The following is a 288,358-nucleotide window of genomic DNA, read 5'->3' as shown; positions in this document are numbered from 1 at the left end:
CCCAATTCCCCTTCATTGGCATGAGGATTCTTTACCACTGAACCACCAGGGAAGCCCCAGATCAGCTATGCATTTACATATATCCACTTTTTTACTTTCAGTTTGTTAATTTTTATTTTAAAAAAGTTGTATTGAAGTATATACAATGTTGTATTAGTTTCAGGTATACAGCAAGGTGAATCAGTTACACACACACATATATCTATTCTTTTTCAGATTCCTTTCCCGTACAGTTATTATAGAACAATGAATAGAGTTCCCTGAGCTATACAATAGGTCCTTATTTGTTATCTATTTTATATGTATAGTAGTGGGTATATGTCAGTCCCAATCTCCCAGTTTATCTCTCCCCCACTGCCTTTCCCCCCGGTTACTGTAGGTTTGTTTTGTACGTCTGTGACATTATTTCTGCTTTGTAAATAAATTCATAAAAATATGGAATGCTTCACAAATTTGTGCCATCCTTGTGCAGGAGTCATGCTACTCTTTTATGTATAATTCCAATTTCAGTATTTGTTCTGCCAAAGCAAGCACGAGGACAGATCTCCTTGGTGTCTCCCTTGTTGTCCATGGGAGTGTGGCTGAAGTTGGGGGTCAAAGCCTGGAATGAGGAACCAGGACCCTGGGTTGCTGCCCTCTAAGTCCCTAGGATGGGAGAAAGGCATCAGCCCTCACAAGTCAGCCTGCTTCCACAGAATGAATTCCCTGCTGTGCCACAGGCTAGGTACTCTATTAATATTTCTTACTCTGCCTTGGAGCCCTAAGGCAGCAGGCTAATGTGCTTTCTGTATTTCCAAGACAGGGTAGCTTAATGCAGCATATCCCAAACTTCGATGAGGAAAAATCTTCGCTGGCAGCATACCTACTAACATCTCCAGGACAATGTTCCTCGTGACATGCTGATCTAATGTGAGTGTACATGAATAAACTCTGGCCAGTGTTCAAGATATGGGAAATAATCCTCGTATTATGCTTTCATCTGGCTTTCAAGTTTGGATGTTGGTTTTTCTTTAAACAGGCCTCTAACTCACTGAAGCTCTTTGTGCAAGTAGATATGTTTGCATTTCAAAGTCTACATTTCCCAAGAAAGCTAAGTTCTGAAAACACATTTTGCTGTGATAAAGACTTTTATGGATTATAAAGCTAAACAAAAAGTACAATGAATTTAAATGTTCTTTCTTAACATGAACTTAGCCACACACAAAAAAAATATTTATACAATCTTCTTTGCCTATCAGTCCACTGGGCAATGACATAACCAACACATTAAAAAAAATACATGTAGATATACATATGTCAGGGGCTTCCCCGAGGATTCAGCAGTTAAAGAATCTACCTGCCAGTGCAGGAGACACAGAAGACACGGTTCAGTCCCTGGGTTGGGAAGCATCCCTGTAGAAGGAAATGGCAACCCACTCCAGTATGCTTACCTGAAATATCCCATGGACAGAGGAACCTGGCAGGCTACAGTCCAATGGGTCACAAAGAGTCAGAAACTACTGAATGACTAAGCACACACACACACATACATATTTGGATGCGTTCATGGGTAGTAACTATACTTCAGGAATATTAACTATTCTTCTCCCGTGGGGTGACTTTGACAAATCATTTCCTATGTATATTTCAATCTCACTATCTGAAAAATGAAGGTGTGGGATTATACTGTTTTTAATATTTCCCCAAAGATGAGAATCCCTGGGAGTAGTGGTTAAACATTGAAATTACTAAATCCTATGTTTGAACTTCTGATTAAATGAATTTGTTTGTTCATTTTTTTGTTTGCTTGCTTATACTCTTGCTTGTTCATTTGTTTCCTTTTAAACAAAGGCTCTAGGTCTTTATCTTCGAGGAAGTTGAAAACTTGATTAGATGACTCAGGGACTTTCCATCTCTGTCATTCTGTAATTCTATAACTCAGTGAGGTGGAAGACCCATTAGCCTCCTCACTGGAAGCTACTGAGAATAAGATAAGACCTTGGGAAATTTCTCTTTCTTAGCTTCTCCCCCATGAGGAGTGGCATCCAGGTAAGTTTGTGTAAAATAGACATCTATTTCTCCTAAGTCAGTGAGATGATAAGCCCCATGAGAACAACAAACAGTAGTTATGCTGCGGTTATGTTCACAGTTAAGACTGTGAACACACTTCCCCTTAACTTTTCTAATCTGTTCTCCTAAATAAGTATCCCACTCAGGGTCTTAGTGTCGGTTCTCCTCCCCAAACATCACATTGATAGCTTTGAATATCCAGAAGTGGTTTGAGAAACTCATAATTCTGTCACATGAGTGTATGTTCCTCGGTTCTTTGTCTCGTCACAACAAAGATTTGGAATGACGGACGTTAGAGCCCCCTCGGCATGTCACAGCTCTTGGGTCTTGGATAGACCGTGTTATAGCTCTCAGGTCTCAAAAGGACCATGTTATAGCTCTTAGACAAATCAGTGTTACAGTTCAATTTATTTAGAAAATAGCAGGAAAATTCATCTCCGTGGCGTGAGGGCACATCGATCCAAAGACACCAGGAGAAGATCACCCCAGTGCGCAGGAGAGAGAGAGAGAGATCTAGCTTTGGCTCCTCTTTTTATATGTTTTTCTCTCCCTGGGCCTGTCCTATGTAAATTGGGCCAGTCTGGAGTGTTGTTTGTTTTACCTGAGGTCCTCACTCGGGTCCTCGGACCTTCCTTTGTTCTATTTCCAGGGGCTTTTCCCTTCCTTGTCTTTTAGCCACCACCATTTTGGACTCCTTTTCCCTATTCTACCTACCTAACAATTCCATGAGTGGCTCTGGAGGTAAAGAGCATGGTGATCTGTGCTTAAACTTCAAACTACTACAAACATTGAGTCCATCTGCACTCTTGCTTCTCTGGAAGCCAGTGGGTCCCCCGAGATTGATTTAACAATTTCTGGGAACTGGCTGGAAAAATGAAGGCTGGTTTTCCAATCAGTCCTTTAAGACAATCAGAAGACGAAAGGCTTAAAGTTCCTAAGACTTTAGCTTCTCTAAAAGAAAACCTATAGGAGAGCACCCAAACACAATCATTTCAATTTTCATTTTTAAAATTTCAGTTACCCTTTCCATCGTCCAAATCAATGTAGGGAAGAAAGCAGCATTGTGTTCTGCTGTGGAAAGATTTTGGAATCTCTTTCCCCGAACATCTTTAATAACAGTGTTAATCAGCATGAGAGAAAACAATGGACACTAGGGAAAGGAAATACAGATATGAGACTGATGAGGTTAAGTAAAAATCCTGAAATCTTGAATTTGAAATGGAAGTATCAGTATGAATCATGATATAGCTTTAAAACAAAATGGTAGTTTCTAGCTCTGTCCATGGAAAAGGCCTAGAAACAAATAACCAACCAAGTAGAATAAAACATGTAGTACAGATTGTGATCTTTAAACCCTATTTTCCACCAAAAAGAGCCAGAGTGACTTGGAGAAATAGAAGTGTTAGTTGCTCAGTTGTGTCCGACTCTTTGTGACGCTATGGACTGTAGCCCGCCAGGCTCCTCTGTCCATGGAATTCTCTAGGCAAGGATTCTGAAGTGGGTTGCCATTTCCTTCTCCTGGGGACCTTCCTGACCTAGGGACCAAACCCAGGTTTCCTGCATTGTAGGCAGATTCTTTACTGTCTGAACCACCAGGGAAGCCCCCTTGGAGAAATAGATGATTCCAAATCTGGGGTGGAAAATTACAAGATGAGCTTGTATTGTGTTGCCTTGCGAGAAAGCAAGGAAACTTAAAACAACTAACATGTCAGAAGGTCTTGGGAGCTAACTTAAAGAGAATCCCGCTAGTCAAAGATGGTACAATTGAACACTAATAAGAATAATCACGGTAATATATTGAAACCATCAAGCATATTAAAAATCCAAGAATTTACTATGGTATGTTTAAGTCCTCATTGGTCAAAAAAAAGAAAAAAGAAGAAAAATGCACTGGTCATGTTTGGAGGACCCTGGGGAGCAACTCACTATTTTGAAAACTGGTAAACAAAGAAAAAGCATCAAGCACTTAGCCACTTTGCTATACAATCTGTTATTTCAGCCAAGTAGTGGATTAGAAGAAGTTTCTCTTTATAGAGTAAATTTCAGCTAAATATTTTGTAAAGGAATGACCTAATTTGATTATTGCCAATTTACATTTCCTAATAGATCCATAAAATGATCACCAATAGTTGCTAATATCACAAAAAAAGAAACAACAAGACTTTATGTATCTCCTGATGGAAATATACATCATCCAGGAAGTATTCTTGCCAACAAATTCAAATTGGAATCTGAGTAAGTCTCTAGCTCTAACCACGAATTTATAGGATGTACAGGGGTCAGAGAAAGATGAAATCAAGGAAATACAGACTATACAGAAAACTCTACAAGGCACTGACCCAGATTTTTCAATGAATAAATTACAAGGAAAAGAAGAAAAAGGAAGGAGGGTGATCTTTAGGTTTAAAATCGGTTTAAATATATCAACTGTTCAATACATGGATTTCATTTGGATCCTGATTCTAACTAAAAATAGTTAACAGTTATGAGACAATCAGGAAGTTAGACCACAGGCTGGATATGTAATGATAAAAAAGACTTATAATTTTTTTTAATGTAGAAAATCTTCTAGTGATATTTTTTAATAGTTCTTATATTTTAAATGAGCATACCTATTTACAGAAAAATGATTCAATAGCTGACATTTGCTCCAAAATACTCTAGCCTGCAGGGAGTAGAGAGTATAGAGAAAACTAAATGGATTATCAATTGATAATTATTAAGCTGGGTGATGGTTACATGGGGGTCTCATTATGCTAGTCTCTCTACTGTTGTATATAGTATAATTTTTTCCAAAATTAAAAAAAAAAAAAGGATTGATCATTCCCTCTCTTGAAAGGATTTACATTGTCTATTCTTGAAGGTGGCCAAGGAAGTCACGCATTGGTCTCATTCCTGTGGGAGGAGCTATGCACAGAGGTGGCAGAAGTGGAATGACCCTGCTGGATTCTTCCACTGAATTGAGGTATTTTAAAATAAGTGATTTTAATAAACATTCAAAAGCAACTTTTTCCAACATCAACTTATTGCAGTTGTTTTAGGTGAGGGTGGAGGGCCACAGAGGACCATGATGTCAGATTCCAGAACACAATTTTTCCCCCTTGAACATGATTTAAAACTCAAACCATCTTCATGAGTCTTTCTGAGGCCAAAAGGAAAATCCTGGGCTCTAGGCCAGCACTCTCCCCCTCGGCTTTTCACAACCAGCTTTTTTCCTCTCATTTCTTTAAAGAACATAGAAAAGCAGAAAAACCTGGAAAACATTATGTACCTTTGACAAAAATAAAATAAAAACATACTGTGTCAATTTCTCACAGACACTATAGTCAGAATCAGAGTTTCATATTATTTTCAGATATGTGGGAGAGTCTTCTGTTAGATACTCAGCCCAGCACAGCAGGGAGAAAACAGGATACACTGTAACAAGGTTGTAAATAGATTTAAACCCCTTGGGCTTCCCTGCCTGTAGCTTCCTAATGCCCTGCCTCACAGTGGAATGACAGGGCCAGTATCCTACACCTCAGACATTTTCCCAAATTTCCTTCTTCACACAATCCTGGAATTCCTCTTGTGCACAGACTAAATAGAAACAAAATCAAATTAATGACAAATGACTTTCCAAAAACTTGAAATACAACAAAAATTTTTCTGAACAGGAAGAGTAGCAGACCCAAACAAAGCCACCCAAATTGTTTTCTTCACATGCCAAGCTTCATATCTAACACAATTATTCCTGATCTATGGTGCCCTTTTCATTAATTTGTGGATTTGAACCCAATCTGATTCCCATCTTTTCCATTAAAGCCTTCAATCTCCCCTAAGAACCAAGGTCTAGGCTGAGGAAGTAGCAGTTACAAACAAAAATGAGTTAATACCAGGCAAAAGGTATCAAGTAAAGCCTGCTCTACTTTCTTGACTTCTTTCTTATAATGCTTTTACAACCCTCTGAGGCAGCTGCTCTTATTTCCTTCATTTCACAGTCAAAGAACCCAAAGCTTCAAGGAGCTACAACAAGTAAGATGCTCAGCTATGACTGGAACAAATTTCAGTTTTACTCCAAAGCACAATCCTGTAATCACTGCACTAAACCTCTTACCAGCCAACTTTGGAAGGAACTTAGCTGCTTATGTTAAAGGTAGCAGAACTTTGTAAGGAAGATGCCAAGACAGCAAGACATAGTGAGAAAGGGTACTGGCTGTTGTATATGGCTGTGCATATTGTGTAATGCACAACTCCAGGGGGCACCACTCACCCTATAGCTTATGGAAATGGTGCACTTGAAATTATGCTTAGCACCACCTGCACGGCAACATGCATTTCATGGGCCTGGTCCTTGAAATTTAAATAAGCTCCTATGATCTTTGATCTTCATTTCATTTCTCTGAGCTTTAACTTCATCATATACAAACTGGGACTGCCAATAAATGCAGAACAGGCAATACTGCTAAGATGACTGCTACCCCAAGCCTATTAGAGTCAGTATGAACACATAGTTTATCAGTACTGTAACTAGAAATCAACTTCTCCCAGAGTGCTCTGCCTAGGGGTACAAGATCATTTTGAACTGGGTTTGGCCAGGTGAAAGTCTCCTTCTCCTCCTTCTGAACCTCTACATGTAGGAGTGCCAAGAGCTCAGTCCTTGGGCATCTTCTCTACCTAATACTCATTTTCAAGGTGATCTCATGCAGGCCCATAGCTCCAATACCATCCAAAGATGATAACTCTTACATTGTTAAGAGTTATCCCAACCTTCTCCTTGAGATTCAGGTCCTGTGTCCATCTCGACTTCCCACTTGGACACCTAATTGACCCCTGAAACTAATATAATTTGAGATATCCACACAAGCAACAAAACCAAAAATAAATACATGGGACTATGACAAACTAAGAATCTGCACAGCAAGAGAAATGATCAACAAAATAAAAAGGCAACCAATGTAATGGGAGAAAATATTTGCTAAATACATTGTATCTGATAAGGGGTCAATACCCAGAATATGTGAGGAACCCATATACTCAATGCTAAAATGTAATAATTCAATTAAAAATGGACAAGGGATGGACCTGAATAAACATTTTTCCAAAGAAGACATACAAATGGCCAACTGGTATAAGAAAACATGCCCAACAGCAATAATCATTAGGGAAATGCAGATCAAAACCACAGTGAGCTATCACCTCACACCTGTTAGAATGGATGTCATCAAAAAGACAAGAGACTGTTGCAGTTGAGGATGTGGAAAACCAAGGGAATCTTTGTGTGGCTCAGCTGGTAAAGAATCTACCTGCAATGTGGGAGACCTGGGTTCAATCCCTAAGTCGGGAAGATCCCCTGGCGAAGGGAACAGCTACCCACTCCAGTATTCTGGTCTGGAGAATCCAAAGGACTGTATAGTCCATGGGGTCGCAGAGAGTTGGGCATGACTGAGAGACTTTCACTTCACTTTGTACATTGTTGGTGGGAATGTAGATTGGTACAGCCACTATGTACCAAAATAGTACAGAGGTTCCCCAAAAAGTTAAGATAGAACTGCCTATGATCCAGTTATCCCACTTCTGAGTATATATTCAAAGGAAATAAAATCACCAACTTCAAAGTGATATCTGCACCCCCATGTTCACCACAGCATTATTACAATGACCTGGAAACAACCGAAGTGTTCATCAGCAGATGAATGGATAAAGAAAATGTCACGCACACACACGCACATACACACACATGCACACAATGCACACACACGCACATACACACACATGCACACAATGCACACACACGTGCACACACGCGTGAGCACACACGCATGCACACATGCACATACATGCGCACACATACGCGCACATGCACGCGCACGTGAAAACACACATGCACGCAATACACACACGTGCACACACGTGCACACGCACACATGCACACATGCACATACATGCACGTGCACACACACACATACTGGAATATCATTCAGCCATGGAAAGAAGGAGATCCTGCCATTAACTACAAGGATGAAACTTGAAGGCATTATGCTAAGTGAAATGTCAGAGAGAAAAAGACAACTAACATATGTTCTCATTTATGTGTGGAATCTTTAAAAAAAAAATCTTTAAAAAATCATAGAAACAGAGAATAAATTGGTGGCTGTCGAGGTTGGCAGGGGAGGAAATGAGGTGAAAGTGGTCAAAGGTACAAGTGTTCAGTAATAAGAAGAGTAACTTTGGAGATGTAACATACAGCATGGTGACCATAGTTAACAATATTTGAAAGCTGCACTGATTCGTACTGACATATGGCAGAGACCACCTTAACATAGTAAAGCAATTATCCTCCAATTAAAAAAAAATGAAAGTTTCCAAGACAGCAGATTTTAACACACACACACAGAAAGGTAACTGTGTTAACTAATCTTATAGCGGTAATAATTTTGCAGTATATACACATATCAAATTATCACATTGTACACTTTGATCTTATACAATGTTATATGTCAATTATATCTCAATAAAGTAGAAAAAAAATAAACTTAGTCAAATTTTTAAAAAGATCCAGAATGCAACTTGTGCTTTTGAACTCTAACCAACTCTACCCCAATACTATCAAAGTCACAACATCCACCCAGCTGCTCAAATCCAAAGCAAGTCCTTTCAACTGTGACCTTCAACATTTATCCTTACTGTGACCCTCTTTGACCACTTCCAGTTGCTGCTTGTGTGTGTGTGTGTTTATTCCATGTGTTGTATTTGTTATTCATAAAGAGACATTGTCTTTCAGTTTGTGGGTTCCAGTTTTCCTTTTAAAGCAGTGTCTTCATGGGTGGGCCCTACTTACCAAACTGATTTTATTGCTCTCACTTCCAAATCAAAGCAGACAGTCTTAGTCCTGCCTTGACCACAAGTGTCTCAAAGGAGTTTGCCTCTTCTCACAGCCCCTACTTCCTTCCAAGTCCCTGACTATTCCACCCTCTATATTTCACCCCCGCAGCAACCTACTGACACTGCTCTTGTCAAGACCGCCAGAATGTTCCTAATTGCTAAACCCAAAGGATTATCTGTAGATAATGTATGATTATCCCAATCATATTGGACCTCTCTGCTCATCAGAAATTGCTCATCTTTCCTACCATTCTGAGTCCTGAGGCCCCTGCATCCTGCAGTGTTCCCACTACTCCGGCTGAAAGGGGTCAGATTTCTTTGGTGACTCTCCTTCAGTCGCTACTCTTCATTCTCCTTTCTTCTTAAAGGTTCTTAAGCTTCTCTTTCTCAAGAAAACCTCTGAAAATATTGTTGAAAACTATGGGACACACTCTTCTTTTGGAAAAAAAAAAGGCTATGTTCATGGATACATGGTATTTTAAGTCATTTCAATTACTTAATATTTCAGGCTCCATCACACCCTGAAGGGAAGCTAGACAGGCCCTCTGCTCTACGTTCTCAGCCTGGGGGATGCCAACCATTCTCTGGGCTTTGAGAGTCAACTATATGCTAGTTTTCAAATGTGTACTTCGAGCAGCAACTATTCTCCAAATAGTTGGAGAATAGATTCTCCCAATCTCACATCCTCAATTTCCAACTAAAACATGTCTATTTATCACCATGTGCTCAGTGTATTCCAACCTAGCCTGAATATGTGGCAGTCCCTGGCTAATTTCTCCTCCAGGTGGATGACATCACTACTCATCCCAATCACCAAAAAAAAAAACAAAAACAAAAAACAAAACACCCTGCTCTCCCTCTCCTTTTTCTTGTAACTTTCTAGACTCAAGTCCTTCTCATCTCTTACTGGGATTATTAGAGGAGACTCCTATTTGGTCTGTTTCCCACACTGCCTTCTTCAAAGGCACCCTCCACAATACAGCTATTGGGTTAGCCAAAAGATTCATTCAAGTTTTTCCATGAAATGTCACGAAAATACCCGAATGAACCTTTTGGCCAACTTAATATATTACTCTTTATGGACCCCCTGCACTTCTCATGACAGTATATCCCAAGTGTGTTTCCAAGAATACAGTGTGTGAGAACAAAAAGTTATCATGGTCAGTTAAGTTGAGTAAGCACTAGGTTTAATTACTTCTCAGAACCTTCAGTAAGTTAAATACATTTTGGAGTTCCAACTGGGGGTGTGTGGAATAAAACATTTATCGAGCATTTTGGTGACAAAAGTCCAATGTGCTTTAGATTAAACTTTAAGTAGGGTTGGTCTACGAGTTGAAATTTAATTTCCTCATCTGTCTTCTCTTCCAGTTTCCAGCTGTTCTTCTTGATAATGTTGACAATGGGAGGATAGCAGTGTGTACTCTGGATTTAGGAAGACCAAGGTTTAAATTTCAGCACAAGACTTTGGGCCGAATTGCTTAATCTCTCAGAATGTGGACTAGCCCCTCTGCCCCTCACTCAGCTGACTTCTACAGGCTGCATCATCTAGCTGTTCCTGCCCTCATCTAGATGTTTCCAGTGGTTTTGTGGAAAGCAGTGGTGGGAGCCCAGTGGGTGACAGCAGTGGGAGAAGAGAGAGCAGAATATTCAATACCCCTACCCCCACCTCCCTGCCTTGTTGTAAGGCAGTGTTTTGACCATCTGACTCTCCTGGCTCCAGCTGTCTCCTGTCTGGGTCAGTCTCTCCCTCCTCCTTCCCTTCAGACCTAGGGGTGATAATGACTTCCAGCTGTTGCTAATCCCTCATGGTTTCATCCTCACTTGTGTTCCTATAACTCTGTTCACACCTCTGTAAATAGTCCATTCCTTAAACTCTCTTTGATTAACTCCCCTAAGTATACCATCTGTTTCCTGCTGGATCTCTGACAGCATAGAACTTTAGTCTCCTTACAAAACGGGGATCACAACACCCATCTCATGGAGCTGTTGAGAGCATTTGGTGAAGGTGCATGAGTGTGTCAAGTTCCAGCAGAGTGCCTGGCACACAGTGGAGAGTGTGTTAATTGCTCAGTTGTGTCTGACTCTTTGTGACCCTATGGACTGTAGCCCGCCAGGCTCCTCTGTCCATGAAAGTCTTCAGGCAAGAATACTGCAGTGGGTTGCCCTTTCCTTCTCCAGGGGATCTTCCTGACCTATGGATCAAACCCAAGTCTCCTGCACTGCAGGTAGATCCTTTACCATCTGAGTCAGTAGTGCTCACTAAAGGAGAGATGGCTTCCCTGGTTCTGCTCCCTTCTGCCGGTTGTCCAATAGTCACATACACAGAAATCTTCCTGCTCCCTTGCAGTGACCCAGGCTGATATGGGTAAAGGGAACTGTGCCGAGCCCCAGTCTGAAAAGCTGTCATAGGAACCCAGGCTCCACTCAGCAGCCACAGAACAGGGCTGACCTGCAGGTCCTATTACAGGGTCTGGAACAGAGGATCCTAACAAGAGCTGGAACAGCGAGGGTCAGGGTATCTATGTGCTTAGCATTCCTCTTGGGAAAAAAGCTGCTTCTGTACTGGCCCCAGATGGTCTGTCCCCCCACAGTGGCCAATTGTTTCCCAAGGAGGAAATTCTTCCAGTTCCAAATCTACTCCCTGTTCCCCATTCAAGTGATCAAGTGGCCTCCAATGGAGGATGCTACTTGGAAGGGGAGGTCATTTGAGCTGGCTTGTGGCATGTAATCAGAATGCAATTTCACTTTGTTTTCTACCATCTCTTTAAATGTGGAAGAATTCTTCCCATACCTCGTGAAAACTCGGAGTTTGTTTTTTTTTTTCATCATTCTCAAAGCCCATAGAACACAGAAATAAACTCAGAAATAAAACCACCCAGTACATTATGCAACATTCAAACTCCATTCAAAGGTTAAGTCTCTTCCCTACCTCATGAGATATCAGAAAGGAATTCTCTACCAGGACTACAGTACATCCTGTGGCAGAGGTGCCAGCTGCAGTGACTTTGAGCCCTCCCAGCACCCAGGGGCCTTAGTGATTTCAAATACAAAGTTTCTCCTAGCAACACGGAGCCCCACTGTGGTCTATCGCCTCCCCAGTGAGGCGACAGGACTGGAGGAATGATTCCAAGGACAAAATGAGGACACAAAAACAAAAGCCTAGCAAGGAGAGGAGGTGGGACTCTGCATTGAAGGCGAACAAGGAAGGTTTCGTGGCCCTCTTCCCCTGGTGCTTTTTAGCCTCCTCAAAGTGGGGTCAAGTGTCCCCAGGACACTGAGGCTTTCCCAGAGATGAGGAGGGTCTACCCTGGATAGCACAGGGTGCCCTGACTTCAAGTCCACCAGTAGGAGAATGAGAGTTTTAACTCTAAATAGCCCGTAGTAAATGCAAGCTTGGGGGTAGGGGTGTCACAGGGTGGCCGCCAAATTAAATGACTCTCTTCTACAGGCCACTCTCCAGGACTCTCTATAGCATGCTGACAGCCTGAGGCACAGCTCCAGAAGTTTATTCAGATCTGCAAAGATGGTAAAATCCAAATCCAAGAACACCTCCCTGGGTCAGGTGAAGACATAGGTCATAATGGCATCCAACCACCTGAGCCAGAGTTATTTGGGAGGCAGAGTGTGAAGAAAGCTGTGAGTCAAGGTTGTTCTATTTTTTTCTAGATCTAGAGTTAGAGGGGAGAAGGCAATGGCACCCCACTCCAGTACTCTTGCCTGGAAAATCCCATGGACGGAGGAGCCTGGTGGGCTGCAGTTCATGGGGTTGCTAAGAGTCGGACACAACTGAGTGACTTCACTTTCACTTTTCACTTTCATGCATTGGAGAAGGAAATGGCAACCCACTCCAGTGTTCTTGCCTGGAGAATCCCAGGGACGGGGGAGCCTGGTGGGCTGCGGTCTATGGGGTCGCACAGAGTCAGACACTACTGAAGCGACTTAGCAGCAGCAGAGTCAGAGGGTTGTGGTCACAGCCCCTCCATTTGATGCCACCATTTTCAACATTGCCCCCATGAGACCCACTACCTAGAATCTCTAGTGTGGCAGGCAGAATAATGATGCCCCCAAGATGTCCATGTCTTAATCCACCAGACATCATAAGGCAAAAGGAACTCACAGAAGTGATTAAATTCAGGATAAGTTGGGGACATTTTCCCGAAAGATGGTGCCAGTGCTGTCACATGGGTCCTTATAGGAAGGAAGCAGGAGTGTCAGAGTCAGAGAAGATCTAACAGCAGTAGTAGTGGTCAGAGTGATGCATTTGTTGACTTCAAAGATGAAAGGGGGCCATAAGCCAAGGAATGTGGGCAGCCTCTGAAAGCTAGAAAAACCAGTATTCTCCCCTATAGCTTCCAGAAGGAGTGCAGCCCTGACAAGGCCTCGACTTTAGCTAGAGAAACTGATCTCAGGTTTTTGACCTCTATAACATAATTTGGGTTGTTTTTTTAAGCCACTAGGGCCTTCCCCAGTGGCACAGGGGTAAGGAATCCACCTACCAAGGCAAGGATGGTTCATCCTTGGGTTGGGAAGATCCCCTGGAGTAGGAAATGGCAACCCACTCCAGTATTCTTGCTAGGAAAAACCCATGGACAGAGGAGTTTGGCAGACCCCAGTCCACAGGGTTGCACAGGGTCAGACATGGCAGCTAAGCACACACACACACACACACACACACACACATACACACTAGGTTTTTAATAAATTGTTATAGCAGCAACTTGGGAAACTAAAAACGTGGTAAGAGAATACTGAGATGATTCTTTCAGGATCCTAAAGCCCCAGTCAAAAATCATCCTGATGAGACCCAACTCTCCACCTCACCCCTGTCCAGTGACATTTTTACTGAAGTTGATCTTCCTTCCAAATCTGAAAGTCAAAGGATTATTCATATCCAAGCTTAATCTCTGTCAGGGACACCTTACATGTCTCAGCACTGGGCATAGCTCTCCTTCTTCATGGGTTGATGCCTAGTTCTGGAGTGGATATAATTTTGATATGAGGAAGAGTCCCCTTTTGGAGAGAAAGTCCATGATAGAAGATTCTCCCTCATCTATAATGGCATTCATTCAAAGATCATGGTGACTCATTGAGTGGTAGTGGGAATAAATGGTCAGTTTTCATAATATCTGTATGAGAAACATCAGCAAATGCTAAATAGTATTCAAGTACCCCTGGAGGAAGAGATTAGGAACTGGAAATACTGGGGATCAAAAGATACCGCAGCCTAACATCAATACTCAATGTTAACTTTATTAGAACTATGTATTATAATTAACTTTATTATACAACATTTGGTTTTCTCTCAAGTTAATTGCCTTGGTTTTGTTTGTTTCGTTTTTTAGGTAACCATCACCTTTTAATCTTCAAACTCTGGTACTGAAGTATAAATCTCCTCTTAAGAAGTTCAAACACATGAGGCAATTGACCTGCTTTATTTTGTCTTGGTTACATCTCTCCCAAGTCCCTCCAGCATCCCCCTCACCTCTGGACTGGATCCTCTCTAGGCTGAGCACAAGGGCTCTTCTGCTGGGTTAGCTCCACTTTGGGGTTAGTAGTACCAGATTGATTGAAAGGTACCCTAAAGGAAACTGCCTTGGAATCTATGCCAGTTCAGATTTTTTTCCTGAAGAGACTCTATAGCATCAATTCATACATGGAACATTCTCGGTCATATTGAACTTAATCCCAACACCCAATAAATCCCCACATTTTAAACTGTTAGTGTGTCAAGTAAGTCTGACAAACAAGGATAGCTAGCAGGATCGCAAGGTGGGGATAAGTAAACATAGACCCAAGGCAAAAAAAAAGATGTTATTACTGCTCTGACACTAGCTCTGGCCCCTACTAAACAAGGGGGCTCAGGTCCACACCAGTCCCTGGCCCATCACCTGGAGAGGCATGTGTTGTTGAGACTTTGGTTGAAGAAGAGCACCACAGAACCAACTGCATTCCGGACACCAGGTAAAGAAATGGGAGCTATGCTTAACACAACATTGTAAAGCAATTTTATTCCAAATAGAAAAAAACAAAAAAGCAATAAGAATATATGGAATAGGTGGATAGGTGGCTCAGATAGTGAAGAATCTGCCTATAATGCAGGAGACCTGGGTTCAATCTCTGGGTTGGGAAGATACCCTCGAGAAGGAAATGGCAACCCAATCCAGTATTCTTGCCTGGAGAATTCCATGGACAGAGGAGCCTGCAGGCTATAGTCCCAAGGGTCACAAAGAGTTGGCCACAACTAAGCAACTAAACACTTTCCACTTTCAATCAGGATATATGAACAGCACATGTAAATGTGGCCATTATTTTGTAATAACTTTAAATGGAGTATAATTTATAAAAATATTTAATCATATTGTACACCTGGAACTAATATTGTAAATAAAGTATACTTTAAAGAAAAGCTTTTCTAAAAAAAATAAATAATTTTTTAATAAAAGAAATGGGAGCTATGGATGAAAAAAAATGATGTCATGTTGAATAATCTTTTCCCTAGTTTCCTAATTTCTTAGCCAATTCTCCTGGAGCACGTGTTCTCAAATAAGGGTGACAAGTTCTTAGATATTACAATGTTTCATGGCCCTCCAAGAGGCCACAGTAAATAAACAGATATACAGTATATCTGTGATATTAAAATTTTATGGGGAGAAGAGTGATTTGGAAAACTCTCCAAAAAATTCCCTTAGGAGGGAAATCACAAAAAAATTCTTTTTGAAGGTTGAAAAATGCTGTTCTCGAGAAAGCTGTTTTTGATGACTGGTCTCTTCATAATGTATTTTTTAATATATTTTACTTGATTATTAAAATTTGAGTCAAATGGAAAACTGGATTATTTTCTGTTGTGTTCATAGTTGGAAAAACAGCTCCTACAAAGCCTGAATCGTATCAGGACCCTTTAATAGTCATGGCACAGGAAGCGAAGGTAGAAACAAGGAACTCGGGGTTACCTATTAGTAACAGTCCAGGTTTATCAAAATCAGGAGTGGGGGCAAACCTCATACACGAAATTCACCCAGGCACGAGATAGGAATGGGCTGTACCTGCTTCCAGGACCAACTTGGTGGTGAGACCACTTGTGTTCATACAGCTGCCTGGAATAACATCTCAGTGCTAATGAATGGACCTCCATTATAAGGGGTGCCCTAAGTGTCCTAATAATCAACTATTCTGCACCTTTGAAAATACTATAGTGAAAATTGAGAACAATTTGAATAGCCTCAGCTACTGGAGCCAAATTTGAGAGCCCTGGGGTAAAATATTGGGTAGCTTGAATCTATTAACTGTTCAAAGAAAGAGGTCAAACTGCTCCAAGCACAAATTGAGCTCCTAGGGTGGAAGTGACTGAGACAGAGAGTGGGACTAAAGTGGGCCCAGTTGGAGAACTACTGTTTTACTTGATAAAAGCTTTTGATGGATAGAGCCAGGACTTAACTTGCGGTCCAGTGGTTGAGACTTTGGCTTCCACCACAGAGGGCTCAAGCTCCGCCCTTTGTCAGAAAACTAGAATCCCACATACTGTATGACCAAAAAAAAAAAAAAAAAGGATAGCTTCTGCAAAGAAAAGCTCCCAGTTTTCATTTTTAGATTATTTCAGATTCCAAATGCAAAGAATCTAAATGTGTCAAGGCCTCTTAGATTTTTGTTATGTTTGCCAGATGGATGGAGGATGATGAATCATCTTTCCTCCCCCTGCCCCATCCCGCAAAGTAGCTCAGCCTCGATTCTATCACCTGAGCTGGAGCGGGAGCCTCCGCTGAGCTGGGCTTCCCATAAGTGCTTGTTGCTGAACTCACCGTGTCGGTGTGCATGTTTTCTGGAGGGAGAATGACATGTCAGTATACTAATGACAGTCTGCATACACACAGGCCTGTGGGCCATCAGAAACACAGACCCTGCTGTGTAACCTATAAAATAATCAACTGGCAATACTTTATGTCAATGAAACCAAACAGTCCTGGCAGGAAGGACACTGATGGGTGTGTGGAAGTCAGGCAGGCCAAGTACTTGCTGGTTCCACAGGAATAGCGACACCTCTTCTGACTCCAAAGGAACCTGATCTCCTGGAAGACAGGACTGTGAATCTACTACTGGGTTTGGCAAAGTGGAAAAGTTTACAGTGGTGACCTGGGACAAATCCTGAATGGAGTGAGTTGAAAGGAGAATGAGGGGAAAGAGAATTGGAGACAGTGAGAACTGACTACTTTTTCAGGAATTTTGATGCAAAAATGAGTAAAGAAATGGGATAGAAGTTGGGGCAGGGGGAGAGAGAGTTGGGATCAAGAGAAGATGGAAAATGGAAGGGATAATGGTTCAGTTGTATGCTCATGGCGAGTGGGGGCAGTGAGGTGCAGACTGACAATGTCAGCTACAATGGATGATCAATCAATGTGATGGAAGGCTTCAGTGGAGTTGGAGGGTTGTTGAGTTGGAACATTAGAGCAGAAAGTTGGAAAGTTACAGTTGAGATGATGAAAAGCCCAGATACTATCTTTTAGTTTTTTGGCCATGCTGCTTGGTATGTGGGATCTTAGTTCCCTGACCAGGAACCAAACCCACACCCTCTGCAGTGGAAGCATGGAGTCTTATCCACTGAACCACTAGGAAAACCCCCAAACACTATCTTAAACCCACAAAAAGGTATCCTGCAGAGGGATGATCCTACCACCAGAATGAGGGCTCCTTATCAAACTATGCTGGGAAGTCTTCTAGTTCCATGGTCTAGGATTTTGAGGATGACAGGCATGCTGTGTGGATGGTTGGGTATCAAGGATAGAACACTTTGGTCCCAAAGAACCTGAGAAACAGCCACAGTGTCAGCCCCAGGCTGCTTATCTCAGGACCTCCATGTAGAAGAGAAAAATCTACTCTCTCACTTAGATTCCTGTTATTTTGGGTCTCAGTTCTTTGCAGCTGAATCTAATTCTAACTAATGCAAAGAGTAATTTTTAAAAGCCCATCCAGCAAAATTACAAAATTATTTATTAGGTAAAATAGAACTGGGGACTAAAAGTAATAAGTAGTCAGAAAGAAAGGCAATACTATATTTAAACAGACTTCATTTTTTAGAGCATTTACAGAACACTTGAATGGAAGGTACACAGAATTTCCTTTTACCCCTCTACCCCCACACATCCATACATAGCCTTGATGTCTTTTCATGACTTGATAGCTTATTTCTTTTTAAAGATGAAAACCTTTCCATTATCTGGTTATACTACAGTTTATTCATTCACCTACTGAAAAACATCTTGGTTGGTCCCAGGTTTTGGTAATTACGAATAAAGTTGCTATAATACCCACATGCAGGTTTTTGTGTGGTCTTAAGTTTTAACTGACTTAAAGTTGCCCATTCCCATCCATTTTAGTTCACTGATTTCTAAGATGGCAATGTTCAATCCTGCCATCTCCTGCTTGACCATATCTGATTTACCTTGATCCATGAACCTAACAATTCCTGAAGAGACGGGAGAACCAGACCACCTTACCTGCCTCCTGAGAAACTTGTATGTACGTCAAGCAGCAAGTTAGAACAGGACATGAAAAAACTGACTGGTTCAAAACTGGAATAGAAGTACGTCAAGGCTGCATATTGTCACCCTGCTTGTTTAACTTCTATGCAGAGTACATCATGCAAAATGCCAGCCTGGATGAATCACAAGCTGGAATCAAGATTTCTGGGAGAAATATCAACAACCTCAGATATGTAGATGATACCTCTTTAATGGCAGAAAGTGAAGAGGAACTAAAGAGTCTCTTGATAAGTGTGAAAGAGGAGAGTGAAAAAGCCAACTTGAAACTCAGCATTAAAAAAACTAAACTTTGGGGACCTCATCTTTGACAAAGGAGGCAAGAACATACAAGGGAGAATAGATAGTCTCTTCAGTAAGTGGTGCTGGGAAAACTGGACAGCTTTGCATAAAACAATTAAATTATAACACTTCCTAACAGCATATACAAAAGTAAACTCAAAATGGATTAAAGACCTAAATATAAGACAAGAAACTATAAAAATCTTAGAAGAAAACATAAGCAGCACACTCTTAGACATAAATTACAGCAAGATACTCTATGACCCACCTCCCAGAGTAATAGAAATAAAAATAAAATGGGGCCTGTTAACTTAAAAGCTTTTACACAGCAAAGGAAACTATAAGCAAGGTGAAAAGACAACCCTCAGAATGGGAGAAAATAATAGCAAACAAAATAACTGATAAAGGATTAATCTCCAAAATATACAAGCAGCTCATTCAACTCAATACCAGAAAAGCAAACAACCCAACTAAAAAGTGGGCAGAAGACCAAAACAGACATTTCTCCAAAGAAGATATACAGATGGCTAATAAATACATGAAAAAATACTTAAGATCACTCAGTATTAGAGAAATGCAAATCAAAACTACAATGAGGGATCACGTCACACCAGTCAGAACAGCCATCATCAAAAATTCCACAAACAATAAATTCTGAAGAGGGTGTGGAGAAAAGGGAACCTTCTTGCACTGTTGGTGGGAGTGCAAATTGATGCAGTCACTGTGGAGAACTGTATGGAGATTCCTTAAAAAACTTGGAATAAAGCTACCATATGAGTTTTTACCGCAGCACTATTTACAATAGCTAGGACATGGGAGGAACCTAGAGGCCTATCAACAGATGAATGGGTAAAGAAGTTGTGGTACATATACACAATGGAATATTATTCAGCCATAAAAAGGAACACATTTGAGTCAGTTCTGATGAGGTGTATGAACGTAGAGCCTATTATACAGAGTGAAGTAAGTCAGTAAGAAAAAGACAAATATCATATATTAATGCATACATATGGAATCTAGAAAGATGTTACTGATGAACCCATCTCCAGGGCAGCAACGGAGACACAGATATAGAGAACAGACTTGTGTACATGGGATGGGGAGGAGAAGGGGGAACAAATTGAAAGAGTTTCATTAAAACATATATATTACCATATGTAAAATTAGATAGTCAGTGGAAATTTACTGTATGACACAGGAAGCTTAAATCCAGTACTCTGTGATGACCTAGAGGGGTGGGATTAGGTGAGAAGCAGGAGGCAGGTTCAAGAGGGAGAGGATGTGTGTGTACCTATGGCTGATTCTGGTATCTGGCAGAAACTGACAGAATATTGTAAAGCAATTATCCTTCAATTAAAAATAAATAATTTTTTAAAAAAACTAAGATCATGGCATCTAGTCCCATCACCTCACGGCAAGAAGAAAGGGAAAAAGTAGAAGTAGTGACAGATTTTCTCTTCTTGGGCTCCAAAATCACTATGGACAGTGACTACAGCCATGAAATTATTAATAAAAGACACTTGTTCTTGGAAGGAAAGTTATGGCAAATCTAGACAGCATATTAAAAAGCAGAGACATCACTTTGCCAACAAAGATCCATATAGTCAAAGCTATGGTTTTTCCAGTAGTCATGTACGGATTTGAAAGTTGGACCATAAAGAAGGCTGAGTGCCACAGAATTGATGCTTCCTAATTGTGGTGCTGAGAAGACTCTTGAGAGCCCTTGGACTGCAAGGAGATCAAACCAGTCAATCCAAAAGAAAATCAACCCTGAATATTCATAGGGAAGTCTGTTGCTGAAGCTGAAGCTCCAATACTTTGGCCAACTGATGCAAAGAGCCAACTCATTGGAAAAGACCCTGACGGTGGTTAAGATTGAAGGCAAAAGGAGAAGAGGGCAGTAGAGGATGAGATGGTTAGATAGCATCACTGACTCAGTGGACATGAATTTCAACACACTCGAGGAGACAGTGGAGGACAGAGGAGCCTGGCTGCAGTCTATGTATGGGGTCACAGAGTCAGACACTCTGTCAGTCACTTGTGTCTGACTCAATAATAACAATAATAACAATGACTAAATAACAAAAGGTTTTAATTCCTTTGGATGAAAACTTTGGTAAGGAATATGACTGCTGGATTTTATGGTAGGAGTATGCTTATAAAAAAACTACCAAACTGTCTTCCAAATTGGCTGTACCATTTCTCACTCCTGCCGGCAATGAATGAGAGTTCCTGTTACTCCACATCCTTGTCAGCATTTTGGTGTGGTCAGTGCTCTGGATTTGGGCCACTGTAATAGATATGCAATGATATCCCTTTCCTATTTTAATCTGCACTTCCCTGATGACATATGATACGGACCATCTTTTCATATATTTACTTGCAATCCTTATATTTTCTTCAGTAAAATATAAATTTTATTTCTTTGTTAAGGTCTTTGGCCCATTTTCAAGCCAAGTTGTTTGTGTTCTTGTTGCTGAATTTTAAAAATTCTTTGTATATTTTGGTTAACAGTCGTTTCTCAAAGTATATTTTACAAAGAATTTCTCCGAGCCTGTGGCTTGTCTTTTCATTTTTTTGGCAGTCTTTCACAAAGGAGAAAATTTTAATTTTAATGAAGTCCAGCCTATCTTTCTTTCATGGATTGCACCTCTAATGTTGCATGAAAAATGTCATCATCAAGCCCCAGATCATCTATGTTTTCTCCTATGTTATCTTTTAAGAGTTTCACAGTTTTGCACTTTACATTTAGGTCTGTGATCCATCTTGAGTTAATTCTTATAAAGAGTATAGGTCTGAGTCTAGAGTCTTTTGTTTTATGTGGATGTTCATTTGCTCCATTGTTTCCCCTTTACTTCTTTGTCAAAGAGCAGTTGACATATTTATGGGGTTCTATATCTCCAGCTCTATCTCTGGGGCTTTATTCTGTTCCATTGATCTATTTGTTTGTTTTTCTTTTATCTTTTGCCATTACCACAACTGACCTGATTATTGTAGCCTTATAATATATCTCAAGGTCTGCTAGTGTCAATCCTCCAAATTTTATTTTCTCTTTGAGTATTTTGCATGTTATATTTTAATATACTCCTATCAGACATGATCACTCAGTGGACTAAAAAAATTAGTACTAAATAAACAGAGTATGAATATACAAAAAGTGATCATGTATTAATATTATGTGTAAATTATGTGTAAACTATGTGTAAATTATTAATATTACGTGTAAAGGTTATTCCTAGTGGCAGACAAGAGAATCTACACAAGCTAATTGAAGCAGAAAAGAACAACTAAAATATTAGGTATCTCCTTGATTATCCAGGAAGACCAGAGAGCCAGGCTTGTAGACCACATTGCCAGTTCTGAAGTGGTCTGTGTCCCATTCAGTTCAGTTGCTCAGTCGTGTCTGACTCTTTGCTACCCCATGAATCACAGCACACCAAGCCTCCCTTGTCCATCACCAACTCCCGGAGTTTACCCAGACTCATGTCTATTGAGTCATTGATGCCATCCAACCATCTCATCCTCTGTCATCCCCTTCTCCTCCCGCCCTCAATTTTTCCCAGCATCAGGGTCTTTTCAAATGAGTCAGCTCTTCGCATCAGATGGCCAAAGCATTGGGGTTTCAGCTTCAACATCAGTCCTTCCAATGAACACCCAGGACTAATCTCCTTTAGGATGGACTGGCTGGATCTCCTTGCAGTCTGAGGGACTCTCAACAGTCTTCTCCAACATCACAGTTCAAAAACATCAATTCTTTGGCACTCAGCTTTCTTCACAGTCCAACTCTCACATCCATACACGACTACTGGAAAAACCATAGCCTTGATTAGACGGACCTTTGTTGGCAAAGTAATGTCTCTGCTTTTGAATATGCTCTCTAGATTGGTCATAACTTTCCTTCCAAGGAGTAAGCATCTTTTAATTTCATGGTTGCAGTCATCATCTGCAGTGATTTTGGAGCCCCCCCAAAATAATGTTAACCACTGTTTCCACTGTTTCCCCATCTATTTGCCATGAAGTGGTGGGACCAGATGCCATGATCTTAGTTTTCTGAAGGTTGAGCTTTAAGCCAACTTTTTTTACTCTTCTCTTTCACTTTCATCAAGAGGCTCTTGAGTTCTTCACTTTCTGCCATAAGGGTGATGTCATCTGCATATCTGAGGTTATTGATATTTCTCCCAGCAATCTTGATTCCAGCTTGTGCTTCTTCCAGTCCAGCGTTTCTCATGATGTACTCTGCATATAAGTACATTAAATAAGCATTAATAAGTACATTAAATAAGTACATTAAATAAGCAGGGTGACAATATACAGTCTTGACATACTCCTTTTCCTATTTGGAACCAATCTGTTGCTCCATGTCTAGTTTTAACTGTTGCTTCCTGACCTTTACACAGATTTCTCTGGATGCAGGACAGGTGGGCTGGTATACCCATCTTTTGAAGAATTTTCCACAGTTTATTGTGATCCACACAGTCAAAGACTTTGGCATAGTCAATAAGGCAGAAGTAGATGTTTTTCTGGAACTCTCTTGCTCTTTCAATGATCCAGTGGATGTTGGCAGTTTGATCTCTGATTCCCCTGCCTTTTCTAAAACCAGCTTGAACATCTGGAAGTTCATGGTTCACGTATTGTTGAAGCCTGGCTTGGAGAATTTTGAGCATTACTTTGCTAGAGTGTGAGATGAGTGCAGTTGTGCCATAGTTTGAGCATTGCCTTTCTTAGGAACTGGAATGAAAACTGACATTTTCCAGTTCTGTGGCCACTGCTGTGTTTTCCAAATTTGCTGACATATTGAGTGCAGCACTTTCACAGCATCTTCTTTTAGGATTTGAAATAGCTCAACTGAAATTCCATCACCTCCACTAGCTTTGTGCATAGTGATTCTTCCTAAAGCCCACTTGACTTCACATTCCAGGATGTCTGACTCTAGGTGAGTGATCACACCATCGTGATTATCTTGGTTGTGAAGATCATTTTTGTACAGTTCTTCTGTGTATTCTTGCCACCTCTTCTTAATATCGTCTGCTTCTGTTAGGTGCCCATACAACCAGGAAAAGTGTCTAAGCCCCAGCTGAAACTTATGAGCAGCCCCAGCTGAAACTTAACAGCCATTACCTCTGCCACCTGCACTCTGCACCTTGGACAGTAGGGGGCAGATGTCAGTTAGTGTTCTTGCATGAGGCTCAAGTCTAGTTGAGAAAGTCCTCTTGAGAAAACCTAGTTAGATAAAAGTCTGTGTGTGTGTGTGTGTGTGTGTGTGTGTGTGTCCTCAGTCGAGCCTGACTTTTTGCGACCCAATGGACTGTGTAGCCCACCAGGCTCCTCTGTTCACGAAGTTTTCCATTCAAGAATACTGGAGCGGGTTGCCATTTCCTTCTCCAGGGATATACCCGACCCAGGGATGGAACCTGCATCTCTTACATCTCCTGAATTAGCAGGTGGGTTCTTTACCACTAGTGCCATCTGGGAAGTCCTATCCCCATACAAAAAGTCACCAGCTCAGACAGTTTCATGTATAAACTCTTCCAAAATTTCACAGAACAAATAAGGTTTCACACATTTTCAGAGAATAGAAAAACAGGGAAAGCCACCCAATTTATTTTATGAGACTAGTATAACTTTGATTGGGCTTCCCTGATGATCCAGATGGTAAAAAATCTGCCTGCAATGTAGGATACCTGGGTTCCATCCCTGGGTTGGAAAGAGCTCCTGGAGAAGGAAATGGCAACCAACTCCAATATTCTTGCCTGGAGAATTCCATGGACAGAGGAACCTGGTGGGCCACAGCCTATGGGGTCACAAAGAATTGGACATGACTGAGTGACTAACACATGCACACACATAACTTTGATATCCAAATAAGGAAGAAAATAAAATCATAAGCCAATCTCTCTTATGAATTAAAAAAATTAAACTTAAAAAAATCTAGCCTAATTTAATACTATTTTAAGAAAAAACAAGTGGAAAAACCAAAAACATTTATCATGACCAAGTAGGACCTTTGGGGGAACACCAGGCTGAGAGACCTAGTCTAGTGTATAATTAAGACAGCAGGTACTAGAGCCAGTCTATCTGCAGCTTCCAAGATGTGTGACCTTGGAGAATTTGCCTACCTCCTCTGTGCCTTGGTTTTCTCACCTGCAAAATGAATGTAATAATATTTCCTACCTCATAGGATTTTTATGCAGATTAAATGAATGAAATCAGTCAAGAACTTAGAAAAGAGCCTCAATTACTTGTCATTATTTCATCAAATGCAGTGCAAATACAGATGCAAATAAAAAAAGATGAGACAAGACCAACATTAACAGCAGGTGCTGGCCAGGGGTGACAGTGAACCAGAAAGCTCTCCTCGATGCTTAGATACCAACACAGGACAAAGGAAGCTATTTGGGATGAGTAGGACTCAGAATTAACTGTGATTTGAACATAACATGACAAAGCAATTACTGAACTGGACTGAATTTTCCTGTATGGGAGCAATCAAGTTTTTACACTAGGCAGAATAGAGGCTGAGTCAGTACTCCAACTGACTTATAGAAAAGTTACATTTAGCGCTCCTGAGTCAAAGCTATGAACAATGCCAGCTGCATAATTTGCAAGGCCCAGTGCAAAATAAAAATGCAAGACCCCTTGTTCAAAAAGCAGGAAAAATACCCTGTTAAAAGTCCTAAAAATGTAATGCTTTTTTCCTTTTTTCCAAAGTCTCCTCTCTCTCTCAACTTGCCATAGTACTTTTAATTTGCTATTTCGTGTTGTTTCAAAGTAAAGAAAAATTTAAAATTCAAATTATTAGCATGAATTCTACCATTCGTCTTTATATTGCATAATGGCAGTTTTAAATGCACATTTAAGAGCGTTTAACTCATATCTGAAATCACCCTATTCATGTTTCATAGCTCATACATGAATGTGTATTTTGTTGTTACCAGAACAGTGGAAACACTGCAGAAAACTTAACTGGCTTTAGTTCACTTCATTGTATACACATATCCTAACAACACTCTTCACCTTGAGTATTTTATATATATATATATATAGTAATTTGTACCTCCTAATCTCCTACCCCTATCTTACTCATGTCCCATTCCCTCTTTCAACTGGTAACCACTAATTTGTTCTCTGCATCTGTGAGTCCGTTTCTGTTTTGTTGTATTCATTTGTTTCATTTTTTAGAGTCCATACCTAAGGGATCACATACAGTATTTGTCTTTTCTGTCTGACTTATTTCACTAAGCATAATACCCTTCAAGTCCTTTCATGTTGTCACAAATGGAAAAATTTAATTATTCTCTGTGGCTAAGTAGTATTCCACTTTCTTAAAAATTGAAGTTTAATTATAGTGTTGTCTTAGTTTCAAGCACACAGTAAAGTGACTCAGGTATATACATATATATAACTGAATATATATTCTTTTTCATATTCTTTTCCATTATAGATTATTATAAGATATAGAATATAGTTCCTTGTGCTATACAGTAGGTCCTTGATGTTTATCTATTTTCTGTATAGTAGTGTTTATATGTTAATCCAAAACTCTTAATTTATCTCTTTCTGCCTTTCCCCTTTCAGTTCAGTTCAGTCGCTCAGTCGTGTCTGGTTCTTTGCAACCCCATGGATTGCAGCACACCAGGCCTCCCTGTCCATCACCAGCTCCCGGAGTTTACTCAAAGTTATGTCCATTGAGTCAGTGATGCCATCCAACCATCTCATCCTCTGTCGTCCCCTTCTCCTCCTGCCCACCATCTTTCACAGCATCAGGGTCTTTTCAAATGATCAGTTTTTCGCATCAGGTCCCCATAAATTTGTTTTCTATGTCTGTGAGTCTATCTCTGTTTTGTAATTAAGTTCATTTGTATCTTTTTTTAGATTTCACATATAAGTGATATCAAATGATATTTGTCTTTGTCTTTACTTCACTATGATAATCCATAGGTCCATCCGTGTTGTTGCAAACGGCAATATTTCATTCTTTTTTATGGCTGAGTAATATTTCATTGTATATATATCATATTCTATCTTTTTATAGCTAAGTAATTTTTCATGTCTCTCCATATTCTGTCTATCCATCTGTCAATGGACATTCAGGTTGCATCCATGTCTAAGCTATTATAAATAGTGCTGCTATGAACATTGGGGTGCATGTATCTCTTCAAATTAAGGTTTTCATCTTTTCCAAATATAATCCCAGGAGTGGGATTGCTGGATCATATGGTAATCAATCCTACTTTTAGTTTTTTAAAGAAACTAAAACACTGTATTCCGTAGTGGCTGCAGCAATTTACCTTCCCACCAACAGTGTAGAAGGGTTCTCTTTTCTCCGTACCCTCTCCAGCATTTGTTGTTTGTAGACTTTTTGATGATGGCGATTCTGATCAGTGTGAGGTGATACCTCACTGTAGTTTTGATTTGTATTTCTCTAATAATTAGAGATGTTGAGCCTTTTTTCAAGTGCCTGTGGGCTACCTGAATGTCGTGTGTGTGTGTGTGTGTGTGTGTGTGTGTGTCACTTAGTCATGTCCGACTCTTGCAGTCTCATGGACTGTAGCCCGCCAGGCTCCTCTGTCCAGGGAGTTTTCCAGGCAAGCATACTGGAATGGGTTGCCATTTCCTTCTCCAGAGGATCTTCCCAACCCAGGGACCAAACCTGCATCTCCTGCATTGGCAGGTGGATCCTTTACCACAAGCAACATGGCAAGCCCATGTCTTCTTTAAAAAAAAAGTCTATTAAGTTTTCTGCCCACTTTTTGACTGAGTTGTTTGTTTTCTGATATTGAGCTATATGAGCTGCAGTATATTTTGGAAACTAAGCCCTGTCAGTCACATTGTTTCCAAATATTTTCTCCCATTCAGTGAAAGTGGAAGTTGCTGTCATGTCTGACTCTTTGCAACCCCATGGACTGTAGCCTGCCAAGCTCCTCTGTCCATGGAATTCTCCAGGCCAGAATACTGGAGTGGGTAGCCATTCCTTTCTCCAGGGGATCTTCCCAACCCAGGGATCGAACCCAGGTCTCCCGCATTGCAGGTTTTCTTTACCAGCTGAGCTACCAGAGAAGCCGCCATTCAGTAGGCAGTCTTTTCATTTTGCACTAGGCTGTGTCCCCAGGGTGAGCTCCAGTTGTCTCCAGCACCTCCAGTAAACTCTTTAAGATCAGCAGGTTGGTCTGACCCAGTCTTCTTTCCCTGAAGAATTACTACTGCCTTGAGCCCCAGATGGCAACCCACTCCAGTACTCTTGCCTGGAAAATCCCATGGACGGAGGAGCCTGGTAGGCTGCAGTCCATGGGTCGCCAAGAGTCGGATATGACTGAGCGACTTCACTTTCACTTTTCACTTTCATGCATTGGAGAAGGAAATGGCAACCCACTCCAGTGTTCTTGCCTGGAGAATCCCAGGGACGGGGGAGCCTGGTGGGCTGCCGTCTACGGGGTCGCACAGAGTCAGACACGACTGAAGTGACTTAGCATCTTAGCATGAGCCCCAGAAGTGTGAAATTTTGTGTGCACTCTTTAGGAGTATAGTCTCTATCTCCACTAGTCCTCTAAGTCTTCTGAAAGTAAGCCCTGCTGGCCTTCAAAGCCAAACATTCTGGGGACTCATCTTCCTGGTGCAGGACCCCAGGCTGGGGAGCCCGACGTGATACTCAGACCCCTCACTCCTTGGGAGAACTTCTGCAGTTGTAATTGTTCTCCCATTTGTGAGTTGCCTATCCAGCGATATGGGTCTTGACTGTACTGCAGCTCTGTCCCACACCCACCCATCTCATTCCAGTTCCTTCTTCATATTTTTACTAGAAGATTTTTATAGATCTTTTCTATAGATTCTGGTCTTTCTGATCACTAGCTGCTCTGGTGTGCCTGTGAGAAGAGGGGAACTCAGGATCTACCTACTCCACTATCTTGGACCAGGGTCAGGAAGAAAAGGTTTTTAAACTGGCAAAGCCCCTACCTCACAGGATTGTTGTGATGATTAAATTACATAATCCATACAAACAGTGAAGCCTAGTACCTGGTACATAGTACACACTCAACAAACATTATCTTTAAAAATAGTGTGAAGTAGTATTAATACCCCCACTGTATATAACTGTAGATCTAATTCCAAACTTTCAAACATTCATTAAATAACTTCACATCATGCTCAGCTGCCACTTTTAATACCTCTGTCTCTTCTAAGCAGATTTTTTGTTGTTGTTGTTAAACCACTCAGGCAAAGAAACTTCCTGGAGTGTCTAGAGGACCAACCAACAGAAGCTGGGTAAAATATTAATAATACTTATTTTTAATACAATGTTTATTATAACAATTATATACTGGGCCCTCAGCTTACATAATGAATGCAAGGAACTTTTTTCATCATCAAGTCAGTATCTTGGGAAACCAGCAGGTTAAAGACCATTCAACACTGTGATGTGAGTGCCACCTACTGCTGAGAAACTTAAAGGCACTCTCAGATAGTCTTAATGTCTCTATCTGGTTCGTGACATGACTTGTTCCTTCAGTTGGATGAAACTTCAGTTAGTTAAAAAGGTCAAACTTAAAAAGTTCTCTTTAACTTTTATTTAGTTAGCTAGTTAACCATCCAACTACTCGTGCACAGGTCCCCTTTTAACTGGAAAACTCTGTCTTTTAACTACTTAAGTTTTAAATTTTAAGTTATTTTAACTCTGAGTGATTTAAGTAATTATTTCTAAGACTAGCTCAACGGGCCTGTCTTTATGATCTATAACATAAAACTTCAATTTCACTTTCATTGAGCACTTTAAGGAAGGTACTAGACATGGAGGATAATAAAAAATTATCTCAATAGAGAGCAACAATGTAAAAATTTGTTATTGTTTAGTCATTATATCATGTCCAACTCTTTTGTGACCCCATGGACCTTAGCCTTCCAGTCTCCTTGTCCATGGGATATTCCAGGCTAGAATACTGGGTTGCCATTTCCTTGTAGAGGGGAACTTCCCAACCCAGGGATCAAACCTGTGTCTCCTGAATTGGCAGGCAGATTCTTTACTGCTGAGCTACCAGGGAAACCCCAATATAAATATACGTATGATCAAATGTTAAGTGCTAAAAGGCAAGGATGAAGGAAAATCAGAAAAAAGATGAGAAAGCAGTTAGTTCTGAGTGAGAGTCTATAGACGTAACCTTTGAACTACAGAATGTCAGAACAGGTAGGAATTCATTCATTTGTCCATTCACTTATTAAGTGCCTACTCTTTGCACACAGACATATCATATAGAATTCATTTTCTAAAAGAGCCCATAGACTAGTAGGTGAGACAGATTTATAAGCATTTCTTTCCCCACCAGAATAAAATTTGGTAATTTGGAATGGAAATAAAAACATCAGATACCCATGTATACAAAGAAATCCACATCTAGTATAAAGCACTATAATAGTATTAAGTATTATTAAGTATAGTAATCATGCAAGGGCATGATTAATCACATTCCTCAGTGAGTCCCTGTACTGGAATATGAGTTCTTTGATGGTGAAATGTGCTTATTTGTTTTGTAACCCCTGGGCCAGCACAAGACCTGCAACATAGCCACCAATTGAGGCTGGATTGTGCTCGGGGGAGGGAAAAGACCAAAAAGGGTTTATCAAGAAGATTGAGCTGGGTGTTAAAGTTAAGAAGGAGTTTTAAAGGTTTACAGGGGAAGAGGGGGTTGGGGGGAGGGGGGGAAGAAGCCAAAGAAGAATAACAGAACAGAGGAATTGACATGGAAAAAAGATAGATTTGTAAGAGGTTTCCCTATTGTTGTTCAGTTGCCCAGTCATGTTCAACTCTGCAGCCCCATGGACTGCAGCATGTCAGGCCTCCCTGTCCCTCACCACCTCCCAGAGTTTGCCCAAGTTCTTGTTCATTGCATCGGTGATGCTGTCCAGCCATCTCATCCTCTGCCACCCTCTTCTCCTTCTGCCCTCAATCTTTCCCAGCATCAGGGACTTTTCCAATGAGTCATCTGTTCTCATCAGATGACCAATTACTAGAGCTTCAGCTTCAGCATCAGTCCTTCCAGTGAATATTCAAGGTTGATCTCTCTTAAGATTGACTGGTTTGATCTCTTTGCTGTCCAGGGGACTTTAAGGATCTTCTCCAGCACCACACTTTGAAAGCATCAGTTCTTGGCATTCTGCCTTTACAGCCCAGCTCTCACAACCTTATGTGACCACTGGGAAGACCATACCCTTGACTATACGGACCTTTGTCGGCAGAGTAAGGCCTCTGCTTTTCAACCTGGTGACTCATTGGTAAAGAATCCACCTGCCAGTGATGGAGACACAGGTTCGATCTCTGATCCTCGAAGAGCCCACATGCCTCGTAGCAACTAAGCCCGTGAGCCATAACTATTGAGCCCCTGCTCTAGAGCCTGGGAACCACAACTATTGAAGTCTGCATGCCCTAGAGCCTGAGCTCCAAAACTAGAGAAGCCACTGAAATGAGAAGCCCGTGCACTGCAACTATAGCGTGGCCCATGCTCACTGCAACTACAGAAAGCCCATTTGCAGCAACAAAGACACGGCACAGCCAAAAATAAATAAATCAGATAGATTTGAGAAAAAGCATAGCCCATTGGGAAACTGCAAATTGATTGCTATTTTCGGAGTATAGGGTGAAAACTGGGAATTGGTGGGATATTTGATTGGAGAAATAGGAAAAAACCCACGTAATGGGGGACCTTGCATGCCATACACAGGAGTGATGACATTACTGTGCACAGATACAGGTGTTGGAAAGGCAACTCGAATGGCAATGGAGAAGCTGGATCAGAGTGGGAAGGAGACTGAATAAGAGAAACTTAGCAGAAAGGTGGGCAAGCAGACAGTACAGACTGAACTAGTCATGGAGACAGAGAGAAAGGGACAGATTCCAGAGATATTTGTGACTGTTTTGACAGTATGGAAGACCAGAGATCCTGAAATTCTTCTGCTGGATATCCCCCCAAAATACTCAACATACTAGTACACACACTGTCTCACTCTTTTACATGATAAGATTCAAAATAGGAAGGAAAGGGAAATCTGATGAAACCAGGGGTGAAATGGTTGGGGGGGTGGGGGGTGGTGTTTAGTGGTTTTTTTTTTTTTTGGCTGTGCTGCGTCTTCGTGCAGCATGTGGGCTCTTTGGTGCTGCATACAGGCTTTCTTTAGTTGGGGCGAGTGGGGGCTACTCCTCATTGCAGTGTGCAGGCTTTGTGGTGGCTTCTCTTATTGCTGAGCGTCGGCTCTAGGGCATGTTGGCTTCTGTAGCTGCAACGTGTGGGTTTAGTCATTGCGACTCACTGGCTCTAGAGCCGAGTCAGTAGCTGTGGCTCATAGGCTTGGTTGCCCAGCTGCATATGGGATCTTTGTTCTCAGACCAGGCATCAAACTCATATTCCCTGCATTGCAAGGCAAATTCTTAACCACTGGGCCACTAGGAAAATGCCAAAATGGGAGTTTAAGGCTAGGGAGAAGAGCATGGGGTTAGGAAAGGTGATGAAATAAATGGCGAGTGTGAATGATGATGGCTTCAGTTATCCTATAGTCATACTGCCCAAGGACCAAGGACAGGAGCACCACTGTATGGAGCGAGCTGAGAATAAAGCCTTGGGCCTACCCAGGGCAGGGCTATAGCAGAAAGACCATGCTAGGTAAAGCTAAGACACAGGAAAGGCTGGGCTGAGGAAGCTAGGGCTTCCCCAGTGGCTCAGACGATAAAGAATCTGCCTGCAATACAGGATAACCAGGTTCAACCCCTAGGTCGGCAAGATCCCCTGGAGAAGGGAATGGTTACCCACTCCAGTATTCTTGCCTGGAGAATTCCATGGACAAGGAGCCTGGAGGGCTACAGTCCATGGAGTCACAAAGAGTCAGATACAACCGAGTGACTAAGCCTTTCACACTTTTAAGGGGAAGAAATCGTTCGCACCAAGGTAGGGAACAAAGAAAACAGGTTTTGGCCTTGGCTCGCAGAGAAGTTTAAAAAAAGAAAATCTCCCCTGAGAAGTTTAGTGATTGACCAGCTCTCACATCTTTATGGCCAGAATCTCCATTTATTCTGATGGTCTTAAAAATTGCAAATCCCCCCTCCTCTCAAAAATCATTAGACAGAATGGACTAATTCTTTCCTGGAAAACCCCATGGACATCATAATAAGTCTAGTGAGTGTCATAATCTCATATAGGTACAAAATTTTAAAATAGAAAAAATTTTCTTGTGCTAACTCCTTGGATTTATTCTCTTAACAACTTTCACATATAACATTATTGTTGTTCTTTAGTTGCTAAGTCGTGAACGACTCTTGCCATGGACTGTAGCCCACCAGGTTCTTCTGTCCATAGGACTTCCCAGGCAAGAATACTGGAGTGAGTAACCATTCCTTTCTCCAGGGAATCTTCCCAACCCAGGGATTGAAGCCAGGTCACCTGCATTGCAGGCAAATTCTTTACCATCTGAGCCACTAGGGAAGTTCTTATATAACATAGAGCAGGGTTAATTATATTTATCAATGTTGTACATTACATTCGTAGAACTTATTTATCTTGTAACTGGAAGTTTGTACCTCCTGGACACTTTTATCCAACTCCTCCTCTCCCTACCCTCTGCTCTGGTAACCACAAATCTGATCTCTTTTCCTATGCATTTGTTTGCTTGCTTGTTTTTGAAGTATAATTGAACCTACAACACTATGTTAGTTCCTGTTACACAGCATTGTGATTCAATATTTCTATGCGCTTCAAAATGTCACCATAAATCTAGTTACCATACAAAGATATTACACAGTTATTGATGATACTCCCCACACTATACACTGCATATCCATGACTCATTTATTTTGCAACTGGAGGTTTGTACCTATTAATCCTCTTCACTTCTTTCTTTCCTTCTCCTACTTACCTCCCTTCTGGCAACCACCTATCTGTTCTCTGTACCTATAACTCTGTTTCTGTTTTGCTATGTTTTTTCATTTGTTTTGTTTCTTAGAGTCCACATACAAGTGAAACCATACAGTATTTGTCTTTATCTGACTTAGCATAGTGCCCTCTAGGTCCATCCTTAAGGACTTAGACCTATTTTATTAAAAAATAAAAATAAAAAGAGTGAAAGGGTAAGTCTTATAGATACTTTTGTGTTTTTATACATTGATCAGTTGATTCCAAATTTACATGGAAATGCAAAACAACTCTTTGTTGTTCAGTCGCTCAGTCGTGTCCGACTCTGCAACCCTATGGACTTCAGAACACCAGCTTCCCTGGCCTTTACCATCTTCCAGAGCATGCTCAAACTCATGTCCAACTCTAGAATAGTTAAAATAATTTTGAAGAGAAACAAAGTCAGAGGATTGACTCTATGTGATCTCAGTATTTAATATAAAGCTACAATAGTCAAGATAGTGTGGTATTGGCGTAAGGATACACATATGGCTTAGTAGAGCCCAGATACAGACCTACCCCTACAGTCAGCCTTCTGATCTGCAGGTTCTGCATCTGTCAATCCAACCAACTTGGAAGGAAAATATTTTTTTTTAATTACTAGAAAGTTTCAAAACATAAAAAACTTGAATTTGTTGTGTACCAGCAACTGCTTACATAGTATTTACATTGTACTAGGTATATATAAGTAATCTAGAGATTAAAAATATATAGATTTATTTATACTAAATTTAAAGTGTATGGAAGGATGTGTGTTAGATTATATGAAATACTACATGATTTTATATAAGGGACTTGAGCATCTGAGGATTTAGATATCCACTGGGGTCCTGGAACAAATTCCCTGTAAATACCAAGGGATGATTCTATATGATTAATTGATTTTTAATCAAGATACCAGGGTAATTCAAAAGAGAAAAGTTGGGCTTTGAAAACATGGTGCTAGAATACCTATAGATGCAAAATTGAAAAACCTTGACCCTTATCTTATACTACATATGGAAATTAACTTAAAACAGAAAAGAACTAAATATAAGAGCTAAAATTACAAAATTTCTAGAAGAAAATATAGGATGAAAATCATTTTGACCTTAGGTTAAACAAAGATGTTTCAGATACAACACTGAAAGTATAACCCATACAGGAAAAAAAAATGGTAAATCAGAATTCATCAATATTCAAAATTTTTGTTTTTCAAAAAACACTGTTAAGGAAATAAAAAAGGAAGCCACAAGATTGAGCAAATATTTGCAAAACATATTTAATGAAGAATTGTATCCAAAATATAAAAAGAAGTCTTATAACACAACAATAGGGGGGAAAACAGCCCAGTTAAAAAAAAAAAATAGGTACAAGGCATGAACAGAAATGTCAGTAAAGAAAATATACAGTAGCACACGAAAAGATGCTCAGAATCATTAGTCATTAGGAAAATACAAATTAAAACCACAGGAAGTTGTTGTTTTATATCTTCTAGTTTGGGGGAAATTAAATAAAGAAATTTGACAATATCAAGTGTTGGTGAGGATGAAAAGAGCCAGGAATTCTTATATTTTGCTTGTGTTTGTGTAAATTGGTATAAACACTTTGGAAAAGGGAACTCCTTGGTGATCTAATGGTTAGGACTCCATGGTCTCACTGCCCAGGGCCTGGGTTCAATCCCTGATCTGGGAGCTAAGATTCCATAAGCCACACAGTACAGCCTAAAAACAAACAAACAAACAAAGACAAAGTACACAAAACAAAAACAATTTGCCATAACCTGGTCTACATACACCACAAAGAAATGCACAGGTCTATCAGAGATTGTATATAGCTAAATGTGATAATAAGGGAAAAAAACATGGAAATAATTCAAACGTTCATTGACAAGAAAATGGATAAATAAATCACGGCATGGTCACACAACAAAATACTGCACAACAGTGAAAAATAAATCCATTACAGTTATATGCAATAGCATAGTTGAATTCCTCAAAAGTAAGTCTACTAATAGTACAAAAACCAAATCAGGAAATGTACATAAACTTTAAAATCAAATGTAACGGAGTAGTTTATCCCAACACACACACACACACACACACACACACACACACACACACACGCACACATATACTTGACAGAATTATAAAGATAAGAGAAGAATGAAAAAAAAATCTGCCTAAAATAGTAATTACCTAGAGGAGGGAGGCAGAAGCATGACGGACAAAAGGGGTCCAGTGGGAGATCTCAGTGATGCTCACGTTTTAGGTTGGTTGGTGGTTCCACGGGTACTCATTCTATTATTGTGCCTCACAACTTACATATAAGCCTTGTATATTCTTCCAATCTCTCAAATAGTACTTAGTGAATAAAAGATATTTGGAAAGTTGGCTCAATGTGTAAGAAAGAAATCTAAGATAGTAACAGAATGTACTATAGCAAGTCTATTATGGGGAGTTTTTTTTTTTTTTTGAAAACTCCCCAAAACTTTTCTTGCTCTACGACATATATTTTGTATTTGTGTGGAATCTTTTTCTTTCAAACAAACTGTAGCTAAATTTGTGTTAGCTAAACTTGTGCTAGGCCTACTTTAGGCCTTTTAAACGCTTGTGCAAGGAACATGAGGGATTTCTAATAAATGTAGCTGCTTGATGATAAGGCTTGTGACTCTTGTAAGCTTCAGATTATCTCATACTTACTTAAAAGACTGAAGTGGAAAAATGTCATAACAATTCCTTTTATGTGACTTTTTCACTGTACAAATATGACCGTCTTGCCTCTAGGAGTAAGAGACAATCTTGATTACACAGATTTCTCAATTCTAATCTTTTCCATTCCCTCCCCAGCAATGGTTGAAGTGTTGGCCAAACTAAATTACTACCCAGAGCAGATCTTAACAAATGTGTGAAATCTGGTACAGTTCAATAATTTATGGTCCCTTGATTGGAGTTACTTTGCTTAATAGATGGATAGCTGGGTGCATAATCCCATGTTGGCAGCAAAAGCCTCTGAAATCATTCTTGGGATCCTTTCATGGAGAGCAGCCTGAGAACTAACTCTGGTCTGGGATCATGCCTTTTTGCCAAGAGATCACAGACTCAGTTTTAGTGTGCTGCTCCTCTGTGTGAATCAACGAAATACCCGGGGTAAACCAAGGCTGAATGGTCCAAGGGTATGTTTTTTTCTTATGAGAACTGAGACAAAGGGCAGTTCCAAGGACATGCTCATAACATATTAAATGTACACATAAATGTTCTTGATTTATGAATGTTGGAAATGGTATACTGTAGGTAATTTGAGACAAGATGTTGCTATCTTTGGGATATACTTGAAACTCAGGGGAGTTGGACACTCCACTAAAGCCCATTTGGCTGGACTTTTTAATGTATGGGAAAACAGTGAAGTCAGAAATCTCAGCTGGGGAGACTTCAAGACTAAAATGGCCAGGTCAAAGTTCTTCAGCAAAACTGGGCAAGTTAGCCCAACCTGCTTCTTATACCCTACTGACAAAAAGACAAGGGAGCGACAAAGAGATGGAAGAAATTATTACAGATTTTATAATTCAAAATAAGGAGAGATTCTTTAAAATTTTTATTTATGAGGAACTTTTAATATAAGTTAATAAGTTGTTTGCTTTTAAAAACAAGGAATTGAAAGAGCATGACTTAAAAGCCATGTTATTCATGCAAATTTTCTGCAAGCTAATTGAGTGTTTAAGAGGTTTTTAAGGTGTTGCAAGATCTCAAAAATGATTGTTTAGAAAAGGTTTCTCACAAGCAGCCAAATAAAAACCCTTAACTGAAAACTTAAATCTTCTTTGGTTAAAAGGTGTAAAAACAAATTATTTTTAAAATGTCTGTTTGCAAGAATGAATATGCATAAGCATATTTTGTGTTTTGTGCACAAATCTAAAGATATAACTTTTATTGGTATTGTGATTAAATTGTAAAAAACCAATAATCCTCAAGTGGTACGAATTAAGTTGTTTTAACTACTAATTTTGTATTTCAGCATAATCCCACAGGAGCAAAAGAGTGAACTTTTAAGTTCCAAAACAATGGCAGCAACCAGACAAAAAATTGTTGTGATTAAATAATTATAAAATGCTTGTCAGGGCAGCAAAGGAGACTCAGACATAAAGAACAGATTTTTGGACCCAGTGGAAGAAGGTGAGAGTGGTATGATTTGAGAGAAAAGCATCGAAAAATATACATTACCTTATGTAAAATACATGACTAGTGGGAGTTTGATGCATGAAGCAGGGCACCCAAAGCCTATGCTCTGGAACAACTTAAAGAGATTGGGTGGGGAGGGAGTGCGAGGGATTCAGGATGGGGGTGGTGGAAAACATGTATAGCTATGGCGATTCATGTTGATGTATGGCAAAAACCATCACAATGTTGTAAAGTAAATATACTCTAATTAAAATAAATAAATTAACTTTAAAAAAATGCTTGTGTACCCACAGGTACACACACATAGCTACACATCTGGTAACAAACACACAGTTTCTCCATACCTCACTCTAAAGTGAGGAAAAAATGTGTCACTTTGCATCTTTATGGGCCTGGTGGCTCAGATGGTAAAGAATCTGCCCTCAATGCAGGAAACACGGGTTCAATCCCTGAACTGGGAAGATTCCCTTGGAGAAGAAAATGCAACCCAGTCTAGTATTTTCGCCTGGGAAATCCCATGGACAGAGGAGCCTGGCAGGCTAAAGTCCATAGGGTCACAAAGAGTTGAACATGACTGAGTTACTAACACTTTCACTTTTTTGCATCTTTATTCCAAAGACCTTGGTTTCTGGGCTGATAATAAGAAGTAAAGCTACTCCTTTATCTTTTTTGGTAGAGAGGAAAACAGAGTTTGGGGGGTTTTGTTTTGATGTAAATTTTAATTTTAAGTTTTAGAACTTTCATATTAAATGTTTAAGTTCAAAGGTAATGAAATATATGACATAATGAATCTAGGAGCACTAATATTTCTTACTGTGGAAATGTTCTTACTTAAGTGAAATAATAAAGAAAATTTATTGGTAAAATTTTTAATGAACTTTTTTTTTTTTAAAGTGACTTCATGGTTCACATCTAAAGGGAAACCGTAGATCCTACAAAATAAAAAATTGGGAATACCTGGATAACCATGAAGGTATCACTTACCTAGAACCTGACATCCTGGAGTGGAAAGTCAAGTGGGCCTTAGGAAGCATTACTGTGAACAAAGCTAGTGAAGGTGATGGAATTCCTGCTGAGCTATTTAAAATCCTAAAAGATGATGCTGTTAAAGTGCTGCACTCGATATGTCAGCAAATTTGGAAACCTCAGCAGTGGCCACAGGCCTGGAAAAGGTCAGTTTTCATTCCAATCCCAAAGAAGGGCAATGCCAAAACATGCTCAAACTACCATATCATTGAGCTCATTTCATATGGTAGTACAGTAATGCTCAAAATCCCCCAAGCTAGGCTTCAATAGTATGTGAACCCAGAACTTCCAGTTGTATAAGCTAGATTTAGAAAAGGCAGAGGAATCAGAGATCAAATTGTCAACTTTTGTTGGATCACAGGGAAAGCAAGGGAATTCCAGAAAAACATCTATTTCTGCTTCATTGACTATGCTAAAGCCTTTGTGTGGATCACAACAAATGTATGGAAAATTCTTAAAGAGGTGGGAATACCAGACCACCTTACATGTCTCCTGAGAAACCTGTATGTGGGTCAAGAAGCAATAGTTAGTACCCTACATGGAACAATGGACTGGTTCAAAATTAAGAAAGGAGTACAACAAGGCTGTATATTGTCACCCTGCTTATTTAACTTCTATGCAGAGTACATCATGCAAAATGCTGGACTTGATGAATCACAGTCTGGAATCAAGATTGCTTGGAGAAACATCAACAACCTCAGATTTTCAGATGATACCACTCTAATGGCAGCAAGTGAAGAGGAACTTAAGAGCCTCTTGATGACAGTGAAAGAGGAGAGTGAAAAAGCTGGCTTAAAACTCAACATTTAAATAACAAAGATCATGGCATCTGGTCCCATCACTTTATGGCAAATAGATGCGGAAAAAGAGGAAGCAGTGGCAGATTTTATTTTCCTTGGCTCCAAAATCACTGCTGATGGTGACTGCAGCCATGAAATTAAAAGATGCTTGCTCCTCAGAAGAAAAGCTATGACCAACCTAGACAGCCTATTAAAAAGCAGAGACATCACTTTGCTGACTAAGGTCTGTATGGTCAAAGCTATAGTTTTCCCAGTAGTCATGTATGGATGAGAGAGTTGCACCTAAAAAAGGCTAAGTGCCGAAGAATTGATGTTTCTGAATTGGGTGCTGGAGAAGACTCTTGAGAGTCCCTTGGACTACAAGGAGATCAAATCAGTCAATCCTAAAGGAAATCAACCCTGAATACTCATTGAAAGGACTGATGTTGAAATTGAAACTTCAATACTCTGGCTACCTGATGCAAAGAGCCAACTCATTGGAAAAGACTATGATGCTGGGAAACATTGAAGGCAAATGGAGAAGAGGGTGGTACAGGATGAGATGGTCAGATATCATCGACTCTATGGACATGAATTTGAGCAAACTCTGGGAGATAGTGAAGGACAGGGAGACCTGTTGTGCTGCAATCCATGGAGTCAACTTAGTGACCAAACAATAACAAGCAACATGATATAAAATAGATATACATGCATATAGATAGATAAGGATATATCATCTGTCAATGGACATTTAAGTTGCTTTCATATCTTGGCTATTGTGAATAATGCTGCAATGAATATAGGGATGTATATATCTTTTCAAGTTAGTGGAATTTTTTTTTTCTTTTGGGAAAATACCCAGAAGTAGATTTACTAGATTGTATGATAGTTCTGTTTTTTTTTTGGGGGGGGGGGGGGAATTCCATACTGATTTCCAGAGTGGCTGCACCAGTTTACATTCCCATCAACAGTGCATGAGGGTTCTGTTTTCACATCTTCAACAATACTTGTTTGTTGTCTATTAGATAATAGCCATTCTGACAAGTGTGACTTGACATCTCATTCTGGTTTTGACTTGCATTTCCCTGATGATTGGTGATGTTGAGCATCTTCTCATGTTGACCATCTGTATGTCTTCTTTGGAAAATGTCTATTCAGGGCTTCCCAGGTGGAGCTAGTGGTAAAGAACCTGCCTGCCAGTGCAGGAGACTTAAGAGACTTTGATCCTTGGGTTAGGAAGATCCCCTGGAGGAGGGCATGGCAACCAACTCCAATATTCTTGCCTGGAGAATCCTCATGGACAGAGAAACATGGCAGGTTACAGTCCATAGGGTCACAAAAATCTGACACAACTGAAGTGATTTAGCATGGATGCATTTCCATTCTTTAATAAGATTGTGTTCGTGAAGTTGAGTTATATGAGTTCTTTGTATATTTTGGATATTTACCTCTTTTCAGATGTATCACTTGCAAATATCTTCTCCCATTCAGTAAGCTGACTTTTTGTTTTGTTGATAGTTTCCTTCACTGTGCAAAAGCTTTTCTAGTTTGATGTAGTCCCATTTGTTTTTGTTTCTCTCCTGTCTGAGAAAACATATCAAAAAATAAAACTACTAAGACCCATTTCAAAGATCAAACTGCCTATGTTTTCTTCTAGGAGTTTGATGGTTTCAGATCTTATATTCAGGTCTTTAATCCATTTCCAGTTTATTTTTGTATATGGTGTGGTAAAGTAGTCCAGTTTGATTCTTTAGCATGTATCTGTCCTGTTTCCCCAACACCATTTCTTTAAGAAGCTGTCTTTTTCTTTTTGTATATTTTTGCCTCATTGTCATAGATTAGTTGACCATATAATTGTGGGTTCATTTCCAGGCTCTCTGTTCTGTTCCATTGATCCATGTGTCTGTTTTTGTGCCTGGACCATACTGTTTTTGAGTACTGAAGCTTCGTAATATAGTTTGAAATGAAGGTGTGTGATACCTCCAACTTTGTTCTTCTTTCTCAAGAATGTTTTGGTTATTCAGATCTTTTGTGTTTTCATACACATTTTAGAATTATTTAATCTACTTTTGTGAAACATGCCATTGGGCATTACCATAGGGATTGTACTGAAGCTGCAGATTACTGTGGGCAGCATGGTCATTTTAACAATATTAAATTAGTTCTTATAAGTCCTAGATGAAAAATACAAAATACAAATCCACAGAAAGAATTTCTTTAAATTGTTTTAAATTGTGATATTTGTGATAATTTTTCATTACAATATTAATTTTATTATATTTTAATATTAAATTGCTTTTAAAATTCTTAACTGGCTTTTGGGGCTGTAGAAGAAATATATATATATACACACATCTGTATACACACACACACACATATATATATACATATTCAAAGACTTTTTAAAGGTAACACTGAACTGCCTTAGATGAAAGATTTAAAATGACACTAGGAAATATATATTTGTATATAAAAAATATCTATAGTTAAGGAGTTATCGGGGCTTCCCTGGTAGCTCAGATAGCAAAGAATCTGCCTGTAATGCAGGAGACTCAGGATCAATCCCTGGATTGGGAAGATCCCCTAGAGAAGGGAATGGCTACCCACTTCAGTATTCTTGCCTAGGAATTCCATGGACAGAGGAGCCTGGCAGGCTACAGTCCAGGGGGTCACAAAGAGCCAGACGCCACCGAGCAACTAACACTTTGAAATTTTTTTAGACCAAATCTAATATAAAATTCTGTATCAATATTAGTTCATCTGTCTGATACATCCATGAGTGGTAGGATTTATACTTCAAGATAATATTCACACAAGACTAGGATAGACTGTATCATTAATGGCCCTGAAGACCAAGTTTCCCCACCCATATCCATGTCCTTGTGAAGACCCCTCCCACGTTGACTTTGGTCTTGGCCTTGGGATTTGATTTGGTGAAAGAAAGTATAATGCAGTATAAAACTGGAAGAGGTTTGTTACATACTTGTAACATACATACCTGACCTCTTGAAATGCTGCTGTAGACGCCTAACCGGGAAGCCCCATGCAGCCTCTTTGAGGAGAAGTGGCCACGAGTATTACATGGGATCTTTTCAAAACCCAAAATGGAATGGTAAAATAATGTAAGGTGAATAGGAAATTAGGACATGCTTAAATAAGACTTTTTAAAAAAAATTAAAGCTTATAAACTTTTAATAATATTGTGGTAAAACAACATATTACATGGTATATTCAAGTTAGTTAGAAAATATTTTTAAAGATGAAACTGGAATTTTCCAGGAGGCAAGGGTGCTTTTCAAAACATTGCGAGGACATGGAGGCCAGTTTAAAGAGTCCACACAGGTTAAAAATGTGACAGGTTTTGCTTCAAAAAGGAAATCAGGATTACACTTAATTTTTTAAAAGACTGTAAAAAATCATGAATCCATAATGATACTCAAAAGAAAACAATTTATTTTCCTTTCAAATACTTGGTACTTTATTCAAGTAAATCTTATTCAGAGAAGGAAAAATATTGTTGTTGAAGTTTAAATGTAGGTCTCTTTTCAGGATAGGATAAACATACACAGGATAAGAGAATCTTAGTGGCATGAGACAGACAAGACTCGCTTCCCCTGGAATATAAATAGGTTCATGAGTCTTCCTGTCACCCCCTCAGCACCCACCCACTTACCGGACATTCATCTACTTCAGTTCAGTTAGACAGTTCAGCCGCTCAGTCATGTCCTACTCTTTGCGACCCCATGGACTGCAGCACGCCAGGCTTCCCTGTCCATCACCAACTCCCAGAGCTTACTCAAACTCATGTCCACTGAGTCGGTAATGCCATCCAACCATCTCATCATCTGTTGTCCCCTTTTACTTTCACCTTCAATCTTTCCCAGCATCAGAGTCTTTTCCAATGAGTCAGTTCTTCGCATCAGGTGGCCAAAGTACTGGAGTTTCAGCTTCAGCATCAGTCCTTCCAATGAATATTCAGGACTGATTTCCTTTAGGATTGACTGGGTGGATGTCCTTGCAGTATGAGGGACTCTCAAGAGTCTTCTCCAACACTACAGTTCAAAAGCATCAATTCTTCAGCGCTCAGCTTTCTTTATAGCCCAACTCTCACATCCATATATAACATGACTACTGGAAAAAACATAGCTTTAACTAGATGGACCTTTGTTGGCAAAGGAATGTCTGCTTTTTAATATGCTGTCTAGGTTGGTCATAACTTTTCTTCCAAGGAGCAAGCGTCTTTTAATTTCATGGCTGCAGTCACCATCTGCAGTGATTTTGGAGCCTCCAAAATAAGTCTGTCACTGTTTCCATTGTTTTCCCATCTATTTGCTATGAAGTGATGGGACCGGGTGCCATGATCTTAGTTTTCTGAATGTGGAGTTTTAAGCCAACTTTCTCACTCTCCTCCTTCACTTTCATCAAGATGCTCTTTAGTTCTTCTTCACTTTCTGCCATAAGGGTGGTGTCATCTGTATATCTGAGGTTATTGATATTTTTCCTGGCTTGTGCTTCATTCGGCCCAGCAGTTCTCATGATGTACTCTGCATATAAGTTAAATGAGCAGGGTGACAATATACAGCCTTGACATACTCCTTTCCCGATTTGGAACCAGTCTGTTGTTTCATGTCCATTTCTAACTGTTGCTTCCTGACCTGCAAAAAGATTTCTCAGGAGGCAGATCCAGTGGTCTGATATTCCCATCTCATTAAGAATTTTCCACAGTTTGTTGTGATCTACACAGTCAAAGGCTTTGGCATAGTCAATAAAGCAAAAATAGATGTTTTTCTGGAACTCTCTTGCTTTTTCTGTGATTCAGCAGATGTTGGCAATTTGATCTCCTTTTCCTCTGCCTTTTCTAAAACTAGTTTGAACATCTGGAAGTTCACAGTCCACATACTGTTGACCTGGCTTGGAAAATTTTCCTGGCTTGGAAAATTACTTTGTTAGCGTGTGACATGAGTGCAATTGTGTGGTAGTTTGAGCATTCTTTGGCATTGCCTTTCTTTGGGACTGGAATGAAAACTGACCTTTTCCAGTCCTGTGGCCACTGCTGAGTTTTCCAAATTTGCTGGCATACTGAGGGCAGCACTTTCACAGCATCATCTTTTAGGATTTGAAATAGCTCAACTGGGATTCCATCACCACCTCCACTAGCTATGTTTGTAGTGATGTTTTCTAAGCCCACCTGACTTCACATTCCAGGATGTCTGGCTCTAGGTGAGTGATCACACCATCGTGATTATCTGGGTCATGAAGATCTTTTTTGCATAGTTCTTCTGTGTATTCTTGCCACCTCTTCTTAATATCTTCTGCTTCTGTTAGGTTCATACCATTTCTGTCCTTTATTGTGCCCACCTTTGCATGAAATGTTCCCGTGGTATCTCTAATTTTCTTGAAGAGATCTCTAGTCTTTCCCATTCTATTGTTTTCCTCTATTTCTTTACACTAATCACTGAGGAAAGCTTTCTTATCTCTCCTTGCTATTCTTCGGAGCTCTGCATTCAAATGGGCATATCTTTCCTTTACTCCTTCGCCTTTCACCTCTCTTCTTTTCACAGCTATTTGAAAGGCCTCCTCAGACAACCATTTTGCCTTTCTGCATTTCTTTTTCTTGGGGATGGCCTTGATCCCTGTCTCCTGTTCAATGTCACGAACCTCCATCCATGGTTCTTCAGGCACTCTGTCTATCAGATCTAATCCCTTGAATGTATCTCTCACTTCCACTGTATAATCATAAAAGATTTGATTTAGATCATACCTGAATGGTTCAGTGGTTTTCCCTACCTTTTTCAATTTAAGTCTGAATTTGGCAATAAGGAGTTCATGATCTGAACCACAGTCAGCTCCCAGTCTTGTTTTTGCTGACTGTAGAGAGCTTCTCCATCTTTGGCTGCAAAGAATGTAATCAATCTGATTTCAGTATTGACCATCTGGTGATGTCCATGTGTAGAGTCTTCTCTTGTGTTATCAGAAAAGGGTGTTTGCTGTGACCAGTGCATTCTCTTGGCAAATTCTGTTAGCCTTTGACCTGCTTCATTTTGTATTCCGAGGCCAAATTTGCTTGTTACTCCAGGTATCTCTTGACTTCCTACTTTTGCATTCCTGTAATGAAAAGGACATCTTTTTGGGGTGTTAATTCTAGAAGGTCTTGTGAGTCTTCATAAAACTGTTCAACTTCAGTTTCTTCAGCATTACTTGTCAGGGCATAGACTTGGATTACCGTGATATTGAATGGTTTGCCTTGGAAACGAACAGAGACCATTCTGTCATTTTTGAGATTGCACCCAAGTACTGCATTTTGGACTCTTGTTGACTATGATGGCTACTCCATTTCTTCTAGGGGATTCTTGCCACAGTAGTAGCTATAATGGTCATCTGAGTTAAATCCACCCATTTCAGTCCATTTTAGTTCATTGATTCCTAAACTGTCAATGTTCATTCTTTCAATCTCCTGTTTGACCACTTCCAATTTGTCTTGATTCATGGACCTGACATTCCAGGTTCCTATGCAATATTATCCTTTATAGCATCGGACTCTACTTCCATCACCATTCACATCCACAACTGGGTGTTGTTTTTGCTTTGGCTCCATCTCTTCATTCTTTCTGGAGTTATTTCTCCACTAATCTCCAGAAGCATATTGGGCACCTACTGACCTGGGGAGTTCATCTTTCAGTGTCCTATCTTTTTGCCTTTTCATACTGTTCATGGGGTTCTCAAGGCAAGAATACTGAAGTGGTTTGCCATTCCCTTCTCTAGTGGACCACATTTTGTCAGAACTCTCCATCATGGCCCGTCTATCTTGGGTGGCCCTACATGAAATGGCTTATAGTTTCATTGAGTTAGACAAGGCTGTGGTCCATGTGATCAGTTTGATTAGTTTTCTGTGATTGTGGTTTTCATTCTGTTGGCCCTCTGATGGATAAGGATAAGAAGCTTATGGAAGCTTCCTGATGGGAGAGGCTGGCTGAAGGGAAACTGGGTCTTGTTCTGATGGCGGGACCATGCTCAGTAAATTTTTAGTCCAATTTTCTGTTGATGGGTGGAGCTGTGTTCAGTCCCTGTTGTTTGACCTGAGGCCAAACTATGGTGGAGGTAACGAAGATAATGGCAACCTCCTTCAAAAGGTCCCATGCATGCACTTCTCCACTGAGTGCCCCCAATCCTGCAGCAGGCCACCATGGACCCATGCATCTGCCAGAGACTCCTGGACACTCACAGGCAAGTCTGGGTCAGTGTCTTTTGGGGTCACTGATCTTTTCTCCTGGGTCCTGGTGAGCACAAGGTTTTGATTGTGCCCTTCAAGAGTCTGTTTCCCCAGTACTGTGTAAGTTTTGGAGGCACTATGGTGGGGTTAATGGCAACCTCCTCCAAGAGCACTTATGCCATACCCAGGTCTGCTGCACCCAGAGCCCCTACCCCTGCAGCAGGCCACTGCTGACCTGTACCTATGCAGGAGACACTCACAGTTCCTGCTCAGTCTGTGGGGTCTCTGGTTCCTGGTGTGCACAAGGTTGGTTTGGGCCCTCTGAGTGTCTCTGGCAGGTATGGTGTTTGATTCTAAATGTGATTTCACCCCTCCTACTGTCTTGCTGGGGCTTCTCCTTTGCCCTTGGATGTGGGGTATCCTTTTGTGTCGTGTATTATTACCAAACATTAAGGAAGTGGAGCAAGGCATTCCTTTCTTCATAGGCATGGGAGGGCCTCCCACTTGACCCTGGGTCTTCAGATTGTGAAAAAGAATTTAAAATCTTGAAGCCAACTGGATTTTACCTTTTAAATAGACTTTAATTTGTGGAAATGATTTTTTTTAATTTAATTACTGGACGGTGGTCTTACCAGCTGTGGTGAGGTGGCTTGCTATTTGTGATTACTAAAGATGCTGAATGAAGGTCAAGGGGTTCTCATACTGAGTCTTTCTTTACCCTGTACCCAGGTGGGGGCTGGAAGAACTGTTGTGTCAGTGCCAAATAACACATTCCTGTTGAGCCTGTCTGCTCTTTCTCCAGGAATGAAATCAGAAAACAGTTCATTTACCAGTTTCTTTTTTTTTTTAATTTGTTTTCAAAGTAGTACGTGATTTAAAGGGTTAAATGGGTTCAACAAGACATTCCCTCAAAACAGTCCCTTCCAATTTTTAGCTCATTCCACCTGTTTAGATGACATGTTTGTATTTCTACTTCTTAATGCCTTTTTAGTCATCATCTACTGACTTCCCAATAGGAAGGAAAGGATTTAACACACTCCTCTGCACTTCCACTGCACATATACACTCTTAGTCCTTTTATCCTACTGATAGTTATATTTTGCTCAATTTGCCCAATCGGCAGGATGTTATTGATATAATAGATTAATGTGATGTTCAGCAGGATGTTCAGAAAGTCCAGATTGCTCCAAGGATATTTTATGATAGAGAGTAGGAATGTTAACGTAGCCTTGGGCCACTCTGTAAATGTGAACTTTTGTCTATTTCATGGGAATGCCAGCTGTTTCTGATCTTTGCTTTTGATTGGAACAGAAAAGAATGCATTCACTAAATCAATGATGTGTACCAAATACCTGAGGCTGTATTAATCTACCCTAGCAAATATGCCACATCTGGGCATAGCAGCTGCCATCAGGGCTACCAAATGTTTGAGCTTCTAGTAGTCTACTGTTATTGTTCAGGGTCCATCTGTTTCTTTCAGGGCCACATGGTAGGTCAAACAGAGATATGATGGGAATCAGTACCTCTAAATTTTTAAAATTCACTAATTTCTGCCACCTCCCTACTCAGAGACAATATTGATTTCCCATACCATGTTTGGTTGGAGAGGGGAGGTGTTATCAGAAGCTTCCTTTTGAACTTCTGAACTAGGATAGCTTTTACTCCACAGGTGTTTGTACCAATTGCCAAATAGGTCAATCCCCTTACATATGTGGGGACTAGGAAAAATGACCACTGGGTGGGGCCACACATCCAATGGGCCAATTCTACGTTGGACCTTGACATGACCCCATTTATTAACTGGCCTCTCTATGTCCTCAGTCTGAGGGCCATATGATGCTTCTGGTCTCTGGATATCAATGTCAGTTCAGACCCTGTGTCTCACAGTCCTTGAAATGTCTGGGTATTCCTATTTCCTCAAGGTATAATTACCCAAGTAAATGACCAAATATACTTCAGGGCTGGACTGGTGAAATCACTACTGTTTATACTTGTTAAAGCACATCAGTGTCCTTCCACCCAAGGTCCTCTTCAGTCAGTGGGTTCTAGACCTATAAACTGGCTTAGCTATGGAAACTGATTAAGGAATCGTAACTTTACTGGGTTACAGACCTTAATCTCCTGGTCATTCTACCCTTGATTTTTCTGCTGATACAAGCTAATAGGACCTTTGTTAGCTGTCTTATCTATTTTGCCTCTAAGAACACCATGTTTTATTAACTGGCTCCATAACTGTGTGCGTCATGTCCACATTATAATAATTGTAACCCCCTGGCTCCTGGAAGTTGAGTACTGCTGCTGAGCCTCAATTTGGGGGTCTTGTCATCCCCACTGCTATCAGTGAGCCAAGTTTTGAGAAACCTCTGCTACCTTCAACCATGACTTGCAGAGAGTCACCATTGAACTTTTTAGTGTGCTTATGCCCTTTGCGCCAGTCTGCATTATAGTCTTGGTGAATACTGTGTCCTTTGGGCCACCCTTCAGAACATAATTATCATAAACTTCTGGCTGCACTGTAGTATAGCACATTTTAGCACACCCGCTTGCCAGAGTCTTTTAATCCCTTCTTGTCCAATCGGCCTGCCTTAGCACTTCTGGCATTTCATTCAGTGGGGATTATCGATTTCCCCATGTTCCTAGGAGCCATCATAGTAGCATATTTTGAGAGAAAGCCCATTTCTGCTTTTTAGGATATAGACATTATGGCTGGAACTTAAAACAGCTATACTGGACCATAGGTAGAAGCCACTCACTGAGAATGGAGGAAATTAGGTCCCCGATGGTCATGGAATCACCATATGAATCTAAACTGCCTCCCTTGCACTGTTCATCACTGTTTATGTGATAAAGAGATAAATATTCATGTTGGCTAAGGACACTTGAAATATTCTGCTTCTCATAGGTTAATCTATTTGATCCCTATAAATTTATGTTGCATGTAACCTTAAAGATACATAGTCTTGGCTTAGTTGAAGAATTTGGGCAGTAAAGACTCAGATATCACAAGATGGGAAACTGGTGACCCTTGTTGCCCAGCTGCAAGATTATTTGTGGCATGATGGAAAATTGGAAAAATTTATGAACTTGATATTTACTGGCTTTTTTTTTTTTGCCACTTTTAGCAAAGTTCTGTGAGCAATGAACTCAGACCTGAGCTAACCAATTTTGCAAGTACAGATGGAAAGAAAGGTACATTGCTTTGCTAAGAGGGAAACTCTATCTATTACCTAAGTAGATTAAGAGTGGAATTGGAGCATTAAAGGCCTAAAAAAAAAAAAAACCCAGCAACTTGTTATACACCTCCCCATCAAAGCACACAGAAACAGTGCCTGTGAACAAAAGCCTTGGAATGAACTCTGCTTGCCACTCGGTTATACAAAGTTGACAAATATTGGATTAAGAATGCTGTCAACCTGTTGAATCCCATTGTTTCAGATGCCTCCTAGTTAACTTGTCATTGAGAGTGATGTACAGCATAGCACACAGAAACAGTGAAATAAAAGAATCTTTGGGCTTGAAAACTATACCTAGGAAAGAAGAGTGGCTTTAACTTCTCCCACAAAGAACTGACTGAAAGCAAAAGGATCAGAAACACTTTAATTTTTGCATGAATTTTATTGCCAGAAATACTCCAAGCCTGATATGGATGTCTGTCATTGCTACTGACAAGCACAGTTGTGGAGGTGTTTGGCATTTCTGAAGCAGCATTAGCAGAAGTCTCGGTATTCAACCACTAGTTTTGTGGGCCTTAAGAGGCAAGACTTAGGATGTATTCTGTTGGTATTGGGTACAGTGTGGTCTTGAGTTGGCAACACAAGCAGATTTCTGATGCTTGTAATTTCCCACACAACACAGGGCCAGTTCAGTTCAGTTCAGTCGCTCATTCGTGTCCGACTCTTTGCGACCCCATGAACCACAGCACACCAGGCCTCCCTGTCCATCACCAACTCCCAGAGTTTACCCAAACTCATGTCCATTGAGTCGGTGATGCCATCCAACCATCTCACCTTCTGTCGTCCCCTTCTCCTCCTGCCCTCAATCTTTCCCAGCATCAGGGTCTTTTCCAATGAGTCAGTTCTTTGCATCAGGTGGTCAAAGTATTGGAGTTTTAGCTTCAGCATCATTCCTTCCAATGAGTATTCAGAACTGATTTCCTTTAGGATTGACTGGTTGGATGTCCTTGCAGTCTGAGAGACTCTCAAGAGTCTTCTCCAACACCACAGTTCAAAAGCATCATTTCTTCAGTGCTCAGCTTTCTTTGTAGCCCAACTCTCACATCCATACATGATTACTGCCAGTGTGGTTTAGAAATCATCCTTTCTTGAAATCATAGAAGAGTCACTACACTTTGGCGGCCTGGTTCTGCGAAGACTTTGGTACTATTCCTGAAAAATTATTTTAGAGTGTCTTTAATCAACACTCCCTAGTATTCAAGGGCCTTCCCTGGTGGCTCAGTGGTTAAGAATCTGCCTGCAAATGCAAGAGACCCAGGAGATATGAGTTCAATCCCTGAGTCGGGAAGATCCCCTGGAGGAGGAAATGACAACCCACTCCAGTATTCTTGCCTGGAGAATTCCATGGACAGAGGAGCCTGGAGGGCTACAGTCCAAGGGGTCACAAAGAGTCAGACATGACTGAGCACACACAGATGACACCCAAGTATTCAATGCTTTTCCTGCTTATACCAGGGGAAGGATCCTATTCTATGCAACTGAATGTTGACGACTGATACTGTCAATTGTGTAGGAAGAGTAGCGGCTGCTGACACTAGGATCTTAAATGTAACTGGAAACTAGAATTAGGAAAATTAGAACAGAAAACTATAATTGGTATTCATCCTCCTAGAGTCTGAAGCAGAAGAAAAGATTGAGAAGAGGTGGTAAGAATACACAGAACTATACAAAAAAGGTCTTCATGACCCAGATAATCACGATGGTGTGGTCATTCACCTAGAGCCTGATACACTGGAGTCTGAAGTCAAATGGGTTTTAGGAAGCATTACTACAAACAAGGCTAGTATCACAGAGTCGGACACAACTTAGCAACTGAACAACCACTACCACCATTCTAGATGATTCTTTAAAGTCTTGTGGATTTAAACACCATTTGGTGACTCTCAAATTTTTATCTCCTAATCACAATGCTCTATGGACCCCCAAACTTGAAATCTGTTGGCTCAGTATCCCTATTTGTATGTGAAAGAGACATCTCAATCTTTATGTCTAAGAACAACCACCCCTCCCACCAAACCCATTATTACCTCAATGCTTTCCATTTTAGCCAGGACAACCACTATCCTATCACTTTGGTTTAAAACAAACAAACAAACAAAAAAAACACGTTGTCTTTTTCTTACCTAACAGCAGATCCCATTGGCTTTACTTCAAAATATATTCTAAATCCTACTCATTCTCAACATTTCCACTGCTACCACCTTCTAATTTATTAGAAGGTGAGAATCTAATTTATTCCCTGGGTGATCTTCCAGCTTGCACTTTAGAAAGTTAACAGTCTACTACCACAAGCAGCCATTTTAGATTATCCATGCCCCAGCTCAAAAACATCAAACGGCTCCCATCTCCTTACCCTACTTAATAAGAGTCCTGACCATACCACTAATCTCATTTCCCACAGTCATTAAAACTAGGCTAACTGTGCTCTAAGCACCCTGGCCTCGTTGCTTCCTCCCAAAACACCAAGCACATGAACCCTGAAGACTTTTTAAACTTGCTCTTCTCCCTGCCTGGACCATTCACCCTCAGGTTCTTCCAAGGCTGGCTGCGCTTTCATTTAGCTCTCTACTCAAATGTCAAGACTGTGATATTATTACCCAAGAGAGCACACTCCTTATTTCCTTTCCTTGTAAGTCACGTCAAGAATGCCTGCCCATAATTGGCACCTAAAAACACGCTTGGTTAAATGAATTTGGATTGTACTTATTCTTCACAACACTTGTTTTGTGAGGTATCTCACCGAGGTAGGCGTACGACAGCAGCAGAAACCCGGTAAAGCCTGCCTTGCCGTTTTTGAGCGCGTAAGGACTAGCGCAGGATCCCCTTGCAGCTCCGTCAGCCAGAGCTGAGCCTTAAGAACGCTCTTTCGTTTTCTTGTCCAGTCAGGAAGGGGAACGGGTAAGCAAGAGGAAATGAGGCGCAGATGAAAAGGGAGTCTCAACTTTGTAGCATTCAGTTGAGAGAGAATCTACTATTATTTACTGCGGCGTTTGTTTTTACTGGGTGGCCTAGGATCCGGGGCTGCGATTCGATACAGAAATCCAAAGCGCAATGGACTAAGCAAGGAAGTCGGCCATTTTCAGAAACTAATCTCCGGGTAACTCCGCCCTGCAGTGTACGCAGGAAACGGGGGCGGGATTTATTGTGGGCCTAGCTCCGGAAACCACACCCTCGCAGGCGTCCCACCTTCGAGGATTCACAAAACTCAGAGCGAAATTTAACAGTCGGCAGCGAAAGCGCGCACTAGAGAGCCAATGAGAGTCCAAGGAAGGGAACAGCGCCTGAGGAACACTCTGTATGTCCAAAAATGATTGGCTGGAGTCCTCCTCTCTTCTTTTTGGTATTGGCTGAACTGTTTTTCCCCGCCCACCTAGTCCGCTTTTTGCCTAGGTACTTCTGATTGGCTCCTCTTGGGAGGCGGGTGGGCAGGGTTGGGGACTGTCATCACGGATTGGTGGATTTGAGTACCTGGCGGCTCCTTCCAGAGCAAGGAGCCCGTCCCATCTTCTCTCTGTCCCGTCTCCCGACCCGTACGCTTTCCCCCGAGCTCTCGCGCACGAATGGTTAAAAAAAAGGGCGGGGGGAGGGGGTGTGTGTGTGTGTGTGTGAGGCTCGAGCCCGCCGGCCAGGCCTCTAGCTCCCAGCGCGCGCCCTCAGCGAGGACCCGCGCGAGCTGCCCGTGACGCTGCCTGCGCTGTTTGAAACTGCAGAACCCGTTACGATCTTGGGGCAACTACCGTTCCAGCTGGTTCCGGAGTCGGGGCGTGCCAGAGGGGCGAGTGGCGGTCGCGAGGCGGCTCTGGCCTTTCGCGTCTCTGCAGCGTGGAGACCAGAACCGGCACTTTCGTAGGACGCCGCCTCCAATCGCGGCGCTGGCGCGGGCGGAGGCTAAAACACGGGGGTCCTGAGACAGAGGAAAACGCGCCAAGTTCCCGTCGGTCGTGGAGTGAGGAAGACCCTAGCGGTTCGGGCGCCCGGCTAGCGGAGCCGCTTCTGGCGCTCCTTGCCGTCCCGGGGCGGGGGCGGGCGCGGGAGGGCGCCGCTCCGGGGATGTAGTTGGTGCCCGCGCCAGGCAGGACCGAGCTGCAGCCCGGGTTCCCGCTCTTGAGCGCGAATGGTCACTTCCCCCGGGGAGGGCGATCGGGTCAGCTTTTCTGAGGGTCGGGGGCCCGGGGAAGGGGCTCACCTGTCGCACCCGCACTTAGCGGGTTGGACTCGCCGGCGTCACCGCCGCGGACCTCGCTCTGGGCCATGACCAGGTAAGGAGGGCCCGCGGAGGAGGGGCCGGTTCCCGGGCGCCGCGTCAAGTTCGGCCGGCGCCCAAGGGGGCCGTGGGGAGGACCCCCGGCTCCTTGGGTTGCCGCGTCCCCGCCCAGCTGCCAGCCGAGCCCTCCACTCAGCGGGCCGTGCCCCTTCCAGCCGCCGCTAGGGACTCGGGCAGGTGCGGGCTGGGCGTAAATAGGCCAACTCCGCGGGCGAGGGGCCGGGCGTTATGGTTTTGGTCTCAGACGCCTCCCGCCTGGTGCCCGCCGCCTCTGACGGGCTCGGACAGCGACACCGTCCGTCATCTCCTCAGTTTCTTTTCCGTTCCTACAGTGTGCGGGGTAGGGACAAGAAATGTTTGCACTCACGTTGTTCTGTGTCGGTGATTGCTAAATTTTACCGCGCAGTTTAACTTTTAGATGTTCTACAAGTTTTTAGAACGCCACGTGTCTTAAACCTTTGTCGAGGATGTTATCCTAGTTTTACATTTTTCGTGAAAAGAATTGAGTTGTGCCATATTAGAGGAAAGAACCTGAAACTGATGGGACTTCGTGCTCACACTGTCATTTGGCCAAGAACATTTAACGTTCGATATATTGTGTTTTCTGCGAAACCTGATTTAGAGAAACGTTTTTGACGTAACAGCCTCCCAGTGATAGGACAGCCAGGAGCAAGAAGTGGTATAGCTTAAGATATGGCACCTGGTAAACTGATACATAGTCTAGGTAGGGCTAATGTTTAATCATTGCTTTGAGGAGCCCTGAAGATTGGTTTATGGATTAGGATTGATAGTTATTTCAGCTGCTGGGTCGTTTTTGTTGTTGTTAAGTCCGATTACTCTCTCAGAGAATCCAGTTTCCATCGTTTATTAGAATTGGCTCCTAAGAACAACCTTTTACAAGAATCAAGTTATGCTTAGGGATTCCTGACACTGTAGTGCAGTCTAGTTTACCATTAGTGATAGCATTTCATACGTTGGAGTGTGGAAATTGGTTTGCTTTCTAGGTTTTCCTGAGATGTCTCAAAAAAGGGCATGTTTCACTGCTGAGTTTAGTGTTGTGAATTCCCACTTCAGAGGCAGCTGAGTGAAATGCTTAAGGGTGTGAGTTTAGTTCATCCTTTACCTATATTTGAAAGTCATTGCTGAGCTTTTGGACGCTTAACTGATTTTCTGGTAGTAGATAATTATTCCTAATATCTTCCTAATGAAAAACAGGACTGAAGTGTAAAATGACTACCACAAATACAGCCTTTTTTTTTTTTTTTTTAAATCCAAGTTTTATTATAAAACAGGGAAGAAAGTTTGCACAAGGGAAGCTTTTCTTTTTTCCTACTTCAAGCAGTATTTTAATTCTATAGTTAGAAAAAGTTTGGAAAGTCAGTATATTTTGGTTTCTAGTGCAAAAGAATTTGATATACACAAAATACAGCAGTTTTACACGATTATCTCAACTTCGAATAGTTTATTACACAAGTTTTTAGGTGTAAACACTAGGTATAGGCCTTTTCTTGTATGTTGATTTTTAAGTAGATTATTCCATATAACTAGAAGAGACTTTGGAAGAAGAACTCAAGTCACTTCCAGCATTCCTTTGATTTTCCATTCATCCTTTTTCCCACCTTGTACTGTTGCTCAGTGTTTTCTGGATGAACTAACAGATGATAAGTTTTTACCCTTTAATGATAATACTTTACCACACATATCTTACTAAAGTGGGGTATTTTGTGATGCTCCCCTTAAATCTAATGGCAGGCTAATAAAAGTTCAGTATCAGGACTTTTTTTTGTTAAGAGTTAAGGACAAATGGCAGCTTGTTCATTTAAGCAGTAAACATTAACTGCCTCTTATTGGTGGGCATTAGATTTTCCAATACAAAGTTCTAATTAGTACCATTCCTTGGTAAATTTGTTTTCAGAAATGAGTTTATTGCCTACAGTTGATAACTGAAAACGAATAACCTTTTCTCTGATTAACAGATATGATTGGTGATTACAAGATCCCTGTATAAGTTAATTCCTGTCAACTGCTTGGGATTTGAGGAGAAAATGCCTGGTGTCATACCTAGTGAAAGTAATGGGCTTTCAAGAGGTAGTCCATCAAAAAAAAACAGACTTTCCTTGAAGTTTTTTCAGAAAAAGGAAACCAAGAGAGCCTTGGATTTCACAGATTCTCAAGAAAATGAAGAAAAGACTTCTGAATATAAAGGGTCTGAAATGTATGTATGTTATTTTTAGCTTTTCTATACTTTTAAAAGTTCTGTATCAATGAAAAAGCAGGGAACTTGGTTTGATTTCTACAATCATTCTGACCTGATAGTCCATGCTGCTGCTGCTACGTCACTTCAGTCGTGACTCTCTGCAACCCCAGAGATGGCAGCCCACCAGGCTCCCCCATCCCTGGGATTCTCCAGGCAAGAACCCTGGAGTGGGTTGCCATTTCCTTCTCCAGTGCATGAGAGTGAAAAGTGAAAGTGAAGTCGCTCAGTCTCTTCCTACTACTAGCGACCTCATGGACTGCAGCCTACCGGGCTCCTCCATCCATGGGATTTTCCAGGCAAGAGTACTGGAGTGGGGTGCCATGGGACATAAAAAAACACACATTAGTGAGACAAGTCTAGCAGTGTATAGTAGAAACTGGATAAAACTGCTGGTTCCCCACAGAGATCACATCACAGTTAATATTATAACTCACTGAAATTGTGTTTGTCCAGTTAGACTAACTTACAAAAGTATTTGTTGACTAAAATTATTTTTCAATTTAAACCTGATTATAGTGCAATATGTTTTATGTAAGGGTAAAGAAATTTGTGGTGGGCTTTTGGTTCAGAAGACCTGACAGTTACCTGAGAGGCACTTTGTAGTCCTACCTAGTACATGAATTCTCAAACCTATAAGATACGTTTTTGATGAAATAAATCCTTCAGTGATTGAAAAGAAATCAGAACAGAATGATATTCTTTGTTTCACCAATAATGTTGTAGTTGGAGTCTATGCTTTGCTCTAAATTCAACACACAGTCACTCTGCTATATGACTAATGTAGATTTGGTCCCCTGTGTAATTTCCTAGTATCGGTATTTACCAATAATCAGTTTAGGAGATTATGTATAAACCTCTTGTTTACCAGCTTCATGCCTATAAACACCTTAAGGTATTAAGAATAAAAGCCAGCAGCTGTAAAATAAAAATGCTGTGAAGACTTTGTTAAAATGAGGTTAAAGAATTATAAACTTGAACAATTCATTTTTAAGTGAGGGACAGCTATATAAGTAAGTATCTTCATAGACTTGGTTTCCTCTTAATCTTTTATTAACAAAATCTGACTTAGTGCAGCCTCTCCCAAATATTGTCATATTCCCAGGATTCTGTTCAGAGTTAAACTACTTGATTAAAATGTCATGTTGGCTGAACAAATCACAGTACCAGTTCTGTAGTTTTCTACTTTGTAAAGTGGGATTAGCAGACCTTTAGTGGAATTGTTTGAAGCTTGTTGGCTGTAATATTGTTAAAGTGCTTGTAATACTTTTATTCTGGATGTTCAGCAGTTTTTACACCTGTAAAGATTAATTCTGTTAAAATGCCATCTGAATAAAATCCATGTACTTATCTACAACTTTGCGGAAAAGACTAAGTCTAGGGAAGTAGTATTTCTACTTTAAGATTTTACTTCGTTATCCATTTCTCTTCTCTGTACTTAATAGTGATCAAGTTGTTCCTGCGGCACAGTCCTCGCCTATAAACTGTGAGAAGAGAGAAAACTTGCTACCATTTGTGGGACTGAATAATCTCGGCAATACTTGTTATCTTAATAGTATACTTCAGGTAAGTTGACAGTTGTGCTATATCATAAAATTTTAGTATGCAAAGACTAATGTAACAGTGTTTTCTGAGAATCTAGGTTATTGGAGGATTTCAGTTGTCCATACTGTCTTTGCCATTGATTGTAAATGAAACATAATGGGGTAAAATAATCACGATTCTAAATTGTACGTTATAAATTTCCTTTGAGGTAAGAAAAAATGATATATTAACATTGGGATAGCAAAGTTGAGTAGATGTTGGGTAAATTGAAGATACCAGACCTTTAGTTTTCTGTCCAGTTGGTTCTATGTGATATGAGAAGGGGATGACAGAGGATGAGATGGCTGGATAGCAGCACGACTCAATGGACGTGAGTTTGAATTGGTGATGGACAGGGAAGCCTGGGATGCTGCAGTCCATGAAGGTCGCTAAGAGTCTGACAGGATTGAGCAACTGAACTGAACTGATACATGTTTTACTCCTTGAAACTATGTTTCATGTTATACACTTTAGGCTCAGTGCTTTGCTACAGAGGAAAGATAACAGGCTACTATGATGAAAGAGAACAATTGTTGACACACATCTTAATCTCAGAATTTTAAGTAATACTTATTTGAACATGCTCTTCAAAAAGCATGATAGCATTTTAATGATTTTTTTAGGTATATTGTTTTTGTAAATACTCAAAACAGTCTCATTTTATAGGTATTATATTTTTGTCCTGGTTTTAAATCTGGAGTGAAGCACTTATTTAATATTATTTCAAGGAAGAAAGAAGCCCTAAAAGATGAAGCCAATCAAAAAGATAAGGTAAAATATAAAATTAACAAAACTCACTTGCTTAGAAATGAAAAAGTAATAAATACACAGAGGATTTGGGAGAATGACCAAGATTATTTCTCTTAAATTTACATGTGAAAATTAAATGTCTTATTGGCAATTATTTTTCATTCTTATGGGGTAGGCAGTTTGCTTAATTATGTCCACTTTTATATTTTTTCCTCCAGTCCTCTTGATTTATTATCAGTAAACACTTTCACACATACCACCATACAATATATTGTGCCCTTTTACCCTATTGTATTTTCAGATTGACTCATTTTTACTACTTATGTAAATCTGGAGAAACCTTTGACTTACATAATTAAAAAACCATTATCACTCACATAATAGAAAGCACCCAAAAATATGCTTAAATTTTTTTTGAAGTTTATTTTGTATACTTCCATAAAATTAGTCTTATGAAATTAGAGTTAGAAAAGCTAGTATTGTCTAGTGAGAAAAAGGGGTAAGTTACTTAATTTGTTCATAAATAAAAATATTTGTGTGTTTCTTGACAGGGAAACTGCAAAGAAGATTCTTTGGCAAGTTATGAACTAATATGCAGCTTACAGTCCTTGATCATTTCAGTTGAACAGCTTCAGGCTAGTTTTCTATTAAATCCAGAAAAGTACACTGATGAACTTGCTACTCAGCCAAGGCGACTACTTAACACACTCAGGTATAGCCTATTATATGATTTTAGGTTTCCAATTTAGCTACTTACTACTCTCTTTGGAGGAGAGTGCTATGTGAACAATGGGGGGAATAAATGGCAAGGAAAGCAGAAACTACAGGTCTATAGTCCTGATATCCCAGAGGCTCAGAAGACTGGAAATTTTTCCTAAGATTGGTACTAAATTCATTAAATCTGAATTTGTATGAGTTTATATTCATATTTACCTGTAATGTGAATATTCATACATTTCTGTAGAAGTAGTAATGTGTATAATTAGGGAATACTGTCCCTATTTTGTCAGTGATATGTATTTTACTTACATGCCAGGTTTTTTTAATCTGAAAATTTCTGAATTACCAAATATACTTGGTCCCAAGGATTTCAGATAGAAATCCTTTGGTCTGTATCCAAAATATGTTATACACAAGAACAACAAATCCCAAGCCTTCTGGTTTTGTTGTTTGTACTCAGAAGAAAACTATTAACTGAATTAGATTTCTTTGTAGTATTGTAATGAAACTTTGTCCTATATATAAAAAGGGTTTATCCAAAATATTACAGGGTTTTAAGTCTTTAAAAATTATTTCATCGTTTAGGAATAGACCTAGATGTAACATATTGCCACACATTTGTTAAGAGGCAGTGTAGCCTGGTGGCCAGGAGTATGTTGAAGCCTTGATTTTTGCATATCTGTGACTGACCTAGAGAAGTTATCTGTAAATAGTGGTGATATAATAGTTACCTCATAAGGTTATTGTGAGGATTACATATTTAATATAAAAAGCATTTAGAAGGAATTCCCTGGTGGTCCAGTGGTTAAGACTCCATGCTTTCATTCCCAAGGACCTGGGTTTAATTCCTGGTCAGGGAATGAAGATCCCACAAGCAGTGCAGCTTGCCCATGCACCACATCCTCCAAAATGAAAAGTTTGAGACTGTCCCAGCAGTCCAATGGTTAAGACTGCACTTCCACTGCTGGGGGCACAGATTTGATCACTAGTCAGGGAATTAAGATCCCACAAGCTGTGCTGCAAGGCCATAATATCTATCTATCCATAGTAAACATTGTGTACATCTTAGCTATTATTAACAATATTTAGGAGATCAAAGTATCTGTGATGATGAAAACGAGACTAAATTTGTTTTTCAGTTAAAAGTTTAGGTAGGGAGTTTCAGATTAGTAGCTGAATAAATGTTTCTGGACTTCAATAGTTCTGTAATGGCAAGGTGGTTTTTTGTTTTGGTATTATATCTTCAAAACTAGAATAGATGAAATGAAAATTTTTGTTTATAGGGAACTCAACCCTATGTATGAAGGATATCTACAGCATGATGCACAGGAAGTATTACAGTGTATTTTGGGAAACATTCAAGAAACATGCCAACTCCTAAAAAAAGAAGAAGTAAAAAATGTAGAAGACTTATCTACTAAGGTAGAAGAATATCAGAAAGAGGAAATGAGTGATAATAACAGCATGGAGATGGACAATATGAGGCATTCTGAAGACTATAAAGAAAAACTCTCAAAAGGAAATGGGAAAAGAAAAAGTGATGCTGAATTTGGTAACATGAAAAAAAAAGTTAAAATCTCCAAGGAACACCAGTCTTCGGAAGAAAACCAGAGACAAACCAGATCAAAAAGAAAAGCTGCAGGTGATACATTAGAGATTTCTCATAAAATAATCCCCAAGCACGTTTCTGAAAATGAGAGTACAAGACCCTCCCAAAGGAAATCAAAAGTTAAAATAAATTGGTTAAAGTCTGCAGCTAAGCAACCCAGCATTCTTTCCAAGTTCTGTAGTATGGGTAAAATAGCAACAAACCAAGGATCCAAAGGACACTGTAAAGAAAATGAATATGATCTTGAAGAGGACTTGGGGAAGTATGAAAATGATAATACAACTAATGGTTGTGAACTTGAGTCTCCAGGAAATAATGATATGCCCATTAATGTTAATGAAGTTAAGCCCATAAACAAAGGTCAGTATAATTTATTCTTGAACATTGATAGGAAGATTAACAGCTGCAGAATTGGAATTTTCTTAGATGCATATACATCTGGTATAAGTTTTAAGAGAAGTTTAACACAATGTGAACTAGTTTTTTAAGCACTGCACTTGTATGTAGTTTGTGTGTGTGTCTTAAGGTAATAGTAATTTATGTTTATAAATTAGGGGAGTTTAATACATCTTAATGACAAGGGAATATTTTATCCCTTTCTATATGCAGTATTTGACGTAAACTCAAGAAAGAAATTGCATTTACTAAGTAGTTATACTTGAACTGGATTTCTACATAGGTTCACACAGATCTCAGGGAAAATTTGTAGAACTGACACACTTTGGGATATCTTTGGGAAGGGAGTTTTAAGACACAATTGTGTTGAAACTCTTCATTGAGGTAACAGTAATTCATATATTCAAGATTTTCTTTATAGTGAGTTTATATTACATGATTGTCACCTCTTAATGCTAATAAGCAAGTTGAAATGTGAAAATCAGCCTTTTATTCATGGTCTACTTTAAATGGAATAATGGTTATTTGTGCTGTCCTGAAAAACTCATCTGTATAGATTTGTATTTTCCTTTTTTTGTTTTAGGTGCAGAGCAAATTGGTTTTGAGCTAGTGGAGAAATTATTTCAAGGTCAGCTGGTATTACGGACTCGTTGCTTAGAATGTGAAAGTTTAACAGAAAGAAGAGAAGATTTTCAAGACATCAGTGTACCAGTGCAAGAAGATGAGCTTTCCAAAGTAGAGGAGAATTCTGAAAGTAAGCGAAATCTGAGTCTTGCACGGATCATGGAATAATTTCAGTTTTCCTCAACAAAACAGTCTCATAAGTAGCTTATATAATTATTGAGAAAAAGAAACTGTCTTTAGTGTAATAAAATCATTCTCGTATAACTTCATTTGTTAATAGTTAACTATATTTGAAAATTGTGGCATCTTTATTTTGATGTATAGAGTATGTTATAATGAGAAAATGAAATGCTTTAATAAGTTAATTTTGGCTACTCAAATATCTGAGCTGTTGAGGATATTTTTGTTGACAACATATTTGAACCTAATGTTCTATCTTGTGTAAACCACAAAAAGAAGAGTAATGTCATGGGAAATGATTGAGACTGGTTTACCTGTTTAGATACTGTAAATCGACTTCAATATAAACTAAAATCTCTCACATGGAGTCAGAGTAGGCCTATCTTGATTTTGCTGTCTCTTTTTCTTAATATTTTTTTTACCAGATATGAAATATTTAGAGGTATGTGCTCTGTTGAAGAAAGTTACTAGTTTCTGAAACTAAAAAGAAATCTCTTTAGTTATTATTTAGGAAGGATTAGTCAATTAAAAATGCATGCTAATTTTGAATATAAAAAGTTGTAGCTTAGCTTTTCAGAGATTTTTCACTTGTGAGTGACAGGATTCTTTTGTGTAGTTTCTCCAGAGCCAAAAACAGAAATGAAGACCCTGAGATGGGCAATTTCACAATTTGCTTCAGTGGAAAGGATTGTAGGAGAAGATAAATATTTCTGTGAAAACTGCCATCATTATACTGAAGCGGAACGAAGTCTTTTGTTTGACAAAATGCCTGAAGTTATAACTATTCATTTGAAGTGCTTTGCTGCTAGTGGCTTGGAGTGAGTATTCTAAAGTTTTATTCAAAATACTATGATATTTACTATAAAGGAAAAAAAAGATCATTTTAACTCTTGCTAATATTTCTTAGACTATCAAAATCATTTTATTCAATAAATAACATAAAATATGTCTTATACATGTGTGTGTGTGCTAAGTTGCTTTAGTCATGTTCGACTCTTTGCAACCCCATGGACTGCAGCCTGCCAGGGTCCTCTGTTTATGGGATTTTCCAGGCAAGAATACTGTAGTGGGTTGCCATGCCCTCCAAGGGATCTTCCCAAACCAGGGATCAAACCCACATCTCCTACATTGGCAGGCAGGTTCTTTACCAGTAGTGCCACCTTGGGAAACCTCTTATATGGATTTTACAAGTACACAGAGGTTGTATAACCAATCAGAGGGTTGCTGCTCAGACACAATTCTGATGACAAAAAACAAACATCATTGGAATACAGACCTTACTCAGCTTCACCACTCATAGGGATTGTCCTTAAAACCTCTTTCATCTCTTCCTGCTGTCAGCATCCAGCTACATATGATTTGTTCATTTTCATTCCTTTTTAATGGATTTGATTAAAGCAAGGAACAAATTTACACATCAGCATTTTTTTTTTTTTTTGAGGGGAGAGAAACAAGCAAAATTATTTTAGTTTTAAGTAAGCCAGGAAATAAAACAAGTATGAAGAGATTTTTCTATAGTTGAACATTTAAGTATTTGAAAGATTTAAAAATAATAAATATCAAAATTCCAGTTAATTTTAGATAGACTTTTCTGACATGTAGATATAATGTCATTGTAGCTTTTATTCCTTTCTATATTAATGAATTGTTTGAAATTACCATGAGAACTTCCCAGGAGCTCTCCACACATTTTATTTTGCCAGAAGATGACATAGTCCTTTCTTTCAGTGGACTTCTTCTTTTCTACAGTTATAGCTTTTTCTTTTCCCCAAATCTTGGTTGTAGAGACAGAATTCACACTAAAATAATTTATTAGATTTACAGGAAAAGAGATTTGAAGATCAGTGGTTTTTTTAAATGTCATTTTCTTACTGTACAAAATTAGGAAAATAAAAGGGGGAAGTGCCATATATCCTACACAGTAGCACCTATTAGTAGTGATTTCAGTGTTTGTGTAAATGTCATACAAAATTTGGGTGGTGTTTTCATTTTGTTTTTATTCATATGACCAGTAAATATTAAGGGTTTATTCAGCCTTTTTACTTGGTTTCACATTGGGTGTAAAACTGAATATATAAAGTGGAATCCCAGAAAACCTTTTTTTTTTCCTTCCAAAGGTTTGACTGTTATGGTGGTGGACTTTCCAAGATCAACACTCCTTTACTGACACCTCTTAAATTGTCACTAGAAGAATGGAGCACAAAGCCAACCAACGACAGCTATGGATTATTTGCAGTTGTGATGCACAGTGGCATTACAATTAGTAGTGGGCACTATACTGCTTCTGTTAAAGTCACTGACCTTAACAGTTTAGAACTAGATAAGGAAAATTTTGTGATCGACCAAACGTGTGAAATAGGTAAGCCAGAACCATTGAATGAGGAGGAAGTAAGGGGTGTGGTTGAAAATTATGACAATGAAGAAGTGTCTATTAGAGTCAGTGGAAATAACCAGCCAAGTAAAGTTTTGAACAAAAAAAATGTAGAAGCTATTGGACTTCTTGGAGGACAAAAGAGCAAGGCAGATTACGAGTTATACAACAAAGCGTCTAACCCTGATAAAGTTGCCAGTACAGCACTTCCTGAAAATAGAAATTCCGAGACTAACAATACTAATGGGACCGATGAATCTGATAGTAACAAGGAATCCAGTGACCAAACAGGCATTAACATTAGTGGTTTTGAGAACAAAATTTCATATGTAGTGCAAAGCTTAAAGGAGTATGAGGGGAAATGGTTGCTTTTTGATGATTCTGAAGTGAAAGTTACTGAAGAGAAGGACTTTTTGAATTCTCTTTCCCCTTCTACATCTCCTACATCTACTCCTTACTTGCTATTTTATAAGAAATTATAGAGTGATTGTATTTTCCTTGTGTATATATTAAACAGACATGGATAAACATTGGTAAATTGATTACATCAAAGTAGCTTATCTTTTGAAGCTATTGGATATTATTGGTCTCTAGGTTTTTATATAAATAGTGAAATTTGAATTATTGAAAACCATATTAATTTTTAGAATGCATTTTCCTTAGTAGAGACTAGTGATACATTAGCTTCTGGGAACAAACTTGTATAGGTTCTTAATTGAATTATTCAAAATGGAAGCATTTAAACACTTTTGAATTTACATCTATCTTTTGTGTTTGCTTTTTAAAATAAAGTGCTTGTATTTGTATCTCCATATTTTGGAGTAATTATCTAGACGATGTTTATAGGTCTTGTGGTTTTTCAGCTAAGAAGCAGCATCTCATTTCAGTACATACAGTTTTGTAAATCATAAACCAAACCTTAGATGGGCTATATTACAGGCACAAACTCTGGAATATGTATGTATTCACAACTGTACATTTTGTGCCTTGAATCACTTTGAAAAATATCTCAGAAAACCTGTAGTCAGTCCTCTTCTATCTTCAGAATTTTATGTGTATTTACGAAAATAATTCTGAATCCTAGTAAATCTTTTGGGGCATGGACTAATTTGTATTCCTTCATAGTCATACTCTGCACGATCTGTATATAGTACATCAAACTTAGAGGTGAGACCTTAAATTTAACTTTTTTAAAAACCAGGACAATAAAATGTAAACTGCTTAACAACAATGTATACAAATGCTTGAAGAATTTTTTACTTGCATATTTTTTACCATATATATAGCTGGATTCTCTTTAAAAAAAGAATGTGTGTATGTATATATACACACAAACATACTATAAACATATATACATAGAAGAGAATAAACATGCATAATTACCTTTAATAATACTTTCTGACAGTTGAAGGTGAAGAAATTTTCAAATAGAAATTGCGCTTATTGGTCCATCTTAACTGTCATACCTAGTTTTCCTTTAAAGTAGATGTATAACTTTAAGGAATCCAAAACTGGAGAACGTAAGGCTTTAGGCACAGAAAAACTGGGTTAAATTTTTACTTTAAATATTAAATTGGTAAATAATTATGACTTGTTAAAGGACATTCCTGATATTAAGAATATTAAAAATCCAAAGAATATATAATTCTTGGAATAACACTGCTATACCCCACCCACTTCAACAAATAAGAGTACCAGTCACCTAATAATCTATACAGTTAATGTCTTACAAATTCTTTTACAAGATGGTGCGATATAAAAAGTCACAGTTCATACCTCTTTCTACATTCAGAATCAATGGGACCTTTTAAAACTAAGAGCTCAGAACACCGCCCATAAGCGTTGAAGGAGTAGGAGTCACTAATAGACCTTTAAAAATAAAACATCCTTAACATTACTTTATGAGCTCTGATGGAGTAGTTCTAGGACAGAACTTGGGCTTCTGTAACACTCAAGAGACAGCTATGGTTAAGAACTAGTATAGATTGCTGACACAAAAATTTTATCTTTTAAGAAAACTGAAGAACACAGTAAGCTAAGTTAGGAAGTGTTCAGTTATACCAATGTTTTGAGAGGAAGCTTCTTCCTCTCAAATGATGATTGCATGATCATTAAGTCATACAAATCTTTAAAAAGTTCTTGATAGTGACTGAGATGGGTGGCAATCCAAATTCTCATATATGTGTAACCTTATGAGAAATGACCTAGGAATTACTTAATATTCTTCCCCCACCCCCCACCCTTAAGAGGAGACTATGTAAATAAGTTACCTTTTTTTGCTTGCTTTAAAGAGTTTCTGTCCTTGACTCTGCCTTTCCTTATTGTCCATCTGGATCCTCTGTTCTCATATATTTTTGAGGTTATGCTTTTCTGACTCCCTAGTTGACCCATTTTGGTTCACCTGTAACTCACCTGAAAAACCTTTCTGAGATTGTCTTTGAATTGATGTAGGTAAGAGGAATTTTAGATAATATTGCCGGGTTAAAAAGATAGGCTGGAGCAGGGAATATTAGCCATCATATCTATGCTCTTAGAAGAATGAAAGTACCATGTTTGACCAGTTCTTCAGTGATTCATATAAGTGGTCAGTAGATCAAAGGGACAGATTACAAGTGATCTTTCCTAAAACTGCACAAAGAAAAAATGTTCAGACATTTTCAGAAATCCTTAATACACTCTTCCTTAGAAAAGCTTGCCAAATATATGTTGAAAAAAACCTGAATTAGTTTTTCATATCATAAAAGTTGCAATTTAATTAGCTCTCAACTTTAATTGACAGGTAATTTTACCTTTTATACATGTACTTTGTAAAATCTATACAAGTATCAAAAAATATAACTTCTTATTCACCTGATAGATTAAAATCAAACACTAACTCTTATTTTTATGGTGATGTAAATAAGTTTAAAGCAGATTTCTAACATCAGTTTAGATCACTAAAAACCGATGAAATGACTGATGTAATTTGAAACAGGAATCATTCATTTTAGTTGCATAAGAGTAAAAACTGATGAGATGATGGGCTTATTTAATTTGAAACAGGAGTCGTTCATTTTAGTTGCTAAGAGTCAGCTCATACTATCATTATTATAAGGTTGAGTCAGAGATCAAACTGGGTATTAGCTATCCTAGTATATAATCATTTATAGAGAGAAGTTATCAGGTAGTTACTTCTGCAGTTCTAAATACCATTTGGGGGTGTCTGGAAAATACCTTAGAAACCAGTCTGAAGACTTAAGCCAGTTATCAACTTATTTCCACCTATTTATTTAATCTGGAGCTATTATGTGGGCCCATAAAGTGACTGTCAATTATGATTTTCATTTTGCTATTTTTGCAACTATTTCTTGAATCAACTCTAACTCATTCTCTGCTTTTATCAATAAAAAAATTTTTAAGTCTTTTAATTAGTGTAAACGTTCACATATTTAATAGTACCTTTAAAATAAGCATTACTACATTTAAAATGGTTCCAAACAAATCTATAAATGGTAATATAAATTAAAAAATACAAACTTAAAGTAAATAAATTTAACGTTAGCTATGGTATAAATAATGGTAAATGTAAGTGTACCTTTGAGTCATTAAAATGTCTTTTTAAAAAAGGACAGCATATTACCAGAACATTAGAAACCACAGCCATGATTCTCAAACTTCACCAATTGCCATTTGATATTATTTTGGCCACTGCATTCTTCCATGAGTAAATTAATGCTATAATTTCCAGAATTAAGTCCCAAGTCTTTTTCAATAGCTCTTAAATTCTTTTCACACTCAGTGTTGATTGAATACATGGCTTTTTTCAAATGAATAAAACAAGTGCATTTAAATTAGAGATCCATTTTGCGCAGACTCATTCGACTGAAGGAATCTCTGGAGAGAAAATGAAAGAATATGAGTAAACAATTTTTATATAATTGTCTAAAATGTTTACATGTTTTCGGCCAGATATCTCAAAGTTTTGCCACCAAAAGCTTATTAACTTTAAAACTTTTGCAAGCAAAGCTCTTCATTTTCAACTTACATGCTCATCCTACACACTATTGCTCCATATATTCTAACTTGTAGACTTTTCGATAGATTTGAAGTGACACTGTCCAAGTCCATTGATCATTTATTCATTTGTCCAATAAATGTACTAGATATTTGATTAAACAGGTACTAAGGGGCAATGGGAGAGATTTCAGGAGATTTACTTGAGGTTAAAAGGCAAAACACAGGTATTTTACTTAAAATAGTAAACTCTAAGCCTTAAATCAGTGGTTCTCAAGTTTTGGGCATTTAGGTCCTTTATACACTCTTAAAATTGAGGACCCCAAGGAAGCTTTTGTTTATGTGGATTATTTATGATATTTATAATACCAGAAATTAAAACTAAGACTTTTAAATTATTTCATAAAATGAACCATTATATATTACTATAAATAGGATTTTCTATTAAAATCTGCAATAAATTTTAGAAGAGTTTAAATTTAGAAAACTATTTTTTAAATTCTAAATTTAGAAATTATTTTTTTTAATAATTTTTTTGTCATGGGAACATCTTTATTATTTTTTTTAAATTTAATTTTTATTTTTTAACTTTACAATATTGTATTAGTTTTGCCATATATCAACATGAATCCGCCACAGGTATACATGTGTTCCCCATGCTGAACCCTCCTCCCACCTCCCTCCCCATACCATCCCTCTGGGTCGTCCCAGTGCACCAGCCCCAAGCATCCTGTATCGTGCTTCAAACCTGGACTGGCGACTCATTTCATATATGATATTATACATGTTTCAATGCCATTCTCCCAAATAATCCCACCCTCTCCCTCTCCCACAGAGTCCAAAAGACTGCTCTATACATCAGTGTCTCTTTTGCTGTCTCATATACAGGGTTATTGTTACCATCTTTCTAAATTCCATATATATGCATTAGTATACTGTATTGGTGTTTTTCTTTCTGGCTTACTTCACTCTGTATAATAGGCTCCAGTTTCATCCACCTCATTGGAACTGACTCAAATGCATTCTTTTTAATGGCTGAGTAATACTCCATTGTGTATATGTACCACTGCTTTCTTATCCATTCATCTGCTGATGGACATCCAGGTTGCTTCCATGTCCTGGCTATTATAAACAGTGCTGCAATGAACATTGGGGTACACGTGTCTCTTTCAATTCTGGTTTCCTCAGTGTGTATGCCCAGCGGTGGGATTGCTGGATCATAAGGTAGTTCTATTTCCAGTTTTTTAAGGAATCTCCACACTGTTCTCCATAGTGGCTATACTAGTTTGCATTCCCACCAACAGTGTAAGAGGGTTCCCTTTTCTCCACACCCTCTCCAGCATTTATTGCTTGTAGACTTTTGGATAAATTTAGAAAATTATTTTTAAAATAATTTTTAAATTTAAATATTTGAAAATAATTTTAAATTTAAAAAAATTTTTAAGTAAATTTAGAAGGTAGTTTTGCTTATCTTTCCTAACATTAACGTTAATGTCTTAAGATTTACAATTTCTAGGAAAGGAGAGGACAGATACAAAGAGATTGTATTCAGCATTGACTCTCAAAACTTGGTTTTGGTGTTTTTATTTTGTGAAAATAGCAGTCTTGGAAGATAGTTTATCAAGAAAAAGTATTTTCTAAACTCCAAAAAACTGCCTGCAAATACTAAAAACTAAAGCTTGGAGGAATAACCATGATAGAAGAAGGCACAATTCAGGATACTGGTGTAAGGGAAGCTTCCTTCAGACAGAAACAATAGTCTTTCCACTAAAAGGAGTTTGAGAAATTTGATGGAAGTGAGACTAGCATTAGGACACCTCACTATTTCAGGGACCCAGCACTCTATCCCAGGACCTTTGACCAATGAATATAAGACTGGTGAAGGTAGGTAGAGGCAAGAAGTAGTCAGACATTCCAAAGGAAGCCAAAAGTGGAGGGGACTAGTGTTGCTTCCCAACAAGAGTTTCAAGAGGAAACCACCTAGGCTGTCTTGCATCATTGTAACAATAAAGTCAAGTCGCTCAGTCCTGTCTGACTCTGTGACTCCATGGACTGTAGCCCACAAGGCTCCTCCATCCATGGAATTTTCTAAAACAGGCCGTTTGGTCTCCTGTTCCTGTACATGGTCTGTCTACATGTTCCCTGCAGGGGACATGACATACAGCATGCATTTGTTATACACTTCCAGAGGTTTAGAAGTACACAAATATTCTATCACTGAAGAACAGGGAATATTACCAGATAATCAAATAGCCAGCTTAATTTTCTTATGTATCAATGGTATACATGCTATTTATATAAGCAATTTCAAATGCCTACCAAATATTTGATCAAGTAAGTATAAGAGCTTCACTGTTATAATTTTTTAAAAAGGGGGTGGTAAAATATTGGTGCCATAATTATTCAAGAGATGTATGTACATTCTAATTTAAAAACGCAAAGAATGCAGTTTACTTTTAGCAGTTATCATGCCCTGTCCAGAATTCAGGGGTTAAAAGTAAAAATATTAAGAGCTGTCCTTGGAACTTTACATGCCATTTAATTTCCACAACAACCTCTTCAAGGCAAGTATTATTTTACAGAGAAGTCTAAAATTAGATTAAATTATCTACTCAAATTAGGATCAGTTGTAGAAAATTCCAAGTTATTTCCACTTCTAATTTTGTCGCACTGAGAAAATAAAGGAAATAGTGAAGCTTTCTTGATACTCAGTGCAGTTAGCTGTTTTGATCCAAATCTAGAAGGACATATTATATACTATTTACTGTCAGGGATAATGGAAATGAATACCTGGCTTCAGTATATTCTAGCAAATTCTCTCAACAGAAATACCAGAAACTTTGACAGGACATTAGAAGAAACAGTTTTAGGAGATGAAACTTATGTGTGGTGTCCTGGTTAGTATGAGAACTTGACTTTATTATTCTCTTTCTCACAGACTTTTTATCTGGTAGGCTGATTCAGGTATAGCTGATAGAAGGCTTACAAAAGTTGGACTTGTTAGGTTTCAGAAGACATAATATTTTAAGCCATTTAATATAAGGTAAATAAATTCACTATTAAATAATTCAAGTGGATTTCATTTTTCTGAAGATACAAAGTAATAGAAAAAAACATGCATACCTGTGGCAGGTAACAGGTAATACTGCCTTGTATAACTGAGGGATCTTTCGGTTTATCAGAGGCTGTAGGGCCTCTTTAAGGCGATGATAATTTCTCTCCAGTTCCCTTTGATACTCCTTTTGATCTGGCCCAATTAAGCTCTTATTTTTCCTTAAGGCATCTTCACACCTAGGGAAAACAGTGTGTCAGCAAAAGATTTCTTTTGACATAGTTTGAAGGCTTACTGCTATATATATATATATACACACACATATATACATATATACACACACACACACACACACACATACATCTCCACTATGATGAGGGCATTCAGTTTTTCTGTTTTATATGAAACATCCTCTCCTGCAATTAGGTTTAGGGTAGGGAAGCAGGGCTCAACAGATTTCTTTAAAATCTACCTTCCACTTCCAATTTTCACAGTTGAAAATTACGTATTTTTTAATATTAAATCTGACACCCCCTTCCCCCCCACACACACATATCACCACTAGAAAGTTCTTTAAGGTATATAACCATACTTATTTACTCAATGGCATCTGGCACAGTAGTTTGCCTGTATTCAAATAGAAGTTTCTTAAATTAATAGATGGACTTCCCTGGTGGCTCAGTGGTAAAGAATCTGCCTGCCAATGCAGGAGATGTAAGTTCAACACCTAGGTTGGGAAGATTTCCTGGAGAAGGAAATGGCAACCACTATAATATTCTTGACTGGGAAATCCAAGGTACACAGGAGCCAGGCATGCTATATACTCCATGGGGTCACAAAAGAGTAGGCCGTGACTTATTAATGAAACAAACAAAAATTGAATAGATTGAGATTGCTTATTCAATTCAGATATTAAAAAAAAAACTATCTGGACTCCAATAGATAAATGGAAAAAGTATGTTTAAAAAAGTATACATATCAATGCTTGTAGAATGCAGCTAAAGTGATACTTAGAGGAAAATGTATATATAGCCTTAAATGCTTATACTGAGAAGGCTAAAACTGAAGAGCTAACCAGCAATTTGAAAAGAATAAACTCTAAGTGTAAGGAAGAAAACAAAATTTTAAAGTATGATAATTCTATATTTAAAAAAATGCAGAAGTTGGTTGTTTGAAAAATCTAAAAAAATAGACTAAACTCTGGCAAGAATAAATGAAAGAAGGCCAGGTATCCTCTTCTAGAAATGAAAAATGAGACGTCAAATACAGCAGAAGTTTATACAGGCACAGAGGATATTAGGTATAATTTAATGTAAATAAATCTGAAATTCTGCTTTTCTAGATTTACCAAAACACTCAAGTAAAAATATGAATAATCCAAAAACCATTAAATACATCAAATCAGTCAAATCACAAATCTACCCACAGAGAAAACACAAACAGGCAAATTCTACTTAACAGTCTAAGGATAGATAATCCCATTGTAGCACGACAATTCTGAATATATAAAAAACTATTCTAGACTATAGGAGGAATAAAGACCTATTCCTGAGAAGAGTTTCAAACTCACTTTTCAAGGCTGGGATATCAAAACTTAATGGAGGCTATAAGAAACAACTTGTAATTCAATCTCATCCACGAAAACAGTTGCAAAACTCCCAAACAAAATAATAAGAAACTGTCCTAACACTATATTACATCCCTACTCCCTACACACAATCCACTTTATAAAATTTTAAAATACTGTCATGACAAACTTGTAGCATAACTAAAAACTGGTGGGAACTTATTTCACTTAATTAAAAATATCTACAAAATACATGAAGAAAACATTATACTCAACGATGAAAAAATTTCTTTTAGATCAGAAATAAGAAAATGATGCCCTCTATCATTATTCCTATTCAGCATAGTTTATTAGAGATCCTAAACAGTACAGTAAGAAAAAGGTTCTACATATAAATTATTAGAATTAACAAGTGAATTTGGCAATATTCTCATGTAAAGCATGTAAAAATAAATTGTATTTCTGTATGCCAGCAAATAGAAAATAAATTTATTTTTTAAAAATATTTATTTGGCTGTGTTGGGTCTTAATTGTGGCACATGGGCTAGGTTGCCCAGCAGCAACTGGAATTTTCCCAGACCAGGGATCAAACCCATGGCCCCTGCTCTGCAAGGCAGATTCTTTACTACTGGGCTTCCACGGAAGTCCCCCAAAATGTAATTTTTAAAATACCATTAACAAAAGTATAAAAATATCAAATACCAAAGAATAAGTGAAAATATAAAGTTTCTACAGAAAAATTTTAGAAAAACATTTAGAGGATATAAGTAAATGGAGAAATGTACTGTATTCATAGACTGGAAGAGTTAATTCTCTTTCCTTGAACAAAATGTGAGAGGAATTGGTCTATCATATATAAAAGGTTATTATAAAGCTGTAGTAATTAAGACAGCATATTGGTCAAAGAGATAAATAAAACAATGGAAGAAAAAAATCCTAGAAACTGATGCACACAAAGTGAGCACTTGATGTATTAACACTGCAAAGCAGTGGAGAAAGGGTAATCTTTGAAATAAGTGGTGCCAGGTCAACTGCACAACCATATGGGAACAGAAATCTGATTGCTATCTCACATCATATTCAGTTATCAGTATGGACAAAAATCAAACTGGCCCCCACCTTGAAGCATATGCAAAAATCAATTGAAAGAATTGTTTTTAAAAGTAAAAAGGCCTTTTTTGCCTTCTTCCCCTTTTGTTTGGGCTATACTTAATTTGAGAGCCCAAGGAAAGTTATGACCAACCTAGATAGCATATTCAAAAGCAGAGACATTACTTTGCCAACAAAGGTTCGTCTAGTCAAGGCTATGGTTTTTCCTGTGGTCATGTATGTGAGAGTTGGACTGTGAAGAAGGCTGAGCGCCGAAGAATTGATGCTTTTGAACTGTGGTGTTGGAGAAGACTCTTGAGAGTCCCTTGGACTGCAAGGAGATCCAATCAGTCCATTATAAAGGAGATCAGCCCTGGGATTTCTTTGGAAAGAATGATGCTAAAGCTGAAACTCCAGTACTTTGGCCACCTCATGCCAAGAGTTGACTCATTGGAAAAGACTCTGATGCTGGGAGGGATTGGGGGCAAGAGGAGAAGGGGACAACAGAGAATGAGATGGCTGGATGGCATCACTGACTTGATGGACGTGAGTCTGAGTGAAGTCTGGGAATTGGTGATGGACAGGGAGGCCTGGTGTGCTGAGATTCATGGGGTCGCAAAGAGTGGGACACGACTGAGCGACTGATCTGATCTGATCTGATCTGATTATATAGATGTTTAGGAAGTCAACATACTCTGACCTTGGGTAAAAAATTTCTTAAGACACAAAAAGCAAGAGTCGTAACAAGAAAGATGGAATTATTTTGCAATACTAAATTTAACAACTTCTGTTTATTAAAAAAAAAAAGTGCTAAGCCCCAAGTTCAGAAAAGATGTCTGTGATACAAATGATAAAGGATTACTTTTCCAGTATGTAAATACCCTTAGAAATCAGTAAGGAAAAGAATTCAGTAGGAAAATGGCAAATAAAAGAAGTTTGAACATTACAGAGAGGAAAGAGAAATAGCTAATAAACACATGACAAGATGTTCAACCTCGCTGGTAATCCAGGAAAAGGAAATTTAAACTATGCTGCTGCTGCTGCTGCTGCCAAGTCACTTCAGTCGTGTCCGACTCTGTGTGACCCCATGGACGGCAGCCCACCAGGCTCCCCCGTCCCTGGGATTCTCCAGGCAAGAACACTGGAGTGGGCTGCCATTTCCTTCTCCAATGCATGAAAGTGAAAAGTGAAAGTGAAGTCGCTCAGTCGTGTCCGACTCTTAGCGACCCCATGGACTGCAGCCTACCAGGCTCCGCCATCCATGGGATTTTCCAGGCAAGAGTACTGGAGTGCGGTGCCACTGCCTTCTCCCAATTTAAACTATAATTACATATTATTTCATACCCACTAGATTGGTAAAAATTAGGTTGTCAGATAATATCAAAAGCGTCTGTCTACAATGCAGGAGACCTGGGTTCGATCCCTGGGTCGGGAAGATCCCCTGGAGAAGGAAACCCATTCCAGTTCTCTTGCCTGGAAAATCCCATGGATGGAGGAGCCTGGTACACTCCAGGGGATTGCAAAGAGTCAGACACGACTGAGCGACTTCACTTTCACTTCCACTTTACATTGCAATAGGAACTCTCCCAAACACTACTGGTGAGAATTTAAATCTGGCTTACGCACTTTGGAAAAAGATGTGGTATTATCTGGTTGAAATTGAACCTATGGATATGCCATGATTTATTTACTCTTCTGTTGATGGATATCTTGGTTGTCTCCTGGTTTTGTGTTTTGTTGTCGTTTTTTAGTTATAAAGAATACTATTCAACTATTTCTTTACTTCTGGATGTACAAGAGATATTTCTAGAGCTTATATACCTAAGAGTATGTAAAGAGTAAATACAAAAAAAAAAATGTTTATTGTTTTTAGGAATAAAAGAATGCAAGCTGAAGTACCATTTAAACTGATTAACAAGAGACACCATATTTAAATAGCATTACATAAAGTAAGGTGTACTGCAACTAGTAGTACATTTGCATTCTTGGCATTGTTCCTACTTAGAACTTTTTGGAACAGATTACATATTAGGAGCCGATAAAAATGCTCATGTACTTTGGCTCTGTAATCTTGAGCTTAATACTTTAATTTGGCAAAAGAAAAAAAATACACTTCATTACTATACCACACTTAAATTCAACTTAAATTCAGATCTTTGATGAGATAATACAACTATTAGAATAATAGTTTTAACCTTAATTGAAAAAATAAGAATTTATATATATAACAGTTGTGGTAGAACAAATATGCATATTAACATAAAATATATACACACAAAAATCAAAAATACAGTATTCGCTGACTTGTAAGGTTTAAAACATGTAGTCTGGCTTTCTGCCTTTTTGTAATTTAAAAGAGAAAACCTTCTTTATAGTAACCCTTAAGGAGACCTGCAAACTATAGGAATTCATTACCTTATCATAAATAAACACAAAAAAGAGGAGATCTGTTTTAGAACTGTAGTAATAGTAAAAATTCCCCAAAAAATAGAAAGAAAATAAGCATTATTAGTATCTATGACCTAAAGAAGTATGTATTGTTCCAACATCATCCAGCTCACAATCACAGTAGGGTTTTTTTGGTTCGTATTTGAAACGTCCCAAATAATAAAATCAATGTTTAAAAAGTTTTTGTCAGAGTATGCTTGATTTACAATGCTGTGTTAGTTTCAGGTGTACAGCAAAGTGAATCAGTTGTACATATGCATATATCCACTCTTTTAGATTCTCCTCCCATATAAGTCATTACAGAGTACTGAGTAGTTTCTGTGCTATACATTAGGTCCTTGGTGGTGGTGGTAGTTTAGCCACTAAGTTGTATCTGACTCCTGCGACCCCATGGACTGTAGCCTGCCAGCTCCTCTGTCCATGGGATTCTCCAGGCAAGAATACTGGAGTGGGTTGCCATTTCCTTCTCCAGGGGATCTTCCCGACCCAGGGATTGAACCCAGATCTCCTGCACTGCAGGCAGACTCTTTACCGACTAAGCTACAAGGGAAGATATTTTATATATAATAGTGTGTATATGTCAGTCACAACAGAAGTCAGTCAATTCTACAAAAAGAAGCTTGCTTTCTTTACTCTGGTCGTTCATCTTCAACATACATTAGGAGCCATGTTTTCTATAACCAAACTGATAAGGTCATCTAGCTCAATAATCAGATTATAAAATCCCAGACTTCCAATAAAGCTATCTGAAGTTTTTAAAAAGATGTTTACCATGTTCATGCAGGAGTAACTGATAACAATTAATGACAGCTATTGCAGTGAGAATAAAATACTGTCTTGAGAGACTTGAACAAGTTAGCATTCCTATTTTCCTGATGACAAAGTGCTGTAATGTGAAATTACTGCTACCCAAATAAACCCTTTCAGTGAATGATTTGATAAGAGAAACCACAGTTCATAATATAAGAGAAACCAGAATAGGAAGTCCAAGACTGGCTTCTGACTATGGTTCTGATGCTGCTTCGCTAGTTAACAAGTCATCTACTTAATGGTACTTAGTCTATTTCCACCAGTGTTTGACTACTTGTCTTCAGAGACTACAGTTCCAGCTTCACTATTCATCTTTCTCAGAACAGATCTAAACTTTGCTCATGCTGGTTATTTGTTTTTAGTATATCCCTCCCCTCTTTACTGACTGAAAAACTAATATTCGTCTTTCAAGGTCCATTGTTTTTGTTGTTCAGTTGCTCAGTTGTGTCTGACTCTTTGTGACCCCATGGACTGCAGCACGCCAAGCTTCCTTCTCCTTCACCATCTCCCGGAGCTTGCTCAAACTCATGTCCATTGAGTTGGTGATGCCATCCAACCGTTTCATCCTCTGCCACCCCTATCTCCTCCTGCCTTCTATCTTTCCGAACATCAGGGTCTTTTCCAATGAGTTGATTCTTTGCATCAAGTGGTCAAAGTATGGAAGCTTCAGCATCAGTCCTTCCAATGAATAATTAGGGTTGATGTCCTTTAGGATGGACTGGTTTATCTCCTTGCAGTCTAAGGGACTCTCCAGAGTCTTCCCCAATACCACCATTCAAAGGCATCAATTTTTTGGCACTCAGCCTTCTTTATGGTCCAATTCTCACATCCATACATGACTACTGGAAAAACCATAGCTTTGACTATATGGACATTTGTTGGCAAAGTAATGTCTCTGCTTTTTAATATGCTGTCTAGGTTGGTCATACTCTTCCAAGGAGCAAGCGTCTTTTAATTTCATGGCTGCAGTCATCATCCACAGTGATTGTGGAGCCCAAGAAAATGAAGTCTGTCACTATTTTCACTGTTTCCCCACCTATTTGCCATGAAGCGATGGGACCAGATGCCATGATCTTTGTGTTTTGAATGTTGAGTTTTAAGCCAGCTTTTTCACTCTCCTCTTTTACTGTCATCAAGAGGCTCTTTAGTTCCTCTTCACTTTCTGCCATAAGAGTGGTGTCATTGGCATATCTGAGGTTATTGATATTTCTCTCAGCAATCTTGATTCCAGACTGTGATTCATCCAGCCCAGCATTTCACATGATGTACTCTGCATAAAAGTTAAATAAGAATGGTGACAATATACAGCCTTGACATACTCCTTTCCCAATTTGGAACCAGCCCATTGTTCCATGCTCAGTTCTGTTGTCTTGACCTGCATACAGGTTTCTTAGGAGGCAGGTAAGGCAGTCTAGTATTCCCATCTCTTTAAGAATTTTCCACAGTTTGTGATCCTCAAAGTCAAAGGCTTCAATGTAGTCAATGAAGCAGAAGTAGATGTTTTTCTGGAATCTCTTGCTTTTTCTATGATCCAACTTGACTTCACACTCCAAGATGTCTGGTTCTAGGTAAGTGAACACACCATTGTGGTTATCCCATTCATTGAGATCTTTTTTTGTATTGTTCTTCTGTGCATTCTTGCCACCTCTTCTTAATATTTCTGCTTCTGTTAGGTCCATACTGTTTCAGTCCTTTATTGTGCCCATCTTTGCATGAAATGCTTCCTTGGTATCTCTAATTTTAAAGGTCCATATATGATGTTAGGAGAAGGGCATGGCAAATCCACTCCAGTATTCTTGCCTGGAGAATTGCATGGACACAAGAGCCCTTCAGGCTAAAGTCCACGGGGTTGCAAAGAGTTAGACACAACAGCAACATTTAATACTTTGTACTCTGTACTTTTGTTTATGATGTTAATTCCTGTGTGAAATATTCCCTGACATCACCATGTAAAATGATCATTCCCTCTTTTGTGCTGATAGTGTGAGTGAAGCAGGAATCAGTATCAAGTTGTTGATTCTTTTCCCCTATTGTTTCAAAATTTTGCAGTTACTGAACACCTATTCATTATGTGCCAAATGTTATTTGTGAAGCAAAAGAGGTAACGGCAGGCCTGAGGTTGCTATCCTAAAAAGGCCTGTTTGCAAGGTTGGCCCTGGGTTACAGTCTGGGAATCTGGATTTGGGAAGGGTTCCTATCATATGCAGAAACAGTGGCTCACTGTGCCTGAACATTTTATATAAACACTATAGTTTCTGTTAAATACCAGCTTTCCTTTTGGGAGTCTGGAATTTTGCTAACTGTCAGGGAGAAGATACCTATTGACTCAGTTCAGTTCAGTCGCTCAGTCGTGTCCGACTCTTTGTGACACCATGAATCGCAGCACACCAGGCCTCCCTGTCCATCACCAACTCCGGGAGTTTACCCAAACTCATGTCTATTGAGTCGGTGATTCCATACAGCCATCTCATCCTCTGTCATCCCCTTCTCCTCCTGCCCCCAATTCCTCTCAGCATCAGGGTCTTTTCCAATGAGTCAAATCTTCGCATGAAGTGGCCAAACTATTGGAGTTTCAGCTTCAGCATCAGTCCTTCCAATGAACACCCAGGACTGATCTCCTTTAGGAGGGACTGGTTGGATCTCCTTGCAGTCCAAGGGACTCTCAAGAGTCTTCTCCAACACCACACTTCAAAAGCATCAATTCTTCGGCGCTCAGCTTTCTTCACAGTCCAACTCTCACATCCATACATGACCACTGGAAAAACCATAGCCTTGACTAGACAGACCTTTGTTGGCAAAGTAATGTCTCTGCTTTTGAATATGCTATCTAGGTTGGTCATAACTTTCCTTCCAAGGAATAAGCATCTTTTAATTTCATGGCTGCAATCACCATCTGCAGTGATTTTGGACTAGCCCTCAACAAAAAGCCTGGTTGGCATCTGAGTCTCTACTAGCTTCCCGGGTGGACATGATTTCCCCCATGCTGCCACGATTCTTTGCTGAACAATCAGCACGTCTAAGTGACCACCCTTGGAGAGGACCCAGGGAAGCCTATACCTGGTTTCCTCCAGACTTCACCCCGTGCCCTTTCCCTTTGCTAATTTTACTTTCAACTCTTTCATTGTTAACAAACCATAGCCATGTATATGACTATATGCTGTCCACTGAGTCCTCCTAGCAAATCATCCCATCTGGGGGTGTTTTGGGAGGCCCCAATTCATCCAAGTATTATTTCATCTAATTCGCACAATCTCCCTGTGTGAGGTAGATATTATATCCTTACTTCATACATTAAAAACAGAGGATCATAAAGATTAAGTGACGTGGAAAAGAGACATATAAGGATAAGATCTGAAGACAAATTTTTTGCTTCCAAGTTTGCTGCTTGTATGTTTTCTGAGGGAAGAGAGACAGAAACTCTCACACTGAATGTTCAAAATAAATAACAGCTTTCAAAGTTAACTAGTTAAATGTCAAACTAATAATAGTTTCAAGTTAAAGATTTCCTGAATCGAGGTTTCTCTCATTTTCAAAATTTAAAACATGGCATTACATAGAGAATTGGGGGGCATGGATACATATATATATATATATAAAATACATATGGAGTAGTAAGTTATACTCAGACTACGTCTCATTGTGAACCATTTTCCTATAGTTTCTCCTTTCAATAATCCCTTATGACTCATATCAAACTGTGGATTAGACATTCTCAATTTGAGTATCTTTATGTAGAAAACTTTGAATACCTTTTAGTAAAATCTTTGAAGCAAAGTCGCAGTTTATTATGATGTCTGAAGAGCTTTGGGTCACTGGGTATTTCCGATAGGAAAACCTGGGCAACTTCCAAAGGCCCCTGTAAAATAAGAAAATAAAACAAAAAGTATGTTTTTGTTTTTTAAATATTCACAGAAATAGAATTTACCAAATCCATTTTTCTTAGCACCGAGATGTGTGCATTTAAGCTTAATACATATATGACTATGTCTATATTAAAACTTTTCAGAGACCAATTCTGACAATATGTTTATAGTTTTTCCCGATGCCAAATCTATACTTTTGCCCACAGCAATTAACTTATTATTTCTTATTTCAAAGAAAATGAGTAGGAGACAAAGCACTAACTATTGTATTCATTAATGCCTTTTGCCTTGTATTTTTTATATTCTTTATCTTAGATATAACAGTTATCAGGCTATGGACAATCAGCTGTCAGTCCACTGATTATTAGACACTTTACTTTGCGAAAACAGTTTCCCCAAAGCATTCATAATATTAGGAGGATATTTGGAATTAAAGGTAATCTTTTGTGCGTAAGTATATCATTTGGAAGTAAAAACTCTAAATCACATATACTTTTAGGAGGTAAAGGCCTTAAAATCTTTATTTCAGTTTAACCTCTTATATTTTCAGTGTCTGTGCAACTACTTCTAACATATTTTCACTTGATGTAACACATTTGTGATTTCTGGAAAATATAATACTGTAATCATTCCAAATTCCATTTATAACTAAAATCACACAGTATTAGCAAACACTCCCACCTGATTCACTGTTGTGCCTACAGACCCCTGGAGAACCATCTGAAGCATTTTTGGGTCTGCTGGATCTTGATGTGTTGCAAATGCCAACTCCTGAGTTTTTTTCTGCATGTCTTCAATAGCAACTTCAATTGGTGTTAAGATGATCTGGGTGAAATAACATCTATTTAGGCCAGTGGATTGATTGAAAAATATTTAGTGAGCTTTATGCACAATCAATTAAAATAAGAAAAAAGTGGCAACTATGAAGTATTATCTAATAATATATCCTGAAACTTTGGATCATTCAATGAAAAAAAAAAAAACTTTTAAAGCATAAGCTGAGGGTGAATGAGGGACTTAGAAAAGAAGCTGAAAGTTAATGACTTAAAAATGGGTCAAATTCTAGTATGTTACCATACACAATGCTATGTCCACATTGTTCTCACATGGCTTCAATGTATTTGTTCCACTAATTCTTTTTCCCTCTTTGGAGTCTTACCTCCTCTTTGTGAGTGACATTGACCCTTGTCTTAATGTAAGGAAAGGCATGAGAAGTAGTCAGAATGGTCTTCCGTTTGAATTGTTCATGAAGCTCCCCATGGGCACGACCATCTAAAGTGAAGGGTGTACAGTACATGAAACGACGAAGATTATAATTTTTGTCAAAATATGTGATTCTGTCCTTCATCTCATATGTGTCAAAGTATGGTTCCACGTAGGTAATCTGAATATAGGCCTGAGAAATGAAAAAGTTCTTCATTTATTCACTGTTAAATTATTGTTTAGTCTTCCTCCAACAAAATCAGAGTCTCAAAGATGCAGCTATGGGGCATCACAGTCTGTCAATCATACCTTGTTAGGATCTAATTTACACTTGTCCACAGGATTAGAATCTTTGATTACTTCAACTACATCCTCTCCAAATCTTTCTCCATAAAATCCCTAAAATAAAGAAAAAGAAATCTTTCACATGAAGTTAACAGTAGTAGAAAACAGAGAAGGCCTCTGAGGGAGACTCCTGAACAAATGAAGCCATTTAGTAAGTTCTTATAAGATGGTGTCAATGATTACAAAATAATATTTACATTAACAGAATTTATATTTAGTCTATCAAATTAACAGGCTCTCACTCCATATTTATTTGATATTATTCCCATTTACTCACTTTAAATAACACAAAATAAAAATAATTTTCACCAATGAAAATATAGGATTCCACAAGAGATCCTCAAGAAAACCAAAAAGGGAACAGAAAGAAGAGACCAAAAAAATTCATTATATTTGATGTGTATAGGATATTGGACGTCTCTGGTGGCTCAGACGGTAGTGTCTGCCCGCAATTCGGGAGACCTGGGTTCGATCCCTGGGTCGGGAAGATCCCGTGAAGAAGGAAACGGCAACCCACTCCAGTACTCTTGCCTAGAAAATTTCATTAACTGAGGAGCCTGATAGGCTACAGTCCATGGGGTTGCAAAGAGTTGGACATGACTGAGCGACTTCACTTTCAGAGTCTGATGTAACCTGACTTCTTACAGGCATGAGTCAATGAACAAGCATTCATTTTTCTGAATGATTAATGTAATGTTCCAGAATTTCCAAATAAAAACATTAACTTGTTGAAGTTCTGTGTAAGTTCAGATTTTGAAAAGGTAACCCTGGGTCAAGAATGTAGTGACTTTTCCATATGACCCTGAGTGGCAGCATGGGCAAAAGATGGAGCTCTTCAAAAGGAAAAATTAAGTCTCAATCCTCAAAGCAGAACAGACACTCCTACCTCAAAGATAACTTTTATGACTCAGTAAGTTTGAAAAATACTCTCTCAAAATTTCCCAAGACTTAATAGGCTTTTGAAAAAACAAGAAGTCACAACTAAAACCAGTTTGTGGAAGTTGAGCCCTGTGAAGTCACCAATAAGAACAGAACGCTGAAGAAATTAACATCATCTGTGAATAAAAACCAGCCTACACTCTTCTGTCTATACAAATCACCTGAGGATTTGTTAAAATACAGATTTTAATTCAAAAGGTCTGAAGTGGGGTCTGAGATTCTGCATTTAACAATCTCCCAGGTAATGTCAATGCAGATTCTGTCCATGAACCACACTTGGAGTAACAAGGACACAGAAAGATTGGAAAGAACAACTATAGCAGAAAAGACAGGTTAGTTTCATCAATATTAAAGTTAATCGTTTATTTTGAAAATTAAGTATCTGTATAAAGGTTAAAGGATTCTAAGAAGTGTTTTTAAAGTATAATTTCAAGCTTTTAAGTTCTAAAGATTACTTCACTGGGAATCAGTTAACCCAAAAAGGTAATGCACTTGGGTCAGAAATATCTTGGGGTTCTAGTTCCATGATTATTAATTCCTTATAACCTTTTCTACAAAATGTGGATAATACTATATACATTTCTCCACAAATCATGGTAATTCTAAAAGATACAGGGTTTCTAAAATATGTGTGAAAATAGACCCTCAAAAAATCAAGTTAATAATAATATTTTACTGTTGCTATCAAAGATTTTAAAAATTCAAGAGAATATTATTGTACCTATAAAAAGCCTCATACCCAAAAGGAGTAGATTATTTGGCAGGATCTGGCTTATTAAAGGATTAGATCTGGATCTGAAAAGTCTATTCATCATAGAAAATACAAATTAAGGATGAAATTTTGAACCACCACAGTATTCACCTCCAATCTGTGAGATATCTCTGCGAGTTTGGTTATTGCAGGTTCCTTGTAAACAAATTCTTGTTCATCCAAATCCCCAAACTTAGTTCCATAAAAACCGACCCGAAAATAGGTGCCAAACATCCGCTTACCATCCTAGGTGTAGGAAAACAGAGAAACTTTAATACAGAGACTTTTTGTCATGCACATTCTGCTTAGATTGCTACGAGTATAAAATTCTCAAAACAAAAGTTTTAATTCAAAACCACAATATTTTATTATTTCTCAAATGAAAGTAAAAACAAAATAATCTTTTCTTCATTATTTCTAACAAATAACATTGTGCAATTAGGGCTTTTACCGAATTACATATGGCATATATTTTTCAGGGACTGTACCAAGTGACATCCCATATAAGTCTATGTTTTTCTAAGTCCATACAATTGAGATAAATTAACTTATTTTCTCTATTGCAAGAAAAGTTGCTTGGTATAAAATAAACTGTGTTTTAGTTATCCTAAAGTAGAGCATAAAGTTAAATTTAAAAACAACACTAACATATTTAGTTACCATTATTAGCCTTTACATTACTATCTCTTTTCGTATTTTAAATGAGATCATAAAAGTTAGAAGCCAAGTGTAGCATCTGGCACAAAGTGGATGATCAGTAAATGTCAAGATCATCCTGAAGCACTGAAGCAAAAGATTTACAGTTAGTATCCCTCTGCTAATAAAAAATACTGTTATGTGTAAGAGTAACTAGAAATGGAATTAGGAAGTAAAAAATACATAAATGAAAGAAGAAAAAAATTTGAGAAGAGTTGGTTTTTCTAAAGTACCCAAACCACCCACTGCATACATTAACCACACACATTCATCCCAAGTACAAAGTATGCTAAGGTCACCTTAACTCTTACACAGAAGATTTGAAAACAAATTCTCTTGATAAAGATAAAATACTTGGAAGCCTTTTGTGCTATTCTTACATTTTAGATACAAAGATGTTTCAAAGGATTTTGTGGTAGTGCCTTTATACACAGCCACACATGACTGTTTATATACCTCAATTCTCTTTAAGCCTAGTAAGTTTCATACTTATTTTTCCTTTATTTACTTCTTACTGCAAAGGCTTACTCCTTGGAAGGAAAGTTATGACCAACCTAGATAGCATATTGAAAAGCAGAGACATTACTTTGCCAACAAAGGTCCGTCTAGTCTATGGTTTTTCCAGTAGTCATGTATGGATGTGAGAGTTGGACTGTGAAGAAAGCTGAGCACTGAAGAATTGATGCTTTTGAACTGTGGTGTTGGAGAAGACTCTTGAGAGTCCCTTGGACTGCAAGGAGATCCAATCAGTCCATTATAAAGGAGATCAGCCCTGGGTGTTCTTTGGAAGGAATGATGCTAAAGCTGAAACTCCAGTACTTTGGCCACCTCATGCGAAGAGCTGACTCATTGGAAAAGATTCTGATGCTGGGAGGGATTGGGGGCAGGAGGAAAAGGGGACGACAGAGGATGAGATGGCTGGATGGCATCACTGACTCGATGGACGTGAGTCTGAGTGAAGTCTGGGAGTTGGTGATGGACAGGGAGGCCTGGTGTGTTGCGATTCATGGGGTCGCAAAAAGTCAGACACGACTGAGCGACTGAACTGAACTGAGCTGAACTGCAAAGGCAAAGGGGTACGTAAAATAAGTTACAAATGAAACAGATAATAAAGCAAAATGGAAAATTCTGATCCTCAATTTACCAGCCTTCTGATAATAAAAACAAAACAAAAAAGCATACAATTGACTAAAAATATCTCCAGATTTTGTCCAGAAGAAATATAGTTTTAAAGAAAAATGTGTCTAGAGTTAAAGGAGGTTTCTAATTTTAAAAAATTGTTTCAATTATTTCAAACTTTAACAGACAAAATTAACTGACTTCTATAGCAAACGAAATTTCTCTAGATAGGTTAAATATATTCAATCAAAATTCTGATTAAAACCATCAACAAGCCAATGGAGCAATATTTAATATAATCAAGAAATGAAGGCCCCACTGCCTGGAAAATAAAAAAGGCATGAGAAAACTAACAATTTGTGATTGTTTTTTCCAAAAAAAATACCATACATGAATATATTTATTTACTCTTTGGAAGCACAAATATTAAAATATTGTTATCCTGACTGTACTCCTCTCAGGGCTTTCTAGTTTAAGATTTCTATTCCAAATCTTCAGTATTATGACCTTTTAATTATTTGAAAACTGCTATTAGAACTTGTTTCCCTTAAACTTTCCAGTCCTCAATCATCTTCATATGATGATTCACACTATGCTATCTTCACTTTATTAGTCTTTTGATGGCACCTTTTAAAGTGTGGTATCCCAGAAACAGACACAACATACACTGATCTGATCAGTGTAGAGATCAGTGGGCTCACTGCCTCTTGGGATGTGGACTTAAATTCAATATATGCAGCTTAAAACTGAACTAGTTCCTGAGCAGCCATTTTAAACTCTTTTTATTCACTTTCTCATACTGACATTCAGTTCAAGGAAAAAAGAATATTGAGTGCTTGTAATGTGTTAGCCACTGCTCATCCTCAGTTCAGTTCAGTTGCTCAGTTGTGTCCGACTCCTTGCAACCCCATGGACTGCAGCACGCCAGGCCTCCCTGTCCATCACCACCTCCCGGAGTTTACTCAGACTCATCCTCAGGAATAGGACAATAAAAATAAGTAAGACTTGGCTCCTCAAGAGAGTAAAATATGTATTCAAATAATTACAATACAAAAGGTTATAAGCTCTAATAAAAAGTGTCTTGAGAAAGGAAAGAGAAATCCTGTTGGAGCCAGGTCACAAAAGAGGTGACACACAGAAAGGATTCTGCAACCTAAAAGAATGGCTGAGCGGATGCGGGAGGGAAGGAAAGCACATTCTAGGGGGAGGGGAGGGAAGAAGGGTGGAGTGGAGGAGGGGGGTGGGAGGGACAGAAGAAGAATAAAAATGAAGGTAAGAGTCATTAAACAACGTATATGAGGTAACCATGCATCCATTCACATATTTATTGAAGGTTTACTATGTGTCTACAAACTGTTTAGACACTGGTGATATATCTGTGAACAAAACAGAGTGGTCAGGCAGGTCTCACCAACAGGTGACATGTGAACAAAGATGTGAAGGAGGTGTAAGAGTTATTCATGTGACTCTCCAGGGGAGGTGCATTCCAGGCAGAGGAAAGAGCCAGTGCAAAGGACAGGAGCCCCCCTCCTGTGTTTGAAGAACAGGAAAGTGGCTAGAGTGGTAAGGCAGAATGTGCAGCAGGGAGAAGATCAGAGGAGATAAGATCAGAGAGGAGTTACTAGAACTGAAAATGAGTGTGTGCAGTAGAGTAAGGAGATTTATTTTCAACTTACAAAGAGTTCCCTAATGTAAAACCATTGACTCTATCATGTTCATGAAAGTTTACTCATATAGCTTTATCTTCAAGAAAGATATCACTTTATCTTACTTCCTCTTCAGAGGTTTGGACCACAGGATGATAACCATTTTTCCTCTGAATTTAAAAAATAATACATTTTCCTACTATCTAGTCTATATTTTTCTAGCAGTATCTTCTTTTAATGTCATGAATTCTTTCTGAACTTCCCACCATTCCCACACTCCAATTATTCTTCCTCAGCAGTACTTACTGATTCCACCATCCTGTGTATAATGAAACTACATCCCAAGCAAGGAAATCCATTTACTCATCTATCCATGTCTCTAGTGGTTGAAATCTCTTATGACAAATAAGTTTTTTCTAGTTTTGTTATCTTTATTTAGCAGGAAACATTCAGTTGGGCTATTGTATATCTCCACACTGACGTCACTTCCAAAACTTCTTTCATCTTCACCCACAGTTCTCTAATACATTTCTCTCGTTAACTGATTTTTCAGATAGGCAGACCAGTGTTTCCCAGGGGTCATCTCCTTCTCTTCTATTAGATCTATTCCCCTTAAAGAACATACACTTTTATCAGTTTATTTAGTCATAGAGCTTGACCTGGGAACCTAACACCTCTTAGACGTCACAGCTAAACTGTGTTAAGATTTCAAGTAATTATAGTGATAGTAATGATGATGATAATAATAATAACAATAAAAATAATAATCACCAACATTTTTAAAGTATTGAGAATCCCAGGGATGGGGGAGCCGGGTGGGCTGCCGTCTATGGGGTCTCACAGAGTTGGACACGACTGAAGTGACTTAGCAGCAGGGTTTCCCTGGTCAGCTGGTAAAGAATCCGCCTGCAATGCAGGATACTGGGTTCGATCCCTGGGTTGAGAAGATCCCCTGGAGAAGGGAACGGCTTCCCACTCTAGTATTCAGGCCTGGAGAATTCCATGAACTGTATAGTCCATGGGGTCACAAAGAGTTGGACACAACTGAGTGACTTTCACTTTCACTTCACATGTACTAGATATGGTTATCCACTTTACATGGGTTATGCCAATTCTTATCACATCTCTCAGATATCATTATTTTCACCCTCTTTTTATAAATGAGGAAAAGTAATTTGCCCAAGGTCACACTGCTAGCCAACAGTGGAACTCAGCATTAAATCCTAGTATATTTGACACCTGAGTCCAAGCTCTTAATTACACTATTTAATCCCTGTATTCCATACACTCATATACAAATATGAGGACATAAGTATGATCCCTGAACCATTTTTCACTTCTCTGATGTCTTCCTTGAGAGTTTTCGAGAATTTCCCTGAGTAACTGAGATTTCCTGGGTCCCTTCCTCCCTAAGTTTTGTCTTCCTCTATAGTACAACACTGTCTCTACTGAAATTGTTATTACATGTTTGCATCTCCTTTCTGCACACTCCAGTATGAAAATCAGGTTAATGATTTTCATAAACTTACCAAATATATTCTTCTAAGATATATCCTACCACATTTCTTATCAGATGTTCAATTTTAACCTTTGTATGTTCCAGTCCAGGAAAAAATAATCATGTCCAATATAATCTAATAAATAAATGTTTGCTGTCCATATCTTTTTCTCATCAGAAATAACATAAAGGGCAGAACCCAGCCAGTAGTACCACATCATCAGGTGCTCAGTCATGGGTCTATACCAAATATTAGGGAGTCATCAACTATCAGAAAGTACCTCTTCACAGAGTTCTTCTCATCACATTTTCCTTACTTTGTCATATCTGACTTCACCTCTTTGCCTTTCCTGAGATAAATACTCATGGATGTTTTATCCCTACACAGGTCTAGTTTCTTCTTTAGAGTGTCACATTTTCACACTTAACTACTTATTGTAAAAGTTTTTGCTTTTTTTTTTCATACTCTTTCAGCTTCCTGCCCCCCATCACCTATTAAAACCTGCTGTTTCCCATTCTACCCTTTACTCACTTGGATGAGTTTATTTATCTCATGCAGCCTCAGCGTGCATGGATTGTGTTTAGTTGCTTAGTCGTGTCTGACTCTTTGCAACCCCATGGACTGTAGCCCACCAGGCTCCTCTGTCCATGGAATTCTCCAGGCAAGAATACTGCAGTGGGTCGCCATGCCCTTCTCCAGAGCGTGGATTAGGGCATATAAAAATTCAACGGGAGACACTTCACCAGAACTATGGCTAATATTTCTCAGCATATAAAAACCAAAATATTGGCTCATCTTCATGTCCATCCAGTATAATGAAAAGAGTTAACATATAGTTATCTTGCATGCTTGAATCTCAAAAGTTAGAATACCTCATTTTTCTTTAGTGACTTAGTAGAGAGACTTCAGCTTAAACAAGCTAAGCCCATCTTCTCCAGCCTTGCTGGAGACTATAATATATACCTACTAGAGTGGTGATGTTTCCTCTTGGATGGTGAAATATGTTGTAATTTTTTGAAGAAAAAAACGGAGACAGTGTTATGTGACTATGTTATCAATAGTTGGGGAATGATTATTCTGAACATAATAAACTTGCATTAATCTACTTCTGAATACAAACTGTTCACTATTTGATAAATGGATAAATGTATCTTAAAATAAAATATGTGCACACAAAATATAAAATGGCTATAATTTTCCATATAGAAATTCAATATTTCTTTTCTCCAAAAATAATTTTAAAATGCAATTATAAGTAAGACATTTTTAAACATACTTTTTTTCCTATTATTTCAAGAAAAATAAATGTACTTGGGAAAGAGAAAATAAATAGTAAACAGTCATTCAGATATTGAAATTTGCAGAACAAGTAATAGTTACCATGATTTAAGAAAGGTTCATGACTTGCTATTTTATATGGTAAATATTTTACCAAATTTGCTACCAGGTTTTAGAGTTATCTTTTACACACACATACACAATCTCACACACACAGCCCTAAAAAGCTTTGCCAACTCAAATGATTTGTACCAAATCAAGGAGCACAGTGAAAAATGAAATACAGTGCTAATATATAAGCTCAGATCAAGGAGGGAGCTATCAATTCAAAGACCCTTTCTATAGTGTATCAGATATCCTTACTGGATCTCAATCCAGTGAGAGTTCCTTAAGAATACTAGGAAATTAGCTAGGAACCATAGCTTTTAGAAAAAATGAAATTACTGAAGTTTTCCCAGAGTCAAAAAGAAAAATATTCACAAGATAGGAACTTACCACAATAGACAATAGTAAAAGTAGGGAGTAGGGTCAGCAACCAGGGGCAAGAGAGAAGAGAAAACAGAAAGCATTTTAATTAGGGAAATTTCAAAACAAATAAGCAGCAAATGGTAGCAAACATACTTTTAAAATGCAAGCATCCACTTAAGTTTTACAAGGGAAAAGCAAAAAACAAACGTGCAACAATTTTAGAAGCTACAAAGCTAAAGGTCCAGTGAAGGGTAGTGACAAGAATATAAATAAGAAAATAAAGTCCATGTGACTTTTACCATGCAATAAACATGATGACAGAATATTAATCATAACCAGTGAAAATTATACCTTTCAGGGGTCGATTTAGCATCAAGCAGACTAGTAATAAACTGCTCAGAGGTTCAATGTCTCTTCTTTCATGCTTACTTTTCACCTACTTCCATTTTGTGTTAGGAAATCCATAAGTAACTTTATGACTCAGAGATAACCATGGAAAGTCTCTATATAAGCCTTAATTGAGACACAAAAATGAGACGTTCTATACTGGGTATAAAAAAAGTCATACACATTTAATCTGGGGAACTAAGGTAGATTAAAAGTACTGGTTTCATCTGACAAAAAACAAAAGGTGGCAACTAATTCAGAAATGGAAGAGAATGCAATAGTAACACTCATTCTGAAGGTTTTCTAGCTGGGTCTCAAAACAAGAACTGCAAAAGCAAACAGAGAAAGCCTAAACTGTTTAATCAACATAAACCTGACTACAAAGTGAAAGGCAAAGCAGAAAAATTAACAAATATTAATACTCAGCTTTAAATAAATTGTCTTATTAATACCTTGCTTTACCTCATCAAAATGAATTATTTTGTAGAATTTTTTATTTTATAGAATTCTTTCCTTTCCAGAAAGGTTTTTAAAAAAGGTAATCAATTCTTTCTGGCATTTTTCAGGTATGATTTGATTTATATATAACTTCATGAGCCTAACTATTATACTTACTCCCTAAAAGGAAGCACACACAGTCTTCATTGAACACAATTATCAAACATTGTCAGAAAATGAGGTCAAATTAAACTTCAAGTTCTCTCAATCTGTTTTCCCTCCCCCCAACAAAATCAAAATGACAAAAGTGAATTTCATTCCTCAGTAGTACTTATACTCAAGGTGAAGTGACTCAAGATCAGGTTAACATACTCGTATCAATTCCAAGATGCACATTTTTTTGCCCATATTTTAGTATCTCTGTAGTTGGCATTCATTTTTCAACTGATGGGATGTTGGAGTTTAATACACAGGGATTGTTTGTTTTTCTAATCTTTCTTAAAGGAATGTGAAATAATGGGATATGTTACAATTGATAGCATCTTAGATCAGATGAAATATTTTATATTTACACCTCTGAGCAATAACACATAAATCGACCTCTGTAGAATGAGGTGAAACAATATGGTTAAACAAAGGAAATCTTGTGTGTAAATGTTGATGAAAGAAAATGCTTCAAAGGATAAAAACAAACTGAAGTGATGACAAAGTGGCTCATTTACCAAAGAATATCATTAGTGTAACATATGGATTTCCATGCACTGCCTACAACCTCTTAATAACAAATTTCTTAACATAACTTACAGTATTTTAACAAAATTTCTTTGGTTAATGAATTCAGTTGACAGCAGACAGCAACAGAATGCCCACAGCTAGCACATGTGGGCAAAGCATTGGCATAAGAAATCTGATCAAATCAATCTATTAGTGTCTTTAACTAACTAAAACATTACCTACCTCCCAGCCAGTACTCTGTATAATAAAAAAGTGAAAAAGGGCAAGTCATAAAAAAAAACTGTTTAAAAAGAACAAAAAAAAGCCAAAGGAAGTTCAGTAGTGTAAGAAACCATATACCATAAATTCTTCTCCATACAGAAAACACTAGTGGGTATTTTAAACACCATATTCCTTTGCTTAAGACCTATGATAATTTTATAAATTGCTTGTTCAAAACCTAGAAGCTAAAATTTCACCATTTAAAACTTTAATAAGTAAAAAGTACAAATTTAGGGGAAAGAAAGCTAAGTGCTTGTTTCATTTGTGTCTAAATTAGATCACTAACTAACGGGAGCTGCACTTCACTGAAGTACCCAGGGTAAGCCCAATAGCAACTGAAATTTTGCCCAAATGTCTTTGATACAAATGGATGAAAGTTTCTTAGAAGCTGCTGGCTCTAGATGTTCCAGGCCTGACCTGTGTAATTTGCAATTTGTGTAACATATGGGAAGCTGCGATGAGATGTAACAGTATAACTGATTATAAAAAGACCCACCTGCTATGACCCAGAATTCTAATGATCTTTCGCAACTCCAATATTTTATTAAATGACAATAAAATCCTGGCTTAACAGGATAGCAGCCCTATTTAAGACTAAGTTTTTCAGATTATATCAATTCATCTAGAACAGCTTAGTCCATGGCAAGAAAGAGGAAGTCAAGCTGGTAAGACAATAAAGTGGGACTAATACTGCACGCGAAAGTGGAAAAACAATACTATCCTTCAATTCTTAGGTGATGGCAATAGCAGACAACAGCACAGGTAGCACAGGAAAGGAAGCAGAAGATGGAGGAGGAGGCCCCTTGGCATAACGTTTCCGAGTACTTCAATGGAGCCAACGACTTAGCTTCAGGGAAATCAACTGCCAGTAGTCTACTTCATTTTAAACCAAGCTTATTTTAATTTGAAAGATAATATGTGGATCCCATGAAGTAAAAATACGTACTGACATCATACTATTATAATCGAATAAATAAATAAATACAACCATTTATTATTTTCACTAAATATTACTTTTACATTAGAAATATGTCAGAGGATGACTGAATAAAAATATCTGGAAAAAAGTTTAAAAGTTCAGTTGAAATCATTAAAAATATTAGGAATTTATTAAGCTTTCATATCATTTAATAAAAAGTTAAATATAACAACATTTTGGCAAAAAATGAACAGAAATCAACTTAAAAAATCAAATTCATAACTATTACCCACACTGTGAAACAGAAAGTAACTCACAACAAAAAAAAAAATTAGCAACTAGTAATAATTCAAAAAAGTGAAGAAAAAAGAGAAGCTATGTGGGAAGGTTATGATGATCATAATCTACTTTAGGTTAAATTAATTGTTGTTAATGAGTCTTGCTTTGGCCATGAACCATCATTTTGACACTGTTCATTTGTAACTTGATTAAAATGGTCATTTCATGGGATCTAGTTTGACATTAGTACAAAGGAACACTAAAGCTTGTAGACAGTTTTTTCCACTTACACTGAAGTTAGAAAGTACAATTGTTACCTGATGAACAATTTTGCTGAAGGCTTCCTGAAGTTTACCATGAATCGTGGATAGTTTCTTTGCATCCCGATTAGCTTCGTGAATAGGAATAAGTACTTTGTAAACTTCATTAACTGCTTCATACATGCCAGCCTATAAAAATAATAAGAGATTGCTTTCTTTTACATCGACAAGAGAGTGAATTGCAGTTTATGAACTCACAATATTTCCAAGGCAATACTAGTATTTTCCAATAGGACATAAAAACAAATGCTACTGATTTTTAATTTGATTAAGACCTAATAAAATAATTTTGCACAATATATTATCTCTTCTGTTGCATGAAAACATATGTGTGTATCTGTGTTTTTGTATTTAAAATACACACATGTACATATACGTATACTTATACTTTTATATAATTTGAACTGGACATTCTGCTTTTACTACTCAGTAATTACTTAACTAAAATAAATGTGTGTATGTGTGTGTCCTTATATGTGCATATAAACTTTTGCAGAAACAAATTCAGAGCAGAGACATAGAAACCCAATTACTACAAGTCACAGATACACAAATATCACATAAACCTATTGCTTCCTAGGACACTAATATTATTAACTTTCCCCAAATATTAAATTGGCACAGAAAATCTTAAGGGAACTCTCCTATGGAAAAATCACTGATCTTTAACAAAACGTAAGAAGATTCTGAGCCACCAGATTTTATTCAAGTAGGCGTTTTGGTTTACTAGTGGTTGGCCAAGTGTTGCTCTGATTATAATCAGAGTGAGTGACAAAACATGTTTATACTGCTATCCCCTTTTCTTGTAATGGATTGGTGGCTATGGTGAAGGAAAAGAGATATTTTCCAAGAGTCACTAAGTTCCCATTGCTTCACAAATCAGCATTTTCCCAAGAAAATAAACATATGGTTCTTATATTTTCTAGTCAGCTCACAGGAGTATATTTAAGCAATCATGTAGCTGCAATAGTAAAATATATTCAGTTTAACTAAAATATCCCAGTAATTATTTTAATTAATATTAAATAGATAAACTGAAAAAGAATGAAATTCATAATTAAATGCTTTTGCAAAATAAAGGCTTCTGTAACATAAGCCACTGTAACCCAATCTAAATTCACTGCTGTGAATTATTAAAATTACACACATATACAGAGAATATTCCATTACTAGTAAAAAATTTTTCCCTACTAGTTCAGATCCCTTAAACTGAAGCTCAAGGAATAGAGATCTGGGAATGGAATCAGGACAATCAAGGTCTTCAAAAACAAGAAATTTTAAAGAGGACAAACACCTAATGTTCTTTGAGTCTCAGAATCATTTTTATATGAGTTACTTCTAAGTGCCTATAATGATGAGAGGATGGTAACAGCAAACGTACTAAAACTTACTTGGAGCCAGGCACTGTGATTAGCACTTTACATAGGTTAGTTCATTTAATCCTGACAGCAGTCCTTGAAGTACATACTATTATTAGATGCATTTAATGGATAAGAAAAGTAAGGCCCCGCTAGGTTGAGTAATTTGTGCCTAAAGTGCTTTAACTATTAAGTGCTTAACTAATAAGATGGCAGAGAAAGGGGCTAGACGCCTTCTAAATCGATACCCATAACCAACATATTGCTGGGTAGGGTTAAGGCCAGGAGAAGCAACAACCGATTCCCAATAACAGTACAATGGGGAAGTAATGACTATTACTTAACTACATCAGGAAACAGTACTTTACATCAGGCTTCCCTTTTACCCTAACATGGACCTCACTGTCTTGCAAACCTTGGTGCTGGGACACTGAACACTCATCAGAAAACTCACAGAAAGGAGGTGATGCTATCAACATGGCTCAAGAAAGTAAGCAAGGATTCAGCAAGCTATTTTTTTTCCTTCACCAATAAATATCGCATCTCTGATCCACATGACTGCTTCAATTCTTCATATACAGATGGGGAGGGACAAGGACTGGACTTCTACCATGGTAGGGAAGTCAGACGAGGGATCTAGGAAGTAGTTCATAAAGTTCCTGATACCACTTCAATGTCTACCCAATAGAGCTCATTATGCCACCAAACTGGTGAGAGGCCATAACTTTCCTGAGCACCAGAGGCTTTTTTAAGGTTTTAGAAAATGTTTGGTGGTAAAAGTTTTCTTTAAAAAAAAAACAAAACTCTTATAGACTAAGTGCTGGTTCCCAAACAAGCAGATGAAAAACACTGGAGGAAGTGACAGACTATTAAAATAAAAAGGAATAAGCAATGATGAATGTGAAAAGAAAATCCATTACTAGAGAGTTCTTAATATATTTAGAGAAAATTATCATAAATGAAAAGCACAGTCATAAGCAGAAAGCATAAATATACATGTCACTAATAACTAAGAAGTACATAATTGTGGGAAGAAATGAACAAGAGTCATCTACCATAGAGAAAGAAGCAGCTGCTTGTTCCAGTAATCCCACAAGTCCTGACTCAGTAAAGTACTTTCCAGAGCAGATACCTTCTTCATCTGGAGATACCACGTCATCTGAGACTGCAGATTCTTCTAAAACATTAGAGGAAATATTCTAGGAGGAAAAAAATGTTTAGGTTTGTTAAATGGAATTAATTTATTAACATGAATGATATATATGAAGTAATTGAAGATGAAATACAGCTATAGGCTTATTAAAAAAAGGGGGGGTAGTCAATGCAAAGCTAACAGACAAATCTCCAAAAACTTCTTGTATTGTGAAGATGACAATAAAATGTAACACCACTGCTATCTAACTTTTCCATTAATAAAAAGTTGTAAGAAAATTTTTAAAAATCATGGGCTAAGGAAAATTGTAATATGACATAGAACACCTAAAGTGACTTAAACAGTGTTTATTTTTAATTTAATTGATGTTGTTAAAACTCCCTATCAGGGAAACTGAGATACAAAAATGGTCTCAAGGGTTGCCTGCTGCTGCTGCGGCTGCTCCTAAGTCGCTTTAGTCATGTCTGACTCTGTGCGACCCCATAGATGGCAGCCCACCAGGCCCCGCCGTCCCTGGGATTCTCCAGGCAAGAACACTGGAGTGGGTGGCCATTTCCTTCTCCAATGCATGAAAGTGAAAAGTGAAAGTGAAGTGGCTCAGTCGTGTCCGACTCTCAGCGACCACATTGACTGCAGCCTACCAGGCTCCTCCGTCCATGGGATTTTCCAGGCAAGAGTACTGGAGTGGGTTGCCATTGCCTTCTCCCAAGGGTTGCCTTCTAAGTCGCTTCAGTCGTGTCCGACTCTGTGCGACCCCATAGACGGCAGCCCAACAGGCTCCCCCGTCCCTGGGAGTCTCCTGGCAAGAACACTGGAGTGGGTTGCCATTTCCTTCTCCAATGCATGAAAGTGAAAAGTGAAGTCGCTCAGTCGTGTCTCACTCCCAGTGACTCCATGGACTGCAGCCTACCAGGCTCCTCCGTCCATGGGATTTTCCAGGCAAGAGTACCAGAGTTGGGTGCCATTGCCAAGGGTTGCCTAAAATACATCAAATTAATGAAAACACTCAGGTATAATAAAAAGCCCTCTTATCCAACGAGATTGGGATCTGTCATTACTTCTGAAAAGGAAATGATACATACATACCTTAAATATTTTATTTGAACCTAGATAGTCACACATTTGTCAATTTCTTGAAGTAGATCTAAGGCCTTTTCTTTGTGCATGGGTCTCAAGATCAGAGTTCCATGTAATCTCTTTTGACTAAATACCCACAGTGTAACCTCCATTTAAGATTTTCAATTTTGGTTTCTTTAGAGTAAAAACTTGAACTTAAGAGATTATCAAATTATCCTAGATTTCTTGGAGATTTTCCCTCAATCTTTTTCTATTTGTCTTGATCTCTTTGCAAAATATTCAGCTTATTAATAATTTTCATGGAAACAATAACTCACTTTCTTTTTGTATGTTGATTTATCAGAGAACATAATATTTAAATAATTTTTATAACTTCCCATAACTGGAATTAAGAGGCTTTCAAGAAAAGAAAAGCATAATTGACTCTTGGTAGACAAAGAATTCAGCCAGTGGGTCAGAGGTATGTAGCCCTACTAGAGCATAAACTATCATCTCTGAGTCATATCTTAGCATATTTTATATAAGCATAAATTATGGAGAATGCTGGTTTACCTGGTATTTTAATTAAAAGCCAATGAAGAGTGTCCACTATCCTGATTTTCAATATTTTGAATGTATTTCATAGATGCTATGAAGTCCATAGCATGCTATGGACCATGCTATGAAGGCAAAGAGAATAAATATACTTTACACAGCACTGATAATGTACAGGTAAGAAAACATGGAAGAGAATTAACAAGAAATACTCTTTAAAAACATATTAATGAAAGTGATAGTGAAATATTAATTCTTCTTGTGAAGCATCACTTTCAGTCTGTGCTTTCATTATAAGCTAAATGAATATAAACAGCAGTGAGAAAAGTTAAATCCAAAAAAGGACATACCTTGATTAAGGCAGATTCCTACCTGAAATGTTACACATCCCACGGGAAGATACTTCCGGTCCTCCAACATGCTCAGATATTCAGCGACAAGCGCTGCTGAGTGAACGAGGCACTGGGCAGCTTCAGCGTGATTGCTGCGCTCCGAGTGTTTGCCAGCCATGTTCTGCAACCAGGTCAGCCGCAGATCTGGAGAGGTCTGGTAGCCCTTGGCAATTCTAGTTACAACAGAAATTCTCAATTAGCATTTGCTTCCTAATCTGGAAGGGAGTTCTAATTGCTTGTTTAGTGTGTAGGCTTCTATTACTGAACACAACCTATCAAGACAAGTTTTTGGGTGGTATGAACATGCTTTTGAGTGTGCTTAGAGAAATAATTGTGGGCCCATGGAATGGTGAGTATCAGGTTTTTTTTGCAGGGGTAGGGGAAGCTTAAAAAAAAAAGATATTTTATATGAAAATCTGCCCTTTAAGGAAACAATCAGTAATGGAACATTTAGGAATTTACATGTTTATTATGGGGCTCTAAATAAGTTTTATATTCAAGGAAAAAATTTATAAAAGATTCTTTCCTTGTATCATCTTAATTTTAAAGGAAATATTTTATTCTTGTCTTTAAGAAACTCCAAAACTGTAAAAAATGAAGGTCAAATGGCAAAGAAAAAGTCAAGCTTTACTTATATCTTTGAAGATACAATAGGAATTACAAAATTCTAAAAATACCCAATAAAAGGAAAGTTATGAAAGAAACCTAGATAGCATATTCAAAAGCAGAGACATTACTTTGCCAACAAAGGTTCGTCTAGTCAAGGCTATGGTTTTTCCTGTGGTCATGTATGGATGTGAGAGTTGGACTGTGAAGAAGGCTGAGCGTCAAAGAATTGATGCTTTTGAACTGTGGTGTTGGAGAAGACTCTTGAGAGTCCCTTGGACTGCAAGGAGATCCAACCAGTCCATTCTGAAGGAGATCAGCCCTGGGATGTCTTTGGAAGGAATGATGCTAAAGCTGAAACTCCAGTACTTTGGCCACCTCATGCCAAGAGTTGACTCATTGGAAAAGACTCTGGTGCTGGGAGGGATTGGGGGCAGGAGGAGAAGGGGACGACAGAGGATGAGATGGCTGGATGGCATCACTGACTTGATGGATGTGAGTCTGAGTGAACTCCGGGTGTTGGTGATGGACAGGGAGGCCTGGCGTGCTGCGATTCATGGGGTCGCAAAGAGTCAGACATGACTGAGTGACTGATCTGATCTGATAGGCAAAAACCATGTCTAACATTAGTAAAATTAATGTTGTAATAAAGTATTAATACACTATGTTTTCTTCTTAAAGAACTAATTTTTACATTTAAAACGTGGGTCTTCAGCCTTCGTAGGAACTCTAGGGCCCAGGATGCCAAGGTCTTAACTATGTCATTATTTTAAAAATCTTGTTTTTGATAATCAACAAATACACTGAACAATTATTCATAATTCTTAAAAGAAGTGTCATAGGGGATCTGATAAAGCACATTTTGATTTTTTAATTACCATTACCATGCCTTGCTAAGTCGCTTCAGTCATGTCTGACTCTTTGCATCCCATGGACCATAGCCTGCCAGGCTCCTCTGTCCATGGGATTCCCCAGGCAAGAATATACTGGAGGGGTTTTAATTACCGTTAGAAAATGACAAATAATTTTTGTATTCTTGTAAACTCATGTTTTCTGTGTATCATATTAACTTAAGCCCCATTATACAAGACATAGGGCTTCCCAGGTGGCTCAGTGGTAAAAAGTCCATCTGCTATTGCAGGAGATGTGGGTTTGATCCCTGGGTCAGGAATTTAACTTGGAAACGGAAATGGCAGCCCACTCCAGTATTCTTGCCTGGAAAATCCCATGGACAGAGGAGCCTGCTGGGCTACAGTCCATGGGGTCAAAAAAGAGGTGGACACAGCTAAGCAGCTGAAAACAATACAAGGTATAAGTGAATTAAACAAATGCTACCTGTACATTAGATCAATTAACATTTCAGGATCCTCCTGGTGTTCCTTCATTTTAACAGTATCAGAAAGGATCATATGGAGATTAAAAACCAAATCTTGAACCTGTAGCAGAGAATTACATGAAAAACATTCTTCAGCTGTCATTTATTCACAACCATTAAATTAGTTTGGAAGATATTTCAGATTTGAAATCTAAAGCTTTCAAAACAAACAATTTTGATGAAGTTTTTTAGAGTGTGGGTATGCTGAAGTAAGATGGGCAAGGAGTAAATTTTACACAAATTCATCAGCAAACTATTTTTTCACTTCTCTCACCCAGAAACAAGTAGAACTACTAGTAGAAATAAAAAACATATACGGATATAAAGAATACAAAACAAAATTCTTTCTGATTTTCAGATTTTCTCAAAAGGTAGTTTCTATAAACTTAGTTTTTGAGGCAAACTACTGTTTCACAAATCAGTGGGAACACTTTCATCATAAAGTTTTTTGTTTATCCATACTGACTAAGTCTAGTGTTCTTTCTGGTACAAATTCACAGAATTAAACACCAAAAATATTAACCATTATGAGAAGGAAGGGTGGCTTATTAAAACAGAGATTCAGTCCTATCTATGACACATATGGATCTAAAGAAAAATATAGGTTCTGCCAGGAAAAACTAAAGTTTGATTTAACAATTTGGGAAATGCCTATTTACAATTCCTATTTCAGTTCATGCTGTAAAAAGTAGCATTTCTGACCTGATCAGGAAATGTTGTTTCCCTCAATTCCAAATCTTCTTCAGCATATGTCAGTATAGTCTTTAAAGAACGTCTTAAGAATTCTTCATTAAAATTCTGAGATGTGCCCACCAAGGAAGACAGTGACATGGTTACCTGCATTTTAACCCTGGCGAAATTCTGTAACAGAGAAATTGCCAGGCAAATATTTAATAAAGGAAAGCTTAAAGGGGAAGTGTCTATTTTTTTTAACTTCCTATAAAGAAAAAGTTAGTATAAAACATCATTCTAGGAAAAATATTTTTGAAAAAGTAATGAAATGACCTGCCTCTTGAGAAATTTGTATGCAGGTCAGGAAGCAACAGTTAGAACTGGACATGGAACAACAGACTGGTTCCAAATAGGAAAAGGAATACGTCAAGGCTGTATATTGTCACCCTGCTTATTTAACTTATATGCAGAGTACATCATGAGAAATGCTGGACTAGAAGAAACCCAAGCTGGAATCAAGATTGCCAGGAGAAATTCAATAACCTCAGATATGCAGATGACACCACCCTTATGGCAGAAAGTGAAGAAGAACTAAAGAGCCTCTTGATGAAAGTGAAAGTGGAGAGTGAGAAAGTTGGCTTAAAGCTCAACATTCACAAAACGAAGATCATGGCATCTGGTCCCATCACTTCATGGGAAATAGATGGGGAAACAGTGGAAACAGTGTCAGACTTTATTTTGGGGGGGCTCCAAAATCACTGCAGATGGTGACTGCAGCCATGAAATTAAAAGACACTTACTCCTTGGAAGGAAAGTTATGACCAACCTAGATAGCATATTGAAAAGCAGAGACATTACTTTGCCAACAAAGGTCCATCTAGTCAAGGCTATGGTTTTTTCTGTGGTCATGTATGGATATGAGAGTTGGACTGTGAAGAAGGCTGAGCACTGAAGAACTGATGCTTTTGAACTGTGGTGTTGGAGAAGACTCTTGAGAGTCCCTTGGACTGCGGGGACATCCAACCAGTCCATTCTGAAGGAGATCAGCCCTGGGATTTCTTTGGAAGGAATGATGCTAAAGCTGAAACTCCAGTACTTTGGCCACCTCATGCCAAGAGTTGACTCACTGGAAAAGACTCTGATGCTGGAAGGGATTGGGGGCAGGAGGAGAAGGGGATGACAGAGGATGAGATGGCGGGATAGCATCACTGACTCGATGGATGTGAGTCTGAGTGAACTCCGGGAGTTGGTGATGGACAGGGAGGCCTGGCATGCTGTGATTCATGGGGTCACAAAGAGTTGGACATGACTGAGCAACTGAACTGAACTGAACTGAATGAAATGTGTAATACTGAAATCCTGTTTTTAAATGGACATTAAGCTTAGAATCTTCCTGTGATAACAGCCTACAAAACAAGGTTGAAAAAAAAATTGTGGGTTAGACTTGAATTAAAAGTTGTGCCTAGACTTTACATTGACCTTCTATGTTGCTGCTGCTGCTACTGCTAAGTCGCTTCAGTTGTGTCCGACTCTGTGCAACCCCGTAGATGGCAGCCCACCAGGCTCCCCCGTCCCTGGGATTCTCTAGGCAAGAACACTGGAGTGGGTTGCCATTTCCTTCTCCAATGCATGAAAGTGAAAAGTGAAAGTGAAGTGGCTCAGTCGTGTCCGACTCTCAGCGACCCCATGGACTGCAGCCCACCAGTCTCCTCCGTCCATTGGATTTTCCAGGCAAGAGTACTGGAGTGGGGTGCCATCGCCTTCTCCGACCTTCTATGAGGTATATGTTATTAACAATAACACCATTTTTACAGATGACGTTAAAGAACTTGACCAACATCACAAAATTCTTAAGTGTCAGATGTGGTCACTACACTCTACCTGATTTAATTATGTCCACTGTTATGATAAAAGTATAACTTAAGTCATATCCTGTACAAAGTAACGTAAAGGTATATTCTTTGGAATGATGACTGTAAGAGTTTACATTCTTCCTTTTTTAGTGTAAATTCATTTCCATTTCACCATTCCCCAGTATGAAACCACTTTTAAGAGGTTATCAGTGACAACCTTTGTTGTTGTTCAGTCCCTAAGTGGTGTCCACCTCTTTGCAACCCCAAGAACTGCAGCATGACAGGCTTTCCTGTCCTTCATTATCTCCTGGAGCTTGCTCAAACTCATGTCAATTGAGTTAGGGAGTGATGCCCTCCAACCATCTCATCCTCTGTCATCCCTTTCTCCCCCTGCCTAAAATCTTTCCCAGAATCAGGGTCTCTTTCAATGAGTTGGCTCTTCCCATCAGGTGGCCAAACTATTGGAGCTTCAGGTTCAATTTCTCCAGCACCACAGCTCGAAGACATCAATTCCTCAGCATTCAGCCTTCTTTATTGTCCACCTCTCACATCTGTACATGACTACTGGAAAAACCATAGCTTTGACTATATGGACCTTTCCAGGCAAAGAAATGGCTCTGCTTTTTAATAGGCTGTCTAGGTTTGACATTACTTTTCTTCCAAGGAGCAAGTATCTTTTAATTTTGAGGCTGCACTCACCACCCACAGTGATTTGGAGCCCAAGAAAATGAAGTCTGTCCTATTGATTAAATAAATGGTGCTACTATTGCAGTCAGTCACACAGGCCCCAAACCAGGAGTCATTCCATAGCCATTCTGCCCATTCATTACTCATACTATAAACTCAATCTACATCATCTAATCTGTGTCAATCTGTTCTTTCTCCATTCTCAATGCCATTGCTTTACTTTATGCCCTTATCATTTCTTACCTGGATTACTCCAATAACTTCCTAAGCAATCTTTCTTTTTCCTTACCCCCTAAGTAGCATCAGGGAAATTTTTGTAAAATGTAAATCTGAATGTACATTTCAGCCTTCTTCTTAAAATACTTTAATGGCTGCTCACAGCTTTTATTTTATCACAGCAGATAAAATTCATGTATTTGACCAAATAAACCTGCCAAACTACATGGTTGGAACTGAGTACAGTGATAAACAGGTATCTGTCCTATGACAGCTTAGTCTAAACATTTCAATTACAATTTTATCTTTTATTACTCTCTCTTTGAGCCATAATAATTAAGAAGCGCTAAAAAAGTTTCCTTCTCTGTTTGCCTGTTTCCTTCTCTCGTCTCAATGCCTTTCAAATTACATACGTGCCGTTTTTGTTACCTAAAAAGTCTACCCACTACTTCTCTATCTGCATGGGCAATTCTTCATCCTTAGTTCAAGCATCTCCTCTTTCTGAAACCCTCCTTGAGAGCTCTTTTTCTCTGTGCTTATATAGTCCCCTGTGCTTACCTCTCAGTGTATGAACAGCAAATACATACTGAACATTTGCTCAGAGCCAGTTACTGATATAATAAGTGTGTTACCTAATATTAAGTTATATAATCCTCACAAAACCATCTAAAGTAGGTTCTTACTATTACTAGCTGAACATTACCTGTTCATCTCCTACCCTAGTAGATGCCAAGCTATTTTAAAATAAGTTTCCTTTTATCTATGTTTGCCTGATGCCTACCACAGTACCTAGAACACAATTCAATACATCTCTTGAATATACAATCTGTATAAAATCGTGTCAGGTATAAATCACCTATTCCTTTTTAGAGGTACTACATGACATTGACCGGAGAAGGCAATGGCACCCCACTCCAGTACTCTTGCCTGGAAAATCCCATGGATGGAGGAGCCTGGTGGACTACAGTCCATAGGGTCGCTAGGAATGGATACGACTGAGCAACTTTCACTTTCACTTTTCACTTTCATGCATTGGAGAAGGAAATGGCAGCCCACTCCAGTGTTCTTGCCTGGAGAATCCCAGGGACGGGGGAGCCTGGTGGGCTGCCGTCTACGGGGTCACACAGAATCGGACACGACTGAAGTGACTTAGCAGCAGCAGCACATGACATCAACATGATAAATTATCCATTTTTAATCCTCCTGTATTAATATAAAGCTTTCCTAAAATAACGGAGGAAAACTCCAAGTGTAGTCAAATTTTAGGGACTCATTTCCAAAACTAAATAAGATCTATAAAGTAACTAGATTCTTTGTTCTGAATTAGGAGAGAAGACTTGGCTTCCAGTAAAAATAGGACAGTGTGAGATAGCAAGTTCCTATTCTTCTGCATTTCATATAAAAATAAAAGACGAATAGAAAAAAAAGTTCATAAACTCTATTTCAGCAAAATGAGGAGACTGATATAATCTACACAGTATAAAAATGCATAATGGCTGCCAAGACAAGCTAAATAGGAAGCAGCTTCAATGGAAGGTAAGGAGGGGATAGCAAATAGTGAGGAATCCTAGGGTGCAGATATAAGAAATAATGGGAAAAACACTTCTTTTAAATTTAAATAAGAAACTCACTTTGAAGTGATAAAACTATCTGTCTTGAGGAAAAAACAACCAAAAAATTTCATAGGGCTGGACAGAAATAGACTGTCCTACAAATACCTAGGCCAATATAAACTGCTTCATTGTATGCTGAGTAACAAAAAGGTAAAGAAGATCAGTGAAATACCAGATAAAGAATACTTAATAGGAAAATGTGGTCATGAAACAGATGAAAATTCTAATTAAAATATTTTACTTTGAATTATAAAAAATTTATGAAGCCATTAACTTTAGGAAGGAAAAAAAAAACAGAAATATAAGGACTCAAGGGAAGCCACTGTGGTAGATAAGAACCAATACCCACTAGGCTGGTGACAATACTGCCTCCACTAAGAATGTATGATTAAAGAAATAGAGGACTGAAGGTACTACATAATTATAAAGGTAACCACTAAAGCAGTATAAACTTTAAAGCGAACTTACTATGTACAAGATGAAAATAACCAACAAATTTTTTAAGGAGAGGAGTGGGGAAGCATAACAGAATAATACAACACAAATGCAGGATATAGCTGATATAATAACAAGTATGAAAGGTTTAATTCAACTTAGAAACTGAATTACAAAGCAAAACCCAACTCTATGTTGTAGATGAGACACACATTTAAAATAAAGTGATTCAAAAAAGTGAAAAAGAAAGGACAGGCAAAGATAACCTGAGCCACATTCAAATTAGAAGGAAAGTAGAGGTCAATACTACACAAGGCAGAAGTCAGGTCAAAAATATAAAAATTTTAAATTAAGCCATCTCAGAGTCTTTTTCAATTCTAAAGGGAATAATTCATAGTAAGATACAATTGTTACGAATAGTAGTTATCAATATACCAAACAGTTACGAATATCACTTTACCAAATAAGACCAAAAGGAGAAATAGACAATATGTAGGCTTTAAATCATCTCCTTTAGTCAACCAAAGAGACGAAAATAAAGTACCCCTTCTTTTTAAATGCTTGTGTAACACATTTATAAAAACATTTTATGTTTGAATACATAAACACAGTACCAGAATGGAGACATATTAATTGTACTATGATCACTCTGCAGTAAAACTAAAAATTACTGGGAATTCCCTGGCAGTCCAATGGTTAGGACTCCACGCTTTCACTACTGAGGGCCTGGGTTCAAGCTTGGTTGGGAACTAAGATCCTGCAAGCCACAGGATAGCCAGAAAACAAACAAAAACCAAAAATTATCATCAAAACTTTTAAACTCTGTAAGGAAATCAAACCAGTAAATCTCAAAGGAAATCAATCCTGAATATTCATTGGAAGGACTGATGCTGAAGCTGAAGCTCCAATACTCTGGCCACCTGATGCGAAGAGCTGACTCATTAGAGAAGACCCTGATGGTGGGAGAAATTGAAGGCAGGAGGAGAACGGGATGACAGAGGAAGAGGTGGTTTGATGGCATCATCGACTCAATGAACACCAGTTTGAGCAAGCTCCGGGAGGTGGTGAAGGACAGGGAAGCCTGGTCCATGGGGTCGCAAAGAGTAGGACATTACTGAGCAACTAAACATCATCATCATCAAAACTTTAAAACTTCAGGTTAAAATGAAAATACAAACTGAAATTACAAAATATGTATTGAATAGAAACCAAGAATACTAAAAATACTAGGTATTAGAACCAATGAGACATCAAAAGAGCACAATGCAATATTCTAGACCTTAAATAATTACATGTGTAAGAATAAAGGAACTAAACATTAGACTCAGAAAGCTAGGAAAAATACAACACATAAATCTATAATCAAATAAAAAACCATAAATGAAAACATGGAATTCTTCTAAGACTGGCATATAATCATGAAATACTGAGCAAAGATGTTTAAACTTAATTTTTCTTATTACTTTCACTTCACTTAATGATAATAATTACAATTTATAGTCGCTCAACATACACTTGTAGTTTAAATCTGTACTATTATACGTTATTCTTAGTATACAAAATAAAACTGGAGATTTGGATTTTTATGTTATCCCCAGAATGAGAAAAAGAAATAGTCTTAAGATTAGACTCAAAATGCTATCATCTCCCTAAACCCACTTAATAGATACCTACAGAAGTTATAGTTCATTATGAATCCAAAGATAGAATCCTACAATGAAACACTTACATTGCCAATCTCAAAGTTCTGTCTCATAAGCAGGTAAAGGGAGGCACTAGCATGTGACCGTATGGTACTGATGCTGCTGCTACAGTGCCGTAGAAGCCGGAGGCAGAGGTCAGCACACTGCTCTGTTTCTTCTTCAAACAAGAGCTCAGGGAACTGGAAAGAAACAATACCACCACTGAATTTAGGTAGCAGGAGCTTCACATATATGTTAATATAACCTGATGAAGAGATTTGTTAGTTTAGCCCAGGAACTGAAAGCATGTTTAAGAGAGAATATTTGCTGCTGGTTAATAAAATGGACCAGAGAACTAGACAGACTGGGTTCGAATATGGACTATGTTAGTACTGTGACCTTGGACAGGTTTTCTCTTCCATAAAATGGGCCTAATAATACTACCTATGTGGGACTGTAAGACTACCTTAGATTAGATAATGTGAATAAAACACGTACTATAGTAACACACAATAAGTCAATGATAAAATTTTTTATTAATTTTTATTGAAATATAGTTGCTTTACAATATTGTTAGTTTTTTGCTGCACAGCGTGAAATGTTCTTACTATTACAAAATGGTATATGTTATCTTCACTGGCTAAGTTTCATCTTATAAGATGACTAAGATGAAATAGATACCTTCAAGATTAAGAATGTAGATTTTCAGAGGAAAACAAACATAGGAAATAAATATTTGAAGTAGTTAAACAAACAAAACAAGTACTTTTCTTTCCATTTACCTAGGATAAGCTAATTTCAATGGACTGAACAACTGACACACTAATTCTTGATAATTCACATCAATAAGAAATAGATAAGATGAACACACAAAAAGCCCAATATTTAAAACAGGCTATTAATTGCAGGCCCTTCTCCACATCAGAACCACTCTTTGTTTTTTTTTTCAATCCAGAAAACAGGTTAAAGGTAGTCCAAATAAGAAAGAAATAAACAGTAGAGGAAAGGCGAAGAAGAATCAAGTCTTAGGTTATTACTAAAATTTTATCTATAAATATATTTAAGATAGAATCAATGAATGCATCAAGTGATCGTAGACAATGTTAGTAAAGAAAGGTCTGACAAGACAGCAGGCACAAAAATAACCCACCTTGGAAACCAGGGCTCTCTGGGTGGCAAAACAGTGCTGCAGATACACTGCACTTTGGTTACAGGCCATGCTGTGCAGAAGCACTTTTAGCACCCCACCAAGGATGCTCTCTTTGGATTCTGTTACAGAGACTGTCTGCAATTGTAAAGCAGAGATGTTAACTGTGATCTGGTTAGAGATAGAACATGTAAAAATTAACACATAAAAATTTTAATAGGAAAAAGATAATGTAAGATCTACAAGCTCCTTAAGGAAAAGAAGCTGCAAGGGATTTTGATAAGAAAAGGGGAATCTAGAATTTAAATGAGAAAAAAAGAAGAGCAAGAACATAACTTTTAGGATCTACTGATATGCAAATATAATTATATGGTTCAATAAATACTTTTCCCCAACCCTAACTTACCAAATCTATACTAGTTTAAATTCCTCTAATTAGTGTTTTTACCTGAACAACAATCTCTAATGTATCCAAAATGATTAGATTTGCTTCAGTAGCCAGATTGCCATCAATCAGTGCTTCGTGTTCAATCTCTGCTCTTGACCTAAAACAAAAGATTAGAAAAAATTATATTTTATCTTTTAGAAAATCCAATAGATCTGAAATTCACAAAATACTTAAAGATGCACATAAATTTAAAAAAACCTTGGAATCATTTTTCTTTTTCAGGGGGAGAGTTTTTCCAATAGTTGCCCGAGTGCAAAGTTATTAAGTGACTAAGGAAAAATATTCTGCATGTTTAAAAATGTTTTGTTTTAATCTACATTTGTCAAACATGCCAATACAGACTTTCTCACCCCGTTACAGTACTACAGTGCCACTAAAGGCATAAACACTTAGCTTTCAGAGCGAGTTACAGCAAACACAGGAAAACATTGTTGTGTTCTACACGGCACAGACACTAGGTGGTGCTATATAGGCTTGTATTTAGGGCTGCTTCCATGTAAGGCAGTACCCGAAATGTTTAGTACTCATGTTACCATTGCAAGGATTTTCAACATATTTATTTAGGATAACAGAACTTTCTTAAAAATAAAGTTTTGTCTAATTTTCCCAAATTTCTGATACAAAAGTTTTAATACGGAAAATGAGTAACTCTTCAGTGAGATTCTGGATGGAATTACTCGTTAGAAATAAAACTTGATGTAATAAACTGGTTTACTTGAATACTAATATTTACAAAAGTATTATTTAATTAAAATTTAATGACTATATACGATTTATGAGTAAAGTTGACATTTCAATCACAATGCATATATGGAAACTACATCCAAATAGACCAAAAAATATATATATAAATCAAAGCAAAAATACAAGGACACATTAAATACTAACTTTTCAAAGTTAGCTATTAATTAAAGTCTGAATCTTTATTACTACCACTAAAGAGAACAGTTTATGAATTTACATTTTATAAATTTAAGGAGAAAATACAACATTAGAATTAAATTGGAAAAGAAATATAATGTTCAAACTTAAAATTCCAGTGAGATTTTGTGAAGACACATGAAAAACAAGATGTTTAAACCAAAAGAATCAGGAAAATACCAACAAGAAAAAGGAAATGGCTTCCTTAAAACAAAGTAAGATAAGCAGAGAGAACACATAACACAAGTGCAGAAGTAAAGCAATATACTAACAACATAGTATTTCAGTGCTTTGTGATTTTTAAAAAACACAATACATATGGAAAAATAATTAAAGAAATGGACTTGGACAAAAAGACAGAAAAGCAGACATTCAAACTTTAAAAATTTTTAACACAGTTATATACAGCATCTGCTCTGGTCCAAGTATGTGTCTTTCCTGCCAAATTCATACAATGAAAATCTAATGCCTAAGGTAATGGTGTTAGGAGGTGCAGCTTTTGGAAGGTGATTGGAAAATCAAGGCAGAGCCCTCATGAATGAGATTAATGCCTCTATAAAAGAAGCCCCTAGGAACTTCCTTGTCCTTAAACCATAAGGGAAAACAGCAAGAAGCCTATAAACCCAGAAAAGGGCCTTCACCAGATACTGAATCTGTTGGTGTAATGATCTTGAACTCCCCAGCCTTCAGAACTGTAAGAAATAAATTTCTGTTATTTAAAAGTGACCCAGTGCGTGTTATTTTGTCATAGCAGCCTGAAGAGACTAAGACAGTTTCTGACAATCCTCAACTTATCTATGTGGTACTGATCCTGCTGCTTCTGTCTCTGCTGGCTCCCATAGGGCCTTGCTTCCTGTGTTTTATGATTTTACTGTGGGACAGCTGGTTTCCCTGGTAAAGAATCTGCCTGCCAAGCAGGAAATGTGAGTTCGATCCCTGGGTCAGGAAGATCCCCTGGAGAAGGAAACAGCAACCTTGTATTCTTGCCTAGGGAATTCCTACTTGCCTAGGAAATCCCATAGACAGAGGAGCCTCACAGGATGCAGTCCACAGGGTTGTAAAGAGTCAGACATGACTGAGCTACTGAGCATGTAGGAGAGCTAATATTTCTGAAAGCTTCTCTGTGAGAATCCTCTAAAGTTTGGATGGAAGATGGTTCTCAGGGTGACCAATTTAGGACAGGACTGGGGTGGGGGTCCCTGGGACATTCACTGCTAAAATTAAGAGTACTAGGCAAACCCAAATGAGTTGGTCACTATATTCTCAAAGTTTTAGGGGCCTATCAAGTTACCTGAGGGCCAATTTGAAATTAGAAATTATCAGGAAAAGATTGCAGCCCCCTGACACAATGCCAAGCAATTTTCAAGCCAAGCAATTTTACCTGTGGTTACCTGAGCAGTGAGAAGGGTTTATTTCCAGTTCCCCTTATGAAGATGCAGTCCTTTAGAATCCTGGACTCACGAAAGTGCATTTTAGGTTGTTTTTGGCAATAGAGTGGCCAGTTAGTGTACCTAGTTTGTCTCTATACTGGAAACAAAAGACTTGTAGTGTTTTGTCTTTAACTGTATTTTAAGCTCTAAGAGAGCAAAGATTTTCTAATTTTTTATAATCCTTGAAATATTTAGTTTCAGTGTGACACCTAAAATAGTGACATTTCAAAAACAGTTGCTCAACCCATTTTCCAGGGGGGATTGTTAGGGAAAATAAGGTGACACTGAAATACGTAACCTTTAGCTTTACTATACCATATGAAAAATTCTTCCCCAAAATTGTTTTTAATCCAAAATGGAAAAATTAAATATAACTGTTCTGACTTCTAAAATTTGAATGCCTAATTATATAAAATAACACTGAAAGTAATCGTTTTCCTCTTGCACTTGAAATTCAACAAGCCCATCAAAAAGATAAAATAGGTTTATTACTTGTCAAGCTTCTCGGTGTTTTGACGCCAGTGAGTCATATCCTTTCTCCACCTCAGATTTTCTTGACTTCCAAAGGCACTTCCAGATGGGCTTCTCTCTGTCAAACAAATTTCAAAACTTTCTTTAAAAATGTTATTTCAGTTAGACCGCATTCATGTATATTTGCAACCATATAAGAAACACTACAGGGCTTCCCTGGTGGCTCAGTGGTAAAGAATCCACCTATCAGTGCAGGAGACATGGGTTTGGTTCCTGATCAAGGAAGAACCCACATGCTGCAGAGCAACTAAGCCCGCCACAACCACTGAGCCTGCGCCCTAAAGCCCAGGAGCCGCAGCTACTGAGCCCACATGCTGCACTACTGAGGGCTACTCGCCCCAGAGCCCGCACTCCACGCAAGAAAAGCCAGTGAAATGAGACGCTCACAAACCGCAACTGGAGAGTATCCCCTGCTCACCACAACTAGACAAAAGCCCATGCAGCATCGAAGTGCCCAGAACAGCCATAAATAAATAAATAAATAAAATTTTTAAAAAGAAATACTACATAATGTTAATAATTTTATTAACACAGCCATTTTATCCTCCGTACAAGTGGAAAAATCTGACAATGGTGCTTTTTATTAAAAATTTTCACAACAATTACAGGATATATTTGCTAAATGTAATATAAAAAACCCAAACACTTTTTTAAATAAGCAAACTTTTAAATTCTGACTTTCTGAAAATCTTAACCATGGTTTATAAGACTATGCATGATATGATTTTATTTTCTCCACCTTTGTTTATACTACCATTAGTGTGTGTGTGTGTGTGTGTGTGTGTGTGTGTGTGTGCGCATGTGTGTGTAGTTTCAATACATATGCTCTTGATTTAGGATGTACACAACAGTGATTGCTCCTTTTACCTGATTGTTTTTCACATAAATTTTCACTGGCCAGTTATTCATCACCTCTGCTGAAAGGCCTTCCTCAACTTTCCACCACTTCCTTTCCTCTTAATTTACTTTATTTCTCTCCACAGCACTTATGACCACAAGAATAAAAGCTACAAATTAAGGAAGGTTCTGAAAGTAATTACTTCTTTTGGTCCACAGAAGGCAGGAGAGGAGAACAGAGGGGCTCTCCCCCAAGAGAAACAGAAGGCAGAGTGAATGGTATGGGCTCCTTTAAGGGGCAGCAGCGGAGAAGTCATTGAGAATTGTGGAGAAATACATATATTTAAACAACGGAATCAAGTCATGACTTCAAGCTTTCAACTAGAAGACTACTACTCCTCTTTGAAAAACAAGAGACTTTGGCTGGGAGGATGGAAAGTAAAATGAAAGTAAAAATGCAGAGTTCAAACAGAAATTTTAAAAATACTGAAAAACAAATTTAATTTGACACACAATAAAGGATTAGTCCGGATATTCCTTCTGCTTTCCCTCCTTTTCCTTCTCTTTCTGTCCCTCTTTACTTCTTCAATTTTGAAACCTCTGTCTTTAAGGAATTTTGTGAAAGAAAGCAAAAAGATTTGTCTATCTTAAGATAGTTAACAAAATAAGTATCTGTGATCTATCTTCATTATTATCATTAACTTTATTTTTTTTTTCAGGAAACTTTCTCTCATCTCCTTAGTTAAGAACATCTATCATTAGGTGATCTAGCTTATTAAGTGTCCAAATATAAATAAGAATTGCAAACAGAATTATTTTAAGAAGATGAGAACTTCAATTATTTTTTTAAAGTGAGACACAATTGACATACAATATTATATTGGTTTCCAGTGTATAAAATAATGATGCAATACACGCATATATTACAAAATGATCATCACAACAAGTCTGGTTAACATCCATGACCATGAGTAGCCTCAAATGTTTTTCTCTTATGAAAAGAACTCTTATGATGTACTCGCTTTGCAACTTTCAAGTATACATTTGTTAACATGCTATAAGCTACATCTCTAGTACTTAAAGAATTTGAAAACTGTGAGTTTGTACCTTTTGACTCCCTTCACTCATTTTGTCCACCCGTACCCTGCACCTAACTCTTCCCTATACCTATGAGTTTGGGGAAAGTGGGGTTTACTTGTGGTTTTACTTTTTTTAGCTTCCACATACAGAACTTCATTTCTTACATTTAAACAGTGGTAGCTGTCCAAAGACTACACGTTTAAAAATGTAACAAACATATTGTTAAAAGCTCCATTCCTTTCAACAGTAAGTCCTAGAAAGAGCTATGGTATAATATAAAGAACACTAAATTAGAAGTCAAAAGATCCTGGTTCTGTCACTTAGTTTATGACCTTAGGCAAGTTATTTACCTCTGAGAGTTTTATTTTAAAGATGAGGATAATTGTTTGTTAGGTTTGATATAATTAAATGACCTAGAAAGTTAATTTTCATACTTTATAGAGTTGTTGTCCATATTAAATGAGTTAAAAGAAAATCAATAGGTACACGATATAAGCCAGGCGTGCTGCAGTCCATGGGGTCGCAAAGAGTCAGACACAACTGAGCAACTGAACTGAACTGAAACTCTATACAACTAAAGTGAAAAAACAACACTATTAATTTCAAAGGCAAAAATTGTCTTATTCATTATTAAATTCCATACACACATAGCATATACTTAAGTTTACCTAAATAAAAGATCATTAAGTTAAATGGCCAATCAAAAAACAACACATATAAAATATTCATGTAAACATACAATCACATTTTAAGTCAACAACATATATTGAGCTGTTAGCATATGTCATGTACACAGATGACTAAGCCATGTCCTTGACCTTAAGGTGTTTTCAGCAATAATACTACTTCACAATTTACGAAATGTTTACACACACACACACACACACACACACACACACACAGTCACCACAAAGATGATAAGATCAATTAGTTACACTACTTTTTAAAATCTCAAACCACCACAAGTGGATGAGGAAAGGGAAAGTGGGAAGATTAAGTGGTTGGCCAAGATTATATGGCTAATGGGTAGCAGACCAGGGATTAGAAACAGACTTCATATGCAACTAAATTATTTTCTCTTCCTGACACTTGAGATAGGCAATATCTTTGCCTTATCTATGGGATATATTAATTCACTGCAAAAGTAGGAAACTTTTAAGAGTACAAAGTCGTGTTACAAAGGATGTACAGCCAAGAGAGAACCACAATGTAAGCTATAGATTCTGTATGATAATAAGGCATCCGTGTAGGTTGATCAATTGTGATAAGCAATGGCAACTCCTATATGAAAACCTAATAATGAGGGGTGTCATGCATGTGTGAAGACAGAGGATAAATAGGAAATATCTGTATTTTCAGCTCAATTTTTCTATGAAGCTAAAACTGCTCTTAAAAACACCTATTTTTTAAAATAAGGGAAACTATTAATAATCACACAAAGGTTAGAAGAACAAACTGAGATTATCCAGAGCAAACTGGAAATATGTTCACTTTAAATAGGAATTCTAACTTGCAAAGACATGGCTATTCAAGTTAATTCACAGCTACATTAAAACACTGTTTTAAAAGTGCAGAATTGTCACTGAAGACTTGCAAAAATGATCACTGTAATAGTGTTCAAGGAAACTGAAAACATTCTCACCAGAAGGAGAAGACATTGTGTACGTACCAAGCTGTCCTCGGCTTCGGCGCACCATTTCTTGCCTAGCACCTATGCTTCCAAGAATAGCTTCCTCAAGCTTTGCTCTCATGTCTTTTGATTTCTTAAAGGTCAAACTATTCATTCTTTCAAATACTTTCTTTCCCTAAAATTTAAACATTAGAAAAGAAGACACAGTAAGGAAATTTTCTTCTTTTCCACATTATGTTCCCTCTTGCTCTTCTTTGCAATGGCACAATGATCACTTACTTTGTACTCAAAGCAAGATACACAAAGATAAAGCAGATCTAATAGCCGGTTTAGCTGCAGGACTGAGAGATCTGTAAACCACTTTTGTAGAACTGTCTCATCTGCATTCTTGAGAACCCAAAGCAGACAGATCAAAAGACTCCGACTTGATTCTGCTGAAAAGGTAGTGTGTTGCCTGCCACTCTGAAAATAGAAGGCAGTAAAATGAGACAGAATGATCAAAGACCACTTCTTTTTTTCAGTTGTCAGTTGTTTTCTTCTAAAAGCAATGTGAAAGTAATTACTTTAAAATCAAATATTTTGAAAGAGCCATTTGATTTAGGCAATATTTGTGTAACTCATACATAATCTTATACTTAAGGTTCTGAAACTTAACCTTTCCTAGCAACAGAAAATTATTTACAGGGCTTACAGAAGACTGTAAATAAAAGTTAGCAGGAAACATGAAGGGAAAAACTAAAAGGTTCTATTATTAAAAAGTAGGCCCTATATTAAAAACTATGATATCTAAAGAAGACAATCAAAAGGGAGGGGTTATATGTATACCTATGGCTGATTCATGTTGAGGTTTGACAGAAAACAGCAAAATTCTATAAAGCAATTACCCTTCAATAAAAAATAAGTAAATTTAAAAAGACGCCAGGCCTCCCTGTCCATCACCATCTCCCGGAGTTCACTCAAACTCACGTCCATCGAGTTCGTGATGCCATCCAGCCATCTCATCCTCTGTCGTCCCCTTCCCCTCCTGCCCCCAATCCCTCCCAGCATCAGAGTCTTTTCCAATGAGTCAACTCTTCACATGAGGTGGCCAAAGTACTGGAGTTTCAGCTTCAGCATCAGTCCTTCCAAAGAACAACCAGGACTGATCTCCTTTAGGATGGACTGGTTGGATTTCCTTGCAGTCCAAGGGACTCTCAAGAGTCTTCTCCAACACCACAGTTCAAAAGCATCAATTCTTCAGCTCTCAGCTTTCTTCACAGTCCAACTCTCACATCCATACGTGACCACTGGAAAAACCATATCCTTGACTAAACAGACCTTTGTTGGCAAAGTTATGTCTCTGCTTTTCAATATGCTATCTAGGTTGGTCATAACTTTTCTTCCAAGGAGTAAGCATCTTTTAATTTCATGGCTGCAGTCACCATCTGCAGTGATTTTGGAGCCCAAAAAGATAAAGTCTGACACTGTTTCCACTGTTTCCCCATCTATTTCCCATGAAGTGATGGGACCAGATGCCATGATTTTACATAAATGTAAATAAATTTAAAAATTCTAGTGAAAGACAAAAATGAACAGACCAGACTTTAAAAATATAAGACAAAATACAACTACATGAATTAAATAATGAAAATGTTAGCTATAAATCATAGTATGTAGTTAGAAGAATAATTAATGGAAAATATTTACAATTAAAATAAGTATCAAAGAAGGAAGGGTGAAAATTAGCAAGTAAATATTTAAGCATCTATCTAAAAGTTAGAAAAAAGAACATCAGTATAAACCAAAAGAAAGTAAAAGTAAATAATAAACATTCAAAAGTGAGGCTCAGCATTGACCCCAAATGTTTTCTTTATACAAACTAAAGGAATATACAAATTTCTATTGAGACTGACTTAAGACAAAAGATAGGAAAAGCCAGTCACAGAAATGAAAATGTTTACATCTACTATAAATGTTATAGACTTTTTAAAAATCATGGAAGATATTTGAAACAATTTTGTATGCCAAGAAATTTGAGTAAATTTCTACTAGAATAAAATTTACAAAAACCAGTGTAAAAAGAAATAGAAAACTTGAACAGTCCTACAATCATTAAATACATAGATAATTTTAACACTTTCAAAAAAGATTACTGCAGATACAGATGGCTTCACTCACAAGTTCTCCAAATATTCTAGGAAGAAATAATTTCAATTTTAAACAAGTATTTGCAGGGAACAGATAAAATGGGAAATCCCCTAGCTTATTTTCATTGGCTAAACTACCTGATTCCAAAATCTGAACAGAACATTATGATCTTACTAACACAGATACACAATCTTAAAATACAGCAAATCAAATCCATTAATACACAATCACAAAAAAATTAAGTTTAATTCAGGAATTTAAGGTAGGTTTAACACTAGAAAATCAATTGAAAGATTTAAAAATACAAGATAAAAAAGCAAAATAATATGACAGTCTCAGTGGTGCAAAAAAGCATGATAAAACTCAACAACTATTCATAATCACAAAAGGTAAACTTAGCAAACTAAGAACAAGAAGGGGACTTCCATAATATAATAGAGGGTATTAAAAAAAAAAAAAAACCAACCCCCAAAACCAAAACCTTTAGCACCTATATTTAAGAATAAAATGTTGCAATCTTCCCCTTTTATGATGCCAACTATCACTACTTCTATTTAACACTGCACTCAAGATTCTAGCCCATAAACAAGCTATGAAAAAACACTGAAAGGAAGAAATGAACGGCCATTATTCATAGATGATATGATTGTATACATAGGAAAAAAAATTACACCTATGTTATTAATTTAGCAATTCTTCTGGAAATAAACATTATTGTTCAAAATCAATTCTATGTCCACACAAAAGCAATCAACAATTAGGGAGTTCTCTGATAGTTTAGTGGTTAGGATTTGGTGCTCTCACTGCCATGGCCCAGATTCAATTTCTGATCAGAGAACTGAGATCACACAAGCCATGGGGCATGGCCAAAAAAAAAAGATAATCAGAAATTAGAAAACAATTTATGAAAAAGATGACATTTATGAGACTATGAGAAAATGATGTTTTATATATATACTTATATGTGTATTATATATTATACTGCATAACTTTATAATATTACTAAAATACTTTTAAAATATCAAGGATGTACAATATACCTACAAAAGATGTTCTGGGCCTCTTTGGTAAAAAGCTATAAAAGTTTATGTATATAAACACATCAAAGAAGGTCCAAATAGTGGGGAGATCTAACATATTCAAGGATTTGGGGATTTACTGGTGTAAAAATATTAATTTTTCCAAAAACTGATCCATAGATTCAATACAATCTTATGTTAAAATAAGATACTCTATTCACCAAATTCACAATTAAGTGTGTGGAAAAAGCAAGTTACAAAAAGAAAGAAACCTTTGAACCACTTATAATTGGCAATGGACTTAATCCTGACATGAACTACTATAAATTATAAACAAAGGCAGACAATCCAACAGAAAATGAGGAGTCAGTGTTCTATATTTTGTCCTGAATGATGGTTACAAAAGTATTATTTTAAAATCTTTTGTAAACATCTACATTTATGTTCCATGTACAGTATATTTCACATAAGTGAGGTTTTAAAAAACAAAAAGCAAGGCCAATAAAATTGAGAATAGTCGTCATTTTGAGGGGAGAAAGGGATTAAACTGAGGGCAAACTGGGAACTTTCAAGAAAACTGAAAAGTTCTACTTCTGAAGCTGAGTGGCAGGTACGCTGCTGTTTTTCCTATTATATTTTAACTGTACATGCACTTTATATACATATATACAATAGCAAATGCAAGTTAAAAAAAAAACTGATAAATTGGAATTCATCAAAATTAAAACTTTTGCCGATTCAAGTGACACTATCAAGAAAATGAAAAGATAATCCACAGAAGAAAATATCTGAAAATCACATATCTGATAAAGAATTTATGTCCAGAATATACAAAAACTCTTTCAATAACAACTCAACAAGAAGATGAATAACTCAATCTTAAAACATTAAAGGATTTGAATGGATGTTTCTCTATGTAAGATACATGAAAAGATGTGTATTATACACAAATGAAATGATAACTCTCAATATCAGTAGACATTAGGTAAACACAAAGTAAAACCACAATGAGACACCACATCATACATACTAAGGTGTGAAGAATATATAATAAAAAAGGGATAATAAAAAGTGTTGGTGAGGATTTAGAGAAATAGAAACCTTTATTAATTGCTGGTGAGAATTTAAAATGGAACAGCTACTCTGAAAGAGTTTAAAAGTTTTCTCAAAATATTAAAGATATTAATACACATGATCCAGCAAATCCATTCCGAGGTATCTACCTAAGAGAAACGAAAACATGTGTGGACATAAAGACACGGACACAAGTGTACCTAGCAGCATTATTCCTAACAGCCAAAAACTGGAAATGAGTCAACTATTCATCAAATGATAAATGGATAAAAAAAAGCTGGTCTATCAATATAAAGGAATATTATTTGGCAATTTAAAAAAAGTACTGATACATGCCACATCATGAATGAACCCCAAAACATTACTGCTTAGTGAAAAAAGCCAGCCATAAAGATCACAGTGCATAATTCCATCTAGATGAAATGTCCAAAACAGGCAAATCTCTGCAGGCAGAAAGAAAGTGAGTTGCTGCCTAGGACTATGGCTGTGCGGCAACAGAGAGCTAAGGCTAATGGGCCTCAGGGTTCTTTTTGGAATGATGGAAATGTTCTAAAATCAGATTGTGGTGATAGATGCCTAACTCTGTACAGATACTAAAAACCATGACATTATACACTTAAAATGGATGAATCTTTTGATATGTAAATTATCTTCATAAAACCTTTTTAGAAGTTGTCAAGGAGGCTAGCTTCCATAAATATGACTGCAGCTTTTTGAAAGAAAGTCATTTAAAACTTTTAGAAATTGATCTTGCTCTACTAGCAATTTGTCTCCTCCCTGCCACCATGTTCTTCCCTCTTTAAGAGGGGAAAATACAGAGCAAAATGATTATCAATTTATTTAAATATGAAAAAGTATGAACCTTCACAGATTAAAAATAAATATTCTCAACAGCTAAAAAAATCTCTTAGGACTGATAAAGAATAAAATAGATTTTAAAAATGAAGAATAGAGGCTATAAATTGAAAATAAGGCAACTTTCAAAATTCTGAATGGTAAAATAGAGTTTTTATACCAAAAAGATTGAGGTAGTTAAGAGTTTTTCAAACTTAGTATAATATAGAAAATATTTTCAGAAAAAAAAAATATTTTCACAAAATAAAACTCAAAGTACTTTTGCATCAGTTAATATAATAATCTGTTATTGAAGAGTATATCCTTGTAAATATCTGTCTTTCCAGATAAAACTTCTGTAGGAGGGTTGTTTTTACCGTTGACGTGAGGAGGAAACTGCCGGGCCTTGTTAGTTGAGGAACTGATGTTCCTGCAATTGCCATGGCAACTGTCTGGCTTATCATGCTTCCACTCTCACTCTCATAATCATCAGTAGCTATACAGATTGGTCTTCCTCGTTGATTGTGAGTTTCTGGAAAAAATAACCCATAAATAAATAAACTTCTAAGTAACAGCTATTGGGCATGCAATTCCCTTTCTATTCTCCTTTACTCTTCAAAGGAAAACCTATTAACATATACTGTGTATTATTATATTTTGCCTCTTTTAAATAATAGTTTAAATATTTTAAACACTAACTCATTCCTATAGTATTATTTAGAGTTTTGTAAGGAACATTCAGTTCAGTTCAGTCGCTCAGTCATGTCTGACTCTTTGCAACCCCATGGACTGCAGCACTTGCTAGTAAAAGATATACAGTAACAATAATATAAATTTCTGCCTTCAGATAAGGAAACCCACTTTAATGATCAAATACTAGGAAAACTACTCAATTATAAGTCTATCAAAGGCAAGGAGTTGGTTATCTTTGTAGCAGTAGCATCTACTGATGTACATATTAGATACCAGTAAAATTTTTTTAATTGAACTGGAAGTACTTTATCAGGCTAACTGCTAGTTCGAATGCAACCTACACTATTTTCTTTAAAAGAAATGAAGGAATTTAAATAAATTCTAAAATTGGAAAGCAAGAATAAAATTTTGTGGGTTACAGTTTTTAAAAAGCAACATAACTTAAAGTTATTAACCAGCTATTAGCGATATCATTCTCACTATTCAGGTGAATATTAATTTCAATTTTATGTATATGAATAAAACTGAGACTGAGAGTGGTAGATATCTGACAAGTTTTCTCATTTTTTTTTTCCAGATAAACAGTATACACTCACACACACACACAATTCTCTTTCCTAATAGGTAGACATGTGCGTGCATGCTCAGTCCTGTCCAACTCTTCCCAACACCATGGATTGTAACCTGCCAGGCCCTTCTGTCCATGGAATTTTCCAGGCCAGAATATTGGAGTGGGTTGCCATTTCCTCCTCCAAGGGATCCTTCCAACCCAGGGACTGAACCCATGTCTCCTGGTCTCCTGAATTGGCAGGCAGATTCTTTACCACTGGGTCACCTGCGAAGCCCAACAGGTAGGTATAGAAATGCTGTAAAAACCATTTTTTTTTAATGCATCATAAGAAATACTTACAGAATCCTTGCAGTGAATTTTCTCACAAAGTCAAAAGTTTTTTTTCAAAATCTGTTAAGTATTTACAGTGTACCTACATCATTGTGAGTTTTCTTATATTTCTTTTCCTACAGTAAGATCATTTGCAGATTTTTCTAATACTTTTAAACATTGAGATTTGCCTTTAGAGTTTGTCTTCAATATACTAAGTACCTGTAAAATCATATAGCTGAGGAACAGTTTCCATGATAATACCAATCAGAGGTAGATACAACATAGCCACTCGAGCCTTTGTCTGGGGGTCAGAGTACCGTGGATCTGAGTCGTGACTGGATAATAAATTGTGTACCATATTGATGACTTTCTTATGCAATCCAAACAGTCTATTTAAAAAGAAGATGAAGAAGGAGTTGCAGTAAGGTCACAGAGATTAGTTAACATCTTTAGAGCAAACAGTAAGTCACGGTACTGAATCAATTTGTTCAACTTCTTAACTTTGCCACATATTTGCATGTATTCCTATAAAACATTTTTCATTTTAAAATTAACAAATGTTCAAAAAATAAATAAAATAAAACCAGTGAATGTCTCACTGTATTAAAATAAGAAAGGAGGGAAAAGGAAATACTATATAAATTCATTTAGAAGTAAATCTGAATATATTTTCATTAATTCCTTAGAAATTAATGCACTTAATATTAATAACTTTAGATCAGTTACAGTTATATTTTAAAGCAAAAGAGTTTTAAGTAGCTGTAAATTTTATTTCATCAAGTGAAATCTTTTCACATTTATCTAAAATAAACTTTTCTTTCCTTTTGCAAAGAGGAAAAATCCTCTACCTATGGATTATGTAGTCCACAACAAGGGTTGTCTTTCATATCTCTGTTTAAACTGACCCTCCACGCTCATTTGGGCCCTTACTACTTTCTACGCATCTAAGCCCAAGTTTCAACTGGGCTACTACAATAGCAAGGATCACTCTCCACACTCTTTTGGCTTCTCTTCTTATACTGAAGCTGCTTGATGATGCAAACCATTCTAATGTAAAATGTCTCCAACTTCAACCGCCCTTAATGCTGCACCTGGCAGGTGCTTCAGATCTCATTCTTTCTCCTTAAGCCTCTCACCATCAACCTCAACAGACGACCTTACCTCTAACTTTCTTCTTCAAGGAAAGAAAAGCCATTCTAAATATGCTCTGGCCAGATTTGTCAATGCATCTCCATCTTTACAGCTATCAAATCAACTTCCCTTTTATCTCAGAGAAAGTTGTACCTTCTTTCAGAAAGTAGTTCCCCTTATGCTTAGTGAATCTCCCCTTTCTTCAATAGCTTCAATGAACCCCTTCACTAAGTTCTTCCCTTGTAAATACACCTTCACTTGAAACTAGTTTACTCTGGCTTGTATATAGTATTCCTCTTATATGATTTATCTAGTAATAAATTTCCTGAATGTACAGTCTGTATCAAGCATTTTCTTCCATTTACTTCCTAATATCTACTCTCTTTCTCTCAAACTACAAGTTTTTTGAATGCTTACAACGTGGAAATGTAACAGTTTCATCATTTAATAGCTAAATTTTCAAAGATATTGAACCTCTGTTTCCCTATGTATAAATAACCTACCTCATAAAGTGGCCGTGAGAATTAAGTTACATCATTTATGTAACATGCTTACCACAATGCTTTGCACACTGCATCCTTCAGTAAATATTAGCTTTTCTCCTTAAAATCACATAGCAGATTTAAAACCAGGTATTCTTTCTCTGGGGCTTTTGATCTTATCTACCATTTTACATAGCTATATATGAAATCTAGCTGGAGATTCTTCTTCCTCCCAGATTTTTATTCAGAAAGTATATTTTTAAATACTGTTGTGAACTCCATCTAATGGACATATCTCAGATTTCATTTTCTAGCTCTCTACTTGACACTTTGTCACTTTTTATATTTTCTTCCCCATATTTTCTCTAAATAGCTCCCACCACTCTTCATATTCTCTATCATTCTTCCCAAGTTTCAGATTCTGGTCATTTGCCTTTTATGTTCTCTTTTTCAACTTGTATCACCAGTGATGATTCCCAAACCTGGGTATATTAATATTTAGCATCTCTCAGCAGCTACAGGCCCCAGACTTCAACCTATCTAAACTCTATCCACTCATCTTCATTAAGCCTTTTCATATGTCTACAATACTTAGACACACACAGCCTTTACACACACACACACAAACACATGAACACAAACACACGAATGCTCTGGACACATGCATGCCCAAGACCTGTCAGATCTTATGCTGGATGCTGGAGATAAGACATCCTATCTTATCCTATCCTTGTCCCTATTCTTAAAGAGTTTGCTTTAGCAAGAGAGAAACACAGACACAAAAATAATAATTCAGTGTTACAAATGCTTATAACAAAGGTGCTAATCTTCTTCAGAACTAGGTTCTGTACTACAAAATTTGCATTTAACCATAGTATATTGTTTCAAAGTTGTAACTTTCTAACTACAATGAAAATTTCTAGAGAGCAAATCTTTGGTCAATATTAGAACATATTACTGCTACTCAAGGAATTATTTATGATTACTTAGCAAGCAAAAGGAGTAAAAACATTCCTCTTAAGGGTCTATCTCAATGTATGCTGTTTTTATCTATGCAAATGTGAAAAAAATGTAAAATATAGAGATGAGATGTGAGTCTCAAATAGTCAATCATTCACTCACTGAATTAACATATACTTACCAAGTGTCCACTCTGTACCAGACACAATTCTAAGGCAGTGGGAATACAGCAGTGAACAAGAAAGAAAAGTGCTGCTCTCATGAGCTCATATTCTAATGGGAGGAGACAGATAATGAACAAACGAGCAAATTTCAGGGAAATGCTTTGTAGAAAATAAAACAGGCTTATATGGTTAAGAATAATTGTGGCAAGGGTAACACAGCTATAATTCAGACTGGGTGGCCCAATGACGTCTCATTGAGAAGACACTGTTTGACTGGAGACCTGAAGAATCACAAGGAAGAAATGCCTCTGTGTGGAAATCTCAGGGCAATTTCAGCATTGCTTCAGGCAGAGGAAAATCTAAGTGCAAAGACCCTAAGGTGGGACTGGGTAGGCCCATAAGGGAAACAGAAACAAGTCTAGGATGGCTAGACTTTAGTATATGCGGAAGAAGGGAAGTGACCGTGTAGACAAGAGTTACATATACAGGGTTTTGAGGTTCATTACTAAGTCTGGATTTTATTTTAAATGTTATTTTAAAAGTATACATTTTTAACTATTTTTAAAGTAAGAAGTGTGTGCTTTTAAATACATTGAAGAGTTTTAACCAGGGAAGTAATATAACTTAATTTTCATTTCTAAAAGACCACTTAGGTTGCTGTGTAGAAAAGGGATTTTAGGGAGGGAAGAGCGGAAGCATTATTAGGGGAGTAGCTGTAAAGAAGAAGGGAAGTAGCTGGACTTCGAATATATTTTAGAGGTGGTCCTAAAGCACTTGCTAATGGACTGGGTGTAGGAAAGAGTGAGAAGACAAGAGAACAAACAGCAGTAACAGCTTATAATCCTGTGTATTACCATTTAAAGCTATTCCAGTTACCTTTTAAAACTCAATAAACAAAGAAAAAGTAGTGGTGAACACGATTATCATTGCTTTCAGACTTTACAGGGTCAGAAAGTATCTAAAGAGCCACCCTGAAGACCAGCTTGAAGAGGCAAAAGGGCAGTAAAGAAATCAAGAGGCAGGGGACATATGTATATCTATGGTTCATTCACGCTGATGTATGGCAGAAACCAACACAATGTTTTAAAGCAATTACCCTCCAATTGAAAATAAAATTTTAAAAAAAGAACTCTGAATACAGCATACAATTTTTTTTTTTAAAGAAGTCTTTCATGAACCCTACAGTGTTCCACAGAAATGTATCTATTTTAACAGAACTGATCCTTGACTTTGAGAAGGAAACCTCATCACAAAAATGGTTGACTGTTAGAATTCTCTATTCTTTATCAGACACCACTGAATACCTACACAACATCTCAGAGCAGACATAGAGAATAGACTTATGGACATGGGGAGAGAGGAGAGGGTGAGATGTATGGAGAGAGTAACATGGAAACTTACATTACCATATGCAAAAGAGATAGCCAACAGGAATTTGCTATATGGCTCAGGAAACTCAAACAGGGGCTCTGTATCAAACTAGAGGGGTGCAATGGGGAGGGAGATGGGAGGGAGGTTCAAAGGGGATATATGTATACCTATGGCTGATTCATGTTGAGGTTTGATAGAAAACAACAAAATTCTGTAAAGCAATTATCCTTCAATTAAAAAATAAATAAAATTTTAAAAAAGGTTGACTGTCAGAATTCTCTATTCTTTATCAGACACCACTGAACACCTACCAACATCTCCTTCACCTGTCTTCCTCCCTAATAGAATGCAAAAATGTTCAGGTATACTTTCATGTCCCTGAGACTCAGAAGAAGCTGACTCTATTCCCCTAGTTCCTGAAGTCAATCCAATCAGACTAGCCCTGCCACTTACAGTAGCCAGTCAACAAGCTGTTTCATTACTAAGATGAGAAGAGATTAATGTTAATCAACTGTTTCCTTAATTGAGAAGGTCTACCAAAAAAAAATCACATGAACTAAACACTTTTTAGTGCCAGCTGATTATTATTTAGGCATGAGCTCCTTATCTTCTGCTTTGTAACAAACCACCCATGAACTAAAACCTGTCTAAGCACCACATGTGAGTTAAAGTGATCTAACTCACCTGGAAACCTGGCATTGCTCTGGTGTCTAATAGTGCAGGACAGGCAAGTGAGCCAGACCAGTCCAAAGAAAGATGTGCATTGACTGCTTGGGAAAAGGGTTTTTTTCCCCTCTCTGCTCTCCTGGACACGAACAAGTAAGAATTTAATCCGAATTGGCAGAGCAACTATCTTACAGTCATGAAAGGCACACTAGCCTCAGGAAAAAGCTGAGGCTCCTAGCAGAAATAAGATATAAAAGAAACAGAACCCTGATAACATCACTGAGCTGCTGGTTATACTGTGCTAAAACCTTGCCTCTTTCTTCCAAATATGAAATGATAACTATCCTTCTTTTAATAAAACAGGCAAGAAGAAAAGTTTTCTATTTCTGGTAACCAAAATTATTCTGATACATCAAGTAAAAATACTGGAAATATAAATTCAAATGATTGAGATTTAAGTTACTTAGGAAAGGCAGTATGTTTAGAAGTTGCTTTCAGAGGGATTTTTTTCAAACAATGGATCCTTTTTCCCCCAAAATAACATTATATTCATTTAACAATGGCAAAATAAAAAACTGGTGGCAAGCAGGGGTGCGAGACCCAGAGTCTCACCCATTAAGCCTGCCCTCCCCTACTCCAATGTCTGCACCACAACCCCATCCTACATGGAAACACACTAAGAACCTTTTCAGAACCCTACAGTTCTGCAAAGTACAGCGTGAAAACCTGCTTCTTAATATATCCCTAACATGAGAAGATGCTGTTATGAAAAAACTCATGACTTTCATTTGCATAAGATTTACCCTTTCACGATTTATTAAGCATTAACTATGTACCTATTGCTAAGAACGTCACAAACCTCATTTCATCTGCTCAATAAGTACATCAGAGGATTCTTATAAAACCTGCTCAAAATATCTCCTTTTGTTCTCTGGACCTCTTCAGGTTAAACTGCATTACAAACTCCTTAATGATCCTACTATGAGGAAAGTTGAAAAAAAAAGAGCAATTATTACCCAAATGAGTTATGGTCATAAAAACTTTTGAAAACAGCTATACACTAATAATGAGAAAACAGAAAGAGAAATTAAGGAAACAATTCCATTCACCATTGCAATGAAAAGAATAAAATACTTAGGAATGTATCTACCTAAAGAAACTAAAGACCTATATATAGAAAACTATAAAACACTGGTGAAAGAAATCAAAGACGACACTAATAGATGAAGAAATATACCATGTTCATGGATCGGAAGAATCAATATAGTGAAAATGAGTATACTACCCAAAGCAATCTATAGATTCAATGCAATCCCTATCAAGCTACCAACGGTATTTTTCACAGAGCTAGAACAAATAATTTCACAATTTGTATGGAAATACAAAAAACCTCGAATAGCCAAAGCGATCTTGAGAAAGAAAGATGGAACTGGAGGAATCAACCTGCCTGACTTCAGAATCTACTACTAAGCCACAGTCATCAAGACAGTATGGTACTGGCACAAAGACAGAAATACAGATCAATGGAACAAAATAGAAAGCCCAGAGATAAATCCACGCACCTATGGACACTTTATCTTTGACAAAGGAGGCAAGAATATACAATGGATTAAAGACAATCTCTTTAACAAGTGGTGCTGGGAAAACTGGTCAACCACTTGTAAAAGAATGAAACTAGAACACTTTCTGACACCATACACAAAAATAAACTCAAAATGGATTAAAGATCTAAACGTAAGACCAGAAACTATAAAACTCCTAGAGGAGAACATAGGCAAAACACTCTCTGACATACATCACAGCAGGATCCTCTATGACCCACCTCCAAGAATATTGGAAATAAAAGCAAAAATAAACAAATGGGACTTAATTAAAATTAAATGCTTCTGCACAACAAAGGAAACTATAAGCAAGGTGAAAAGACAGCCTTCAGAATGGAAGAAAATAATAGCAAATGAACAATAGCAAATGACAAACAACTAATCTCAAAAATATACAAGCAACTCCTACAGCTCAATTCCAGAAAAATAAATGACCCAACCAAAAAATGGGCCAAAGAACTAAATAGACATTTCTCCAAAGAAGACAAACAGATGGCTAACAAACACATGAAAAGATGCTCAACATCACTCATTATCAGAGAAATGCAAATCAAAACCACAATGAGGTACCATTTCACGCCAGTCAGAATAGCTGCGATCCAAAAGTCTACAAGCAATAAATGCTGGAGAGGGTGTGGGGAAAAGGGAACCCTCTTACACTGTTGGTGGGAATGCAAACTAGTACAGCCACTATGGAGAACAGTGTGGAGATTCCTTAAAAAACTGGAAATAGAACTGCCTTATGACCCAGCAATCCCACTGCTGGGCATACACACCAAGGAAACCAGAAGGGAAAGAGACACGTGTACCCCAGTGTTCATCACAGCACTGTTTATAATAGCCAGGACATGGAAGCAACCTAGATGTCCATCAGCAGATGAATGGATAAGAAAGCTGTGGTACATATACACAATGGAGTATTACTCAGCCATTAAAAAGAATACATTTGAATCAGTTCTAATGAGGTGGATGAAACTGGAGCCTATTATACAGAGTGAAGTAAACGAGAAAGAAAAACACCAATACAGTATAATAACGCATATATATGGAATTCAGAAAGATGGTAACGATAACCCTGCATGCAAGACAGCAAAAGAGACACAGATGTATAGAACAGTTTTTTGGACTCTGTGGGAGAGGGTGAGGGTAGGATGATTTGGGAGAATAGCATTGAAACATGTATAATATCATATAAGAAATGAATCGCCAGTCCAGGTTCAATGCAGAATACAGGATGCTTGGGGCTGGTGCACTGGGATGACCCAGAGAGATGCTACGGGGAGGGCAGTGGGAGGGGCATTCAGGATGGGGAACACGTGTATGCCAAAACCAATACAATATTGTAAAGTAATTAGCCTCCAATTAAAATAAATAAATTTAAATTAAAAAAAAAGAAATTCAGAAAAAAAAAAAAAAAAGAAAACAGCTATTAAGATAGAAATACCCTACAAGGATCTTAGATCACAATATATTTATAGAAAAGCTGTTTCTGCAAATTCAAATCATCAGACAATGAACTCTTCTTACTATATCAATTTTCAATAATTCTTTAAAAGTGTGGAAGTTTTTAAAACAAGTTTACTTGTTTATAGAGCAAATTTTGAAGTACATGCTATATATTATTAATATGATAGCAAATGACAAATTTTACTCCCAAAGAATCAAACAGATTAGTCTATTTTCCTTAACTGAATTGTGCTTATTGCATATCAACAAATCTGAAAGTCTATCTACTAACATGCACAAATATTTCAGGTACTACTAAGAAGGAGAAAAATACTACCAACTAAACCATGATAGAATATGATACATGCTAACTTCAAGACAAACATCAAATTCAGAGATGACAAAAATGTCTTTCTTAAAACTGATGAAATACAGAAAAAACATGAGTATGGAACTTAGTGAACAGAGAAGTAGAAGAAGAATGGTAAAGAATATTCTTTGGAGTCCCAGAAAGTTAAGTGGGATACTTCTGTTCCACTGTCCAAAATCAAACTGATACTGTACACAGCAAAACTGGTCTACTCACCCTTCAGCATCAGGGTCCAAAATGACAGCCAGCTCTGTTAACACAAGTCCTGCCAAATAATGCTGTTGGCGGAAAGGCACAGACAATTCAAACATATTTGCAATCTTCTGGTCTTGGACATTGGTGGAAAATCCAGAACTCTGTTTGGGAGTGAGGTAGAACAAAACTATAATAGCTATGCAACAAAACATTCTATAGACAGAGCATTACAACAAACGAGATGTGAGCATCAAAGAGAGTGAGAGCGAGACAAACATTTTAAGTTAATTTTTACATTACTATTATTAACACTGGAGAAAGCACCTGCTCTTACTTTTGGTATAGGAAACTATGATGAAATAACATTTTAAATTACTTTCAATTTCCTTTTTTTCATATTAAATTTTTTCATCTGATTTTTCCTTTATACTTTTAGCCACTAACTATTTCACTATCATATTCTGAATGGAAAAAAGAACTAAATCTATATGATGCATTATGTACTCACTGTTGAGTACAAGAGAAATATTCATAGTCAAATGCTATTGGTTTCCAGAGAAATTTCAAATACTAATGAAGCTGTTTTTTTCAGGGAAAATACTCTCTCTAGAAAATTACTATTATTTTTTGGTTCATTCAGAGTTTTTACAAGTTTTCTAATACTGAAAAATAGCATCCCCCAAGATACAGTTCAAGGCAAGAATGTCCTCAACCTTATCACCCTTTAATCCATATTCAAGACCAACAATGTGAGGTTTCTTACAACAGACTTCAGATTTCTCTATGGAGAAATCACCTTCTTAGCAAGTATACAAAACTATTCAGGTCCCTACCTCCCAAAGAGTGATGTCTTTGTCATCTATTAGAATCTGAAAATTATGCAGCTAGATGAGAAAGTAGGGGATGACGGGACATTGGAAGAAATTCTATTAATTTCTTGGCTGGAGAAAATGTTCAGCAGGGAGTCAAGTATAAACAAATGTGTTTCATTAAAGGTTTAAGGAACTTTACCTATGATTAATTTGTCCTTGATTGTATAGCCACATCTTTGACAGAGGATGGGGGAAGAGAACAAAAGACTAGCCTCATTAGTTATTAGAAGAAACGCGTCTTAGCCAGGTAAAAATATGTGGAAATAGGCTGATCCTTAAGAATTTTTGCAAAGGTAAAAAATGAGAAGTTGTGGGTGATCTCCATGTTTTTCAATCTTTCTAAGTAAAGTTCAAATTTTTTTTTATCAAACATCTGAGATTGATCTAGTGTAGTAAATTACTTTCAGGAATTAAAAGTCTCAAAAGCAAACTTAAAAAGAGTTCAGATCACCTTTGACTTTAGACATTAAGAATATAAGGAAGGGACTTCCCTGGTGGTCCAGTGGCTAAGACTCTGTGCTCCCAATGCAGGAGGCCTGGATTCAATCCCTGGTCAGGGAACTGGATCTCACATGTCACAAGTAAGAGTTCATATGCTGCGACTAAGACCCAGCACAGCCAAATTTTTTCAAAAAAACAATAGCTTAAGGAAGTAGTTTGTTTGTCTTAGGAATTATATAGCAAAACATTTCCCTAGGAGGGAACATCTAGACTCCTCTGATACTAAAACCACAAAATCCCTTCATTTCAATCTATATGACAGGACACATAATAATTGCTATGATAATCTTTTGTCATCTTTAGAGCAATTATTAGGCACCCTGTGAAAACCCATGAACAACACCTAGTTTCCTTTGGGTTCTCTGGATACAAGAGAGGCAGGAAGGGCTTTGCCAGGACTGCATTGCTGTTTTACTTCTTTCTCTGCTAAGTATACTTCATTCCCTTTCCTTCCATAGGTACTCACAGCTAATAAACATCTTGCCCCCCCCAAACTCAGTCTGTGTCTGCATCAAGAAAACCCAACTTGTGAAAACATCAGGTGAGTTTATTATGTAGGTGAATTCACTCCCTTGTGCGCAAATCAGTCAGAGGGGTACAACAAAATGGTTAGAACTGAGACCTAGAATAAAGCCAACATGTGCCATGGATCAAAGCCTAGCTCTGCCAGTTTTTACTAAGTGACCCTGGGTAAGTTACTGATCTTTCCGTGTTTCAGTTCACCTGTAAAAAAATAATAATAGTAGTAATAGAATGTACCTCTTAGGGTTGCAATGAAGAGTAATAAATGATTAATATTTATAAAGCACTTAATCATTTACTACTTACAAAGCCCTGAGTATAGAGTCTATCACACAGTTATTATTCACTAGTGTTACTTTTCACTTTTCCCAGCATTTAAAATACTTTTTCCACAAATGCAGGCTTAAAAAAATTTTTTTTCATACATTTTGCATACCTGAGACGTTGCAGAAGAAACAGAAGGTGATGGTGATGCAGGTGGAGTGAGCAGGCTGCAGGGTAAGTTTAAGGTAACATAGTGCTCATGGCTGCAGATGATTCGCAAAAAATCAAGCCTCAAGGACACCAGGACACTTGGACTTGGTAATGAATAAAGCTTTGAAGATACCTTGTAAGCATTGCAGAAATTAAAAAAAAATACCAATTGAACATATCATTTCTCTAATACCAACACCAGAATGATGAATTAAAGAATTAGAAAACAGTACTCAATGGACAGCTTTGGGTTTTGTGGTTTAAGTAACATTGTCAGCTTTTTCCAGAGTTACTGCTAAAATAAAAAACTGAGAACTACAAGATTTACTGTATAAATCCACTGACAAGGTGCATTCTTAAGGCCACATTCTTATATTTCCAATACAGCATTAATATTTCCACCTCTCAAGGATATTCTTTCTGAAGAAAAATTATACTACCAAAGTAACTTTATAAAAAATTATCCATTCTTTTTTCAGCACTTTGTGCTAAGCTATATTTATAACTATCTGTTTTCCCAACTACACCATTACTTATTTGAGACAGTTATAAACTGACTTATTTTAAGAGTTTTAGCATCCCTAGAGTCCAGCTTAATGTGTGGCAAATGTAGGAGGTTAATAAAGAATAAAGACAGGACAGGTTTTGAGAGCAATAATACATGAAATTTCAAGGGAAACATTACGAATAATACATTGTGTGGCAAATACTTGCCAACAGATCAGTGCCCATGCAGTTTCAACTTCTCTATTAAAAAACAGAACAGGGATTTCCCTGGTGGTCCAGAGGTTAAGACTCCAGGCTCCCAATATACAGGGCACGGATTCAATCCCCAGTCAGGAAAGATCCCACATGATGCATGGCTCAGCCAAAAAAGAAAGATACACACAATAATGGCATCCAATTGAACAGATTTTCAAAATTCTAAGTAGACTGCCAAATAGCATTTTAAACCAGTAGTTCCCCTAAATTAATCTGTGGACCAGCAGGGAAGTACTTTACAAGCACTGTTTCCCACACTCCCCACCCTACCACCAGATTCAAACTCCTCAATAATGCTGGGATGGGACACAAGAGACCTGTATATTTTTAAAGCGGCCTTAAAAGGCAATTCTAGGATGATTATATAACTTACTACCCAAATGGTCTACCAGGACAAATAACTAATGTCTTCTAAAAGCCAGGTTTCATTAATCAGCTGAAAATTTTAACACAAAACCAGCTGTTTGTAGACAAGTTCCAGGATACTTTTAGTTTAGAAAAGGCAAGATGGTGGTATTTTAGACTTGGGTAAACATCTGCCCACGATTCTAAACTCTACAATGTCTAGGGCTTCATCATGAGGAATACACAGCAAAATGCAACTGCTTTAAAAATCACATAAGCTAGAAAAGGTTGGGTTAGCTGTTCATTCAGTAAAAATGCTACTCTGGCATGGCAACCTGGGGCTGTTTTACATATAGACTACTGACTTGATGGTATACTTCTAAATGGGAATTAAAGAGTCATGAGTGGGCCAGGAAAACTCAAGGAAAAGATGGCTCTACTGATAGCAGCTTGCCATAGTTCTATGAACTGATAAATGTGATTTATTTTTGCCTTACTAATAAATATAACACTTTAAAAAAATATCACTATATAAATGTGTTCATGAAAGTTTCTTAGCTCTAGCCCTTAAAGAGCAAACACAGAATTTAAATTATTTCATTACTAATTATACTTTACCTGTTTATAGCAGGTCTTTATAAGGCTAAAGACAAATCCTCTGTCCATAACAGACAAGAGATCATTGAGAAAAAATGCAAGGCTTGTGTTGAGTCTCTCAACCATTTCTGTGTCCTGGGAAACAAAATGAAAAAAGAAAAACAAAAGTATGGTAGTTTAATGTGTGCCTGAAAGACTGACTTAGTTTTTAAAAGTAAGTTATCATTACCTTCTGAAACCGTGAAACTATATCACTAGCAATTGTGCTAACAAGAGCAGCAATGTCATCCATGAAACGTTCTGGAAAACGAGTCTTCCTTGGCGCATCGAGTTTATCATTAAAGTATAAATGATGCACCATGCTCTTTACCTGAAAAAAGAAATAAGCCATTAGTTCAATTTCCTTTTTTAAAAAATTGAAATATAATTGTTTTACAATGTTGTGTTAGTCTGCTGTACAAGGAAGTTGATCAGCTATACGTATACATATATCCCCTCTGTCTTGGACCTCCCCTCACCTCACTCCATCCCACCGATCTAGGTCATCACAGAGCACCAAGCTGAGCTCCCTGTGCCATAGAGCAGTTCTTATGGGTGTAACTAGCAGTTACAGAACCCTAAACTTTAGGGTCATTTCTGTCAATATACCACATGATTTAATAGAAGGCTAAAATACTCTTAACTCCTCAAAGATTATGAAAAAGTTCCCTACAATATTTTGTATGTTGTAAAGAAGTATCAAACAACATACAACTCAATCTCTGTAACACCTTCATAAAACTATTCTGGCTATCAATGGGAAAAAAATTCTGGGTATGTCAACAGAAAAAAATTTTCATCCTTTGAAATTACTTTAAGTCAAATCTTTCTAAGACTCAGCAACTGTGCCATTCCATGTCCCCTGCAACTGGTAGCTTTGAGTGATCAGAAATCTTGACTGCATGTAGTATCTTTAGCACTTAGCATCCCGTGGCATGATGAATACATATTAAGATTAAAATGCTAGATAAAAATCAAAGTAATTTCAATTTACAAAACACTTTTAGACATAAATTCTTATCACAGTGTGTACAGTAAAGAATTTTAAATTCAGGGAAATTAATGACAAGATTTTACAGTTGGTAAAGAGTAGAAACAAGTCAAACTGTACCATTTTGACTATTTTGTGTTTTAAGAAATCCGAACATACATATAAGGCTATTGATCTTATATTAAAAGCACATAAATTACAATTTGATGTTTAGTCTCAGGGGGAAAAAATGTGTTACCTATCACTAACATATGGTCCCTGATTTATTTTTTTGCTGAAAAGCAAATCTCAAGAAGAAATGTCTTTTTAAGGGAAAAAAAAAAACTTTTTCTGAAGTATAGTTGATTTATAATGTTGTGTTAGTTTCTCGTTACAGCCAAATGATTTAGTTTTGTATACATTCTTTTTCATATTTTTTTCCATTATGGTTTACTTCAGGATACTGAATATAGCTCCCTGTGCTATACAGTGGGACTGTGTTATTCATCTACTTTATATATAGCAGTTTGTATCTGCTAATCAGAAACTCCTAATTTATCCCTCTCCCATCCCCTTTCCTTTTTGATAACTCTAAGTTTCTTTTCTACCTCTGAGTCTGTTTCAGTTTTGTAAATAAGTTGATTTGTAGCATATTTTAGATTCCACAAATAAGTGATATCATATGATATTTAACTTTCTGACTTACTTTATTTAGTATGGTAATCTCTAGGTGCATCTATATTGCTGCAAATGGCATTATTTAATTCTTTTATTTAGTTCTTTTTTATACTTATACTAGAATACAATAGTATTCTATTGTGTATCTATTGGAGAAGGAAATGGCAACCCACTCCAGTACTCTTTGCCTAGAAAATTCTCTCTTTTTTTTTTTTTGAAAATTCTCTTTTTTATCCATTCATCTGTCGACGGACACTTTAGTTGCTTCCATGTCTTGGCTACTATAAATAGCGCTGCTATGAACATTTGGGTGCATGTATCTTTTCAAATAAGAGTTTTCTCCAGATAACATGTCCAGGAGTGAGGTTGCTAGATCACAGGGCAACTCTAGTTTTAGTTTTTTAAGGAAACTTCATACTGTTTTTCATAGTAGCCACACCAAATTACATTCCCACCCACAGTGTAGGAGGGTTTCCTTTTCTCCACACTCTCTCCAGCATTTATCACTTGTAGACTTTTTAATAATGGCCATTCTGACTGGTGTGAAATAATACCTCATTTAGTTTTAATTCAATACTGAGAATGACTGTGAGTGGCATACTCTAGAACCTCCATTGTTTCTTTTCTATCTTTTTTTGTTGTTTTGCTCTTGTTTCTTATTATTTTACATAATTTTTGAAAGAAAATTATGTAAAAAGAACAAGTGAAACTTTTTCACCTTTCTATAGATAGAGAGGAAGGGCCTGAGTGCTAGAATACCTGAGTCTGAATCAGAGGTCTGCTGTCTACAAGCTATGTACACTTAAACAAGATCTTAGTCTCTCTGTGCCTCGATAATCCCTAGGCCATAGGTCTGACCACATGGTGTGTGTATGTACATTGCTTTTATGTATATATGTGTTTATGTTGTGTGTATAAATATTTACAAAAATATTAATTCATTTATTTGTTTTTAATATCATTTACTGAATTAAGAAAAAATTATTGTTGTTTTTTGTCTGTAACCACCGTTTCCCTTTTAAGAGCTTTCACCATTTTAAGAGCTTTCTAGCCATAAAAGTAGTAGGTATCTATAAAGCTCTTTTTATCTGGTATTGCCATTATACACTAGTATGTTTGGACTAAGACTGAATGTATCACAGGTTAAAAAGATAGCTGCTGCTGCTGCTGCTAAGTCGCTTCAGTCGTGGCCGACTCTGTGTGACCCCATAGACAGCAGCCCAACAGGCTCCCCCGTCCCTGGGATTCTCCAGGCAAGAACACTGGAGTGGGTTGCCATTTCCTTCTCCAAAAAAGATAGCTAGCTTCTCCAACTATTCCTAAAAACAGACTTAAAATTAACTTTATAACTCCATCTAAATAGTGCTGATTATCCACAGTGTTATTTAGAGATATAGCAAACATAATTTTTCTTTGGAGGCACATGTAAAACCATAACATGGACAACAGAGAAAGATTTCTAGGGCAGTAATAATGAGCCAACACAAAATTATTCAATAAGGAAAACAGTATTACAAAATGTGTTTAGTTTGCTCACCATTAACTCAAAAAAGAACCAGGCTTGTTGCAAAGCTGATTCCCGAACGCTGCCACTGCAAACAACCCACTGCAAAGCCAGCTCCTCATGAAAAAGCTATCCAGAAGTAAATCCAAAGTTATTATCAATGCCAGGTCTGCTGATAACACAAATCAAATAATAATGCAAATACAAATGAAGATATAATGAGGATAAGCAAAATAAGGCATGTGAACCATTCAACGATGCAGTGAGGACACCCATTAACGAAACGGCTATTTATACATGTAAGACAGTGGCATGTTGAACAGCTGAAAAAATTACATGTTATCTTGAAGTAAAATGTAATTTTAAAAGGACAGGTGGGAAAGAGCCTCCTAAATTGTACCTGCAAACAGAAACTAGACCGAAAGCTCACAGCTACAATAAAATCTGGCTTTTGTCTTACATATATATTTCAACATATGCAAATACATTCATGAACTTTGCTGGTACAATTTAGGAAATACCTTTAAAAATTTAAACTTTGATATCAGCCATCAATTTTCAAGGTCTCAGGTATTTAAAGTCATTTTATTAAAACAGCAGAAATTTCCTGCCTTATAATGGATATGCATACAAAGCATTTGCAAAATAGTGTATATTATGAAAAAGGACTAACAAAACTGTGCATAAGGGAAGCAAATCAACATATCTTACTAAGAGTGATAATTTTTCTAACTCATCTTCCTTTCCCTGGAGATTTAAAACACAAAACAGAAGCAAGTTACAGAAACAGAATTAAGAGTTGATACAACTTTTTGGTACTAAAATTTGATGATCAAATTTAAGTCACTAAACTAAAAATATTCATCCACAAAGATATAAGCATTATAATAATGTAAAAGGGCCTGCAATGGAAAGGCATGCCCAAAAAGGCATCAGACAAGCAATGCTTGCTCAAATGTATCTTTAAAAGCAATCCAATTATTTTAACATCTTGTTCTGGTTATGTTGGAATTATTTTCCCCCTATATGAATTGTCTTCATATGAATCTACCTTTTTAGTTGGTAAGCGTCCCGTTAATGTTTGTAAGAAACTTGACGTCTCTGTGTGCGAAGACATACGATTACAACTTCGATCCATAGCCTATGGAGTGAAGATGAATGAATGACGAGATAACATTAAAGTCTGCTGTGAATGACTTTGCACCTCAAGGATTACCTATAATTTTTTAAATAGAGCTTTACTGTGGTTTCAACAACCATCTATTTTATTGCTCATCCCATTTTCACCATTTAAGTTGGTTTAATGACAATGTATTAGAAGTATCAAAATGGCTTCTATATATTTTATCCTTAAAAGGTAAATATTTTAATGATTATATAAATTGAGAGTGCTGCAAAGAATGAAACTTTTATCTCTGTGATATATACACATGCATGTATCTAGTAAGAAAATGCAAAAAGTAAAAACATACTTCTCACTGGTCTCAGACCAAAAAGAGAAATCAAGAATTTTATATTTAATTTAAAAAATTAAAAGTTTAGAATGGTTTCTTTTATGTTTCACTATCATCAAAAATTATGATTCAGATCTGCCATATACTATATTAAATATAAATCATTTATAATAATGAATTTGCAATTAAATTTTTCCCTCAAGAATGAGAGAGAGCATCTTCCTCTAAAGCCAGCACACAGGTGAGAAGTATATTTTGAGGAATCATGCAGTATTAGCTATCAAGCAACTAGACTAAAGTAAGCAAAACCTAGTACAAAGAAGTTACAACAAACTTCATACTTTGCAACACAGCACAGATTAAAACAGATTTTTGTTTCTGGTACTTAATCTTACAGCATGGGGATCATATACTGTTCGTATTTACTTTCAGCTTATTAACAACATTTCTAGTCAGTGATTATGAAGAAAATGACAAGATAATAAATGCTAAAGGAGAATGATACAATAGCTACACTTTAAACCAAAAGCAAATGAAAAACTGTCAGGTTTTTTCCACACAAAATTTTTTTTATTTTAATTCTTCCTGAAGATGTGGTACCCCGAGGGTAGAAACTGTTATCAAAGCCATCAATTACATAAGCAGCAGGCACTGAAACATCAATGGGGTGTACAACGAAGGAAGGAGGAGACAGGAAACAGGAAAGGAGAGTATTACTGGTGCAATTGGTGGTATTCATGCATAGCAGTTGGAAAATGTGCTAAGTAAACAAAAAACACACTTTTTAATGATTAAAAAGCAAGCCACTGAAATCATAGTATATACTAAGAAGTAACGTTCTAAAGGGAAACATCAGCAGCCAAAAAAGAAACCTCTAACATAAACACCACCTGTGTTGATTCTGCACTTGGACTGGGGTTGGATCCCCATGGGGCAGCTTTTGGACCACCAGTGTTAACCCAGGAATTGGAGCGATCTAAACCCTAAGCATATAATAGAAAGCAGTTGGAAAGGAAAGAAATATTACATGTGGCATGCTATATTCTTAAAGAAATCCAGACTTTCCAATGCAAACATGTTTTTAATTAGTACTGTTAAAGCAACCAAAATTTTTAGGCATCTATAGAATATTAGTTAATCAAAATCATCTTATTACATGGTAATTTTTTAAAAATCACAATGAAAATTAAGCATAGTATTTAATGGTAATTTCTCTTTATATAAAAGGATCAACTTTAACTATCAACAAAGTTCCCACAGCAACCATCCCCCCCAAACTCTCTTTAAAGATGATACAAGCTAGCAGCAAACAATTTCCTCTAAACCTAACTGAGGTTTAAAAGAAATCAAAGAAGAAGAACATTCCATTCTTGTTTAAAAGACTTTAAATTTTACTCCATCTGTCATCAACTGAAAATGTCTGTGCAGCAATACTCCGTAATTATATTTGAACTTGCCTCCTCTTTCACTCTCTTTTAGGGACCAATAAGAAAAATTAGGCAAAAATTAAGGAAGAAAAAAAGATGCCCAATATATGCTCCTTCCTAAAAATGATAGTAGATTTTGAGTTGTCTTCAGTCTTATTGTGCTTGTTGAAAGTAAACATAATCATAGTTAGTATTTTATACAAAAACTGTAAGAAAAAACCTTATGCTGGGGCTGTCTGTAAGATCTGCATCTTCATCATCACTATCATCAATTTGAAGTTAATTTTAATATGTATGACTACAAGTGACTTCCCTGGTGGCTCAGACGGTAAAGCGTCTGCCTACAATGCAAGAGACCTGGGTTCAATCCCTGGGTCGGGAAGATCCCCTGGAGAAGGAAATGGCAACCCACTCCAGTATTCTTGCCTGGAAAATCCCATGGATAGAGGAGCCTGGTAGGCTAGTCAGTCAGTCCGTGAGGTCGCAAAGAGTCACGACTAAGGGACTTCACTTTCACTTTCACAAGTGAATTATGTCTATCTTCTCTGAAAGAGGTTATTATGACCCTAGGTAAAGGGAACTGGATGGCATCATCGACTCAATGGACATGAGTTTGAGCAAACTCTGGGAAATGGTGAAGGACGGAGAAGCCTGGAGTGCTGCAGTCCATGGGGTCACAGAGTCGGACATGACTAAGTGAACAACAAAAAGGGAACTGGGGCTTTAATTCAGTTTCTTAAACCTGATCAATCTATTTGAATTGTAAAATTCAGATTCTGGGCCCTCCCTCGAGCAATCCTGATTCAGTAATCTGGGCTGGGCCCTGGAAATCTGCCAATGGAACTGAACAAGTTATAAGAGATTTTTTAGAGGACTGCTGGAGACAACACAAGAGAAGCCAAGTAAAAATATTAGGGCTGAGTATGAGCCCAGACAGAAAGCACCAAAGAGGACAGGTAAAAGAAAACAAAGAGTAAACAATGGTAATCAAGTCTATGTAGACACTAGTATCACTTGGGAAGGTTAAGGACAACCACCACAACACATGTGCAGGGCCCTACCTCTAAGCAGTCAAATAAGAATCTCTGAAGGTGAGGCCTATGCACTGATATTGCAGGAAAGAGGAGAGTGAAGGAAGAGGGAGGGAAAGAGAGAGGGGAGGAAGGGAGGGGAGCGGGGAGGAGGGAAGACAAACTACTAGCTCTCAAAGGCTTATGTTTAGAGGGAGAATATTTCCCCTCCTTTTTTCTCTATTTTTTTTCCAAAAATACAGAGAAGTTCACATGATGATACAGTAACTACCTATTTCCCCTCATTTTTGACACTGAATGTGTAAGATGAGTTAAAGTTGAAATGCAGGTTCTGCTGCTTACTAATTGCAAAATCTAAGGTAAATTACCTAATCTCTTTTTCAGTTTCTTAGCTACAAAATAGGAATAATGATGTGTCTCCTTCAGACTGTAAAGATCAAATTAAATAATGGAAGTAAATCACTGAATGTAATGCCTCAAATATAGAAAATTCTTAAAAAATAGTTTTAATAAAAACTTGCCCTAATGTTTTTAACGCTTCCTAGCAAAGTAAATTGGGCAATACTCAAATACTATAGAATTATTTAATCAGTAAGTTTGTTTAAAATAAAATACCCCTATAGAGACTTCTCAGAACTTCATTATATTATTTCAAATAAAAGCAAATCAGCACACAGTATGCTTTTCAGATAAATTAAAACAAAAACTTTCAGTCTCTCAAATTATGTCACTACCTATGCTACAAAAATAACAAAATATTATTTTTAATATTATTTAATAACAAAGTTTTTAATATTATTTTAATAACAAAAACAACTGTGCTCTCCCTACCACAAATTTCTACAAAAAGAAAACCAGTAACTTTGTTGTACACAAGTTAACTTTTTAACCTCTTGCTTAACAATTTCCTTTAAGACATGTACGAATACGTAATGTGAGAATAAACAATAACCCTGTTTGTACCATTAATTATATATTATATTCACAATACTGAGACTCTGAACAGTTATAATCACATCCAGTCAAAGCTAACTATTTAAAGAAAACTGGTAGCCAATTTATTTGTAAAGCAAATTATTTCCATAATTTAAATGTCATAAAGTTAAGAATTATATAGAACAGCCTTCAGTTAAACAAATTCATCACTGATATTTACAAATATAGTAACTATATTTATGGATCTCCAGTAGCAGAAGAGATTAACCAAATGTGTGTGCATGTGCATGAAAGTGTTTTTGCTCTGTTTTTGCCAAATCTCTGTAATCTTATTGTTTTGTCCCTTAGACGCAGACAGGCTCCTTCCCTGAACAAGTCAATTTCACTTGCCATCAATACTCATGTTTTAATACAAAGATTTGGCTTTATACCCACAAACCGTCAGCGTAGTGGGTTTAGTAAGCTATGCACACAGTAAGTTCTCAATGTTTGAAAACTAAATGAAAAAGTAGGAGACAATACATTAGAAAGAAACTAATTATCAATGTAAAATTGCTCTGGAATTTGACTGACTAAAAGCAATGAAGTTCAAACCTGATGTAACCATATATTAGTATTAACATAACTGATTGTTAAAAGAACATTGCTAGGATAAAGAAAGATCAGTTGTGTCAAACAATTATGAAAAGTCTCAAAAGTATGGTTTTATAGACACTAGAGTAACAAAAGCCTGTTTATAGTATTTTTTAATTTTAGTAGCTTCACATTTTGTATTAGGAAATGAAGTCTAACTGAAACATTCATAAAACTAAATTTCTTAAAATGTTTAAGCATTTAATTAATCTTGCTAGCAAGGAGGCAAACAAAAGCATAACTTATTTTTTTTAAGTTGTTTACTCTTGGTAGAGATACTCAATGGTTACTAACATTCTTTCATTGGATAAAGATCTTTTGAGCACCTTCCATATGCTGGACATTATACCTACTTTAGATACATCAGTGAAGAAATATCTCTGCCTTCATGAGCTTATACTCTATAATCAAAGGAGATAAACACTGAAAATAAACATAATAGGTAACTAATTTATATTTGCTACATTAAAAGCAGACAATGTTATCAGTCAAAGAAACAGAGTAAGGGATGAGAAATCCGTGACACAAGGCTGAGGAGAAAGACACATTTAGACACTTAAATAAGCTGGTCAGAGAAGACCCCGTGGAGAAGGCAGTCCTCGGTGTAAAGACTTAGGGAAGTAGGGGAGTTAGTCATAGGATCTTGCTCAGAGAAATGACATAATCCAACTTATGTTTTGTTTGTTTGTGATTTAAGCTTTTAAAGCAGCATTCTGGCTGCTACTGTGTGAAGTGAGTATAGGCTGAAAGCACAGAAACCATCTTTAAGATGATGGTAATTCAGACCAAATGGTAGTATTAGAGGTGGTAGGAAGTGGCTCTACTTTTAACATATGCAAATCTGAACAAAAGGGTTTTAAAAATGCAGCTGAGTTTAGAATTCCAGAGAGAGATTTAGAATTCTAGAGAGAGATCTGAAATGTAATTTTTGTTAACTATCACAATATAATGATACTTAGAACAACTGGACTTCATAAGATCACCAAGTCAGGGAGTGAAGAGAGAAAGGAAAATAAGACAAGAGGACTAGAAACCTGGGGCACTTCCAAATTAAGAGATCAGGAAAAAAAAAAAATCTACAAAGGAGATTAAGCAGGTATAATAAGTACAGAGGGAAATCAAGAGAGTGTAGTGCCCTACAAACCAATTAAATAGAATAAATCAACAAGGAAGGAGAATTACTGTGTCAAAGCTGCCGTAAGATAGTGGCTCAGTGGCTTCCCTAGTAGCTCAGCTAGTAAAGAATCTGCCGGCAATGCAGGAGACCCCAATTCAATTCCTGGGCTGGGAAGATCCTCTGGAGAAGGGATAGACTACCACTCCAGTACTCATGGGTTTCTCTGGTGGCTCAGATGGTCAAGAAACCACATGCAATGCAGAAGACCTGGGTCGGGAATATCCCTGGAGGAGGGCACAGCAACCCACTCCAGTATTCTTGCCTGGAGAATCCCCATGGACAGAACAGCCTGATAGGCTACAGTCCATGGGGTCACAAAAAGTCAGAAACAACTGAAGGACTCAACACACAGCACAGCCAATGCAGGAGATGCGGGTTCAATCCCCTGCAGAAGAAAATGGCAATCCACTCCACTCCACTCCTGGAAAATCCCATGGACAGAAGAGCCTAGAAGGCTACAACCATGGGATCGCAGAGTCAGACACATGTGAGCAACTGAGCACACATGCACATAAGGTAAAGTAGGTCAAGTGTTGAGGCTCAACCATCAGATTTAAGAATATGGAGTGCCTGGAGAGCCCTGAGAGCATTCAAAGGGCTTTTCCAGGGGTCATGTATGGATGTGAGAGTTGGACTGTGAAGAAAGCTGAGCACCGAAGAATTGATGCTTTTGAACTGTGGTGTTGGAGAAGACTCTTGAGAGTCGCTTGGACTGCAAGGAGATCCAACCAGTCCATCCTAAGGGAGATCGGTCCTGCGTGTTCATTGGAAGGACTGATGCTGAGGCTGAAACTTCAATACTTTGGCTACCTGATGTGAAGTGTTGACTTATTTGAAAAGACCCTGATGCTGGGAGGGATTGGGGGCAAGAGGAGAAGGGGACAACAAAGGATGAGATGGCTGGATGGCATCACCAACTCGATGGACATGAGTTTGAGTGAACTCCGGGAGTTGGTGATGGACAGGGAGGCCTGGTATGCTGCAATTCATGGGGTCGCAAAGAGTCGGACATGACTGAGTGACTGAACTGAACTGATGCGTGGAAGATCAAAGAAATATGTTTGAAGTAGGGTAATGAGAGTTAAGGGCTTCCCTGGAGACTCAGTAGTAAGGAACCCACCTGCCATTGCACTTGACATGAGTTCTATCTCTGTGTGGGGAAGATCCCCTGAGGGAAGGAAATAGCAACCCACTCCAGTATTCTTGCCTGGGAAGTCGCATGGAGAGAGGAGCCTGGTGGGTTGCTGTACATGGGGTCGGAGCAGGGTTGGATATGACTCAACAACTAAACAACAACAAACAAATGAGAGTTAAAGAACAAGAATAAATGAATTGAAGACAGCAAGTATAGAAAATTCTTTTAAGTAATTCTATAAAAGGTAGAAGAGAAATGGTAAAGAAGCTATACTTCTTTACCATTGGTAAAGCTATACTTCTTTACCAATGGTAAAGCTATACTTCTTTACCAATGGTAAAGCTATACTTCTTTACCATTGGTAAAGCTATACTTCTTTACCAATGGTAAAGCTATACTTCTTTACCATTGGTAAAGCTATACTTCTTTACCAATGGTAAAGAAGAAATACTAGAGAAAAAAAAATTTTAAAGTAAAGCTATACTTCTTTACCATTGGTAAAGCTATACTTCTTTACCAATGGTAAAGCTATACTTCTTTACCATTGGTAAAGCTATACTTCTTTACCAATGGTAAAGAAGAAATACTAGAGAAAAAAAAATTTTAACTGGAGAAATAATAGCATGCCTGTACGTGGATGGGATGATTTAGTAGATGGGGAGAAACTGAAGGTGTAGGAGAGGATAAACACTGTTGGAGTGAGGATCCTGAGTAGGTGAAAGGGGATGGAAGGTTGTATACAAACAGAGGGAATGGGCTTAAAGAAATGGGCAGGTCATCTATGACAGACATATTAGTAGTAGGTAGTAGTAGATGGTGGTGGTTACGGAGATGTGATGGTCAAAGGTTAAAAAAGTTTTCCTCTAATGACCTCAATTTTGTTAATGAAGTAGGAGATAAAGTGAGGACTGGTGGGGAGCTGTTAGAGGATCTGAGGTACAAAGCACATAACGTTTTTCTGGGACAATGGGAAAGAAAAATGGAATAAAGAAATATACTACAATTGCTTGACAGCATTAAGGGTTCTCTTAACCTCAAGGGAGCCTTTAATTTCACATAAGACCAGTCATGGTATTTCTCAAGTCATGTTTAGCAGCATAGGCAGTCAACGAAATTCAACTACAGTTTGAGGTTTGGATTAAGCAAGTAAAATGAAGTGAGAGAAAGATAAGGGAACTGAGGCCTGTTTATAAAGGTAATAATTATAATGACTGCTCATGGAATTTAGGGCTGGCTAAACTAGATGAAAGAACATTAACAGGGTGAGGTACAGTAAAAATATCTTACCATCAAGTGACTGGAGGTGCAGAGTAATTGTTGGAGTTGGGGTACTAGACAGAAAAATATGAGCTAATGATTAGAGAATAAGATGCATGAAATTGAGATTATGAGGATTAAAGTTATTCGTCATGACAAGACCAAGGGTACGACCATGGCTAAGGCAGCACGAAAGACAAAAGTCATTAAAGAATTTCTTGAATTTCCAAGTCAACAGAATCAGAATAAATGAAGAGTAGGTATAAATAAACTTCAGATTCCTTATAATTTTCCAATGAGATAAAAGTTATACACCATTATTATTAGGGATTATGACTAAAGGGTAGGCCAAAATGAAGGTAGCTATCAAAAATTTTGCAATAAAAAAAAGAACACAGAAAAAACATTTAAATAAAATTTGATTAGGACAACACTATACTGTCATAAGACAAAAGTCTCATCTTATAATGGCTTTCTCAGAAGTTTCCATATATCACAATATCAGAAGCAAGTTTACATCATTATTATGTCCCATTTTATGAACCACTTGAAAAAAGGCAAATAATCATTCCAATATATGTACATCTTTGTTCTAAATCGTGATGTTATAATCTAACACATCATATTAAAGGAAAACACTAGAATTATGCTAAATCTTATAGAAATTAAAAGGTGTTTCACAAGTAGAACCTTGAGGAAAATGGCATCTATAGCGCTAAGGCAATGGCACCCCACTCCAGTACTCTTGCCTGGAAAATCCGTGGACAGAGGAGCCTGGTAGGCTGCAGTCCATGGGGTCGCTAAGAGTTGGACACGACTGAGTGACTTCACTTTCACTTTTCTCTTTCATGCATTGGAGAAGGAAATGGCAACCCACTCCAGTATTCTTGCTTGGAGAATGCTCCCAGGGACAGGGGAGCCTGGTGGGCTGCCGTCTATGGGGTCGCACAGAGTCGGACACGACTGAAGCGACTTAGCATAGCATAGCACAGCATAGCGCTTTAACAGGAAAATCTCTTATAATTCACAAACGGAATTCATTCTACTGAAGAACTGTACTTACAGTAAATTATGCTAAGTGTTACTTCTATTACAGTGAGAAAAGATCAAGAATGAAGACAAAGATAAAAAACCTTTTCCTAGACATGGAAAGATATGTAGGGGGAGAAAAGCTTTCTCTTTAGCAATTAGGAATTATTACTCTGCAGGATTCATGTAAATACATCTGTACAACACAAAAAGTGGAAGTTTGTTTAATTAGAGTAACATCTATTTGGATCTTTAAATTATTGAAATTCACATTTATTTTTTAAATTAAAAAGCTACAAAATATTCTTTTCACTTTCTCACAGACCAGAAATTACTTTAAAAATATATTTTTGGTCTGTGAGAAAGTAAAGTTACTTAAAAGACACTTTAAAATGAGCAGTAATAAAGTTTACTGGAAATTTCTGAATGCAAATTTCTATAACTGTATGAATAGATTTTAGTAATTCTGATGTGTTTGGTCAATATCCAAGTATTTCACATAACAAACAAGCTCAGATCCTTTTTTTAAAATGTCTATTATAGCTCAGACTAAGAGTTAAACACAAGACTGCAGAACATTTACTAATTCTTTCTCATATCCCAATCAAGAGACTAAATGCCAAAGAAAAATTGGCTATGATTCTATTAACAATGGTGTCTTCCTCCTTTCCAATAGCAAAAAATCTACTTAAGATGGTTTGGTCAAAACACAACATAATATGATTACTTGGCCTCAATCTTACAGCTCTTTTTTCCACTTTAATTTTCAAACTGAGTTATTTTTGTACTTTAATTATAGTAAGGCAATGACTACTTGTTCCTTAAGTATATGTGAGGGGGAGGTAATAAGGATGGATGCTTAAATAAAATATGGCTGGACCTTATACTGGCCGACCTCTCCCTTGTTGTTTGGAATAATCATTAACCATGATTAACTAAATCACATTTTTCTAATCCCGGAGCACCTTACATAGCGTTTTCCATGTGAAATATAGCTCTATTACCAATTAATTGTTAATCATTATTTTTTATATTTTTAGAGAAGTGAGACTCATATTTCAAGTCAGTAATATGGTCCCACTGGACAGTAGTCACAGTCTCTTAGCCCTGTAGAACACCAATATAACCATTTTCACATGATGATCAGACAGACAATGAGTTGTATGTGACTAGTCATTCCGGACAAATTTTGAATTTGGCAGATTTTCTTAAGCATAGTGCACAAACGAGTTTGTAATAGCAAGCACATTAATAGAAACATCACTTATGTGTTCACTGATAGAAGAGAAACATAACATTTATTACTAATTCAAATATATTTTAAAATTCTTACTACTAACTCAGATACATTTTAAGAATAAAGTAAAACAACTGGATATTTCTCATTTGTTCATGAACTGAAAACCAAATCTATAGATGTATATCTTCAGTTTACCTTACTGCTGATGATTGACCGTACTTCATCATCTGGGGACGTGGGAGTTCCAGATATATCTGGATTACTATTACTAAGGCTCCGAGAACGATTTAAATTAAGGCTTGCAGGTCTCACAGCAGATCTAGCCATTGTGGCATAATGCACTGATCCTCCCAAACCCCCAGGACCTAGAGTTGTATATAAAATAGCACATAATTAAACAGTTAATCGGGAAAGGACCTGAAAAAGTCTCTTCCACTTTATAAAATTCCATAAAGATAATAAATTGCTTTTATTTCTAAATGAAAATAGTAGAAACAAGAAAACACTCCAGACCTCATGAGAGCTATACAAAGATAAATTTTTTACAGCAGCTGACAAAACCCTGTGAATTATAAATACAACCATTATCTCTTCAATGTTTCTACATTTTGTATTACATATAGAATAAAAAACAACAGTAATAAGAAACATATACAAACATCATTTCACTTATATATGAGGGTATCTAGGACCCAAAGTGCTCCAGCTAACATCTTTTCCTTTTTTCCCACCCCCTCCTGCTCTGCCCCTTGATACAAAGTCACGAAGAGGGAGACCCAATTTACCATCAGTATCTCTTCAATGAAGCTATGGCTATATCTCTATCTTCATCAGTGATAATTTTAACTATAACAAAATAGCATCTTTATAACATACATACATAAATAAATATAATTCTCCTAAGAGCCCAAGTTATACAAAAAAAGCAAAGAACCCCTTTTCTGTCTGAAATCAAGCCTGATACCATCATTCAACCAGGATCTATAAATATAAAGTACCCAACAAATGTAACTTCATTTCTTATTTAATGAAATCTTTCTAAGTGTCATATCGGCAAATGACATACACTTGTCAACTAAGTAATTTATAGTCTTCAGGTCAGCATGTGAAAAAGACATTTTGCAAAATCTGTGAAATTCTAATAGTGTACTAAATGAAACAGTAAACGGATCAGCATTACATATAGTCCATAATCACTTATATACTCAGAGACAAATTTAGAAATTAAGATAGGAAACAATGAACAAGATTACGAAAGTCAATCAGTTCTCTTTTTACAATTAATAAAATGCACTATAACTTAATTATTATACCTAGTTTTCCGAGTGAATGTCAGAATTTCTTGTCATCATTATTTATGCTAACACTGAAAATAGCTGAAAAAGGGCACTTACCATTTTCACTAGTGATGAGTGATGACTCTTACAGACAAATATGTGAACAGGTTGAAAAGTATGTACAACATAATCATTAACCAACTAACTAAATGACTAAAGGGTGATTCAAACACTCAGATATCCCCCTACCACCACTACCACCAATATCATATAAAACACAAGTAAGTGACGACTTTGGGCTCTGGTATCCAGAAAGGCTATATTATTTTATTGACCATGAAGAGACTAGAACTTTTCTAGAGGATTATCCTTTATATCACTGCAGGTTTCACAAGGTTATCAGGAAACTACTGGGCCACCATATTTCTTCTTTAATGTCCAATAACACTCTGAATGACAAATATAACATTCTATTTATCTTAACAGGAAATGAGAAATGCTTCCAGAAACAGAAGTTATTTTCAAGGTTCATTTCCAAAAATTAATTCAACTAAGATCTCTCTAATTCAAATTAAAGGAAGCTGTACAAATAATGATGCTTTAAAATGTAACCTATTTATCCCTTTAACTCCGGTAGCTAGCATAGCCCATGGCACTCAGCAGGCATTCAACAAATGTTTGTTGTTGAATAAACGCATCACACTATGCACTTCAAGATTATTTCAGTCCTGCTTATAAACAATAAACACATAATCTATGCAAGATAGTTTCATAGTAAAAAAGAATAAAATACCTGGTGATGGGGAATTAGGGTAAGTATTTGGCAACCGAAAAACATAATAGATATATGATGCAAGAAGGCAGTTTCTGCCATGCTGGTCATGATTTCCTTCCAAGTTTTTGTGAAGCCGATTTATAATTGATGCCATAGCTTCAAATGATGCTTGACCTAGATTAACTTTTAAGAAGGAAGAAAATATTTTTTGCACTAACATTTTTAGACTGTAAGTTATAAAACATCAAAGCTTTACCTCCACTGTATACATTAAGTATAATGACTACACACATTAAGTGTTTAAGATGATATTTGACATTAATTTTATGGTATCTATTTATGATATTACATTAACTGGGACAAAAATATTTCTCTCAACAAAATGAGAAAAATATAATTTTACTAATTTTACAGGAAAATTACCTGGTTTTGCTTACTCAAAAAAAAAAAAATCATCAAACAGGTACCCACCATTTTGTAAAACAATACAAAGTACATGATAAGAAAAAAATCTATCTTGTTAGAACCTTTGAGAAGTAACTTCTCATTTTAAAGATGACGCTGAGAAACTAAATATTAAGCACATTACTTTTGCTTAAAAATAAGCACACTACTTTTGCCTAAAAAATAAAAATTAACAATAAAAGTTGATTATGAAAATATTAACATGAATAGAGCTCATAAGATACTTAACTGAAAACAGTATCTATAAAAGGATTGGAAGGACAAAAGGGTAGAAAACCAGGATAAGGTAAGACCACTGCACATTAAATGCAAAGCTAAGTAATACCTACTCAGCCATGCAAGTCAGTATATAACAAGAAATTTGCAAAAACTGGAAAATTCTGATAGCACAGTGAATAAATGGATAACCTAAACAGCTATTCTGAACAAGAGAGCCTCACATTTTATGATTTATTTCATCAAGACAGGAATTTATGAACAGATAATGAGGCCAATTAAGTCTTCCTAAAAGTGGAATAATCAGACAGAGTGGTCATTTAGGAAGATTAATCTACATATACTGTACTAGAAGAGAGACTGGAGAAACAGAGAAACTAGAGAGACAGAGACTAGAGAGACAGAGAAACCTAAGCAGGCTTTAGAAATCCTATCTGTATTCCTGGTTGACTCCTTTTTCTTTTCCTTATCGTAGCTATTTTGGAGGAGGGTATGGCAACTCATTCCAGTATTCTTGCCTGGAGAATCCTCATGGACAGAGGAGCCTGGAGGGCTGCAGTCCATGGGGTCGCAAAGAGTCAGATACGACTAAGCGACTAAGCACAGCACAACACTGTAGCTGCTACAAACCATCCTTCTCAAAACTAGGTCCACTTTAGTCCCTTCTCAGCAAATCTTGTTTTTATGTCATACTAGAAATTTATAAAGCATGAAAGTCCTGAAGTTCTTACTATAAATGTATTAGAATCTGAAACAATTTTTAGTTCCTTTCCAAAGGAAGCAGTGCTTGTCTCCTAAGTAAAAATGATCTATTCACCTTCATTTTTTACTTATAAGCGTGCTTCACTAATTGAACCCTTGTGTACCTCTATACAGATTCTCAAAGCATATGACTCTTTGACCAAAATTATTCTTGCTAATTTCACCAGTGAACATTTCTTCAGAATAGTAAGAAAGAGTGGGACTTGGAGTCAGTTGCTTAGGTGTGAATCCTTGGGCAAATTTTTAAGCATATGCTCACGATTTTATTCATGAAATCATGAAATGTATACTTATATCTAGAGTTGTAAAGATTTCACATACCAATATAAATAAAGTATGCTGTGCTTAGTCACTCAGTCGTGCCCAACTCTTTGTGACCCCATGTACTGTAGCCCGCCAGGCTCCTCTATCCATGGGGATTTTTCAGGCCCGAATACTGGAAAGGGTAGCTTTTCCCTTCTCCAGGGGAATTTTCCCAACCCAGAGATCGAACCCAGGTCTTCCACAATGCAGGCGGTTCTTTTACCAGCTGAGCCACAAGGGAAGCCCCTGTACACTATACATATAATTAGTCTCCTGGGGCTAATTATTTACCGGTCAGACTCTTACTCATTTTTAAATGCTCAACCTAAAATTTACCTCTACTCACAAGTCATCATAAAAACATCTCAAGGAGCTGAATACTCCTCTCCTTTGTGCCACCTCTTAACTCAAAATTTCTATAACAAGTTACCTGAAATTTCTTACAAGCTCAACTACTTTGCAGGATTTGGGTGGATACTGTTAGCAAAAGTAAAAGAATAAATCTTGGGAAAAAGGCAGGAAACAAGAATAATTCTTTTTCCTTCCAGAACAAGTCACAAGAAAAAGAAGATAGAGATTTTGAGTTACTGAAGAAAATATCAGCTATAGTATATAGAGGATTGCAAATGAGTGAAAATATAGATTACAAATCCTGTACACAAACATAAATGATTTATCTGTTGCATGTTTTCTTAACTAGTCTATGAGATCCATAAAATCAAGAACCATGCCTTGGTCAGTGCCCATCAGTGTATAGTACATATTAAGTGCCTAATAAATATTTGGTGAGTGAATAAATATTTGTGTTCATAATTTGAATAGAGGTGTATGGCACACTTTAAAGAAACAAAGAAACTTATTATTTTCCAGCATTAGAAACAAGTAACAACCTCCCCCCCAGCCCCCACCCAAATGAAACACAGTCCTTACAGAGATAGCAAATAGGAATCATGTATTATTTCTGTAAAAGTTAGAAATGTCAAATGATAAATCTTATGATTCCCTAAACATAAGTAAATTACCTATTTGGCCAGCAATGACAGGAGGTCTAACAACTAAAAGTATCAGTTTATCAAGCAGGAGATGAAGAAATCGGACCACTGGTTCCAACTGAGATGAATTCAACGCTGAAATACTGCTCTTCAATTCATTTTCTAAATTGTTTTCCATGATTCGCATGTCTCCAATTCGGACTGGGAACATGTGTTCATCCAGAGCATTTACCAGAGCAAAAAACTTATCGAGATAAGGATCCTAAAACAAAGAAGGAACAGAGGCACTAAACAATCTTAGCTTTGTAAATACTCCTAACTATGGACCTCTGGTATCTCATACTAATTGATAACACAAAAGAGTACACATTAGTATATACATTGTTTCCAATTACACAGTATTCTATTCTCATCTGTTATTATAATGTAGCTGCTTCAAATACTATTGATTACACACACAAAAAAATCTATTGATATCAGGATTTTTTTCCAGTTGTTGAGTCTGTCTTATTGTTATAGAGCTCAATTATTATGGCAGGTGTGTTAGTAACCTACCTGTGTCAATTATTAATTTATTACCTCTTAGCTCCATCCAACCCCTCCGCCCATCTTTTCCACATTTTGCAATCCTGGACCTAGACTCTTCAAACTACATTTGTCCTTTGTCAGCTGGCTTGTGTTAGGCTCTGACAACAGAGGGTATGGGAAACAGTCTTGCCAGGCTTGAGGAGTTGGAAGGGAGTCTTCTTCTCCCTGTTTGCTTTCCTGATGGCGGCGAGTGGACGCGAAGCTATGGCTCAGAGGCGAGGGTCGTGGGCAGCAGGGGTGGCTCTCCAGTTTCACAGCAGGTCCCTCTATCCAGTCTCCTCCACAACACAGCACAGCAGGCGCAGTGTGACTGTGGCAGCGGTGTCCCTCTTCAGGGGTCTGACTCTCACCCTTCAAATCTTCCTCTAGGTTTCCAAGTTCCTTCCTCCCTTATCACTCTGTAACTGCTCTCTGTTACAGATTCTCTTTTAACCCATTTATGGAGTGAGTCACCTTTAACCTAGTTAACATTTATTTACAGATTTTCTCCATTCCATTATTGGCAGTTTTCATCTCCTGACTAAATCCTAACTGCTATTCTCTAACTTCTTTATGCGCTGACAGAACCACAATCTTTATTTAAAGCAGAAATGTGCCTGCTCTTCGAGCTTTATTCGTATCTATTTGATGACCACATGCTATCATTTTGACCAATGAGATGTGAGAAAAAGTCTACTAAAACTCCAGGGAGACTTTTAGTTAGTTAACAATGAAAACAAACTTTAAGAAAAGGCACTAATGCTAAACAGCTTTACATTTATCATCTTCAGTTCAGTTCAGTCGCTCAGTCGTGTCCGACCCTGCGACCCCATGAATTACAGCACATCAGGCCTCCCTGTCCATCACCAACTCCTGGAGTTCACCCAGACTCCAGTCCATCGAGTCAGTGATGCCATCCAGCCATCTCATCCTCTGTCGTCCCCTTCTCCTCCTGCCCCCAATCCCTCCCAGCATCAGAGTCTTTTCCAATGAGTCAACTCTTCACGTGAGGTGGCCAAAGGACTGGAGTTTCAGCTTTAGCATCATTCCTTCCAAAGAAATCCCAGGGCTGATCTCCTTCAGAATGGACCGGTTGGATCTCCTTGCAGTCCAAGGGACTCTCAAGAGTCTTCTCCAACACCACAGTTCAAAAGCATCAATTCTTCGGCGTTCAGCCTTCTTCACAGTCCAACTCTCACATCCATACATGACCACAGGTAAAACCAAAGCCTTGACTAGACGGACCTTTGTTGGCAAAGTAATGTCTCTGCTTTTCAATATGCTATCTAGGTTGGTCATAACTTTCCTTCCAAGGAGTAGGTGTCTTTTAATTTCATGGCTGCAGTCACCATCTGCAGTGATTTTGGAGCCCAGAAAAATAAAGTCTGACGCTGTTTCCACTGTTTCCCCATCTATTTCCCGTGAACTGATGGGATCAGATGCCATGGTCTTCGTTTTGTGAATGTCGAGCTTTAAGCCAACTTTTTCACTCTCCACCTTCACCTTCATCAAGAGGCTTTTAGTTCCTCTTCACTTTCTGCCATAAGGGTGGTGTCATCTGCATATCTGAGGTTATTGATATTTCTCCCAGCAATCTTGATTCTAGCTTGTGTTTCTTCCAATACTGTTTTAATTTGATATGTTTTAAATGAATAAAAATAATTCTATTGAACTCTGTATATAAATTTTGGTCAATTTTAAAGAGATACAAATGAAGTTACAAAACATCATAAAAACACTTAATGTCTTCAATTGAGCCTTTTAAAAAAGATTATAATACATGATGAAATTATATTACATAGCTGCAAAATTTATAAACTTTTGAGTTTCAGTCATATCTGAGACTGTCAGGATGCTACACATTACACCCTCCCAGTCTATTCTTCCTCTACTTCTACAGATTCAAAATCATCTATATGAAATATCTTGCCCGAAATCCTTCTTTGTTACATTAAAGAGAACACATGTATCTGCCTCCCTAAAAACAAAGTTGGAAGTAAAAGATACATTACCAACACTAAAAAAAGAGAAAACTAACAATGATTATAGGATTCAAAGCAAAAATGAAAAAGAATGTGTTTGTACACTTAAGAAGATATCATATGATACTAAAAATAATTTTATTACGAGAAGGAAAGTGTTTCAACAGTATACTATAATGCCAACCTTTTCATTATCAGAAGAGTAAGTTCTACAGGAAACACAAAAACATATGACATATCTAGTAACAGAAAAGTAAAAACTCCACTGGAGCATTATTTTACTGGGATCTACCTGTGGAAAGCTAAATAAAACATATATACTACCTTTTTTGCTGTTGTTTTAAAATATAATATAGAGACACTCTGTCTTCTTACTTTTCTCTATCTTACTGTGCAGAGAAGAGTTAACATAGCAAGCTTAAGACTGCTATCATTTCAAAGGCCTGATTGCAATAGGTTGGCCCTCGGCTGCTATCAGGAAGTTGGATATTAGGAGGGTTTCCACTGACAGGCGAATGCTCACTACACCGAAACTGTGCAAGCAATATAGTTTATGCTTAATACTTGCTTTCGTTCTATGAATCTCGCATCTTGGTATGTGTTAGGCAGTGGGTGTCTATGAGACAAGCCTATGGTAAAAACTCTGGGAACTGAGCTACCCTGGTAGACATTTCACATATGCTGTTCCCATTTGCCCTGTGTGACTCCACTAGGAGAAAACTCTTGAAAGCCTGTGTCCTATTTCCTCCAGACTGAACCTCTTTCCCCTTATCTGATTTTGCTTTATGTCTTTCACTAAAATAAATCATAGCTGTGAATATACTCTCCACTGAGTCCTGTGAGTTCTGCTAGAAAATCACAAAAGTTGAAGGTAGCCTTGGAAACCTCCGCATACCCTTTCAAGTTGGAGAACCCACATATTCTATTTTAAACATCCACCTCTTCTCACTCTACATTTTGTCCCTGGAAAATCATATTCACTAGCACAGTTTCAGCTATCACATTTATTCTGTTACTTCCCAATCCTAAATTCATTCATCACAAGTGCCTACAAGACATCTTTATCTGAAGTGCACAGGCACTTCAAACTCAAAATTAAACTCCTTATGGTCCCATAATTTCACCTCCTTGGTATGCTCCTAAATTTACTTCTCTCGTGTTTACTTTTAAGTTAGAAATCACCATCCTAAATTCTGTGGCATTTAAGGTTGTTCATAATATTTTATCAGCCTGGTCTTCTATGTTCATGTATCATGATTTTCCGTGCACTTAAAATTGCATTCACAACAGATTACCTGCCCTTGCTTTATCTGTTTATTTTTGGCTGCACTGGGTCTTCACTGCTGTGTATACACTTTCTCTAGTTTTGGCGAGAGGGGGCTGCTCTTTGTTCGGGTGCACCAGCTTCTCATTGCACTGGCTTCTCTTGCTGCACACCCAGGCTCTAGGTGCACGGGCTTCAGTAGTTGTGGCACACCAGCTTAGTTGGCATGTGGAATCTTCCTGCCAGGGAAGACTGTGTCCCCTGCGCTGGCAGGAAGATTCTTATCCACTGTGCCACCAGGGAAGTCCTGCACTTGCTTTCAATCAACTGCACTGTCTACCTTCTCTTCTATATATGATAAATATCTACTCACCAATGCAGTAACTCAGTTCCCAGCAAAACTGACAACTCTCTGTACTTGAAAAAATTTAGTTCATATATCTAATATAATACTAGCTTTCTTGTATTATGATTATTTTTGCATTTCCTTCTATTTCACTGTAAAGTCCTTGAAAGGAAGGCTCACTCTTTCACAGGTAACAACATCCCTGACCACATGGAGCTTACAATATAATGGGAGAAAGAACATAAACAAAGGATATGAATGAATATATATGCACATGGAGAGAGAGAGAGAGAGTGAGACGAAGCAAAAGTACAAGAGCATGCAAGTGAAAATAACAAGCAGTAATGAGTGCAGTGTAAGACGATCCAGAGTGATGGAGCTGCTATGTTTAAGAGTTACATGCAAAGGCTTCTCTTTATGAAGAGAAGTCAAATGAATGTCAGAGGAAAAGCGTTCCAGTTACAGAATGAGTAAATACAAAGGCTTTCAGAAGACCTTCGCACATTTCAGAGATATAGAGAAAAATATGGAGACCCCCAAGGACCTTTTCCATTTGAAGTATCTAAGTCTATGAGAAATAAAATGAGCTGGAAAATCGTTTTTCAACTCTAATTATCCTGCTATGTTCTAGAAACTTAGGGGGAAAAAAATCACTTTAATTGTTCAAAATGAAGTCAATAACATTCTGAAAAGGAAAATATTTGCTTCTGCTGACATTAAATGATATTTTGTTGATTCCTTTAAAAAGTTACTTCTAAACCTATACATTTTAAACTGATACATAGTTTCAAATGTCATAACAGAAAAAATTGATTTAAGTTCAATTCATTTAAGTGAAATGTGATCGTAAAAATTATTAAAAAACCACTTACTTGTGTATGGATAGATGAAACAGCAACAACTTCAACATTAAAAACACCTTTGTGATTATCTACCCATTTCATGCCAGGTAGGGGAACCTATAAGACATTGAATACAATGATCACAGATGCTTAAGTTGATTACGAATGCTGAAACAACTACGAATTATGAAACAAAAATTACGATATCTCAATAAGAAAAAATACTATGGAAATATATTTTATGCACTACAAACAAATGTAAAACTTATATCTTGTTCTTATTACAAAATCAATGTTTCCTACAAAAGAAGTAAAAGGCTCAAGGAGCAAAAAGCAGAAAATATGCCTTCAAAATTCTAGCTTCCTAGAAACATATCCCTTTATATCATTCCAAATCTTCCCTACACATATATATCTTTATATACACCCTCACATAGGTGGTACCAAACATATTATTTTGAAACCTGCTTTTCACCTATCACATTGTGAATCTCTTTTAATGGCAATAAATTCACAACTATAATATCTTATTGGTTTATAATAGCCTATTTTCTTTATATTAAAAACTCCTATGTTTTAATTTGGCTTTAAAATATTCATAAGCAAAGGAAGTCTGTTGTTTTAAGGATTAGGAAACATTTTTTTTTCTGACATAAATTGCTTGGAGTGTTAAAATCAGATCACAAAAAATTATTTTTAAAAGACAGTACATCAGTTCTCTCTATTCTTCCTGATAAGTACAGCTAAAAAGCTGGAACATGATACTTGAAAAAAGAAACATAGAGACTGAAAGGGGAGAGAAGGAGGTAGATGTGCTAGGGACCTCAGGATCAAAGGAACTATAAGGCAGTGTTTCCTGAGTTTTATTTTTCTCTCACGTATCCTGGACTAGTTTGCTAGAGAAGCTGGTAACCCAGAAATGCTAAAAGGAAAAGACAAAAAGTCTGCTCCCTCTAGCCAAACCCAACAATTGCCCTAATCTGGCCAAAGCCAAGAAAACAAACCACAGCCCCATTCCACCTCCATGTCTGACTCTTTGCAACGCTATGGACTACAATCCAACAGTCTCCTTTGTCCATGGGATTCTCCAAGCAAGAATACTAGAGTGGGTTGCCATGCCCGCTTCCAGGGGATCTTCCTGACCCAAGGATCGAACCCACATCTTTTATGTCTCCCGTATTGGCAAGTGGGTTCTTTACCACTAGCACCGCCTGGGAAGCCCCATGCACAGTGGGGAGTGTGAGTCTTTACCTCCCCCGGCAACAGGACTTCTCACTACTGCTAAAACACAGACTAACATAAGCTCTAGAGTCGCAGCATAATACCCAAAATGTTTCGGATATAACAAAAAATCACACACCATATCAAGAACCAGGACAATTTCTACTTAAATGAGAAAAGACAATCAACAGACATCAATAGTCAGATGACACAGATACTAGACAGATCTGACAGGAGTTTAAAGCAGCCATCAGGGAAAAAAAGGCTACACAAACAATTACAAACATCCTTGAAACAAATGAAAAAAAACCAGAATGTCTCAACAACAACAAAATAGGCAGATAGGCTTTCTTTCCCATGGTTTCTTATTTTTATTATATGAAGAAAATAAAACCAAATAAAGTCAGTTTTCTATTACAATTCAACACTAAAATTAGTGTTGGTAATTAATGTAGGTAAGAAATGTGGTATCTTTACTGAGGTAAATAATGAAGTCTTTGAAACTTTTTTTTAAAAAAAGCTGGTGGAGTATATAGTAACTACTCAATGCAAGAAATGGCACTAGCTCTTACAATGCAAAATACTCATTTTCATCTTTAAAAAATAGGACACCCAAGTAAACGGTGAACACATACTTCTTTAAAAACAATCTGCAGCATAAATATCATTTGGACACTTGTAAGAAATGTAAATAATCAAACCCCAGCCCAGACCTTACGAATCAGAAACTCTAGGGCTAAGGTTGAACCACTGGTAATACTACAAATACTCCAGGTGATTTTGATGCACGCTAAAGTAAGAACTACTCTCATAAAGTATTCTAACAAGTAGTGTGGCAACAGGAATACCATAATAGTAGCAGACACTTCTTTAGTATACTTCATGTGCCTGGCATTATTCTAAGTTCTATGTACTACTAATCATTCAGTCATCAACACAATCCTTTTTGTAGGCATTACTTATTTTCCTCAATTTACAGATGAGAGAATTCAGGCAGACAGAGTCTTAAGTCAGGTTGCCATAACAAAATACCATATACTGGTTGACTTAAGTAACAGAAATTTATTTCCTCACAGCCTGAACACTAGAAGTCCAAGATCAAGGTGCTACCACGGTCAGTTTCTGGTAAGAACCCCTTCCTAGCTTGCAGATGACCACCTCTCACTGTCTCCTCACACAGCTGAGAGAGAGTAAGCTCTCTAGTGTCTCTTCTTACAGAGTACTAACCAGGCATGAGGCCCCACCCTCATGACCTCATCTAACCTAATTACCTCCCAAAGGCCCCCATCTCCAAAAGCTGTCACACTGGGCGCTAGGACTTCAACAATTTAGCAGAGTAAGAAACTTACCTGATATCATACAAGTGAGCAGTGAAATCTTGGAAACCATACTACACTGCCTTTCAAAGGTGTATGAGATTAGAAAAAAAAAAAACAACAACATATAATGCTTCAAAGTATTCTATAGAGTAATTTTAATTATAGGAGAAATAACAGTACTTCACTATATACATACTTAGAGACAGAAGTTTGAGAAAACTACCTTTGTAATGAGAAACTCATTTCATTGAATCTGGAGAATTTCAACGTGAGAGATACTGACCTCAGGAGACAGTACGGAATAAGCCTGTGGTGGTTTTTCCAGTGAGACTGGTAGGCAAAACTGCCCAGTCTTCAATCGTCCATTCTGAAGCATTGGTATCCACTTTTAAATAAAAAAGAAATAACATTAATTTAAATGTTTGTTATTAATATTACTTCAAAAATCTGTTTCAAGAACTTGCTATAAGCCAAATTTGTCTCACATCACTAAATACCAAGGGATTTAGTTAGGTAATAATAATAATTAGGCCTTTATAATTCATCTAAAGAAGTTTCCCCATGGCTTGAGAAGGATCTCCAAGCCATTATTACTAACTATGCAATATTTAAATCTATAGCAGTACCTTATTAGGCAAAGGAAAGTTGGCAGTAGAAAAAGGCCATAAGAGGAATCAATTTTAAACTGGGGTAATGTGCCAATGTAAACAGGGAAAGAAAGATTTGATTAGACATAAATGTTGAAAATAAAACTAAAGAGTATGACAAACTTATTTTCTAACATTTAGCAAAATTCATGTCATAAACTGAAAACAAAAAATATGAATCAAATGTTAGTTTTTCTCTTTTGGGTGAAGGCATGCCTTTCTGACAAAACTGTGATTAGCACAGTATGATGTATTCATCTTAGGTTTATAATTCAAAAGCAATGATTTTCAAGAAATACTCAAGGGTTTTAATTGCTTTAACTAAGGCAATTGAAAGGGGTTTTAATTACAGAGGTCTCTTTTAGTTATGTTACATTCAAACCATTTTCTTCTGAAGAACCCTTAAAACTATTATATTTACACAGTAATGTTGGATAAATATACAATAATTAGGACCAACACCTAAGTGTTTAAACATGTTAGTTAATTAATGACATTAGTTAACCATATTAACAAGCATTTTCTTCTTACGATGACCCTTCCTAACCAATGTGGAGAATCAGATAAGGAATCCTCAAATAATAATGGACACAAAGTATATCTTAAATATTGTAATTATTTTTATGATCAAAGAGGTACATATTTAACAAAAATATACTTACTGTGTATCCAACAGGAGTTTCAAGAGGAGTATTTTGTTTTTGTTGACAACTAACATGATAAAAAGTAAAAAGCAAGTGATGATGGTCAGTTAAAGTAGCAGGGAGTTTAACCTTGATTTCTTCATGAAAATCAGGAGACCTTCATACAAAAAACAGAACAAAACAGATCAATAATCAATAATGTGTTCAAAACAAATAATTACTGCATTTGTATACCTGAGTAATTTTTAAATTAATTTCATGATTCGTGCTTAATTTTTCTTCTAGTCCAAAGTATTTTTATTTCCAAACTCTAAGTAACTAACTCCTACACTTCCAGATGAGGGAGCTGTCACTGTTTCTGAAATGTCTATCCCATTTTCATTAATGGGTTGAGTAATCCTACTATTTGAAAATTCACTAATAATCACCACCTTAATGCTGAGATCTTCATTAGATTGGAAACTGTATAGAAGAGGAAACTAGGGCAAGGCTTTCTATTTTATAACCAATCTAGATATGTATTACATAGAAAAATAAGTTTTTTATAGTATATCTCATAACCATACCATAGAAAAACATTTTTCTTTTATAGGAGTACAGCTTTATATTAAGACTAATTTGTTTATCCTTCTATTTAAAAAAAAAGAAAAAAGATATGTTTAGACAATCTGGTATCAAGATGGGCTCTCTATAGAATTTCCTTGTATTTATTATCCCATTGCTAAAGAAATAATGTTACCAAAAACATGGACTATTTATTGACTGACAGCTTAAAAAAAAAAGGAAAAGAGAAAAAAGAACAGAAAAAGAAATCAGAGAACACCCACAATTGCATGTGTCCCACTGCTTGAAAGTGCACACAGCTACTATAGGAATACAACAAATGTCATATCTGATCAAACCAGTAGTAGTTGCATCTCAATACAACTGAGATGTATTGAGAGTGGCCCGTATGGGCATTTCTGTGGTATAAGCATATGCATTTCTATGGTATATCATAAACAGCACCATGACTGCTATTTATGATATAGAGCTAAGAGAGAACCTTAGCATCCCAGCCTTCTGTATTTGGTTAGTAGCTCTCAGAGTTATTACAATGAAAAGACATCCACACTGTATGGCTCCAACTATCTTTAAAGTGAAAGCCATCCCACCAACTAGGGATTTTCCTCTGATGCAAAATATGTCAAATATTCTTCCATCTCAAATAAGCTTCAAAAATGCTTAACAGGTAAGGGGCATAAAGGTTTTAATACCCATAAGAAAGATAGTTAATGCTTGCCATTTGATAATTTGATGACTTCAGTGAATATAAGATGCTATAGATCGTATTACTTACTAATCACCACTGAATTATGAGAAAGTTGTATTTACTAGTAGTGTTAGACTCTATCATTTTAATTCTACTAATGCTGAGAGCAACAAAATAAAGACTTAGCCACAAACTGAAATTACAACCTTCTTTCTCCATGTTTCCTGGTATTTAGTGTTTCAGTTCATTTCTTTCCTGAAATCATTATGTGAAGGTTCTTATGGAAAATTAAACATCTAAGAGTTATTCATCAATAAGTATTTTTATTTACCCACCATTAGGCTAATAAGCACTGTGTGATTTTTATGGTGGTTTTAAAGATGAATATTTTTAAAAAACCCTCAAAAGTATATATTTAGCAGAAGTATAAGAACATATATCAACAGCTATGCTATAAAGCAGGGGTTGGCAAACTATGGCCACAGGCCAAATCCAGTTCATTACTTGGTTTTGTACAGCCTACAAACTAAAAAATGATTCTTATATTTTTAAGTAGTTAAAAAATTCAAACAAATAATATTTAACTTAAAATATTAAATGAAATTTAAATTTCAGGGTCCATTAAAAAATTTTATTGGCAGACAGCAATGCCCGTTTACTTGCAACTGACTGTGCATGGCTACTTTTGCAGAACAACAGGGCTGAGCAGCTGCAAAAGAGCAGACAGTGCACAAGTCCTAAAATATATACCATCTGACCCTTTTTAGAGAAGTTTGCTGACCCCTGGTATAGAGCATATAAGGTTAAGTGCTCCAAGAGAAGAGCTAAACAGATTATTTCAAGTTTTAGATCAAGGAACTGTCATTTAGGAAGAGACACATGATATGGGCCTTAAACTATGAGTAGTTCAATAAATAGAGGTAATTAGTATTATAAAAGAAAAAAAGATCCAAGAAAGGCCCAGAAACAGGACAGCACAGGATATGTTTGTAATGGAGCAGAAATATAAACATTAAGACATAAAAGATGATTGGATTAGAGACATTAAGAAGGAAGTTAAGAATGTTTTATATTCTGAGTCAGAGCAACTGGAAAAATGGTGGTACCCTTAATAAAAACAGGGAGAGACTGGTTTAGGAAGAGAGTCAAGAATAAACACATGGAAATTAAGAAGGAAGTAGGCATTCAAATGAATACACCTAAAAGATCTGAAAATGCACATCTATAGCTCAGAAAGAAGGTTAGGACGGAAAATAAAGAGTGAGGACAAGCCACACAAAGGTAAAAGCAGTAGTGGTTTCACTGAGTATAATTCTGGAATACATACAAGATTATTTAGGGAGAGAACATTATAGAAAAAGAAGGTTAAAGGCAAAACTTTAGTGCTTTGTGTGGAAGGCGTATGTTTTAAAGAAAAAGAAAAATTAGAATAATTATTATAGAAAAAAAGTAAACCGAGAGAGGGCCATAAAATAAAGGTAAGAAAGAAGAAAGTTTTAGGGAAGGGAAGGAAAAGCCATGCTACATAACAGCAGTGAATAAAGACTTTTGTTTTTGGAAGTATAGAAGAAACAAATTTTGTGGCAATAAGAGATGGAGCCAATGAAGCAGAAGACCGATGATGTTAAGAAAAGGAATAACTGATGGAGTCACACTCTGAAGAGGCTGGATAAGACTCTTTGAGAGCAGAGATGAAAAGATCCACGCTGAGGGAGGGAGTGGACCATTACCAACCTCACAACAGAGGAATGCAGATCCACACAGAGATAATCTGAGATGAAAAGCGTAGCAGTTCACAGACACCAAGTCAGATGGTCTCAATCGACTTCGTAAAGTAGGAACACTACGAGTAGCAGACAGAAAGAGGTAGGAGCTAAAGCAAGGGAAGAAAAGCTTAAAATAGCCACTGCCAAATGGGAGAGAGGGTAAAAAAGTGATGCCAACCAAATTTACCAAAGAGGAGTGGGGCCAAGAGAAGGTAAAACACTGTAGCCTCATCATGTGATAAAACACCATCAGTCCATGACAGCCTCAATGGGCACAATTTTGATTTTTCTCCAATAGCATCCAATAATAGAAAAAAAAAGGAGGGGTTAGCGTAGGAGCAGGGGGAGGGGAGGGAGGGGAAGAGGTAGGGATGGTAGAAGAGGAGGAGGGGAAGGTAGAGGAGGAGGAACAGAAAGGAGGAGGAGAAAGAAAGCAGAAATTACGTTATCCAGAGTTAACAATCAATTTTCCAAAGAACTAAAATGGAAAGACACTAAGGCAAAGATTTATTGGATGCTGCACCAACTTACTGGATGTTGCACTTGGGTGCAAGTTTAGTAAAGAGTTAAGTAAAACTACAAAGTGTAGGTGAAAACAACAGCGAGAGACCGAAAGACCAGAGGCCACAATGGTAATCAATAACAATATAATAAAAATGAAAGGATCAGAGAATTTGACAGAAAAGATGTTTTGTATATAAAGTCTTAACTTCGAGATGTCTGTGGAGAGAATGTATATCTACAGGTTGAAATTTAAAACTCTGATGTTGGCTGTCTTGAATTTGCACATTCAGTGCAGCAAAGCATTCAGTAAACACACTAATGTGAGAGCTAACAATGCCACTGAGAAGTGAGTAACTTTGAAAGAAATATTTGAATTCAGTACCTGTTATGATATACTACGGCTGTATAGGCTTCCTTTGAAAATTCTGAACAGCTAGATTTACCAAAGATTACCTGTAACAAATAACAGCATGTTGAAACTTTGTTGTAATAAATGCTGGATGTTTCATATCTATGTAAGAATTGGTCTGATTTAATAACTGAGAACAATGGGCAAAATCAGCCCAATGAAGAACATGTGCCTATAAGTTCAATTGCTTAAATGTAAATTTCTTTTCAACTACACACCCATCTGACATTCAAACATTCAGAAAGTTTCTATCCATTATATCTATTGGGCAATAAGGTACATTTCTTTTTCTTGAAGAAGGTAAAGAATTCATTTTAAAATCTAGCTGTAGTACATAATTTGGAATTTATATAAGAGTACAATCCTAGAATGGTGACATATATCTACTATACAAATTGGTGGCTTCTCTACTAAAACAACAGTCATTCTAAATGTCAAATATAAAGTATTTATATTAAAATATTCTAATTTTGGTCAATCTCTGTATCCTTACTGTAAGCTACTCTACAATGAAAGAGGAGCTCCAGTCTTCTATTCTTACTTATGCTTTTTTTAATTCACCACATAAAAAAAAAAAGTACCACTTTTAGAGACTGGATGTTTCTAAAAGTTTTAGCAACATTTTAGAGGTAAAATAATTCAGTCTTATATATCCGTCTCGTGAATTCTACCCAACCATGCTATGGTTAATTAGGGCAGCTGATTAGATAAATGTCTTATTGATGTCAAGGTCACAGCTATGATTCCAATGTGGCACGCTTACAATGTTATCTAGTCACAAATTAAACCTTTAAGTCTGGCCAGTCATTCTACACACGCATGAATAGGTATGTGGACAGGTCATCACACTTCTATCACACAAGTGGTAAAAACGACTCAAAGTTTACTCCTCATGGGAAGGGGTTAACTGGCACCATCCTTAAATAAAAAGAACATAATAACAGATATCTATGTTTCTTTTTGCAGGTCCTTTTAAGAGTATGTAAAAGTACAATAATTATGATTCTCCTAGATATGTCTAATTTCAAAAGTTTTCTAAGAATATCTTACTATGTTTTAATAAAAATGTTGCTCCAGTGCCAGAATTATGAAATTTATGATTTTATCATATCAATGTTATTTGATCAAAATTTATCTTAAGACCCGTTTTAATAGTCAGTTTAAAAAAATAAGCAAATACAAAAATAAGCAAATGTCTTGTTATATATTCTTTCAAACCACCCACTCACATAAACATAAAAGCATTATATTTTCATAACATTAATAATACACAAGTGAATGGAATGCAGTACATTTTTCCCCCTCTGAGAAGCTTTTGTTTTTCACAAAGTAATTTATTTTCATAACATGCATGAAATAAACTGGAAAGTGTTCCTTTGACCATTTAACATGTATTTGTAATCATTCATCAACATGAACTGAGCATCAATTATGTCAAGCACTATGACAGGCATCAAGATACAGATATGAGTAAGATATGGTCCCTGCCCTCAAGGAGCTCACAGTCTAGTGGACAAGGTAAAGAAATAAACACATAATCATAAAGGAAGCAGCCTGTAAAAGAAGTCAGAAGACACTATGGCAGTGCCAAGAGAAAGAGTGGTCTAACTGTCAATATGGCTGGACGCAGCTGGGGCGCTGCAGAGGAGGCCATATATATGCTAAGACAAGGAAGAGTTTGTTAAGCAAAAAAGAAAAACAAATTATTTTACATACACCACGTTTGTCATAAGCTCAAATTCATATGACCATTCACATATAGGATAATAAAGTATCTATTTTCACAGTCCAGTATCTTTTCATCAACAGTGATGGTACATTCAGTCCTTCAGCAGAAATGAAGAGCTAGTTAAAAGCATGAAATGCTCATTCCAAACCCCAAGAGTAAATTCTACATTTATTGAAATATTTGCTCAGCATGCATTATATGCAAAGACCTGAAAAAGCTGCCATAGAAGAATACAAAGATGAATAATTTGTGCTTGCTGTTATCAAGATCTATAAATCCTGATGAAATTGAGGCTATAGTGGAAATGAAAATAGTTTTCTTAGTAAGAAGAAAATCAAAAGAACTTGATTCAAATGACTCACATAGAAGGCCAAAATAAAACTGTAAAAAATGCACCTGTTAGCTCATTTTCAATCCACAAAGGTTCTCTCAGAGGGTGAACATCTACAGGTGACAGGTACGTTCCTACTCCGTAAGTTAAAAATCTACGTTCATGGAGCCTGCATTTATTAATGTCCCACAAGTCCTCAGTGACCGTATGGGCAGTCAAGACCCTCCACAGTCTGGCCTCAGTCTACTATTTCTGACTTATCTTGCATTGTTCTAGCTCACTGGCAACTCACCATTCTACCTCTGCTGAAGAACATTCTCCAATATGAACTGCCTTCCTTTCCCCATGGTCTAGACCCACTGCTGTAACATTTTAACCACTTCTGAGGCATCCTCTCTTTCCTCTGAACATCTAGGCCTTTGAATCCCTACATACTATCAATTTTCTAATAATTAGCACATACCTTAGGTTCTCAATATTGGCTGAAAAATTTAATCCCTTGAAAGCGTTAGTCCCTCAGTGGTGTCCGACTCTTTGAGACCCCATTGACTGTAGCCAGCCAGGCTCCTCAGTGCACGGAATTCTCCAGGCAAGAATACTGGAGTGGACTGCCTTTCCTTCTCCAGCGGATCTTCCCGACCTAGGGATTAAACCCAGGTCTCCAGGATTGCAGCCAGATTCTTTACTGTCTGAGCTACCAGGGAAGCTGTAATCCCCTGGGGGAATTTAAAAAATAATGGTATCTGCCTGGTACCCCTCCCCAGAGTTTATACTGTAATTGGAATGAGATTCAGCTGGGCACTAGCACTTTCAAAAGCTTCCTGTGTGAGTGTAAAATGCAACCAAAGTTGAGAACTATTGCCAGAGGTTCTCAACCAAGGTGAGAAGAAACATACAAATTAGAATTACCAGGAGAGCATTTTCAGCCCCCATTTACTGCCTACCACTTTCCACCTCCCTTACCTGCCCTTTTATTCTGAAGGAGGGGAATCAGAATCTCAGATGCAAGCAAAGAGAGGAGCTCTCTGTGCTCTGTTAGAGCACTCTAGGTGATTCTGATCTGGCCCTCTTCTGAAGTTCACTATTTTTGAATCTTATGTGTTGTTCTTATATCCTCTAGATTATAAATCTTATTCATCTTTGTATCTCTGGAAGTGCCTAGCATATACCAAGTCCTCAATAAACAAGACTTCAAGTAAACTCATTACTACCTGTTCAGGAAGTAATGAAGTCAGAAATACAGTTTACAAGATCACATTAATTTCCAATTTAGACCTGCCAACCAAGTGATACCACACCCCAACCCCCAAAAAAAGTCTGTTTGAACCACATATGAAGAATAGAAATTGTAAAGAACATTTCTTACCGGCATGGCATTGCTAGGATCCTCCCCATACATAAACTGGACTTTCACTGTTATATTTCTGGCAGAACCTTGACGGTTGGCAAAATTAAGACTCTGAGGGTATATGTAGAGAAGGTTTCTGTGAAGGCAATAGTATACATGATAGTGAACATATCTGAAAATACTATGTATCACTACTACACACTACAAAAGAAACAAATGAACAAATACTAAATTACTAGCATTTGCTCTATAGACACTATGCTATTTTTACATACAATGTTAGATTTGATCCTTAGAGTAATCATTCAAACAGAGAGCAATCAAATATACCCCCACTTTACAGATGAATTGAGGCCCAAAAAAGTTAAGAGATTTTTCACATACAACTAAGTGGTAAAGCTGAAATCAGAATACAGTTCAGTCATACTTCAAAATGCAAGTTATTTCCTCTAAAAGAGGCTTCTGAGAAATAAACAAGTGAGGATAGAAACATTATTAAGAAATTAAAAGACAGTTCTAATATTATCTTATAGGATGACATTTATAAATAAGGCTTTTTGTATAAATGTGATCAAGGTTTTAAGAGGTATAATATTCTACATTATTGTTCAAAAAACACATATGGCAATATGGTAGGCATAACAGTGTTAGATAGCTACTATGAGAAAATCACATATTACTCTACAATCAACTGACGTAAGCCCAGTTGCATCTTACACAGCTGCTGGTAGCAGTTGCTGCTCCCAATACAGAGATGAGAAATAATTCAAGAAAAAGCATCAAAATAGAGGGCTTCAAAAGAAGTAAGAAAAAATAGATTATGGCTGATTCATGCTGTTATACAGCAGAAACCAACACGATATTGTAAAATGATTATCCTCCAATTAAAAATGAATTTTTAAAAAAAGAAAAAAAGATTATTTTTTCTTTACCTGAAGGCTAGTGCTTGCTGACAGCGGATGTACAGGACTTCAAATATAATAAAACCCTCCTAATTAAACACTGGGGCAATGAAAATAGGTCTAAATTTTCCAGAAGGTGGTAGGGTAATACAGAAATTTTAAATGAATATACTCTTTGACCTAACAACCCCATCTCTAGTCTAAGGAAAGAACCACACATATGTACAAATGGGTGTGTTCAAAGAAATTCATGACATTGTTTATATTAGGAAATAGCTATAAACAATAATAAAGAAATATGTTCATCAGTACTGGGCTAATTAAGACATACTAATAAGACAAATACCTATCAGAATCTCAAAATGAAAATGTAGAGCAGTATTTATTAATGCAGAAAGAGATACCCAGCATGTTGAATGAAAAAAAGGCAGGTTCCAAAGCAGGATGTATAGTGGCATTACCCCACTTACCGAAAATTGTGAAGAAATAATGGCAGAAAATGTCTCTAATCTGAGGAAAGGAACAGACATCTAGTTCTAGGACATTCAGAGAGTTCCAAATATGAACTCAAAGAGACCCACATCCAGATACACTATACGTAAAATGTCAAAAGTTAAAAATGACAAGATTAAAAAGAGGTAAAAGGTGTCATCACACATCTAATGGCAGGGAAACACCTATAAACAAGAACATTTCAAAACAATGCTGCATTGTGAGAGAAGTGCGCAGTAGCTATGGGAGAAAGAGACAGGTACTTAGTTGATCATGATGAAGTCTTTTCAATCTTCTACCACTGCTATGGCATTTGTTAAAGAAACTGAATTATTTTTGTGTACATTTTTCCAGAGGCTAGATTTTATTGACTGCACCCTATAGTAACATTTAACATGTTCCTCTGTGTTTTCTATCAACTGAAAGTTAAATCTAGACCTTTGGTCAAATTTCAGGGACAAGACCACTTCACAAATGATACCGTATCCTTCTATCAGGAGGAAAATGTTTGGTTGTTGTTTCTCTCTCTGTGCAATTAGTAGATAATGATGATCCATGCCTAAATCCATTAACTCATTAAGGGTTGCCAAAAGGTAATATTCTATCACTGTTTCTATATTTATAAGCTGAAATATCTCTATGAAAAGCACTTTTCCTTATCTACTGAGAAGCAAGAATAAATGCTTCATTCTTTTCCATTATCTGCCAGTTTTCAAAATAATCAGTTGGTACATTACATTCCTCTAAAAGAGATCAATTTTTTTAAAGTATCACTTATAAATTAATGGACCAAACATATTAACAGGTTTAAATATTTTGCAGTTACTATCTTTATTGGTGTTCAAATTGTATCATCCTTGACAAGTGAAAAGGTCAATTCAAACTGCCTCATAATCCCTTTGATTCAGTCATACTAGTCTTCCACAGCTTCTTGCTAATTCCAGGCTCTTCTTATACACTTTCTTTCCAAACCTGGAATCAGCTATTTCTCCAAGGAGCTGTGGTTTATAAAGTGGAAAATGTTTTTCCAGGCCACTAATTGTGGGTTACTCATTGTTTCTTCTTTTGAAAGAGTTAGGGGAGAATGCTTTTAACATGAAATATACCTAAATTCATAGTGACAATTCACATTCAAGAGTACAAGGCTTTTATTTCTTCTTTTCTATCTTGCATCTATACCATTTTTCCTATGCTGAGAATCACTGCCAAGGACATTAACTATGAGAGAACTAAAATATCATTTAATTACTCATTGTGTGTTATTCAAACAAAGGAGTCTTAAGGAACTCCAAGATCTTGTGGTCATCCAGAAGAGGATGAGCCTACAAAGAAGACTGGTCAGTCACCTACAAAGCAGCAGAAGGAAAACCTTGAGAGTACAGTGACATGGAAATAAAAGGAAGAAATTACAAGTAGAATTAAAGAGTTAAGCATCAATTGCTATTCAGGGACCACATGAGGAAAGAAATGAAAAATGTCAACTGAATTCAGCAACATCACATAAACACACCACAGCTTCTCTATCCATTCATCTGTTGATGGACACTTAGGTTGCTTCCATATCTTGGCTATTGCAAATAAGGCTTTCATAGACCAACTCTTAACCTTTTCTCTGAAATAACTGGTAGAAGTGTAAAGCACCATAGGTATGCTCTTAAAGTTCTTACCCTTTTAGCACTACAGGAAAATTAATCAAATCCAGATGGTGCTAGTGGTAAAGAATTCACCTGCAATGCAGCAGACACAAGAGACATGGGTTCAATCCCTGGGTTGGGAAGATTCCCTGGAGAAGGAAATAGCAATCCACCCCAATATTGTTGCCTGGAAAATTCCATGGACAGAGGAGCCTAGAGGGCTACAGTGCATGAGGTCACAAAGAACTGAACACAGCTGAGCAACTGAGCACAAGTTACTGATAATTTTAGGCTGAAAACAGACAAAAGTAAGATTCAAGAGTAGTAGGCATTAAAAAAATGAAGCCAGTAAAATTCTGAAGAGTAGAGTTGAGAAAGGGAGAAAGATATTTGGAGACAAAACATGGGGATTTGGGAAGCTTTTTAAGACTGGAAAGGTTGAAGTGTGATTAAATCCTAATGGAAAGAATGTAGGTGAGACAGAGTTTGCACACACTAAACAAGAATGTAAGATTCCTGAAATGGTGGGAGAAAATAGGATCCAAAGCCCTTGACAACAGACTGGCCTTTAATATGCTTATAATTCCTCACTGTGACAAACATTTACTGAGTATACATTTACTGAGTATATTTTCAGTATACTAGATACTGAAAATAAGGGAGTTCTTGACTTCATAGAACTCACGTCTGGAAGGAGAGTCAAACGGGCAAATAATTATAATGCAGAACGATAAATGTTACGAACACTGAATGTCTTTGGGGGCCCACAAGGGGACTTAAAAACTAAAGAATCTGCCCACAAATTTCAATGAGAAAATTGCAAGTTTAAAATAGACAGGCAAAATGCACAGCACAGCAAAACACATCATACTTTCCTCCCACCCCTCAACTTCTGCATTGGATTACTACTGTTTTAGATTTGTGGATGTGGACATAACCAGTCCCTTTCCATCTTTTAAGTTTTAGAAAGGCTCCCTTTCTCTCTCAAACATGACATCACTTTGTTATTCCATTCACAACTCAAATAATCTGCTTAAAATAATCCTAACTTATCTTGTTTACATATTATTTCTTGTTTATATATCTCCTTTACTTAAGGTCAAACTCCATGAGTGCAAGGACCTTATCTATCTAGTTAGTTGCTCTATTTCTGATGCTTAGGATAGCTTCTCCTATGAATAAATCATTGACTGAATGAATGAATAGTACAGAACTCACATAAATATTTACTTAACTCTTCTGGAGTTTGGATTTTCAAGTGAAATGGGAATTAACTAAATGTTAAGCTATGCTTAATTTCTAATATAAGTAATACAATTTTAAATTCAATTTGCCTCTGAAGGTGAAACGCACGCATTTAGACCAGGTTCTTTTGACTACTAACTCCACTAATAAAGTTCCACATAAATCTAGTAAGTCTTTACCCTGCATTTGTAATACTCCTTCAGAGGAATTTTAAGTTAACATAGAGAAGGTAGATCAATAAAGAGTGTTGAGTTGTTGAGATACCTGACTAGCCTTTTTTAAGGCTGATTTCATATTTCACCACTTTTTCAAAATGAATTCTAGATTAAACCCAAGTTTTAAATAATAAAAATAAAACTAACAGGAAAGCATTAAAGAGATCTTATTTTATAGGTAAGGAAGACATTTCTGAGCATGAGCCACAAAAATTCATAAAAGACAAATTTTAAAGCCTCTACAGAGCAGGGGATACCAAAAACACAAGTGGAAGACAGGACAAACTGGAAGAACACTGATGTTACATAGATGACAAAGAGTTAATATCCATCACATGTAAATAATTCCTAAAATTGGTCAGAAAGACAAACAAACATGGGACAGGGAGTTTGATGGGGAGAGGGAGATTTAGATAATACCCAGATAATTCACAAAGAGAGCAAGACAGAGAGACAGCAAAATCAACTAGATATATTTGCCTACCAGGTTTATCAATATTTTTTGTCTTGCTCATTCAAAATACTGGTAAAAATTAATGAGAAAAAAGAAACTCTCATATCTTTTTGGTAGGGATGTAAACTGGCACAATCCTTTTAGGATAATCTGCAAAGAGAAATCTACTTTGAAAGTTAACATCTATGAACTTATCATATGAAAATATTTATATACAAATATAAATATATTTTCTATGCATATTGTTTATAATCAGAAAATTACAACCAACTTAAAGTATCATTGATAGGGAGATGATTAAGTTAAGGTGCATCTATGTAATAAAACACTGTGCGGCCACTTAAAAGGATATGGTAAATACACAGGCACTCATATAAAAATAAATTTTAAAATGTTAAAGTCTTAAATCAATGTACATATATAAAAAACATGAGCTATACATAACATACTCTCATTTGTGTTAAATAAAAATTACATTTAGCCAGTCATCCAAGGGAACTGGTATGATAGACCCCAAAATGTTTGTAGTGAAGAGTGAGGATTTTTATATTTTAAAGATTTTCAAATATCTGGGTTTCCACATTAAGTACTTTCAGTATAAAAATTAAACATTTATTAATGCCAGTTAATGGACATAGGAAAAAAAGCTAAGATAAATAAAATGATTCCTTCGAAGGTCACTCACCTTCTGGACCTTTGTTGTCCAATAATACAGTCTAGTGAGAATACAGGGCTTCCCTGGTGACTCAGATAGTAAAGAATTCTGCCTGTGTTACAGCAGACCGGGTTTGATTCTGGGATCAGGAAGATCCCCTAGAGAAAGGACTGGCTACCCACTCCAATATTCTTGCCTGGAGACTACAGAGTACTTTACGTGGACCTGTTCTAACTGACATATCCTGAAAGTATAAAATACAGACCAGATTTGGAAGACAGTATGAAAAAAGAATATAAAACACCTAATTAACAATTTCATACTGGTATATTAAAATGGTAATTTTTGATATATCAGATAAATAAAACATACGTTAAAATTAATTTCACTCATCTTTTTTCAGTTTTTTACATAAATAACTCACACTGTACTTCCATTGGCCAGTACTATTCTAGAAGAAAAGGAAACTAATATATTACTTTTTCATTAGTTCATATAAATATTTCTATTTATAAATATTTTTCTCAGTTACTTTTAGTCTTTCTACCAAATATATTAATTCAAAAACAAATGACCACAGTTAAAAAGGAAAAAATTAGTAGGAACATACTATATTCAAATTAACAGGGATACAAGATCCAAAATGCCTTGTGTTTTATTTGGAAGCCAAATCTCCATAAGATTGCACAACCTGGGAGAGGATAAAAGACTCTGCTTCACTTTTTAAACAAAGGTCCTAAATGTCCTAAAATTCCATGCAGCTAAGAAGTTTTGAGTATTAGTTCGTAGAAACTGGGAATCCTTAAATTGGGTCTTAATTTTGCTTAGTTTCTTATTTTCTTTAGCATAAAAATTTTAAGGTTTTATAACATTACTGGTTATATCTGGTCAGGGTTCTGTTTAAACACATTACATTTCCCATGTTGACACTCTTCCACAGCTTGTAATTAGAGAATTTATTTATTTTAATTATATTTCATAACATGTCGAACTACTATAAGAAAAAAATTACCCAGATATTTCTACCCAAAGACAATATCATAAACCAAGAATATGCAACCACTGCCTCTAATCTCTTTTAGCATTATATGTGAAGCGTTACAACTACAACTTCAACAGAAAGTATTAATATTCCAGCACATTAACTAAAAGAAAAAGAAATTCCTATACATAACCTTTCTTTGGTATTATTATCCAGTTACTTTCATGCACTGGAAGGGACTACTTTTCAAATTCTTTTCGTTGTAAAGAACCTCCAATACTAAAAAGGAGTATCTATTACATGCAAATTTTGTGTTTGAAAAACTCCCATGTTAAGACTTATCATTATCTTATTCATTCAATAAAAATTTAGTTTCTCCAACATGTAAGGAATTTACTGACGTGCTCTATGGAATATAAATTAAAAACAGATACAGATCTTACCAATAAACAGCTTAGAGTACAAGAGAAACAAGAAGCTGGCCGTCTCAATTGCCCCTCAACTAGAAAGTGAATGAAATATCAGGGTCAATAGTTTCAAGCAAGGAAAGGAGACAGTTCAATTAAGACAAGTTTTGAAACACCCTCTTCATGACCAATGATCACAACACTAACATATCCCTTTTAAAGGGGGGAGAAAATTCAAATTTTTTCACTAGTTCAACATACGCTTCTATAATTTCATAACATGCATCAGTGGTAAAGGTAAAATGAAGATGAAGACGAAGGAAAACTGTTTTGCTTTTCTTCTTCACTACTGGAAGTATTTGTATACTTTATTTACTTGCATTCTTTATTTCTCTTACAAACAGAAATATTTACATTCTATATTGGACACTTAGAAAAAGTATACCCAAGCTAAACAAAAGAAATAATTCCTTGTATTTACCAAGGTTCAAGAGACCAAAGTAAGAAAAACCAGATTCTACAGTTCTAATGAGGTGGATGAAACTGGAGCCTACTGTACAGAGTGAAGTAAGCCAGAAGGAAAAACATAAATACAGTATACTAACGCATATATATGGAATTTAGAAAGATGGTAACAATAACCTGGTGTACGAGACAGCTAAAGAGACACTGATGTATAGAACAGTCTTATGGACTCTGTGGGAGAGGGAGAGGGTGGGAAGATTTGGGAGAATGGCAATGAAACATATAAAATATCATGTAGGAAACGAGTTGCCAGTCCAGGTTCGATGCATGATGCTGGATGCTTGGGGCTGGTGCACTGGGATGGCCCAGAGGGATGGTATGGGGAGGGAGGAGGGAGGAGGGTTCGGGATGGGGAGCGCACGTATACCTGTGGCGGATTCATTTTGATATTTGGCAAAACTAATACAATTATGTAAAGTTTAAAAATAAAATAAAATTGGAAGAAAAAAAAAAAAAAAAGAAAAACCAGATTCTAGAAAAATTTCCAAACTTATGTCATCTTAACATAAGATTAGATAATATTTATCAATAAAATATTACTGTACTACTACATAAATGCACTGACTTTCTAATTACAAAACAATAGCTAGTACATAATACCATGCTGTGAAGAAGGCTGAGCGCCGAAGAATTGATGCTTTTGAAGTGTGGTGTTGGAGAAGACTCTTGAGAGTCCCTTGGACTGTAAGGAGATCCAACCAGTCCATTCTGAAGGGGATCAGCCCTGGGATTTCTTTGGAAGGAATGATGCTAAAGCTGAAACTCCAGTACTTTGGCCACCACATGCGAAGAGTTGACTCATTGGAAAAGACTCTGATGCTGGGAGGGATTGGGGGCAGGAGGAGAAGGGGATGACAGAGGATAAGATGGCTGGATGGCGTCACTGACTCAATGGACGTGAGTCTGAGTGAACTCTGGGAGTTGGTGATGGACAGGGAGGCCTGGCGTGCTGAGATTCATGGGGTCGCAAAGAGTCGGACACAACTGAGTGACTGATCTGATCTGATCTGAATACCATGCTGTATTTACTAAACACTAGGTATTGTTCTAAGTGCTTTAAAATATTAATTTTTAAACTCTATAAAGTGGATATTATCTTCAATTGATAGACAAGAAAAAAGGAGTACAGAAAAGCTAAGTAATTTCACAGAACTAAAGACCAGCAGAGTCAGGATTCCAATTCAGCTAGTCTCTCTCCAGAATGAAACTCTTAACCACTATGGGTTACTACATCTACTGTAATCATTCTATCCAAAAGCCCTTAATGCTAAATGATCAAAAGAAAGGTTTTGTTAAATTTAGATCATGAATATTGTTCCCAAGTTCACAAACTACAGAAAAATTTATAATGGGCAAATAGTTCTTGACACTGAAACCACATAATCTACTGGTCTTCCAGTGGGTACAGGGGAAAGAGGCTAGAACACAGAGACATAGAATATAACAGAGAAAAAGGATGAAATACCTTTTAAGATATGGGATTTTGTGATTATATACAAACACGGTTTAGATAGACCATCTGAAGCAAAAAAATATACAAACAAATAATTATAGTGACAAATAATAAGGAATAAATAATCACACATTAGCTCATATAGAGTAGCATAGGAATACAGCATTAACATCGCCTGCAGATGTGGAGGAAGGCTTCAGAGAACACATTTTTGGGGATCATCACTGTTTAAAAAAAAAACTAAAATACAATTTAGGAAATGCATACTTGATTCATTAATTTTTCCTCAGCTTTAATGATGAATTTATCTGTCAAAAGAGTTTGATATTTATTTGTAAATCTCTTTAAAAATCATGACAAATTAAAATGAGCTTTTAAAAATAGGTAGATCTCCTAACACTAAAAATGCAGTTTACAATACAGCAAAATTAAATACAATAACCATTTTAAATAATCAATTAAGGTTGTTGCTCATTTCTTTGATTTCATTTAGCATTGATCTAACTCAGTCTGGAAGGTTACATTCATACAAGTTTACACAGCTTAATGATTAACTATATTGACCTGCCAACCTTACTGTGTCTGTGGCAAATAGTGTTATATAGAGAGTTCAGAAGTCTTGGTATGCTCCCAGGAAAAAAACAAATTCCAAATCGCTTGAAAGTGAATAATTAGGATAAAAATGTACACTATCAAGCTCTTTCTTATTATTGCTCCTCTAGTTATTTCTTCCAGAACTGACCAAGACTATACATCACTTGACTCTATATCTCCAGAGCCAAAATCAAGATTTGCTATGTTAGATGATGTAAAAATTTTAGCCAATGGCCTACTTCAGTTAGGACATGGTCTTAAAGACTTTGTTCATAAGACTAAGGGCCAAATTAATGACATATTTCAAAAACTCAACATATTTGATCAGTCCTTTTATGACTTATCACTGCAAACCAATGAAATCAAAGAAGAAGAAAAGGAACTTAGAAGAGCGACATCCAAACTGCAAGTCAAAAACGAAGAAGTAAAGAACATGTCACTTGAACTCGACTCAAAACTTGAAAGTCTCCTTGAAGAGAAAATTCTACTGCAACAGAAAGTGAGATACCTGGAGGACCAATTAACCGATTTAATTAAAAATCAACCTCAAATTCAGGAATACCTGGAAGTAACTTCACTTAAAGTAAGTAGAAACTAAAGAGCATGATTAAGCTTTCAATGTGGATCTTTTCAAAAAAATATTTTAAGACATGCTACTTGAAATACTTAGTTGAACTGCTGAAACACTATATTTTTCTCATTAAAAAAAAAAAAAGCCTCCAGGAAATAAATTTTCCTATTATAATTTCAAGCTGGATTTTGTTTCCCTAACATTATTTATGAAAATAACTGAACTTTGCATTTCAGATGAAGATTACAAGTCAGTTAAGCAATGAAATTTAGAAGACTAAACTATTACAATATTGTGAATTACTGAAGGCGAGTAAAAAGCTAAAGGAATATAACTTGTGTAACTATTTTATCTTTAAAATGTATAAAAGTAATACAGTAAATAGAAAACACTAAAATGCTGGGTTTTTTTTTTTCCCCATGTAATTGAAGTAGTTTAAAGTTCAGGAAATCAGATTTTAGAGATGGTACAGTTTAAATAAAAAACAAAAACAGAAGTATGTACTATGTGAAAGAAGCATGCAAGGGGAAAAGGTTTGCCGATATTCATTTTTCTAATATACTATTAGTTTAAAAAATTAGACTGTGACAGTCCTATAGGATATTAAAAAGTCTAGTGTAAGAGGGTTCCCTTTTCTCCACACCCTCTCCAGCATTTATTGCTTGTAGACTTTTGGATCGCAGCCATTTTGACTGACGTGAAATGGCACCTCATAGTGGTTTTGATTTGCATTTCTCTGATAATGAGTGATGTTGAGCATCTTTTCATGTGTTTGTTAGCCATCTGTATGTCTTCTTTGGAGAAATGTCTTTTTAGTTCTTTGGCCCATTTTTTTGATTGGGTCATTTATTTTTCTGGAGTTGAGCTGTAGGAGTTGCTTGTATATTTTTGAGATTAGTTGTTTGTCAGTTGCTTCATTTGCTATTATTTTCTCCCATTCTGAAGGCTGTCTTTTCACCTTGCTAATAGTTTCCTTTGATGTGCAGAAGCTTTTAAGGTTAATTAGGTCCCATTTGTTTATCTTTGCTTTTATTTCCAATATTCTGGGAGGTGGGTCATAGAGGATCCTGCTGTGATGTATGTCGGACAGTGTTTTGCCTACGTTCTCCTCTAGGAGTTTTATAGTTTCTGGTCTTACGTTGAGATCTTTAATCCATTTTGAGTTTATTTTTGTGTATGGTGTTTAGAACTGCCTTATGATCCAGTAATCCCACTGCTGGGCATACACACTGAGGAAACCAGAAGGGAAAGAGACACGTGTACCCCAATGTTCATCACAGCACTGTTTATAATAGCCAGGACATGGAAGCAACCTAGATGTCCATCAGCAGATGAATGGATAAGAAAGCTATGGTACATATACACAATGGAGTATTACTCAGCCATTAAAAAGAATACATTTGAATCAGTTCTAATGAGGTGGATGAAACTGGAGCCTATTATACAGAGTGAAGTAAGCCAGAAGGAAAAACACCAATACAGTATAATAACGCATATATATGGAATTTAGAAAGATGGTAACAATAACCCTGTGTACGAGACAGCAAAAGAGACACTGATGTATAGAACAGTATTATGGACTCTATGGGAGAGGGAGAGGGTGGGAAGATTTGGGAGAATGGCAATGAAACATGTAAAATATCATGTATGAAACGAGATGCCAGTCCAGGTTCAATGCACGATACTGGATGCTTGGGGCTAGTGCACTGGGACGACCCAGAGGGATGGTATGGGGAGGGAGGAGGGAGGAGGGTTCAGGATGGGGAACACATGTATACCTGTGGCGGATTCATTTTGATATTTGGCAAAACTAATACAATTATGGAAAGTTTAAAAAAAAAAAAAGTCTAGTGTAACAGGAAAGAAAGAAATCTCTAACCAACCTACAATCTATATCCAGACTTTGGTAGAGCAGCAAGATAATAGCATTAAAGACCTTCTTCAGATTGTGGAAGAACAATACAGACAATTAAACCAACAGCAAAGTCAAATAAAAGAAATAGAAAATCAGGTAAGTCAATATCTTAATAGTATGTCCAATCTTTTACATAAAAATAAGGTTTATGAAAATATGGACCCTAAAATTATTTACAATAATTATAGCTGGATAATGAATAAAAGGATCACATCAGCATGACTGTTAAGTTTGCAGGCTCTGAAGCTAGTAAACTACCTGGGTTTGAATCCTGGTTCTAAAACTTTTGTGTGACCTTGAATAAATTATTTAACCCCTCTCTCTGTTTCCTCAAGTACTCTAGGTAGACAATAAGAGAACCTGCCTTATAGGATGGCTGTGAGAAAAAAGAAAGAATTCATGCAAAGTACATTCTCAATATAGCAGCCAAAGAGATTCATTTAAAATTTAAATTACACTATGTCTCTCTTTGAAACCCCACAATGGCTTCACATCTCCCTCACAGTGGCCCAAAAAGACTGGGATGATTCTTAATCATCTCACTGACTCCATTTCCTCTTCTACAGTCATACTAGCCTTTTTACTGCTTCTCAAACACATCAAACAAGTTGCTATCTCAGGGCCTTTGCCTATGCTGCTCTCTGTCTGGAATGCTCTTCATCTTGGTATTGGCATGGCCCACTCTTATTCCCTTTAGGTCTTTCTCAAATACAAAATTCTCAAAGAATCTTTTCCAGATAATTTAATCAGACATTTCAATCCCCTACACCCATGCTTGAAACTTGCTACCTCATTCATTACTCTCTTTTTTCTCTTAACACTTACCTTTATTTAATATAATATATATATATATATATATTTGGTTATTTATTCTGTCTGTCCCTGCACTAGAATGTAAGATCCACATGTACAGAAGTTTCTCATTTTTTTAAATTGCTGTAGACCCCAAAATGTAGAACACTGATACATAGTAAACACTTAATAAATACATGCTGAGTTAATAAAGGTAATGTCACATTTAGTATAAACAAGTCAATAAAAACTTGCTGTGATTAATATTATTATAATTATTAGAAGCTACATGCCTAATAATTAAAGTTTAATACCTAACAGTATAATTTAATCTACAATATAAATAACTGGCTAGGTGAGGAAGGAAGATACCTGTTTGGAATAAAGCCATGCCAAAATCTAAGCATTCCAATATATACTACCATAGTTCAAAAATATTAATTAGAATTAATACTATTAAACAGCCATTCAGGAATTTCAAAAATAATACAGACTTGAAGAAACTGGTTAAAAAAATAGATGCCAAGGACTATAAAACAAATATTATAATTTCCACTAAACAAACACATTATGTTTTAGTAATTTTATGACTCATAATTTTAGTAACTTACTTTTGCTAATTTATCAATCATTATTTAGTAGGCTATTTTTGCTAATTGTCCAAAAAGGGGTTTTTTTCCAACTAGTTTTAATTCCCATAATTTCTGTCTTACTGTATGTTATTTTTCTCTTTTTTCCTACATATTTTACTATGAGTAAATGAACCTACTTACAAAAGTAAAATGTCACTATTATAAAATGGTATACATCTTGTCTAGTAATAAAATGTATGAAGAATTTAAAACAATAAATTTCTAAGTCGGGAGAAGCCTTAGATCATCTGACACAACTTACTCAAATTTAAATTTACAAACCAAACTCTAAAGTTAAGTTACTCTAAGACCACAGTCACTTAGTAGAAAAGACAAACATACAATAAGTGAACTTTACAAGAGAGCCTAGTGAATTGTATCCTAAGAAATGCCATTTATGCTGATATCAAAAAACTAACACTATTAACACAAGATATTATATACTCTGCTTTTTTCAAGTCATCAATAACACAAACTATCAGTCAATAAATTGCAAACCCAGCAAAACAGACAATGAAATATTAAATATATGAAAAGCAAACAAATAAACCTGCCAATCTGCTACCTCTACAAATACATTTACATGTCAAAAACTATCAAGAAAGCAACCTTGTTCAAATTACTATTATTATATCTTAAGACCTACAACTGAGAATTATGAAATTTGAAATCTGCCTCTGTCACTGAACAGAATATATATTACATTCATATAAATAAATAGAACATATTAAAATACTTTAAGCAAAGTCTCTGCCTTTGGTCTTGCTGTTTTTTGATCAATTTCTGTTTTTTGCCTTGGTATCTTTATTTTTTGAACTCATTAAATAATGTGCCTAATTAAATATTTTGAGAACAGGAAGTCTGTATAATATGTATAGCATTATTTATCCCTCTTACCATTGAAAACAATAATATATTATTAACTCAGATTTCCCCTAATTAAATATTCAAATTTTTAAAAGTAGATTTGTATTCTTTTATCAGTTAAGAAGAACTGGTATTAAAGAATCCACAGAAATTTCTCTTTCTTCTAAACCAAGAGCACCAAGAACTACTCCCTCTTTTCACTCGAATGAAACAAAAAATGTAGAACATGATGGTAAGATAATTTGCTGCGTTTCTGTCTTGAAGCTATTATTATCAAATTTTTCTTCTATCTTTGACATTTCCATCAAAAATCCCTATTCTCAGAGACTGTTCTAGACTAAAAAAGAATAAAGAGATACATTCAACAAACATGTGTCAACCTAAACTGGATCTTAGTGATTTTTTTAAACCCAATAAAACATTCTTAAGACAATCAGAGAAATATGAATATAGACTTGCTATTAGGTAATAATCATTACTTTTCTTAGATGGAAAATGGTATTACAGTTATGTAAGAGAATAATCTCATGTTTAAGAGCATTTAAGAGATGCATGCAAAAGTATCTAAGGGATTAAGGGTCATGATGTTTGCAAATGGCTTTCAAATAGCACAATAAAATTCATATTTGTACATATTTGTTTATAAAGCAATAAGGTAAAATGTTAACAATTGTTGAATATGCATGGAAAGATTATGGCATTCTCTTCAAGATTTCTACTTTCCATACAAAAAGCAAAAAGATGGGGAGACAAAGTCTCCATTCTCAACCAAGCTTCAACAAAATGATATATTTTCAAAACACATTTATTTTTAATGTAATTAATACAGGGAAAAAAAGGTCTTTGTTAGTTTCTTCTATGTATGTTCACTCTTTTCACATTAATCTGTTGACAACCTAGTACGCACCAAGCACTATACTAATATCTCATATGTGGAATTTTATTTATGTTTTTCCTAGGTCTAGGGGAAAGAGCACTTAAAATTCTCATTTTGTCACTTTCTCAAAAAAAAAATCAGTTTGGTAATAACTATTTGATATTCTTCATATAACATGCCATCTAATAAAAATGTTTTAGCATAAAATAGTTTTTCAATAACACATTACTAAAAAAGGCTAAAGACGAAAGTCACAATTCCATAGAATTTCAACTAAAATCTCAAGCTCTAAAGATATCATTCTTTACTAATGTATCTTATGTAATAACATTTTGTTGATTCTAGACATTCCTGCTGATTGTACCATCATTTATAACCAAGGCAAACATACAAGTGGCATCTACTCCATTAGACCTAGCAACTCTCAAGTTTTTAATGTCTACTGTGATGTTAAATCAGGTAAAACCAGCCTAAGAGAAACAGACAATAGTAAGTAAGCTAAGGTTACTCACTACCTATTAGTAAGACTGCTGCTGCTGCTGCTAAGTCGCTTCAGTGGTATCCAACTCTGTGCGACCCCATAGACGGCAGCCCACTAGGCTCCTCTGTCCCTGGGATTCTCCAGGCAAGAATACTGGAGTGGGTTGCCATTTCCCTCTCCAATGCATGAAAGTGAAAAGCGAAAGTGAAGTCACTCAGTCGTATCTGACTCTTAGCGACCCCATGGACTGCAGCCTACCAGGCTAATTCTCTTATTTTTGTCCTGAATACACATAAAATAAAATATATATAACACAAGTAGTTATATATATCTAGATCTAGATATATATCTGTATATCTGTATCTAGCACATATATTTGTACTAGATCTAGTACATACGTTTGTCTTATTTATATATTTACTTATGTGTTCATTCAATGTTCTCCATCTTTTTTTCTAAAAAACAATCTAAAATGACTGCTGTCAATAAGTTTATTAAGACAAATTAATTGGTTGCCCTTCATTTAACTTCTTGGGCCCACAATAAATAATAAAATACTACCACAACAATGTTAATAACTACCTTATACATCCACCAATAAAAACCAAACAAAAAAACAGTATTTTGTTACAACTATCAGCATCAGTCTACTGAAAATACAATTTGTTCCTTATATTCAGGTAGTTCATGGACATTAATTCAACATCGAATAGATGGATCACAAAACTTCAATGAAACGTGGGAAAACTACAAGTATGGTTTTGGGAGACTTGATGGTAAGATGACTTCATACATTAATTCACTTGTTAACTAAAGCATATTTATTAAAAATCTATTAATAAAGCCCACTGTGGATTTGGCATTAGAAATCCAATGAATGAGGTACAGTCCCAGCATTCTTAGAAATTATTAGCAAATAGTTACACATTTGTAAGTACTGAACTTATTACCATTGTCTTTTTTTGAATTATACTTTCCATAATTACATGTCTGTTCTATGTATATACTTAGCACAATTTAACTGGATGGCTTCTGATTATCATAATTATGATTTTAAAAGATAATTTTGATTTAAAAGTACTATATGTTTCAAATAAGTAGTAAATGCTATGAAGGAGCTACAAAGAAAACCATCCTATCAGTGGTCATTCTGCTTTCTTATTAACATTTTAGATATCAACTATTTGGAAGTTGGAAGGTACAAAGAAGCTGTCAACTGTCAGATCTAAAAAAAATGTTTAGATTTCAATTATTTAAATATTATAAATGTATATTATACAATGTGTGGTTCAAAATAAATTTAGGTAATTCAATGCAAATTATTATATTTTGATCACAAAATAAATAAGGTAAAAAATAAAATAAGCTAAATAAAAATAAGATAGAGGTTTAAAATCCAAAAAGCACATTATAAAAATCCATGAGTTATGCCATGTACTCATTCATAAAATGGGTAACATCCATTATTATGGCAAGTTTTTAAATATTCAGGACTATTTGACTACTTAAACAGTTTTAGATTCAAACTACCAATTAAATCCCAAACTAAAAGGTATAATCAGTGATATGCTTTGTAGGATCAAGTCTTTTCCTAAGAGTGACAGTCCAGAATACTCATTTATTTCTTCAAGGACGTAAGCCATTTGTAGTTTGCAATTCTTAAAATGAAATATACTGATTCAACAGCAGTAAAGAAATTCTGACTTTTTTCCCTTAAATGCTTTAATAAAAGGGATAATTAAAGAGAGATTAATTGTGGTGATTAAAGAGAACTGTTTGTATTTATGTTATGTTTTTCATTCCAAATAAAATGTTTTAAACTATAGCAAAAAGTTATTAAGAATAATGGTTTTTATTTTAAAAATTTATTTCCTTCTTTTTCTACAAGGAAAACATATATACCAAGAAAATATCAAAGGCCAAGACTATATGAGAGGAAAATAACATTATTATCCAAGTCTCTAGAAATACTTAACAAATCTCTTCATAGTATATGGGTATTAAAAAAAACCCAGCTGATTATAAAGCCAGTATACATAAGCACCCAAAAGTTAGATAACATTTTACCAATGACCAGCCCTATAAATACTTGTAATAGTCTAATAGGTTTCACCTGTGAAATATGCCTGATACTATCCAGTTTATAATGGATAATCAGACTCTAGGCAGCCCATTCATATTTTCACAGTTGTTGTAATATAACTATCTTCAATAAAACTGTTTTTAAAACAAATATTTTAAGAAACTCTAAAATAATCAAAGGATTCAAGATGAAAACAATTAAGCTACTTACAGCAAAAAAATAAAAACAAAAACTCTCTAAATAAATGGTCACTGCCTCATCTACAGTTAACAATCCACAGATTTCTACAACTTTTTTTTTTCAGGAGAATTTTGGTTGGGTTTAGAAAAGATATACTCCATAGTAATGCAATCTAACTATATCTTACGAATCGAGCTAGAAGACTGGAAAGACAAGTATTATACTGAATACTCTTTTCACTTGGGAGATCACGAAACCAACTATACACTACATCTAGCTGAGATTCCTGGCAATGGCCCCAAGGCATTTCCGGAACACAAAGACTTGATGTTTTCTACTTGGGATCACAAAGCCAAAGGACATTTCAACTGTCCAGAAAGTAATTCAGGTATCCTCTTCCTAATATCAAAACTTTATTTTAGTATCTTCAAAATACCTTTCCAGAGTAATAGCTAATATCTTTCAATGTCAACTCTTTAAAATACGAATCCAAAATAAACATTTTCTCTGTATGTAAATGTCTCCTAACATATGTGGTAATTTGATTCTAGTTCAATTATGCATTTTACCTCTAACCTTTCTCAGATATTTTATTTTTGATCAGATGTATGAGACATATAAATCATTTAAAATTGGAAACTATGCATATAACTGAAGATGCACTCACCGGGTAAATATAATAGCAACTATATATGAGTCTGTATCTATTAAACTGTGTATCTATCCTTTTTAGGAGGCTGGTGGTACCATGATGTATGTGGGGAAAACAACCTAAATGGTAAATACAACAAGCCAAAAGCAAAAGCTAAGCCAGAGAGGAAAGAAGGAATATGCTGGAAGTCTCAAGATGGAAGGCTGTACTCCATCAAAGCAACCAAAATGCTGATACATCCATCAGATTCAGAAAATTCTGAATGAACTGAGGCAAATGTAAAAGCCAATAAATTAAACATTAAACTCATCCCATATTATAATGGCTTAGAAATCCAGTATTATACCCCTAATAGAAGGCTTAGAAATAAATTCTTTATATTAAAGCCACTACCAACTTAATATTAAACATATCATCACATCACTTCAAAGAACACCATTTACCATTCTCAATCAAAATTTTATGACAATCATTTATTCATATATTTTGTGATGTGTGAATCAAATTTTAGAATTTGATTCTAAAGTTTAACCACTGGATGAAATTTCAAAACACCGCCCTAAATAAAATAAAAAAAATTTTTATGTTTAAAGTCATCTTGTTAGCTAACTGCACAACTTCTTCAGTTAAAAAAATACTTTTCTTGCTAAAATTCTACACTTGAATAAATATAAACAATTAATAATTGTACAATTCTTAAATGATGTAATATTAATTTCAAAACTAAAATTAAATAAGTTGATTTTACATGTGAAAATCAGTAACATGGATTTTAAAATTGATACTAATTTTGCAACAAAATAATTTGGAGTAAATGTTTGGTATGCTTTATTTATGAGGCCAAATGAAGCAGGATGAAATACTGTATTGAAATAGGCTCACACTGTTAAATATAGTAGATCATAACTGCTAAGTCATACTGACTTTAAATATCAAGTATCATTGTACCTTATTTGTTGACTTGTCTGGACTCTATACATATTTTAACTCCTGAAAGTGAAAGTCGCTCAGTCATGTCCCACTCTTTGCGACCTTATGGACTACACAGTCCATGGAATTCTCCAGGCCAGAATTCTACAGAGGGTAGCTGTTCCCTTCTCCAAAGGATCTTCCCAACCCAGGGATGGAACCCAGGCCTCCCTCACTGCAGGTGGGTTCTTTACCAGCTGAGCCACCGGGGAAGCCCAAGAATACTGGAGTGGGTATCCCTTCTCCAGCAGATCTTCCCAACTCAGAAATCAAACCAGGGTCTCCCACATTGCATATTGTCTGGACTCTATACATATTATAACTCCTAATGTTGTGAAAAACAAATAATTTCAAGGTGATCTTGTCAAAATACAGTAAGGAAGAATGTGTTTGTGACATCAAATTAAAGTTTAATAATTTATTTCCCTTGGACACAGTGTAAGTCTAATACTAATTTGGAGGTTTTCAAAGAGAATTAAGAATCATAAAAAGTTACTGAATGATTAAACAAACAGTCTGAGGAATGTTAACATTTCCAAATTCATTAAAGACTCAGTCCTCTAAATTACAAACATTTACATTCTTGTAGTTTTTTATTGACATCTAATAGGAGTATGATTGTACTATTTCTAATTTAAATAAATTCTAAATACTTAAGGATAATTAGAGGATATTCTGACCGTAATATCTTTTGTCAGTATTTATTTTTTTTAAGTTTCTAAAGAAACCATCAAAGAGAAATAAAATCTTGAATTAAATTCAATTTTTAAAGACTAATTTTTTTAAAAAAAGAAAAAAAGGATAGTGCCGAAGTTCTGTCATCATTGTCACTCAGTCACCCAGTCATGTCCAGCTCTTTGCAACCCCATCGACTGCAGCACGCCAGGGTTTCCTGTCCTTCACCATCGCCCAGAGCTTGCTCAATGTCATGTCCATTGAGTCAGCGATGCCATCCAACTATCTCATCCTCTTGTCATCCCCTTTTCCTCCTGCCTTCAATCTTTCCCATCATCGGGGTCTTTTCTAATGAGTGGGCTCTTCCCATTAGGTGGCATTAGGATTGAAGCTTCAGCATCAGCATTAGTCCTTCCAATGAATATTCACATTTCCTATAGGATGGACTGGTTTGATCTCCTTGCTGTCCAAGGGACTCTTAAAAGAGAGTCTTCACCAACACCACAGTTCAAAATCATCAATTCTTCGGCATTCAGTCTTCTTTATGGTCCAACTCTCACATGCATACATAACTACGGGAAAAACCATAACTTTGACAGGACAGACCTTTGTTGACAAAGTAATGTCCCTGCTTTTTAATATGCCATCTAGGTCGGTCATAGCTTTTCTTCCAAGGAGCAAGGGTCTTTTGATTTCATGGCTGCAATCACCATCTGCTGTGATTCTGGAGCCCAAGAAAATAGTCTTTCACTGTTTCCATTGTTTCCCCATCTATTTGCCATAAAGTGATGAGACTGGCTGCCATGATCTTCATTTTCTGAATGTTGAGTTTTAATCCAGCTTTTCACTCTCCTCTTTCACCTTCATCAAGAGGCTCTTCAGTTCCTCTTCACTTTCTGCCATAAGGGTGGTATCATCTGCATATCTGACGCTATTGATATTTGCTCCCAGCAATCTTCAGTCCAGCTTGTGCTTCATCCAGGCTGGCATTTTGCATGACGTACTCTGCATATAAGTTAAATAAGCAGGGTGACAATATACAGCCTTGACGTACTCCTTTCCCATTCTGAACAAGTTGCTTCTTGACTTACATACAGGTTTCTCAGGAGTAGGTAAGGTGATCTGATATTCCCATCTCTAAAAATTTTCCAGAGTTGTTGTGTCCAAGTAATGTAGTGACTCACATTACTCAATAAGTATTCACCATTAGGTATTTTAAATTGTTCAATATATATTTTTAGTATATGACACATTCAAATATTTATGATTTATGTGGATCCTACACAAATATTTTGTTCCAAAACATACAAAGAAATAAAGGCAGGAAATAGTTTTCATTTTCAGAACCACATTCAAGCTGTCAAAATTGACCTTTGAAAGCAAAAGTGCCAAAATGGCCTTTTTTTCCCCCAAAAAGTAGGAAGCTTTCAAATGTAAAATAATGTTATTTAATATAACAATTTTTTCGCAGTTTTCCAATTTTTAAAAATTCTCACATAATGTGCTGCATTTTGTTTCTTTCAGGCATACTGAGTTTTTTCCTGCATATAAAGCTCCGATTGAGAGAGAATTCTGTTAGAGAAAGGATTTTTTTCTTTATGCTTCACAAAATTATGTCCTCAGTCCTCACTAATTTGCCGAAAGGGTTCTAATTGCACCACTAACGCAACTGTCGAATCCAGTGACCTCTGAGTCCACATTCCCTTTGATTTCTTTACTATTTACTAATAACAATATTCTCTTCTCAAACTTGACCTTCAGCTAGTTTGCTTCCACAGTACTACTACTCTCCATGTTTGCTTTTGTTTCTGGCTGAGCCAGCGCAGCATGCAGATTCTGCACTTCCTCTGCAGTAGAAATGCAGTCTTAACCACTGGACTGACAGGCAAGTCCCTGAGTCCATCTTTAATGCCCTATTTCTTCCTAGTATTTAGCACTGTGGACCCATGTAAAATATTCAAACATCTATTCGGACCTCAGAAATTCTATCTACTCTCATGGATTCATTTATTTTCCATGAATAAATTTCCCAAATCTACGTATCTCTCTCTCCAGTTCCCCTTCTTCCACTGCCACCTGCCATTTCTCCTTTTCATATCCTATAGCCTCTTCAAACTCAACTTACAAACAACAAATCCATCAAAACCTTACTGCCTCTGCTGGTCTTCCCTTTTACTTTTTCACATTCTCCTCATTTCTTTATATACCTTAAATGGCACTACCATACTTCCAGAGGATTCACAAGACTCCCAAAGGGTACTAAGAACCCCAGTTCTAAAGGAAGATCTATCATCATATGATAACCTAGTTTAAGAAAAATTAACTACATGGCTCTCAAGTCATAATATAAGTGGTACAGTCTTCCTGTGCTACTTGAAGTATATACAGGACCTTACCAAGCAGAAAGGTTTAGGGAGGCATTCTAGAAAAATGAAATGGCATTAGGAAAGTATACAGTGGGGTTTTGAAATAAATAATTTTGATTAGAGCCGAGGGTTTGTGTTGGGCAGGAAATGGATAAACAAGTATTTTGGGGTCAGGTTTTAGAAACCCTGAACACCTGGAAGAGATCTGAATCTTACTTTGTAGGCTTATGCACCTCTAATTGGGGTACACATTCTTATGAGGGCACAGCTAAATGACAAATGCAAGCCCATGGGATTAACATGACACATCTCCCAGGAATATCACTTTTTTGTTTTAGGGAGGAAATAACTATTTTTATATGAAGTGGATTTATGAAGTAGAAAACATAATTCATGTGCAATTTTAAGGCACGATTCTTAGATTTAAGATAAAATCCTAATAAGATTCTAATATCTCTCTCTTTCTCCCTGGCCTTTCACTTCTCTTCATTCCTCAGCTATTTGTAAAGCCTCCTCAGACAACCTTTTTTGTTGTCTTTGCATTCTTGCATTTCTTTTCCTTTGGGATGGTTTTGGTCACTGCCTCCTGTGACGCTTCTGAATTCAGTGCTGGAGACTGCAAGGAGATCAAACCAGTCAATCCTAAAGGAAATCAACACTTCATTGCAAGGACTGATGCTGAAGATGAAGTTCCAATACTTTGGCCACCTAATGCAAGGAGATAACTCATCTGGAAAAGACCCCGCTGCTGGGAAAGATTGAAGGCAAAAGGAGAAGAGGACAGCAGAGAATGAGGTGGTTAGACAGCATCACCAACTCAACAGACATGAATTTGAGCAAACTGTAGGAGATACTGAAGGACAGGGAAGCCTGGCGTGCTGCAGTCCGTGGAGTCACAAAGAATCAGACATGACTAAGCAACTGAACCACAACAAAGCAAAAATAATCTCACTTCTTTCACAAATATCCTAGTAAATGGAGGCTTTTCTCTGAAACCTTGCAGCATCACTATCTGGACCCCTTCAACTGGCACTTAGCAATTAAAGACAGAAAAATAAATCTGGCAAATTATAAAACTAAAATAGTGAAAAACAGCAGCAAAAATCCCGAGAGCACAAAAGATAGCTTATTTACTTGCTTTTAGTGAATTACTACAAAATGTCTATATCAAGAGATTACACTGAACTAGTATAAATTTTACCGAGAGCAAGTATATACATTTCTTGTGTCAGGGTTACTTACTGTAGTATAATCTATTTACACATTGTCAATCTAGTATCAGCATGTTTTCATGCTTGTACTTTTTCTTCCTAATAGCATAACTCACAGTAATTGATTAACTTATTCATTAATTAAAAATGCATTCATGAATCAGTATTTATTGTGTATCTAATTACTTCCTTATAAAGCCTGTTACAAATATATTGTTACATATTCCACATTGTGTTAGAATAATCAAATGTCTTTTTTTTCCCATAAGAACCACAAGCACTGTACTTATGCATTTACTACTAAGTGATCATCCAACATAGTTCTGAAAATGGAAAAGAAAGTAACCAAATGTTGGCCCTTTTATCAAAGTCCAAAGTGTTTTCATGGCAAATCAAACAGGGCAAAATTACTCAACTGGTGTGAAATGTGCAGTTCAAGGTCATGAAAATAAGATTAACAATCTCCCTAGTAAGCCTGGAAAATCCCATGGGCGGAGGAGCCTGGTAGGCTACAGTCCATGGGGTCGCTAAGAGTTGGACACGACTGAGCGACTTCACTTTCACTTTTCACTTTCATGCATTGGAGAAGGAAATGGCAACGCACTCCAGTGTTCTTGCCTGGAGAATCCCAGAGATGGGGGAGCCTGGTGGCTGCCGTCTGTGGGATCACACAGAGTCGGACACGACTGAAGTGACTTAGCAGCAGCAGTAAGCCTTTACAAAATGGGGTTTCAATGACATTTTAGAAAATATAAAATCAAGGATTCCATCTCAAACATAAAAACTGTTTTTCTAAATTCATATGTGTAATCCCAAGGACAATCATATGTCTAACAACATGATTATGTTTATTTGACAAAACAATAACCTACAACCTAAAAGATTTAAGGCTCTGTTTATCTTTAAATAAGCAACTAAGCCTAACACTAATGACTAACTTTTATCGAGCATTTAATATGTGCCAGGTACTTTCCAACACCTTAATCCAGGGAGATACTGAAGGCTCTCAGTATAATGAGTAAACCAAGAACAAAAAATACATCGGAAATAAGAACTCCATTGCAAAACAAATGCAAACAGAATTTCTAGGAAAATGGTGCCAACAGGCTCCAAGACAACAACTCTACAGTAAGCCAAGTGAGCCTTGAAAACTTCCCCTGCCATACTAACATATAATTTAGTTGCAAAGAGACTAAGGAAGGTACAAAAGAGGAAATAATCTGATGGGTTTTACTGTATTGCAAGAAGCTTTACAGAGATGACAAGTATTTTTTTTCAAGGTTTATGCAAGTGTATGTATTTTTTTAAGGAAGAGGATATCAGAGTTAAATCTTCACCTTCTATAGCAATCAGTAGGTATTTTACATTGAAAGAGAATCAAGAAACAGCTGCATGAACATGTTATTTAAAAACAAGGAGTAAAGCAACAAAAGAAGGAGCAAAAATGGACAGACCATAAAGTCACTACTGACTATAGTGACTGACAATAAAGATTAGACATCAAGGTAGGGAAAGGATGGTTAGAACAAGATGAAGGACCTCTGTTTTTAACTTTAAGCCTTATGGCACAAAGTGAACTCTAAGTACACTCATATCATTTGTTTAAAATCTATATATGTAAATAAATTTTAAAAGATAAATAGAAAAATGAAAGAAAAGATCCTTCAAAGTCCCCAGTTTTCATTTCCCCTGTCTCTGAAATAATCCAAGTAGAAGAAAGATAGATACACACAAGTTAGGAATGTTCTGCATGAGAGTCATATACTAGATAAGAGATAGGGTTGATAACATCTAAGTTGTTCAATACCAACCATGGCTCACTTCTTTATTCCATGTTCTTTTAAGTAGTCATATATATATACACATATATCTATATATATATAATAAAATATATATAAAATTTATAGGCTGGATGAAGCACAAGCTGGAATCACGATTGCCGGGAGAAATATCAATAACCTCAGCTATGCAGATGACACCACCATTATGGCAGACAGTGAAGAACTACTAAAGAGCCTCTTGTTGAAAGTGAAAGAGGAGAGTGAAAAAGTTGACTTAAAACTCAACATTCAGAAATCTAAGATCATGGCATCTGGTCCCATCACTTCATGGCAAATAGATGGGGAAACAGTGAAAACAGTGACAGACTTTATTTTGGGGGGCTTCAAAATCACTGCAGATGGTGACTGCAGCCATGAAATTAAAAGACGCTTGTTCCTTGGAAGAAAAGTTATGACAAATCTAGACAGCATATTAAAAAGCAGAGACATTACTTTGCCAACAAAGGTCTGTTTAGTCAAAGCTATGGTTTTTCCAGTAGTCATGTATGGATGTGAGGGTTGGACTATAAAGAAGGCTAAGTGCCAAAGAATTGATGCTTTTGAACTGTGGTGTTGGAGAAGACTTTTGAGAGTCCCTTGGACTGCAAGGATTTCCAACCAGTCCATCCTAAAGAAGATCAGTCCTGAATATTCACTGGAAGGACTGATGCTGAAGCTGAAACTCCAATACTTTGGCCACCTGATGCAAATAACTGACTCATTTGAAAAGACCCTGATGCTGGGAAAGACTGAAGGCAGGAGGAGAAGGGAACGACAGAGGATGAGATGGTTGGATGGCATCACTGACTCAACGGACATGAATTTGAGTAAACTCCAGGAGTTGGCGATGGACAGGGAGACCTGGTGTGCTGCAGTCCATGGGGTCACAAAGAGTCAGACACGACTGAGCAACTGAACTGAACTGAACTGAAAACTTACAGGAGAATATTTGTATCACCTGTTTCTTTTTTTTTTTTAACCTGTTTTTTTTTTTCTTTTACACATGTTTCTTTTAAAAGTAGTATATATTTCATTTACCTTATATTCCAGGAGTTCTACTCGCATTAAATGCCAATCACCTGCAATAGTTTGTGCTCTATACCCTCACAAAAGAAGACAGGTATTATCATCCCCACATTTGATAATAAAACTGAGTGCCAATAAACTAAGTCATTTGTTCTAAGCTACTAAACAGTAAACAGTGGAGTCAGATATCGTACCCATACCTGTGCGACTCTAAATCCCATTCATAACACTATATAGTGTCATGTTTCTTAACACATTTAATAAGTATTACTGTGTACTCTCCACGTGCTAGCACACTATTCTATATGCTGGAGATAAAGTGGTAAACAAAACAGACAAGCCCTTGCCCTTTACAGTAATTACATTCATATAACAACTCAATACATATTGTAATGCCAGATAATGATAAATATAAGGAAGGGTAAAAGCTGGAGGAGAGAAGCAATGGATCTTTTAGGTAGGGTGATGAAAATGACCTTTAAGTAGATAGATATATGACTGAATAAGGAATCAAGTCATGTGACGATTTGGAGAAAAACACAACAGGCCAAGAGAAGAAAAAAATAAAAAAATCTTGGGCAGAATTTTGTTTATTCAAGGATGAACAAAAAGGCCATTGAGGCTAAAATGAGCAAGGTAGAGATTAGTAGGATATGAAGTTAGAGAAAGGCAAGAGCTAGATCATATAGTCTTACAGTCTTCATTATTTTTCTGCTTAAAATAGAAGACATTAGAGGACTTTAAGACACAGGACCAAATGATCTGATTTATATCTTTTAAAAATCTCTCTGACTACAATGTTGAGAACTGACTGAAGCATGGGTAGAAGTAAGAAGATCAAATTTAAAAATGTACACAAAATTCTAGATCAGCAGCCATCCAGTATTCTAGTATCTAGTTCTATTGATTATCAACCATTTGAAATGCAGTGCATCTGAACTGAAACATGCTTTTAGTGTAAAATACACACCAGATTTTGAAGATAAAGGAGTGAAAAAAAGCAAAAGAATTTTTGACATTTACTATATGGTATAATGATACTATCTTAGATATACTGGATTAAATAACCTATGATTACAATTAATTTCACTTGTTTATTGTTTTAATGTAGAAACTATAAAACTGAAAATTACAAATGTGGCTCCCATTATATTTCTGTTTGACAGTGCTGATCTGGATGGTGACAAGTAGAATTTCAAACGTGGAGGAGGTAAGGAGCATTAGATTTGGGATTCATTTTGAAGCAGAGCCTACAAAACTTCTTGGAGGAGTAAATGTGAGGAATACAAAAAAAGAGAAATCATTTTGATTCCAAACACTTTGTCTCAGCAATTGGGTAAATGGTGATGAAATATACTAAAGTGAGGAAGCTGAGGCAGAAACTTGTGTCGGAGGTGCCCTGCTGGATATCCCAACAGACATGTCAAGTCCTGGTCCCAGCATTCACAAACAAAGGGAGCCTCATTCATACAGAGAACATATAAATGGTACCCCTGGAGTTATGCAGCGTTCAGTCTAGAATCCTATCCAACAATCTTATGTCGAGTATTCTGAGTAATACAGAAAGTGAAAGTGAAAGTGAAGTTATTCAGTTGTGTCTGACTCTTTGCAACCCCATGGACTGTAGCCTACTAGGCTCCTCAGTCCATGGAATTTTCCAGGCAAGAGTACTGGAGTGGATTTCCTTCTCCAGGGGATCTTATAATATAGAATCACACCAAATACTGTTGATTATTATTAGAACATAGTACAGGTACATACATTTAATTCATGTGTAATGTTAGATTCTGCTAATAAGAACGTCTGAGGAAATACAGTAACTACAAGTTCAAATGTTTTAACCTAGCAACCCACAATTCACATGTTAGCTCCAACACAGTTAGGTATGAACTCTCTATCCCTCAGTTTACTCACTTCTAAAATGAAGGTAATACCTACCTCAAGTTATAAGGATTAAATAAGATATAGTATGTAAGGTAATTAACATACCTATTACACAGTAAGAGCTAAATGCATTACAGCTATTAGCAAAATCATGAAGTAAGAAATGAAATAAGTAGCAAAGCTGCAAAGGATTTTCCAAGACTTTCATTCTATATTAATATTAGAATATACAGTACCTTACTTCAGGAATTCTCCAAAATTAAAATGCGTTACCTGTAAGTAGTGTTTGGAACATAGACATCCCTTGCAGGAAACTCCAAAATTTCTCTAGTAGGTCTAACTCTACTGTCAGGGTAAGGCTTCACTTGAAGCAGCTCTGGGGTCAGGCAGTAAAGGGGATTTTCAGGTGCAGGAGAAATGTCTATCTTCAGCTGAGCTGCATACAAAAAATACATTATAAAAACAATGTAAACATGTCATACAAAGTGAAGTAATTCGGAAGAAGAAAAACAAGTATCCTGTATTAATGCATGTGTATGGAATCTAGAAAGATGATAATGGATGAGCCTGTTTGCAGGGCAGGAACAGACATGCAGTCATAGAGAACAGACATGTGACGTGGAAGAGGCGGTAGGGAAGGAGAGGGTGAAACGAACTGAGAGAACTGAACTGACATATACTCCCTTGTGTAAATACACAGTGGGAACCTGCTACTAACACCGAGAACTCAGCCCGGTGCTCTGTGATGGTGGCGGTCAGGGGGAAGGAGGCTCAAAAGGGCAGGGACAGACACACACACAGCTGATTCACACTGTTGTACAGGAGAAGCTAACACAACACTGTAAAGCAATTATACTCCAATAAAAAATTTTAAATAAAATAAAAAATATAATAAATAACAACCTCACACGAGTATTTTTGGAAGGACTTAAATCCTATTTCTTCAAGAAGCCTGGAAAGAAATCAAAACTGCTATCACCTCAGAACTCTGAATTATTTCATCATATCAAATCTCAAACTACTAATGCAGACATAAAAAGATAAAATAATAAATGCTTACTGAATGAATGAATGGAAAGGAAGAGGCAAAGGAGAAGAAAAAGAACACAGGAATCTTACAGGGAAACAAGCCAACATTTCAAAGATTAAATGATTTAGCTTAAACTTTTGCGCTCATGCTCACTCATGTCCAACTCTTAAGAGACCCTAGGGACTATAGCCCTCCAGCTCTGTCCATGGGATTCTCCAAGCAAGAATACTGGAGTGGGTTGCCATGCCCACCTCCAGGGGGTCTTCCCAACGCAGGGATCAAACCCGCATCTCCTGTGTCTCCTGCATTACCACTGGGCCACAGGAGAAGTGCCAGTTTAAACGAAACTTGGTTGCTGTTCACTCGCTCAGTCATGTCTGACTCTTTGCGACCCCATGGACCACAGAACGCCAGGCTTCCCTGTCCTTCACCATCTCCCAGAGTTTGCTCAAACTTGGTAGACTTCAAAATAGTTTTACTCTGGAATAGTTTGCTCTGATCACAATAGAAACCTATTTGTGAGTATCTATCATTACATGTTATTTTTTTTCCCTCTAGAAAATAATTTTAAGCCACATATTATTCATTATTCTCCTTTCAGTACTCAAACTATCAAAGGTACTGAATCCTGTATCCAAACTGTTAGACTACATGAGAGCAGAACAGTAAAATGAAGAAGACTGACAGGGATTAAGCACAGAAAGACATACGGGTCAGATATGAGAAAAATTAACACATTATTACAAAAAATACAATTTTTAATGATGATAATAGCTGTCATCATGTCTACACAAAAATGTTTAAATACCTGTAATAGGTCTTAGTCGCCGTAAAACAGAAGATGGCCTTCTCATATCAGCAAGGAACTTGTACAGATCTTCATCACTTAAGCGATCTCCTTCCTAATATTAAAAATAGAAGAAAAAGTATTTGATCAAAAAAATATAGTACACTGAAAATAAATTTCTATTGCCTGTTAATTAATCCTGCCCCTCTTCCTTCAACTTAGTCTGAATGAAAAGTTAAATTAACACAATTATGATTAAAAATAAATATGCTAAATTATTTTCTTCTTTCTATGCTTTTAAATTATATTAAGCTATAATATTGCTATCTATGTTTTAGCTTTATAGATTTATTTACAGCTCATTATCTATGTTTATAAGGTACTACAGGGCATTCTAAAATATAGAAAAATCAATGCAAGTTAGAAGCAGATGAAGAAATGAATGTAGACAGAAAAGACATACATATGTATACATATACACATATATATCTAAATGACAGTTTTTAAATTTGTTCCACTTGCATTTTCATTTGTCTTTGCAACTTTATATTGCCAAAATATAAAAGCAAAATACAGAGCATTGGCTAAATTTGAAAATGAAAAGAAAAAAAGAACAACAAAAAACTACCCTTAAAAAAACCATAACTATCCTGATAATATGACTAAAAAGAAAACTCCAAAAGGACCTCAATCAATGGGAAGACACACACAAAAAACAAGACCAGGTCTAATTAACAAAGAATTTCCAATTTATTGTAATTTTTTTCTTACAGTTAAAATAGGCAGTGATTGACTTTTTTCTTTTATTTAACAGTCTTTAGATTTTATTAATCCAAACCTTCTGCATTTGACATCTTATTTTTTTTAATCCATAGTTCATATAGTATCTTTTTATCTTATTTGGTAATAAATATATTTAAGGCTCCTTTATTACTGTGAGTTCACCTTGAGCCAGATCCCAGTAGTTCACTATTGTATTCTAAGCAGGATACAGAACAGATCTTCTTTTATCCCATTATTTTAAATAGTGATTTTTACTTTTCAAGCGGTTAGAGATTTTTGTTAATACTTGTATAAATGGTTTTTAGCTTTACTGAGTTATAGTTAGAGAATTTGACTTCATGAAGATTTTTTCAGTGACCGAATATATGACTGAACTATTGTAAATGTTCTATCAGTCACTGAAACAGTATATTCTCTCCTTTTGAGTATAGAAATTAATACAGAGCTTTAAATTTAAATGGCCCTTATTTAGAATACATTCAGATTATCTCAAGACTCAGTTATTTCTGTCTACTTAACTTGTTAAACCAATTATATTAATGGCTTCCATTCTTTTTACTCCCTGTTTCCATGCCTTTTGCTGCATGGGACATAATTCCCTTCTCTAGGGTCGGCCATGTGACTTGTTCTAACCAGTAAACAAACATTTTATAGAGACTTGAAAAATGCTTGCAAAAGTAAGCTTGCTTCCTCTCTGGAACTTGTCACTGCCATAAGAACACAACCCAGCTGGCCTGCTAGATGTTAAGAGTGCGCAACATATAAAAAGTCTGAATCATTTCAGTTTTCGCAGCAGAAGTCAGTCTAGATCAACTGACTCTTATCAATCTCCAAACACATGAATAAGCCTAGCTGACACTCATTCCTCCATACTGCATGTTCACTGCTATGTGCTCCTGAAGCAACATATAACTTCTATACCTGTCAACAATAGAACAAATATCCTTATAATGTATGGATTTAATTTTTATTTTTAAATCTTTATGCATTTCTAATCATGTTGGCCTGACACATTTCAAATCTGTACATAAACACTCCTGATAACTATATCAAATCATGGACAGTAATCATTCATCAATTAAAAAAACAAAATGAGAAAAAAAGTTGCCTTCTGTATCTTATTTAGGAGAAACTTATACCTTGAATTCTACTTTATTAAACTTGTAATGTCTGCTTTTTTACTTAATTTGCACTTGCCTGATACACAATATTCAAGCTATTTATAAAAATGCTTATAAAAGTCATACATGTTAAGTTAAAAATTATAGAACTGCATAAAAGTTAAGTGTAAGTGCTTTCCATTTCTCCATATATCCAGAAACCATTATTTTATAAGTTTTTATAATTACTTTGTTCCAGTTTCCAGTTACTAGTCCTCAATAGGGTTGTGTAGATGATGAATGCTCAAAAAATATGTATTGGATAAGTAGGTAGGTGGGTGGATTGATGCTCAGTACATGGTGAATGCTCAAAAAGCATCTGTTGAAATAAGTGGGTGGGTGATTGGATGACTTGCTGATTTGAGATTATAACAGTAGTTCAATAATAAAGTAGGCTGAATTAAACCAAAAAGGAACTGAGGAAATAGTGGCAGAAGTGGAACACCAATTGAAGAAGGAAAAAGAGAAATGTACATCTACTGCCCTCTTTCCACAGCCAAGTTTGGCCTATTACCTCATCCAAGTAACACTATGGCATTTTCTAGATTCTTTCTTGCACTATTACCACAATAAGAAGACCCTTACCACTTCAGACACTTCTCACCGGCTTTGTTTTCCATTTGAGTGTCTCAGAACAGCTGCCTGTGAAGGCTACTGATACATAACTGTGAGAAGGTCTTCAAGTAGGTGCTGCTGCTGCTAAGTCGCTTCAGTCGTGTCTGACTCTGTGCGACCCCATAGAAGGCAGCCCACCAGGGTCCCCCCTCCCTGGGATTCTCCAGGCAAGAACACTGGAGTGGGTTGCCATTTCCTTCTCCACTGCATGAAAGTGAAAAGTGAAAGTGAAGTCGCTCAGTCGTGCCTGACTCTTAGCGACCCCATGGACTGCAGCCTTCCAGGCTCCTCCGTCCATGGGATTTTAAAGGCAAGAGTACTGGAGTGGGGTGCCACTGCCTTCTCTGTCAAGTAGGTGACTACCTGTCAAATCACAGGTTGTGCTGCCCTAAACACCTTGCCCTCTCAAGTTACAAGGTGTCACTAAGCTAGGATTTTCTCTTCCTATTTACAGTAACACCTCAGAAGGAGAAATTTTGAGACAATACTTAGCCTTTTCCTTTAATCTGCTCCAAAATATATGCATGGTACCCTTCGACAGTTCATCATCACACAAATACAAATTTTTCTCCCATTCTTATTATAGTTCTGGTTGTTTGGTTACTTTAGACAGACTTCCAAAATTTTCTGATCTTAATTCAGAGTATAAAATTCATTTTACATCAAAATCCAGTAGCACATACATCACGTAAGGACATACAGACAGGTATGCACACACGCAAAACTTAGAGGGAAAAAAAGCCTACTGAAGCAATACTTAACTTCATGAAGTGCAATGCACTATTAATTTTTTATTCAACTTATTTTTTATTTTTTTAAGTTGAGTGTTATTTACTAAATTTATATTACCATTAATGGATCATGACCAGCATTTGAAAACTACTGATCTGATTCACAAGTTGAAGTACAGAAAATATACTTGCAAAGAACAAAACATCTTTGATCAAGAACTGTTTAGACTTATAAACTCACCTATAAAAAAAATTTTAGCACAAAAATAAACTACTAGAGCCTGAAACTTCTATTCCATATACTATGGATGTGGTATTTCAGGTTAAAAAAAACTTGGGTGGTGAGGACAGACATAACCCCACTAAGTTTAACTGACCAAGAAAATTCATAAACCATCAACGCTTAAGAAAAGTTAAAATATTAAAATTAAGAAATAGGATACAGATACAGATGACTGATTATGAAGCATTACTAGTCAATATCAACATTTAAATAAATATGATAAAACAACACATATAATATTAATTGTTTTTTCTTATAATTTTTATTCTTAATGCTTTTTTAACTTCTTGAAAGCACAATCAATTATTATATGTATATGTACTACATGGACAATTATGATTTTTCTGGAGTCAAGAAAAATTTATGTACAAGTAGCCCACTAGAATTCCTCCATGACAGAACAATACCTGCTTAAAAAAATTTGTTACTGTGAGAGTAGCAGGTCGAAAGCTGGTCAAGTTACAAGCATCATCTCCACTTGTTGTCCTTTCAAGTGATCTTCTCCCAACAATACTAGAATTCCTCCTCTCGGACCAAGACCCCTTTCGTTCTACCAAGGGAAAAAAGCAAGATATTCATTTCCATGATATTTAAAATGTATCAGCTTTACAAACACAGGAAAATATCCACTAAAGGTAAAAACTGTCCCTGCAGCATACTGATTACAGTAAAAGAATTTAACTTCTGGAGAGATCTGTAAGGAAACATTTCACCTAAATCTTTGGGTTCTCTCTTAAAACTTCTCCAGTGTAAAATAAATCACTACCACGTAAAGATTATGCAAATAACCAAAGATGAGCTATGAAAAGCACACAGAGAGGCACTATATATTTACTAGAAAATGTTCACATAATGCAAATTTTAGTCACCTTACAATGGTCCCACAGTCTCAGCACTTGAGTTTGAAACAGAATTTAAGCTAATTTGTATTCAAAGTCTTAGTAAGATAAACTTACTATTCAAAACCAATAGAGCAACTATGCTGAAGATCAACAAGGAAATAGAAAACAAACAAAGCTATACACAAACTAGATCTAAAAGTCATCTACAGTCTATACTACACTAAGCAAAAGCATAATATAGATTCTTCTCAAGCACACACAGGAAATTCTCCAAGACAAGACTATACACTAAGCCACAGAACAAAACACAATAAATTCCAAGTGACTTAAATCATCTAAGATATGTTTTCCAAGAGTAACAGAAATTAACCTATAAATCAATCACAAAAGAAAATTTTGGAAATTCATAAGCATGTGGAAATTAAACAGTGCACTTCTGAATAACTGATTAATCAAAGACAAAATAACAAGGGAAATTAAAAAAAAACACTTAAGATATAGGAAAATGAAAACATAAAATCCCCAAACATTTAATATATCACTAAGGAAGCTCTCATATGGAAATTTATAGTTGCAAATGTTTATATTAAAAAAGAAAGGTCTCTAATCAGTAACTTAATTTACATCTTGCTACTGCTAAGTCACTTCAGTCGTGTCCGACTCTGTGCAACCCCACAGATGGCAGCCCACCAGGCTCCCCCATCCCTGGGATTCTCCAGGCAAGAACGCTGGAGTGGGTTGCCATTTCCTTCTCCAATGCATGAAAGTGAAAAGTGAAAGTGAATTCGCTCAGTCGTGTCTGACTCTTATCGACCCCATGGACTGTAGCCTACCAGGCTCTTCGCCCATGGGATTTTCCAGGCAAGAGTACTGGAGTGGGGTGCCATTGCTTTCTCCAATTTACATCTTAGGAAACCAGAAAAAGAAGAGAAAGCTAAATCCAAAGCAAACATTAGAAAGGGTATCAAAAAAGACAACAGTTGAATGGGAATAAATGAAATATAAACTAGGAAAACAACAGGTAAAAAAAAATCATTGAAACCAAACATGGACTCTTCAAAAAGACAACATTTTTAAAACTTTAACTGAAGTGATGGAGAACAAATACATAAAAAGGACTCAAATTACTTAAATCAGGAATGAAAGAGGGAACAGCACTACAAATCTTAGAAAAAGGATTATATTGAAAAACTACAAATACCTGTAGGTCAGCAGATTAGACAACAATAAGATAATTTGAATGAAATGAGTATTTTTCTAGAAAGATATACATTACTGAAACTGACTCAAGAAGGGAGAGAAAATATGAATAGATCTAAAATAATAGATCTAATTAGTAAAGAAAATACTTACCACAAAGAAATGACCAAGCCAAAATGGCTTCACTACTGAAAACTTTCAAACTTTCAATGAAAAACTAATACCAGCTGTTTACAAACTCTTCCAAAAACAGAAATAAGAATTCACAATTCATTTCTATGTCACCAGTATTATCCTGATACCAAAATCACAGATTACAAGGAAGAAAAACTATACACCAATATCCCTCAGGAACATATTAATAGAAGCAAAATCACTATACAAAATACTAGGAAACACGTTCTAAATAAACATCTATAAAAATTATTAACATATCATGACCAAGTGGGACTTCTCCCAGAAATTTAAGATTAGTTTAACATCCAAAACCAATCAATTGATGCAATACACCATACAAAAAGACTACAGGACAAAACCCAGACAAGTCATCTCAATAAAAGCAGAGAAATCATTTTATTAATATAAAATCCAATATTCTTCCCTGATAAAAACACTCAAAAAGTTAGGACTAGAAAGAAGCTTCCTCAAAATACTGTATCACATCTATAGAAAATCTACAGCAAACATCATACTTGATAGTGAAAGACTGAATGCATTCCCTCTAAGTCAGGAATAAGGTGAGGACTTATACACTAGGTTCTTATTGAGATAGCTAGAAAAGAAAAATAAATAAAGACATTGAAATGGAAAAGGAAACAGTAAACCACTTTTTTAAAACGTATACACTAGGTTCTTGTCAAGATAATTTAGAAAAGAAAAATAAAGACATTGAAATGGAAAAGGAAAAAGTAAACCAATTTTTATTTGCAGATGACATGATCTTGTATGTAGAATCCAGAGAAGAAAAAAAAATAGTTAAAAGATTCAAAAAGGTTTCAAAGTACAAGATCAATATTAAAAAGCCAGTTGTATTTCAACCTCTAGAAATGAACATTATAAAAATGAAATTAAGAAAACAATTCCATTTAAAATGGCATCAAATAACAAAAAAACACATGAACATACATTTAACAACAGAAGGGCAAGACTTGTACACTGAAAACTACAAAACACCATTAAAAAAACTTAATAAGATCTAAATAAATGGAAAAACATTTCATGGATTGGAAGACTTATTATTGCTAGAAGGGAAACTCTCCCCAAATTGATCTACCAAATCAGTGTAATTTCTATCAAAATTCCAGCTGCTTTTATGCAGAAATTAATAGCAGATTCTAAACTTCTTATGAAAATACAAGAGCTCAAAATAGTCAAAAGAACTGGAGGACCCACATTCCCAATTTCAAAACTTACTGCAAAGCTAAAATTATAAAGACAGTATAAAAATTGCATAAGCTTAGACATATCTATCAATGAAATAGAAATGACAGTCCAGAAATAAACCCACATATCTACTGTCAATTGATTTTCAACAATTATGCCAAGACCATTTAATAGTGCAAGAATGATTTCTTCAACAAATGGTGTACGAACAACTAGATATCTACTTGGAAAAGATGAAGCTAACCCTTATAAGTAATTCTTATCATGTACAAAAATTAACTCAAAATGAACTATACCCAAATGTAAGGGTTGTAATTATAAAACTCTTAGACAAAAACACACAAGTAGCTGCTTTTCAGTCTTGAATTAGGTAATGCTATCTTAGGTATAATAGCAAAAGTACAAGCAACAAAAGAAAAAAAATCAAAGAAATTGAACATCAAAATATAAAACTTCAGTGCTTCAAGCAATGCCATCAAGTAAGTAAAAGGACAATCACAGGATGGAAGAAAATAATCTTCAAATCCTTTATTAGATAAGGGATTTGTATCCAGAATATGTAGGACAAGAAGCAACAGTTAGAACTGGACATGGAACAACGCACTAGTAAAAAAACTGGGAAAGAAGTACGTCAAAGCTGTATATGGTCACCCTGCTTATTTAAATTATATGCAGAGCACATCATGCAAAACGCTGAGCTGGATGAATCACAAGTTGGAATCAAGATTTCCAGGAGAAGTATCAACAGTCCCTGATATGCAGATGATACCACTCTAATGGCAGAAATTGAAGAGGAACTAAAGAGCCTCTTGATGAGGGTCAAAGAGGAGAGTGAAAAAGCTGGCTTAAAACTCAACATTCAAAAAATGAAGATTATGGCATCCAGACCCATCACGTTATGGCAAATAGATGGGGGAAAAGTGGAAACAGTGACAGATTTTATCTTCTTGGGTTCTAAAATCACTGCACATGATGACTACAGCCATGAAATTAAAATACATTTATCCCTTGGAAGAAAAGCTATGATAAACCTAGACAGTATATTAAAAAGCAGAGACATCAATTTGCTGACAAAGGTTTATACAGTCAAAGTTTTGGTTTTCCAGCTGTCATGTATGGATGTGAGAGTAGGACCATAAAGAAGGCTGAGCACTGAAGAATTGATAATTTTTAACTGTGGCACTGAAGAAGACTCTTGAAAGTCTCTTGGACAACAAGACCAAACCATCAATCCTAAAAGAAATAAACCCTGAATATTCACTGGAAGGACTGATGCTGAAGCTGAAGCTCCAATACTTTCGCTACCTGATGCGAAGAGATAAACTCATTGGAAAAGACTGATGCTGGGAAAGATTGAGGGCAGGAGGAGAAAGGGGCGACAGAGGATGAGATGGCTGGATGGCATCACTGACTCAATGGACATGAGTTTGGGCAATCTCACAGGAGATGGTGAAGGACAGGGAAGCCTGGCGTGCTGCAGTCCACAGGGTAACAAAGAGTTGTACACGACTTAATGATTGAACAACAACAAATCTAGAATATATAAATGATTATTATATAGTCATTTATAAATTATAACTATTAATTATAACTTAATGACAAGAATACAAAAAAAGCTAGTTAAAAAATGAGCATCAATAGTAAGAAAAAAGTCATTAAAAAATGGGAAAAGGATATAATTATATATTTCTCCAGAGAAGATGTACAAACAATAAATGCAAACAAAATGAAACTCAACATCATTAGCTATCAGGGAAAGGCAATTCCAAACCACAATGAGATACCACTTCACCTGGATGGCTATATTCAAAGGACGGATAATAAAAGTACTGGCAAAGATGTAGAGAAACTGGAACCTTCATACACTGCTAGTGTAATTTTTAAATGGTGTGGTCACATTGGAAAACAGTCTGGCAGTTCTTCAAAAGGTTAAACAAAGAATTGTATTACCATAAATTTCATTTCTAGCTATATGTCCAAGAGAAATGAAAGCATATGTCCACACAAAAGCGTGTACATGAATTTTCCTTGCAGCATTATTTATAATAAACAAAAAGTTGAAACAATCCAAATGTCCATAAACTGATGAATGGATAATAAAATGTAGTATATCCATTCAAGGGACTATTATTCAGCAATAAAAAGAAATAAAATTTTGACACATTTACAACATGGATGAACCTTTCCAACATTATGCTAAATGCAAGAAGGTAGTCAAAAGATTACATATTGTATAATTGTATCAATATGAAACGTCTGGCACAGGCAAATCCATACAGACTGAACAGATTACAGGTCGGTTAGCACTGAGTGTGGGGACTTGAGGAGGATGAACAGTGACCACCAGTGAGTATGAAAGTGTTTCAAAATTAGATTGTGGTGACAGTTGCAGAACCTTATGAATATAACAGAAAACACTGAATTAGAAACCTTAGATGGGTAAATTATATGTGAATTACATCTCAATAAACATGTTAAGGAGAAAAAGAAAACCCTTTCAATGCCTCATTACATTGCAAAGTTGACCAAAAAAACAAGCCTATGTAAGCAAAAACTATAGAACTATTTTACATAAAACACTCTTACCTCCAGTGCTTATTTCTACCTCTGTAGAATCTCTTTCCAAACTTCCAGCACTGCTAACAATATTCATTAAATGGATTGCAGTCCAAGCAAAAGGCATGCGATACTTCCCAAGTCTTTGACAAAACTGATCAGCTTGACTTTTCAGCTTCTCCAATTTTTCCTTATTCTGTAAAACAAAACTTTATACATTATATGATTATGCTCAAAAGAAATGAATTAAAGGCTATATCATAACGGAAAATATAAAGGTTAACAATCTTCAATTCTCAGCAAAATGGAAAAACAATCCATACCTTTCAGCAATCAATTAACAGTGTGTGCGTACATGCTAATTTGCTTCAGTCATGTCTATTAGTGACCCTATGGACTGTAGCCTGCCAGGCTCCTCTTCCATGGGATTCTCCAGGCAAGAATACTGGAGTGGGTTGCCATACCCTCCTCCAGGGGATCCTCCCCACCCAGGGATTGAACTTGCGTTTCCTGCCAATTCCTACATTGCAGACCAATTCTTTACTGCTGAGCCACTGGGGAAGCCCCAGTTAACATTATATTAACTACTAAAGAACCTTAACCAGCTCTACAAATGCATCTAAAAGTCTGTAAAATTTGTTTGTGATGATCTTATTTTGGGATAAAAGAAAGGAGAGCAAGTGTCAAGCATGTTAATGTACTGCATGTACTATTTTATGAAAGAAATATAGCCATGTTTCAGTCATCAACTGTCAATCACAAAATATTCTAGGTTATGACTTATTAAATTTTTTTATTCTATAAAAAAAAGATGGAAGCATTTGGGCCACTTTGAAATAATCACTAACTTATGACAACTATGATGTAGAAGTAGGTAGTGCACAAACAGACCAACAATAATATGTCCAGAATTGTGATAAAAGAAGCAATCAAAAAAAGTACAAGGGGACTAAACCCTTGAAAAAGACTAATAATGCAAACAGTACATGCTTATCTGGAAGACAACCTGAAGCTGGCTCAACTTTTAGGCCATCCCTGAAACAAACACCAATGTGGCCTGCAATAGTCAATCCATAGTTCAAGGGTGAAAATCTACACCAAAATCTCTCATGTGCTCTTTCCATATAGGACGTCAGTGAGGTCATACTCTAATGGCAGTGTCCTACCATGGGACTCAGGACTGAGAAAAGATGAAGGGATACCGAAATGATAACAATGTTTTTTGCTATATCTATTATACCTCCAAAATAGGTCCTTGCTTTAGGAGTACTTACAGAAAATTAAGGACCCATATTGAAATTATGTAAATACGTGAGGGAAGAGTGAAACAAGCCACAATGACACACCTATGAGTTTCATATAACAGAGAAAATTTAATTTGTAAAATGACAACCTGGGGAAAGACAGAATACTTTAACCCTACTTTCAACCAGATATCTAGGATCTAGGAATCAGAGAACATCGTGTGCTCAGATGTACCCGTAATAGCAAAAAAGGCTCAATTCTTGTTATAAATCTCAGAAAAACAGAAAGCAACAATTTTCTAAATTTTGGTGATTTGTTCAATACTCCTCAAGCACACTTCTCCTGCCTGTTTGACATTAAATCATGTGTTTAAAGATCCAAAAATCACCTTTTATTCTTATAGCTAACTCAGAGAACCTAGAATTTGGTACCAATTATTCACCAACTATTTTTGCTTTATAAGTTTATCCAAATTCTATAAATTTGTTATCTGATGGCAAAGGGGAGAGTATATTTTCTATTTTTACAACATTCCTTAATTATCTGCCACTAGACTGATATCCAAAATACACCTGCTTTGCTAGAAAAAGTTTCATCAAAATCACTGTCTGGTAAAAAAAAAAAAAAAAAAATCACGATCCAGTGGTTTGAATTCCATAAATCCACTGCAGGGGGCATGGATCCCATTCTTGGCTGGGAATCCCAAAAGCTGCAAAGCATAGCCAAAAAAAAAAAAAAATCACTATTTTGTAAATACAGAAAATTTTCATTATTTACGAATTAAACTGAATTACTTTCTCTCCAAGAAAAAAATTTAAGAGTCAACTAGTTTGGGGGTTGGGGAGATGTCAAAGAATAGCATAGCACATGACTCAAACTAGATGACAAAGGTAATAAAGAAGAAAGAGCATGCCATCAGAAAAAGAAAAGAAAATTTTAGTAGTAAAATTTAATATGCTCAGTATGGCATCCTCTCAGATTATAATTTTGGAGATTAGAGACTATTTAGGGTTGGGTTTGGTGATCTGTGGGGAATGGAGAGTGACTGCTAATGACTATGAAAGTGGGGGGAATAAGAGGCAAGAAATTCTACCTTGGTGGCATCTGCTTCTTTGAAAATCATATACGGTTCTGCACACTCTCCAATGTCTCCTTGCTGCAGCACTTTTTCTAGCTGTCAAAGGCAAAAAAAGGAAAGATTAATTAAGCTTAAAAATAAAAGCAATCAGCCTGGAATGCAAGGATGGTTCAACACATAAAAATCAATCAACTTAATACATCACATTAACAAAATAACAGAACAAAACCACATGACCATGTTAATTATTGCAGAAAAAAGAACTGGACAATTCAACACACTTTCATGATAAAAAAAAAAAAAATTCAACAAACTTGGAAAAGAAGAAAACTACCCCAATATGAGCCCATCTATGAAAAGTCCACATCTAACATCTTATTCAACGTTGAAAAACTGAAAGCTTTTCCTTTAGAATCAGGAACAGGATAAGAATGTTAACTTTTGCCAATTCTACTGAACAAAATACTGTAAGTCTGAGCCAGAGCAATGTGACAAGAAAAAGGAAACCCAAAAAAGAAACAAAAACATTCAAATTTAAAAAGGAAGAATTTACATTATCTCTATTTACAGACAACATGATCTTTTACACAGAAAATCCTAATATTCCACAAAAAAATGATTCAGTTCAGTTCAGTTCAGTCGTGTCCAACTCCTTGCGACCCCATGGATCGCAGCACGCCAGGCTTCCCTGTCCATCACCAACTCCCAGAGTCTACCCAAACCCATGTCCATTGAGTCGGTGATGCCAACCAACCATCTCATCCTCTGTCATCCCCTTCTCCTCCTGCCCTCAATCTTTCCCAGCACCAGGGTCTTTTCCAGTAAGTCAGCTCTTTGCATCAGGTGGCCAAAGTATTGGAGTTTCAGCTTTAACATCAGTCCTTCCAATAAACACCCAGGACTGATCTCCTTTAGGATGGATGGTTGGATCTTCTTGCAGTCCAAGGGACTCTCAAGAATCTTCTCCAACACCTCAGTTCAAAAGCATCAATTCTTCCACGCTCAGCTAAGGATGTCCAACTCTCACATCCATACATGACTACAGGAAAAGCCATAGCCTTGACTAGACAGACCTTTGTTGACAAAGTAACGTCTCTACTTTTTAATATGCTGCCTAGGTTGATCATAACTTTCCTTCCAAGGAGTAAGCGTCTTTTAATTTCATGGCTGCAATCACCATCTGCAGTGATTTTGGAGCCCAGAAAAATAAAGTCAGCCACTGTTTCCACTGTTTCCCCATCTATTTGCCATGAAGTGATGGGACCGGATGCCATGATCTTAGTTTTTACAACTAATAAATAAATAAATAAATTCAGCAAAGTTACATGATACAAAATGAACAAAAATTAGTTGTATTTCTATACCCTAACAAGCAATTCAAAAAGGAAATTAATAAAATAATTCCATTTATAATATCAAAAAGAATAAAGTACTGAGGTATAAACCAAAAAGCTGAAAGACTTGTAATCTGAAAACTGTAAAGAGCTAAATAATTTTCTACAAGAATGCCAAGACTATTCAATGGGGAAAGAACACTTTTTCCAACAAATGGTGTTTAAAAAAACCCTGAATTCCTAAATGCAAAAGAATAAAGTTGAACCCTCACATTATATACAAAAATTAACTCAAAACAGATCAAAGACCCCCCCCAAAAAAACCCTAAAACTATAAAACTCCTAGAAGAAAAATAAAGGAAAAGCTTCATGTGATTAGATTTAGTAATAGATTCTTGGATTTTACACAATAAAAGCAAAGGCAACAAAAGTAAAAATCATTAAACTGGATTACATCAAAATTTAAAACTTTTTTATATGATAGGACACAATCAACAGGGTGAAAAGGCAACTCACAGAATGAGAGAGAAAATATTTGTAAATCATATAACTGATAAAGAATTAATATTCAAAACAGATAAATCCTACAACTCAACAAGAGAATAGCAAATAACCTGATTATTAAATGAGCAAAGGATTTGAACAGACATTTCTCCAAAGAAGCCAAACAAATGTCTAAGAAACATACAATGAACACGCTCAACATCACTAATCAGTTTGCTGTTGTTGTTTAGTTGATAAGTCATGCTTGACTATTCTGTGACTGCATGGACTGTATGTAGCCTACCAGGTTCTTCTGTCCCTGGGATTTCCCAGGCAAGAATACTAGAATGGGTTACCAATTCCTTCTCCAGGGGAATCTTCCTGACCCAGGGATCGAACTGACATCACCTGCATTGGCAGATGGATTCTTTATCACTGAGCCACCTGAGAAGCCCTTCACTAATCACTGGGCTTCCCTGGTGGCTCAGCGGTATCACTGGGCTTCTCTGTGATGCTGGTGATTTAACTGAATGAAGTATGTAAATCAACTGACCAACCTACAGACTCCTGGAAGGAGCACAAGCACCCAACAGAGTACAACCTAGACCAGCTGACCACCAGACAACTTAGATGCATGAACTCAAAAAATGCTTACTGCTGGATGCCACTCAGATTTTTGTCTTTTTGTTCTTGTAGAGGAATAATTAACTAATACATAGACCAAGGTAATTTTTCTTTCAAAAAACAAAATTATATTGCTGGACTATGATAAAAGAAAACTTTTAAATATAATTTCTTTAAAATTTGTATATATCTTAACTTGTTCCTATTTTTGAAATTACACAAAAGTCTTTTTCTGTTTATATACAAATTTTTATGTGTGTTTAGGTATATGTGTATTTATTTTACACAATTGGGACCATATGGTATGAACCATCTCATTTTTAAGCAGACAGTATTCTAATCATCATCACTATCTTTCTAGTTCATTCCCTCAAATATGTTCTATTTTATAAAAACTTACTATTTTCCCATGTAAAATAATGGTGTATAGACATTTGTCAATTATTTTAATATCTAGAACTTTACTTATAAGTGACTTTCTGAAGACCACTGCTGCTAAATCTTTGCTTGGAAAAAAAAAATAAATAAATAAATCTTTGCTTGGAGAATTGTTCATTGTAACTAAGATTTATTTTAACCTGAATTCATAGGAATCTATCCACAAATTAGGACATTATTCCTGTGGGTAAATAAAATTCATTTCATGACAATCTACTTTACAACCTTATTATAAAATTCATTACCTTTTTATGATAATTTTAAGGTAAAATGATTAAAGACTATATTTTAGGCAACTCTCAAGTCAAGGTCAAGTTAAGGTAAATAATTATTAAGTTATCCTAAGCCAGACAGCTTAGTAATATTCAAATTTTAGTATCTGTAATCCTTATTCCTAACTGATTGATAGTCAAATCATAATGCTCCATGATTTCAATGATTTAGATTTTAGTATTTATATAATTTAGGAACTGCATGATAAAACCACAGTATAGCTCCATATCCAAATAACCATAGATGGTTAACTTAATATGCCAATGCAGCTAAGTTATCAAACACCAGTCAAGATGTTGCTGTGCAGGTACTTTTTTAGAGGTGATTAACTTGTAAATCAGTAGACTGAATAAAGCAGATTACCCTTCATAATGTGGGTGGGCCTTATCCAGTTAGTTGAAGACCTCAAGAACAAAGACTAAGGTTTCTCAAAGATGGATTCTCAAGACTACAACATAGCAATCCTCGATGTGTATATGTATCTTCCTCCTATTGATCTGCTTATTTAGAGAATTCTAATACAGCTTCCCACTCAAGAAAAATTTAGGTAGCAGCTATAGTATACATCCAATATTATGTTAAAAAATATTAACATGAAAAAATAGGCAAAGATAAAATCTTTGACCTTAAAAAGCTTGTGATATTGACAGGCAGACAAGTACACAGACATAACACAAATAAACAAATACATTTAACATTATTCTCACCTTTATTACAAGAAAAACATCTTGGGAAGGATAAGTGATAGAAAAAATAGCTGATCTTGCCAGGGTGGTAATGGCAGCAGGTGGTACATGTGGACGTAATAATCCTTTCATCTGCTCAGAATTAAGGTCAAAATAGAAGTTTTCTGAAATCTAAAACACATATTCATATGTTAAATTTAAAAACTGTGCATTTGATAAACACTCACAAAAATCATAAATATTCAGTCTTAAAATATTAACAAATATTAAATAATTATACTAACATACAATGTACCATACATTTCACTATCAGTGAAGATATATAAAGATCTTTACATATCTAAATCAAAGAAAAAAAATTAATGCAAAAACATATTCTAAAGAACCATATCCCATACTCTTTTAGTAAGAAATTTAACTTCTGATAAAGTATATAAAGAAACTATTATTAAGATGAATTACCCCAAGTTGAGTCTTTGAAAACTTAAATAACATTTCAGAAGATGTGATTTAGGAAATACAAGATGCTGGAGTAGAGTCCCACTACAGAAATCTACAATATGCTGACAGCAGAAGTCATTAAAGGCATTTCAACTTTCTACTACATGGTAGGCTTAGAATACTAAAAATGATGTATGATAAGTCCTCTGAAAAACTCCTAAGTGTAACAAAGATATAACAGCAAAACCAAGAGCAATATTTTAGACAAGAATATTTAAAATATAAATAAATGATCTTTTAATAACAGCTAGTGAGAATTTAAAAATTACATCAACAAAACTTCACTGTCACCATCAATCTAACTCTTTATACATCATTTGCCTAAGATGCTTTTCTTGTTTTTTTTTTTTCTACTTCTTACACTAAAAGTAAGTTGCTCCTGCTACTTCTTTTTGGAACTCTTTCAATGAAACAAAAATAAGTCAACTAAACTATTTTACAGTAGGAAAATAATGTCTCACAGTTCTATTTTCTTTTTTAAAAAAAATCCATGTTTAATAATAGTCTCAAAAAATCATTCTTATAAAACAAATTAGAAACAGGTTCCAGAACCTCGGACTGTGACAAAAGACTACGTTCAAATTATATAACCTTACCTTTTTCTTTTCTTTCACATCATATAAAGCCAAACTTGCAAAAATGGGTTCAATTTCAATCTCAAACCTTTAGGAAGAAGAAGGATGAGTTTTAAATATATACATACAGTATTGTAAAGTTTAAAAATAAAATAAAATTTTAAAAAATAATAAAATAAAATAAAATTTTAAAAATAAATAAATAAATATATACATAAAATACACAGTTCGAATGAAATTCTCATTCCAAAAATAAATTCCCTCTATACCTTGTACTTCTATCTTCCTGGGTTATACCATCTATACTACCCATCTTCCTTGAACACACTTTTCCATGAATATCTTCCACAGTCTAAATCAACTATTAGCACATACTTCAAAAGCTTCAAAAAAAAGTCCACCCCCTGGTGTCGCTAGTGGTGAAGAACCAGCCTGCCAACGCAGGAAACACAAGAGACGTGGATTTGATCCCTGAGTGGGAAAGATCCCCTGGAGAAAAGGATGGCAACTCACTCCAGTATTCCTGCCTGGAGAATCCCATGGACAGAGGAGCCCAAGGGATACCGTTCACAGCATCACAAAGAATCGGACACTACTGAAGCGACTTAATACACACCATGAAACAAATATAAAATCAACTCTAAGGAAAAAGATACTATTGATATTCCTCAAGCCAAGAACAGTGTCTGATAAATATTACAGATTTCAGTGAATTTTTTTTTCAAGTTTTAAGATAATTATATAACTGAGGCAAAGAGTCATCTTCACCTGTGAGCCAAAAGTGCTCTGAAGTTCAGCTTCACAGGTAAGGTTAAATGCTTGGAAGCATTTAAAATTATGTATAGAACAATACTTTTCTAAGGGACACAAACACAAGTATAAAATCCACTAGGATTTTTTTATACTGGCACTCAAAACATTACTCCAGAAAAGAAAAGTTATATAGTAAACAAAATAAATACTCACTTGAGTGATAAACATTTTACAAGAAGTCTTTGACCAAAATGTTCTTTGGGCACATCAGGAACACTAAGTCGTTCTATTGGCTCTTCCTGCAAATTGACAAGCAGCACCCAAGTGAACATGCTTACCATGTTTCAACCCTTGACAATTTATTGTTTAAGAACTTATCTTATTAACCTACTACTTTAAGTCTTCACAAGTATGCAAAGAAAAGAATGGCCTATTTATCCTCAAACAAAAGGCATTAGATTATAAGTGTGCTCAATTATATTTCATTTACAAAAAGCATAGCTATATTTCCATTGTTTTATTCCCTACATTTATCATAAAACTATTAATATATACAGTTCATACTCCCAAAACATCTATCTCTATAATCTTTTGGTTCTTTATCCAAATATCTATACCTCATCTGGTGATGGATGCAAGGCAAAGAGTTCCTTGTGACGATTTGATTTCCTTTGGTCATCATTCTGACGGTCTATTTCTTCATTTGGAGTTCGATCAAGTAAGTTGGGAAGCAAAGCATCAGGAAGTGAATTTTTCAAGTCAAAAATACTGCAGGCCCAGCTACCCCTTGGAGTATCGTCTATTGACATTGAACGTCTTTTAAGATCATCCTGCCATGCAAAACATTAAATTTATTAACCAATGAATAAAAAATAAACTATTTCAAAAGAACGCCTTATAGTCATTTAAAAATAAAAGTATTACTTGTTCATCCTGGTAGTTGTTGCCATCTGGAGCTTCATCGGATTCAAACACCTGCTTCGGCAAACCTTTTTGCCTTTCTTTCTGTTTATCTAATGTATTAGGATTAAATCCTGTTCCCAGTTTATGATATCTATTCAAAATAAAATAGTTAAATAAATATCAATTTTCTGAAAATTTTTCATTTTCATCATCATTATATAATAAGCTAACTCTTCTCCATACCATTTCTTTACATAGTAAGAATATATTCTGGCAGTTTTGAGTATATTAAACATTTAAGAAGAAGAAGAAGTGAAGTCACTCAATCATGTCCGACTCTTTGCAACCCTATGGACTGTAGCCTGCCAGGCTCTTCCATCCATTGAATTTTTCAGGCAAGAATACTGGAGAGGGTTGCCATTTCCTTCTCCAGGGGATCTACCTGACCCAAGGACTGAACCGGGGTCTCCCACATTACAGGAAGACTCCTTAACGTCTGAGCCACCAGGGGAGTCTCATTAAACATTTAACCAAAGGTTTAAGAAAACATCCATCCAAAATTCCTTTAATCCAACTAGACAGCAGATTATGAGTTTCCAGAGGTAAATCATAATGTCCTTCTTTTCATGACAATCCTGTGGATATACTGTATTTTAAGTTGTACTTTCAATTAAGAAAACTGGTCAGTACAAGGAAATGATGGGACGCCAGGTTAAAAATAAAATGAAAGAGTAGAAAATATAAACTGCATTCATAACAGTGTAAATTTTTAAAAGGCAAAATATAGAGAAAGCATTGAACCATAAAGTTCCAAACAGCCAAAAAAAATTTTTGCTATATCTCATTATGTATAAAAGATCTCAAGCAACCTAAAGCTTCAGACTTCTAAAATGAAAAACAGCAAGATCTACACCATTGTGGGTGTGTGTGTGTGTGTGTATATAAATATATATATACTTAACATATATTGTTATATAATATGTATGTTAGGCTAAGAACTCTTAAATTAATACAAGCTTTTTTCCAAACAACCCAATATCCAAGATTATCAGAGACACTACAATCAAGAGCATTTACCGTGCCATACCTCATACAGTCACAGTGGGAGAAATTTTAATTGAAGTATAAACAATTATAATTACCAGAGGATATTATGGTGTATCAGTCAATTGATGACACAGTAAATAAACACACCTGATACAAATTAGTCACATTGTGTCTTGTTGCTAAAGGTACTGAAACAGCAGCTATATGATGTTCATATCATAGCATAATCATAGATTGTTTACCATTTGAGCCACCAGGGAAGCACTAGGTTCTCAAGCCCCCACTATCTGTGCTCTTAAAATAGGGATACTTCTACTCCCAGGTCTATGCATAAAGGCATAGGAGGTTTTAAAATAACCAAATGTCCAACATTTACCCCAGGTCCCCCTTCTACTGCCTGTATTCACTGAACCTAACGTTCTATTGAACCTTGGGCATGTATCTTCTCCTTGGATTATTTTGTACTGTGGTTTTCTATTGTTTCCAATGACACCTATCTTTTCTATTTCAGGGATACTTTAAAACTTTTAGACTGCCAAAAGTATCCCTTTCATCTTCCATTTACCACTAAAAATAATATCTGCTGCTGCTGCTGCTGCTAAGTCACTTCAGTCGTGTCCGACTCTGTGTGACCCCATAGACATCAGCCCACCAGGTTCTCAGGCCCCTGGGATTCTCCAGGCAAGAACACTGGAGTGGGTTGACATTTCCTTCTCCAATGCATGAAAGTGAAAAAGTGAAAGTGAAGTCGCTCAGTCGTGCCCGACTCTTAGCGACTCCATGGACTGCAGCCCACCAGGCTCCTCCATCCATGGGATTTTCCAGGCAAGAGTACTGGAGTGGGGTGCCATTATAACAGAAAAAAATATATGCATTAGAATCTGATGCCCCTAGGTTCTAATCCTAGCGATCCCATTTTTTGGCTATGGGATCTCAAAGAAATTACTTAACTACTCTAAGCCTAAGTTACCTTATCTGTTGGAATCTTAAATGAGCATTAAGTACCCAATAAAATGCCCAGTATATAATGTTAACTACCATACCCTCTTGGCTTAAATCAGGGTGAGCAACCCCATGATTACAGTTAAGTAGCAGATTCCAGATTCCATGAGGTTATTTTGCAACTAATCTCTTTTTGTTAACATTTCTGATTATAAGCTTCCAACATACAAGCAGATGTAAAGACTTTTGAGTTATCTGACAGAGAAACAGTATTCTTCAGTAATCTGTAAAATCTGGCTATTGAAATACTTATCAAAATTCTAAGTTCATAAAAACAGCTCTTCTTTATAAAGGGTAGCAGACTGTGCTTTTATTAGGTCACACTAAAACTAAAAAGCATGTCAGCAGTATCCCCAAGAGTGATGCTTAGCACAATATTAAACGCAGTGAAATAAGACAGAAGGGCAACACAATAAGCAATGAACACATCACTGTTGCTAGTACAATTTAGCACAGAAAACTTCATTTCTCAAAACTGTAATGTCTTAACAGAATTTTGCACTATTGCAGTAATTATTCTTCCTTTAGAAAAATAGAATGAGGCCAAGAACATTCAGCACAAAGACCCTCTTCACTATGCAAGTTAGCAAAGGAAAAGTAATTTTATTTTATTTCTTAATCTGACTTGATATTTCAAACACCATCCACTAGGAACAAATTTTGTGGCAATACCTTATTTTTACAAATACTTACTTGACTGGATATACAGGTCAAGGACCTATAAATATTCAGCAGGTTAATAAATGGCCGAGACCTTTCAAACAGCTTGATCTAGAACATCAGCTATTAAATTTAACTTAATCAATCAATAAATTGGATCCATTTGAAAAATATAAATTATTCATCAATATTTACCCATGATTTCCCAAAAGAATACTACAAGTCATTATTATTACATATTATTAGTAATTATTAATGATCTGTGATAATAGAAGTACTATCCCCAGTTCAGTTCAGTTCAGTTGCTCAGTCGTGTCCAACTCTTTGCGACCCCATGGACTGCAGAACTCCAGGCTTCCCTGTACATCACCAACTTCTGGAGCTTACTCAAACTCATGTCCATCAAGTATTATTTTATAAGGAAAATAAGAGAAAGCTAAGTGTGGCACTTCTAAGGAGGAAATATGTATATGCAAAGGTTCTTCTATTACTTTTTCAGCTATTTTTCAAATGAATTTTCAGTTCTCATAATTAGGAGTAACCTACCTTAATCCATTTATAGATCCTGCTCAGTATTTTTAAATATCAGGATGAACATACAACTTACTTTCTGATCACAATTGCCCAGTCTTCTGTATAACTTCTAATACAATCTCTAACATGTGGATCCATTTCACTGTTTTAAAAAAGAAAATATATTTATAATTTAGACAGGAAAGCACTGATGTTTATGAATTTTGCTGCTGCATTCTTGTTGAATACCACCACAAGAAGCAGAATCCAAATAAAATAATGGAAGGCAGTTGTTTTATAGTTACACTAAAATCAGAAATAGGTAGATGTCTCCTTACCTTTCTTCAGGTACAGCTGAAACAAGAGTTCTACAGTCCCTAGGACTATAAACCACTTCAATATCATCTGGAGGGAATTCAACCAAATCCCTTAAAGGTCCAGAATCCACAGCTAAAGGATGAGTAAGGAGGTAATCTTCCAAATCCACTGGGTCCACTGCTTCAGTAAGCGGCACCTTTATAAAGAGGGGTAGGTGACAGAGGTGGGTAGAAAGGAACAGGTGGATACAAGAATTTTAAAACTTTAAATAAAGGAGATTTATTATTTTAAAAAATATATTTTTCTCCAGTTATCTCTAAAATGTCAACAGATATTCAGCCAGATGCACTAAAGAAATCACAGGTGTTGGCCTTCCTATAGTTCTTTGTGCTTGGGTCAAACTCTCTTTTGATCTTCTTGCTTCGATTTTGCCCTTAACTCCCACATAAAAACAGTAAGATAATTAACAGGTTTATAATACTTAACAATGACAAAATGCTCATTGAAGGAATTCTTTTTTATAATTTGGAATTTTCATTTCTAAGTTTCTTAATGGTGTCTTTATTGTTACTGCTGATCACTCTGGTAAAAACATGCAACATACTGCGGTAGGCTGAAAAATGGCCCTACAAAGATCGCCACAGCCCAATCCATGAACCTTAAATGTCAAAATAAACAGATAAATAAAATACAAAATAAAACACTGTTTGAAGATACCATTAAGGATCTTAAAATAGGGACATTATCCTGGATTATCTGAGTGGGTCCAAAAGGCAATCATATATATCCTTATATGAAGTCAGAGGGAGATATGGCCCACACCAAAGGGAAAACCATATGAAGAAACAGAAAAGAGAGATTTGAAGAGTCTTGATTTCATGATAGAAGTGATATAGCCACAAGCAGCCATCAGAATCTGGAAGAAGCAATAAAAAAATACTAAAAGGAGCCTCTGAAGAAAATGTGACCTTGCCAATACTCTGATTTCTACCCATTGATACTGATTCGAAACTTCTGGACTCCAGAACTGTGAGAGAGTACATTTCTGTTGTTTTAAGCCACCTAGCTTGCAGTAATTTGTTACAGCACCCAAAGAAATTAACACAGACCATATTAAAAGTATTATTAGCGATAACAGAGTATTTGTGGCATTCCTTAGCCAAGCTGAAATAATAGTTTTTGATAAGGTATTCTACTTCTTGTCTAATTCAAGAAAGAAAAATTATTTAAGCAAAACTATAAAGGATCTTATATTTTCATATATTAACATAAAAATTGTGCAGCTGTAGATCAATGAAAATAAGAATATGTTATTTTTCAAGATATTCAATTGGGTAAAAAATACTGCGACTTGCTACCATGCAAGTTCACATTACTACAAAGAAGGTGCTTTAATCTAAACTTCTCTGGACTGAACAACTAAACAGAGTTGTTAAAACAACAATTTAAAGATATGAAGTAAAATACTGAATAACTATAATATCATAAACACTCAAAAGATAGTAACAATTATTGTCATTATCTTTATGTGTTTTCTCATTTATACCGCCCCTAAATCTTGTTAAGTTAGAGATAATTACTATTTCAGTTCTACAAATAAAGGCAATTGTGGTCAAAGAAGTTAACTTCTGGAAATAACAGCCACAAAATGATGGAGCAAAATTTCAAACTGAGTCTTCAAAGTCTAAAATTCATGGTTTTCTCTCATAAGCATTCTATCTCACTATTTCATCAAGTACATAAATATACTATCATGACATTCTTTCTAGAAGCAAAGAAGCAATTCATCAAGGAAAGGGAAATCTTTTTCAATTACTGTTGTTGGAAAAGCTGGATAACTATATGGGGGTGGGGGGTTGGGGAATGAACCTCAATTCTTATATCACAACATGTACAAAAACTGAGATGGATCATAGATACAGACATAAATGCTAAAACTACAAAGCTGCTAGAAGAAAATCGAATATCTTCAGAATATAGAAGTAGGCAGAGGTTTATATTTAGGTCTTTGATCCATTCTGAGTTTATCTTTGTGTATGGTGTTAGGAAGTATCCTGATTTCATTCTTTTGCATGTAGCTGTCTAATTTTCCTAGCACTACTTATTGAAGAGACTCTCAACACTAAATGACAGAGAAGATAAATGATCTTGTTTACCAAAGTCACAATGAAAGTCACTGGTTTTCTAGGTGTACTGTTAGCTAGACTTGGAACAAGGAAGTAAGTATATGTTTGCTACCACTGTCTCCACTCTCCCTGCCTCCCATCAGAGGCAACTGCCTGGGCGAGTTTTCGGATGTAGTGATAAGATGCTTACAACTACATATTATTTTACAAGACTCCAAAGAAAGATCCTGTATTTACAGATCCAAGGCAGGAGACTGAAAAATGATTTTATAATAGAAAGTGACTAGACAGTAAGCAGGGTTAAAGGGTGACAACAAGAAGCAACCATGAAGCACTAGAATCTCTCACAGGCGATGTGAGACACTGTCTTCCTTCAACAGTCACTGTACTGCAATTGTGACTGACGTGTTTAGTGTTAAGGTCTCTTTCAAACTCTTCAGGTATACCATCAAAATTCTTGTATTTGATTAGTGGTTATTTCGGGCTACAGGGAAGGGGGGTTAATTAAAGGGAGATAGCCAAAGATTTATTTTTGAGGTAATGAAAATGTTTTAAATTGACCATTATGATGGTTGCACATATCTGTGAATATATTAAATCCACTGAACCATAAATTAAATGGGTGAACTGTATGGTTATGTGAAATAAATCTCAATTTAAAGCCATTAAAAAAATTGAAACCATCTAATCATACACAGAAAATATAGAAGATAGGAAAAACAAGTATACAAGGAAGAAATTTCAAAAAAGTTGAATCAGAATCTAATCAGTTACAGGATATACAGGAAACAGAAAAACAAGTCTACAAGGAAGTATACATAAAATCCAGAAGGCAGGAAACTGTAAGACAACTAATCCAATTTCCTCAACAAGTCAATGGCACAAAAACAAACTTAAGAGTTGGGGGAGGGAGTAGTATTCTACTGTATAGATACACTACATCTTTATCCATTCACCTGTTAATGGGCATTCAGGTTGCTTCTATATATTGGCTACTGTCAGTAATGTTGCCAGGAACACTGGGGTGTACCTTCTTGAATTAGTGTTTTCATTTCTTCAGATAAATACCCAGAAGTGGAACTGCTAGATCATATGGCTTTTTGAGGAACCTCTATACTGTTTTCCCCAGTGGCTATACCACTTTACATTCCCACCAACAGTGCTCAAAGGTTCCCTTTTCTCCATATCCTTGCCAGCATTTACTATCACTTGATGATAAACAACATCAAGGTTGATCAACCTTATCATTTTTGATGCTGCTGCTAAGCCGCTTCAGTCATGTGCACTTCTTGATGATAACCATTCTAACAGGTATGAGGAAATACTCTCATCGTGGTTTTAATTTCCATTTCCTTGACGATTAGTGATGTTGAGCACCTTTTCATGTATCTGTTGGTCATCTGGATGACTTCTTTGGAAAAAAATGTCCATTTAGTTCTTCTGCCCATTTTTAATCGGATTGCCTTTTTGCTGTTAAGTTGCATGAGCTCTTTATATATTTTGGATATTACCCCTCTTATCTGAAATATATTTTGCAAAATTTTGTTCCCACTGTTGTTGTTATTCAGTCACTCAGATATGCCCGACACCTTGAGACCCCATGGACTGCAGCACGCCAGACTTCCCTGTCTTTCACTATTTCCCAGATCCTGCTCAAACTCATGTCCATTGAGTCAGTGATGTCATCTTGTCCTCTGTGGTCCCCTTCTCCTGTCTTCAATCTCTCTCAGCATCAGGGTCTTTTCTAATGAGTCAGCTCTTCACATCATGTGGCCAAAGTATTGGAGCTTCCTTTCAATGAATAGTCAGTGTTGATTTCCTTTAGGATTGACTGGTTTGATCTCCTTGCTGTTCAAGGGACTCTCAAGAGTCTTCTCCAACACCACAGTTCAAAAGCATCAATTCTTCGGCGCTCAGCCTTCCTTATGGTCCAACTCTCTCATCCATACATGACCACTGGAAAAACCGTAACTTTGACTAGACAGACCTTTGTTGGCAAAGTAATGTCTCTGCTTTTTAATATGCTGTCTAGGTTGCTCATAGCTTTTCTTCCAAGGAGCAAGCATCTTTCAATTTCATGACTGCAATCACCATCTGCTGTGATTTTGGAGCCCAAGAAAATAAAGTCTTTCACTGTTTCCATTGTTTCCCCATCTATTTGCCACGCAGTGATGGGACTGAATGCCATGATCTTTGTCTTCTGAATGTTGAGTTTTAAGCCAGCTTTTTCTCTCTCCTTTTTCACCTTCATCAAGAAGGTCTTTAGTTCCTCTTCACTAAGGTAGTGTCATCTGCATATCTGAGGTTATTGATATTTGTCCTGGCAATCTTGATTCCAGCTTGCGCTTCATCCAGCATGGCATTTCACACAATGTACTCTGCATATATGTTCAATAAGCAGGGTGACAATATAGAGGCTTGACATGTCCAGTACTAACTATTGCTTCTTGACCTGCATACAGATTTCACAGGAGGCAGGTAAGGTGGTCTGGTATTCCCATCTCTTAAAGCATTTGCCACAGTTTGTTGTGATCCACACAGTCAAAGGCTTTAGCATAATCAATGAAACAGAAGTAGATATTTTCCTGGAATTCTCATAGGATGCCTTTTGTTAATTGTTTCTTTAGCTGTGCAAAAGCATTTAAATTTGACAATTTGACATTTAAAGTCAACAATTTGTTGACTTTTGCTCTTGATGTTTCTGCTTTAGGTATTATATCCAAAAAAAAATCTTTTCTAAGACCAAAATCAAGAAGCTTTTTCTCTACATTTTCTTCTAGGAGTTTTATACTATTACCTCTTTTGTTTAAGACTTTGATCCATTTCAAGTTAATTTTTGTGAGTGGTGTAAGATATGGGACCAATTTCATTGCTCTGCATGTGTCTATTTAGCTTTCTCAGCACCATTTATTAAACAGACTATCATTTCGCCATTGGATGCTCTTGGCACCCTTGCAGAATATTAGATCACCATATGCTGCTCATATGGTGATCTAATATTCTTCCAACCATATGTTGGAGGATATTATGATTAGTGAAATACATCAGACAGAAAAAGACAAATATTTTACAATATCACTGATATGCAGAATCTATAAAATAAAACAGACTAAAGAATATAACAACAATAGCAAAAAAAAAACAAAAAAAAAACAGACTCACAGATATAAAGAATAAACCAGTATTACCAGTGGGGAAACAGAACCAAGAAAGAGGTAGGAGATTAAGAAGTAAAATCACTATTATAAGGCTTCCCTGGTGGCCCAGTGGTAATGCAGAAGACATGCAGAAGACATGTGTTCAATCCCTGATCTGGAAGATCCCACATGCTGCAAAGCAACTAAGCCTGTGCACCACCACAACTGAGCCACTGCTCTAGAGCACAGGAGGTACAACCACTGAGCTCACGTGCCCCAGCTATTGAAGCCCACACAGCTGAGAGCCCGTGTTCTGCAACAAGAAGCCCTGCACTGTAACTAGAGAGCAGCCCCTGCTCAAGAAACTAGAGAAACACCCACACAGCAACAAAGACCCAGCACAGCCCAAAATAAATAAATTACTATTATAAAATAAATAAGCTGTAAGAATATATTATACAGCAAAGGGAACAGAGTCAATTTTTATAATAGCTATAAATAGTACAACCATTAAAGATAGTGAAACACTGTGTTATACACATGAAACTTATTTAGTATTATAAATCAGCCCTATTTCAATTTAAAAAAAAAGAGGAAGGAGAAACTATCCTCTTTTTTTAAATGCAAGTGATCTAAGACCAAATTCCATCTGTGGATTTTGTTTGATCCTGATTTGAATAAATCAACTACAAAAAGACAAGTGAAATAATTGAGAAAATTTAACATGCACTGGATAATAGATGACACCAAAGAATTATAGACTGTCTATTTTGTTGTGTGATAACAGCATTGTGGCTAAATAAAAAAAAGTCAATGTTTTCACTTGTCTTCTACTTCTGTGTATGTTTGAAGATTCCCATAACTTGAAAAGAGCTTTCTCAGAAAGAATATAAGAAGAGAAATTGAAGTCAGCAAGCTCTGACAACGCTTTGAAGGAATTCTGTTGCAAAGAAGAGCAAAGAAATACTGAAAACGGGAGACTGATGGAAAAGTGGGGCAAAAAAAGAATTCTTTTAAATGGGAGAAACAGCAGCACATCTGCATGTTTGTAGACTGATGGGAATGTAATGATCCAGTAAACAGTAAAAGTAATGCCATAAAAGAGCAGGGAGAATTACTAAAGTACTGCATTTTAGTAACAGAGGAGTTGGGATCTAGCTCCCTAGTGGTTTATCTAGAGTAACTGGTGAACAGACAGACAATACAGGTACAGAAGGTAAAAGGTGGACACACGTGGTGGTAGGAGTATGTGGATGCCCCTGACTGCTTCAATTTTCTCAGTGAAACAGGAAGCCAGGTCATCCTAAGACTGAAAATAGAGAAGAGCAATTAGGATTTTAAGGGAAGAGTAGGAGGCATGAAATGAGTCAACTAAAACAGCAGGAGAATGAACAGACTAGGAAAATAAAATATTTTTAGTTTAAGCAATGTAGAAGTCTTCATGCATTAGTGGTCAGATGTGTAAAGTGAGACCAGTCAGTGAGACCTGTGTATTTTTCTCCAGCCACGCCCAGCTGCATGAGTGCTGACATGAAGTAAGCAGAAGGTTGGGTTTAAACAGCGCTGAGGTAGTGCCAATGACATGAGAAGTTAAGGAAATCAATGGTATATGCAAAAGAGTAATTATAAATTTCAACAAATAATTTAAGTTTGGTAAGGAGAAGAAAAAAAGAACATCAAGGAGTGAAGGACCTAAAAGCGTTAGCAGGATCAGTTGAAGTCAGAGCACCAGAATAAGAGCGCGAGAGAGAGAAGCGGCGGTGGTCAGAGAATAAGAATTGTGGAACTGAGAGTACATAAGGCTTAGTCATTCATAAAGACCAAATCCAGGGGTAACTATGGAAATGAACAGTGAAGGTGTAACACACAACACAGGAAATCAGTTGAAAAGAGGAGTTCAAGACACTCAATAGGGTATTAGAAGGACCATCTCTGTGCACACTGAAATCATCCAGAAATCTACATATTATAAACTTGCTCCCATCAGCATGTTACTGTTGTTAAAAGTAAACTTCATATCTTAAAATTTAATAACAAACATTATAAACATGTCACCACAAGCCATTTAAACTACTATGCTCTGGCATACCATGTTTGTTCAATAATTGGTACTATTTCACAGATAAAAAGAAAGTGTTAATATAACTCTACCCAACTCACTCAACTACTTTTTCAGTTTTTGACAAATGGAGCATGTTTTTAATTCATATTCCTACTACAACTAAGTATCAGGGTTTTTTTTTTTAATTAAAATTGATTATCCTCATGCCAGCCTCTTGAATTAAAAGAAAAAAACATATATTTATATCTCTGACACAGCTCCTGGCTTAAAGCAATAATTCAAAACTATATATTCCTTTCTATTGAAGGAGATAGATAATACTATGAATCTACACAATTATATAACACTTACTTCAGTATCTATTGGGGCTTCCCTGGTGGCTCAGAGAGTAAAGAATCTGCCCGCAATGTGGGAGACACACGTTTGATCCCTGGCTCGGGAAGATCCCCTGGAGAAGGGAATGGCAACCCGCTCCAGTATCCTTGCCTGAAGAACCCTATGGATAGAGAAGCCTGGCAGGCTACAGTCCATGGGCTCACAAAGAGTCAGACACAACCAAATGACTTACTTTCACTATTTCAGTACCTATTATTCCTAGAAAAGACTCCTGAATTTTCATGTATGAATCCACCTTGGGTCTGAGAAATTCTATTTATACAATTCCAGAGTTGATTAAATCCTGAATATAAAGTTTTGGAGTTGATTAGGAAATCAACACTTCTGTAACACCTCCCAACACTCCCCTGTTGTGTGATATTTCAAGTTTCAGGAAAAAGTGAGGTAGCAACCAATAAGGTTGTTAGTGATACTAATGATGGAACCCAATTTCCTGGCACTTCAGTTCAGTCGTTCAGTTGTGTCCAACTCTTTGCGACCCCATGGACTGCAGCACGCCAGGCTTCTCTGTCCATCATCAACTCCCGGAGCTTGCTCAAACTCATGTCCATTGAGTCAGTGATGCCATCCAACCATCTCATCCTCTGTTGTCCCCTTATCCTCCTGCCTTCAATCTTTCCCAGCATCAGGGTCTTTTCAAATGAGTCAGTTCTTCACATCAGGTGGCCAAAGTATTGGAGCTTCAACATCAGTACTTTCAATGAATATTCAGGACTGATTTCCTTTAGGATGGACTGGTTTTATCTTGCAGCCCAAGGGACTCTCAAGAGTCTTCTCCAACACCACAGCTCAAAAGCATCAATTCTTCAGCACTCAGCTTTCTTTATAGTCCAACTCTCATATCCATACATGAATACTGGAAAAACCATAGCTTTTGACTAGATGGACCTTTGTTGGCAAAGCAATGGCTCTGCTTTTTAATATGCAGTCTAGGTTGGTCATAGCTTTTCTTCCAAGGAACAAGCATCTTTTAATTTCATGGCTGCAGTCACCACCTGCCGTGACTTTGGAGCCCAAGAAAATAAACTCTGCCACTGTTTCCATTGTTTCTCCATCTATTTGCCATGCAGTGATGGGACCAGATGCCATGATCTTCATTTTTTGAATGCTGAGTTTTAAGCCAGCTTTTTCACTCTGCTCTTTCACTTTCATCAAGAAGCTCTTTAGTTCCTCTTCACTTTCTGCCATAAGGGTGGTGTCATCTGCATATCTGAGGTTATTGATATTTCTCCTGGCAATCTTGAGTCCAGCTTGTGCTTCATCCAGCGTGGGATTTTGCATGATGTACTTTGCATATAAGTTAAATAAGCAGGGTGACAATATACAGCCTTGACATACTCCTTTCCCAATTTGGAACCAGTCTGTTGTTTCATGTCCAGTTCTAACTGTTGCTTCTTGACCTGCATACAGATTTCTCAGGATGCAGGTCAGGTGGTCTGGTATTGCCATCTCTTTCAGAATTTTCCAGTTTGTTGTGATCCACACAGTCAAAGGCCTGGCTCTTATCTTTCCACTGTTTTTCATGGCCTAGTCAGAATGTAACTGTAACATACCATATCTTAAACACATTACTTACTGTGGTATGATGAGATATACTGCCAACAATGTTGAGGTTTTTGAGCAGCTGGGGAGAGCCACTATACTGTCCGGAGATCTGCTTCCTGACTTCAGCAGCCACAGTTCTGCAACAAAAAAAGCAAATACATTGTTTGCAAAAAGAAATCAGCTTAATTTAAAATGGTAGAAAGCTAAGTATATTAAAAGTTCATTTAAAGAACAACAAAATCTCAGCATATCAGTAAGGTTATAAATTTATAAGCTAATTTAGTAAATACTACTTATAATTATAGTAGAACGTCTTTATAATGCTGATGCAGGGTACAAAACTGACAGTCAACTTACATAAGGCTTCTTTTTGTATATGACATTTCAGGGAAATATTTTGGCTTATGACAGAGCTGAAAGCTATAAGAAGTATATATTATAAAGTATATAAATTTTAAGGATATAAAATTAATTCTAAAATACTTTATAAACAATATTCATGGCCCATAAAATTATTCCCTATTTTTACTTAACTAATAAAAACTGTCTGCATACTCTGGTATTAATGGCTTTCTATACTTCGACCCTAATCACCTCTTCAGCTTTTATATTCTATCTCAAATTCTTCTCAATGAACATAAATTGCTTCCTAGAATGCTGTTTCTCTCCTGTATCCGCAAATTCAACTCAACTATTTTAAAGGTAAAACTCAAATGGCAAGACTTCCATAAAGCTTCTTGACTCACCACAGCTAAAATAATATCCTTCTTTAAAACTCAGAGCATTCATCATAACCTAACTCGCATTTTTCTCCTTCCTAGTTATTTTTTCCACATTCATGTATGCCCTATATAAACAGAGGCAATGGTTTCATTTACTGCTATTTTCCCTAAAATATTCGGCATGTGGCACTTAAAACAGAGAAATGTTTATTCACCTCTGGGCCAGCTTGATGATACTTTTGTTCTGGAGCGTTCTCAAATTAACGGTTGAATTCAGAGCCCTAAACATCTTAGTGCCCATTCAAATTTCCAGCTGAATTTCTAGATAATCTCATTTTCCAAAAATTATCTGAATATTATATGATATAGTCTTTAGCCTCTTCTCTTCCATACTTCCTTACCTTTTTCATATTCAACCACTCTACACATACCTCTTGAGCACTGTTAGGAGTTGACTACTCAATTAGAAATTTTTGATACAAAGGTAAAAGAGTTATTTTTTAAGGCTCAAGGTACTGAATTAGCTCAACTTTTTCTTTACTTGAAGTACTTTAGATCTTATTTGTGTTTCATAAAAAGTTAATTTGTTATTTTTAATTGCCAAAAGTTGGAAGCTTATTCAACAGGTAAAAGGGTAAACAAACTGTAGTACATTCACACAATGGAATACTATTCAGCAACTAAAAAAAAAAAAAAAAAAAAAAATGTGCTAGCAAGCCAAAGAGATGAGACATGGAAGAACCTTAAGAGAATATTGCTAAGCGAAAGAGACAAGGTACTGTATGATTCCACCTACAAGACATTCTGGAAAAAACAAAAGTATGGAGAAGAGAAAAAAACCAAAAACAGCGGTTGCCAGGGGCTGTAGGAGGAAGGAAAAGGGAGAGAGGAATAAGTAATGCCCAGGAGGTTTTTAGGGCAATGAAACTATTCTCTATGACACTATTATAATAGACACATATACTGTACATTTGTCAAAACCTAAAGAATGAACAACACAAAGAGTAAACCCAATGTAATTTTTGGACTTTAACTAATAATAATGTATTAGTATTGGCTTATCTATTATAACAAAGGTTTCACATTAATCCAAGATGTTAATAATAGGGGATACTTGGTTGGGGTATAAACATGGGTGATCTCTCTTCACTTTCCACTCTTCTTTAAATCTAAAACTTCTCCCCAAAAAGTCTTAGTTTTTTTTTTTTTTTTAAAAAGCAAATGAATAAAAAAGACTGACAACAGACAAGGGAGGAAGAAAAGAGCATGAAGAGACCATTAGAGGTTAGAGATGAAAGCTAAAGAGAAAAGGTAACCTTTGAAGGAGAATACTGATCGAGGAGAGGGCAAAGGGCAAAGTCTGTAAAGCACCGGATGTGAGAGGACAGGAACATTTACTTCAGTTTATGGCTCCCCTTAGGTCTTTTAATGACACCTATCCACTGTGAATGTTCATCAGGTTTAGTTTAAAGGCCTTACAATCTCCTGATGGGTTGTCAAGACTGAAACGAAAATATGAAAATGCCTTTAAAGAGGGAGAGAGAGGCAGAGAACAAATATTATATCTCTACCTTCCTCAGTGCTACTTAACTCAGTCTACCAACCTCAACACAACTTCAGTGTTTCTGTTTTTCAGTGTTTCTGTGGCTAAACCATGAGTAATCTGAATTGTAAACTGCTGTATTTCATCAAGGTCAAGATCTCACTAATTGTTAAGGCTTGCTGTTACTTCAGGTACAGCTAAGAAAGAAAAGCGTCGTTAATTAACCATTACACCATCAATTAACTGAAAGACATACTCTGATTTCACAAAAATGGTAAAAAATGAAACAAAACTTAAAATATTACTTCCAAAAGAGACAATCTTTTGCTTAATAACAGAGACATGCAATCTCCACAGAGACATTAATCTCCATATTACAAATATTTGTCTTATTTGTACAAGACATGATTTCCCCCAAAGAGAAAACCAGCAAAAATTTTTAAAATAAGAACCATTTCCAAACTGAGCTATAATGGTAATAAAAATATCTGCAACCCAGCAAAGGATGTATTTATATTAAGACCCTCTACATGAAAAGATTTCCTCAACGGTAATTGAGGAAATTTTCCCAAACAGAAAAGCCTCTCTTAACTACACCATGGTCCAAAGTATGCGTGACAAGTAATGTAATAAATATAGTTCCTGGTATCAGTTAAAAGCCTTTATCATAGATTACTTTTGTGATAATTTTTCCTATTTCTAACATAGCTCATATAGTAAAGCAATACAAAGAAGTCTTTTTACTTCTAATAAGCTATTAACATCAACAGCAAAGTGGAAAGAGGTCAAAAATCCCACAGTTACTTACGCTCTTAAATTATAATAGCAGAATATCTTCTTCCCCTCCCTGAAGAACATGATCCAATATTTGACCTATTTATCTCCTTACCAACTCTCACCAGCTCCACAAACTCCCTTACTATGTCAACACACATTACAGTTTCTACAAAAAAAAAAAAAATGCACTCACTAAGACCATTCATCATGAGACATTAGAAATGACAAAGCGTTCACATTCTGAGGGAAAATTATGTTGCATGTAGCATTTCATCTAACCTCATCCCACTTTCAGATGCCCCATCAACCATGATTTCCAAATGTCTCAAGCCTAATCTGGGCCTCTCTCATCTCTACTCATTCTTCATGGGTCCAGAGGAAATGCCCAGGTGAAGATGGCAGGCGGATTCTTTACCACTGAGCCACCTGGGAAACCAAAGGAGAGTTTAGACTAAAACAAAAGAAGTTAGTTGAGCTACTCCTATAAAGTTTACAAAAAAAAAAAGTCTGCAATGTAATAGGTCAAATAAGAATAATATCTCTTGGAACTGGTACTGTTTACATTGAAGACAGAACTCAGGGAAGAAGTGTAAGGGAATATACCATGGAATATACCAGGTAAGGGAACATATCAAAGACAAGGCAAAAGGGCTAGCTAAAAAGCCCCAAAAGAAAAAAGGTAAGAACAGATGATACTCCAATGCTGTGACTATACAAGTCCAAGACTGATAACCAACAGGCTGAATCATAGTTGGACCATTGTGTATAGTTCCTATTAAAGACAAAAAGAGGCAAAAATAAATAAACAAATGCAACACTATATCACTTTCCAAGTATTTGTGCCAAATTTGTCCAATATAACCATAAGTTTACTTTTTAAATCTGTGAGTCTATTTCTGCTTTGTAATAAGTTCATTTGTGTGTGTGTGTGTGTGTGTGTGTGTGTGTGTGTGTACGGTTATCAGGGGAGGATGGGGTAGGAAGGGATAGTTAGGGAGTTTGGAATTGACATATACACTGCTATATTTAAAATGACTAACATAACACTGTTAGTCAACTATCAGTTCAGTTCAGTTCAGTTCAGTCGCTCAGTCCTGTCCGACTCTTTGCGACCCCATGAATCGCACCACGCCAGGCCTCCCTGTCCATCACCATCTGCCGGAGTTCACTGAGACTCACGTCCATCGAGTCAGTGATGCCATCCAGCCATATCATCCTCTGTCGTCCCTTTTTCCTCCTGCCCCCAATCCCTCCCAGCATCAGAGTCTTTTCCAATGAGTCAACTCTTTGCATGAGGTGGCCAAAGTACTAGAGTTTCAGCTTTAGCATCATTCCTTCCAAAGAAATACACCAATATAAAATTAAAAGTTTAAAAACAAGCAAAAACAAACCTGTATATCTAATATCTAGATCACAAAAAATACAGAGAACAGTATTAACAATACCAAAAAAGGCAATCAGACAAAAAACAAAAGAAAAGTCGTGTCTCTTTAACAAGTCAATGTGATGAATAAATAAACACAGTGGGCTAAGCTTTAGCACAAAAAAGACATAAGGCTAAAAATTAAAGTCTATTCAAAAAGAGAAAGAAAGACTTAAATATAACCAAATACAATGAATAGTTCTTAACTGGATCCTGGTTTGAACAAGATATTTCTAAGGATAATGAGAAATTTGAACATGGACAAGGTATTACATAATTAAGAATTAGTGTCTTTTTAATGTGGGAACAGTATTATAATAATGGAAGAAAATGTCCTTATATTTTAGAAAGGCAAATGAGGTCTATAATTTACCTTAAGGGCTTAAAACTCTTCAGTTATTACTGCTCTGCCTTAACAGAGAAAACTAGAAAACTAAATATGGAATACAGGTATGGCAAACACTCTTCAAGAAGTGTATCACATCCTCTGTACATTCCTGACTGGTTAATCTGCCTCTTTTACTCAGGTCAGACACTCATCCTCTGTGCTTTCAAAGCACTGTGTTTATCCTCATTCATTCAAAGTAACGGAGTTTCCAGGAGGCTCGTTCAGATAGGTGGCGGACTAGTCAGACTGTTTTCCATGGTGGAATGAGAACCTGGCCTTGCAGACAGAGTTTGATTTCAGCAATGGGAAAACCCAATGTTTGTAAACATTATCTTTGAAAGAAGCACATAAATTGCAATGTAGGTTTTTCTAAAATGGTAGTAATGCAACCCACAAACGTAAAAGTATGGTGGGGGAAAAAATAGTCTGGTGAAATATGAAAGATTTGGCTTCTCAGACCTGGCACACTCACTTTTCAGAGGTACCTTTGCAACCTCCTTGAAGAATGACTGAAGCCAAGGAAACTTTAATTCTGACAGGAGTATGTCTCTTTTTCTGTATAAATGTCTCAAAAGAGGTTAATTTCTGCCATTAAAGAAAATGTGTACTGTTTTTAACTGTCTGGCGGCACTTTCCTATCAAAAGCTACCTCATTGTGATAACTGAGCAGATAAATAGTATGTATCAAACTGTTCTGAAATCTACTTACCTGTCTCCTTACAAGGAACTAAGCAATTAGTTTTACCTAGCTTAGCACCCTCTAGGAGAGTGCCTAGAACACTCTGGTTGCTTAATAAAGTTTAAAAAGCTGAAGTGAAAAATATGAGACTATAGAGAAATTCGGAAAATTCAACAGTGGCCACAGAACTGGAAAATGTCACTTTTCATTCCGATCCCAAAGAAAGGCAATGCCAAAGAATGTTCAAACTACTGCAGAATTGCACTCATCTCACACGAGAGCAAAGTAATGCTCAAAATTCTTCAAGCGAGGCTTCAGCAATACGTGAACTGTGAACTTCCAGATGTCTAAGCCGTATTTAGAAAAGCAGAGGAACCAGAGATCAAATTGCCAACATCCGCTAGATCATCAAAAAAAACAAGAGAGTTCCAAACAAACCTACTTCTGCTTTATTGACTACACCAAAGCCTTTGACTGTGTAGATCACAACAAACTGTGAAAAATTCTTCAAGAGATGGGAATACCAGACCACCTTACCTGCCTCCTGAGAAGTCTATACCCAGGTCAAGAAACAACAGTTAGAACTGGACATGGAACAATGCACTGGTTCCAAATTGGGAAAGGATTATGTCAAGGCTGTATTTTGTCATCCTACTTATTTAACTTACATGCAGAATACATCATGCAAAATGCCGGGCTGGATGAAGCACAAGAAGGAATCAAGACTGTCAGGAAAAATATCAATAACCTCAGATATGCAGATATCACCACCCTTATGGCAGAAAGTGAAGAGGAACTAAAGAGCCTCTTGATGAAAGTGAAAGAGGAGGGTTAAAAATCTGGCTTAAAACTCAACATTCAAAAAACTAAGATCATGGACTCCAGTTCTAGCACTTCATGGCAAATAGATAGGGAAACAATGGAAACAGTGAAAGACTTTATTTTCTTGGGCTCCAAAATCACTGCAGATGGTGACTGCAGCCATGAAATTAAAAGACACTTGCTCCTTGGAAGAATAGCTATGACCAACCTAGACAGCATTTAAAAAGCAGAGACATCACTTTGCCAACAAATGTCTATCTAGTCAAGGCCATGGTTTTTCCAGTAGTCATGTATGAATATGAGAGTTGAACCATAAAGAAAGCTAAGCAACAAAGCTTTTGAACTGTGGTGTTGGAGAAGACTTTTGAGAGTCCCTTGGACAGCAAGAAAATCAAACCAGTCCATCCTAAAGGAAATCAGTCCTGAATATTCATTGGAAGGACTGATGCTGAAACTGAAGCTCCAATACTTTCACCACTTGATGTGAAGAACTGACTCATTTGAAAAGACCCTGATGCTGGGAAAGATTGAAGACAGGAGGAGAAGGGGACAACAGAGGATGAAATGGCTGGATGGCATCACCGGCTTGATGGACGCGAGTTTGAGCAAGCTCTGGGAGGTGGTGATGGACAGGGAAGCCTGGTGTGCTGCAGTCCAGGGGGTCACAAAGAGACAGACACGACTGAGCGATTGAACTGAGCGAAAAATTCATAATTCCTCTTCCCAGTAGTTCAATAAGAATGCTAGAATGGAACAACTGATATGAACTTCTTGAGAGCAGGAATTACATCTTATTAATCTTTACATCTTCAGTGTCTAAGATAATGAGACAATGGCAGGGGGAGAAAGTAGAATGGAGAGACAAGTATAAGAGTGGAGAGAAAGAAAGGAGGTAAGAAAAAAGGATGAACTTAGAGACTACCCAGTATATGAACTTTCCAAATGCTTATCGAAGTAAACTAACCTATAAGTATTGTTGGTTTCTAATTGATTTAAAGGAGACAAGAAGTATATCTTTTTATCTATTACCGCCAAATAATCAGGTAAGTGCTTGCTGGGGAGGAAAAAAGTCTGAATCAACAGAGGTGTTCTAAATGTATGTAACTTTTTCTTTAAGAGCCTAGTAACATCATTATGATTCCACTTGTTAAGTGGTAAGTTTAAAAACTACTACTGAATCATAATGCTCTCCTATTCTATGCGAATCTCTTCTTTTTAACAATGTGTTAATAAGACAACATGTTTACTTATCTCAAAGTAGTCTCTAATATGTCTTTAGCAAATCTGCAAAGGTCTGGTTCCAGAACTACACTTAAAACTCTTTACCATTACATAAATACAGTTACTATGAGAAGTAGGGAAAATAAGATTTCCCACTATGGAGAAAAGGCAAAACAAATTGATAAAAGAAGATATCTTTTTTTAAAAAAGGAAAATTCACATGGTACTGGGGCATCCCAGGTGGCACTAGTGGTAAAGAACCCACCTGCCACGGCAAGAGACTTAAGAGATGAGATGTAAGAGATGCAGGTTGGATCCCAGGCTGGGGAAGATCCCCTGGAGGAGAAGCCTGACAGTGCATGGGGGTCGGAGAGTATGAACACAACTGGAGTGACACAGCATGAACACACATACATGGTATTAAAAACTCAAGCTTGCACTTCCCCTGGTGGTCTAGTGGTTAAGACTTCGTGCTCCCAATACAAGGAGCATGGGTTTGATCTTCCCTGGTCCAGGAAGATCCCACATGCCATGTGGTGCGGCCAAAAATAATTAATTAAATAAATCTCAAACTTTACAAAGAAGTAAAAACAAAAGGTCTATTTCTCTACCCTTTCCAATCCCCAATCCCATTCCCCACTTAATGTTTTCTTAGGGATCCTTCAAGAAAAAGATGTGTGTATATAAGAAATTCTTACTTTTTAATACATATAACATCATACATAACCTTTTCTTGGTATCTTACATTATACACTTAATATATCTTGAGAATCTTTCCATATCAGCACATAAAATTAATAATAATATTCTATCAATGTTTACCAAGCACTTACAATGTGCCAGATGTTGTTTACAGTGTTAAATTTCTTATACCTCATTTAACCTTCAGAAAAACTCTATGAAGTGGGCACTATAAGAGGACACTGAAATTTCAAGAAGTTCAGGTCATATTAATCAATAAGGAGTAGCCCTAAGATCTGAACTTAGAGCACTTACTCTTAACCACTGTTCTCCTCTTATCTAACATTGACTCCATGAAATGGATAAGCTGCAACATATTTAACCACTCTCTACTGGTAGACATTTAAGCTATTTCTGGTCTGCAAAGTTCATCATTAGAATGTAAGCTTCATTGAGAGATTTTGGTCTAAATCAAGAATTACGGGCGATTTTTACTTTCTCTTTTGGGCCTTTTGTATTTCCAAATTTCCTGCAGTACTATATACTAATCTACAGCAAGAAAAAATAGACATTTTTAGATAAATTTCAAAAATAGAGCAACCTTCCCAAGCTTATAAGGTAGATGCTGGGTTCGAATTCAGATCCATAAAACTCTGAAGGCCTCTTTCCATGGAAGAGTTTCCAAAGGTAAATAATTCTAATTATAGTTCATACTGGGCTTCTCTGGTGGATCAGTGGTAAAGAATCCACCTGCCAACGCAGGAGACATAAGTTCTATGCCGGGGTCAAGAAGATCCCTTGGAGAAGAAAATGGCAGCCCACTCCAGTGTTCTTGCCTGGGACAGTCCCATGGACAGAGGAGCCTGGCAGGCTACAATCCTTGGGGTCACAAAAGAGTCAGACACAACTTAGAGACTGAATGACAACAAATATTTCATATTAATGATTTCTCTATTCTCCAAAATCTAGCCTATGAGGTCAGTTAAAGATACCCAGCGAAAATGTCTGATACACATTAACATATTAATAGGAACACTATAATAATTACTACCACTGGTACGATCTGTTTCCTATCTTTCATGAATGGTTAAATAAAACTCCCACCTGAGGCGCTGTCATTCCTAAGTTATCCTGCATTAAATTCTTTATGAATCTAGGTCCAGAGAGGACCAGTAACGACTAAAAGTCCAAGAAAACAAAAACACATACAGGTTGATTTGTGAAACCAAAGAACAGAAATAATCCTTCTCTATAATACACTTCACATTTAAGTCAGAGTTCCTTTAGGGGCAGAATGAAAAAAAAAAAAAAAAAAGGATGTCAGATGACTCATGTATCCCATCTGACACTATCTGGGGATAATATTTAAGTTAAAGATTCAGAAAGCACTGTATTAAAAAGACTTGGAGGTCTCCATCATTCTGATCTACAGCATTTCACTATTATCTCAATTTCCTCACCTAAAACATGGTGGTAACAATGCTCCCTACTTCATGGAACATATTAAACATAGAAAAAAATTTAAAGTCTTAGTATTTGTAAAAATTATCACTGAACTTAAATTGGCAACTAAAAAGAAAACTGAAGGGGGAAAATCCGTACTGTAAAAAGTCAATCCTCCCAAAAGGAGATAAATATACCTTAATTCCACTAGTTCAGGAAAATAAAGCCAGAATCTCCTTACCCATAAATTCTAACACTGTATACCAAGATAAGATAACATACAAATTATATTCTGGTGTAAACTGTATACAATTAGTTGCTAAACTCTGTTCATCTTAAAGACTTCTCAAATCTTTGTCCCCTGCTTCAGTTTCCTACACTACCTGCCTCAGTTCAGTTCAGTTCAGTCGTTTAGTCGTGTCCAACTCTTTACAACCCCATGGAATACAACACGCCAGGCCTCCCTGTCCATCACCAACTCCTGGAGTTTACTCAAGCTCATGTCCATCGAGTCGGTGTTGCCATCCAACCATCTCATCCTCTGTTGTCCCCTTCTCCTCCTGTCTTCAATCTTTCCCAGCATCAGGCTCTTTTATAATGAGTCAGTTCTTCACATCAAGTGGCCAAAGTACTGGAGCTTCAGCTTCAGCATCAGTCCTTCCAATGAACAGTCAGTGTTGATTTCCTTTAGGATTGACTGGTTGGATCTCCTTGCTGTGCAAGGGACTCTCAAGAGTCTTCTCCAACACCACAGTTCAAAAGCATCAATTCTTCGGTGCTCAGCTTTCTTTATAGTCCAAATCTCACATCCATACATGAATACTGGAAAAACCACAGCTTTGACTAGATGGACCTTTGTTGGCAAAGTAATGCCTCTGCTTTTTAATATGCTGGCTAGGTTGGTCATAGCTTTTCTTCTAAGGAGCAAGCATCTTTTAATTTCATGGCTGCAGTCACCATGTGCAGTGACTTTAGAGGCCAAGAAAATAAAGTCTCTCACTGTTTCCACTGTTTCTCCATCTATTTGCCATGCAGTGATGGGACCAGATACCATGATCTTAGCTTTCTGAATGTTGAGTTTTAAGCCAATTTTTTCACTCTCCTCTTTCACTTTCATCAAAAGGCTCTTTAGTTCTTCTTCACTTTCTGCCATAAGGGTGGTGTTCCTCTGCATATCTGAAGTTACTGATATTTCTCCCGTGAATCCTGATCCCAGCTTGTGCTTCATCCAGCATGGCATTTCACATGATGTATTCTGCATGTAAGTAAAATAAGCAGGGTGACAATATACAGCCTTGACATACTCCTTTTCCTATTTGGAACCAGTCTGTTGTTCCATGTCCAGTTCTAACTGTTGCTTCTTCACCTGCATACAGATTTCTCAGGATGAGGTCAGGTGGTCTGGTATTCCCATCTCTTTCAGAATTTTCCACAGTTTGTTGTGATCCACACAGTCAAAGGCTTTGCTGGAGTCAATAAAGCAAAAGTAGATGTTTTTCTAAAACTCTATTGCTTTTTCGATGATCCAACGAATGCTGGCAATTTGATCTCTGGTTCCTCTGCCTTTTCTAAATCCAGCTTGGACATCTGGAAGTTCACAGTTCACGTACTGCTGAAGCCTGGCTTGGAGAATTTTGAGCATTACTTTGCTAGCATGTGGGATGACTGCAATTCTGCAGTAGTTTGAGCATTCTTTGTCATTGCCTTTCTTTGGGATTGGAATGAAAACTGACCTTTTCCTGTCCTGTGGCCACTGCTGAGTTTTCCAAATTTGCTGACATATTGACAGCAACACTTTCACAGAGTCATCTTTCAGGATTTGAAATAGCTTAAATAGAATTCTATCACCTCTAGTAGCTTTGTTTGTAGTGATGCTTCCTAAGGCCCTCTTGACTTCACATTCCAGGATGTCTGACTCTAGGAGAGTGACCACACCATCATGGTTATCTGGGTCATGAACATTATCTATAACATTATCTGTTACATAACATTATCTGTAGGTAGGTAATAGTTAAATGTTTAACTTAAACTTTTATAGTTAACTTAAATAGTTAAACTTAATAGTGACAGCTTTCCTCCTAAGACTGGAATGAAAGCAAGGATGTGCATTCTCACCATTTCTATTCAACACTATACCGAAGTATCCACGCAGTGTAATTCAGGAAAGGAGAAAAGGAGGAAGGAAGGAAAGAAGGAAGAAAGGGAGAAGGGAAGGGAAAGAGGGAGAGAGAGAAGGAGGGAAGGAAAGGGAAGAAATTAAAGGCATTAAGATTGGAAAGGAAGAAATAAACTCTTTACTCACAGACAATACATCCTATAAGCAGAAAAGTTTAAGGAACCCACCAAACATTTCAAGAATTAATAAATGAGTCCAACTGGATGCTTGGGGCTAGTGCACTGGGACGACCCAGAGGGATGGTATGGGGAGGGAGGAGGGAGGGTTCAGGATGGGGAATACATGTATACCTGTGGAGGATTCATTTTGATATATGGGAAAACTAATACAATTATGTAAAGTTTAAAAATAAAATAAAATTTAAAATAAATAAATAAATGAGTCCAGCAAGGTCAGAAGATACAAATTTAACATTCAAAATTCAACTGCATTTCTACATACTAGCAACAAACTCACCAAAAATAATTCTTTAATTCCATTCATGGTAACATCAAAAACAATAAAATACTTAAAAATAGATTTAACAAAAGTGTAAGACTTACACACTGAAAAATTTTACTAAGAGAAATCAATAAAGCTCTAAATAAATGAAGACACAGCCTGTTTTCATGGATCTGAAGACTTAATATTGCTGATGCCAACTCTCTCCAAGATAATCTACAGATTCGATGTAATCCTTATCAAAATCCTAAAAGAATAGTTGCAGAATTGCCAAAATTCATGTTGATACTGATTCTAAAATGCTTGCAGAAATGTAGAAAACAATTTTAAAAAAGAAAAAAAAAGTTGAAAGACTGACACTTCCAGCTATCAAATTTTACTGTAAAATAACAGTAATCAGAACAGTTTGATATTGCAAGGACAGATATACAGATCCATGATTTCTGACAAAGTATGAAGTCAATTCATACCTTGAGAAGATGGTCTTTCCAACAAAGACTACTGCAACAACTGGACATTCACATGCAAAAGATGAATTTCGACCCTCATCTCACACTATGCACAAAAATTAATGCAAAATGGATCATAAACCAAAAGTAAAAGCTAAAACTTCTAGAAGAAAACAGAGAAGGAAACCCTAAGCATGAATTATGCAGTCTTAGATAACAACACCAACAACATAATCCACAAAAAGAAAATTACTGAATTAAACTTCATCAAAATTTAAAGTCTTTGTGCTTCAAAATTCACCACTAAGAAAATGAAAAAACAAACCAGACAGGAGAAAATATTTGCAAATCATGTATCTAATAAAGGGCCTGTATCTAAAATGTATAAAGAACTCTTACAACTCAAAAACAAGATAAATAATCCCTTCAAAATTGAGCAAAAGATTTTAATAGATATTTCACCAATAAGATATGTAAATGGTTAATAAGCACAGGAAAAATATCACTAATCATTAAGGAAATGCAAATCAAAACCACAATGTCAGTACCAGTACATGACAAGCTTTGAAAAGCTATACTAAGTGAAAGAAGCCAGACACAAAAGGCCATGTATTACATGATTCCACTTATGTGATACTTTCAGAAAAGGCAAATTTAGAGAGAAAGTGACAGACTTAGAAGTATATTAGGGGTTGCCGCAGCTTGGGGTGGGACTAGGGAGTGACTGTAAACTGGCACGAGGGATCCTAGGTGGGCATGAAAAAGGTCTAAAACAGGATCCTGAGTGATGGTTGCACAACTTTGTAAATTTACTAAAAATCACTGAATGATACACTTAAAATGAACTAAGTATATGGTATGTAAAGCATAGCTCAATAAAGTTGTCCTGTTTTGTTTAAAGAAAAAAAAAAAGAGGACTTCCCTGGTGGTTCGGTGGTTAAGAATCTGCCTGCCAATGCAGGGGACACAGATTTGATCCAGGAGGATTCCACATGCCATGGAACAGCTAAGCCTGTGCGCCAGGACCACTGTGCCTGCGCTCCAGAATCTGTACTCCACCACCACAAGAGAAGCTACCGCAGTGAGAAGCCCGTGAACCACAACTATAGAGTGGGCCCCACTCACTGCAACTAGAGAAAGCCCACGTGCAGCAACGAAGACCCAGTGCAGCCAAAAATAAATTAATAAAATATAAAAATAATAACTATAAAAATTAAAATAAATGTAAAAAAAATGTTTTTAAGAGTTTGGATATGATTGGAACTACTCTGTGTAGATAAGAGGAAGAAACTGCTTACAGTGAGAAAAAGAATGTTGATGACGGGAAAAAGAGAAGAGTTGGGATGAAGTCACTAAGAAAGCTTTGGACCCTGAGGCCCCTTACCACCATCTCTGTATCTTTAGCAAAGTTTCTGAAAATCAATAATAGGCTGATATGCACAGAGGAGTGCAGTTTTCTGGTGTCACAGGACAAATATGGAACACCTAAGGATGAGGCAGGAGTGCAGGTACAGAAAGAAGCATGGGAAAGCCAGAAAACAAGAACCAAGCAGACCTCCTTGGGAGGTGCAAGCTGCCATTAAGTGAAAGTCACTCAGTCGTGTCTGACTCTTTGCGACCCCATGGACTAATCCATGGAATTCTCAAGGCCAGAATACTGAAGTGGGTAGCTGTTCCTTTCTCCAGAGGATCTTCCCAACCCAGGGATCAAACCCAGGTCTTCAGCATTGCAGGCAGATTCTCTACCAGCTGAGCCACGAGGAAAGCCCAGAGTTGGCATTAAGGTGAGAGCTAAACTTAAAGTTAAGAGACGGGATCCACAGCTGGCATCAGGTTACCCTGGTTTTCTTTTTGTACTTCACCAGCTACATTTAAATTTTAGCAGGTAGTCAAGCTGACTATACAGCTATATATTTAAATGATTATAGTGATGCTGCTGCTGCTGCTGCTGCTAAGTCGCTTCAGTCGTGTCCGACTCTGTGCAACCCCATAGACAGCAGCCCACTAGGCTCCCTCGTCCCTGGGATTCTCCAGGCAAGAGCACTGGAGTGGGTTGCCATTTCCTTCTCCAATGCATGAAAGTGAAAAGTGAAAGTGAAGTCGCTCAGTCGTGTCCGACTCTTAGCAACCACATGGACTGCAGCCCACCAGGCTCCTCCATCCATGGGATTTTCCAGGCTCGCAGAGTACTGGAGTGGGGTGCCATTGCCAACTTCAAATGACTAATTTCAAAGAATATCAGTTGTTTTGGGGACCAGCTCTCTGATCCTCCTTCTTTTGGTTATAAACTCCTTTTTGATAAGGAACTCATTCTTTGAGGTTGAGTGTTGCTGACACCATCATATCTCTCCCCCAAGCCACAGAGGACATACTACCCAGGGACTGGTCAGAGTCCCCTGCATCCCTAAATTAATAATTGGTTCAAGGAAGGATTATAGTAATGTGATCCAAGCCAGACCAATAACTGAGTTCCTAAACCTTTTCTGCCACAACTAAACTTGCAGGATTCTAGCCTGGGACTGTCAATTCCCACTGTAACCCTTTTATTACAACTCTGTGGAAAATCTAGCCAAGACAAGAAGATAAGAAGCTTATATTAACATCACTGGACTGAATTAACCACTGGACCGAATGTACTCAGTTACATTAGTCAGCAACTTTTTGTATGTGCAAATTGATTTGAGGTTCTGTCACTTGAAGCCAAGAAGTCTCTTCTATAAAAGGCCACTGAAAAAGTAGGGGGACATCTCGAGTGGTTGACAAAGGGGTCCAAAAGATGCAACCCAGAAAGGAAAGGGAAGTAACTCTGAGTTAGAAGACTCAGGAGAAAAGCAGGTAGATAAATTTCCTCTTCTTTCAGAATCCCATCTGCAGATCTGAGGAACTGTTCTGCTGTCCAATGATAACCTGTATGGCCTAGCAAGCACACGTGCCGAACAATCTCTTCCTAGCTCTTTGTGAAGCAGTGGCCAACGAGATAAGGTATTACCTTACATTGTTTCCCATCTATCTCTGCTTCACTTCCCTTTTCTCTTGTAATGCTCTAGGATTATGCCTCCCAGAAAAAGTCTTAACTCTTTATCTTTGTCTCAGTATCTGTTTTCTAGGGAACACAAACCAAAAGATCTACAAAAACCTACAGTAACCATAAGGCTTAATACCAAGTGAAAACACTTTGAGATTATAAACAAACTGAGGATGTTGTTGTTCAGTCACTAAGTTGTGTCCAACTCTTTGCAACCCCATAGACTGCAGCATATCAGGTTCCCCTGTTCTTCACCATCTCCCAGAGTTTGTTCAGATTCATTCCATTGAGTTGGTGATGTTATCTAACCATCTTATCCTCTGCTGCCTCCTTTTCCTATTGCCTTCAACATCAGGGTCTTTTCCAATGAGTCAGCTCTTAGCATCAGGTGGACAAAGTATTGGAGCTTCAGCTTCAGCATCAGTCCTTCCAATGAATATTCAGGACTGATTCCCTTTACAATTGACTAGTTTGATCTCCTTGAAGTACAGGGGACTCTCAAGAGTCTTCTCTAGCACCACAATTCAAAAGCATCAGTTCTTCAGTGCTCAGCTTTCTTTATGGTCCAACTCTCACATCTGTACGTGACAACTGGAAAAACCATAGCTTTGACTATATGGATCTTTGTCGGCAAAATGATGACACTCAGTACTAACACAATGTTGAATAGAAATGATATTAAAAATCTATACAGTAATGCAAGGTAATAATCTGCAGATCAACACAAAAAAATAAACCAGCTACAAGTTTCAAAAAGATACAACAAAATCCTTGATTTTCATATGATACAGCTATGTACATAGAATAAACAAGGCCACAGGGCAATAAGTAGGTTGACTGCAGCCTAATCTTCCCGTTCAGCTTTAGTCCGTCCTGTAACAGAGGTTTATCAAGTACAAAGTTGGAATATTAAGCCTCCTGAAAAAGACTGACCCTGTGTTTTCCTGAGATAATATAACAGTTCTGGTTGAATCAGTCCCACGATGCTGTTGTATAACAGCCTGAGGACCATCCAGAGTTGAAGAGCCTGTGCCCATTTTAAAGAATCAAGGATTATTATTAAATTTCGATTAAAAAATTTTTTTCCTGGGTAAAGAGTATAATTATTTTAATCAATTAATTATTATTTTATTATTTTCTTCAAGATATGCTTTCATTTTTTTACTTGTAAAGAAAAAGTATAAATAAGAAGCAAAACAAAAGATATAGACTAAAAGTAAAAAACTGGAGCAGACATTATCAGTGTAAAATAGCAACCAATGTCTATAACTAAGTAAAACTACAAATTGTCAGTACATTTTGCCCCTTAAAACCAATTCTTTGTGCAAAATTAATTTGATATAACAAATCTGGAGGGCAAGGCTACCCGTCACTGTACCTAGGTCTATATTTTTTCTTTTTTTTTAATTTTAATTGGAGGCTAATTACTTTACAGTATTGTGGTGGTTTCTGCCTTACATTCACATGAATCAGCCATGGGTGGACAAGTGTTCCCTGTCCCCTCCCTCCCCATCCCATCCCTCAGGATCATCCCAGTGCACCAGCCCTGAGCACCCTGTCTCATAAAAGAAAAATAAAATAAAAAGGAATACACATTTTTAGATTTAACAAGAGTTTAGCAAGATATATTATTATTTATTAGTCACTAAGTCATGTCTGACTCTTTTGTGACCCCATGGACTATAGCCCCCCAGGCTCCTCTGTCCATGGGATTTTCTAGGCAAGAATATTTGAGTGGGTTGCCATTTCTTTCTCCAGGGTATCTTCTCTACCCAGGGATTGAACCCATGTCTGTCTTCTGCACTGGTAGGTGGATTCTTTACCACTGAGTCACCTGGGAAGCCCAGCAAGATGTATCACTGATATATACCTAAAAATAAATCTAACAAAAGATATGCAAAACCTTGCAGAGAAAACTATAAAATTTCATTGTGTGATGAAAAGTGAAAGTCAAGTCACTCAGTCGTGTCCGACTCTTTGCAACCCCATGGACGGTAGCCTACCAGGCTCCGCAGTCCATGGGATTTTCCAGGCAAGAATACTGGAGTGGGCTGCTATTTCCTTCTCCAGGGGATCTTCCCAACCCAGGGATAGAACCCTGGTCTCCTGCATTGCAGGCAGACACTTTACCATCTGAGTCACTAGGGAAGCCCTCATCGTGTGATATAAAGACCTAAATAAATGGAGACATACACCACAATCATGAATTGGAAACTCAATAATATAAGAATATCATTTCTCCCCCAAATTGATGCATAGATTCAAAGCAATCCCAATCAAATTCTAAAAGGACTGGGCAGTTTCTCATTTGGGGGGGGTGTTTTATTTTGTTTTTTGGAGGACCTGAGGACCATTCAGAGTTGAAAAGCCTGTGCCCATTTCAAAGAATCAAGGATTATTATTAAATTTTGGTAAAAAATTTTTAAAAAAGAAAATACAAAGTGGGTTGCCATTTTGTAGATGGTATACAGTATAGTTGCTTTACAATATATCTTAATTTCTGTTGTATAGCAAAGTGAATCAGCCACATATACACATATAACCCTTCTTCCCTGGATTTCCTTCCCATTTAGGTCACCAAACTTTTGGGAGCTTTTGTTTGTTTTTGGTAGATTCTAAAATATGCACAGAAATTCAAAAAGCTAAGATCAGCTAGGACCCTTTTTTTTTAAGGTGGAAAGAGTTATCCTACCAAATTCCAAAGCTTATTATAATGAAAACTGTTTATAATTAATGAAAAGATGTATAACCAGATCAATGGAACAAAACAGAACCCATAAAAAAGACCCACAAATAAGGACACAAACATATTTATAGAGATGGCAGGACAGATCAATAGCGAAAGGAGAATCCATTCTGAAAAAAATAAAATTTCACTCCATACACATATCAAGTCCAGGTGGAATATAAACCTAAATACAAAGGCGGTAATTACAAAGTTTATGATAAATATATGATATACAAATGACCCCAGGGTAATAAAATATTTCTTAAATAAGACCCCAAAAGTACTATAATTTTTTTTTAGAAAACTGCTATACTGCATTAAGCCTAGTTTTCAAAAGATTCCAGAAAAAGGATTAAAAACAAACCATAGTGTATGAAGATATTTGCAAAATATAAAATCAATAAATAACTAATCTACAGAATATATGTAAGGTACTCACAAAAATCAATAAGAAAAAGAATCCAAAGGGAAGAAACAAAGAAAGAAAATGGCAAACTATTTAATTAGGTAATTTACAAAAGAGTAAATTCAAATGGTCAATAAACATACAAAAACAGGGCTCAATCTCATTAGTAATCAAATAAATATGCGTTAAAACTTTTATAATAAGATAGCACCATGCATCCATCAGACTAGCAAAAATGAGAAAGTTAGCAAAACCAAGTGATGGTAACTATGTAAAGCAACACTGTGGGAGTGTAAATCTGTACATCTATCTTAGAAAAGTTTGGCACTGCCTAACAAATTTGACAATAAATAAAATTGCTACAACAAGCAATCAAGACCCAGCAACTCCACACCTGAGTATACCCTAGAAAAACTCATGAACACATGTACCAGAGTATATGTGTAGGAATGCTCATAGCAGCATTGTTTCTAATAGCCAAAAATTGGAAACAGTCCTTTTTGTCCCTTTCCGGCCTTCAAGATATCGAAGCGAGGACATAGTGGTCCTCTGGTGCGAAATACCGGATTTCCTTGGGTCTTCCGGTTGGAGCCGTGATCAACTGTGCTGACAACACAGGAGCCAAAAATCTGTATATCATCTCTGTGAAGGGGATCAAGGTTCAATTGAATAGACTTTCTGCTGCTGGTGTGGGTGACATGGTGATGGCCACAGTCAAAAAAGGCAAACCAGAGCTCAGAAAGAAGGAACATCTAACAGTGGTAATTCGACAACGAAAGTCATACCGGAGAGAAGATGGTGTGTTTCTTTATTTTGAAGATAATGCAGGGGTCACAGTAAACAATAAAGGCGAGATGAAAGGTTCTGCCATCACAGGACCAATTGCAAAGGAATGTGCAGGCTTGTGGCCCGGGACTGCATCCAATGCCAGCAGCATTGCATGATTCTTTGGTGTATTTGTAAAAAAATAAAAATTATTTGCTCCCCCAAAAGAAAAATTGGAAACAATCCAAATGTCCATCTATTGTAGAATGGAAAATTGTGGTTATGTTTATACAATGAAAAATATTAAGCAATGAAAATGAATGAACTTCAACTGCTTGTAACATCATGGCTGAATCTCACAGTTACAATTTTGAGCAAAAGAAGATAGAACAGCATACAAACATACAATATGATTCTATTTAAATGAATTCAAAAATTTTCTAAATTAAATTACTTATGGATGCATTCATAGGTAGCAAAAATACAGAAAAGCAAGGAAATGGTTATCTCAAATGTCAGGACAGCAGCTTGGAGTACTCTGAACCAAAGGGTAAGATTTAAAAGAGAAAAGGCAGCATATATCAGAAACAACAGAACTGTTACAGAGATGGAAATGAGCAGAGCATTGTGGGGGTCAAGTGAAAACACCAGATTGACTAGTCCAAAATGTAAACTCAAGAATAAGCACAAGAGAAAGACCAGATTATAGATGACTTTTAAAATGCAAGCAGGGGGCTGGATTTAACCCCATAAGAAGTCACTATGTATACATTTTTGAACATAAGTATGCCATGATAAGGAGAAGGCAATGGCACCCCACTCCAGTACTCTTGCCTGGAAAATCCCATGGACGGAGGAGCCTTGGTAGGCTGCAGTCCATGGGGTTGCAAAGAGTCGGATACGACTGAGCAACTTCACTTTCACTTTTCACTTTCAAGCATAGGAGAAGGAAATGGCAACCCACTCCAGTGCTCTTGCCTGGAGAATCCCAGGGATGGGGGAGCCTGGTGGGCTGCCGTCTATGGGGTCGCACTGAAGCGGACACGACTGAAGCGACTTAGCAGCAACAGCAGCATGCCATGATAAAAGCTGTGTTTTAGGGAGAATTCATTTGAAACACATTTGAATTAGAGGAGGGAGGGACTAGATAAGCTACAAACTTATTGTGGTTATCTGTAAGTGAGGTTATGAAAAACGATTCAGGTGGCAGGGTGGTATTCCTTCATACACTTTTTAGATGTCCAGTTTACTCAAGATTATGTGCTAAGCACTGGAGATAAAAAGACCTAGTGTGTGTGTGCTCAGTTGTGTCCGACTCTTTGCAAACCCCTGGACTGTGGCTTGCCAGGTTCCTCTGTCCATGGAATTATAAAGATTAGATGGTAAAAAAAAAAAAAAAAAAAAAGATTAGATGGTGAAGTAAGAAAGGAGTTCCTCACTTATACTTTTGAAGATCCATCAATGTGGGTGAGTTGAGGATAAGGAGGGATTATTGATGTGTAGTTGCTAAGTTGTGTCCAACGCTTTTGCAACCCCATGGACTGTACAGGAGTACAGACACCATGGAGCCACCAGGCTCCTCTATCCATGGGATTTTCCAGGCAAAAATACTGGAATAGGTTGCCAATTCCTACTCCAGGGGATCTTCCCAACCCTGGGATCAAACTGGCATCTCCTGCGCTGCCAGGCAGATTCTTTACCACTGTGCCACCTGGGAATCCCAAAAAGACCGAGACCAGTCCTCAAAGAGCTCTGAAAGCAGTATAAAAGAGGGGGAACGGAAAAAGGAGAACAAGCATGAGAAATTTAAAAAATAAAATAAAAAACTGTAGCACATGAAATCAGTGATGAACAAAAGAAAAAAGTCAACCATTCCTAATTCTCAAGAGGTCTACAATTCAAGTACACATAAAGTAGCATGGTAAGCACTGCCATATGGCTACAAGATTGACGAGGAGAGCAAGTAGGAAGTAGTCGTGACTATACCACACACATGTGAGAAAGGTGACTATAAAAGAAAAAGGAATGACTGGTTGGCAGCTAGAAATGCCAGAAGACTCGACAGTTCTTTGTTTTATGATGAGAAAGGCATGATAAGCCTTACGGCTTAAGGGAAACATCCATGAAAAAGAAGAGACTGAAGATGCTACAAAGGAAAGGGAAAATTGTGAGATCAAGGTTGGGAGTAGGTGGCAAGATACATGGTCCAAAATACAATAAAACAGGTAAGTTTTAGGGACAAGACATCTTTCGGGTTCAAGAGAAGGACGGCTGAATGACATACTGGGACAGTCACATGTCAAGGTTAAAATGAAGGACTCATGTGGTATGGAGGCTTCCCATATGCTAATGGTAAATAATCTGCCTGCCAATGTAGGAGATATAAAAGACACAGGTTCAATTCCTAGGTCAGGAAGTTCCCCTGAAGGAGGGCATGGCAACCCACTCCAGTATTCTTGCCTAGAGAATTCCATGGACAGAGGAGCCTAGCGGGCTACAGTCCATGGGGTCACAAAGAGTTAGACACAACTGAAGCGACTGAGCACAGCACAGCACCATGTGATATGGTCCCAAAGTTTTCAGTAAAAGATGGAGTAGGTAAACAGAGATAGTAAATGAGAGAAATTATTTGGAATAAACCTCATTTCAAATGAGAAGACATTAATTAATACAAGATCAACTCTGGACTACTCTAGTCTCCTCCTAACACTACTCTGCAGCTCAGGAGCAAGAAATAGGTTAGATATTCAGCATTAACAGTTAGGAAGATGAGCACAACAGAAGGTCAGGGAGGTGGTATATGTGTCTAAAGTGATGACACAGGCAGCACTGAAACAGTTGATACTATGTGGAAATGATTTACTTTGATCAGGAATGAGAAAATGAATTGAACAAAGTAAATTAAAAGACTGGGCCTATCCAGCCAGGGTTATGAACAGATTCAAGACTAAAAACAACTGAGGTTATAAATAAGCCTATATCCAGAAAATCCCACTCATGTAAGATTTTCCTCAGAAATAAAGATCTGATGAAGTCTTTCATTAAATTCTGATTCTTGGGCAGCAAAATGATACCAAATTAACAAAGATTACAAAAGCGAGGGTAACTCTGGGGATACTAATAGCAGCACTGTTAGAAAATCTAGAACTACCACAGAAAATATCTTGCAGAAAGAAAATACAAATAGTAAGGGTTTAACATCTGAAATCAGAGGACTCGGATTTGAGCCTCAAATAAGACAAATAATCTCATTCTCTTAGTAGGCCTCAGTTCTGCATCTAGATTATAGGAACGGTAAGTAAGGAATAATAGCAGCAGCTAACATTTTTTGAATGCTATGTTTCAGACACAGGTTTGTGTTTTACATGTATTATCTCAATTAATCCTCAAATTAACCCTATAGAGGTTTCTAGCTCCACTTTACTGATAAGCAAACCAAGACAAAGAGGTTAGTTAGATCAACTGCCCAGAATTACACAGCTATCATTTGTATAAGCAGAATTGCAACCTGAGGGATGTGACCTAGAGCCTACCTTCTGTTCTATGTTCTTCTGCCTTCTGGGTTATGAAGATGAGAATGATGTAAAAAGTGTTTTAAGTATACACAAATGTTCATCATTACAGCTGAATATCAAGTGACAGGACAAAATAATACAAACAAAATGCTAAATCATTTATCTACAAACAACATTCCATAAATTGCACCCATTATACATTGCTGTTGTTCAGTCACTAAGTCATGTCCGACTCTTTGCAACCCTATCAGCTGTAGCCGGCCGGGCTCCTCTGTCCAGGGGTTCTCCAGGCAAGAGTACTGGAGGTGAGTTGCCATTGCTTTCTCCATGAAATCTTCCTGGACCAGGGATTGAATCCACATCTCTTGTACTGGCAAGTGGATTTTTTTCCAACTGAGCCACCTGGGAAGCTCATTATATTTGAGGGAGTGATTACAAAGGTTAACAAAGCATATGTCTTGTTCTCCAAAAGAGGGGAGAACAGACAAGAGGCAGTACTTGACATGAAGTCTGCTTTTCTATGATGAGCTGAGGTTAGTAGTGCAATCAGTGATACAGAATAAAGAGCTTCAAGAAATCATCAAATCACAGCCTCAAAAAAACAACGGCACTAAAAGCAAAGGGCTAGGAAATAACTGAGCCAGAAAAGAGACCAGTATAATTCTTTTTAAAGGTTTTTAAAAAACCATAAACCTTTGAAAAAGAAAAGTAAGTTTTCAGATAGCAACAGGCTTTTCACAGTGCAACAAAGTTCATACAGGTATATCATAAAAAGGAATATTACTTCCAAGAAATGGTCCTAAGCCATTTTATAAATCCCATAATAATTTTTAAAAAGTGATACTTACTGAGCACTCATTATCAAAAAAGCACTTATAAGCACGTCACAGGTATGAATTTATTCAACTCTTGACAACCATCCTATACGGTGAGTCCATATACCATTAATTCCATTTTATAGATAGGGAAAATGAAGTAAAACTGTGGGGAAATAACTTGCCCAAGTTCACTCTATGAGGGGCAGTGCTAGGATGTCAAACCAGGCAGTTTGTTTTCAAACTGTACTATACTTCCCATGGTAGGAAATTAAGAAGCAGAACAGGAATTTATTCAGCCGTATTTTCCTAGGAGGAAAGTATCTTTCATTCACAACGACCAGATAAGCTGTTTTGTCCTCGGTCTTCCCTCCAAATTAAGTCCGAGCATTCCTCCTGAACTATCTCACCTACTCCTCTGCTTTAACTACAGTCTACTTGCTGATTACTCCCAAATCTAGACCTCCAACTCAATCTCTCTTCAGCATCTTAAACCTGTACCAACAGCCTCATAGACATTTCTCTTTGAGTGCTCCACAGCACTTGGAAACTAACAAGTCCAAAACTGAATTAACATCTCCAGTACACCACACTTCCCACTCTCAGGCCCCTTCCTCCTCCTGCACTTCCTTACCTCAACAATTGCCTCTAACCCATTTGCTCAAATCAGAAACTTGGATGTCCTCCCAGACTCTTCAGTCTTCCTCACCTTCCACATTCAGTCACTGCACCCCTATGTCTAAATATCTCTCCAATCAATTCATATATCTTCACTTCTATTGCCTCATGTACTTTTATAACTTTACAAGGCAATGTTAATTTGAATTTTTTGTTGTTTTGCAAAACTGGTTATCTTTTTTTCTTGTGTTTTGTCATGTCTATCTGAGGACAAATTCCATGACTGGAGAACAAACATTGTATACATTTCATACCTAACTCCCTAATGTGCACTTTCTTGATCAGCACAGTGTTCTCAGAGATAAGCTTTTGGCCCTATTTAAGAGAAATTAATACTTAGCATGCATGTCAAATAATACATCTATTTTTAAAGGGCACCACCTTCAGAAACAAGATCAAATTATTTTACAAAAAAAGAACAAAAGTAATAATTTCCTATTAAGTAATAAATTCCTATTAAGTCTATCACAGCTCCCTAGATTATACTACTTAAGAGTTCAGTGATAGCTAGCAGGAGCCATACACCATACTAAAACCTTTACACCAATTATGCCACAATGTTTACAACAAGTCTACGAGCTGGGTACACTTTTTTTAATTTGTTTTTACCCATTATCCAGACCAGCTTAGAACTAAAGCTTAAGAGAACTTAATCAATTTGGCCAAGGCGTCAACTTAGAAAGTAACAATCAGGGTTTCAGCCCATGTCATAGACTGAGCCTCTATGCTCTTAAGCATTTGCTATTTTGCCTCCTGAGGAAATGAAATATGTTTTAAAGTTCGAAAGAAAAAACAAATAAGCACAAAGCTTAAAGAGATGTTAGTTTTAAATGAAAAACATAACCAAAATAGAGTAACACTATGGAAGTTCAGATAGTTAAGAAAAGACTTGCTTGGCAGGCAAAAAAATCTTTCAGAAATAACAGTAAACTAAAAAGATCCAGAGTCAAGGAAATAGAATTGTCGAAAAAGTAATATTTTCGAATGTTTCTTTTCTTGTGAATTCATGATTAACAGAATGTCTAGTGTCGTATACATTCGTATATTTCACAAAGTCTACAAATATTAGAATCCTCCACCGTAATTCAGTTTTTAGTTTTAGAGGGGAGAAAGGCGGCAACATTCTCACCACAAGTAGGTAAAAGAAAACTCAGCCTTGATCGTTTACTTTTTACGTCTAGACTCTTAAAACGAGTCAAAGGGCCGGCGTATAAAGAACACTGCCTATCATCCATCTTTCTCCGGAGCTACGAGAAATACAGGGTAATTTACATTCACACGCTACTAGGATCAAGCTCCAGCGTACAATTCGGCAGATCCTGCAGCTGCACACGGAAGGTGCAAAGCACAGGTTCTCAACTTTTTATTCTGGCCGTACATTTTCCATTCTGGGTGCACGCGCCCACTCTGAACAAGACCCCTGGGTGCAAATAGGATTCGTGTCAGATTTCTGGGAAGGGTGAAGGGGCGTGAAGGAGGGGCGGCCTCCCTCCTCCACCAGGAGTCCGCCGCGCGCCGAACCTTTTGTTGGGGTGGAGACGAGGGCGGACCCCCGCACCCTCCTGGGGAGAACCGAGGGTGGGCGGGGAGAGGGAAAGGGCCCCGGCCAGCCCGGGGGTGGGGACACAAAGAATTCGGGAAGCGCGGAGAGGCCAGCCGCCGAGCTTACCCCGCCTGCCTTTCAATAAGCCGCCGCCAAACTCCAGGCCCGGGCGGCCGAGGAGCCGGCGGAGGCGGGCGCGCGGGGCTCTCTGCGCCCCCGGGGTAGGCGAGGCCTGAGGGCCGAGGCAGGAGCGCCGCGCGAGGCCTCGGCAGCCCCGGCGAGTCCCCTCGGCCCCTCCACCCAGCAGCGGACCAGGCCGCGGGATCCCGGCGCCCTGGTCGCCACACCCACCCGCCTCCTAGGCCGGGCCCGGGAGGACTCTCCGGCTCTTCCTCCGGCTGCCGCGGCGCGCCACACGCCCCAGATTTACCTGCTGATCTTCTGGGCGAAGGCGCGGCGCTCAGCCATGGCTGCTAAGGCGGCGGCAGCGGTCTGGGCGCGGGCGGGCGGGCGGGCGCGTGCCTCCTCGCTCGCGCTCCCTCCCTCGCCGCCTCCTCCAGTCCCGGCTCCGGACCCGGGAGGCTGGGGCTGGCGGCCGGAGCCGGGAACGAGCCCAGCCGTAATGCTTCTGAGAGACGCGCAGCAAGAAACCGCTCCCCCCCCAGCGCGTCAATCCCCGCGGGAACCCGGGCTTCAGAACGCAGCTCCGGCCCGCGGGAGCCAAGAGGAAGAATGCGGCATGGAGGGACCCAGCCGCCGGCCGTGACCGCACGGCTGCCGCGGGGCCCACATGATCAGAAGGACGCAGAGAGGCCAGCGACCCGGCGAGGCTCAGGAAAATAAGATAACCGAGCGCGTGGGGGGAGCCTAGCTCTCCCAAAAAGGAAGGGAAGGAAATGGAAGTTAGGCTTGGCCGAGGGGGCTGTGCTCTGCCGCCCGGGATGGCTGGGTCCGTGTTCTTGCAGCGCCCATCTCCGAGCAGTTGAAAGCACTTTCTGTTCTGCTGCGACCTTGTGAATGGGGTCTCACTGGATGGGTTTTCTTATAGAAAAAGAGCCAGAAAAGAGCTTTCTCCTGCAGAGGTCACAATAATAATAGTTGCTTGTGGTCCTAAGCCAGGCCCTGGGTTAGAGATTTACACACACGATTTTACTTAATCTTCACAACAGCTCTTGGAAATAAGTTGTTACTATCCCCATTTTAGAGAAAAGGAATTTGGTTCAGAGAAACTAAGCGAGTGGTCGTAGGTCACACAGATGGTAACCTCTTCAACCCAAACTCAAACCCGGAGCCCAAGCCTTTTCTTTGAGGACAAGTGTTTCTGCGGTAATAAGACTCTTCCTGAATCTATTTCTTTCCCCTTTTGAATCTGATTTTCCATTTGTATGTGTTGAACCAGATGAGTTCTGATGTACTTGGCCATTTTGACATTCTGCTAAGTAATCTGAATGTTTACCAAACTGATCTTGCTCATCAAGTCTATAAAATAGGGACTGGTAGAAATCCTGTTTCATTATTCTGTTGTAATCCCTTAGTGTCTAGTATATTTGGCTCCTAATGCATATTTGCTGATTACTAATGTTACAGTGAAACTAAGAAAAAAATACCTTAATTTTAGTAGCTTTCTCTTAACTGTTGCAAGACTTTAATATGTATATTTGTGTTCATGCACGTGTGTGTGTGCTCAGTTGTGATTGTAGCCCGACAGATTCCTCAATCCATGGTATTTTCCGGAATACCGGAGTGGGATGCCAGTTCCTACTCCAGGGGATCTTCCTGACCCCAGGGTCATCCCCATGTCTCTTGGGTCTCTTGCATTGGGAGACGGATTCTTCACCATTGTGCAACCTGGGAAGCCCTCCCTCTCTTTTACAGCTGGCCAATTATCAGCATGGTGTTAGGTCATCTGTACAGTCACACACTGAGTCAGAGATAAAAGCCTCAGTTAGTCAGATCCATAACTTCCTGTCTTTATCTTCTTGTTCTAAGCGCTGTGGAAGACTTCATTCATTTGTATAACAATGCTCATTCCTGTAAAGAGAGTCTATTCAAAAATGTACATATGTAGCCTCTCCCAAAGTGTAGTCCAAGTGTAGTCTAAACTGCTGTTCTCAGGAAGTTTGAGTTTGTTAGCAAACATGAAACAGCCTCTCAAGGAAACATTAGTCAAGACTAACACTGTATCTTAGCCTTTAAGACCCCTCCACCCATGATAGGAACCTCATCATATGCTGCCACCTCCTTACTATGTGACCTTGGGCAAGTTACTTGATCTCAACTCTAAAATTGGGTAATAAATAAATTGGTACCTACTTGAGAGAGTATCGTGAGGATTCGTTAATTCACATACAATTCTTAGAACAGAGCCTGGCATATGGTTAAGTACTATATTAGCTGCTGTTAATATTATCACTCTTATTATCATTATTCATCCTAGCCTTAAGCTTGTCCTGGGTGCTTGATAGTCACTGAATCGTTTGTCTGCTCTCATGCTGCCAGCCAGATGTTATATGCCTTTATCTCTGCTCTCCAAACATCTTTTCACTACTCTCTCAGAGAACTAACCACATTCTCCTTTGAATGGTTCTTTGTGTACATGACTCGCTAGTTGCCAAAGTGTCTGAAAGGACATTACATGCACTGTGCAGCTTGCTGGGAACATTTAGAGCAGGAAGAGGACAAGCTGTAAACAGGCTAGACAGAGTCTGGGGAATACTTCAAGTGAGAATGGTGGTCCCTACCTCTGGAGAAGAGCTAGTATCACAGACAAGCCCAGTGTGGCCAGAGTGGGCAAATATTCATGTCCCACAGGAGTCCAATCTCAGGGAAATGTATGGAGCTCAACAGAAGAACTGAGAGGGGAATATTTTTGGTTGATCAGCATCCAAGCTCTCCACGCTGTCCTCAGCATGCACACGTATGCATGTGCGTGCACACACACACACTGGCATCAATTGCCATACTTCTATACAGCTGATTCCCCACCCCAGTTTCAAGGATAAGCCTTGGTTTAGGCCTGGCCAAGCCAACCAGCCCATTCCCCTGGCTTCTGTGTCTGGTTTTGGGATAACCAAATGAGTCAAGCCAAGATGGTTGGGCCCAATCAGAACTAAAAATTGCATGTGTTATACCAGTGGCCTCCACTCAAAGAAGGCCTTCCTAAGAGTGAACTCAGTCACAGCGGAGAAGAAAGCAAAAGATGGAAGGAGAATCCTTATGCATTACTTGAGCCTTGGACTTTGCAGTTACATGAACTAATAATGTGCTGGGGGGAGAAGTATTGGTTTTGTTTTTTTAGTTTTTGCTTAAGCTAATTTGAGTTGTGTTTTCTGTCATTAGCAAATGGGAAAAATTAGTACTACAACAGGAAAAATTCAGGACAGTACATATAAGTTCTAAACAGTATCAGTTCTCAGCATCACGTGAAGACAAGCTATTCATTTCTTTTTTTTTTTTTTTAATATTTATTTGGCTGTACCAGGTCTTTAGTTGTGGCATGCAAACTCTTAGTTGGCGTCCTGTAGGATCTAGTTCCCTGACCAGGGATGGCACCTGGCCCCTGCATTGGGAGCACAGAGTTCTAGCCACAGGAGTATCAGTGAGGTCCTAAGATGTTCATTTCATATGAGGTGGTGAAACTGGGTGGAGTTTACTTCATGTTTAACCCAGTTAAAACTTTGTGGAAAGGCTCATTGGAACTCTGGGAGCACCAATGGTCTAGCCATTGACTAGGGTTCAAAACCCAAGTGCCTCCCTGGTGGAAAGATTCTAGCAAAGGAAGTACTTATCGGGGACCAGGACCAATGTGGCAGCATAGCCCCCAAGTCATTAATTTTAGGTAAGAAAGCCTCGGTACAGTTTTCTCACTAGATAAACAGCTTTATAAAGTCTTTGAAGCAGAAAGACTTAGGGATCAGATCAGATCAGATCAGTCGCTCAGTCGTGTCTGACTCTTTGCGACCCCATGAATCGCAGCATGCCAGACTTAGGGATAGAGAAGGAAAAGAAGAGAAAAAAGAAAGGAAGGTCATATTGGTTTCACATTCTAACTTTTATCAAGCTCGAGTTTCCCCTATTAAAAAGTACTAAGGAGGACAGCAGTTGCGGCAAGGTCAAGGTTCTAAGGCCACAGTACAAACAAGCAGTTTTTGTGTCATGAGGAATAAAGGGGGCTTCCCAGGTGGCAGAGTGGTAAAGAATCCATCTGCCAAAGCCAAAGATGAAGGAGACGCAGGTTTGATCCCTAGTTTGGGAAAATCCTCTGGAGGAGGAAATGGCAACCCACTCCAGTATTCTTGCCTGGAAAATCCTATGGACAGAGGAGCCTGGCAGACTACAGTCCATGGGGTCGCAGAGAGTCAGACACGACTGAGCACCCACACAAGAAATGAAGTTTTAGTTTTGCAGGTAGAATATGTTCTCTTTGGAGATTTGGGGGAGGGTGGGGACTGGTTCCTCTTTTTCAGGCTTATGCTTTAATTAAGCACCACTGGATTCATGCAATAAGAGTGACATGGTGTTCCGTCTACTGAAGGCTCTACGAAGGCTAAAGGGGTGTGGCCTGGGGGGAAGGGAGGACTGTGCCATGCCACTTGGGCTTGCCTCAGTCCCAAACGAAGCCTGGGAGTTGGACACAAAGTCCAAGGTGGAGATGCTTTGGCTTGTCCTCAGTCATTTGCGCGTGCATGCTCAGTTGCTAAGTCGTGTCCGACTCTGTGCGACCCCATGGACTGTATCCCCTCAGTCCAGTGGATTTCCCAGGTAAGAATACTGGACTGGGTTACCATTTCCTCCTCCAGGGGATTTTCCCAACCCAGGGATCGAAACTGCACCTCCTGAGACTCCTTCATTGGCAGGCGAATTCTTTACCACTGTGCCACCTGGGAAGCCCTCTGTCCTTCACTCTCTTAATACCTAGCAAATGTGATTCAGGGATCCTAACCTGACCACACTTCACAGCTAGTAGCACTCATGTCTACCCTGTTATAATGCTTTATACATTACTCAGTTGTTGCCTATTTATCCACGTACTCCATCAGACTTAATCTCCTGTTCACTATCATATTTTCAGTATCTAAAACACTACCTGATCCATTACAATCACTGAGTAAATATTTCTGAGTGAATGGATGCCATGGACTACAGTATTTTGAGATCATAATTATGAAATCCCTAATTTACATTTCCCTAAAGCAGAGCTTGAGATACAACTTGGAAGCAGGCAGTTTATTAGAGAAGAGATCCTAAGAAGCTGGAAAGAAGGAGTAGAGAGAGTGGACCAGCGGATAGAAAGTCAGTAAAGAGGGCATTAGTAGCTCTGTGAGCATCAAAGCTCAATCCTGCCTACCATTGTCAGGAGAATTGTTTAGTATGCACTTCAGAACTAGCCCTCTGAGGTTGAGTATTTAGCTACCCTTGGTTGAAGGCTGACCCTAGGGACATTAACACGCCCACACTCTGTGCTGCAAAAAGTTGATACGGTAAAAAAAAGATATGGTAGGTGCTTCAGATGGGAAGCCATCTGTGAGCATAACTGTCCACCAGGGCTGCCACTAAAATCAGAGATGAGCTGTGGGGAAGAAGTATGAAGCACCAGTAGTTTATATTACAGAACCCTGAAAGTGACACAGAGACTACAGTAACAATCCTCCTAGAATAGAATATATTTGCTCTTCATGGTTCTTTAGCTGGAAATGGCTGAAAGGCTAGACTATCCCAATCAACATGGCCTGAAGCGTAGGCTCAGTGCCCCCTTTAAAAACAACCCCATGTTATGTCTTTTCTGAATGAGCTGTATTTAAAGGTAGTCATACTTGATGAGGGAAAGTTCTTCTTTTAGAAGAATTCCAGCTAACAGCTGCAGAGGTAGTACAGACTCTGGTGAAACAGTGAATCTAGACCTGCACTAGCCATTAACCACTTGCCATATGTAACCATTTACATTTTAATTAATTAAAGTTTAAAATCACTTTTCAGTAGTATTAGACATTTTTCAAGTATTCAATAACCACATGTGATTAGAGGCATAGGACAGTTTATAGATAGAACATTTCCATCATCATAGAAATTTCTATTGGACAGTACTGACCCAAACATTATAGCTGATAAAACATTAAATAAGAGACTGTTGGGGAATTTTAAATGGTTGGGTCAGGCCAATAAGAACAGAACCCACTGATTAATCTTAATATCAAAAAAACTCAGACACTATATTCCTCCTCATATGATATAAAGATGAGATGTTTACAATGTGTGCAGTACCACCTATGAAATATTTGTATCAGAACTTTAAACCCAAATCTGATCAAGCCTCTGGATCTAATTATGAGCCTATAAAAATATAGGGGCTTGGGGAAACATGTTAAGTAATATCCTAGGGTTGCAATCTGCTTCCCAGGTGGCTCAATGGTAAAGAATACAGCTGCCAATGAAGGACCTGCAGGAGACATGGGTTTGATCCCTGGGTGGGGAAGATCACCTGGAGAAGGAAAAGGCAACCCATTCCAGTATTCTTGCCAGGATAAACCCATGGACAGAGGAGCCTGGCAGACTACAGCCCATGGGGTTGCAAACAGTTGGACCTGACTGAAGCAACAGCACATATGCATTCAGGGTTGCAATTAGCAAAACTGAGGATACGACAAATACCACAGGACATAATGACCTGGTTCCTTCAAGAAATAAATGGCAAGGAATTTTTAAAAGATTGAAAATAGAATAAAAGCACAAGCAACAAAAGGTGAATTGGACATCATCAAAATTAACAATGTTTGTATTTCAAAAGACACCACCATCAAGAAAGTTTAAAAACAAACCAAAGAATGGGAGAAAATTTTTGCAAATCTTTTATTTCATAATAGGCTTATGTTTCAAATATATATAAACAATTCTTATATGTCAATAGTAAAAAGAGAAATAACCTAATTTTAAAATAGGCAAACAATTTGAATAGATGTTTCTCCAAAGCAGATATGCAAATGGCCAATACACATACGAATAATGTGTTCAACATCATTAGCCATGAGAGAAATGCAAATCAAAACCACCGAGAAATATCACTTCACATCCATTAGAATGACTAGAATCTAAAGGACAGATATTAATAAGTGTTGATGAAGATGTGAAGAAATTAGAATCCCCTTATATCACTAATATGAATGTAAAATGGTCCTGCCATTTTTTGGAAAACAGTCTGGCAGGTCCACAACATGTTTATATATAGAGTCACCATGTGACCCAGAAATTCCATTCTTTGGTATATACCCGGAAGAAATGAAGATATATGTCCACACAAAAATTTGCCCATGAAATGTTTATAGCAGCATTCTTCATAATAGCCAAAAAGTGGAGGCAGCCCAAATGCCAATCAACTAATGGATGGATAAAATGTTGTATATCCATATAATAGAATATTACCTGACAATAAAAATAAAGTACTGATACATGCTACAATGGATCTTGAAAACATCCTAAGTGAGAGAAACCAGACACAATAGGCCACAATTTATATGAAGTGTGAAATAGACAAAGCCACAGAGACAGAAAGTAGATTAGTGCTCCCCAGGGGCTGAGACAAAGGGAGAATGGAGAATGATTCCTTATAGGTGTAACGTTTCTTTGGGAGGCAGTTAAAATGTTCTATAATTAATTGTGATAGCTGTACAACTCTGTGAAAGTACTAAAATCTATATAAATTTGTGTGTGTGTTTATTTTCTAATTAATTTTTATTGGAGCATAGTTGCTTTACAAGGTTATGTTAATTTCTACTGTACAGCAAAGTGAATCAGCTACATGTATCCATATATCCCCTCTTTTTTTGTATTTCCTTCCCATTCTCATTACTTGTCTGTTTTATACATAGCATCAGTAGTGTACATATGTCAATCCCAATCTTCCATTTCCTCCCACTACTCCCCTAAAATCTACTTAAATTTTATACTTTAAATGGATGGATTGTATGAAATGTGAATTATATCTTGAACTGACTTTATTCACAACACTCTGACACCAAATATGAGTTTTTTTCCCCCACACAAACCAATTCTCCAACTCTCTGAACATCAGTTGGGTGCCTGTAGTTCATTTCAGTTCTGACACTACCTACCTGGGGTTTGATTGACCCCACAAGTTAATCCTGCTCAAGCCTGTAAGATTACACCCAACTCAGATGACAGTTTCAAGTCAGAGGTCACTACTTGACTTCAGACCAACCGGCTGTAAGTTCACTAGGTTACCACAGTTCCCTTTCCAGTTTCACTAATTTGCTAGAATGGCTCACAGAACTCAAGTAGATTCTGTACTTACTATGACCAGCTTACATAAACACTACAAAATGAACGTCCAGATAGAGGTACTTAGGGCAAGATCCAGAAGAGGCCCAGCAGAGGCCCTTCTGTCCCTGTCAAGTTGGGGTGTACTTGGCAGGTAAAGTGTCTATCAACTCAGAAACTCTCCAAACAATGTCATCTAGGGTTTTTATGGAGGTTTTATTATGTAGATACAACTGATTAAATCATCTGCTACTGGTAACTGACCTCAATCTCCAGCTCCTCTTCTCCACAGAAATCTACGGATAGGGATGAAAGTTCCAAACCTGTAATCTCCTAGTTGGTTCTTCTGGCAACCTGCTCCCATCCTAATGCAATCTAGAGACCCACCAGGAGTCACCTCATTACCATAAACCCATACAATTCAATTTTCCAATCCCAAAGAAAAGCAATGCCAAAGAATGCTCAAACTACCACACAATTGCACTCATCTCACACGCTAGTAAATGCACAATTGCACTCATCTCACATGCTAGTAATGTTCAAAATTCCCCAAGCCAGGCTTCAACAGTACGTGAACTGTGAACTTTCAGATTTTCAAGCTGGATTTACAAAAGGCAGAGGAACCAGAGATCAAATAGCCAACATGTGTTGGATCATCGAAAAAGCAAGAGAGTTCCAGAAAAACATCTTACTTCTGCTTTACTGACTATGCCAAAGCCTTTGACTGTGTTGATCACAAACAAACTGTGGAAAATTCTTCAAGAGATGGGAATACCAGACCACCTGACCTGCCTATTGAAAAATCTGTATGCAAGTCGGGAAGCAACAGTTGGAACTGGACATGAAACAACACACTGGTTACAAATAGGAAAAGGAGTATGTCAAGGCTGTATATTGTCACCCTGCTTATTTAATTTATATGCAGAGCACATTATGAGAAATGCTGGGCTGAAGCACAAGCTGGAATCAAGATTGCAGGGAGAAATATGAATAACCTCAGATATGCAGATGTACCACCCTTATGGCAGAAAGTGAAGAAGAACTAAAGAGCCTCTTGATGAAAGTGAGAGAGGAGAGTGAAAAAGTTGGCTTGAAACTCAACATTCAGAAAACAAAGATCATGGCATCTGGTCCCATCACTTCATGGCAAGTAGATAGAGAAACAGTGGAAACAGTGGCAGACTTTATTTTTGGGGGCTCCAAAATCACTGCAGATGATGACTGCAGCCATGAAATAAAAAGGTGCTTACTCCTTGGAAGAAAGTTATGACCAACCTAGACAGCATATTAAAAAGTAGAGATGTTGCTTTGCCAACAAATGTTCATCTAGTCAAAGCTATGGTTTTTCCAGTAGTCGTGTATGGATATGAGAGTTGGACTATAAAGAAAGCTGAGTGCTGAAGAATTGATGCTTTTGAACTGTGGTGTTGGAGAAGAGACTCTTAAGAGTCCCTTGGACTGCAAAGAGATCCAACCAGTCAATCCTAAAGGGAATCCGTCTTGAATAGTCATTGGAAGGACTGATGCTGAAGCTGAAACTCCAATTCTTTGGCCACCTGATGCAAAGAACTGACTCATGTGAAAAGACCCTGATGCTGGGAAAGACTGAAGGTGAGAGGAGAAGGGGACGACAGAGGATGAGATGGTTGGATGGCTTCACTGACTCAATGGACATGGGTTTGAGTGAACTCCGTGAGTTGGTGATGGACAGGGAGGCCTGGTGTGCTGAAGTCCACAGGGTCGCTAAGAGTTGGACTCGACTGCGACTGAACTGAACTGAACTGACACAATTAAATGGAGATTCTTACGAATAACAAAAGATGCTCCTAACACCTCTATCACTCAGGAAATTTCAAGGAGTTTAGAAGCTCTGTGTCAGATACCAAGGACAAAGACCAGATATATGTATATCTTATTGCATCAGATATCTCAATAAATCTATCAGTAATACACAGAATAAAATAGATGTAAGTAGAATACAGTATTAGGGTTCTCCAGAGAAATAGAACAAATTGGAGAAAGAGTGAGAGAGAAAAAAGAAGAGAAGGGAAAGAGAGTTGCTAGAAAGAATTGGCTGATGTCATTCCAATTCAAAAGTAGGAGGCTCAAGATTCAGGAAGAAACAATATTTCATTTTAAGGTAGAAAAAAACACAAGTCCTAGCTGGAAAGCCATAATCCCTCTTATTCCGCAGAAGTTGTGTTTTTGTTCTATTCAGGCCTTCAACAGTTTGAAAGAGGCCTATGGATATTAAGGAGAACAGTGTGCTCAGTCTATTTATTTTTTAAATAATTTTATTTTTGGCTGCGCTCAGTCTTCATTGCAGCCCCTTGTTGCAGCAAGCAGAAGCTACTCCTCAGTTATGCTGCACGGGCTTCTCATTGCGGTGGCTTCTCTTGTTGTGGAGCAGGGGCACTAGAGTGTGCGGGCCTCAGTGGTTTTGGCTGGGGCACACAGGCTCTAGAGCACAGGCTCAGAGCTGTGGTGCATGGTCCAAGTTATTCCACAGCATGTGGCATCTTCCCAGACCAGAGATCAAACGTGGGTCTCCTGCATTGGCAGGCAGATTCTTAACCACTGAGTCACCAGGGAAGCTCTCAGTCTATTTAAATATTAAACTCATCCAAAAACACTGCCACAGGAATACCCAGATTAGTGTTTGGTCAAATATCTGGGCACCTGATGACCTTAGTCAAACTGGCACATAAAATTATCCATCACACATTCTAACCCAAATACAATGTGTATAGTTTTGGGGTCCAAAGAAAAAGACTGTAAAATAATACACTTTTGTGAAACACTCAGCAGTTTTTGATCACTGACTGGGTATTAAGTGAAATTAAGAGTTATTTTTTTCTGGATATCTTCCATTTGTTTCTTCAGAGTCACTCTCTACCTTCCTCTCTTCTCCAGAAGGCTGGCCTCTGGAACACACTCACACACACACACACGTAACATATCAGTAGGCTCCCATGCTCTATCTATTAGGTGGACTTGGCCAGTGAGAAATCCTGCAAGAGAACAGAGAGAGGGAGGGGAGAAATGTCAAGGTATCACTCCCTTGTCTTTCTCCCTGAAGGGAGGATTACTGTTATGTCTCCTCACCAAAGGTCATTGCTTTTTTCGGAGTACTCCACCCTATAGATTCTTTCTCCTGCTGGGTTCTGGTAACCATTCCCTCCCCATGTTCTTATGAGTCTGGAGGTGGTGCCAACATAGTCACTTACCCTAGGTTAGTGCACTATATACCTTGTGGTTTCTCTGTACCCACAACCTTTAAATAAACATACCTAAAGTTATCTTATTTGAGTGTGCCATTGGTTTCCTGTGGAAACCTTGATTTAAGTGTGATAAGAGTTTTGTGGCTATATAAAAAAGTGTCTGTGGCAGGGGAGTCTTGTATTCTTTTATGATACAGTCTGAAATGTTAATTGATGAACTGATATAAAGTCTGGAATTTGCCTTGAACATAATCCAACATTATTAGTATTTCAGAATCAATAGGACAAGTGTTTCAGAATTAATAGGTCAAAAAGTTGCAGACACTTGTACAAAAATATGAATACTACTGAACTTTACACTTAAAAATGACTAAGATGTAAATGTAATGTTATATAGTTTTTACCACACACACACAAAAGGAAAATCCAAGACGGGCTTGTGTTGATAATTGTTGAATCTGAGTGATGGAAGCATGGGAACTCATTACTTCATTCTTCCTAAGTTGAAAAAAAGAAAAAAAGCCCCAAAGAGTATGATATCAGAAAGAAGAAGATGACCTGCTGATCAGAGAAAACAGAAAGAGACTTGAAATCTCAAAGAATGAATTTATCATGTTAAGTTCAGTTCAGTTGTTCAGTTGTGTCTGACTCTTTGCAACCTCATGGACTGCAAGCACACCAGGCTTCCCAGTCCATCACCAACTCCTAGAGCTGGCTCAAACTCATGTCCATCAAGTCGGTGATGCCCTCCAACCATCTTATTCTCTGTCGTCCCCTTCTCCTCTCAGCTTCAATCTTTCCCAGCATCAGGGTCTTTTCAAATGAGTCAGTTCTTTGCATCAGGTGGAAGTATTGGAGTTTCAGCTTCAGCATCAGTCCTTCCAATGAATATTCAGGACTGATTTCCTTTAGGATTGATTGGTTGGATCTCCTTGCAGTCCAAGGGACTCTCAAGAGTCTTCTCCAACACAATTCAAAATCATCAGTTCTTCAGTGCTCAGCTTTCTTCATGGTCCAACTCTCACATCCATACATGACTACTGGAAAGGCGATACCTTTCACTAGATTGACCTTTGTTGGCAAAGTGATGTCTCTGCTTTTTAATATGCTGTTTAGGTTGGTCTTAGATTTCTTCCAAGGAGCAAATGTCTTTTAATTTCATGGCTGCAGTCATCATCTGCAGGAATTTTGGAGCCCAAGAAAATAAAGTCTCTCACTGTTTCCATTGTTTCCCCATCTGTTTGCTATGATGGGACTGGATGCCATGATTTTAGTTTTTTGACTATTGAGTTTTAAGCCAGCTCTTTCACTTTCATCAAGAGGCTCTTTAGTTCCTCTTTACTTTCTGCCATAAGGATGTTGTTCATCTGCATATCTGAGGTTATTGATATTTCCGCTGGCAATCTTGATTCTGGCTTGTGCTTCATCCAGCCCGGCATTTTGCATGATGAACTCTGCATATAAGTTAAATAAACAGGATACCAATATATGCCTTGACATACTCCTTGCCCAATTTGGAACCAGTCCGTTGTTCCATGTATGGTTCTAACTGTTGCTTCTTGACCTGCATACAGATTTCTTAGGAGGTAGGTCAGGTGGTCTGGTATTTCCATCTCTTGAAGAATTTTCCACCATTTGTTGTGATCCGTATAGTCAAAGGCTTTGGCCTAGTCAATAAAGCAAAAATAGATGTTTTCTGGAACTGTTTTGCTTTTTCGATGATCCAACAGATGTTGGCAACTTTATCTCTGGTTCCTCTGCCTTTCCTAAAACCAGCTTGAACATCTGGAATTTCACGGTTCACGTACTGTTGAAGCCTGGCTTGGAGAATTTTGAGCATTACTTTGCTTGCATGTGAGATGAGTGCAATTGTGCAGTAGTTTGAACATGCTTTGGCATTGCCTTTCTTTGGGATTGGAAGGAAAACTGACATTTTCTAGTCCTGTGGCCATTGCTGAGTTTTCCCAATTCACTGGCATATTGAATGCAGTACTTTAACAGCATCATCTTTTAGGATTTTAAATAACTCAGCTGGAATTCCATCACCTCCACTACCTTTGTTCATAGTGATGCTCCCTAAGGCCCAGTTGACTTCACACTCCAGGGTGTCTGGCTCTAGATGAGTGATCACACCATCATGGTTATCTGGGCCATTAAGATCTTTTTTGTATAGTTCTTCTGTGTATTCTTGCCACCTCCTCTTCTTAATATCCTCTGCTTCTGTTAGGTCTATATCATTTCTCTCCTTTATTGTGCCCATCTTTGCATGAAATGTTCCCTTGGTATCTCTAATTTTCTTGAAGAGATCTTTAGTCTTTCCCATTCTATTGTTTTTCTCTATTTCTTTGCATTGATCACTGAAGAAGGCTTTCTTATCTCTCCTTGCTTCTTTGGAACTCTGCATTTAGATGGGTATATCTTTCCTTTTCTCCTTTGCCTTTCAGTTCAGTTCAGTCGCTCAGTCGTGTCCAACTCTTTGCGACCCCATGAATCACAGCACGCCAGGCCTCCCTGTCCATCACCAACTCCCGGAGTTCACTCAGACTCACGGCCATCGAGTCAGTGATGCCATCCAGCCATCTCATCCTCTGTCGTCCCCTTCTCCTCCTGCCCCCAATTCCTCCCAGCACCAGAGTCTTTTCCAATGAGTCAACTCTTCGCATGAGGTGGCCAAAGTACTGGAGTTTCAGCTTTAGCATCATTCCTTCCAAAGAAATCCCAGGGCTGATCTCCTTCAGAATGGACTGGTTGGATCTCCTTGCAGTCCAAGGGACTCTCAAGAGTCTTCTCCAACACCACAGTTCAAAAGCATTAATTCTTCAGTGCTCAGCCTTCTTCACAGTCCAACTCTCACATCCATACATGACCACAGGAAAAACCATAGCTTTGGCTAGACAGACTTTTGTTGGCAAAGTAATGTCTCTGCTTTTGAATATGCTACCTAGGTTGGTCATAACTTTCCTTCCAAGGAGTAAGTGTCTTTTAATTTCATGGTTGCAGTCACCATCTGCAGTGATTTTGGAGCCCAAAAAAATGAAGTCTGACACTGTTTCCACTGTTTCCCCATCTATTTCCCATGAAATGATGGGACCAGATGCCATGATCTTCGTTTTCTGAATGTTGAGCTTTGCCTTTAACTTCCCCTCTTTTCTCAGCTATTTGTTAGGCCTCCTCAGACAACCATTTTGCCTTTTTGCATTTGTTTTTCTTGGGGATGGTCTTGATCACTGCCACCTGTACAATGTCATGAACCTCTGTCCATATTTCTTCAGGCACACTGTCTATCAGATCTAATTCCTTGAATCTATTTGTCATGTAGCCATGAGATCAAATTCATGAGAGTGAATTTATCATGTAGCCAGACTAAAAGGCCTAAGTAGCTAGGGGTTAAGGAAATAAAGCAAGTAGAGGAAACATTGGGTTGCAGGGCCAGCTTGAAACCATTGTCAGTGGTACCCTATGTGCCATTCATTTTTCATATCACTGGGTGAGAATGTGAAACCTGCTTGGGATTATCACTCTGGATCTGGGTCCAGCCAAGGCCAATGTTCTTAGGAACAGTAGGGCAGATCTGTATCAAGCAGGTCTGACACCGAAAGGAAGCAGAAGCTCCAAAGTTCAAAAGAGTTAGAGTCATGCAAAGGTTCTGTCAGGTACAAGACCCTGTGTGTTGGATGTTGTGGGGAATGACTAAGAGTAGAATGAACAACTGAACATCTGAAAGAGACACTTGATACCCTTGAGATGAAGAAGTACCTTTCCTCTGGTACCTGGGGAGGGATGGAAAAATCACATTGCATTTTAGAAGTAGAGATAAGGAAAGTGAGGTGGCTGCCTTCAAATAGCATTTCATTTTCTCACTAAATATCACCATGTAATCCTGGTACGTTTATTTTCAATCTCTATATAACCAAAGGTGACCACCACCATACAGTCATCACAAAATATAACCTATCAAGTGAGTACCTATCTCATATCTACAGGTCCCACCCACAAGCCTGGGAAAGGCTTATACAGAACATGTACACCAGGGGCAGGAATTTTGGCAGATGTCTTAGAAATCTGCCTACCACAACTAGGAAAGAAAGGGAATCTTGGATATATGGGGTCATTGATAAAACTGGTTCAGTTCTGGGTAATTGTTAAGGTAGTAAATTTTCTGTTATCAGTATCATATGGCACTGGAACCAGTATGAAAAAGAGTTGTAGAATATTCTTTTTCTAAATATTTGAAAGAATTGCATAGCTTCTGTTTAGGGATGCTGCCTAACCCCATAATTATGTGATTCTGAAATAGAATGTCATCTAGCACCTTAATTTTGGTTTTTGCTATTTTAATCTATGTATAATTTTCTTTAAAGTTCATTCCTTTCTTTCCTAGTTTAGCTCTATAATATTATACAATTGTTTTATAATAGGTGGGATATTATACCAAGGTATTTCTGAATCAGATTCTGACTGCTCCTGTCTCTGCTGATGGCTCAAATACATTACCTAATATCACTGAATCTCACATTCTCTACTTCTCAAACAGAGATTATAACAGATACTTCTGAAAGATTGTGTGAAAATAACTGATGCTACAAAAATAGCTTAAAAGCTGTAAGTAGAAAGAGCTTAAATATTACTATAAAAGCTCACTTTTATTTGGCATGCTTTTTCAAAGTACATTTTTTAAAACAAGAATTACCTCTGTTGTTGCTCTTCGGTTGCTAAGTTATGTCCAACTCTTTCTGACCACATGGATTGCAGCACACCATGTTCCTCTGTCCTCCACTATCTCCCAGAGTTTGCTCAAATTCATGTCTATTAAGTTGGTAATGCTACTAACCATTTCATTCTCTGCCACCCCCTTCTCCCTTTTGCCTTCGATCTTTCCCAGCATCAGGAGTCTTTTCCAATAAGCTGGTTCTTCACATCAGATGGCCAAAGTATCAGAACTTCAGCTTCAGCATCAGTCCTTCCATTGAATATTCAGGGTTGATTTCTTTTAGGAACTCTCAGGAAAAACTATGTCGTTGTTCAGTCCCTCAGTTGAGTCCGACTCCTTGTGACCCCATGGACTGCAGCACCCCAGCCTTCCCTGTCCATCACCAACTCCCAAAGCTTGCTCAAACTCATGTCCATTGAGTCGGTGATGCCATCCAACTGTCTCATCCTCTGTCGTCCCCTGCTCATCCTGCCTTCAATCTTTACAGCATCAGGGTCTTCCAACAAGTCAGTTCTTTGCATCAGGTGGCCAAACTACTGGAGCTTCAGCTTCAGCACCAGTCCTTCCAATGAATATTTGGGACTGATTTCCCCTACAATTGACTGGTTTGATCTCCCCACAGTCCAAGGGACTCTCAAGAGTCTTCTCCAGCACCACAATTCAAAAGGATCGATTCTTTGGCACTCAGCATTTGTTATGGTCCAACTCCCACATTCGTACATGACTACTAGAAAAACCAGACCTTTGTAGGCAAAGTGATGTCTCTGCTTTTTAATATGCTGTCTAGGTTTGTCATAGATTTCTTTTCAAGGAGCAAGCATCATTTAATTTCAGGATCACCTTGCCAGGCCTTTAAGGTTGTCAGCTCTAAACATTTGTGTACTTTTACATTCTTCTATAAGATGTATTTGTAAATCATAAACCTGGAAAAAACCTGAGACCCTATCTAGCTCAAGTGAAGTGGAGTGAAACGATTTCCAACTAGAACCATTGAGGAAGTGACAGAACCAGGCACAAAACTCAAATGCTATTTTCTTGACTTCATGGTATCCATTCATTCATTGACTTATTCACTAACTGAATAAATATCTTCTGAGTGCTGCTGTGTGACAGGGTTTTTCCTAGGCCATGATGATACACAATTAATGAGAAAATAATCCTTGCTTTCCAGGAAATTGGTAGGGGAGGGAGGTGCAAGGGAAATAAATAAACAGGCAATTCTTTGATAAAAAGTATGCACAGAATACTTTGGGAAAATGTAAGAGGGGACCAGTTCTGGAGTGGGCAAGAAAAAACTTCCAAGAGGAAGAGACCTGAGCTCTAAAGGACAAATAAAAACTAGTCAGGCAGAGAAACTAGTGCGTGTGGCAGAGTAAACAGCACGTACAGGTGCACTGAGGCACGAGAGCTTAGCTGTTCTGTGAAGCTGAAAATGGTTCTATGTGATTTGAGCTCAGCATGTAAAGTAGGGAATGGTAAGAGGTAAGACTGGAGAAATAAAGCAGAGGCCAGATTATGTAGGGTTTGGTGTGCCAGGCTAAGGAATGTAAAGTACACACCAGAAGAAATGGCAGTTCAATTCAGTCCCTCAGTCACGTGCGACTCTTTGCAACCCCGTGGACTGCAGCACGCCAGGCTTCCCTGTCCATCACCAACTCCCGAAGCTTGCTCAAACTCGTGTCCATTGAGTTGGTGATGCCATCCAACCATCTCTCCCTCTGTTGTCCCCTTCTCCTCCTGCCTTTAATCTTTCCCAGCATGAGGGTCTTTTCCAATGAGTCAATTCAACCTGATCACATGGATCCCAGCATTGTCTAACTCAATGAAACTATGAGCCATGCCATGTAGGGCCACCCAAGATGGACAGGTCATGGCGGTGAGTTCTGACAAAATGTGGTCTACTGGAGAAGACAATGGCAAACCACTTTAGTATTATTGCCTTGAGAACCTCATGAATAATATGAAAAGAAATGGCATGGGAAGATAAAAATGACAGGGAACAATCTGGTCAAATTTGAATTCTACAATGAATACTCCAATTTCGGTGAAGAAAACAGATTAAAGAGAAGTTTAGGAAGAAGACAGGAAGACCAAACAAAGCATTGTTGCTTTAATCCAAGGGTTTCACTCTACAGATCTGATTACTGTAACAGAAACCCAAATAATATGGGTTTTTACAAGATAAAAGTTTTTTCCACTCTTAGGGCATAAGCAATCCAGGGCTGGTAGAACAGTTCCAGAACATGGACTGTCAGATGTTGTCCTTATTTGCACATTCTAAAGTAATTCACAAATCCCATATATGCCTTATAGTCTAAGACATAGTAAAATGGAGAAAAGGTTATGTTTCCCTTTAAGTTTATGACCTAGAACACTGACATCACCTCAGTTTATATCCCATTAGCCAGAATGTAGATACATAACCCCTGCTTATCTTCAAGGATAGCTAGGAAATGAAGTTTATATTCTGTGAGGCCATGTGTCCAGTTAAAAAACAAAGGTTTATTATCATAAACAAAGGGAAGAAGGAATTTCCTGGGGGACAAGTGGAAGTTTTCTATCATAGTACGTAAGAACAAAAGGACCTGATTCCTAAATCCTTCTGTAGATTCAATGCAATTCCAGTCAAAATACCAGTGGTATTCTTCATAGAAATAGAAAAAACAATCCTAAATTTGTATGAAACCACAAAAGACCCCAAATAACCAAAGCAATCATAAGAAAAAAAGAACAAAGTAGAAGTATCACAGTTCTTGACTTTAAACTGTACTACAAATCTACTGTAATAAAAACAGTATGGCACTGACACAAAAATAGACATATAGGCCAATGGAAAAGAATTAAGAGACCAGGATTAAACCCTTGCTTAATGATCAACTAATACCCAATGAGGAAAGAATAGCATTTTCAATAAATGGTTTTGGGAAAATTGGATATTAGATAAACACATGTAGAACAAGGAAATTGGACCCATATCTTGCACCACTACAAAAATTAACTTCAAATGGATCAAAGTCTTAAACATAAGATCTGATGCTATAAAACTCCTAGAATAAAACCTAGAGAAGTACCTTGTCTTGGAAATAATTCTTTTGGTTATGATACCAAAAGTACAAACAACAAAAACTAAAGTCAACAAATTGGGACTACATCAAACTTAAAAGCTTTTGCACAGCAAAAAACCAAAAACAGTTAACAAGATTAAAGGAAATCTATAGAATGGGAGAAAATTTTACAAACTATTTATCAGACAGGAAGTTAATATGCAAAATATATAAAGAACTCATACAACTCAATAACAAAAAGATAAATAGTCAAATTAAGAAATGGGCAAAAGAACTAATTAGACATTTCCCCCAAGTCATTCAAATAGCCAACAGCTAAATGAAAAGTTGCTCAAGATCACTAAGCATCAGGGAAGTGCAGATTAAAACCACAATTAGTTACTGCCTCACACTCATTTGAGTAGTTATCAAGAAGACAAGAGGTAACAAGTTCTGGGAAGGTTGTGGAAAAGAGGGAATTTCATGCAGTTAGTGGAAATGTAATATGGCACAGCCAATGTGGGAAAAACTGTGGCGTTTCCTCAAAAAATTAAAAAAAGAACTTCCATATAATCTAGCAATTCCACTTCTGGGTATTTATGTGAAGGAAACCAAAAAACGGTTTCTAAAAGATGTATATACTCTCATGTTCAATGCAGCACCGTTTACTGCAGTCAAGCTATTGAAGCAACCCAAATGGCCACTGGTAAGTGATTGAATAAATAAAATGCCCTACATAAATATAATGGAATATTATTCAACCATAAGAAAGAAGAACATCCTGCCATTTGCAACAATGTGAATGAAACGAGCACATTATGGTAAGTGAAATAACTCAGAGAGAGAAAGACAAGTACTCTGTGATATCACTTATATATGGAATTTTAACCAGCTAAACTTGTAAAAACAGAGAATAAAAAGGTGGCCCCCATGGGTTGGGTGTAGGAAGACAGGACAGATGCTGTTTAAAGGGTACTAACTTACTACAAATAGTACATAAGCCCTAGAGTTATAACTCCAGTACAGTGAATATAGATAGCAATATTATAATCATCAAACTTGCAAAGATACTAGAATTTTAGTATTCCAACTACTAAAAAGAAAAGATAATTATGTAATGTGATAAAGGTTCTAAGTGTCACTACAATAGCAATCATATTACAATACAGAAATGTATCAAATTAGCTTGCTTTACCCATGAACAGAAGAGCCTGATGGGCTACAGTCCATAGGGTCGAAAAGAGTCGAACACAACTGAATCGACTGAGCAAGCACGCATACATAACTTAAATTCACATGATGTAATGGATCAAATATATTTCAGTTAGAAAAAGAAAAAAATTAGAAAAGAACCTGAAGTAAGGCAGTAGCAGTGACAGTGAAGGGAAGTGGACAAATTTGAGAGTTAATTAGTGGGCACAGTTGACTCAGCTGTAGATTGGCTGTAGAAGGAAAGGGACAGGATGGTGCCAGAAATGATACTCAGGTTTCTGACTTGGGAACCTGGGTGAATGATGGTTACCATAAAAAATTAGGGAAGAAGTAAAGAATTCAGTTTTGCACAAAGCGGGTTTGAAGTGTATACAGGACATTTAGGCAAAAATATTCAATGGTCAATTTTGGAATCCAAAGTATTTATGTGAAAATTTGGTATAGGAAAGAAGATGTTATTTGTGATATGAGAGCAGGAAAAATATATCAACCAAGGGAAAGAAGAAAAGGCTGAGAGCAGTAACGAAATTTTTAAAGAGAAAAGTGGTAAAGGGATACTAAAGAGGAGGATAGGAAGAAAGGACAAAGAAAATAAGAGGAAAATGAGATGTGGCATTTTAAAAGCCACATATGGAGAGCTTTTCACAAACGCACAATAAAAATTATTCATACTCAGCCATAAAAAAGAATGAAAATTTGCCGTTTGCAACAGCATGGATGGACCAACCTAGAGGGCATTGTGCTTGGTAAAATAAGTTAGATAAATGCTGTATTTTTTCACTTATGAAAAGTAAAAGTGAAAGTCACTCAGTCATGTTCGACTCTTTGCAACCCCATGGACTATATACAGTCCATAGAATTCTCCAGGCCAGAATACCAGATTGAGTAGTCATTCCCTTCTCCAGGGGATCTTCCCAACCCAGGGATCGAACCCAGGTCTTTCACATTGCAGGTGGATTCTTTACCAGCTGAGCCACAAGGGAAGCCCATGTGGGATCTAAAAATAAAATAAATTGTTAAGTTTAACAAAACAGAAAAATACTCACAGATATAGAGGCCGAACTAGTGGGTACCAGTGGGGAGAGGGAAGCAGGGAGGGACAAGATAGGGGTAGGAGATTAGAAGGTACAAACTACTATGTATAAAATAAATAAGCTACATAGTTGAAGTTTGCAGCACAGGGAACAGAGACAATATTATATACTATCTTTAAATGGATATAATCTATGAAAATGTTAAATCATAATGTTGTACACCAACAATTAACATAATATTGTAAGTCAACTATATTTCAATAAAAAAATAATAAAATTTAAAACTATAAGTTATTCAGGAGCATTATTGGAAGAGTTCCCAAGGAAAATAATGAACAAGCTGGAGAGTTCCAAGAAGATGGTTGAGCCATTACTTACACTGAGGCAGGGAATCTAAGTAAAAGCAATAATGGCACCAATTTTATAGATTTTGGGGAGGATAAAATTAAATAATTCAGAAACTTGGCACATAGTAAGTACTCAATAAGTATTAGCTATTCTTGCTGTTTTTATAATTATTAGAAGCATTATTTTGAAATCCACTTAATAACTATGGGTTTTTTACCTCCTGTTTTATGTCCTTTCATCCTCCTCCCCCTCTCCATTTCTCACCCTTACCACAATGAATAATGCCTAGCATGATAAGATGGAGAAGGAAATGGCAACCCACTCCAGTGTTCTTGCCTGGAGAATCCCAGGGACAGGGGAGCCTGGTGGGCTGCCATCTATGGGGTCACACAGAGTTGGACACGACTGAAGCAACTTAGCAGCAGCAGCAGCATGATAAGAACACTGTGAAAAACTTGAACTCTATTAGCAACCCTTTTGGTATGGTCAAGTCAGTGGATCAAAAAAATTCACATATAATGAAATCAACTATAAAGACTGACCAAGCAGAGTCCACCTATTTTTAGAGTGTTTCTTTGATATATTTTTGTTCTTTCTGCAGTTAGACATAGCCTTATTGTGTGTCCCTTCACATGTTTTAAAAGACATCACATTTACCAGAGGACTTCATAGCACAGTAAAGGACATGAGTAATGATGAGGCATTCTTATGGGCTTATCAGTTTCCTTATTTGTAAAGTTGGCCTTATAATAACAAAAGAGATAGTAACATCAAAGCATTTTATGAGTGCTTTTGCCTTTTGGAATTCACTGTTCCACTTGAAATGTTTCAAACTTCTAAAGAAAAAAAATCACAAATTCTCTTGAGGTAGAACAAATATAAAGAATAACAATTCTTTTTTCCCAAATGTAGACATAACTCTTAACATTCCGTAAGTAATGTTATATTTCATTGTGCAAATGATGCAACTAATCCTCTATGTTCTTTCTATATCTGGAAGAGGATGGATAGGAATCAGGGTGGAGGGGCTTGTGTAATCTTAGCTTCTGAATGGCTCAGTACCTAAGTTTTTTCTTTATTAAAAAAATAATAATTTGTACCAATGCAATTTCTCCCTTAGAACTTTTGTGATAAAGAACAGAATGTCTCTAGTAAATAGGATGAGTAAGAGAGAAGATCACTGTAGGTAGGGATGGGTAAAACTGAAAACAGAGAATAAATAGGAGTTAGCCAGAAGAGCAGAGAAGGCAATGGCACCCCACTCAAGTACTCTTGCCTGGAAAATCCCATGGATGGAGGAGCCTGGTGGGCTGCAGTCCGTGGGGTCGCTAGAATCGGACATGACTGAGTGACTTCACTTTCACTTCTCACTTTCATGCATTGGAGAAGGAAATGGCAACCCACTCCAGTGTTCTTGCCTGGAGAATCCCAGGGACGGGGGAGCCTGGTGGCTACCATCTATGGGGTTGCACAGAGTTGGACACGACTGAAGTGACTTAGCAGCAGCAGCCAGAAGAGATGGAGAAGGCAATGGCACCCCACTCCAGTACCCTTGCCTGGAAAATCCCATGGATGGAGGAGCCTGGTAGGCTGCAGTCCATGGGGTCGCTAGGAGTCAGACAGGACTAAGTGACTTCCCTTTCACTTTTCACTTTCATGCACTGGAGAAGGAAATGGCAACCCACTCCAGTGTTCTTGCCTGGAGAATCCCAGGGATGGGGGAGCTTGGTGGGCTGCCGTCTACGGGATCGCACAGAGTCGGACACGACTGAAATGACTTAATAGCATAGCCAGAAGAGATGAGCTTCCCTGATAGCTCAGTTGGTAAAGAATCTGCCTGCAATGCAGGAGACCCTGGTTCGATTCCTGGATCAGGAAGATCCCCTGGAGATGGGATAGGCTACCTACTCCAGTACTCTTGGGCTCCCCTTGTGGCTTAGCTGGTAAAGAATCCACGGGCAACGTAGGAGACCTGGGTTTGATCCTTGGGTTGGGAAGATCCACTGGAGATGGAAAAGGCTACCCACTCCAGTATTCTGGCTTGGAGAATTCCATGGACTGTGTAGTCCATGGGGTTGCAAAGAGTCAGACAAGACTGAGTGACTTTCATTAATTCAGCCTGAAGAGATTACATGATGAGGCTAATAGGAAAGAAAGCTGAGTGGAGCAATAGCTAGAGATATCTTCCTGATAGACTGTTTTAACCTGCATTGTCCAATATAGTAGCCACCAGTCCTAAATGACATTGAGCATGTGAAATGTGACTAGTCTAAATGGAGATGTGCTATATGGCAACCCACTCCAGTACTCTTGCCTGGAAAATCCCGTGGGCGGAGGATCCTGTTAGGCTGCAGTCCATGGGGTTGCTAAGAGTCAAACACGACTGAGCAACTTCACTTTCACTTTTCACTTTCATGCATTGGAGAAGGAAATGGCAACCCACTCTAGTTCTTGCCTGGAGAATCCCAGGGATGGGGGAGCCTGGTGGGCTGCCGTCTATGGGGTCGCACAGAGTCAGACACGACTGAAGTGACTTAGCAGCAGCAGCATACATGTAAAATTACACTGGATTTCAAAGGTTTAGAATGAATAAAACATTTTAAACTTTGTCATTAGTAATTTTTATGTAGATTACATGTTGAAATGATATGTTCAATTTATGGGACTAAATAATATATATTCAGTTCAGTTGCTCAGTAGGGTCCGACTCTTAGCAACCCCATGGACTGCAGCATACCAGGCCTCCCAGTCCATCGCTAACTCCCAGAGTTTACTCAAACTCATGTTCATTGAGTCGGTGATGCTATCCAACCATCTCATCCTCTGTTGTCCCCTTCTCCTCTAACCTTAAATCTTTCCCAGCATCAGGGTCTTTTCAAATGAGTCAGCTCTTCGTATCAGGTGGCCAAAGTATTGGAGTTGCAGCTTCAACAGCAGTCCTTCAAATGAATATTTAGGACTGATTTCCTTTAGGATGGACTGGTTGGATCTTCTTGCAGTCTAAGGGACTCTTAAGAGTCTTCTCCAACACCTCAGTTGAAAAGCATCAATGCTTCAGTGCTCAGCTTTCCTTATAGTCCAACTCTCACATCCATACATGACTACTGGAAAAACTGTAGCCTTGACTAGACAGACCTTTGGTGGCAAAGTAATGTCTCTGCTTTTCAATATGCTGTCTAGGTTAATCATAACTTTTCTTCAAGGAGTAAGCATCTTTTTATTTCATGGCTGCAGTCATCATCTGCAGTGATTTTGGAGCCCCCAAAAATAAAGTCTGCCACTATTTCCACTGTTTCTCCATCTACTTGCCATTAAGCAATGGGACCGGATGCCATAATCTTTGTTTTCTGAATGTTGAGCTTTAAGCCAACTTTTTCACTTTCCTCTTTCACTTTCATCAAGAGGCTCTTTAGTTCTTTTTCATTTTCTGCCATAAGGGTGGTGTCATCTGCATATCTGAGGTTATTGATATTTCTCCCAGCAATCTTGATTTCAGCTTGTGCTTAATCCAGTCCAGCATTTCTTATGATCTACTCTGCATATAAGTTAAATAAGCAGGGTGACAATATACAGCCTTGACCTACTCCTTTCCCTATTTGTAACCTGTCTGTTGTTCGATGTCCAGTTCTAACTGTTGCTTCCGGACCTGCATACAGATTTTTCAATAGGCAGGTCAGGTGGTCTGGTATTCCCATCTCTTTCAGAATTTTCCACAGTTTATTGTGATCCACAGAGTCAAGGGCTTTGGCATAGTCAATAAGACAGAAATAGATGTTTTTCTGGAACTCTCTTGCTTTTTCGATGATCCAACAGATGTTGGCAATTTGATCTCTGGTTCTGCTTTTTCTAAATCCAACTTGAACATCTGGAAGTTCACGGTTCATGTACTGTTGAAGCCTGGCTTGGAGAATTTTGAGCATTACTTTACTAGCGTGTGAGATGAGTGCAACTGTGTGGTAGTCTGAGCATTCTTTGGCATTGCCTTTCTTTGGGATTGGAATGAAAACTGACCTTTTCCAGTCCTGTGGCCACTGCTGAGTTTTCCAAATTTGCTGGCATATTGAGTGCAGCACTTTCACAGTATCATCTTTTAGGATTTGAAATAGCTCAACTGGAATTCCATCAATCCACTAGCTTTGTTCGTAGTGATACTTCTTAAGGCCCACTTGACTTCACATTCCAGGATGTCTGGCTCTAGGTGAGTGATAACACCATCATGATTATCCGGGTCATGAAGATCTTTTAGGTATAGTTCTTCTGTGTATTCTTGCCACCTTTTCTTAATATCTTCCGCTTTTGTTAGGTCCATACCATTTCTGTCCTTTATTGAGCCCATCTTTGCATGAAATATTCCCTTGGTATCTCTAATTTCCTTGAAGTGATCTCTAGTCTTTCCCATTCTGTTGTTTTCCTCTATTTCTTTGCACTGATCACTGAGTAAAGCTTTTTTATACCTCCTTGCTATTCTTTGGAACTCTGCATTCAAATGGGTATATCTTTCCTTTTCTTCTTTTGCTTTTTGCTTCTCTTCTTTTCACAGCTATTTGTAAGGCCTCCTCAGACAGCCATTTTCCTTTTTTGCATTTCTTTTTCTTGGGGATGGTCTTGCTCCCTGTCTCCTGTACAATGTCACGAACCTCTGTCCATAGTTCATCAGGCACTCTGTCTATCAGATCTAATCCCTTAAATCTATCTCTCACTTCTACTGTATAATTGTTAGGGATTTGATTTGACCATTCATACGTGAATGGTCTAGTTGGTTTTCCCTACTTTCTTCAATTTAAGTCTGAATTTGGCAATAAGGAGTTCCTGATCTGAGCCATAGTCAGCTCCTGGCCTTGTTTTTGTTAACTATATTGAGTTTCTCCATCTTTGGCTGCAAAGAATATAATCAATCTGATTTTGGTGTTGACCATCTAGTGATGTCCATGTGTAGAGTCTTCTTTTGTGTTGTTGGAAGAGGGTGTTTGCTATGACCAGTATGTTCTCTTGGCAGAACTCTATTAGCCTTTGCCCTGCTTCATTCTGTACTCCAAGGCCAAATTTGCCTGTTACTCCAGGTGTTTCTTGACTTCCTACTTTTGCATTCTAGTCCCCTATAATGAAAAGGAAATCTTTTTTGGGTGTTAATTCTAGAACGTCTTGTAGGTCTGCATAGACCCATTCAACTTCAGCTTCTTCAGCATTACTGGTCGGGGCATGGACTTGGATTACTGTGATATTGAATGGTTTGCCTTGGAAACAAACAGAGATCATTCTGTTGTTTTTGAGACGGCATCCAAGTATTGCATTTCAGACTCTTCTGTTGACTATGATGGCTACTCCATTTCTTCTAAGGGATTCTTGCTCACAGTAGTAGATATAATGGTCATCTGCATTAAATTCACCCATTCCAGTCCATTTTAGTTCTCTGATTCCTAAAATGTCGACCTTCACTCTTGCCATTTCCTGTTTGATCACTTCCAATTTGCCCTGATTCATGGACCTAACATTCCAGGTTCCTATGCAGTATGGCTCTTTACAGCATTGGACCTTGCTTCTATCACCAGTCACATCCACAACTTGGTGTTGTTTTTGCTTTGGCTCCATCTCTTCATTCTTTCTGGAGTTATTTCTCCACTGATCTCCAGTAGCATATGGGGCACCTATCAACCTGGGGATCTCATCTTTCAGTGTCCTATCTTTTTGCCTTTTCATATTGTTCATGGGGTTCTCAAGGCAAGAATACTGAAGTGGTTTGCCATTCCCTTCTCCAATGGACCACATTTTGTGAGAATTCTCCACCATGACCCATCTGTCTTGGGTGGTCATACATGGCATTGCTCATAGTTTCACTGAGTTAGACAAGGCTGTGGTCCATGTGATTAGATTGGTTAGTTTTCTGTGATGGTGGTTTTCAGTCTCTCTGCCCTTTGATGGAGAAGGATAAGAGGCTTATGAAAGCTTCCTGATGGGATAGACTGACTGAGGGGGGAAACTGGGTCTTGTTCTGATGGGTGGGGCCATGCTGAATAAATCTTTAATCCAATTTTCTGTTGATGGGTGGAGCTGTTTCCCTCCCTGCTATTTACCTGGGGCCAAACTATGGTGGAGGCAAATAAAATAACAGTTCAGTCCAGTTCAATTGCTCAGTCCTGTCTGACTCTTTGCGACCCCATGGACTGCAGCATGCCAGGCCTCCCTGTCCATCACCAACTCCCAGAGTTTACTCAAACTCATGTCCATTGAGTCAGTGATGCCATCAAACCATCTCATCCTCTTTTGTCCCCTTCTCCTCTTGCCTTCAATCTTTTCCAGCATCAGGGTCTTTTCAGCTCTTCACATCAGGTGGCCGAACTCCAATATTGGAGTTTCAGCTTCAATATCAGTCCTTCCAATGAATACTCAGGACTGATTTCCTTCAGGATGGACTGGCTGGATTCATTTGCAGTCCAAGGGACTCTCAAGAGTCTTTTCCAACACCTCAGTTCAAAAGCATCATCACTCAGCTTTCTTTATAGTCCAACTCTCACTTCCATATGTGACTAATGGAAAAACCATAGCTTTGACTAGATGAACCTTTGTTGGCAAAGTAACATCTCTACTTTTTAATATACTGTCTAAGTTGGTCATAACTTTTCTTCCAAGGAGTGTCTTTTTATTTCATGGCTGCAGTCATCATCTGCAGTGATTTTGGAGCCCCCCAAAATAAAGTCTGCCACTGTTTCCACTGTTTATCCATCTACTTGCCATGAAGTGATGGGACCAGATGCCATGATCTTTGTTTTCTGAGTGTTGAGCTTTAAGCCAACTTTTTCACTCTCCTCTTTCACTTTCATCAAGAGGCTCTTTAGTTCTTCACTTTCTGCCATAAGGGTGGTGTCATCTGCATATCTGAGGTTATTGATATTTCTGCCAGCATCTTGATTCCAGCTTGTGCTTTCTCCAGCCCAGCGTTTCTCATGATGTACTCTGCATATAAGTTAAATAAGCAGGGTGACAATATACAGCCTTGACGTACTCCTTTTCCTATTTGGAACCAGTCTGTTGAAAAAAATCCCATGCATATATTGCTACAGTCTGTGTCCCCAACCCTGCAGCAGGCCACTACCGACCCATGCCTTCGCCGGAGACTCCCGGACACCCACAGGTAAGTCCGGGACAGTCTCCTGTGGGTCACTGCTCCTTTCTCCTGGGTCCTGGTGCACAAGGTTCTGTTGTGCCCTCCAAGAGTCTATTTCCCAGTCCTTTGTAAGTTCTGGCAGCTCTTTGGTGGGGTTAATGGCGACCTCCTCCAAGAGGATGTATGCCATACTCACACCCAGAGCCCCTGTCCCTGCGGCAGACCACTGCCGACCTGTACCTCCACAGGAGATGCTCAAACACTGTTCTGTCTGAGTCTCTGTGGGCTCCCTGGGTCCTGGTGCGCACAAGGTTTCTTTGAGTCCTCTAAGTGTCTCTGGCGGGAATGGGGTTTGATTCTAAAGGCGAATTCACCCCTCCTACCGTCTTACTGGGGCTT

At 37.3% G+C, this 288,358-nt stretch overlaps 3 protein-coding genes, 1 non-coding gene and 1 pseudogene across 13 annotated transcripts; 3 read left to right on the top strand and 2 right to left on the bottom strand.

The window, feature by feature from the left end:
• Positions 1–429: 429 nt before the first annotated feature.
• LOC139182351 (U6 spliceosomal RNA) lies at positions 430–534 on the bottom strand. Its single transcript, XR_011566022.1, has one exon. It is a non-coding gene; the product is annotated as a U6 spliceosomal RNA (small nuclear RNA).
• A 49,882-nt stretch (positions 535–50,416) lies between these two features.
• Positions 50,417–259,985, bottom strand: DOCK7 (dedicator of cytokinesis 7). 10 transcript variants are annotated; one of them, XR_011565855.1, is made up of 51 exons: positions 259,447–259,970; positions 232,808–232,913; positions 223,531–223,706; positions 223,287–223,355; positions 219,992–220,121; positions 219,685–219,897; positions 219,281–219,366; positions 218,336–218,402; positions 217,260–217,409; positions 213,416–213,496; positions 211,108–211,273; positions 205,504–205,646; positions 201,546–201,639; positions 199,981–200,143; positions 171,167–171,284; positions 167,714–167,784; positions 163,828–163,966; positions 162,802–162,903; positions 160,009–160,095; positions 155,008–155,239; positions 152,258–152,422; positions 150,383–150,552; positions 141,213–141,305; positions 139,920–140,009; positions 138,902–138,997; positions 135,907–136,047; positions 135,699–135,812; positions 133,936–134,106; positions 131,626–131,765; positions 123,438–123,607; positions 122,020–122,174; positions 116,868–117,050; positions 116,628–116,763; positions 113,003–113,099; positions 110,160–110,256; positions 109,715–109,849; positions 108,612–108,764; positions 102,109–102,267; positions 101,367–101,467; positions 99,406–99,598; positions 97,325–97,468; positions 94,909–95,040; positions 93,355–93,369; positions 84,978–85,103; positions 83,141–83,230; positions 82,788–83,024; positions 82,310–82,453; positions 81,515–81,621; positions 71,923–72,090; positions 52,795–68,679; positions 50,417–51,613 (listed from the first exon to the last, which is right to left on the bottom strand). XR_011565855.1 is itself a non-coding variant. In XM_070786430.1 (50 exons), exons 1-50 carry the CDS (start codon positions 259,482–259,484, stop codon positions 68,637–68,639), a joined length of 6,396 nt encoding a protein of 2,131 aa, XP_070642531.1. In that variant the 5' UTR covers positions 259,485–259,970; the 3' UTR covers positions 50,417–68,636. The 10 variants fall into 10 exon arrangements, 8 of the variants coding, with proteins under 8 accessions (XP_070642531.1, XP_070642533.1, XP_070642532.1 ...); XR_011565854.1 differs by having other exon boundaries at positions 50,417–57,870; positions 63,712–68,679; XM_070786430.1 differs by having other exon boundaries at positions 50,417–68,679.
• Positions 56,331–65,618, top strand: USP1 (ubiquitin specific peptidase 1). Its single transcript, XM_019957345.2, has 8 exons — positions 56,331–56,533; positions 58,018–58,138; positions 58,823–58,927; positions 59,458–59,618; positions 60,910–61,595; positions 62,215–62,385; positions 63,052–63,253; positions 64,553–65,618. Exons 1-8 carry the CDS (start codon positions 56,364–56,366, stop codon positions 65,286–65,288), a joined length of 2,352 nt encoding a protein of 783 aa, XP_019812904.2. The 5' UTR covers positions 56,331–56,363; the 3' UTR covers positions 65,289–65,618.
• ANGPTL3 (angiopoietin like 3) lies at positions 180,709–190,348 on the top strand. The gene is made up of 7 exons (XM_019957346.2): positions 180,709–181,289; positions 183,178–183,288; positions 185,601–185,715; positions 186,706–186,819; positions 187,522–187,617; positions 189,229–189,492; positions 189,838–190,348. Exons 1-7 carry the CDS (start codon positions 180,795–180,797, stop codon positions 190,020–190,022), a joined length of 1,380 nt encoding a protein of 459 aa, XP_019812905.2. The 5' UTR covers positions 180,709–180,794; the 3' UTR covers positions 190,023–190,348.
• On the top strand, positions 246,539–252,644 carry LOC109556853 (large ribosomal subunit protein uL14 pseudogene; annotated as a pseudogene).
• Positions 259,986–288,358: the final 28,373 nt, after the last annotated feature.

Source organism: Bos indicus, chromosome 3, assembly GCF_029378745.1.
Source record: "Bos indicus isolate NIAB-ARS_2022 breed Sahiwal x Tharparkar chromosome 3, NIAB-ARS_B.indTharparkar_mat_pri_1.0, whole genome shotgun sequence".
Classification (NCBI taxonomy): domain Eukaryota; kingdom Metazoa; phylum Chordata; class Mammalia; order Artiodactyla; family Bovidae; genus Bos; species Bos indicus.
The sequence above is the reverse complement of the archived record's forward strand: the minus strand, read 5'-3'. Positions and strand labels throughout refer to the sequence as shown.

Excerpts from the sequence above, each read along its gene's own strand:
- USP1 (XM_019957345.2), top strand. The coding sequence starts at position 56,364 with ATGCCTGGTGTCATACCTAGTGAAAGTAATGGGCTTTCAAGAGGTAGT. Across the intron at positions 59,619-60,909 it reads CGACTACTTAACACACTCAG|GGAACTCAACCCTATGTATG; the intron begins GTATAGCCTATT and ends TTTTGTTTATAG. Across the intron at positions 63,254-64,552 it reads TTTGCTGCTAGTGGCTTGGA|GTTTGACTGTTATGGTGGTG; the intron begins GTGAGTATTCTA and ends TTCCTTCCAAAG.
- ANGPTL3 (XM_019957346.2), top strand. The coding sequence starts at position 180,795 with ATGTACACTATCAAGCTCTTTCTTATTATTGCTCCTCTAGTTATTTCT. Across the intron at positions 183,289-185,600 it reads TAAAAGAAATAGAAAATCAG|TTAAGAAGAACTGGTATTAA; the intron begins GTAAGTCAATAT and ends TTCTTTTATCAG. Across the intron at positions 189,493-189,837 it reads CTGTCCAGAAAGTAATTCAG|GAGGCTGGTGGTACCATGAT; the intron begins GTATCCTCTTCC and ends TATCCTTTTTAG.
- DOCK7 (XM_070786430.1), bottom strand. The coding sequence starts at position 259,484 with ATGGCTGAGCGCCGCGCCTTCGCCCAGAAGATCAGCAG. Across the intron at positions 205,647-211,107 it reads GGTAGAAATAAGCACTGGAG|AACGAAAGGGGTCTTGGTCC; the intron begins GTAAGAGTGTTT and ends TTCCCTTGGTAG. Across the intron at positions 83,025-83,140 it reads GTAAATTAGATCCTAACAAG|GCCTATATTCAGATTACCTA; the intron begins GTATGATTGACA and ends TTCATTTCTCAG.